This window comes from Pinus tabuliformis, chromosome 7 (assembly GCF_031772625.1).
Source record: "Pinus tabuliformis cultivar Carrire ecotype Pingquan chromosome 7, CPIR1, whole genome shotgun sequence".
Taxonomy (NCBI): Eukaryota; Viridiplantae; Streptophyta; class Pinopsida; order Pinales; family Pinaceae; genus Pinus; species Pinus tabuliformis.
The window spans coordinates 1,134,453,652-1,134,742,009 of record NC_142293.1 but is presented as its reverse complement, the minus strand read 5'-3'; positions in this window follow the sequence as shown (position 1 = coordinate 1,134,742,009).

Here is a 288,358-nt window from a genome sequence, read left to right as displayed (position 1 = left end):
ACCAATGGTTGTAATTTCAAATTAACACACTGGCCCAAAGGGGCACCATTCCATTCCAAAATTACAATTAGTTTAGGTATTTGTGTGACAGTAGCTCAGCTGAAGATAAGGCCAAGTTAGCAGAATTCTATTTACACAACTTGGCACTTCCAAACATGAATCTATGGGACCCCAATGCTGCATTGGGAGATGTGCAACTCATGGCCATGGCTTCTTGGTTAAGCCATGAGGAAAAGAGGGCAACAGAAATTCAGAAAGTTATGGACAGGGAGCTAAGTGAGCCACTCATGATCAGGGCAGAACCAGAAGATCCCTCAGCTTTAGTATATGCCCATCAACACCTTGCCAACAACCCTCAGGTTCTCCCAGACTATGTTGAAAGACAAGCTCAGTCCATTGCTCACTTTGAGGACATGGAAAGACTGTTTGGTGATAATTGCATTCATGCTTGCATAAGGAGTTGGAAAACATTGTCTCATAGTCTAAAAATAAGAGAGTACCACTCCCCAACCAGAATGAGGGAGGCATTGGCAAGAGTGCCACTTTATAAATAGTCAATGCAAAATCTGAAGGCCAACTAGATTGGCCTAAAGTTCAATCCTCCATTACTTTTAGGACTACTGGAAGGGGTCAAAGAAGAAGAAGAACACAGGAAATGGGAGGAAGAAGAGAGAAAGGCAGGGTTTCATGACTGAGAAGGGGACATCACCTCGAAAGCATGGGATGTCAGAGAGGCAGTCAAAGCAATCAAAGATGATGAGATGGACTAGTTGCTCAGGGGATGAGCAACACATTCAGCAGGGGGTGATGATGAGCCCCAAAAATGGGTAACTTTATGGGCTCATTTTGCCTATTATTCTCGATTGATCCACCATTCTTCATATTTTTATGCATGATTTTGAATATATTTATGTTAATTGAATGAATGAGAAGAGTCATTTGACCACAAAGTCTAATACGTGCTTATTGCAGATTTTTGGACATCTTTTGGACCAAGATCAGGCATTTATGAGCAAGTTGAGAGCCAAATACGAAGGAACAAGGCTGAGGATTTGTAGGATGGGTGTCTCCTACAATAAATGACCCCTTCCTCAAGTTCTCCACCATCAGCTCGGAGTTCAACAACCTACCAAAGATGATTTCAAGGCGTAGCCGAGCAGGTTTTGTGAAGTGGCTGATTAACTGTAGTTTTGAACAGCCAAGCTCCTAAAGTTAAGGAGGACTGTTGGGAGTCCTCATGTTGCATAAGTAGAAAGGCTTCAAGCCTTGGTAGTTTAGCTATTGAATAGTTGTTTTTCGCACTTGAGTGCAGCTCTGCATTTCAGCTCATTTTCGAGCTCTTGCTGTAAACAATTTTGTGACATGACTATTATTTTTTGAGTAATGGAGATGAATTTCGCTTTGCACCAGCTCTGAGATTTCTTAGGAGGCTTTAGCTCTTAGGGTTGGGCCCAACCCAAGTGCCAATACCTCCTCTGTGTACTTTTATGTGTTTTCCTTGCATTCATAGAATAATTTTTGTTATTTAGGTTAAGATCTTGCTTTGTTACTTAGGTTGCTTTTGATGATTAAAATAGCTTTTCATGCTTTAGGTTGATTTGAAAGTGTGGTAACATAAAAGATCTACAAAAATGCCATCAAGAAATCCTTGATCTTATCTCTCTCTCCTTGGGACCATGAGCCGAGACCAAGGCATACTTGCTGCCACAAAACACTGTTTTTGCCTTTCAATGCAATTGCTAGTGTTAGATTTTGAGTTGGAAAAGTTGATACCAGTTGTACTTGCATGTTTATATCTATTCTTGCTTAGTTTCCATAGCTATCTTGCATGATTTCCTATCTATAAACTTCTGTTCATCATGTTTCTAGGCTCGGTCAGATTAGGTCAAAATAGATAGATCTCTGGTTTTTCTAGTCTTTGTTCGATAAGTTTTGGAAAATAGTGTGCAAAGTACCTGTAATACATTCCTACCTACCCTTCCTCCATCATCCAACCTGTTCTAGCCCCTAATCCAAGATTCCTTCCCTTCATTCGCCACACTTTCCCAATTTGCCCTAATTTCTATATTTTTGTGCAACATTGCTTTCTCCATCCTTGAACAAATCCAACCATCTTCATCACTCCTGAGCTTCATTTACCAAGTCCCACACCTTTTAAAAACCTTATCCATCCTTCATTTCCACTTCCCCACCATTTTTTCTCCATCAATCCTCTAAAATCCTCTTTCAGCCGTTCCTATAGAACTTCCTGTAGAACATCCTGTAGAACCCCTGCAGACTTCCTGTAGGAGTTCACGTGAGAAGTTTTTCGAGATTTGATTGATGTGAAAATCTCTGGAAGGGTGCTAGGGACCCCTTAGGCTCTCTTCTCACCTTCCCAACCTCCTGCAAGCGCCCACTCCATTTCCTTTCGCCAATCAACCTCTGCACAATAAAAAACAATTAAAGCACATGCATAATAATTCTGCAAGATCACTGAAAAATATAAAAAGATGTTTTTTCCAGATTTTACTTCAGAAGTAGCTTAGTCACATGCATTTTAAATTTCCAAGAGTCAATGGCATCCATTTCCGTAGCTCTCATCTCTTTTCTTGCACCTTTAGGATTAGTCGGTAAAACTAGGGTTTGCATTTCCTTTCAGCTTTCATCTTCTTTCTGCAAGTAGACTAGCCTCTTTTGAGTTAGCTTTCATCCATCACAGTTAAAAGCTTCTTCTAAGAGCTCATAGAAGTTTTCTTAAGCTCCTAGCAAACTTGTGCCAGTTGATCAAGTGACAGCCTGCGGCAAGAGCTAGTACTTGTGCATATAGCACCGTCGCTTCCAAGTTTGTTACGAACAACCGGGTTGATAAAAGTAAAGAAGGGAGTCCCAAGGGTTGTAACATCATTGCTGCAATACTGGATCCCACCACCAACAATTATCCAAGGAATTATGTGACTAAAATTATCCAAATAAATGAAAGGCAATCCAAGGACAATATAACTTCAATGTGTATGTCCATCATGGTACAACAAAAGTTAACCAACATACCATGCACCCTATATTACATGAAGTACCCTCAAGTATGGTGTAAACACTTTTAAAATAACCTACAAAGATAACACTCCCTCTTTATGAGGAAAGTGTTTTCACCAACACCAATTTTCTCCTTTTGCAACTCGACCAAACATGCCTTTTGTAAATCTAAACCTACTACAATCTTAGAATGAACCCAAACATAATTACTCATAAAAGCATCACACCTTACCTACTCAAAACCATGAGAAGGATCACAAATGGAAAAATCATATGCAATATGTTTAATGTATATCCAAGGAGGTATACTTATGGCCTCACTGAATATGTAGTTGTTCCTACATCCTCTTGTACATCCTACAATGTTTGAGTAATAAAATTTAGCTTTGTGCACACTACAATAGAGGTTGAAGGAATATCCATCCTTAAGCTCTCTTTGACCACACCTGTATTTGAATCCTCAAGCTATGCTTTGAATCAATGTCTGGAAGAACAACCTACTCAGTCCCTTCAATCACCAAAGGAGATACCTGTGATCTACAAGGCCACACATCTTCATGAAATTTTATATATCAACTCACCACAATGTTTTGATATGCTAGAATGTAGACCCTATAAGCTTTAGAATTTTCAATGTGTCCAGAAAACAAGAAACTATCACATCATTTTGAACCTCCAAAGACCAATGATCCCTTGCTAATGTGAAATAACATGATCTTGGACCATAAACAACATGTGAAAGTCTAACATCCTTCATATCAACTTCACCAACCAAAATATTTACATGCTGCATCATGAGTTGTTTAGGACATCTTGTAAATATGATCACATCTTCATATAATACCAAAGGAAAATTCATTAAATTATCAAAATAACAAAGATAAAAATTGAACAAGTTAACACATTAATATTGAAATGTCGACCTCATAACTCAACCAATAACCCACACAGAGCCTCCAACATACTATAAAGATGGATATCTCAACCATGCATCTCAAAACCTTGGAAACTAAAGTAAAACCATCAACTGGGTTACCTCCCTCTTTTCAAGAGAATCCTATGGTAATTGAAGCAAGAGTCTCCTCAAGGCCAACTCCCTCTTCTTAGGAGAATTCAACAACTTGGTCCTGTTACCCATCTACATACATGGTTAAAATTAGGATAATTTTTCTTTCCTATGATGTGATTTTCTAGCCAACAACCCCTACCATGATCCGAATATATCCAACCTCAGATGCCTCTTGCATATTCTTTGGTCAATACATCCATACATTTAGCATATTCATTTGGTGGAAGTGGCTTAGGTTATCTATTATGAGGTACATTAACCATTTCTGAATTTAAGTGCTTCAATTATCTATATATAAGGCATTTTGGTATGAATTGTAGGTTAAAATTGGATTATAAACCATTGTTAGTTATGTACTTGTTTCCTTATTTCCTTATTTCACCTTGGTGGTTATCATTTGCCCCTAGTCCAGTGTGACCTTCGTAGCAATCTTTCTTTCACTATCAAGGAGGGGCACATATAGGAGATTATAATGATGTAATGTTCCATGTTATTCATGCTTAACACTTGTAATCATTCCCCTCATTTTGTTTTCCTATCATTTGGTTGGTTGTTATTAGTTGCTCATACTAGTTCCCTATTAGCCTTGTCCTAGGAGAAGGGGTTGGAAATACCTGAGGTTGATGTAGCTATAAGAAAAGAAAAAACATAAGCCAAATGTTAAAATGCAAAATAATGGAAAGGGATGTAAAGAAATCAAAAACCAATTATAGCTTGAGCTCCACCCCCTCTTAATAACCAATCATCCTTGAGAGTATCCATGCATGTCATGATTATCAAAGTAAAAGAAAACGCCAGAGAACAATTTATTGACCATTATTAAAGGAGAATTATATAATCACTATTACTTGATAAAACAATGTTTTTTGTTGAACAAGTCATATCAAATGAAGAAAAAGGAAAATAAGTGGGCTTGGAAAAACAAAAGCAAGGGAAGGTAACTCAAGTATATAAGCACCCCATTTACAATCATAAGATAATAAGACATTTGAAAATGACATTTACGTGAAGTACTTTGATGCCTTTGACATCAAATATGTTTCATATTGATGCTCTCATTACTCTTGTACCCATGATGTTGATTTAACTTTATTCTTTGAGTATGTGTTGAATGAATTCCAAGTGACAGGTGATATGATGATTTTACAACTCTTCATAGATGATGTCCAATCACTTTGATGATGATCCATAACACTTTGACAGAGGACATTGGGCACCTTTTGAGGGATGTTGACCTTGAGATTGACTTGGCATAATTAATAAGACCCTCCCTCAACTTTAGGACCTTAGATTTTGACGATATGGGCTTGGACATTTCTTATAGATCAAGTGTACCCAAGATATGACAAGACACCACCAGGTAGGCATTGTAGCTTCTTTATGGACATTGATATTCTCTTGATGATGTTTGGTGATGATGATGACTTGCAACCCCTTTGGAAGGGATTTTACAACTTCTATCATAGTGATGTCATGCCCTAGCATAATAATGTCACCCTTGTGATGCATTTGATTATGATGTGGGATTTATTGAGGATTATGTTGGGCTTGAGAGGGTTTTCTTTAGTTATAAGGCACCATTTTGGTAAGGAAACATGACTTTTGGAATGAGTCAAACTATTAGAGAAATTTTGAGGTCTAAAATGGGCCTCAAAACAAACATGTACAACCAAAAGAAAATTTATAAGAACCAATAGGATTCAAGATGTTGATGTCATCCATGGGGGATGATTCACCATTTTTAGAGTAAAAAAGTAAAAAGATTAAATTTTTTTTTTTTTTTTCGACTCGTATTTTCAACTTATCTCCCTACGGTTTTACTAAAATTTCGAGCGAGAACACTTGTTGGATGCATAATTTAATTTCTCATCCAAGGAGTACCCATGTTGCATACTTTCGATGGACCCTTGATATGAATTTGAAACTACTTGTACATGGTTTGCAAGGTATTCAATTCAGATATATACATGTTTAAAATATGTCCATGTCTTGCAGAAAAGAAACAAATCAAATTTTCAGCTGTTCATGACCCATTTAAGTATAGCAGATTTATTTCCTTTTACTGTTTAACATACTAAAACGAATTTGTTTTGTAAAATAAATCAACCACAGATGTAAAAGAAGTTGATGAAGCAGTTCACCCCTCCTGGGCTACGTCTGCTGGGTCCAAGGCTCCCAAATGGGCCTGTCCTTGTTTTAATTAAATGCTCAAATTGAATATACAGCTGAATAGAAGCATCTACAGGTGGAATATATGGTAAAAATAGATTCAGAACACTTGAATCCTTCAGGATTGACTACTGGTTCACCTCCAATGGATACTTGCAACCCTATACAGTTCTTCCAATACTGGGCCCTGGTGGCTCCTAGAACTTCCACGGCTCCAAAACCTCTGCAAATGACCTCAGATGGCTGTAAGACCTATGCCAATGGCTTCAGAAGGTCGAAAATACCCAAAATCAAAAAAAAAAAATCGTCCAAAACCGCCTTTCCTAGCCAAAGTTATGGCCATTTACTCCCAACTGCTAGCTGCCCCTACAAAAACTCCAGCTAACTTTAGTTAGAGTCCAGATAGGCCCGCCAAATATGGCGGGCCCGCCAATTTTGGTGCTCCGCCAATTCCTCTGCCAGTTTGACCACCTGTTACGGGTTGCAGTTAGTGCATGTGACCGAAAAATTCGGGCGGTTTGTTTGCATGGGATTACGTGCCGGCGGTTAAGGCATGGCACTCGGTTCTTGGCGTGAGGTCACGTGGTATGGGGGCTGGCCCCCTTCGTGTCCCGCCAAACACAAAATCAAACTTTAAAACAATTTTATGCCACCCACATAACAAGTCCGACTGCATTGGTGCAATGGTAAAGCGTTGTAATGTTGTTGGAGTGGTCGTGGGTTCGATTCACAATCCGACCAAAAAATTTTGAAATGCACCACACATAACTTTGCTGACGTCACCCAGGCCACGTGGTGGCCTCCGAGCCTGCCACATGGCAGCCTGTGATTGGATGCCCAAAAAGGAATATTCCCTAGAATATTCCAAGGAATATTCTATGGAATATTCTTTTTTAATTAAAAAAAATCAAAATTTCAATGTTATTGAGAAATTCTTCTTTTTGGCATAACTTTCTCATACGGTGACCGTTTTTCAAACTGTTCACGGCGCCAGAATCAGGAGGACGAGCAATTTCCAGTCGTTCAACTTTGAACCAATTCTGAGCACTTTCATTTTTGAGCATTTTACGACACTTAGGACATGAGCACCTGATCACGCCTCCCCATTGGGAAGCTTTTGGACCCCAAAAGCCTTCAACTACCTGTTAAAGAGGTGAGGGTACAACTCCCTCACTCTGTCCACCTCCATCCACTTTGCCTTGTTCGGTTTGCTGCCTTTGAAACCAACCTGAACATAATCTACATTGCCCCTCCTTGAAGTGCGTGTCCTTCTGTCAAGGATTGTATCTTCTTTCAGCTCATCTAAGAATTCTGGCAAGAAATCTTCTATAGATGGCAGCTGAACAACACTTTCATGATCAACAATCAAAGGAGGTTCATACAAACGTAAGTTCTCCACATTGACAACAGAATACATTTGCATGTAGGAAGGCAAATCTAATTGAAAAGCATTATTTCCAACCTTCTTGAGGATTTTGAATGGACCATAACGAATAGGATTCGGCTTTTTACTTTCTCCTTGCATCCTTTCCTTACTAATGTATAGCCATACCTCATCCCCTTCTTGAAACTTGTGATCGACTCTATGCTGGTCGTGTCTTTCCTTGTACTTGCCTTGACTCTTCTCAAGCTGTTCTTGAATTTGATGATGTATTTGCTGAATTCTTTCAATGAATGAATGAGGTTTGTCAATATCACTATGTCCCTCAATGGCGACATCTTTCTCAAGAATGAAATCAAGAGGTGATTTTGGCAAGTAACCAAAACAAGCTTCAAACGGTGAGGTGTTTGTGGAAGAGTGCTTGGCACGATTGTAAGCATGCTGTATGTAGTGAAAATGTTCATCCCAAAGCTTGGGATCTTTGCTACAATAACCTCTCAAGAGGTGCACAATGGTTCTGTTCACAACTTCTGTTTGCCCATCTGTTTGCGGATGGAAAGCAGTACTTTTCTTCAATTTTTTGTCCATCATCTCCCATAGGTTGGACCAAAAATTCCCCACAAATCTAGAATCCCCGTCACTAATAATGGAAGTAGGCAAACCAAAGTGAATCCATACATGATGAAAAAATAATTCAGCAGTTATAGTTTTCTTACAAGGCATAAGTATACACATTTTGCTGAAACGGTCAACTACTACATATAAATAATCATGCTGCTTTCTAGATTTTGGCAAACCTCCTACAAAATCCATAGAGATGCTCTCCCATGGTCTAGAAGGTACCGGCAAAGGAGTATACAAGCCAAGCTTCCTATTACTAGGCTTGCTTGTAGCACATAATGAACAACCTCTTATGAACCTTGAAACAGAATCTACCATGCGAGGCCAATAGCAATACCTCTGTAGATGTGCAACTGTTTTGCTTACCCCAAAATGGCCAGCAATAAGAGAAGAATGAGCTTCTCTTATGACATTTATTCTCTCCCCCTGTGGTATACACAACTTGCCCAAATGAAACAGCAAATTGTTATGCATGTGATAGTCATTTTCCTCTACATGATTCCCTTTACTCAAGTTAGCATACACATCTTTAAAGTCATCATCAGATGCATATTGTTCTATGTAACTATCATGTACAATGGAATCATTCTTAAGTAAAGTAACAACACCAATAATAGGCCTTGAAAGCATATCATCAACCTTATTCAAAGTACCTTTCTTGTACCTTATTACCAAATGGAACTGTTGCAAGAAGCCCATCCATCTGAAGTGTCGTGACTATTGTAACTTGCTTTGTGATTGCAAGTATTGTAAGGGATGATGGTTGGTATGTATAACAGTTTCTTTGCCCATCAAATAGTGTTTCCACTTTTTGATGCTTTGTACCAATGCATACAACTCCTTATCATATGTAGGATAATTTACAACAACACCATTAAAAGTTTCAAAATGAAAAGAAATAGGCTTACCATGCTGTAGAAGAACTGCACCCATGGCATAATCACTAGCATCGGTTTGTATCTCAAATGGCTGTCTCAAATCCGGTAATGCAAGGACCGGAGATGAACTAATCTTCTCTTTCAAAGATTCGAAAGCTTTTTGCTGCTTGCTTCCCCATTGGAAAGCATGCTTCACACTTGTCACTGCATGCATAGGAGCTGCTATAGAAGAGAAGTTAGAGATGAACTTCCTCCAATATTGAGCTGCACCCAAAAAACTTCTTACCTCTGTTATGGATTTGGGAGTAGGCCAATTCACAATAGCCTCTATTTTAGCAGGATCTATTCTCAAAGCACCTCCTCCTACTATGTGTCCCAAATAAACCAAAGAAGTCTTTCCAAATTCACACTTTGACATTTTAAGAAATAACTGATTCTTCTTCAAAACATCAAGTACTTTCCTAACATGCATGACATGATCTTCTCTAGACTTGCTGAAAATTAAGATGTCATCTAAGTAGACAATAACGAAATCATCAAGAAAAGGACGCAAGACATCATCCATTACCCGCATGAAAGTTGCAGGTGCATTGCACAAACCAAACGGCATCACAAGCCACTCAAAGAGTCCTTGTTTGGTTTTAAAGGCTGTCTTCCAAATGTCACTTTCTTCAATTCTTACTTGATGATATCCACTGCACAAGTCTAACTTAGTGAAATATCGAGCATATTTCAGCTGGTCTAGCAAATCATCTATCCTTGGGAGTGGGCAACGATTCTTTAGCGTTATCTTGTTCAAGGCCCTGAAATCAACACACATACGCCAAGTGCCATCTTTCTTTGGAATCAATACAATCGGTGACCCACATGGCGAAGTACTTGGCCTTATGAAACCCTTGTCCAACAAGTCCTTGATTTGCTTCTTTATTTCAACATTCTCCATAATAGACATGCGGTACATGCTTATGTTTGGAAGAGGACAATCTGGATGCAAATGGATTTCATGCTGAATCTCCCTCTTAGGAGGCAAACCTGTTGGCTCTTGAAACATCTCATGATATGCATCAACTACATCATACAGTTCTGACTTAAGTTTTGGATCACAATTGTCAAATGACTCATGATTCACATCAACCTTGGGCTTAATCATAAGAAGAACAAAATTCTTACTTGAATTGACCAGCCTTTTTACCTGTCCTGCATTCACCATCGCTACATTTGTCTTCTTGCGATGAGCTCTAACAATGAACTCCTTGCCATCTTTGAAAAGATGATATTTGTTTTCATGGCGATGAAAGATAGCTTTCCTGTCAAACAAGTAAGGACTTCCCAAAACAATTCCTGCTATATGAAAAGGTACCACATCAAGTTCAACTGTGTCAATAAAATGTGCAGTAATTGCAAAGCGCAATGTGCACTTTCTTGAAACTTGTAAATTTGCATCCTTGCAAATCCATCCAAGTGGATATGGCTTCGGATGTGGAATGGTCTCAAGTTTAAGTTGCTTGACCAAGTCCTCTGATATAAGGTTTGCTTGTGACCCACTATCAAAAAGTGTGTCAATTTTAGTATGTTTTGAAATCACCCTCACATGAAACAGTTCAATTCTTTCTTCCTCATTAGGAGCTTGTACATGGCAGTTTGAGGTACTAGTGCTGGCTTGAGTTTCAATTTCTTTTCCCTTCAAGTTTTTCAAACCCATGGCTGAAATTTTGATTTCATCACCTGAATCATCCCCTAAATCCTGTGGTGTAGATGTAGTAGCAGCAGTTTTCTGTTTCCCTTTGGATTTGTTAAATTGAGGTCTTTTTTCAGGATGTAATTTCCAACAGTTTTTCTCCTCATGGCCTGGTTTAGAACAGTGTTTACAGATCACTTTCTCACTCTCCTGTTTGACAGATGCATTCTTTTTTCCCTTTCCCTTGGAGGTTTTCTCTTTGTTTTTCCCCTTGGGGGGCTTGTTTCTACCCTCTTCAAATGTGTTTTTTCCCCTTGCCTCTAAATGGGTAGCTTGGACACAAACCTCGTCCAGGATAGTAGGGTTAAACATCAAGATGGTGTGTCTAAGGTAGCTATGCAAGCCACCAATATATTTTAGCAAGGTTTCCTGGGTCTGTAAATCTACCCCTAACAAGAGAGCTCTTCTCCTGAATTCTTGGGTGTAGTCTTGGACACTCTGACCCTTAAGTTGTCTGAAATTTTGCCAGTTCATAATGGCTTTCTGCATGTGAGCAAGAGGATAAAACTGTTTTTTAATGGCTAACAGAAATTCAGGCCATGTTAAGGTAACCTTACCAAATTTCTTGATCTCCTTTTTAGTCTTGGCCTCCCACCAGACCAATGCTGCTCCATCCATTCTCAAAGAAGCCAACTGAATCTTGGTGGCATCATCATGCATATTCTGGATCCTCAAGTAAACTTCCAACTGCCTAATCCAGTTGTCAAGCTTTTCTGCATTCACTTCACCATTAAACATAGGTAATTCGAATTTTACATCAAGCTTCAAAAAAGGACTTTTTCCAGAGGATCTATGCTTATGCACAGAAGAAGAAGACGAGGATGAAGAGGAAGAAGGTGACGATGGGGGTGGTGGACCACCATTACCTCCATGTCCTTTCTTGGAATGATCATCATCCTTCTTACCTCCTGAAGAGTCCTCTCCTTCATGTGGATGTTTGGACCCTTCTCTAGCCAATTTCTCATTTCTTTCTTGGTACAATATCCTCACCATTTCAGTGAGGTCCAAGAAAGCCTTTCTGAAGACTCTTTCTTCTTCTTTTGGATCCATGTCTGCAGGAATTTCTCCTTCATGTGCAGACATTCTTGAAGCTTCTGCTGAGACTCTTGAGGGTGAAATTGAAGGTGGAGGTGATGGCTCTCTGGCCTTCCTTGACTGAGGATTCTCTCGTTCTCTAGTCAACTGTCCTTCCCCTCTTTTAAGTTTCAACTTGGTAAGCATCAATACTTGCAAGACAGTTAGAAGATCTTTGCACAAAAACAATCAAAAGACAACTACACTAGAGATTGACTGAAAGAGCATTTATCTACTTTGCAATTGTATAACAAGAGCATTTCGAAGGCTTCCTGGCTCGTTTCAGGCTTTGTCTATAGTTTATTTGACTGCTTTTGATACAAAGAAACAACAACTTGGCTCTGATACCAACTTGATCTGAATTTGAAACTACTTGTACATGGTTTGCAAGGTATTCAATTCAGATATATACATGTTTAAAAGATGTCCATGTCTTGCAGAAAAGAAACAAATGAAATTTTCAGCTGTTCATGACCCATTTAAGTATAGCAGATTTATTTCCTTTTACTGTTTAACACACTAAAACGAATTTGTTCTGCAAAATAAATCAACCACAGATGCAAAAGAAGTTGATGAAGCAGTTCACCCCTCCTAGGCTACGTCTGCTGGGTCTAAGGCTCCCAAATGGGCCTGTCCTTGTTTTAATTAAATGCTCAAATTGAATATACAGCTGAATAGAAGCATCTACAGGTGGAATATATGGTAAAAATGGATTCAGAACACTTGAATCCTTCAGGATTGACTACTGGTTCACCTCCAATGGATACCTGCAACCCTATATAGTTCTCCCAATACTGGGCCCTAGTGGCTCCTAGAACTTCCATGGCTCCAAAAACTCTGAAAATGACCTCAGATGGCTATAAGACCTGTGCCAATGGCTTCAAAAGGTTGAAAATACCCAAAAAAAAAAAAAAAAATTCGTCCAAAACCGCCTTTCCTAGCCAAAGTTATGGCCATTTACTCCCAACTGCCAGCTGCCCCTACAAAAACTCCAGCTAACTTTAGTTAGAGTCTAGATAGGCCTGCCAAATATGGTGGGCCCGCCAATTTTGGTGCTCCTCCAATTCCTCCACCAGTCTGACCACCTGTTACGGGTTGCAGTTAGTGCATGTGACCGAAAAATTCGGGAAGTTTGTTTGCATGGGATTACGTGCCGACAGTTAAGGCATGGCACCCGGTTCTTGGCGTGAGGCCACGTGGTATGGGGGCTGGCCCCCTTCGGGTCCCGCCCAACACAAAATCAAACTTTAAAACAATTTTATGCCACCCACATAACAAGTCCGGCTGCATTGGTGCAATGGTAAAGCGTTGTAATGTTGTTGGAGTGGTCGTGGGTTCGATTCACAATCCGACCAAAAAATTTTGAAATTCACCACACATAACTTTGCTGATGTCACCTAGGCCACGTGGCAGCCTCCGAGCCTGCCACGTGGTAGCCTGTGATTGGCTGCCCAAAAAGAAATATTCCCTAGAATATTCCAAGGAATATTCTATGGAATATTCTTTTTTAATTTAAAAAAAAAAATTCAAAATTTCAATGTTATTGAGAAATTCTTCTTTTTGGCATAACTTTCTCATACAGCGACCGTTTTTCGAACCGTTCGCGGCACCAGAATTAGGAGGACGAGCACTTTCCAGTCGTTCAACTTTGAACTAGTTCTGAGAACTTTAATTTTTGAGAAATACTTGAAAAAAAGTGATTGTAGGAATGTACAGGGTAAGTTCCTCAGAAAGAACACCAAAAGGACACCGCTCACAACCAGATCACAGATCAATACACCAGTATTTTTGACGTGGTTAAAACCCTCAAAGAGGGAAACAGTCCACGGCCTGCGCCAACGTGGCTACTACAGGCAATTTATTAATCAAAGAATGAAAATTTACATAAGCTTCTCTCATGCACGGATTACCCGAACAATGACCCTCCATGCGCTTTAAATAGAACTCATGGACCAATCGGGTGTCAAGCCACGGATCAAGTGTCGGTAATACCGAGGAGAGAGTTAACCGTCAGATCACTACATATCGTGACCGTCGGATTGTAAGTTACAAAATGTACAACGGTAAAGAAACACACTTTACCTAACTCTATACCTAACTCTATACTAGACCAAGTTGAACTTAACTATTTCCTATGTGTCGGAATATCCTAACATCCCCCCTTAAGAACAACTTGGGATAGGATTGAAGGATTTACAAATATGACACAATAGGAGAAGGAAGGAGGCACTAGAGCCTATCCCCCCTTAGTGACAACTTCCTGAACTCCAAGCATATATCGAAGTTTAGTGAACTTCGCCTCTGTGAGAGCCTTTGTGAAGATGTCTGCAACCTGATCATCTGTTGAACAATATTGCACTTCAAGAACATGGTCATGAATGAGCTTTCTGATGAAGTGCATGTGTAGTTCAATGTGTTTGCTGCGCTGATGCTGGACTGGATCTTTGCATAGCTGAATGGCACTTTGATTATCACACCAAAGTGTGGTTGGATGCTGCTGCTCAAAGCCAAACTCTGATAGGATCTGACGAAGCCACAAGGCTTCCTTACTAGCTTCCACGGCACCACGATACTCTGCTTCTGCTGACGAAAGAGAAATGGCAGCTTGTTTCTTACAAGCCCATGTAATAGGTCCTGAACCAAGAGTGAAGACATAACCGGCAGTAGACTTCCGATCATCAGGGTCACCAGCCCAATCAGAATCAGTGAAACCAACTAATAGAGGAGCTGCTTTGGCACTGTAATGAATCCCAAACTGTATTGTACCTCGAACATAACGAAGTATTCTTTTGGCTGCTTTCCAATGACTTTCACGGGGGTTTTGCATAAAACGAGCAACAAGGCCAACAACAAAGGAAAGGTCAGGACGAGTATGGGTTAAATACAAGAGTTTTCCTACAAGTTGACGGTATAAGGTAGCATCAACTTCAGGAGAAGTACAAGAGACTGAAAGTTTGACTCCAGACTGAAAGGGAGAAGGGGCTGGCTTATAGTCTTCCATGTGAAAATGACGAAGAATATCACAAGCATACTTGGACTGGGAAAGGGAAATACCCTCCTTGGATTGTAAGACTTGAAGACCGAGAAAATAGTGTAAGTGTCCTAAGTCTGTCATTTCAAATTTCTTTTTAAGGCTGGACTTCACATGGTTTATAAGGTTGGGATCACTACCAGTAAGAATAAGATCATCAACATAAAGAACAAGGATGATAAGAGAGTTGCCCACTTTCTTGGTGTAGACAGTATTGTCAGAATAACACCTAGAAAAGCCAGATTCTAAAAGAAAGCTATCCATTTTGGCATACCAAGCCCAAGGAGCTTGCTTGAGACCATAAAGAGATTTCTTAAGTCGACATACAAGGCTTGAGTCTGTTTGGATGAAGCTAATGGGTTGTTCCATATAGATTTCTTCATGCAAGTCCCCATGCAAGAAGGCAGATTTAACATCCATCTGATGGACTTCCCATTTTAAAGAGGCAGCAAGGGAAAGAACAAGGCGGATAGAGTTCATTTTGGCAACAGGGGAGAAGGTTTCAGTGTAGTCAATGCCTTCAACCTGTGAAAAGCCCTTAGCAACAAGACGAGCTTTATGTTTATCAACTTTCCCATCTGGTCCATACTTGGTTCTGTAAACCCATTTACATCTAACAAGTTTGCGTCCCTTTGGTAGAGGAACAAGATCCCATGTATCATTTGCCAACAATGAATGATATTCTTCATTCATAGCTGCTTCCCAATGTGGATGGCCTGAAGCTTCTGCAAAAGTGTCAGGATCATGATTTACTGGAGCTTGAGCCAGTAAAGAAGAGGCTCTTTCAAACTGAGAACGTGTACGTCGCTGATCTGTAGGATCACCGGCAAGATCACCTGCTGCATCCCGAGTAGCACGGACCCATCTTGGAAGTTGAGGATCCTGAGAAGGTGGGGGAGGATTGTCATCCTCACTTTCATCATCTGAAGAAGAAATGTTTTCAAAAGTAGAAGAGATAGGAAGAGGTGGCACATCCGCGGACTAGGCTCGCAGGCCGATTTATTTTCATCAAATTTTACATCTCTTCTAATGATAACATTTTTGGACTTAAATGGAATAAGTCTATAACCTTTTACATCTTCAGAATATCCAACAAAAGTACATTTCTCACTCTTAGGTTCTAAAGCTTTATGCTTTTCATCTGGAATATGGGCCCATGCTTCACTTCCAAAAACACGAAAGTGACTTACATCTGGTTTAATGGAACTCCAAGCTTCTTCTGGAGTGATATTCTTTAGAACCTTAGTAGGAGTGCGATTGATTATATAATTTGCACAATTAATTGCTTCGGCCCAAAAACTAAGACTGAGTCCTTTAGATTGCAGCATACAATTAGCCATTTCCTTTAAGGTGCGATTTTTCCTTTCAGCTACACCATTTTGTTGTGGAGTGTATGGAACAGTATGTTGCATTTGAATTCCATTTTCGGTGCAAAAGTTGATGAATGTGTTTTTAACATATTCTCCACCATTATCAGTTCTTAGCTTAAGAATTTGATGTCCAGATTGTTTTTCAACAAAGGCTTTGAAGGCCAAAAATGTGTTAAATACTTCGCTCTTGAGTTTTAAGAAGTATACCCAAGTGCGTCTGGAGAAATCATCAATGAAAGTTAAGAAATACTTGCAGCCAGAGAATGAAGCAACAGGAAGTGGACCACATAAATCACTGTGCACAAGCTGTAAAGGGGCTGAGGCGTGCCAAGAGGCACGTTTTTCAAAACTGTCCCGATGATGTTTTCCGAGTACACATCCGGAACAAACACCATCTCTGCAAGATACCATAGGAAGACCTGTCACCATATTTTCTTTACATAGATGCTGAAGGGAGCGATAGTTTAAGTGACCAAATCGCTCATGCCAAAGTTTGCTCACTTCATCATTATGAGCAACAAATACTGAGGGAAGATTTGATGACCCAAAGTTGTGAAACTTATACAACCTTGTGGAATCATCAGCAATACCAGTAGCTAGAATCTGTTTAGGATCTCTCAGATCCTTGATTACAACATCATGAGGTGAAAATTCAACAATTTTACCTTCACCTGAATGAGTTATCTGATATACAGATAGAAGGTTGCAGGATAAGGTTGGAACACATAATACATCATTAAACTGACCATTGTCTAGATGAACAGTTCCAGTCCCTACAACATTAAGAGATCTATCATCACCAACATATATATTTTTGGTGTTACAATCATTTAAAGAAGAAAACATGGCTTGGTTTTTGGCCATGTGATAAGAGGCTCCAGAATCAATGAGCCACTCATGAGAATGAGAAGAAGAAGATACATTTAATGCATAACCAGACTGAGATGATTGACAGCGACATGCAGAAAGTGCCATTCCTGAAGATGAAGTAGAAGTTGAAGTTGAAGAATGCTCCACATGGATGTTATGTTTCTTCATTGCGGCTTCCAAGGCTTCCATCTTCTTAAAGCATTTAGATTCTAAGTGGCCATCTCGATTACAAAAGTTACAATGTCTATCAGTCTTCTTCCATTTGTTTTTATTGGTCTTATCATTTTGCTGAAATGATCTTTCATTTTGAGGCTGAGTTTGCTTAGGACCCTTGTTTGGTTTAGGACCATTCTTTTTAGGATATGACTTCTTAGGATTCTTTGAATTTGGTTGCTGCTGGGCGGCTAACGCTTTCTTGGAAGAGTTTCCAAGATTAAGAAGACCAAGGTGTAAGAGTTTTTCTTGTTCTCTTATTAAAGAATCACAAAAAGAGTCAAAGGAAGGGGCCTTGTAGTCTTTTCCTTGACAAATGAAAGCTTCCCTTGTAGAATGGAAGGTGGAAACAAATACAGAGTAGGCTGGTCCCAACTTAGTAAGGATGGAATAAATAAGGTTACTATCTTCTTTCTTAACCTTAACACCTTCCAAGAGATATCTAAGGGTCTTGAATTTGGACAAGAAATCTTCAATGCAAGAAAAATTATTAGGATCCAATGTAAGCAACTCATTTTCAAGTTGATGGGCTCTAATTTCATTTTTAATCCCAAAAACTTTAGTGATTTGTTCCAATGCTTCATGAGGAGTTTCAAGTTCTGCAATATGGAATCTAAGATCAGGAGAAATAGACATCCCTACCAAACCACGTGCTTGATTTTGTCTATTTTCCCATTTTGCAGCCTTGTCTTCATCTTTTGGTTTCTTCTCTTGGCCTGTGGCTATTCTGTAGAGACCTTTACTTCTAAGTAAATCTTCCATGTAGGATATCCATTGGAAGTAGTTAGTGCTGTCAAGAATGACTTGGCATGGACTTTCCATTTTAAAAAAAAACTGAAGCTGAAGATGCTGAAAGTAAGTGTTCCAATGGATAGATCTCGAAAAATTAGGCTGTTTTAAAAAAAACGGCTCTGAAAAAGGCTTCCGGATGAAGAAGTTATGGCTTTTTTAAAAAAATTTGTTGAAGTTGCCGGCAAAGTGCGCGAATGTGCGGGAATGAAATAATCCGCCCCCACAAAATGGAGACTTGAACCCAAGACCTCTACTCTCTTAAAATAGCTTTGAACCAATTGATCTATACAAAAAATTTGAGAGAGAGAGAGAGAGAGAGAGAGGGGGGGGGGGGGCCTTGGTTTGCGTGCTTGCCTTGAGAAAGCTCTTTTTCCCTACAAAACACAAAACACAAAACCCAACACGGACATGCAAAGAAAACGAACCTTATGGCTCGAAGTTAGCTTTAGCAAAAAAACTAGATATTTTAAAAATGAACCTTGCGGCTCAAAGTTAGCTTTAGCCGAAAAACTAAATATTTTTCTCAATGTTTCTGATTTTCCGAGATCACACTAAGGTGCAGGGAAAAGAGCATACGCATGAGAAAAATCCTTCCTTTCTGTTTCTGATTTGCCCAGATCGCACAGAGTCGCAGGGCAAAGAGCATACGCAGAAATGAAAGGTATAGATCCGGTTAAAAAAAAGCTAAATAAACCGAAACCGAAATAAGCAGAGAGAAAATAACAGTAAACTGCAAATAAGGACTGTATACCTCCAGATCTTAAAAATGACGCAGCTAGGGCTACCGGAAACCTTTTCGCGTGAAACGAAAGGGGTTCCTCACTGGAACAGATGCTCCAAACACAACAGAGCAGTCCTCTTGGCCCGAAAGCAGTCAGAAACAACAGATCTAGGAAACGGCAGTCAGATGCAGTTCTACCGGCTTCAGATTTGGATCACCAACGGACGCGGCCCTCAAATAGCTCTGATACCATGTAGGAATGTACAGGGTAAGTTCCTCGGAAAGAACACCAAAAGGACACCGCTCACAACCAGATCACAGATCAATACACCAATATTTTTGACGTGGTTAAAACCCTCAAAGAGGGAAACAGTCCACGGCCTGCGCCAACGTGGCTACTACAGGCAATTTATTAATCAAAGAATGAAAATTTACATAAGCTTCTCTCATGCACGGATTACCCGAACAATGACCCTCCATGCGCTTTAAATAGAACTCATGGACCAATCGGGTGTCAAGCCACGGATTAAGTGTCGGTAATACCGAGGAGAGAGTTAACCGTCGGATCACTACATATCGTGACCGTCGGATTGTAAGTTACAAAATGTACAACAGTAAAGAAACACACTTTACCTAACTCTATACCTAACTCTATACTAGACCAAGTTGAACTTAACTATTTCCTATGTGTCGGAATATCCTAACAGTGATTGCAATCATGTTTTTTCATGTATTTCTCATTTTTCATGAAAAATGAGAAATACTTGAAAAAGAGTGATTGCAATCATGTTTTTTCATGTATTTCTCATTTTTCATGTAGCAGGGTCCATCGAAAGTATGCAACATGGGTAATCCTTGGATGAGGAATTAAATTCTGCAGCCAACGAGTGCTCTCGCTCAAAATTTGAGTAAAACCATAGGGAGATAAGTTGAAAATATGAGTTGAAAAGTATTTTTTTTTTCTTTTTTCCTCTCTAATATTTGATGATGTAATCTAATCTTATTTTATTATTTCCACTATTATTTTATAATATTCCTTAAGAGACCCATTTTATATCTCAAAATTTCTCTAATTTGGGCCCCTTAGTTCATCGCTTGCACCTTTTTCATGGAGAGTGTCTAGTCAATTTAACGTCTTAAATTGCTCTACATAAATTATCAATCCAGGTATCGTAAACTGATGAAGTGTGGTGCACCATATGTGCTTAGTTAACATTTTTCTTACTTCGTTGTTTTATAGATTTTATTTTGTTTTGGGGTTTTGTTTTTGTTGGTTTCCTAAGTGATGAGCCCCAAAAATGTACAATTATTTGGGCTCATTCAACCTCCTAATTTGACTTAATCCACTATTCTCATTGTTTTATTGCATGTTTTTGATTATTTTTGTGCTAATAGAGTGAATTTGGTTAGTCATTATGCCAACAAGTCTAATGGGTGCTTTGTGTAGCCTTTTTGGTCAACTTGGAGACAAAATTGAAGGTCTTAATGAGCACTTGGCAGCCAAATTCGTGGGAGAACAAGCTAAAGGATTTGTAGGAAGGTGTCCCCTTCATTTATGGGCCCTTACCTCGAATTCTCCACCATCAGCTCGGAGTTCAAGGGCCACCGAATCAATCAGCACAAGGGCAGCCAAGCAAGTCAAGTAGGACTGCTGTTAACTCCAAGTTTTGGGTAGCCGAGTCCCTAAAGTTTAGGAGGACTGTTGGGTCCTCAATTTGTATAAATAAGAAGGCTTAGGGCCTCATTTTGGTTAGCCAGTGTAGCCACTGGATGTTAGCTAGTTAGCCAGTAGATAGTAGCTAGTGGTCAGTCATTTTGCAGCCATTAGTTAGCTAGTTTGTAGTTTGATTTTTATGCAATAGATTAGCTTTGCTTTCAGCTCATTCTCAAGCTCTCCTTGTGGACAATTTTGATGTAACTCTTCATTCTTGATTAATAAAGATGAATCCAGCTTTGCACCAGCTCTAAATCTCTCTTGGGAGGCTGTAGCTCTTGGGGTTGGGCCCATCTCAAGCGCCCAGTACCTCCCTTGTTTATCTTTGTGTGTGTTCGCTGCATTCTTAAAATAAAATCTGCTCTTTAGATCTTGTTTTGTTATTTTGGTTGTTTTTGTTGGTTAAAGTAGCTTTTTATGTGTGGGAATCGATTGGTAGGAGTTTGTCATGCATTTATATATTTCGGAATGTTCTTGCTCACGTGATGTACATGGTTCTCTTTCCAAACGAGGCTGCTGTTTATTCATTTCATTGACAGTTAGATTAAGTTAGCTAGGACTTAGTTTGTTTGCAAGAATTCATTGATTCGGTTGAATGTGCATTGTGCAGGGCATCTCTATCACTCACTCACATGGTCAAGCTTCATCAGAGCCATCTGATTCATCCCATATCTAGGCTTCTCACTTCACACCCATCCTCTTGCCCACGTAACCCTACCTTCTTCTCCATTGTTGTCTCAACTACCTTAAAGCCAAATCAGCCTTCCACATATCATCTCACCACTCCATCCATCAGTTCCTGGGTCACTTCAGACCCCCATCCTACCTCCATAACCATCCATGCATCTTCCATCAATCACCCATCCTCAAAAATCCCATTTCGAAACATCCTGTAGAAGAATTACAGAACATCCTGTAGAAACCCCTCCAGACTTCCTGTAGAAGTTCATAAACACGGTTGCATGGCATCCAGACTTTGTGAAACTCTCGGAGAGAATGCTAGAGACTACTTAGACCCTCTTTGTACCATCCCAACCTTTCCCAAAGCATTTCATCCCTTGATCCATCCCTGCCCAGTGGAAAACTAGTTAGAAGCACATGCATGATAATTTCAACAACTTAAGCAAAAATACAAAAAGATGTTTTCTTCAGATAGTGATAACTTAGACACATGCATTTTACCTTCCTAGAAGTAATGGCATCTCTTCTCGTAGTTTGCATTCTCATTTTTGCATCAGTAGGACTAGTTGGTAGAATTAGGGTTTGCTAGGGTTTGTATTTCTTTTTGGCTTTCAGTTTCTTTCCGCAAGTAGATTAGCCTCCTTTGAGTTAGCTTTCGTCCATCAGTTAAAAATCTTCTTCTAAGAGCTCATAGAAGTTGGCTTGAGCCCCTAGCGGACTTGTGCCAGCTGACCAAGTGACAGCTGCGGCAAGAGCTAGTACTTGTGCATACAGCACCGTCGCTTCCAAGTTTGTTACGAACTACTGGGTTGATAAAATTAAAGAAGGGAGTTCCAGGAGTTGTAGCATTATTGATACAATACTGGGGCCCACCATCTTTTTGGTGCCGTTGCCAGGGAAGTGTCAGAGTATTGGTGATTGTCGCTTTTCTTCTATTTTCCACTACAATCTTCTGCTAAGTAGTTTATTTCATTTCCATTATGCAATTTCGTTTATGCAAAAGTAGGTTAGTATTTCCCGCTTTCATAGATTAGCATTTCAATTCCGCAATTTCATTTCTGCAAGCGTAGATTAGCATTTCAATTCCACAAGCGTAGACTAGCATTTCATTCATGCAATTTCGTTTGAGCAAAATAGATTAGTCCTTTCCTGCTTTCATTTCAATTCCGCATTTTCATTTTCACAAGATAGTTAGTTGCAGTTCAATCTATTTCAGTTTTGCAGATAGAAGTAGAAAAAAGCAAAAATCAACCAAAAAGATTTCATTTCATGCCTTGTAGGAGTAGAGATAAGTTAGAAAAATGATTGCACAACACCCCCACTGCTTCACACAGCCAACCTTCTCTCTCTTCTTCGATGGCTGTGATTAAAGAACCCTTAGGTGGACAGTAAGACATATTTGAAGAACCTCAAGGGGAGAAGAAGAAGAAAACATCCTCTGGAGCAAATGGCTACAAGCAAGAATGTTGGGAGCAGTATCTTGTCCCAACACGAATTTGCAAATCAGCTGGAAGATTTCAAGAGTGATATGAGGCAGTTTCTTTCCATGCAACTGGATACCTTGTGGATCCAAAAGAAGCAAGAAGAAGCCAAGAGGGCTTTGGCGATTTTTTGTCCTAGGTGCACTAGAAAGCATCCTAGGAACGAATGTCCAATGCACTCCCTAGAAGTGTGTTTCATCTGTGAAGAATACCATCCTACAAATCAGTGCCCTTCCTTGCCTGGACTTAAAGTTGCATATCAGAGAGCCAAAGGAGCCACTGAACCACTCCATGATATGAACCAAAGGAGGCCACATGGACCTAGATCTTACCAGCAGGAACTGCAAGGGACATCCGAGACCTATTATGACCCCTATCAAGCCACTTTCATGCCTTCTTGGGGTCCCCCTGCTCATCCTTCCTGGTCTACACCTCCTCCTTGGTCATATTCTCCTTGTTCCTTCACAGATCCATATTATGCCCAACCAGTTGCTCATTCATTTCACTCTTATGCTCAGCCACAGCCTCAGTGGAATGCACCTTATCAGGAGTGGAGGCCCCAGTACAACTTTCATCCCGCTCATTTTCCTCCACCACCTGCTCATCCACAAACATCGCCTCCTCCTCCACCAAGGCAACCCCAAATGCCTACCCAACCACAATGCCATCCATCTCCATCTCAATTTCACACCTCCACTCAACTACCCATACCATTTCCAAAGCCATACAATGGAGTAGCTCAACCCAATTGCAAAGCTGAGGCACAACATGTGCAAATGACTCCTTTTGAGCTCAATGATGTTCACCAAAGCTCAGGAAGAGTGTTGCAAAAGAGAGAACCTATTGACAACATTGAAGGACCAAAAGAAAAAGAAGATTCCAAAGAGGAGATCAAAGAACCATGGGCTGCACTTGATGAAGAGAAGAGATCTAAATCAAAGATCGAGAGAGTTCCCTCATGGTTATCATCAAATCCTCCATGTACTCAAGAGAAAGATCAACAAAAAGAGGAAGATCAGAAGGTCATGATAGAAGGTGACATGAAGAATGATCCAAATCAGCAAGACGACCAAGGATATCAAAGCTATATTGAGATATGGTTTCAGAAGGTCACTAAGTTGCAGCGGTACTTTCTTCCTCAGTTATGTTTGATCCCTCCAAAGCCAGATCATTTGGTCTCTGAGATCTGGATACCTGTCAAAGCATGCATTTTGAGCCTTCACATCATTTTTTCTCTAATCTCGATGTGCACATGGCTCCATTGGAAGTATTCTTATACTTGAAAATGATTTTGTTTTTCAAGTAGGGTAGGGTAAAAAAAAAAAAAAAAAAAAGAAAAAAAGAGAAAAAATGAAAATAAGAGAAAAATAAAAATCTAAGGTGAAAACCTCCTTGGAGGCACCTTAGATTGGCTCATTGATTGAAAACCTCCATGAGGCGGTCAATGGGTTGGAAAAAAGAGAAAATAAAAATGGAATAAGATCCCTGGGTGAAAACCTTCCTTGGAGGCGCCTAGGGCAGGCAATTAGGGTGAAAACCTCCATGAGGCGCCCTAATTGTTTTTCAAAAAAAAGAGAGAAAAAGAAAAGAAAAATAAAACTAATCTCCATTGGCTAATTGCAGGTTGCAAGAAGGACGTTTCATGACAGGAGGAGCACTCAAATCAAGGTCAAAGGAATTTTCTTGTGCCTTCTACAGGAAGCTCTGTATTTCTACAGGAAACATCCTGTAGAACCTTTGGACGAACCAAATTCAAGTTTAAAATGGAATCTGATGGTGGGAATATGTTGATTAGACCTACAAGCACTTGTGTGTCCATCCCTTGCCTTTCTCCAGCATTTTTTCCACCTCATTGTGCTTCTCATTGTGCTTCTACAGGAACTTCCTGTAGAAATTGTGGGAAACTAGACATGGATTTCAAAAAGTGGTTTGGCGAACATGGTAGCTTCCTCGAGGGTTCAGAAGTCCTCATGCAATCTTCCAACTCCTCCTCCATCAGCTCCATACCTGCATCACAGCCCAAGCTCAGTTTTTCCTTCCATGAAACCACTTGCAAAAAGCCTTGAAGCAAAAAGACATAGAAAAAAATTTGTTTTTGCCATAACTTGAGAACCATGCATCCATTTGACAAACCGTTTTATGGGGAATTGTACAAGGTTGATGGCAACATGCCTGAGCAGTTCCATGCAATTCCGGTGCACGGTTTCCAAGAAATCAGCCTCCATCACCATCAGCCATTTTTGCATTTTCTCCATATCCGTGCATCCGTTTCAAAACCTGTTTCATGGGGATATGCATGTGAGTGATGGTAACCTACCCAAGCAGTTTCAACCGATTCTGATGCACGGTTTCCGAGAAATCGAGCTCTAAAATCTTCAGCCATTTTCCATTTTTCTCGAAATCCGTGCATCCATTGATCACGATTTTGCTATGGGAGATGCATAATGATGATAGGAACATGCTCACCAAGTTTCAAATCAATCCGATTTACCGTTTGAGAGCAATGGCGAAAACAAGTTCTGGTTTTGTGACCATGCAGCAGCAGCAGCTTGAAGGTGCAGATCTGAACGTGGAAACAATTGCATGCAGCTCAGATCCGGCCAGAGGACACCTGCACAAGGAAAAGCAATAAAAAATCATCAGCCAAGCCCTCATGCAACCAAAGGATCCAAGCATGCAGCAGCAAAAAGCTTCACAAGCAGCCGTTTGACTTCAGGTACGTGACTAAACCTTGTTCATCTATTGCATGAATCTAGTATAAGCATTGCATGAACGAATGGAATGGTGAAATTAAGCCATGAATGTAGCAAGACACCCAGTTCTCTAGCACTCAAGGAAAAATCACGCAGCATACGTGCATGAAAAATTTGAAAAACACAGTTAGTGGTAGATCTGTTGAACTCCAGTGCACAGGACATCAGATGATTGACAGATAGATGAAGACATGCATTTCATAACATCACTGCAGTTCTAAAAAGCCAGCGCACATGTTTTCGCCAGCTCACCACAAATCACGCAGCAACTAAAGTAGGCTTGGCTGAATCTCACGAATTGTTGTTCATCTGCACTTGCCACATCGTCAATTGAAGTTTGCACAAGCTGTTAACTTGTCGTCCTCCACCGAGCTTCCTGGTCTAGTTTGAAATTCTCCCACGTACCGGGCTCATTTAGAGGCGCAGTGACATCCTTCACAAGTTGACGAGAGTTCTACAAGAAGAAGTTCTATACGAAGTATGGCATATCCTTCCAAAGCAGAGAAGCTTGGACTTTTCTTCATCGAGTTTGCAGTTCTGAAAGAGCAAACCGTGCAAGATCTCGATTTCTGAGGTTAACAGAAGCTGTGGACAAACTTAAACTCCAGGCTGCTGCTAGTGTAAAGGCTGGCAAGGAATCTTCTGTAAGAGAAATGCTTCTGGAAAAAAGAAAGTGCTGCAAGCTTTGGAGAATTGTAAAAAACCACGTGGAGCTTCTTGATGAGCCTTTGACAAAGCTTGGTGAGGCAATCTCAGTAAAGGAAACCCAATTAATTAAAACGATGATGTCTACACGTTTTGACATGGATATTGAAAAAGAGACTGAGGGACCAGCCAGAGTTGTCTCTTCCAAAGAAGTTGCATCTTGTGCCAAAAAATTAGTAGAACATTTCAGTTGGATCCACGCAGCAAGGATACTAATATGGATGAAGTTCTAAGAACTGCTGTAAATGATGCTGGTGAAAACGGCAACAAGATAAATCAGAGAGTAGACACCAAGGGCCTTTTTGCAAAGAGAGATAAGATCGAAGATGATTACTTCCATGCAATTTTCAAAGGGATTGACTCATATCAGAGCTTCTTAATTTACCTTGACGAACAGGCAGCTGAAATGGAGTCAAATTTGCATACATTTCTCAAAATTTTCAAGTTTGATACTTGAGGATGCTAGTGTAGGCAGCATTCACTACTAGAGGGTCAGGTCTCAAGGTCTTGGAACTAGCATCAACAAAATTGAAGAAGAAGACACCCCCAGCCCTGCAAGCCAAATCAGGAAGTGTAAAAACGGCTTCTACAGGAAGCCAGAAATCAGCTACAGGACTTTCTACAGGAAGTCCTGAAAACACTATTTTGGCTTGGTTTTGATTGATTGTCTTGTGTCTCCTTGTTTCACTGATGTTTGTGAAATTTATAAAAGAGGAAGGTGTTTTCAACTTGGGACTTGGGTGTGTTCGTATATTGCTACTTATTCCCTTTACTAATATGCTTAAGCACAATAACCTGCTTACCAAAGCCTTTGAAAAGTGGGGTGATTTGGTGATGGCTTCATTCTGCTAACTGGTCCAACTTAGCATTTGAGGATTGTTGGCAAGATGTTCATCTTTGATGATTTCTGTGAAGATCTTACTTTGGAGCTGAGAGGTGATAGTTTGATGGTATATTTGCTTTCACACAAAATGCTGGTGAATTGTCTTTGACAGAGAAGACGAAGGCTGCCACAGCCAAGCTGAAAGGAAAAACACCCTCAGCCAAGCAGGCTAAGACAGTGCCGACTGTTTCTACAGGAAGACAGAGAACTGTTAGCAGACTGTTTCTACAGGAAGTTAGCAGACTGTTTCTACAGGAAGACAGAGAACTGTTTCTACAGGAAGTTTGAAAAGAGGGAAGCCAAAGGAGAAATCAGCCGAGATGTTAGCCAAAGAAGCCACCAGGGCCATCAAAGACGAGGAGAGAGATTGGTTGCTCAGAGGATGAGCAACACTTTCAGTAGGGGGGTGATGATGAGCCCCAAAAATGTACAATTATTTGGGCTCATTCAACCTCCTAATTTGACTTAATCCACCATTCTCATTGGTTTATTGCATGTTTTTGATTATTTTTGTGCTAATAGAGTGAATTTGGTTAGTCATTATGCCAACAAGTCTAATGGGTGCTTTGTGTAGCCTTTTTGGTCAACTTGGAGACAAAATTGAAGGTCTTAATGAGCACTTGGTAGCCAAATTCGTGGGAGAACAAGCTAGAGGATTTGTAGGAAGGTGTCCCCTTCATTTATGGGCCCTTACCTCGAATTCTCCACCATCAGCTCGGAGTTCAGGGGCCACCGAATCAATCAGCACAAGGGCAACCAAGCAAGTCAAGTAGGACTGCTGTTAACTCCAAGTTTTGGGCAGCCGAGTCCCTAAAGTTTAGGAGGACTGTTGGGTCCTCAATTTGTATAAATAAGAAGGCTTAGGGCCTCATTTTGGTTAGCCAGTGTAGCCACTAGATGTTAGCTAGTTAGCCAGTAGATAGTAGCTAGTGGTTAGTCATTTTGCAGCCATTAGTTAGCTTGTTTGTAGTTCGATTTTTATGCAATAGATTAGCTTTGCTTTCAGCTCATTCTCAAGCTCTCCTTGTGGACAATTTTGATGTAACTCTTCATTCTTGATTAATAAAGATGAATCCAGCTTTGCACCAGCTCTAAATCTCTCTTGGGAGGCTGTAGCTCTTGGGGTTGGGCCCATCTCAAGCGCCCAGTACCTCCCTTGTTTATCTTTATGTGTGTTCGCTGCATTCTTAAAATAAAATCTGCTCTTTAGATCTTGCTTTGTTATTTTGGTTGTTTTTGTTGGTTAAAGTAGCTTTTTATGTGTGGGAATCGATTGGTAGGAGTTTTTCATGCATTTATATCTTTCAGAATGTTCTTGCTCACGTGATGTACATGGTTCTTTTTCCAAACGAGGCTGCTGTTTATTCATTTCATTGACAGTTAGATTAAGTTAGCTAGGACTTAGTTTGTTTGCAAGAATTCATTGATTCGGTTGAATGTGCATTGTGCAGGGCATCTCTATCACTCACTCACATGGTCAAGCTTCATCAGAGCCATCTGATTCATCCCATATCTAGGCTTCTCGCTTCACACCCATCCTCTTGCCCACGTAACCCTACCTTCTTCTCCATTGTTGTCTCAACTACCTTAAAGCCAAATCAGCCTTCCACATATCATCTCACCACTCCATCCATCAGTTCCTGGGTCACTTCAGACCCCCATCCTACCTCCATAACCATCCATGCATCTTCCATCAATCACCCATCCTCAAAAATCCCATTTCGAAACATCCTGTAGAAGAATTACAGAACATCCTGTAGAAACCCCTGCAGACTTCCTGTAGAAGTTCATAAACACGGTTGCATGGCATCCAGACTTTGTGAAACTCTCGGAAAGAATGCTAGAGACTCCTTAGACCCTCTCTGTACCATCCCAACCTTTCCCAAAGCATTTCATCCCTTGATCCATCCCTGCCCAGTGGAAAACTAGTTAGAAGCACATGCATGATAATTTCAACAACTTAAGCAAAAATACAAAAAGATGTTTTCTTCAGATAGTGATAACTTAGACACATGCATTTTACCTTCCTAGAAGTAATGGCATCTCTTCTCGTAGTTTTCATTCTCATTTTTGCATCAGTAGGACTAGTTGGTAGAATTAGGGTTTGCTAGGGTTTGTATTTATTTTTGGCTTTTAGTTTCTTTCCGCAAGTAGATTAGCCTCCTTTGAGTTAGCTTTCGTCCATCAGTTAAAAAGCTTCTTCTAAGAGCTCATAGAAGTTGGCTTGAGCCCCTAGCGGACTTGTGCCAGCTGACCAAGTGACAGCTGCGGCAAGAGATAGTACTTGTGCATACAGCACCGTCGCTTCCAAGTTTGTTACGAACTACTGGGTTGATAAAATTAAAGAAGGGAGTTCCAGGAGTTGTAGCATTATTGCTACAATACTGGGGCCCACCACTAAGGTGTCTAATGCAAATGGAAATCCTATTCTAAGGTCTTAAGAATACTTTTAAAGGACCAGTATGGATAGAGATTTCAAGACAAGGCCTATGTCCCTAATGGTAACTTCCAAAACTTAGCACTTTAAAAAGATCTCAAAACATGTTATTGATGGAATTAGTACTTAAACAAAAGTGTAAATATGCAGCTACTTCAATCAAAATGGAATGCAACAACCAATCAATGAGCTAGTGACTATGAAACCCAGTATCCTTGCTGTTGTATAAAAAGAAAATTGAACTTAAAGCAATTCAAAAACTGTAAGCAAAGTAAACTAAATCATATTACATCAACCCATATTCTGACCCCTCAATTTTGGACTCGCTCTGGCTATAGGAAGCAATCATAAACAAATTCAGTAATCTGATATCTAAATTGCATAAAATGAAACTAAGATCAAACTACACATTCATACTTCAATCCCTCACCTTTCGACTCGCTCTGGCTATAGGAGGTAACCGAAAATGACATGAGTAATCTAATCACTAACTTGCAGAAAAGTAAACTAAATCATATTACATCAAATAACATTTTGATTCCTCACTATTTGAGTCGCTTGGCTATAGGAAGGTAATCATAAACAAATGGAGTAATATGATATCTAAATTGCATGAAATGAAATTGCATAAAATGAAACTAAATCATACTACATCAAATAATATTATGATTCCTCACTATTTGAGTCGCTTGGCTATAGGAAGGTAATCATAAATAAATGGAGTAATATGATATCTAAATTTGCATGAAAGTAAATGAGCAAAACAAAACTGAAAGAAATAACAATGCTAGAAATAGAACTCAGAAAATAAATCAGCAGAAGGACAAGATGATTCCATTATGTCATTAGTAATTGAAAAGCTACGTGCATTACTAATCTACAATCAACTGGTTGAACACACTTGCATGAATTAAAATTGCATGAATGAAAAATCTAATCTACCAACTTGAAAGCAATCAAATGACATAATGAAATCAAAGCAAAATTTACAAAATGAAATCTACTCTACCTTACATTCTAATATGCTCCATGACATCTACTTCACATCTCCTTCCATGTTAAGAACATCAAAGCTTTATTCAAATTCTTCAAAATTACAAAGTATAACATAGCTCTCCAAAGCTTTCAAAAGCCATCAAGGAAGAACTACAAACACACAAGCTAAAAAGACTTAAGAACTCCAAACTCTAAGCTAACAAATGAAGGAGAGAGATCTCCTATTTATACAAAAAGATGAGAAGCCATCTCATTAATGAGAGTCCATGAATCTCTCCCTCTACCTCTAGAGTCCTAATCAAAATAGGAACTGATAAGACACATGTCTTCTTAGAGTTACAATACAATTAGGATATGTGACACATATCCTCATGATCCCATGATTCTTTCCACTCAAATTCGAATTTGGCCTTAGAGTGCCACATAAGGGTCTTCTAGAAGCCTCCTTTCAACCTACACATGTCAACAATCTCAACCCATTTGTTAGGTATAAGCATATGCACATTATTTTCTAATTTTTAACCACAAATTCACTTAAAAGGCTTAGAATTAATAAAGATTGGAAAAACATAAATGTGGCCCAATGATAATGAAAGTGGGATGAATGTGGTGACATAGTAGTGAAATGGAGGTGAAATGGAGGTGATATAATGGACATAATAGTGAAAGTGTAATGGAAATGAATGACATTTTCAAGACTCAACAGAGAGATGTCACCCATTAAGGATTTTATACTGACATGTGGGTTAAAATAGGCATATGTTCATGTTATTTCATTATTTTGGCTATCTTTGGGGGTCAACTTAATGATATATCCACCTTGTAACATGGATAACTTGTTTTAGGGGATCTTATAGAAAATTATGGATATATAGATTTGGTTTCCATCATATATATAGGGAAGTTGATTTGTCTCTTGGTTCATTATCATCCTTAATCGTACATTCATTTAATTGAAAATTATTCTCTCTTGTATGTTATGGAGAACTAGTTGAGCAACTTTTTGTTGGTTGGATTTGTGATGTGATATTATCTCTTTTCATGGATGATTATGTTGAACCATAGATGTTTTTCTTTTCTTTTGAAATTAGGCACTTTGCATTACATCAAATGAGGACTACATAGAACAAAATTTTCTAGTATTGGTGTGCTTGAAAGGAAACTAGATCAATAACATAAGTTCAGTGTCTTAAGGTTGCTAAGACCCCATTTAACTATAGCATCTTGTAAATAAAAACTTATAAAAATAGGTTGTTTGTGCTGAACCTTAAAATTCATCAACATGAGAAGACAAAAAATACTACTAATGTTGTTAGCGAAAAACCAGTGAGTCATAACAACTGTTGGGGAAAATCTCCACACATCTGTGCTAGATAGTCACTATCATCATTTAAGGAGAAGGATATGTTGGTTGATCATCTAGTTAGAATGGTCAATGTGCAGTCTATACTATCATTTTTTCCCTCCAACTCTATTAATCTAATAGAATTATCCTATTGAGTCCTCTTGTACCTCCCTATGTTGCCTGAAATATTCAAATAATATTTAACTTTATGCTAGCTTTGTTCCATGATTGATGGAGTTACCAGAGTGCGTGCAATACACCAACTATAGTGAGAGCCACAACCCACTTTTGTGTGATCTAGCTTCATATCAAGGTGAGGGGGAGGGAAACCTACTCCTAGGCACCCTCCTTGGGGGAGTTAAAGCTTGGATGTTGCATAGTGAAGTAAGCTATTTTATTTGTTTTATCTTGGTAGTATCTTCCATGGGATTAATGTTCCTACCATAATTTATTTTATTTATTATCTTCTTCATTCCCCTTATTGATCTAAACCCTTCCTCCAATTATTTGATAAATATAGATGGATTTTATTTCCCTTAATCATTTAGAAAATTGAGAACCTAAATCTCAAACCCTAAGGTAAGTTAGTGTTGACAGTGTTGGAAGCCGCCAACAGGGAAGGGGGTCTCCCCAATGTGAATTACCAATTAGACCCCACACTGTTTGAACTAGGATCCCCAACTGGAATACAACCAGTTGCCAAAAGTGGTGGTCTCAAAGATATGCCTTGGATGCAATGAACACATAAGATGAAATATGCACAACATTGGTGGTAGCAAGTGTATGAAATTTATGCAATATCGAGTGTAATGTATGAAGGGTTCGTTCACATCAAAGGGAAGAGAGTGGGCCCCTTGGAAGAAAGTAATAATACTATCTTAGAAGAGACACATGAGTATAATAAATAATCGTTGGCTAACTTGCAAAATAGTTCACAAGATAACAACGAGCATGATAACATAAACAACACACATACAACAAGATACATAGTAAGGTTAACAAATTAGTTCATTAACATTAGCATAAATGAAACAACATACATCACAAATATATAAAGAATAGTCTTACAAAATTCACGACATATGCATGAAAGTGTGTTGGCTCTAAGAGATTCTCATTATAAAGTGAAAGTTCCAAGCATACAATTACATTGATGTAGCACTAGCCCCAATAATGGAACATGAAGCCAACACTTGCTTCTCCAAAGAATGATACTCTTCCTATGCTAAACTAGAGAATCCAAGGTTCCAATTTACAAGCCTTTTTCTTTAGTAATGAGGGTTAATTTATAACAATGAGATGACCCTTCATCTCCCTTTTTGACCTTTGAGCTTCCCTCATGACTCTTTGACTTCTTTTGTCTTTTTCCTAACTAATGACTCTTCATATTCCACATTTAATTCTTGGACTTCCATTTACATTTTATTTCAAATAAAATAAGACAAAAACCCATATAGGACAAAAATGGGTAGAGCCTAATAAGACAAACTAAATACATTAAGCTTGAGTTTGAGGAAACTCTATCTAAATAACTTCAACTTGTATTTCTTTAGTTACATAGTGATGCAAAGCTTTATATTGTGCGATGGTCTCCTCAAAATTTGGAGGAAGGTTAGGTTGATAGTGGACTCTAGCTTCCATAGCATCTGAGTAGATGGTTTTGGAACCAGTCTGTACTTATTTCTGCAATAAGGACAATATAGTATTGATCTTAGCAAGACCACCAATATATTTCCACATGTTGTGTCTGTTAACTTCTAAGTTTTATTTGGTAGTGTACTGTTACAACTAGTTCAAGTATTCCTTGAACTCTTTCTTGACGATGTTTCTTCCCTTTGTTTCTGCAAATGGCCCTACTGAGGGATATTGTGTGTTTGAACCAAGGAATCTAGACTATTGTATAACCTTTCATAAGCAACTAAAATGTTGGCCACAAAAGTTCCAAGTTGCTCATTGCTTTGAATGAGCATTATGATCTCATCTTTCTACAACTCTACTTTGTGTCTTGTTTTCTTGGCCAATTTTTCTAGTGCGCCTCTATACTTAGTTCCCCATTCATAAGTCATGGTGATGGATGAATGAATGACCTTCGCTTTCACATTTTCCTGTGATTTCCTTTGCATATCATGCAAGGGAACTATTTCTTTGTGCATGATGACCAAATCCTCATAAATATGCTAAATAGTGTCTCCTAATACTTAAATATCCTCATACATAGCTTCTTAAATCTCCTTCAAGTAAGCATGTGTGGAAGACAACTTATGATTCTCTACTTGGAGTTGTTCTATTTGTTTTTTTTTTTTTTAATTTTTTTCTAACAAAGTCAGTTGCTGTATTAATAACTGAAAAAGAGAGGGGAGTCAGGACTCCTGAGATACATTGAGTGTTGAGGGCAGCCTGGATCAGTGGAGTTACAAAACAGATATCTCTCCTTGATCCTACTCCTACTTGTTCTGTCTTTAAGGACTTCTAAACTATTGTAAACTCTTACATATTGGAGCAGCAAAAACTGACATTTGCAAATCATTTCTAATCTATGTTTATATGACTAATGTGCCTTGCAGTAGATTCCTCCGGCTTTTCATCCCTGTCTATTTGCTTGGCGCTTGAGGAGCTTGGGGCTGCGTTGTTGTGTTTGTCCATCATGTATTTCAGGATGGTTATGGACTCTTCCGCATGGCTGCACCTATTTGACAAATGATTGAACTGTTCATGAAGTGAAGAGACCCTATGCAAGAAGAGATCAATTTCTGCTTGGTATTTGTCATTGATGATGTGGTTCTGGTCATTGATTCTTGCTTCCAAAATCCTCTGTTGGTTGTCTAACACATGTTGCTGGGCTCTGATTTCTTCCATCTCAGCTTGCAGGTCCGAACAGTGCAAGAAATCCTCATTGCGAGCCATAGCTGAAGCTGAGGATGGGGAAATTAGCGGGCGGATGGGAGCGAAGAGGGGCTGCCTAATGATTCGGTCAGCAACTCGGGGAGCAGAAAACTTCCAGAATACAAAGGCGATAGAGGAGAACCGGATAACGACACTGCAAGGAGAAAGCTTCCTGAGGACCTGGTAGATCCACCTGGAGACAGAGGCAGGGGTGAATGAGTCGCAGAGAGGAGCAATCGGGGGATAGAGCGCTGGAATAGGGAGGAGGGAGGGAAGATATAAGGGGAGGCGGGAGGGGTGGGAGCCGGTCACGAGGAAAGAGAGGGAATCCAGAGGGAGGCACGAGAAGGTCAGTAAACTGTCTAGGTATGCCCGAGAAACAGGATTGAAAAGATAGAAACCGGCGGGGCTGTTGAGATTGATAAGAATTTTGAGAAGATAAAATCTGCGCCATATCCCTATGCGGATAGCAATCTTGCTGAAGGCCTGGTAGATCTGAGTCCAATCCTTTCTGTCAGTACTGTCCGTTTTGGTGCAGAATAGCTTGTTTCAGATCATGGCAAGGGCTGGTGGATCTCCTCAGAGTTGCAACACAAGCTACCTACTGTCCTTTCGCACGCTCTGTTGGCATATCCGTCGGCCTGCTTGTTGAGATTACAAAGGATATGGTAGTACTGCAAATCATCCATTATCTGATGCAGCAGTTGATTGCACCTGATGACTTGCTGGAGGAGGGTATTGGGCGATTCCTTCTGGTGAACCATGAGGTGGATGACAACAGAAGAATCCCCAAAGATCCTTGCCGATTTTATCCCCAGTTTTCTTAGCTGAGTTAGTCCCTGAAACAGGGCTAACGCTTCAGCTCTGTTGTTCGAGACCTTTCCTAGACCCCATTCGTAATGAAGGATGCATTCCCCATTAGCGTTGATGATCAGTCCCCCTGCTCCGGCTGTACCTGGATTCGATTTAGATGCCCCATCGAAAAAAAGATAGAAGCAGTTGCAATTTTGTATCCATTTGATGAACTCCTCCTCTTTTAATCTGACTTTCCAGGAGTTAGTTTCCTGACTGCGTTGTTCATTCACCATGCTACCTTTCTGTGCGCTGTAATTTTTGTCCAGAATGTAACTAATAAAATCTCGCTCTTCCACACTATACATTGTTGCATCTATCCTGTTTGAAGTTTTGATTGAGATAGCTTCCAGGGCGAGATTTTTGGCCTTGTTACAAATTATTCTTGTAATTGAGCTCTTGTCTTGGAATATTTTCCGATTTCTTGCTAGCCAGATTCGCCATAGCAAGGTATAAGGAAGAGTATTCCATACTCTCTTCACCAGGTTGCTTCTTTTTTCTTTCCAGGGGCAGCTTTTTCTCCAAATGTGAATTGCTTCAGCTATGGAATGCTGAGGATTCCAGGGTATGTTACCTGTGAAAGACAAATTTTTCCAACAATCAACAGCAAAGGGGCATTCTACAAAGAGATGGTGCATCGTTTATTCGGTGTTGTAGCAGTTGGGACATCTGGATGGGCCATTGATGCCTCTCTTTTTCAAGTTCTCTGCTGTTAAGATTTTTCCTTTCAGCAGAAGCCATATGAAAATTTTTATTTTTGGAAGCGCCTCTGACCTCCAAACCATTTTCCAGTGGTTCCATAAAGTCATGGGAAAGGTGCTGTTGCAGAGATATTGGTGGCCTGCTTTGACTGTGTAATTTGTTCCAGTTAAATCCCAACGAAAACCATCCCTCTCATTCTTCTTGATGGGAGCTTTACTGTGAAGGAGAGTCTGCAGATAGCATAGGCTAGGATTTAATTCGCTGGGTATTTCTGGGAAGGACCACCCTATCCAGATGTGAGAATGGGGATCCCAGCTGGAGATTTGGTCCAGATGGTATATACCCCTGTTGTTGAAGAAATTAATGATGGGTATGGCTTCTTCATGCATGTTTATAGGTTGTTGTCCCAAGATTTTATCCGTTCCAATGTTGATGCTAGCTCCCCCCACAGGAACTTTAGAGGTATTCTGAATCATGAGAGGGATGGCTTTTTTGCATAGCCACCAGATTTTAGAGGAGTCTCTGTTAGGAATATCAGAGCCAAGAAGTTGTTGCCTGTGGAAGTTTAGGTACTTGGTTTCAAGCACCCTTTTCCACCACGAAGAGGGGCCTGTTATAAATCTCCATACAATTTTCCCACCAAAGGCAAGATTTAAGAACTTAGGCGACCTAATACTGAGACCTCCTCTATCTTGGGTTTGGATGACATGTTTCCAACTGACTAAATTAAATTTGTCTTGTCGTTCTTCCCTCCTTTCCAAAGGAAGTGGCGGAGAACAACTTCCATTTTGTGATGAAAGATAGCAGGAGCTTGGTAAAGAGAGAAACGGTAAAGGGGAAGAGAGGTGATACTTGACTTGAGAAGAATAAGGCGGCCTGCTGGGTTGAGCCACAGTGATCCCCATTGCTGCACCTTCCTCTTCACCTTGTCAATGATTCCGTCCCAGGTTCCAGCCTTCAAAGGACCTAGGCTCACTGGCATGCCTACGTAGGAGAAATGGGTCCACTCCAGATTGCAAGAGACACCAAATATATTTGCGATACTATGAATAACCTGGTTTGAAGTATTCCATCCATATATACAGCTTTTAAGCTGGTTGACCAAGCCTCCAGAGTACCCCATAAATTGGTCAAGGAGTTTCTTGAACCTCCTTGCTATTGTGGTGGAAGCTCCTCTGATTAACAAGGTATCATCAGCAAACTGTGAAAGATTGATTTTCTTGGCTCCATTCCCAAATTTGATTCCCGTTATGAGACCCACTCTCCTGTTATGGTCCAGAGCTTGACTGAAGGATTCCGCCATGAGGATAAAGAGATAGGGGGAGAGGGGGCAGCCCTGTCTAAGACCCCGGGAAGATTGAAATGCTTCACCTGGTCTGCCATTGATCAGGGGGGAGATCCAGGGCCCAGAGATGCAAGCAGCTATAAGATTAATGAAGGGAAACTCGAATCCCATCTTTTTTAGAACAGCTATAAGGAAGGAGTGCCTGACTCTGTCAAAGGCATTGGCCAGGTCAAGCTTGAGGATGAACCCTTTTTCCTTCCTGGAGAGGCTCGAATGTATGGCTTCTTGAACTAGAAGAATGGAATCAGTGATTTGCCTATTAGGCAAGAAACCTCCTTGATTTTCAGAGATCAAAGAGGGAAGGAGGGGTTTAAGGCGAGAGGCTAGAATTTTGGACAGAATTTTATAGGAAGAGTTGCAGAGGGAGATGGGACGGAATCTGGAGAAGGAAGTAGGTCGGTTTTCTTTGGGGATGAGGGCAAGAAAAGTGGCATTGGTGAACCCTCCTATTTTACCCTTCCTTTGCATCCATCTGATCATCTTGGTCAGGTCCTTTTTTATAAGGCCCCAAACACCCTATAGAAGCAAATGGGGAATCCATCAGGCCCAGGCGCCTTATCAGGATGCAGATTCCAAATCGCTCTTCTAATTTCCTCTTCTTCAATTTCCTTGTTTAGACTGTCGTTCATCTCCTTAGTGATTCCTTTGGGTAAGTGCTGGAGCAGATCAGAATAGTCCTCTTCTCCTTTGGTTTCAGTTAAGAGATCTCTATAATGCTCGGAGGCGGCCTTTCTAATGGTCTCTTGAGTGTTGTGCAGATTTCCTTCATTATCCAAGATTGAGCTTACATTGTTCCTAAGCTTTCGAGCAGTGGCCTGTTTGTGAAAATAGGCTGTATTTTTGTCTCCTATTTGGAGCCATAATTGCCTGGATTTTAAACACCATTTGGTTTCTTCCTCCCTATTTATGTGGCTCAGCTGTGTATAGAGAGCGCTTTCTTGCTCCTTGTTTTGTTGAGATAGGCCATGTTCTTCAATCCTTAATTGGACACTCTCTAGATCACTCTTGATTTTCTTTTTAACCTCCTCAGGTTCCTTGTAATTCTCTTTGGCCCATTCCTTTATCACCTGTTTGGTTCTTTTTAATTTGGTTTCCCAGATGAAGCCTGGTGAACCTTCTACATGCTAGCTCCAAGCCTTCTGGACAATTTCTCTGACTGCTGGAATCCAATTCCAAAGGGGGCTGTATTTAAATGGGATAGGCCCGAGGGGGCAATGAGTTTCCAGAGTGAGAGTGATAGGGTAGTGATCGGATGCTGAGGTATTGAGGACGTTGGCATATCCGACAGAAAAGGAAGAAAGGTACGAGATATTGACTAAGAATCTGTCAAGCCTCTCCATTATATTGCCGCTGCCAATCCTACGGTTACTCCAAGTGTACCTGCGATTTTTAGGAACAACATCAACTAATTCATGTTCTTGAATGATAGCCTCCAGTCGACCCCTGAAGGAATCTGGAGTGAAGCATCCTCCCCTTTTTTCATTGGCATGCAAAACCAGATTGAAGTCGCCTGCTACTATGATGTTTGCGTTTAGCTCCCCATCGATACTTGTCTTTAGATCATCCCAACAGATTTCTTTTTCTCTGTAATGGTTGGGGACATAAACATTATAAATGATTACTATGTGGCTGCCTGTTCTGCTGTCCAGAGCGGTTCTGATCCAATTCTGGTGGAGATTTGTTGAAGTGCAGTTCCATTTACTGTTGTCCCAGATGGTAACAATTCCTCCGGAGGCTCCTCTTGAGTCACTGATGCATCCTATATATTGTTTCTGCTGATCTATTATTCTTCTCATTTCATGTTGGTCTTGTTTTGTCTCCTGTATCAACATAATATCTGGCTTTTCATTGTGAATTAGGTCTCTGAGGGCAGCAACTTTGGAGGGGTGCCCTAAACCCCTGCTGTTCCAAGATAAGATTTTCATCATTGGGTATTGGGCATGCGGAGAGGTGCTCGCCTCTCTTGTTCTTTGTGGCTTGTCTCTTTCTCTTGATGCCCCAGAATGAAAGATTCTATTGGAGTTTGCGTCCCCATGGCTATGTCTTTCTGGGCGTTCTCATCCCTGTGTTGCTTGGCTGATTTTCTACCAGGTCCCGGTTTTTTGTAGATGTCATTGGATGTTCCATGTTCTTTCGAAGAGCTTCTGGTTATTCTGGATAGAGAGGGCTCAAGGGAGGCCTGCGATGAGATGATTTGGGAAGGGTGGGGATCAGAAGGCTCAGATAGGGCTAAGGGGGGCAAGGGGGATCTTCTGGGGGAGACTCAAGAGTAGAGAGGACAAGAAAGGGGTTAGAAGAGGGGGGGAGGGGCAGATCAGGTGGGAGGGGGACAGAAGGAGAGGGGGAGGAAGAAGAAGGGCGAGGAACAGAGGGTCCAGGGGTATCAGTCTCCCGGGGAGGCTTGGGTGGAGGAGCAGACTTCTTATTTTTGACTGTTTCCCAATGACCTTCTTGCTCGTCACTCTCTGCATCAACAAGTTTAGAACATCTATTAGCAAAGTGTCCATTTTCATGACATACCTTACATTTAAATGGTATCTGCTCGTAGTCCAGTTGCTGGACATGACTCCATTCGTCCACTTTCAGCTTTATTGCTTCCGGCAGTCCTTTGCCTAGATTCACTTGACACAGATCCTTGCACAAGCTTGCATGTTGTCCTTCGGCTCGCTACGATCAATATATTTGCCTACATCATTCCAAATGGCCCGCACAGACTCATCTCCCCAGCAATGGAGAGGGGGGTGAGGGAGACAGACCCAAACCGGAACAACACTGGGAACATCCAGCTCGGGGTCAAAATCCGGGGTCCATTTGTTGAGGTAGAGGCCCCCGGAGTCCAAGAAATACGGCCCGTTTCTGAAGATTAAATCCTTGTCCTCTTTGGATTCGAAATGGAATGTATAATACCCTTTTCCACAAAACCTAATTGATATTTTCCCTTGGATTTTGTCTGACCAGTTTCGTTCAACCCATCTTTGAACTATTCTTGGAGAGGGCCAAAGGCCTGTAAATTGACCTATGAGACCTTTTTCAGCAAGAGAAAATGCTGCCATGCGAGGCAGGGTTGGAGGCAGTTGAAATTCTTGAAGAACATCTAATTTCTTAACAAATTTCGAAAGTGCAGGTCTGGGGCGTTGAGGAGGGAGGGATTTCACAAGATTTGAAAAGGCTCTTTGTGGATCGATTTCCTCCCGAGGGGAATCTGGGAGGGCCATGGCGGGAGGCCAAGGCCCAGGCCGCCGCGATGCCAGATGGGGGATGCAATCTCAGAGGGCGCGCGCAGGCCAAGGCTTCGGTCCTGAGCGGCAACGATGTAACACAATCATAATTCTATATTATTATTTATTGGCATGAAAGAAGAATGAGAAATATACAATTGGTGTAAAATTGTATCGGTATGAAGGAGTTGTTCTATTTGTTGCTTCACAACTTCTAAGTCCTTTCCCATTTACTTGTTTTCTGTTATTACAAAATCTATATTTCCTTTGTAGCTCTCGCAAAGGTTAAGTTAGTTGCGACACTGCTTTGAGGATTCCTTCTAGTATCAGTGACCATCAACCTTTCTGTATTAATGAAAGAAGGATGCATAAGATCATTAGGGAAATATTTCTTCCTTTCTTGTACAATTCTGTTTTTAATCTCATTGAAGGTCAAGCTAGGAATATCCATGACCGGGTCATCATCTAGAGGAGATATTTCTTCTTCACCAATTGGGGCTTTCCCATTTGTAGGGGGAGGCAGAGGCTGACTAATGATATATTCTATGCTAGGCATGAGATCAACATCTTGGTTCTTCTCCCATTGTTTCATTTCCATGTCATGGGCCAATATTTTCTCCTCAATCTCTTAAACAAGCTCTTGATCCTTCTTTTGTATATTTTCGTCATCTTGTAGTTGGTTCTTCCTTTCTTCTTCTGCTTAGTTTAGCATTACTTCTTCTTCATCATTTCTTCTTAATTATTATTTCATCTTCCTTTATTATTTTTTTCTCTTTTCCTATTCTTCCTTTTGCATCCCCTCTTCTTCTTGCCTCTTTTCTTATTCTTCTTCTTTCCTCTTCTCCACTTCTTGTTGCTTCCTCTTTATTTCTACTGCCATAACCACTTTTAAAATAGATGGATGTACTTTTAAGTTGTGGCTTTTCTCCTCTACTTGGTTGTGGGAATTTTTCCTCTTATACTTTATACTCACTCGTCTATGCTCTTCCAGTTTCCTTACTTCCGGGGTAATATCCTATTTTGGAAGCACATGGGAAGGGCTTGCCTGGTTTCCTAGTGTGTGTGGCCTAGAGGAATTATAAAAATTATTGATCTTATCCTCCTATGGCATGGAGAAATTCCCACACGACCAAGCAAAGTGCAACTTAGCACAATGTTTCTTACAAAATCCTTTGGGATTGTATTTATGACAATCTATCGTGCCAGACTTGAAGCTCTCCAATTCTTTGTTTTTAGCTTCTATGGCCTTTAGGTTCTTAATATCATAAGATCCCACCAGTAAAGGAAAATTAGGCTAGGGTGCCTTCTTCTTCCTTTGCAGTACTACTGATAAACTTGTGGTAAGATGATATGAGACCTCTTGCATGGATATCTTTTCTTTGGCATACCTCAGTAATAAATGGGATGGTTTTTGGCAACCAAACATTATGAGTTAATTGCCATCTGGTGAGGAAAACCAATCAGAAACTTACGATACCGAGTTCATTTCCTATGTAAGGGGCTTCTTCTTCAAAGAACATCTAGTACAAGACCTTGAAGAAGTGATCAACCAACTTCTCAAAGAATCCTTTTTAGTTGCACTCTGCTAATAGTTTGAAATAAATGTAGATAGGAGGTTCTTTGGGGGTCCATTTCCATCCCATGCCAGGAAAATCATTGTGAGCACTTATTCCATCCAATAGGTAGGCAAACATGTAGAATTTATCTTATTTGAGCTTAGGTGGATTTTTCACGTTGTTCACATTAATCTTAAGCTGCCGAGCCACAAGATTAGACCAGTTAAATATCGTCCCCTCTAAGCCAATCTGATGCAACATGTACACCCATCCTTCAGGGAAGGATTCAATATTCTTTTGTCTATAAACTTGGCAACATAACACTCTCAAGTGTTGAAACAACTTTATGAGTGATTTGGTCTTATAAGTCTTACTAGGTGTCTAACAAAACTTAGCCAACTCTTTTACCCATGTCTTGACCACATCCTTGGTGTTTAAATAGCATGTGAATGCATATAGTTGTCAATCCATATGTTTCTCAGGATTAGGCAAGTTGTAGATCAAGTGGATATCATGGGCTTGGTAAGAGGCACACTATTTCCCACTAGCAAAATTGGGTGTCATGCTCTTAGTATCTAGGCCTTCTGGAATCCATCCAATGAGATATGTACAAGGTAAGACTAGGAACTTCTGGAATCCATCCATCCAGTGACCTTGTGAAAACCTGATCACTGGATGTTAATGTAAATCTGTCTATCCTCCAGATCTGCCTTGAATTCTATAGATGTGAATGCATAATTGACATAGTGCCATGTGATATTAGAGTTCTTCTTAATGAAAAAATGTGTATTAGATAGAATAGGAACAACAACTGAAGGACTTTAGACCACTTCGTCAATACTACTCTCTGTAGTTTCTTTTCAAGCTGATATTTTAGGAGGCATGATGTTGTCTGTTGATGTGTGAGAGATAAGCTAAAAACTTGCAGTACCTGTACCAAGAGATGCACTCATGGAAAAACAAGTTAGCTTTAACATACCAGTTCAATAATAAAATTTAAAACAACAACACACTAACTAAGGAGAGAGATTACACAATTGCTGGGCTCTGGGAGGCAGACTAGGCTTTGGAACATAATGCAAGTGAGAGAGGGGATTACATAGTCTCAAATGATAGAGGGATGGCTTGAGGCTTGAGACTGCGCAATGCACAGTCTTAGCTAGGTCAAAGATAGGGAGAACTACACAATGCACAGTCTCAGAGGCCAAGGCTAAGCATCTGAGGGTTGGACTTGTGCACTGCACAACTAAGAAAGTTAGTGATTGTGCATTGCGCAACCACAACTGGAAAGGGACAAGATTGAGTCTTGGAGTTGCAAAATGCGTAATAGGTGGAGGTAAAAACTCATGAAGAATTGCGCAATCTTTCCTGAGAGAGAGGAAAAATTGCAAAGCTAAATTTAAGTAAGGAGTAAGTGTAGATAAACCTTAATATAAGTTATATCAACCAACAACACTGACCAGAAAAGATCATGCAAAGGGAAAAACATGCATGCACAAAAGACCCAACAACTTCAACTGCTGGTAGGAAAAAAACAGGAAGGCAATGTGACACTTATAAAAATGAAACAATGGATTGAAACAACACTTATACAAGATAATAATTATAGAAACACTAGCTAGCATGAGAAGAAATGAGCAAAATAACACTTGCAAAGACAAAAGCGACAAAAAAAGCAGCAAAAAGTGACACATGAGAAACTTACCCAGAAAAGCATTGAAAACTAAGTCCAAAGCTCCTTGATCCTGTGAGGATGGCTAAAGCTCCAATGTTGAGTGTGAAAATGAGCTCCAAAAGCCTCCACTATATCAATTTTTCCTCATGGGGTTAGGGTTATGGTTTTTGACATGTATGCCTAAAATCAAGGAGAAAGAGATACTTGTCCTTATAATGGAAATATACACTTTGTGCCACTTGTCTATAGCTTATTTCACACTCCCTATTTTATAGGGATGCACAATTTCTTGCTCTGGGGGGTTGTGTAGTCCACTTGTAGAAAGGATTGCGTAATTCCGACTGACAAGGGATTACGTAATCCACTGAATTAGTGGATTGCATAGTTCTGAATCTTAGTGGAAGATTACATAGTTCACTTGCTCAATGAATTCATGTCTATCAGGGTTATGTAATTGAGATCCTCAAGGGCTTGCGTAGTCTCCAGTTGCAGAGGATTGCATAATTCCCAGAGGGAAGATCGATAATCGGTGCTAGATCAGGAGGAGAGTTGGATTGTGTTTAGAAGTTGTGGAGATGCCATCAACAAGACTTAGTCATCATCAAGATAACCTATTTAAGACATCATAAGCACTGCATGCAAGGTTAATTCATTATAACACTAGACAAGTAAGAGGAACACTTGTTGATAGTGAAAGATAAGTTCTTATAAACAAAAGGTAGTATACAAAATCAAAGCGTAAGAAAAAGTTTGGAGGGGGTTTGTAGTAGATACAACACTTGGTGACACACTGGTAGAAATACAACTCTTTTTATGGGTCTAAATCTATAAATGAGGTCTAGATTTTTAGGACGTATTGTTCATCTCATCGATCACCATAGCTTCTTTACTTAGCTTGTCAAGTTAAAGATATAGTTCCTTCATTCTCTTTATCCACGACACACTAAAAAAGAAAATAAAAAATCAGTTGTTTTGATTAGGCAAGAAGAATAAGATTATGTGAGTGAATGATGTTAGTGTCTTAGTTTTCATCTTTTGTGTTTCTCTTCTTCCAACGAGCCTGTTCAGTACCTCAAAAATGTCACTACAGGAACACAAGCATCGATTCACTGTCAACAAGTTTGTTTAGTACCCTGGTAAAGTTACTTGATTCACCTCTCTATGCTACAATACTTTCTCTTCTTCATCATTATTTGTTTATCATTTCTTAGAACCTCCCCTCTACTGGACTGAGTTGACAAATTAAAACCAACACACATAAAACCGATTAAAGAAGAAGACCCTATTTATAGATTCAAGCATCATAATTCTACTAGGGTTTTCTTTGAGAAAGAACATATTTTCCATCTAAGCATCATAGACTAAAATATACAAGGCCCATGTGAAGAAAAGGAATCGACAAAAATCTAAGAATTAATGGTTGTAACATGTCCTCTTGAACTTCGCAATGCTTGTTTCAAAACAAAAGAACGATCTCATGCAAGGCTTATTGCAAAGAGACCAGAAGAAAAGTGTGAGACAAAATACATAACATAAAAAAAAAAATCAAAGAAAAAATAAACTAATCCTACTCCTCAGCTAACAAAATATAGGTCAGGCTTATGTAAAATGAAATTTCCAGTGCAATTAATGAATCATTTCCTGACCTATACTGACAAGGGCATAAGTGACGAGAAATATCATCAAGTAAAACATGCAACAACAAGGATGGATCGTGACATGTTCCAAAATTCGAAAGAAAAAAACATGAGTAGTGAAGTATGGCAAGAAGGCATGTACTAAACATTTGATTGTTGTACTATAATGTTTATACAAATCACAACAGACTCTCATATCAAAGTATCCATTCCAACTTTCAATCTTGGAAACATGAATACATATAAAAACTTATTCTTAGAAAAGGGGCTTTCCAAGTAGGATTACTCCAACCATTTGGGAATAGGATCATGATATGTAGGTGAGGGATCTTGCGGTTAAAAGATAAGATCATTTTCAAAATTTTCGATAACCTCATGAAGGTTCTCCTGAGAAAAGGTATCAATTTGATCATGCTTAGAACACACATCAAGATTGCAAGATCCTGACAAAACCATCAGCCTAGGCTAAAGTGTCTCGAATTTTTGACATGGTTCCAAGGTATCTAAAGGTAGATCATCAAAAGCTGGTGGCTTGGAATAATCAACAATTGAGAACATAGATTCATCACTAGATGTGTCAACAAACACATTAAGAAATCCATGATCAACATTTTATTTTTCATTTAAGAGAAGGGAATCCATTATGATATGATGAATCATAAAGAGGGATGGACTGAAAACATGAAGTTTCATCCTCTGTTTCAAAAAACAAGGAATGAGATGGATTATGAGAACTTGTCTGTTCTTCACTTTCTGTTAATCTAAGGTCAACATTCCACCACTCCTGACTGCAATCAACATCATCATCATCGCAAATTGGATCATCCATAGATGTGGCAGGTGTGATATAGTCATTAAACATGTTAGGATAACGAGTGTAAGATGAGGTAGAAATCGAAAGATCAAGTGAAATATCATCTTTAATTGCAAGGTCTTGTTCATAATCATAATCCCACAAATAATCATTATGAAGGATATCACAAGTTTCTTGGTCTCCATTAATTCCATATTTAATTTGACCCTCTTGGGAAAATGTTATAACAAGTTCATGTGACAAATCAAGCTTAGGGGGATCAAAGGAAATAATAGATGGAAGGTAAGAGTTCCGAGAAGAAACAATATCATTGATTAAATCATATTCAAAATTGAAACTTGAGTTCAAACCTTGAATTTGAGGGGAAGAATAAGATGGAAATATATCAACAAATTGACTTTCTTGTTCTCCAACCTTGTCTTGAGTACATGGGGCTTCTTGATTTGATAAAGGATTAGAAGGAGACGAAGAGTCACTTCGAAAATGAAATTATTCTTTTGAAGTTTTGTGAGATCCATAACTAAGAAATGTTGGGATATTGACAAAGGATTCAAATTGAAGAGGCCTTAAATAAATATTAACAAGATACTCAAATTTATCTTTCATAAAATTATAATCTATGCCATCCTTAGAAAACTCATAACAAAATTGAATGAAGTGACCGGGAAAATCTTAAAGAGATTCATCAGGTTTCCTTTTGAGATGAATAATCTTCTTGTAAATTATTTTGTAATCATACCTATCAAAGGCTTGGTGAAGCTCCTTGATAAGTTGTTGGAAATAATGAACAAGGGAAGTCATCAATGTATACCACCATTGTTTAACACATCCTTCAAATGTGAGAATGAATAACCTACAAGAAACATCCTCACAATCAATTTTATGAGAAGTACAAAATTCGAGAAAGAAAAGGGTGTGCTCAAGAATGGTCGCTCCACCCTCGCCATAAAATTTCAGATTTGACAAATCATGAAAAATCACCGAGGGAACTTTCAGATTTACGACTCTAGAAAAACATATTGGGGTTAAGATATGGGAAGAAGCCATTTAAGATGAGAAATTTCAAATATGTTGACACCTAATCATAGGGATTGGGTGAACAACTGTAATTAGTGTAAATAAATAATAGAGAAAATGAAGAGTCATCGGGAGATGAACTGAACAATCACTCCCTCTTGTATATAATAATGAACAACTTGAATGAATAATATGATTACATTTGAGGAGTTACCTCCTAGTCTGACATGGTATCAGAGCCAGCGCCATTTTTGGCTTCCCTCTTTGATTTGTAACTCCCTTCTGCCTATTTTGCAGAACTGATCTCTTGCAACTGCTGCCCCTCTTTGGAAACTACTGCAGACGTTCGACTAGTTATGCGTGGTATTTTTTCTCTGTTCATACATTTTAATTATAAATCATAGTCAATTAGTGTTGAGCGTTAATACTGAGTTTTAGCGCTATACCTTTCCTTAAGCGCCTTTATTAAAAGTATGAATTAAGCACGTGGGTGGTATTGATAAGTGGGAAGCGGTATCTCACGCGTCCTAAAGGCTGTAAACGATATTCCTAAAATTCACGCGATTAACCTTCACAAGCGACACGTAGCATAGGAAAACCACTTTTCTCGCACGCTCTCGACCTGATATCGGTCGTGCAAGATTTCACGTGAGATTGTGCGTCAACCATTCGATTGGACAGGTCACATCGACAGTGGAGATCATCCGGGTTAGTTGGTGAGTGAATGACGCGATATCCGTTGGATTTGGAGAAGTGAGATCAACGGCACGGATTGAAGCGCTTGATAAAGCGGGACCCTCAAGGGGAAAATTCATGTACAGAACTAGATTTAAGAAGATTCACAGTGATCACGTGGGAACTTGCAAGCAAGTTACCTCAGCTAGCAGACTCGACATTAAAAAGAGTTTAAGGTTCAGAGTGATTAGATTGTCCTTAATGGGTAATCAGACGCATATCGCATTGGAAGATGCATGTGAGTTAATTTAAATTTCGGACGCGATAAGGTTTTATACAACGGGATTAAAACCTCATTGAGTTCTGGCCATCATGACCATTCGTTGGTTGATTGATCAGACGATAATCACATCACAACATGCGTATAGGTTAACATTTCTGGCGGATGCGAAATGATCATAAAGGAGATTAAATTTATTTGGGTTCCGGTCATAAACGTTAAAGAAATCGTGTTCATTTCGGCTGTGATAAATAAATTAATAAAATGTTGAGGGCCCATAACCCACAGGTCCACAAATTGTGTAAAGATGCAACTTTGCTGATGAGGTTACAAAGTTAACCAGTAGTCAAATTACAAACTACCACCTCATTTTTGTACACAATAGAAGAGTGATTTTTTTTTTACACAGTACATATTTTTAAAATGCACTCATTGATATTTGTTGTGGGAGTGGTTCTCAATGGGAAGCAGAACTATCCTGAGTGGTCTCGGAAAATCCAACACACTCTCATTTTTAATGAGTTGTGGAAAGGATTGTGTTGGAAATGGAGACAAAGAGCCAGAACAAGCTACCTTAGACAAGGAATTCACCATTTGGGAAAATAAGAACAACAAGGCTTATGCATTGATTGCAACATTAGTAAATGAAGAGGTGAGTTGCCATATTTCGCCATTTTCAAATGCTTTCGAAGCCTTACAAAAATTGAAGGAAATCTATGACGCACACTCTTCACTTGAAGTTGTTCAACTCATGATTAAATTGTTCACCCTTGAATTCCAAAATAATGATCCTCTTGCTCTTGCATCAGAAGTAAAATCTATTATGCATGATATCAAAGTCACTAATGTTGAACTGGACATTCCTCTGATAGCTTTTCTCAAGGCACCTTATACCACTTACTCAAATTATCTTGAGTCATTGCAAGCAAATGGAACCCTCAAAGATATTACCTTTGATTCCCTTGTGAAAAAATTTGCTGAAAGAGAGAAAGCTTTTGGGAAGAAGACAACTCCTCAGTCTTCTAAAGAGGCTATGTGCCTTGCACATAAAGAGAAGAATCTTGCTCAAAATTCTTCGAGAGGAAGAGATGGTCGAAGAGGAAGAGGAAGAAATTTCAAAGGCAGGGGGGCAGATACTCTTAAGGAGAAAAGTCAGATTTGCACTGCATACGCTGCAAAAGAGATGGATCACATGATGCATCTACATGCAAGTTGCCGTGGGACAGAATTGAGCATGAAAGAAACCAACCCAAAGGTAAAAATAATGATAAAGAGAAAGGTATAGCGCCTAAATCTGCTCACTATGTTGTGGCACACTGTAATATTGGAGTAAATGAAGACTTATTTAATGTTACACTTGCTTCTTGGAAGAATGATTGGTTGCTTGATTCAGGAGAAACTTGCCACGTGACTTTTAGAAGAGGTTTTTTTGAAGAATTTACTGAAAATGTTGATGGAGCAGTATACTTTGTAGACAAATCAAAACTCAAGCCATCAGGGCTTGGTACAATCAGGCTTAAATTGCCTGGTCTTCCAGACTTTCTTCTGCATCATGTTTTATATCTCCCATAGCTGAGGAGAAACTTTCTATCCTTGGTCCACATCTTCCAGCAAGGACACTCCATTCATATGTTTGATGGAAAGCTTGAGGTGAGAAAAGCATCAGACCACTCACTTGTTAGGATGGGGATAGAAGAAGAAAGGCTTCTCAACCTGCAGGGTACCTCTGCTCGTGCACAAAATTTCTCATACAATTCTCATTATGAAGAAGGTACATTTCCATCAAGTTTATTATGGCATGCTAGATTTGGACACTTGAACTATGAAAACCTCTGCTTGTTGAAGAAAAATGGTGTTACTGGTTTGCCTACAATTCCTAGGAAACTTAAGCAATGTGATGCTTGCATTCTAGGAAAGCATAGCAAACCGTATTTTCATGATTCACATTCCAGAGCACATAGAAAACTTGAACTCATTCATTCAAATTTATGTGGTCCAATGCCTGTTCCTTCTGCAAATGGAAATAAATATATGATGACGTTTATTGATGACTACACCAGAATGTGTTGGGTTTATTTATTGAAGAAAAAATGTGATGCTTTTCAAACATTCAAGAACTTCCATACATGGATTGAAAATGACGCACAATATCATATTGGCTCTATTCGCACTGATAATGGAAAATAATACACTTCAAATGAATTTGAAAACTATCTTTGCCAACATGGGATCAAGCATCAAACAACTGTGCCTTATAATCCCCAACAGAATGAAGTAGCTGAAAGAATGAATAGGACAATCTTAAATATGGTGCGCTCCATGATGTTTTTCAAAAATGTAAAATTGGTGTTTTGGGCTGATGCAGTTCTATGTGATGTATATGTAAAGAATAGATGTCCATCTAATGCTATTAGAAACAAGACTCCTTATGAAATGTGGTATGGGCACATTCCTTCGGTAAAGCATCTCAGGGTCTTTGGTTCCACATGTTATGCCTTGGAAAGACAAGAACTACAAATTCAATCCAGCAAAATGGAGGTGATGTAGATGACTCTGATTCACCTGTTGATATGGATGTTTCTTATGATTGTGAATTGAATTTGTCTACAAATTTTGAACCAACTTCCTTCAAAGAAGTTGCTTTTCGTGATGAATGGAAAGAAGCAATGCAAAAGGAGTATGATGCCTTGATAAAGAATGGCACTTGGAAGCTGGTTGATCCTCCATTGGGAACCAAACCAATTGGCTACAAGTGGGTCTACAAGAACAAGTGTAAAGCTGATGGCTCACTTGACAAGCACAAATCCAGGCTTGTGGAAAAAGGTTTTGCACAGAAGGAAGGGGTCGATTATGAGGAGAATTTTTCCCCCACAACAAAATGGGCTACCATTTGGACACTCTTTTCCCTAGTAGCTCATAACATTTGGAAATTCCATCAATTCGATGTAAAAACTGCTTTCTTACAAAATAGACTTCACGGGCTCATCTTGTCGTATGGCCCTCCTTCTAGTGCCAAAATACTATTGACAGTGTTGGAAGCCACCAATAGAGAAGGGGGTGTCCCCAATGTGAAGTCCCAATTAGACCCCACACCATTTGGAGTAGGAGCCCCAACTGGAATATGGTCGGTTGATAAAAGTGGCAGTCTCAAAGATATGCTTTGGTTGCAATGAACACATACGATGAAATATGCATGGTTATGGTGATACCAAGTGTATGAACTTTGTGTGATATCAAGTGTAATGTATGAAAGGTTCGTTCACATCAAAGGGAAAAGAGTAGGCCCCTTGGAAGAAATTAATAATAATATCTTAGAAGAGACACACGAGCATCATAAAGAATCGTGTGCTAACTTGCAAAATAATTCACAAGATAACAACAAGCATAATAACATAAACAACACACATTCAACAAGATACATACTAAGGTTAGAAAATTAGTTCATTAACATTAGATTAATTGAAAAAACATACATCACAAATATATAAAGAATATTATTACAACATTCATGACATATGCATGAAAGCATGCCAACTCTAAGAGCTTCTCATTATAAAGTTAAAGTTCCAAGCGTACAATTACATTGATGTAGCATTAGCCCCAATAGTGGAACATAAAGCCAACACCTGCTTCTCCAAAAAATAATACTCTTCCTATGATAAACTAGAGAGTGCAAGGCTCCAAACCTAATTTTCCAAGCCTTTTAATGAGTTATAAGGGTTTATTTATAACAAATGAGATGATCCTTAATCTCCCTTTTGACCTTTGAGTGTCCCTCATGACTCTTTGACTTATTTTGTCTTTTTCCTAACTAATTACTCTTCATTAATTTTTGGAATTCCACTTACATTTTATTTCAAATAAAATAAGACAAAAGCCAATATAGGAAAAAACGGGTAGATCCTAATAGGACAAGCCTAATAAGACAAACTAAATACATTAATCTTGAGTTTTAGGAAATTCTAGCTCAACAAATTCAAATTGTAGTTCTTTAGTTACATAGTGATGCCAATATTTATATTGTGCGATGGTATCCTCAAACTTTGCAGGAAGGTTACGCTGATAGCAAACTCTAGTTTCCATAACATTTGGGTAGATGGTTTTGGAACTAGTCTATACTTCTTTTTGTAATAAGGACAACATAGTATTGGTCTTAGCAGGACCACCAATACAATTCCACATGTTGTGTCTATTAACTTCCAAGTCTTCTTTGGTAGTTTACCACTTCAACTGGGTCAAGTATTCCATGACCCCCCGCCTAACGATGTTTTTGCCATTTATTTATGCAAATGGCCCTGCTGAGGGGATCTTGTGTGTTTTAACTAAGGAATCCAGACTGTTGTATAACCTTGCATAAGCTGCTAAAATGTTGGGCACAACTATACTTATCTCATATTATTGGCCAATTCTATTGGTGCAACTCTATACTTAGTTCCCCATTCATAAATCAGAGTGATGGCTGCATGAATGAACTTCAAATATTTCACATTTTCCCATGATTTACTTTGCATATCATGTAAGGGAACTATTGATTTATGCACGGTGACCAAATCCTCATAAATATGTTGCGTAGTGTCTCCTAATGCTTGGATCTCAACATATATAGTTGCTTGAAGCTCCTTCAAGTAAGCATGTGTGGAAGACAACTTCTGATTCTATGCTTGGAGTTGTTCTATTTGTTGCTTTGCAACTTCTAGGTCCTTTTCCATTTGCTTGTTTATGTTATTAAGAAATCTGTATTTGCTTTTGTAGATCTTGCAAAGGCTAAGTTAGCTGTGACAAAGGTTTGATGATTCCTTCTGGTATCAATGACAATCACCATTTTTGTATTAATGAAAGCAGGATGTGTCAAGTCATTGGGGAAATATTTCTTCCTTTCTTGTACAATTTTGTTATGAAGCTCATTGAAGGTCAAGCTAGAAATATCCATGATTGGGTCATCATCTAGAGGAGAGATTTCTTCTTCACCACTTGGGTATTGCCCATCTTTAAGGGGATATAGAGGCTAATTGATGATCTATTATGTGCTAGGAATGATATCAACATCTTGGTTCTGCTCTCCTTATTTTATTTCCATGTCATGGGCCGTTATATGCTCCTCAATCTCTTGAACAAGCTCTTGATCCTACTTCTATCTATTTTCTTCTTCCTATAGCTGGATTTTCCTTTCTTCTTCTGCTTGCTTTAGCATTGCTTCTTCTTCCTCCTTTATTCTTAATTCTTCTTGCATCTTCCTTTCTTCTTATTTTCTCTTTTCTCATTCTTCCTTTTGCATCTTCTCTTCTTCATGCCTCTTTTGTTCTTCCTCTTCTTTCCTCTTCTCCACTTCTAGTTTCCATTAAAATAACAACAATAAATCCTAATTTAATTTGTCCTTGAATTAAATTAGGAATTAAATCAAAATTCTATTCTCATAGCAACTTTTAATAGTTAACTAAGTTAATTTTACTTAGTTGGCTCAGTAAATTCGAGTTGGAAGTCTATCTAGAGTCATGTAGAGTGATTCCTAAATTTTAGGGGTCTAGGTTGTGTTCTTTTGAATTGTAATGAATTAACTCAGTCTAACTGAGTTATAGTTAGTTAAACTAGTTCAAACAATTAGAGGAACTAGTAGGATGTCTAGTAGTGGGGATCAGCTTTAGTTCAGCTTCACTGCTCCACCAGTTAATTGAAGATTCACTCATAAATAACTCATGCATTTTAGTTTAGAGGAAGACTGAGTTGCGATTAGATTTCAGAGACAATGTACTATCAATTGTATAATGAGTTGTACAGATGGTGCATGCAATCAGTAGAAGGCCTATGATGGATTACACAGTTGTGGTGAGGGATTTTCCCAATTAAATATGGGCTAATTATCTCAGGAATTGCACAAGGAAGTAGGGGCTTGTCAGGCATAATACTTGGCTAAGTGTTGGCTTGAGATGGTTTGTGAAGTAGAGAGTGAGATTGTACTTGTGCAGAAATTGTTCGGGTTGAACAAGCATTGTATTTTCTTCTCAAACCTTCTGGTTAATGAAATATAGATAGTCGAGGTTTTGAGCAGTTGCTTTCCCCAGAAAAAATATTGTGCTATGTGCGATTGAAATCATTCCTTTTCTGATTAGTGTTTTCATCGATCAATTTGTTTCCACTGATGAGTAGAGTAAATTCTTGTCTTATGTTTTAGCATATCACATAAGCTGTTGAATCTACAAGTAAAAATATACAGTTGCTTCCTCTTTCTTTCTGATTGCATAAAAATTTTCAAAATAGATGGATCTGCTTTGAACTTATGGCTTTTCTCCCTTGCTTGGTAATGGGAAACCTTCCTCTTGTACTTGGTACTCACTGGGTTGCACTCTTCTGGTTGCCTTGCTTCTGGGGTAATATCCTATTCTGGAACAACATGGGAAGGCCCTGCTTGGTTTCTTGGTGTGTGTGGCCTAGGGGAATTATCATAAATTCTTGATCTTCTCCTCCTATGGCTTGGAGAAAGTCTCACACAACCAAGCAAAATGAAACTTGGCAGAATGTTTATTGAAAACTCCTTGGGGATCGTACTGATAATGATCTATCATGCCAAACCCGAAGTGTAGAAAATCTTGTAGATTCACAAGCTCATGCAATGTACTAAACCACAGGACAAGAATCTACTTCTACTTTCAACTAGCGGAAGCCAATAGATCGATGAAAAAAATATGAGCAAGAAGAAGATAAATCAATGGCACATAACACAAGATGTATCTAGGGAAAGAAACTACTAAAAACCTCGCTATATATATTGCATATAATAAATATGTGTGAAGATACAAAGGCTTTTCTCACTAGAACAATTCCACACAAGTATGCTCAAGTCTCTCAGCTCAAAAGAAAGCTCTTGGCCAACACATAGCTAATTCTTCATCTCCCCAAGCCCCTAATCTCTTGCGTAATTCCTAGGATGAATAGGCCGTATTTAAAGGGAATTCATGCTTCCAAAATTGTGCAATCCAAAAATAGGATCAATATCTGATGCATGCATGATATTTATAATCTAGTAAATAATACAACTGATAATACAATATCCCTGCACTCTAGTCTCAAATAGGTATTTCTCAGAATCAACATGCATGAGTTTCCGATGAGGGAATCTTTAGTTAACTAGAGTGCCACTTGTGGATGCACTAATGCACCAACTGACTGTTAACTCTCTATTAGTTCCACAAATAATTTGGAACTAATTTAACTGAACTTATCTCAGTAAAATGAGTGATCTAATTTCCAACTCAATTTAAACTCATACCGGACCCCTAAAACTCAGGGAGAACATATACATGACTTCAGAAAGACTTCAAAATCGAAATTCCTAATATAATTAAGTTAATTAAACTTAATTAACTATTTACAAGTTGCTATGAGAATAGAATTCAATTTTAATTCTTAGTTTAATTCAAGGACAAATTAAACTAGAATTTCTTGTTGCCATTTCTCAACACTCCCTCTCAACAAGAAAGGGATCATCAACTACCCTAATCCTGTCTCTATGAAACTCGAATTTTCATCTTGACAATGCATTTGTAAAAATGTCATCATCTTGCTCCTTCGTGGGAATGTACTCTAACAACATAATCTGCCTCAATACACAATCTTTGAGATGATGATATTGGATATCAATATGCTTCGAATGATCATGAAAAGATGGATTTTCAGAGAGTTTGATACAACTTTGATTATCGTAGTAAATCAAAGTTGGAACCATCTGATGACCAAACAAACCAACCATGATCTTCCTCATCCAGATGACCTCACATGCTGCTTGACTCACAACCATGTACTCTGCCTCTGCCGAACTGAGTGCAACTGATCTCTGTTTCTTGTTGTACCAAGAAACTGTCATTGACCCAATACTGAAGATCCCTCCTGATGTTCTCTTCCTATTGAATGGACTCCCTGCCCAATATGAATAGGTGAAGCCTTGAAGCTTCACTAATTCTGTCTGTCTCTACCATAATCCATACTGAGAAGTGCCCTTGAGGTATCTCAACACATGCTTTGCTACCTTCCATTACAACTTGGTAGGCCTAACCATCGCTTGAATAAGCTAGTTAACTGCATAACACATATCTGGTTGTATGATCACCATGTACATGAGTGAACCCATAAGGTTCCTGTAAACAGTAGCTCCCACTACTTCCCCCTGAAGTAACATCCTCCTTCCTCTAGTTACCTGCTATAGGAGTCTCCATGGGTTTGCTGCTCTCCATGCGGAATCACCTGAGTATATCATTGACATACTGTCCCTAAGACACAAATAACTCCCCATATCCCTGCCATACCTCCATGCCAAGAAAGCAATGTATGAGCCCCATGTCCTTCATCTCAAACTCTCTTGTAAGGTCCTCCTTGCAAGACTTGATCAACTGATCATCACCTGTCAGTATGATATCATCAACATAAAGTACAATGATCAACAGTTTACCTTCCACCACTATGTGGTACAGGTTCGCATCCACTTCACTCTTCTTGAATCCCAACCCAATGAAGTAGATATCTATCTTGGTGTACCAAACACAGGGTGCTTGCTTCATCTCAGACAACACTCTCTTCATCCGACACACATGCGACTCACGGTCAAAGGTCTCAATAACTTTAGGCTACTCTACGTACACATGTTCCTCAATCATGCCATTAAGGAAGGCTGTCTTCACATCCATTTGATGTATCTTCCAACCCATCTGTGCTGATAGTGAAAATATAGATTTGATTGACGAGTACCTTGCAACATGAGAAAGTGTCTCATCATAGTCAATCCCCTCTACCAGTGAAAAGCCATGGGCCACAAATCTAGCCTTATGATTCTCCACACTACCATATAGAGCTTTCTTTACCTTGTAAAGACAACGAGAGCTCACCATTGACTTGTCCTCTGGTCTTGGGACCACATCCCAAACACTGTTACGAACTATGGATTCATACTTCTCCACCATGGCATCAACCCAAACCGGCTATTGCGCTGCTTCCTTAAAGGAAGATGGCTATGTCACAACACATTAACCCATAATATCCATGTATCAATGTACCTATTAGGTGACCTCCTCTGCTTGTGCTGAGAAGTGAGTGCTCCTACATTATCTTGTGCATCATCTTGTGCATCATCCAACAACCTTTCAGCCTCTCTGGTGCGATTTCTTCCCTCTCTGGAAGAATCTGCCTGAGCGGATGTCTCCACTCCCGAATCCTCTACATGTGGCTACTCTACATCAATTCGAGGCTCCTCAACCTTAGGAGCTAAAATCTCCTCATCCGCATGTGGCTCAAGATCCCTCTCAAGGGAAACACACATGGCCTTCTCCTCATCGAATCTGACATCCTTGTGAACCACTGTCATCCTGTTGGTCGGACAAGTACACCCGATAGTTGTGAGGTGTATTAATGTATCCCACAAATATCCCCAACTCTATTATCAGATCAAGCTTATTCCATGCATATTTGGCCACATGGACATATATCGATGACCCAAAAATTCTGAAGTGACCAACATCTAGCCTCTTACCGAAATAAACCTCCTTTGGTGTCTTCATCTCAAGTATCCAATGTGGGTTGCGGTTCTGAACATAAACTGATGTGTTGCATGCCTCAACCCCAATTGTAGTGGTAGGCCCTAATCATGCAACATCTCCATTTCTGCCCCTACTATGCTTTTGTTCTTCCTCTTGACCACCCCATTCTTCTGAGGGTTATGGGGTGTTGTTAACTCCTGTTTAGTCCCTTCCCGTGAACAGAAGTTCTTAAACTCGTTTGAGACAAATTCACCACCATTATCACTCCATAGAGATTTAACCTTATTTCCCAACTCTTTCTCAAAACTTCTAAATCTCCTCTAGTATACTGTTCTCAGCTTCGATACCATGTAGAAAATCCTATAGATTCACAAGCTCATGCAATCTACTAAAGCACAAGACATGAATCTACTTCTACTTTCAACCAACGAAAGCCAATAGATCGATGAAAATAATATGAACAAGAAGAAGATAAATTAATGGCACATAACACAAGATGTATATGGGGAACCCACTGCTCAAAACCTCTCTATCTGTATTGCATATATCATAAATATGAGTGAAGATACAAAGCTTGTTCTCACTAGAACAATTCCGCACAGGTATGCTCAAGTCTCGTAGCTCACAAGCAAGTTCTTGGCCAACACTTAGCTAATTATGCAACTCTCCAAGCCCCTAATCTCTTGTGTAATTCCTAGGATGAATAGCCCGTATTTAAAGGGAATTCATGCTTCCAAAACTATGCAATCCAAACATAGGATCAATCTCTGATGCATGCATGATATTTACACTCCAGTAAATAATACAATTGATAGTACATTGTCCCTGCACTCTAGTCTCAACTGGGTCTTTCTCAGAATCAACATGCATGAGTTTCTGATGAGGGAATCTTCAGTTAACTAGAGTGACACTTGTGGATGCACTAGTGCACCAACTGACTGTTAACTCTCTATTAGTTCCACAAACAATTTGGAACTAATTTAACTAAACTTAACTCAGTAAACTGAGTGATCTAATTTCCAACTCAATTTAAACTCATACTAGACCCCTAAAACTTAGGGATAACATATACATGACTTCAGAAAGACTTCCAACTCGAAATTCCTAAGCTAATTAAGTTAATTAAACTTAATTAACTATTTACAAGTTGCTATGAGAATAGAATTTGATTTTAATTCTCAGTTTAATTCAAGGACAAATTAAACTGGAATTTCTTGTTTCCATTTCTCAACATGAAGCTCTCCAATTCTTTGATTTTAGCTTCTGTGATCTTTAGGTTCTTAATCTCATAAGTGTTGGAGAAAATGTAACTAGGTTCAGTCTTCATAAATGTAATTTTGATATTTGTACTTATTCAAGAAAATAAAATTTATTTTGATATTATTTGTGAATGAGTTTCTTGCTCATTGAAAATAGGACAAGCACATTTTGAAGTGCTTCTAGAGAGTCAAATTCAAAATGTAATTATGATAAGACCCTTTGAGGGCATGCCACATCATGTATGACATCATACAAGGTCAAAGGAACACCTCCAAGCATCAACAAAGTATCCAAGCAGCAAAATGATGAATAAAAGATGAAATATAATGTAACAGTCAAGTCGGCCTTGAAGATAGTCAATTTGGCCTAAAAGAGGAGGGACAAACCTCTATTTATAGAGGCTGTCCACTTCTCATTTGACACACAACCAAGCTCTGAAATCTGCAAGCAGGACAAATTAAGGCAAGGAAAAGTGTTACAAGGACAACGTGTTAAGGAGATAAAACAACGAGGGCAAGAAGACAACTTCCAAGTGTTCACACAGTCACACGTGTAGAGGAATAAAGGTATGCCTATGGTTACTACAACAGGAAATCACAGTGGAAAAATATCTTTGTTCTGAGCTAACATACAAGGCCTATAAAGCCTCCCCATCCAACAAAGAAATAACGAAAGACTAGCGAGGAAAAGAGGATTGTTCTAGGGTTTCTGTCCACACACTTCAACAAGTAAATTTTGTAGATTCAACAACAGTTAAGGACATAAACATAAGCAGCCTCATTCAGATGTGCATTTAGGTCTACAAGGTATTCAAAGTAAAGCAAAGAATCCTCTATCTATAACAAAGTAGAGAAACCCTAATATTCTAGGGCTTCCTAACCTTGAAGACAAAGTGTTGGAAGAAAAAGTGTCGGAAGAAGTACCAGAAGATGTTCCGGAAGCGACAGTGCAAAAAATGGAAGGATTTGACTTATGCTTTGAGGATATCCTAGTCAAGGGTCTAGGGTTTGTCTATTGTTCAAATAAGAAGCTCCAATAAGAGAAAAATTCCCAAGGGTTTCCCTCTTAAGAGTGGAGAGGGTTTTTCCCTGGTAGAGAGCCAAACTTTGTGTTCTTGTTATTTTGTTTTGATATCAATTTGATGAAGTACACACATATGCACTAGTAATAATAAGAAGAATAATAAGATAACAACAAAAGTAAAAAGACTTCACAATTTTTTATCAAGTCTCGAAGAATCATCACAACACTACTTTGCCCTAGATTCTCTAACATGGTATTAGAGCTAAGGTGACAAATCAAGGAAAGGGAAACTCGAGAACACTTATCAAGTAGAAACATTTACAAAGTTGAAGCATCAATCCTATAAGTCTCAATCTCTTCAAGGACAAGAAGGGTCTACAATCCATCATTCACCAAGGAGGTCTACAAACCTAGAAGAAGAGCCTCACATAAAGGCACCTACAAAGAAGAGAAGATTAGAGCAAGCTACAAGTCATTAAGAAAATCTCATCATCAAGCAAGAAGGCAACTTGAAGAGAATTAAGATCCAAAGAAGACAAGCCACAAAGCCTTCAACGAGGAAGAAATTCCATTGTATCTCAAAATCTATCAAGTAATTGCATGTACCCTTCTGAATATACATCAATGTGTATTTGTAAGGAAAACAATAAACTGGTAGGGACCAATCACTTTCTTGCATAGAAGAAGAGGACTGATCTACTACTCAAGGAGAATGAACTCCTAGAGCATGTCAAAGGGAATATCACTATCCATGCTAAGGAACAAACTCAAGCCTTAGCCAAGTACAATAAGGATGATACAAGACCGCAAAGGATTATGATAGAATCAATCAAAGAATCTCTCATTCCCTATGTCGCCAAGTTTGAGACATCGAAAGAAATTTATGATAAGATAGTAGAGCTATTATCATTATCCACCACTGGAGAAGTAATATCTCTAAGGAATGAATTATACAAGATGAATATAACAAAGGAAGAAATAGCTCCCTACTTCATGAAAATATCTGAAATGAGAGGTCAATTTCAAGAGATTGGGGAAGTCATGTATGACAGAGAAATGACAACTGTTATACTCAATGCTCTACTTGAGGAGCGGGGAAACTTCACATATAACATATATGCCAAGAAGGAAGCAACCACTCTCAGTGAAATGTGGTCTCTATGAAAAACAGAGGAAACCAAACTTAAGGAAGGAGAAGATGTGGTATCAAAGGAGCAAGCATTTGCTACCATGGCCAAAAGAAAGTGTAAATTTGGCAAGTTTGGTCCACGAAGAACAAACAACAAAGACATGTCCAAGATCCAATGTTTTGGATGCTAAGAATATGGACACTACAAAAGGAATTGCCCTAAGCTTAATAAGGACAACAACAACAAAAGGAAGAGGGAAGAGGCTCACTTGACTCAAGAGGTGAAAGAAGAAGGAAAGAAGAAAAAAAAGGAAGATCCTCCGGATCTCTACTATGGCTAGGTAAAACTCTTTACTTCTAGACTTCTTTCAAAGTTTTGAGTAGGATAGGAGCATGTAGGAATAAATTTAAATTGCATGACTAGAAACATCCTCTATAATCTAGTAGCATGATGTACATATAGCTCTATACACTTATGTAGATGTAGCATTTATGATAAGAAGAAAATGCATAAGTAGAAATATCTTCTAGAATATAGGAGCATGGAAGATATAGCTCAAGATATTCATGTATAAGAATCACACATAGTATAGGACCTCATACATGATGAAATAAAATTGATCATGATAGGAATCTTAGAAGACCTACATCATCAAAAGAAAGGAAACATTTTCAAGGCGAGGATCTTTAAGATCCTATGAGGGAATCTTCAAAAGAAGGTTCATGAACCAAGGCAGATGTCTCACTAGGAATCCCATTCATGGATTTCAAGAAAAGAATGATATGTAGGCAAGGTAAGATGAAGCAAGAAGGGCCACACCAAAGGACTATCAAAGGAGAATCAATATCAGGTATGTATGCATCAAAGTTTAAGTCATGTTATCATTTGTATATTATTGAGTCATGGGTATCATTCTATAACATGATCAAGCATGAAAGAATCTCTTTCGCCAAGAAAATGCTTTAGGGAATGTACCGTGATGAAATGAAGGTAAAAAAAATAATATGATCACATAAGGAGCATAAGATTGCTGGCTAAGAAGTAAGAAGAAATGTTGACAAGTCTAGAAAGAAAGAAATGAAGGAATGCTCTCAGAAGAAGCATTAGATGGTTGACCTATCTATTTGAGAAGAAGAAAATGAAGAAAGAGATCAAGCATGTGAAGAACACCATGATCACCGAGAATCACTATCTGACAAAATTCCTTGAAGATATCTCCCAAAAGAAGGCATGACAATTCTAATAAAGAAATAAAGGACCCTTGACACCTATGAAGACCTTGGAGATAAAAATGGTGCAAATAACTAATTCTACTCTACAGATATGTGTGATGAAGAAGCCATCCAACAAAAGGAAAAGCAATGATGAAGCAATATCAGGATGAAGTCATGATGGGCTACTAGGTCAAAGCATATAACCTAGCAAGTTTGATGGAGCATCCATGAGGAGAGCATTCCGAATCATGGACAAGATGACAAAGGAGTAGCCAAGATGACAAGAATAACCTGATAGTCACTTTCCACAAATCAATGACATGAAAAACCAAGAAGGAAAGTGATCGATGGATGGTGCCCTACCGAGAAGAAGTTCGATCGAAGACTTCATGACATCAAGAAAGGAAGGATACCAAGAAGCTGAAGGACCCACAAAGAAGAAGCTATTGATACGGGAAAGAGTCCCTAGTTAAGAGGGAGCTTTGACAGGTCCCTGATCAAGATGGAGTTTTGAATCACCCCACATTACAAAGGAGTGAAAATTGTGTTTTCCATTTCATGGGTCATGCACTAGACTAGGACTAACAACCATAAGTCTAGATGAAGGCCATGAATGGAAATGTAGACACAAGATAGACACAACATTCTTGTATTCACTTGGGAAGTGATAATGGGAGGATTAGGTAATCATCTGGCATCTGGTACTCTTTGAGGATGTGTAGGGCATCCAAGACAAGAGTAGGCAAGAGGACTGATATTCTTTGAGGGCTGGGAACCCAAGATAAGAATAGTCCTGGAAGGTCATACTTGGTGAACACACGGGTGGGTATGTACCTTGATAAAAAATGAAGGTGTCTATAAATCATTGCTTTCACCAACATTGTAGCTAATGGTCTCGTAAAGAGATGGAGCTGTTAGTCAAGGCCTTGCACTATGACAATACTGATGAATATGATGCTATAACAGATGGATTTCTAATTTGGTTTCTCTTATGTGAATTCTTCAAGATTGAAAATTGCCAAACACCTTGTAATATTGTATGAATACCTCCCTAGTTAAGAGGGAGTGTTGGAGAAAATGTAACTAGGTTCGTCTTCATAAATGTAATTTTGATATTTGTACTTATTCAAGAAAAGAAAAATTTATTTTGATATTATTTGTCAATGAGTTTCTTGCTCATTGAAAATAGGACAAGCACATTTTGAAGTGATTCTACATATTCAAAGTAAAAATGTAATTATGATAAGACCCTTTGAGGGCATGTCACAACATGTATGAGATCATACAAAAGCATGGTCAAATCCTCTCCTAGCATCAATGAAGCCTCCAAGCACCAAAATGATGAATAAAAAATGAAATATAATGTAACAGACAAGTCGGCCTAAAAGAGGAGGGAAAAACCTCTATTTATAGAGGCTATCCACTCCTCATTTGACACATAAACAATCTCTAAAATCCGCAAGCAAGGAGGACAAAGTAAGCCAAAGAAAAATGTAAGGAAAAGGGTTACAAGGACAACATGTTAAGGAGATAAAACAACGAGGGCAAGAAGACCGTTTCCAGGTGTTCACATAGTCGCACGTGTGGAGGAATAAAGGTCTGCCTATGGTTACTACATTAGGAAATCATAGTGGAAAAATATCTCTGTTCTGGGCTAACATACAAGGCCTATAAGGCCTCCCCATCCAACAAAGAAAGAAGGAAAGACCAACGAGGAAAAGAGGACTGTTCTAGGGTTTCTATCCACACACTTCAACAAGTAAATTTTGTGTATTCAACAACAGTTAAGGAAAAAACCATAAGAAACCTCATTCGGATGTGCATTTAGGTATACAAGGTATTCAAAGGAAGGCAAAGAAGCCTATATCTATAACAAAGTAAATAAACCCTAATATTCTAGGGTTTCCTAACCTAGAAGACAAAGTGCTGGAAGGCAAAGTGCCGGAAGTGACAGTGCAGAAAAAGGAAGGATTTGACTTATGCTTGGAGGATATCCTAGTCAAGGGCCTAGGGTTTGGCAGTTGATCAAATAATAAGCTTCAATAAGAGAAAACTTACCAAGGGTTTCCCTCTCAAGAGTGGAGAGGGTTTGTCCCTGGTAGAGAGATAAACTTTGTGTTCTTTTTATTTTGTTTTGATATCAGTTTGATGAAGCACACAATATAGAAATTCCCACTGTAGATCAACAGATTATGCAATATACTAAAACACAATACAAGATCTACTTCTACCATAAACTTTGCAAAAGCTTAATCACATATGAGCAGTATCAACCAAGAACAAATATAACTAAGAATGAGAAGCAATCACACATAACACAGAAGAAATAACCCAGGGAAAGCCTCAACCTAAAACCCCAACTCTGTATTATCATACAAGTGGAAATATAGTTCGAATTACAAAAAGAATCAACTCACAAGCTATCCTGCTCTCTTTGAAATCCCTCTACTGCTCATAGACACTCAAAGGCCTCTCTTAAACCTTATCCTCTGCCCTCCAAGCCTCTTATTTATTTGTGCAATTTTTCTTGGGGTCCAGTGAAGCCATATGTGTGAATTGGCCTCTTCACACACTCACTAACCTCTGATCTAACTGCGCAGTCCTGAAGGAGATAAATCCTTCTGCATGGATGAGTTTCCTTTATAGGAAAAATCCATCCAATTGATAGTACACTGTCCCTCCTCTGATCTCAACTGGGTCTCTGTCTGAACTGACATGCATGAGTTATTCATGAGAGAATATTTAGTTATCTGAAGTGCAACAGTTACATGCATGCAAGCATTAACTAACTGAACTCACATTAATTTAAACAAACTGTTTAAATCAATCTAACTGGACTTGACTCAGTTAACTGAGCCAACTAATTACAACTCAAATAAGAACTCATCCTTATCTCTTTAACTGATGGATAAATTCCTCAATTAATAGAGAAACTATTGCATGTCCTCACATAGACTTCATGTTTGATTTTTCACAACTAATTAACTCATGGTGAATTAATTTTTTTATTTTCAAAAAACTGTTAAGTTCAAATTCGAATTTTACTTCCTATTTTAGTCCAGGGACTGACTAAAAATAGGAAACCATCACGAACTGCTAAAAATAGAATGCTACTTTTAGCACTTCCATTTTTCATTCCCTGTTTCTCAATCCAGCACTAGTACCCAAACTGCTATTTATAGTAGTGCAATTTTTAGCACTTCTATTTTTAACATTTCTTGTTTCCATTTTCAACACTCCATCTCAAAAATAAAGGTTTCAACTCGAACCTGATCTTGTACCTTCGGAATGTTCTGCATGCAACAATTCTACCTAGTGTGGTTGCTCCAGCAACTCTAGAAACAAAAAAAACTCCCAACTGACCTCTGTTGGGCTAGAAACATACTCTGATACTGAAGCTCTATCTGTTGCTGACAAGTGCTCCCTCTCTGACCTTTGAGCTACTGTAACACTCCATGCATCTCGCACCGTTGCACACCTCTCTGTGCCATCCTGCACTGGTGCAACACTCCTATGCCTCTCGCATTGTTGCAGCCTGCTAGCTTTGCACTGTCTTAGGATTCTTGCACTATAGCTCTCTCTTCCGCTCCATCCGCATATGTCTCTACCCACTCAGCCAGTGTTGCTACTCCTCGTCGGAGCTCCCGTAGCAAGGTCGAATCAAAGAGGTTGGGTACCTCAAAGTATCCTGCCCCTATTCTCACCTTCTTGGGATGATCACTCCACATTGCCCCACCTCCTACCTGGAGGTATAGTTGCATGTGATCCCTCTACCCACCTGGCTCGAAATTTCCCCCTACTGGAGGTCTCTGCATGAGTGGATGCCTCCACTCTGTCTCCTCTAGGCTTCCTCAGTTGTGGCTGCTCCACAACCTCATAAAGCTACTTCACCAATCGTGGCTCCTCCACAATTGTCAGAGACTTCTTCTGGTGCTGCATGTTGAGAGGTAATGTACTCTCCCTCTCAACCACCAAGTCTCCATTAGTTGCCATGCTCCTCAAGGCTTTACATGCATCTTGAACCTCAAGAGCATACAGGTTCTTGACTCGTGAACCGATCTACTTCACCTGTCTCGTGATGATGTGTCTAAGGAAAACCTTTCCCTTACTGAAGACTACATCATAGCCTTTGTCTTCCAGCATCGCGATTGACACCAAATTTTTCTTTAGTCCTAGTACATACTTGACATTGGTGAAGGTAATGCAAGCTCCATGCTCACTCTGAAAAACAACTATTCCTACACCTGAGACACTATACTTTTCATCATTACCCATCGCGATCCGCATCTGGAGATCCTTCTCCTCCAAGGTACTGAACAAAATCTTGTCGCTGGTCATGTGAAAAGAAGCTCCACTATCAAGAAACCAACCATTTCCCACCATGGATGAAACCATGCATGCGAAAAGTGTGAAAACCAACTCGAACTGTGAGGGCAGTGCCTCACCTTCTGATCCTTCAACGGATCCCTTCTTGGATTTATTCAGTGGACAATTTGTAGCAAAATGGCCCACCTCATGACAATGAAAGCATTGCACTTTCGATTTGTCAAACTTCTTCCCACCATGGGAAGAAATCAAATTGGAATGAGAATCCTTCTCCTTCCCTTTCTTTGCCTTACTTGCTAAGGCACAATTTTCTTCATCCTCCTTGGATGAAGAAGATCCATCTCTGGTGCTTCTTCTTATCTTCTCCTGCATCAGATCTGACCAAAGTCATTCCCAATCTGGCAGTTTTTCTCTTTCATTAACCAAGTCTTGGTATCAATGCCAGATTTTAGGAAGACCGAGGAGTGCAAGACTCACCATGTCATCATCAACAGTCGTGATCCCTACATTTCCAAGCTCATCCCTGCAGGTGGTGAGCTTGTTCAGATATGTAGAGATCGTTTCGCCCTTTTTACACTTGATCTTCCGAAGCTTGTCTTTCAGCGCCAGATTCCTCTGATCGCTGCTATTCTGATATAGATCTTTCAATGTTTTCCACATAGAAAATGGTGTCTCCTTCCCATGGAGGCTCGAGACAATGTGGTCTCGAACTCCCTATAAGAGGATTCTCCTTGCTCTAGCCACACATTTCTTGCATTTCGCCAGTTGAGTAGCATCAGTTGGCTTGGGGACTTCTTGATAAATGAATTCATTTAGACCGTTATCCTCTAACACTGCCTCCATGTGATCCTTCCAGGCTATATAATTCGAGCTGCCACCAAGGGCATACTCGAGTCTTAAACAACTGAACGCCATAGGTGAAATTGAGATGTGGTAAGAACTCGATTTCTATCTTCAGGAACACAAACTTTGAACTTCTCCTTCTTGTATATAGTTCTTCGCCTTGATCACCTTTGCTCTGATACCATGTAGAAATTCCCACTATAGATCAACAGATTATGCAATATATTAAAACACAATACAAGATCTACTTCTACCATAAACTTTGCGGAAGCTTAATCACATATGAGCAGTATCAACCAAGAACATATATAACTGAGAATGAGAAGCAATCACACATAACACAGAAGAAATAACCCAGGGAAAGCATCAGCCTAAAACCCCAACTCTGTATTATCATACAAGTGGAAATATAGTCGGGATTACAAAAAGAATCAACTCACAAGCTATCCTGCTCTCTCTGCAATCCCTTTGCTGCTCATAGATAGTCAAAGGCCTCTCTCAAACCTTCTCCTTTGCCCTCCAAGCCTCCTATTTATTTGCGCAATTTTTCTTCAGGTCCAGTGAAGCCACATGTGTGAATTGGCCTCTTCACACACTCACTAACCTCTGATCTAACTGCGCAATCCTGAAGGAGATAAATCCTTCTCCATGGATGAGTCTCCTTTATAGGAAAAATCCATCCAACTGATAGTACACTATCCCTCCTCTGATCTCAACTGGGTCTCTATCTGAACTGACATGCATGAGTTGTTCATGAGAGAATATTCAGTTATCTGAAGTGCAGCAGTTACATGCATGCAAGCATTAACTAACTAAACTTACATTAATTTAAACAAACCATTTAAATCAATCTAACTAGAGTTGACTCAGTTAACTGAGCCAAATAATTAAAACTCAAATTAGAACTCATCCTTATCTCTTTAACTAATGGATAAATTCCTTAATTAATAGAGAAACTGTTGCATGTCCTCACATAGATTTCATGTTTGATTTTTCACAACTAATTAACTCATGGTGAGTTAATTAATTTATTTTCAAACAACTGTTAAGTTCAAATTCGAATTTTACATCCTATTTTAGTCTAGGGACTGACTAAAAATAGGAATCCATCCCTCACTTCCATTTTTCATTCCCTGTTGCTCAATCCAGCACTGGTATCCAAACTGCTATTTATAGCAGTGCTATTTTTAGCATTTCTTGTTGCCATTTTCAACACACACATATGCACTAATAATAATAATAAGAAGAATAAGCTAACACGAAAAGTAAAAAGAATTCACAAATTGTTATCAAGTCTCAGAGAATCATCACAACACTACTTTGCCCTAGATTCTCTAACAATAAGATCCCACGTGCAAAGGAAAAGTAGGCCAGGGTTCCTTCTTCCTCAGCAGTACTGTTGGTAAACCTATGGAAATATTATATGCTACCTCTTGCATGACTATATTGTCTATGGCATACCTCGGTAATAAATGGGATGGTTTCTAGCAACCAAGCACTCTGAGGTAAGTGCCATATGGTAAGTACAATCAATCAGAAACTTCTGATACTATGTTCATTGCCTCATGAGACATGCAAGGGGCTTCTTATTTAAAGATCTTTTGGTAAAAGACCTTGAAGAAGTGATAAACCAATTTCTCAAAGAATCCTTTGTAGTTGCACTCTGCTAACAGTTTTCAATAAATGTGGATATAAAGGTTCTTTGGGTGTCCATTTCCATTCCATGCCAGGAAAAGCATTGCGAGCACATATTCCATCCAATAGGTAGGAAAACATGTAGAATCTTGATTGCTTTCCCTTAGGTGGATTTTTTTCCTTGTTCACATTGATCTTAAGCTTCTGAGCCATAAGATCAGTCCAGTTAAATATCTTCCCCTCTTAGACAATCTTATGCAACATGTACACCCATCCTTCAGGGAATAATTCAATATATTTTTTTCCCATAAACTTGGCAGCACAACACTATCAAGTGTTGAAACACATTTCTAAGTGATTTGGTATTGTAAGTGTTACTAGGTGTCTGACAAAACTTAGCCAACTATTTTACCCATGTCTTGACCACTTACTTGGTGTTTAAATAGCCCGTGACTATATAGAAGTGTGAATCCATATGTTTCTCAAGATTAGGCAGTTTGTAAATCGAGTGGATATCATGGGGTTCGTAAGAGGCGAGCTATTTCCCATTGGCACTATTGAGTCTCATGCTCTTAGTATCCATGCCCTACAAAATCCATCTAATGACATTTGCATAGGTAAGAATGGGAACCTACAAGCGACCTTGTGAAAACCTGAACATCATATGTTAATGTAAACCTATCTATCCTCCATATCTTCCTTGAATTATATAGATGTGAATGCATCCTTGACATTGTGCCATGTGATATCAAATTTCTTCTCAATGAACACTTGGGGGTTTTGGATAGAATAGAAATGACAACTGAAGGAGTTTCAACCACTTCATTAGTACTACTCTCTGTAGTTTCTTTTGAGGATGATCTCTTGGGAGGCATGATGTTTTCTGCTGATAAGAGAGAGATAAGCTCAAAACCTGTAGTACCTATTGCAAGATATGAAATCATGTCAAAATAAGTTAGCTTTACCATATCAATTCAATAATCAAACTAAAGGAAACAACACACTAACTAAGGAGAGAGATTGCACGATTGATGGGCTTTATGAGGTAGTTTGGGCGTTGTAATTCCACAATGCGTAGTTAGGGAGGGGATTCATAGACTTAGCTGACAGAGGGATGGCTTGCGGCTTGAGACTGTGCAATGCGCAACCTTAGCTGTGCAGAAGAGAGGGGAAACTACACAATGCAAAGTCTCAGAGGCCAAGGATGAGAAGTTGAGGGTTGAAATTGCAAAATTCATAGCTGAGAAATACAATGATTTCACATTGTGTAATCATAATTGGCAAGGGACGAGCTTGAGTCTTGGAGTTGTGAAATGTGCTATAGTGGAAGGCAACAACTCATAAAGAATTGCACAGTCTTGCTTGGGAAAGAGGAAAATTTCCAAATCTGAAGCTGAGGAAAGAGTAAGTGTAGATTGACCTTAAGATAAGTTAGATCAACACACAACATTGACCAAAAAATATAATGCAAAGGGAAAAACATGCATGCAAAAAATACCCAACAATAACAACTGTTAGTAGGAAAAATAATAAGAAGGGATGTGACACTTATAAAAATGAAACATTGGATTGAAACAAAACTTGTACAAGCTAATAATGATAGAAGCACCAACTACCATGAGAATAAATGGGTAAAATAACACTTTTAGATACAAAAGTGACAAAAGCGATGGAAAAAAGCAGTAAAAAGTGACACATGAGAAACTTACCCGGAAAAGTGCTACAAACTTAGTCCAAATCTCCTTGATCTCGTGGGGATGGCTAGAGAACCAATGTAAAGTTTGAAAATGAGCTCTGCAATCCTCCATTATATAGATATTTCCTCACAGGGCTAGGGTTAGGGTTTCTGATGCACATGCCTAAAATCAAGGAGAAAGTGACACTTCTCCTTATATCAGAAATAGAAACTTTGTTCCACTTGTCCATATGTGATTGCAACTACCTATTTTATAAATATGCACAATTTCTTGCTCCAGGGGGATACACAGTCTACTGGTAGAAAGGATTGAGCAATTCCAAGTGACAAGGGATTGTGCAGTCCACTAGCTCAGTGGATTGCACAGTTCTAACTCTTAGTGGAAGATTGTGAAGTTCACTTGCTTAGTGGATGTCTATCTCTCAGGGTTGCATAATTGAGATCCTCAAGATATTGTGCAGTCTCCAGTGCATAGGATTGCACAATTCCCAGAGGGAAGACCAATAATCAGTGCTAGATCAGGATGAGAGTTGGCTTGTGTTTAGAAGTTGTGTAGTTGTCGCCGGCAAGACTTAGTCATCGTAGAGACAACCTCGTTAAGACATCACAAGCATTGCATGCAATGTCAATTGATCATAATGCTAGAAAATCAAGAGGAACACTTGATGACAATGAAACATAACTTCTTATAAATAGAAGGTAAGCTCCAAAATCAAAGTTTAGGAAAAATTTTGGAGGGGGGTTGTTGCAACTACAATAATTAGTTTCACTTTCCTAGTTTGTTTTAATTTAGAATCATACCGTATAAACCTTATAATTGTTTGTATCTTATATTCCATATACCATAGATTGAGAAGACACTAATATATCTCACTTGAGGCATTCTTTTAAAATATAAAAATCTTTTTTATTTTTATTTTGTGGTAAAGTTGGGTTAAATTACATCAAAATCTTAAATTTTCAGCATTTAATGACTTGCTTATGTATCCCCTTGGGTTAGACATTGTTTAAAAGTACATTAGAGAAGAAAATATGAATTTATTCAAGCAATTTACAGCTATTTTATAGGGCCAATGTCAATGATTTATTTGTTTTCATATGCCTTATGAACCATCAAAATATATTGTAGCTTTGTCCTTAGTTTACTCTCTAATTTTATTAGTTTGTATTTCTCATAGTTTAACCATTATTTTCGTGGCTAAATTTATTTATGTTATCAAATATTGTTGTGTTGTAATTTACTAATAAAAAACCTAGCTTCCAACAATCTCATAGTATTTTCTTGATTTGGTGTGTTTGGGAATCCTATTTGAGTCTCTTTAGGCCAACTTTAACCTTTAGTTTGATCCATAACCCCCTTGACATAAATATGGAATATATGTCTTCATCCACTTCAAATACTAATTTGTCATATCTCTATCTAGTAGATTTATATTTTAGGATCCTTAGGGGGACCTTAGATCAATATCCTTGTGTTGCTTGATATATGATTCCTACTAAGGAATCCTCCCTTGTTTTTGATTGTGTCCATCACTAAAAAGAGGGAAGTAATTGTTGAGGTGATAGTAGTGACATTCTCATGTGTTGTAGATTGTCAAGGTGACTTAGTGAGGCTTTGCAATAGGTGTTATATTGTGCTATAACATATTCATATACTCTTCATTATTCACACTAGCTACTGGATTGAGATAAATCACTAATGCCATAATAGGTTTTGAACCTATCTCCATGGCATCCTACAATATATGTTCTACATGCGCCTCCTCAAAACTAGAAGGCTCACCCAACTTCTTGTGAGAATGTACAAGTTCCACATAATCAACAAAAAACCTATAAAGACCATCTTGCACATATCTAGTGAAAGTCCTTAGCCCTGTTAGACTACAACCATTGATAATACAATGTTAACCTTGAAATGCAACTCAATGTTGATGATTTGCAATAAAAGAAACTTAAAGAATATTTTTTTCAAACCAATAAAATAAAACCTTATTGAAATCAAGAACATCACCTGATGGTATCCAAAAATTAAATGGAGTTTATTCCTTTCATAGGATATGCTGCATCATCACCTAAATCCACTCTCATACCTCCCTTCTCCTGTTGAAATTTTCTTAATAGTTTCCTAAGTTGTATGTCTTGATGCCTCACTATCCACATACCACCTAACACTTGAGATATTTTTGGAAGATTTAAAAATTATAATATAGAATGTAGTCTTAATTTAATATGATAATTCATCCACTCTTTCTATTATTAGTATTTTCAATCCCTATAGCTTGATTTTGTTGCTTAACTTTCCCCTTCTCTAAACATTGTCTAACATAGTGTTGGGAACAGGTCCCCTGGGGGTCAATTTTGGGGTTAAACACCCAAGTTTTGGGGTAGAAGGCCCGAATTTTGTGTAAAGAAATGTAAAGCCTCCGCATTTTTTGGTCGCAAAGCGCAAAGATGTATAAAGCTAAAATGGTTTTCCACCCTTAGTCTAGATAAGTTGTGTCGGTTTTGGAGATCTACCCATGGTCCGCGGACCATGGGATTGTATAAAAAGGGAAGTCTTAGAAGATCTAAGTAGACAATACAGTAAGTAAGTTAGAAATCATGAGTCATTGGTAAGTTTGGGTGAGCTAAGAGCGAGAGTCTTAGCATAGGAAGAGGCTCTGCAACTGAGTGTGCAGAGGCCTAGGGTGGAAGTTCGCAGCTGAGTGCGCGGACCCCCACAGCTGTGTGCACCAGGCAGATAAATTCTGTACTAGGAACTTGAATCATAAATAAAGAGAAGTATTCTAGAATCACTGTATTTTCTGTCTTGGACTATTGCATCCGATTATGATATTTTAAGTTCAAGGTTTACATTATAATGTTAAATTGATGCGCGAATGTATCTGTTTCTATCTATTATTTGAACGCAAGTAATAATATATGTTTACGCGAGGGTAATCTTAATTGCATGATAAAGTTGGCTAACCACTAAGATAATTAGGGAAACGAGATAGTAACATAGTTACAGAGGCGCGTAAGTGCCTGAATCATTATTTAGGGTTGCGCGAAGGACAATCAGATACCTTTGCGGAGGTTCTGAAAGATGGAAGAGGAAATACATTGATAAGCCCTAAAGGCTTATCGATTTGTGCAAAGGCAGGGATTAAGGTAGAAAGCTGACATCAAAACCATCTCAGGGTGCGGAAACTTGGTTCCTGCATCCCCCCATACTACTTCGGGTGAGACTTCAGTCCGCGCTCCGCGGAATGATGACGAAAGGGCTAGCAGTGTAGGGATTTGCTTGGCTACTTAACGCCGAACCTGGGTCAGGGCCCATCAAGCCAAAAAATGATTCCATTGCCGGGATTTGGATCTGCATAACGAGATGTGTGATGTCGTATCATTGGAATCAACCTAAGAAAGAGATCGAAAACTCGTTGGATAGAAAGATCCATGAATTCGCTGCACACTAAAAGAGGAATCCGCGATTGATGAAAGAACAATGGTTGGATAGATACTTGTAAACAAAAATACATGAAACCTTCTTCTGTTCCTTCTCAGTTGAGTTATACGAGTGGATCACGAAGTTGGTAGACGACCAAGGAAGGTGGAGGCTTGACACTCTGATTGTATGGACGCCACAATTAGTAAGGAGATTGGAAGCGTCTGAAGATAATATTGCACGTGCTGTCAAACATTGGCTTGACCGCATCACAAGAGGATTTGTGAAAAAGTTCGCGGTCGATACCTCTATCAATTACAGTGAAGCAGAGCACCGCTTCTTTAAAGGACTGCAAGGTAATTATTTAAAGTCACTAAATACTTGGATTAAGATGCTCTTATGTGAACAATGGGTTATGCGGTTACCTTGATGTTTCGAGCTACGCGTAGTAGAAATTCTTTCAGGGACGGAGGAAGAAAAGGTCCTGAGTATAGCCCACTGATCGAGCCTCCTTTGAGTGACGACGAAGGAGCAACACAGTCTTCTCCATTGAGCGTTGTTCAGCTGATAAGATAAGGGTTCCCATGAATACCTACACCACCTCCATCCTCATCCCATCCATCCACACCGCCTCCATCCTCACCCCCACCTCTCACCCCATCGCCCACACCACCCGTGCCTCCACCGCTCTTCAACATGGCGAACTCTGTAAAGATACCTGTATTCAAGGGCATAGGAAATGAAGATCCGAACCAGTTTTGGTTCTTTGTGAAGGCTGTATGGGAAGCTCAGGGTATCACGGATGACCAGATGAAGAAATATACGCTGGTTAGTGCTTTGCAGGATTGCGCACTAACATGGTACATTAAGTACAGTACTGATAACCCAACATCCGTGTTGGTAGATATCTGGGTTGTGATGAATAGAGAAGTTAGTAGATCTAAGTCTCAAGCACAGTCGATTGTGGGGTTCAAGAAGATCATGATAAAGCCTGGGAGACGCCCTGGGATTTGGACCAAAGGTTGAAGTGTACGATCTGTGAGGCCAACATGAACCTAACTGATGGGCAGCACCATGAATGGTTTGTAGCCTTGCTCGTACCCCACCTAAGGGTTGTGCTATCACAACAAAAGATTGGAACCCAGTCAGAAGGTCTGGAAATTGTGATGAGGCTGCATGAGACACCAACGCAGGATGCTAATATGGGGGTTCAGTAGATTCATGCGCAATTGAAAAACCTTTGTCTCAAAATGCAAAGTATGAAGAAGGACAAAACAACTCGGCCAAAGGCGCACGAAGAAGTTTGGTGCCTAAAATGCAAGGGCCAAGGGCATGACAAGTATCACTGCCTAGTCTTCGTGAACTATGTTGCAACAAGGGGACCAATGCCTCTACGACTGGAGGCTGTGATAGGGCCAAGTACAGGGCTTGCACTATGGTGTGCTATATGCTAGGTGGCTGGGAAACATGCGATCAAAAATTTCCATTTGCTGCAGAAATTCATACAAACGCCACAACAACTCTTTTGCAATTTATATCAATCAGTAGGTCACGATGAGTGCAATTTCCATAGTTACGAATTAATGATGGACAGGACACTTGCATACAGGGTGCAAGCAGAAATACGACCTTCGGACAAAAGCGTTGGGGGAACGTGAGGTGAGTATCAAGGGCGTGACCGAGGCTGAGGTGGAGGAGGGCCTGGTAGAGGCCGAGGACAGCTAATTTTTTACAATTGTGGAGGCCCAGGACACTACGCGAGGGACTGTCCGAATCCGACACAATTGTCATGCCACTAATGTATTCAGTTTGACCATAGGACTGAGGATTGCCCAATATTATTGGCTAAGATTTGCGAAAAGGGGGTGTAGCCTCCACAGATGACGTAGAACCTCTAGATGATGAGGGCTAAGCCTTGCGAGGAAGACCCCAAGGTAAACACTATGCTATGAAGCAGAACTATGACGGGGGAGGATAAAGGCAAGCAGCCTGCAAAAGGCGAATGGGTTTGCAAAGCACTAGAAAAAGAGACTGGGTTTGATATGGAGCGCGCAAAGAAACATTTATGGAAGCAAAGAAAAGCTTCGTTGAGGCCTCTACCTTAGGAAGTCAGGAGAAATTAGTTGAAGAAATGGACCCATCCATGGTTACCACATTCTTAGAGACCTGCATGAAACTGCTCCACGATAATAAGGCTGTGAAGGGCCTGCAGGAACTGATCAATCGGTGCACTAGTAAGGATGGCGCTACTGGTGAACTACACGTGGTCAGGAAGCTTAGAAAGAAAAAGGGAAGGACTGGGCATGAAATGAGACTAATTGCACAGATAGGGGAATAGGAAATGGACCAAGTTATCCTAGATCTAGGGTCCAATGCGAATGTTTTTCCAAAACAGACTTGGGAAAGAATGGGGAGACCTATGCTCTAGTGGTCTCTAAACCAGTTAAGAATGGTGAATCAATAGAAAATTATCCCAATGGGGAGCCTGCAAGGGGTAACAATTGACATTGAGGGCGCGAGCGCACTAGTGGATTTTGAGGTAATAGAGATTGTGGATGATAGAAATCCCTACTTTGCGCTCCTTGGAATTGATTGGGCCACTGACATGAATAGGGTAATCAACTTGAAGAAGAGAAAGATGATATTTGAAAATAAGTCACTCCGCGTGGTGGTGCCACTGGATCCTGCAGAAGGACTGCGCTATACAAAACCCCTCTGAGATTATGAAAGTGATGACGATCTGGCCCAGATTTACAAGATAATGGTGCGAGACCAGGATTGGGTAAATCCGACAACGGACAGAAGTATTGCATGGGACCGTGAAATCTCTTGCACATCAGATTTAGATGAAGAATTAGAGCACTGGCAGAACCGGCTACATGAAGTATCTATGCTATGTTGTAGTATGATGACCAAGTCATTGCGCCGTGTGTCATCTGAAGTTCGAGATCTTCCTCACTATGATGGGCTAACTAATGTTGATCATTTATTGGATGCATTTGAGAGAGAAGTGCTGAAGAAACATCGCTTCTAGGCCTTATACTAGGTACTACGCGCTACACCTTCAAGATGGTGGGGTACGCACAAGGATAATTTCGGTGATTGGCACGACTATAGGAGGATGATGAGAATACGTTTTGGGCAGCCAAAAGTGCAGATGATACATAAGTATGATGGAAGGGATGATCCGCGTGATCACCTGGCCAAATGGACTAAGGCTTATGGAGAGAAGCCCAGCCTGAATGGGTGCATCTATTTTGTCATACCTTGGACGTCATACCAATGAATTGGTACTTGGAAACAGAGCTTTTCCATGGCACTAAAGAACGGGACATCTTGTGCCAAGGATTTATAATGACATTCAGATTTGAGGATGGGTTTGACTATATTGACGCGGCGCTACAGGAGGTTAAAGCAGCGATCTTTAGGATACCGCAAGATTCTTTGAACTTGGTCCAACCTGATTGGACTACCTAGTTGAGTCACGTGCTGGAATGCTATAATGTGACCATTGAAGAAGAAGACAAGGATCCCAAAAAGATTAATATTCTGGAAACTGAAGCCCACCGCTGTAGAAATTCCCACTATAGATCACCTGATAATGCAATATACTAAAGCAAAATACTTGATCTACTTATACAAAAATACTTGCAGAAGCTTAATCAATTTGAGAAAGATCAATCGGAACACATATACCGAGAAGAAGAATTCATACACATGAAACATAGAAGAATAATCTGGGGAAAGCCTCAGCTAAAAACCTCGATCTTTGTATTATCATACAAGTGAAAATATGTTAGGATTACATAAAGCTTTAGCTCACAAGCTATCCATCTCTCAGTACAATCCCTCATTGCTACTCATAGACAGTCAAAGGCTTCTCACAAACCTTCTCTTCTGCCCTCCAAGCCTCCTATTTCCTTGCGCAGTTTCTCCTAGGTCCTCAAGCTGCAACCTGTGTGATTCTCACCTCACACACAACACTAACCTCTGAAATAATTGCGCAATCCTAAAGGAGATAATTCCTTCTGCATGGATGAGTTTCCTATATAGGAAAAATCCTCCAACTGATAGTACACTGTCAATTCCTCTAATCTCAACTAGGTCTCTGACTGAACTGACATGCATGAGTTATTTATGAGAAAATATTCAGTTATTTGAAGTACACTAGTTACATGCATGCATGCATTAACTAACTGAACTCACAATCAGTTCCACAAACTATTGGAACTAATCTAATTAGACTTAACTTAGTTAACTGAGCTAACTAATTACAACTCAAAGTACAACTCATCCTGATCTCCTTAATTAAGGGATAACTTCCTCAATCAAAGGGATAATTGTTGCATGTCTTCACATAGACTTCATGTTTGATTTTCTCTAACTAATTAACTCAAGATGAATTAATTAATTATTTTACAAACAGCTACTGATCTCAAATTCGAATTTTAATTCTCAATTTTAGTTCAAGGACTAACTAAAATTGGAATCTATCTTGAAATGCTATTTATAGCAATGTTATTTTTAGCATTTCTATTTTATCATTCCTTGTTGCTATCTTCAACACTAGTACCTGAAATGTTATTTATAGCAATTCTATTTATATCATTTCTATTTTAGCATTTCTTGTTGCTATTTTCAACACTCCCTCTTAATAAAAAAGGCATTCAACTCGAACCCGATCCTGAACCTGTGGAATGTTATGCATGCAACACTTCTCCCTAGTGTTGTTGCTCCAACAACTCTAGAAACAAAAAATATCCAACCTGAATCATAATGATGCCTCTGTCATCAAATTCTCTGACTGCTATTTCCTCTGTCGACTAAAAACTCTACACCTCTGTGCTCTTCAATATCTGACTGCTCTAGCCTCTATCACTTTGATCTTTGACTGCATCAATCACACTGATTCCTCCCGCGACATCCGTGCTGCTGCTGGTCCTTTCTCCCAACACTGCATCCGCACTACACCTCCTCTCATCATGTTGCATCGTGTTGCCCAATGTTGCACTGGAACTCAGTTACTAAGAAGTAAGTAACTGATCTCCCAACTAACCTCCCTATTGGGCTAGAAACACCCTTTGATGCTGAAGCTCCCTCTGCTACTGACAAGTGCTCCCTCTTTGACCTCTGCGCTACTACAACAACTCCTTGCATCTCGCACCATTGCACACCTCTCTGTGCCATCCTGCACTGGTGCAACACTCTTGTGCCTCTCGCATTGCTACAGCTTGCTAGCTCTGCACTGTCTTGGGACTCCTACATTGTAGCTCTCTCTGCCGCTCCATCTGCATCTATCTCTACCCACTCATCTAGTCCTGTTACTCCTCATCGGGGCTCCCATAGCAAGGTATAATCAAAGAGGCTGGGTAACTCAAGGATCCTGCCCCTATTTCAGCCTTCTTGGGACTATCACTTCACATCGCCCCACCTCACACCTGGAGGTATGGCTGCATGTGATCCATCTTCCCACTTGGCTCAAAATTTCCCTCTACTGGAGGTCTCTGCATGAGTGGATGCCTCCACTTGATCTCCTCTCGACTTCTCCAGTTGTGGCTGCTCCACAACCTCCTGAAGCTGCTTCACCAATTGTGGCTCCTCTACAATTGTTTGGGACTCCTTTTGGCGCTGCATGTTGAGAGGTAATGTGCTCTCCATTTCAACCACCAAGTCTCCAACAATTGCCTTGCTCCTCAAGGCTTTGCATGCATCTTGAACCTCAAGAACATACAGGTTCTTGGCTAGCACACCAATCTGTTTCATCTTTCCCGCCGTCATGCAATTTTCTAGAAAAAGAGCTGATTTTAAATTAGCGATATCTCCCTCATCTGAACTCCGATTCAGCCAATCCTTTTTTTGAATTTGGGTATTTTTTTGCAAGGAATCCAGATCTGCTATTTGTTTCTAAAAATTTTGTACAAAATTTTTTAGATCTGCTCTGAAAACTCGCGGCCCAATTTATTTATTTATATATATATTTTTTTTACTTCGAATTTTCTTCTTCGTATAATGTTCACTGCTTCGATCACCTTTGCTCTGATACCATGTAGAAATTCCCACTGTAAATCACTTGATAATGCAATATAATAAAGCAAAATACTCGATCTACTTCTATAAACAAACTTGCGGAAGCTTAATCAATTTGAGTAAGATCAATTGGAACACATATAACAGAGAAGAAGAATTCATACACATGAAACACATAAGAATACTCTAGGGAAAGCCTTAGCTAAAAACCCTGATCTCTATATTATCATACAAGTGAAAATATGTTAGGATTACACAAAGCTTTAGCTCACAAGCTCTCCATCTCTCAGTACAATCCCTCATTTCTACTCATAGACAGTCAAAGGCTTCTCACAAACCTTCTCTTCTTCCCTCCAAGCCTCCTACTTCCTTGCGCAGTTTCTCCTAGGTCCTCAAGCTGCAACCTGTGTGATTCTCACCTCACACACAACACTAACCTCTGAAATAACTGCGCAATCCTGAAGGAGATAATTCCTTCTGCATGGATGGGTTTCCTATATAGGAGAAATCCTCCAACTAATAGTACACTATCCCTTCCTCTGATCTCAACTGGGTATCTGACTGAACTGACATGCATGAGTTATTTATGAGAGAATGTTCAGTTATTTGAAGTACACTAGTTACATGCATGCATGCATTAACTAATTGAACTCACAATTAGTTCCACAAACTGTTGGAACTAATCTAACTGAACTTAACTCAGTTAATTGAGCTAACTAATTACAACTCAAAGTACAACTCATCCTGATCTGCTTAATTAAGTGATAACTTCCTCAATCAAAGGGATAACTATTCCATGTCTTCACATAGACTTCATCTTTGGTTTTCTCTAACTAATTAACTCAAGATGAATTAATTAATTATTTTACAAACAACTGCTGAGCTCAAATTCGAATTTTAATTCTCAATTTTAGTTCAGGGACTAACTAAAATTGGAACCTATCCTGAAATGCTATTTATAGCAATGCTATTTTCAACATTTCTATTTTTTCATTCCTTTTTGCTATCTTCAATACTAGTACTTGAAATGCTATTTATAGCATTTCTATTTTTAGCATTTCTTGTTGCTATTTTCAACACTCCCTCTCAACAAGAAAGGCATTCAACTTGAACCCGATCCTGAACCTTTGGAATGTTTTGCATGCAACACTTCTCCCTAGTGTTGTTGCTCCGGAAACTCTAGAAACAAAAAAATATCCAGCCTGAATTAGAATGATGCCTCTGTCATCAAATTCTTTGACTACTATTGCCTCTGTTGACTGAAAACTCTACACCTTCGTGCTCTTCCGTATCTGAGTGCTCTATCCTCTGTCACTTTGATCTCTGACTGCATCAATCACATTGATTCCTCTCGCTGCATCCTACTACTACTGGTCCTTTCTCTTAGCACTGCATCTGCATTGCACCTCCTCTCATCATGTTGCATCGTGTTGCCCAATGCTGCACTACAACTCAGTTACTGAGAAGTAAGTAACTGATCTCCCAACTGACCTCCCTGTTGGGCTAGAAACACCCTCTGATGCTGAAGCTCCCTCTGCTACTGACAAGTGCTCCCTCTTTGACCTCTGCGATGCTGCAACAACTCCCTCCATCTCACACCATTGCACACCTCTCTGTGCCATCCCACACTGGTGCAACACTCTTGTGCCTCTCGCATTGCTGCAGCCTGCTAGCTTTGTGCTATCTTGGGACTCCTGCACTGTAGCTCTCTCTACCACTCCATCTGCATCTGTCTCTACCCACTTAGCTAGTCTTGCTACTCCTCATCGGGGCTCCCATAGCAAGGTCTAATTAAAGAGGCTGGGTACCTCAAGGATCCTGCCCCTATTTCAGCCTTCTTGGGACTATCACTTCACATTTCCCCACCTCACACCTGGAGGTATGGTTGCATGTGATCCCTTTGCCCACTTGGCTCAAAATTCCCCCCTACTGGAGGTCTCTGCATGAGTGGATGCCTCCACTTGGTCTCCTCTTGGCTTCTCCAGTTGTGGCTGCTCCACAACCTCCTGAAGCTGCTTCACCAATTGTGGCTCCTCCACAATTGTCTAAGACTTGTTCTGGCGTTGCATGTTGATAGGTAATGTAGTCTCCCTCTCAACCACCAAGTCTCCAATAGTTGCCTTGCTCCTGAAGGCTTTGCATGCATCTTGAACCTCAAGAGCATACAGGTTCTTGGCTAGCACACCAATCTGTTTCATCTTTCCCGCCATCATGAAAGTTTTTGGAAAAAGAGCCGATTTTAAATCAGCGATATCTCCCTCATTCAAACTCCGATACAACCAATCTTTTTTTTTTTGAATTTGGGTCCTTTTCCGCAAGGAATCGAGATTTGCTATTTGTTTCTAAAATTTTTGCACAAAAAATTTCAGATCTGCTCTGAAAATTCGCGGCCCATTTTTTTCTTTTTTTACTGTGAATTTTCTTCTTCATATATTGTTCACTGCTTCGATCACCTTTGCTCTGATACCATGTAGAAATTCCCACTGTAGATTACCTGATAATGCAATATACTAAAGCAAAATAATTGATCTACTTCTACAAAAAAACTTGTGGAAGCTTAATCAATTTGAGCAAGATCAATCAGAACACATATAACAGAGAAGAAGAATTCATACACATGAAACACAGAAGAATACTCTAGGGAAAGCCTCAGCTAAAAACTCCGATCTCTGTCTTATCATACAAGTGAAAATATGTCAGGATTACACAAAGCTTTAGCTCATAAGCTATCCAGCTCTTAGTACAATCCCTCACTGCTGCTCATAGATAGTCAAAGGCTTCTCAAAAACCTTCTCCTCTGTCCTCCAAGCCTCCTATTTCCTTGCGCGGTTTCTCTTGGGTCCTCAAGCTGCAACCTGTGTGATTCTCACCTCACACACAACACTAACCTCTGAAATAACTGCGCAATCTTGAAGTAGATAATTCCTTCTGCATGGATGAGTTTCCTATATAGGAAAAATCCTCCAACTGATAGTACACTGTCCCTTCCTCTGATCTCAACTGGGTCTTTGATTGAACTGACATGCATGAGTTATTTATGACAAAATATTTAGTTATCTGAAGTACACTAGTTACATGCACGCATGCATTAACTAACTGAACTCACAATCAGTTCCACAAACTGTTAGAACTAATCTAACTGGACTTAACTCAGTTAACTGAGCTATCTAATTACAACTCAAAGTACAACTCATCATGATCTCCTTAATTAAGGGATAAATTCTTCAATCAAAGGGATAACTATTGCATGTCTTCACATAGACTTCGTGTTTGATTTTCTCTAACTAATTAACTCAAGATTAATTAATTAATTATTTTACAAACAACTGTTGAGCTCAAATTCAAATTTTAATTCTCAATTTTAGTTCAGGGACTGACTAAAATTGGAATCTATCCTGAAATGCTATTTTTAGAATTTCTATTTTATCATTCCTTGTTGCTATCTTCAACACTGGTACCTAAAATGCTATTTATAGCATTTATTGTTGCTATTTTCAACACTCCCTCTCAACAAGAAAGACTTTCAACTCAAACCCGATCTTGAACCTTTGGAATGTTTTGCATGCAACACTTCTCCCTAGTGTTGTTGCTCCAGCAACTCTAGAAACAAAAAAATATCCAACCTGAATTAGAATGATGCATCTGTCATCAAATTCTCTAACTGCTATTGCCTCTATCGACTGAAAACTCTACACCTCTGTGCTCTTCAGTATCTGACTGCTCTAGCCTCTGTAACTTTGATCTTTGACTGCATTAATCACACTGATTCCTCCCGCTGCATCTGTGCTATTGTTGGTCCTTTCTCCCAACACTGCATCCACACTGCACCTCCTCTCATCATGTTGCATCATGTTGCCTAATGCTGCATTGCAACTCAGTTACTGAGAAGTAAGTAATTGATCTCCCAACTGACCTCCCTGTTGGGCTAGAAACACCCTCTGATGTTGAAGCTCCCTCTACCACTGACAAGTGCTCCCTCTCTGACCTCTGCACTATTGCAACTACTCCCTGCATCTCGCACCATTGCACACCTCTGTGCCATCCTACAGTGGTGCAACACTCCTGTGCCTCTCGCATTGCTGCAACTTGCTAGCTCTGCGCTGTCTTGGGACTCCTGCACTGTAGCTCTCTCTATTGCTCTATCCACATTTGTCTCTACCCAATTAGCCAGTCCTGCTACTCCTCATTGGGGCTCCTGTAGCAAGGTCTAATCAAAGAGGCTGGGTACCTCAAGGATCCCGCCCCTATTTCAGCCTTCTTGGGACTATCACTTCACATCGCCCCACCTCACATCTGGAGGTATGGCTGCATGTGATCCCTCTGCCCACTTGGCTCGAAATTTCCCCCTACTGGAGGTCTCTGCATGAGTGGATGCCTCCACTTGGTCTCCTCTCGACTTCTCCAGTTGTGGCTGCTCCACAACCTCCTGAAGCTGCTTCACCAATTGTGGCTCCTCCACAATTGTCTGAGACTTCTTCTGGTGCTGCATGTTGAGAGGTAATGTACTCTCCGTCTCAACCACCAAGTGTCCAACAGTTGCCTTGCTCCTCAAGGCTTTGCATGCATCTTGAACTTCAAGAGCATACAGGTTCTTGGTTAGCACACCAATTTGTTTCATCTTTCCCACCATCATGAAATTTTCTGGAAGAAGAGCTGATTTTAAATCAGCGATATCTCCCTCATCTGAACTCCGATTCAACCCATCATTTTTTTGAATTTGGGTCTTTTTCTGCAAGGAATCCAGATATCTATTTTTTTCTGAAAATTTTGCACAAAATTTTCAGATTTTCTCTGAAAACTCGCGGCTCAATTTTTCTTTTTTACTTCGAATTTTCTTCTTCGTATACTGTTCATTGCTTCGATCACCTTTTCTCTGATACCATGTAGAAATTTCCACTGTAGATCACCTGGTAATGAAATATAATAAAGCAAAATACTTGATCTACTTCTACAAACAAACTTGTGGAAGCTTAATCAATTTGAGCAAGATCAATCGGAACACATATAACAGAGAAGAAGAATTCATACACATGAAACACAGAAGAATACTCTAGGGAAAGCCTCAGCTAAAAACCCCAATATCTGTATTATCATACAAGTGAAAATATGTCAAGATTACACAAAGCTTTAGCTCACAAGCTATCCAGCTCTCAGTACAATCCCTCACTGCTCCTCATAGATAGCCAAAGGCTTCTCACAAACCTTCTCCTCTGCCCTCCAAGCCTCCTATTTTCTTGTGCAGCTTCTCCTGGGTACTCAAGCTGCAACCTATGTGATTCTCACCTCACACACAACACTAACCTCTGAAATAACTGCGCAATCCTGAAGGAGATAATTCCTTCTGCATGGATGAGTTTTCTATATAGGAAAAATCCTCCAACTGATAGTACACTGTCCCTTCCTTTGATCTCAAGTGGGTCTCTGACTGAACTGACATGCATGAGTTATTTATGACAAAATATTCAGTTATCCGAAGTACATTAGTTACATGCATGCATGAATTAACTAACTAAACTCACAATCAGTTCCAAAAACTGTTGGAACTAATCTATCTGGACTTAACTCAATTAACTGAGCTAACTAATTACAACTAATCATGATCTCCTTAATTAAAGGATAACTTCCACAATCAAAGGGATAACTGTTACATGTCTTCGCATAGACTTCATGTTTGATTTTCTTTAACTAATTAACTCAAGATGAATTAATTAATTATTTTACAAACAGCTGCTAAGCTCAAATTCAAATTTTAATTCTCAATTTTAGTTCAGGGACTAACTAAAATTGGAATCTATCCTGAAATGCTATTTATAGCATTTCTATTTTATCATTCCTGGTTGCTATCTTCAACATTGGTATCTGAGATGCTATTTATAACATTTATTGTTGCTATTTTCAACAACTGCGAGGTTGAAGGTCCGTAGATAGAGGATCCAGACATAACCGTGCTGTGAAAACTAGGTAGGTCAATATTCGCACAGAGTAGAACCGAAATTTGCAAATATTGGGGACTATTAGGATGATGCAACAATAGATGAGGTCGCTGAGCTCCTCCATGAATATCAAGATTTGTTCCCCACGAAGTTTTCTGATTTAAAAGGGATAATAGGAGACCTGGGTGTCATGAAGATCACCTTGAAACCAGACGCGAAACCTGTAAAACAAAGACCTTACCGCCTTAATCCTAAGTATAAGGAAAGGGTTCACGCTGAGTTAGATAAGATTCTCACGGCAAGAATTATTGAACCAGTGGAAGAATCTAAATGGGTAAGCACGATAGTGGTTCAGGAAAAGAAACAGAAATAAGAAATAAGGATATGCGTGGATCTACGAAAGCTTAATGATGCTTGCGTGCATGATTCTTTCCCAACCCTGTTCACTAACGAGGTATTTGATAATGTAGGTGACCAATAAGCATACTCTTTCACAGATGGGTTCTCTGGGTACCATCAGATCAAAATCCTACCCGAGGATAGAAGCAAGATGACCTTCGTGACTGAATGGGGATGTTTTCAGTATACCGTAATGCCTTTTGGCCTAAAAAATGCTGCAGCAATATTTTCGGGCATAGTCATTGTCGCATTCAAAGACTTCATTCATAAGTTTCTGAAGGTATACTTTGACGATTGGATAGTGTTTGGATTGGTCAAGCACCATGTGGCAAGTCTGCGCTTGATGTTAGATACATGTCGGAGATACTAGATCATGCTCAATCTAAAGAAGTGTCTATTTTGTGTCCCTTTCAGGATCCTATTGGGTCATGTGGTATGCAGACAAGGGTTGATGTTAGACCCCACCAAGATCACGGTGATAATCAACTTGGAGGCACTAAGGACTGTGAAACAGCTGCACGCAACTGTAGGGCATACTGGATACTATAGGAAGTTCATCAAGAGCTATGACCAGATCAACGTGCCCATGGAGAAATTGTTGAAAAGGGATGCTACGTTTTGTTGGAATGATGAATGCCTTAAGAGCTTGCATGTACTGAAAGATAAAATGGTCACTGTGCCAATCCTAGTCTTCCTGGACTAGAAGAAGGAATTTGATGTGAACATGGACACCTCATGGATTGTGCTGGGGGTTGTGCTGACACAGGCGGGCGAGGGGGAATTGGACCATCCTATAGCATTCACGAGCAGGAAGCTGTTAAAGGCTGAGAAGAACTATTCCAGTACAGAGTGCGAAGGACTAGCCATGGTGTACGTGCTCCAAAAGTTCAGGCACTATTTGCTGGGTGGACATTTTAAGATGTATACAGATCATTCTGCATTGAAATACCTGGTCAATAAGCCTGTGTTGGGGGGGAAGATCTGTAGATGGTTGTTGTTGTTCCAGGAGTATGACTTTGAAGTTATTGTGAAGCCAGGATGACTAAATGCGGGACCTAATCATCTGTCGCGCATTGAAACGGGAGAGGAACCTACTAATTTGGAGGAGGGGTTGCCTGACACACAACTCTTTGTAGTGCACGTTGCGGATAGTCACTTTGAAGATATCATACATTTCCTGACGATGGGAACTACTCCAGAAGGGTATACAAGCTAGCAGAAGAAGGAGTTAGTAGTGTGCGCAACAGACTTCTCCGTCATTGCCGGGCACTTGTACAAAATGGGGTCAGACAAAATATTACGATGATATGTACCTGACTTTGAATGAAGAATCATTCTCGTGGAGGCTCATGGAGGAGCCACAGGAGGACATTATGCAGGAAAAGCAACAACACAGAAGGTTTTGCATGCTGGGTTGTGGTGGCCAACTTTGTCTAAGGATACGAAAGCATATTGTGTGGCATGTGACACATTTCAAAGGACTGGAAGGCCATTGTGGAGGGATGGATTGCCTTTGATTACACAAGTGATGTTACAACCATTCGAGAAATGGGTGATTGACTTTGTGGGTCCAATTCAGCCTCAAGGAAAGAAGACATGTGCGCGGTACATCATCATTGCGACTGAGTACTTGACCAGGTGGGCGGAGGCGCAACTTGTGAAGGACTGTGCAGGCGCGATAAAAGCAAAGTTTATTTTTGAATACATATTGATAATATTTGGCTATCCAAAGATCTTGATGAGTGATCGTGGTACACACTTGCTTAATGAAACAATCAGCACGTTGACAAAAGAATTTCAGGTGTATCATCAGAAGACTACGCCTTATCACCTGTAGGCCAATGGGATGGTGGAAGAATTCAATAAGATACTAGAGAATGCATTGACGAAGGCCTGCAATGCTGAGAGAAATGACTGGGATGTGTGCGTACCTGCGGTGCTATGGGCCTACAGAACGAATTGTAAGAAGTTGACTTGGCAAACGCCTTTCAGACTCGTGTATGGCATAGAAGCTGTGATGCCAATGGAATAAATTGTATGTAGTCTACGCATAGTGGCACTCATAGGAATGGAAGACGCAGAGCCCTGGAAGAGAGGCTCGTGCAGCTAACAGAGCTTGAGGAGGACTGATTTTTAGCTGGATTTCATCAACAAGTTCAAAAGGAGCGCGAAAAGGCATGGCACGATCGACACATCAAAGTGCACACATTCAAGGTAAATGATTTGGTCTTGTTATATGACAGTAAATTTGATAAATTTCCAAGGAAATTTCAGATGCACTGGCTAGGGCCATATTTCATCAAGGAGATTACTGATGGTGGAGCAGTTCAGTTGGTCAAATTTAATGGAGAACCCTTCTCAGGGAAGATGAATGGCAGCTGATTGAAGCCATACACTGGTGATCTAGCTAGGTGACTATATGAGGGAAGCACAGTCTTAGTGCTCCAGGCAGCTGAAAGGAAGTGCGGGACTATAAACTACACTGCTCGGGTCAGAGAGCTGCGCGATTGGGGAACTGCGTGGAACGAAGATATGTCACAATGCCCACGGAAGCGCGCAGGGGGCTGTGCTACCAAGGAAGCAACCACACAGAGCAGCTGGAAAGTGACCGTTAAAGTCACTGTTCATGATTTGACAATGAAAAAATGGCCAAATGGAAGGGGGGCAACATTTAAGTCGGACCTTATGGACCAGATCTCTGAAAATTTACCGCCATGTTGAAAAGTGGCAACAAGAAATGCTAAAAATAGAAGTACTAAAAATAGCACTGCTAAAAATAGCAGTTTGGGTACCAGTGCTGGATTGGGCAACAGGGAATGGCAAATGGAAGTGCTAAAAATAGAATTGCTATTTTAGCAGTTCAGGATGGATTCCTAAATTAGTCCATCCCTAGACTAAAAATAGGAAGTAAAATTCGAATTTGAACTTAACAGCGTTTGAAAATAAATCAATTAATTCTCCATGAGTTAATTAGTTGTCAAAAATCAAACATGAAGTCTATGTGAGGACATGCAACAGTTTATCTATTAATTGAGGAATTTATCCATCAGTTAAAGAGATAAGGATGAGTTCTAATTTGAGTAGTAATTAATTGGCTCAGTTAACTGAGTCAAGTCCAGTTATAATTGATTTAAACAATTTGTTTAAATTAAGTAAGTTCAGTTAGTTAATGCATGCTTGCATATAAATGTTGCACTTCAGATAACTGAAGATTCTCTCATGAATAACTCATGCATGTCAGTTCAGACAGAGACCTAGTTGAGATCAAAGAAGGGACAATGTACTATCAGTTGGATGAATATTTTTCCTATAAAGGAAGCTCATCCATGATGAGGATTTATCTCCTTCATGACTGCACAGTTAGATCAGAGGTTAGTGAGTGTGTGAAGAGGCCAATTCACATATGTGGCTTCACTGGACCCCAAGAAAAATTGCGCAAAGAAATAGGAGGCTTGGAGGGCAGAGGAGAAGGTTTGAGAGAGGCCTTTAACTGTCTATGAGCAGCAGAGGGATTGCAGAGAGAGCATGATATCTTGTGAGCTGATTCTTTTTGTAATCCAGAATATATTTCCACTTGTATGATAATACAGAGTTGGGGTTTTAGGCTGAGGCTTTCCCAGAGTATTCTTCTGTGTTCATGTGTGATTGATTTCTCATTCTCAGTTATATGTGTTCTCTTGATCTTGCTCAATTCAATTAGGCTTCCACAAAGTGTTGTAGAAGTAGATCTTGTATTATGTTTTAGTATATTGCATAATCTGTTGATCTACAGTGGGAATTTCTACATGGTATCAGAGCTAGCTGATCTATAGAGAAATTTCTACATGGTATTGGAGCATAGGTGATCAAGGAAGAACAATATACAAGAAGGAAGAAGTGAAGTTTGTGATTCCTAAATATAGAAATCAAGTTCTTATCACATCTCTATTTCACCTATGGCGTTCCATGGTTTGAGACTCGAATATGCCCTTGATGGCAGTTCGAATTATATAGCCTGGAAAGATCACATGGAAGAAGTACTAGAGGATAATGGTTTAAAGGACTTCATTGATCAAGAAGTCCTCAAGCCGACTGGTGCTGCTGAATTGGCTGAATGGAAGAAATGTGTGGCTAGAGCAAGGAAAATCCTTTTGGAGGGAGTTTGAGATCACATAGTCTTGAGTCTCCATGGGAAGTAGACACCGTTTTTAATGTGGAAAACATTGAAAGATCTATATCAGAATAGCAGTGATCAGAGGAAGTTGGCACTGAAAGACAAGCTTTGGAAGATCAAGTTTGAAAAGGGCGACATGATCTCTACGTATCTGAACAATCTCACCACATGCAGGGATGAGCTTGGAAGTGTAGGGATCACGACAACAGATGATGACATGGTGAGTCTTGCACTCCTCGGTGTTCCTAAGAGCTAGCATAACTACCAGGACTCAGTCAATGGAAGAGAGAAACTGCCAGATTGGGAATGACTTTGGTCAGATTTTATGCAAGAGGAGATCAGAAGAAGCACCAGAGATGGTTCTTCATCCATGGAGGATGAAGAAAACTGTGCCTTAGCGAGTAAGGCGAAGAAGGGGAAGGAGAAGGTTTCTCATTCCGAATCTAGTTCTTCCCATGGTGGGAAGAAGTTTGACAAATCGAAAGTGCGATGCTTTCATTGTCATGAGGTGGGCCATTTTGCTACAAATCATACACTGAGGAAATCCAAGAAGGGATCTGTGGAAGGATCAGAAGGTGAGGCACTAGCCTCATAGTTCGAGTTGGATTTCATACTGTTCGCATGCATGGTTTCATCCATGGTGGGAAGTGGTTGGTTTCTTCACAGTAGAGCTTCTTTCCACATGACCGACGACAAGAGTTTGTTTAGTACTTTGGAGGAGAAAGATCTCCAGATACTCATAGCAATGGTTAATGATGAAAAGTACAGTGCCTCAGGTGTAGGCACAATTATTTTTCAGAGGGAGCATGGAGCTCGCCTTACCTTGACTGATGTCAAGTATGTACCAGGACTGAAGAGAAACTTGGTGTCAATCGCAATGCTGGAAGATAGAGGCTATGATGTAGTCTTCAGTAAGGGAAAGGTTATCCTTAGACACATCATCACTAGACAGGTGAAGCAGATCGGTTCACGGGTCAAGAACCTGTATTATCTTGAGGTTCAAGATGCATGTAAAGCATTGAGGAGAAAGGTAACTGATGGAGACTTGGTGGTTGAGAGGGAGAGTAAATTACCTCTCAACATGTAGCGCCAGATGAAGTATGAGACGATTGTGGAGGAGCCATGATTGGTGAAGCAACTTTAGGAGGTTGTGGAGCAGCCACAACTGGGGAAGCCGAGAGGAGACATAGTGGATGCATCCACTCATGCAAAGACCTCTAGTAGGGGGAAATTTTGAGCTAAGTGGGAAGAGGGATCACATGCATCCATACCTCTAGGTCGGAGGTGGGGCAAAGTGGAGTGACAGTCCCAAGAAGGTTGGAATAGGGGTAGGATCATTAAGGTACCCAACCTCTTTGATTAGACCTTGCTACGGGAGCCCCGACGAGGAGTAGCAGGACTAGCTGATTGGGTAGAGACAGATGTGGATGGAGCAACATAGAGAGCCACAGTGCAGGAGTCCCAGGACTGTGTAGAGCTAGTAGGCTGCAACCATGTGAGAGGCATAGGAGTGTTGCACCATTGTAGGATGGCACAGAGAGGTGTGCAATGGTGCGAGATGCATGGAGTGTTGTAGCAGCTCATAGGTAAGAGAGGGAGCACTTGTCAGCAGTAGGTAGAGCTTCAGCATCAGAGTATGCTTCTAGCCCAACAGAGAGGTCAGTTGGGAGTTTTTTTTTTGTTTCTAGAGTTGCTGGAGCAACCACACTTGGTAGAAGTGTTGCATGCAGAACATTCCAAAGGTACATGATCTGGTTCGAGTTGAATGCCTTTCTTGTTGAGAGGGAGTGTTGAAAAATGGCAACAAGAAATGCTAAAAATAGAAGTGCTAAAAATAACAGTTTGGGTACCAATGCTAGATTGGGCAACAGGGAATAAAAAAGGGAAGTGCTAAATATAGAATTGCTATTTTTAACAATTCAAGATGGATTCCTATTTTAGTCAGTCCCTGGACTAAAAATAGGAAGTAAAATTCGAATTTGAACTTAACAACTATTTGAAAATAAATATATTAATTCTCCATGAGTTAATTAGTTGTGAAAAATCAAACATGAAGTCTATGTGAGGACATGCAACAGTTTATCTATTAATTGAGGAATTTATCCACCAGTTAAGGAGATAAGGATGAGTTCTAATTTGAGTAGTAATTAGTTGGCTCAGTTAACTGAGTCAAGTTTAGTTATAATTGATTTAAACAGTTTGTTTAAATTAAGTAAGTTTAGTTAGTTAATTAATGCTTGCATATAACTGCTGCACTTCAGATAACTGAAGATTCTCTCATGAATAACTCATGCATGTCAATTCAGACAGAGACCTAGTTGAGATCAAAGAAGGGACAATGTATCAAAGAAGGGACAATGTACTATCAGTTGCATGTATATTTTTCCTATAAAGGAAGCTCATCCATGATGAGGATTTATCTCCTTCAGGACTGCACAATTAGATCAGAGGTTAGTGAGTGTGTGAAGAGGTCAATTCACACATGTGGCTTCATTGGACCCCAAGAAAAATTGCGCAAAGAAATAGGAGGCTTGGAGGGCAGAGGAGAAGGTTTGAGAGAGGCCTTTGACTGTCTATGAGCAGCAGAGGGATTGCAGAGAGAGCAGGATAGCTTGTGAGCTGATTCTTTTTGTAATCCAGACTATATTTCCACTTGTATGATAATATAGAGTTGGGGTTTTAGGTTGAGGCTTTCCCAGAGTATTCTTCTGTGTTGATGTGTGATTGATTTCTCATCCTCAGTTATATGTGTTTTCTTGATATTTCTCAATTTGATTAAGCTTCCATAAAGTGTTGTAGAAGTAGATCTTGTATTGTGTTTTAGTATATTTCATAACCTGTTGATCTACAGTGGGAATTTCTACATGGTATCAGAGCTAGCTGATCTATAGAGAAATTTCTACATGCCAATCTAGCATTAATGAACTGATTTTGGGGGGAATGGTTGGATTTGAATTTGAAGGTTCCTATAAATTACAGGTGGCTACCCAACAAAAAACACTTGGCATTTTGAGAATTGAGTTGTTGATCTCTCAGGCGCACATGAACCGTGAAACCTTCGAACTTTTGCTAGCAAGTTCTGTGTTTGAGACATTGCCATAGGCAAATCAGGAGTTATTACGTAGCATTATGTCAACGCCCACTGAAGCTATGAGCGTGGAAGTAACGACAACCGAGGGATTTGTTCCAGAGCTGGCTATGGCAGTAGAAGGAGTTTCCGCGGAGGTTGCGCTTGCATAAATACCAGCTGAAGTACCAAAGTCTCCATGGATGCCTAGGCCAAGGCCTACCCTGACCATGGAGAGTCCCAAGATCAAGAAGGGCAAGTAGGCCACGCCACCGTAGCCGGTGCATGCATCTCCTAGGAAACACCCACAGAAGGTTAAGCCTACTACACAAGAAAATGGAAAGATGATTAACCTGGAGTCAGAAGAAGAGGAAATTGAGGATATCCCAATGGATGATGAGGATGTTGGGGTGGAAATGGAGGATGTTGAAATTGTGGGGTCTGACCCCATCACTAAGCTACCTGAGTATGTTCTTCCGCGCAAGGGAAAGACCAAGGTGCCCAAAGACATTGACGAGAGTAAGGTCAAAGACATTGACGAGAGTAAGGTCACCCTACATACACCCCTCTTGCCAGACCAAATTATGTTTGAAGGACCGTGCTTGGGGCGTGTCTCCCTTTTGAAATTAGAAGACTAGGATTTAGTGGACGCAGAGTGGTTACCTCACTTAGCAACATACCAACTTATGCACTAGGTCCTCCACAAAAACACTGGAGTGACCATGTTGGAACTGCGGAAGTGGCTAAGAGGCATTGATAAGGTAGGACTGCTCAACCTTCTATGGGTGCCACATTACAACCGCGTGACCATCATAATAGTGGTAATCAAGCAATTGCTGTGCTTGGTACACGACGGGTGTTTGTGGCTGGAGGATCCAATACCCATCACTGATATGTTGATCCATAGGATCACGCGGCTGCCATACACAGGGGAAAATCCAGCCATGGTGTTTGGCGGAAAGGCTGGCGAGCATGTCCTCGCAGAGGCCATGAAGGAAAAGTTCAAGTTAGTGAAGAAGCCGCACGACTATGCCATTTCGAGCATCTATGACCCTGTGGTCAAAGTAGCCACACAACTCTTGGCAAGGAAGGTTATGCGGAAGTGTCGCGCAGATGAAGTGCCAACACCAGTCGTAGCTTTGGTAGCCCAATACGTGGAGGGAGTTCAATTTAATTGGGCACTATACCTCTGCGATGAGTTCCTTGCAAACTGTCACAAGGCGTAGGATCTCAGCAATCCATTCCACTATGCATGGTTCTTGCTGTCCATAATATTGGTAGCATGGGAGCTACCCAACGACAATTAGTTCCCTTTGGTCACACTGGACCTACCAGAGGAAGCGAAGTATGCTTCGCTGTGGGCAACCAAGGATCCTCAGTAGATAAAGGACAGGAAAATATTTTGGACCTTGATGGAGATGAATGTGCACATGGCCATCAACCAAAAGCCACGGTTGTCGCCTACCAATTTTGACAGATTGCAAGAGTATGTGGAATTCAAGGCTGATTTCCACCACGTCTCAATAAGGGCACGAAAGGACCCCGAGCAGAAGTGGCACGACTTGCCCTACTTGGCAACAGATGATGCAATCAACGCAGTCCTTGACTGCTGGCCGACAGAATGGTGCACTGCCTCAGACTTGGCTTTGGGATCTAGCAAGACCTTCGCGCAGTGGAAGAAGGAAGAAGCCAAGTTGAAGATGGAGCAGCTGACTGCGAAAAGGAGAAAGGAGGCCGATGCTAAGGTTAAGGCAGAGTGCGCTGCCGCGTAGGAGATAAGCAGACATGTAGGAGGAGAGGAGAATGAATCTCAAAAAGAGAAATTGCCCTCACCAGAGACAGAGGAAGAAATGGACGAATAGACAGAGCAGGGAGGACCAGACTCAGAGACGACTCCATTCCGTATCAAGTGAACCAAGGGTCCAGAAAATATAGGGCCGTGGAATAAGTCCAAAGCAAGCAAGACGTCTTTGGATCCGATCACCCTAACAGATGAGGATCTGAATGATATAGGGGATACGGTGTGGGATGCCACCACATAACTCCTACAGCAGTTCGAGCAGCAGTAGTAGTAGGTGTTGGGCACTATTCAAATGGGTTTGTGCGAGCTGTAGATCCATGCCTTGCACATGCAGACCAGCGTGGCGCCCACCAGTGTGGCCATTGGCACCTTAGAAGCTGCAAAGATGCTGTTCATAAGGGACCCCCGAGCCATAGTGCTGCTAGACGGAGCATTGATGATGGCGACTAACGCTGACAGTGCCCTCAAGGGCGTGGGACTTAGTCTGGCAGTGCTTCCTAGTGAAGTGATTTAGCTCTTGTAGGATGGTGTGATCGACGAACTTTGGGCCCGCGATCACCGCGCTTTGCAGGTGATCAATGAGCAAAAATGTCAACAATACTCAGATGGCTGTACAACGCGACTCCACCATCAACCTTGTGACCGACCTCATAGATAAGAATCAATGCTTCACTAAGGTTGTGGATGAAGCATGCTGGACTATCCCAGAGATGAACATACTTGAGGCTGAGCTAGTCGATGTGCGGGTTCCAAAACTCGCTGCGAGAGTGCGCGACGCACGCACAGAGTTGGCCAAGGTTTAGTTGGAGCTGAATCTCAAGATCATAGAGTTGCAGTTGAAGGCCCAACCTTCGACTCCACCAGAAGTCAGGGAGCAGCGCGCGACTGCTGTGGCAGATGCGGTAGCAGGTGCAGTGATGGACTGCACGACACTTTTTGAGAAGTTGCTCGAGGTCCTCACCAGCCTACAAGAGGACCCCAATGTATAGAGACAAGAGATAGAAGTGCGAGAACTACAACAACGTTATGATGAGGTTAAGGTAACAATGTGAACTATTGCCATCACACAGAGGCTCACGAAGCTGTAGGAGGCCAAGGCACGGAAGGAACAGGTAGAAGAAACGCATCACAAGAAAGTCGTGCTGAAGGCTCGCTTGAAGCCTTTGTTAGATGAGGCCTATGAGATCACAACCACCATTGAAGGCAAGTTGGCTAGTCTACAATAGACTTAGTAGAAGCTACATGATGATAATGCAGGTCCAGTGATAGAACAGTTAGCTGAGGAGCTAAAGTAGGCAGCAACGCAGTGCGCCACCGAGGTAGCAGTTGTCCAGGTCAAGCTGGGAGGTCTTTGCGACAAGATCTCTGCGCTAGCCGAGTGACTCGAGGGCTAGTCACCATGTTTGTGTTGGGGGTCTGTTGGGAACGGGTCCCCTGGGGGTCAATTTTGGGGTTAAGCACCCAAGTTTTGGGGCAGAAGGCTTGAATTTTGTGTAAATAAATATAAAGTCTCCACATTTTGTGGTCGTGGAGCGCAACAATGTCTAAAGTTAAAAGGGTTTTCTGCCCTTAGTCTAGATAAATTGTGTCAGTTTTGGAGATCTACCCATGGTCCGCAGACCATGGGATTGTATAAAAAGGGAAGTCTTAGAAGATCTAAGTAGACAATACAGTAAGTAAGTTGGAAGTCATGAGTCATTGGTAAGTTTGGGTGAGCTAAGAGTGAGAGTCTTAGCGTATGAAGAGGCTCTGCATCTGAGTTTGCAAAGGCCTAGGGTGGAAGTTCGCAGCTGAGTACGCGGACCCTTGCAGCTATGTGCACAAGGTGGATAAAGTCTGTACTGGGAACTTGAATCATAAATAATGAGAAGTATTATAGAATCACTTTGTTTTCTGTCTCTGATTATTGCATCCGATTATGATATGTTAAGTTTTGGGTTTACATTATAATTTTAAATTGATGCACGAATGTATCTGTTTCTATCTGTTATTTGAATGCAAGTAATAATATATGTTTACATGAGGGTAATCTTAATTGCATGATAAAGTTGGCTAACCACTAAGATAATTAGGGAAACGCGACAGTAACATAGTTATAGAGGTGCGTAAGTGCCTGAATCATTGTTCAGGGTTGCATGAAGGACAATTAGATACCTTCGCGAAGGTTCTGAAAGACAGAAGAGGAAATACATCGATAAGCCCTAAAGGCTTATCAAGCTGTGCAAAGGTAGGGATTAAGGTGGAAAACCGACATCACAACCATCTTAGGGTGTGGAAACTTGGTTCTTGCATCCCCCCATACTGCTCCGGGTGAGACTTCGGTTCACGCTCCACGGATTGATGCCGAAAGGGCCAATAGTGTAGGGATTTGCTTGGTTGCTTAATGATGAACTTGGGCCAGGGCCCATCAAGCCAACACATAGTGTCCTTCCTAGTGACCCTAAAACATTTATATGACTAAATTATTTATTTCTTAACTTGAATATTCCTTGTTACCATTCTTCTATCCTTTATTGTTTCCCTTTATTTTCCTCCCAAAAAGGACCATATATTCTACTTCCTTTTGTTGCATTGAACATAAATCCAAATTGATCTATTTTGGCACAAGGTTATTTGAACTCACAAAATCAAATAAATTATCATAAGAAAAACACATAGTACAAAAGGTTTCGAAGATGGAGCAAGTATGTTCAAGGTAATGGATGTAAACTCCTTATTCTACACTTTTGTCCCTATTGTAACCAACTGATTTCTCAACTTTTTGACCCTATCTAGGTAGCTCACCATTGTATTTGTGTTGCTCATGTGATTGGCTAAAAGATTGTTTCACAAAAGTATCTTTCTAGAGACACATTAACTTTGATACAAACGAACATAAGCCTTACACATTGACTTATAATTTGCCTTATTTTCAATATGAGGGATGAAGTGATCCTTCACTGAATCGAGAATGATTATGTTTCCCTTGGCCTCTTCCTTAACATGGGAAACCAATTGTGTTGGATTGATAGGTGCAACAAAATATTTCTCAAAATTCTCCAAAATCCCTAACCTTCTCCAAAAGTATTTGCAATGTGAACTTCCAAAGTATGAAATTGAAAGCACCATTCAACTTGTCACACTCTTTTAAAGGATGGGATTAATCATCCTTAAAACCTAAAATGCATCCAAAAAAAGTTTGAAAAAAAATAAAGTATGATATCCCTTCTAGGATTCAAATGCTTCTCCCTAATTTTGTAGGTTTCACACCCAATCAACTTTTATTAGGTCACACCCTTTTCTTAGTTACTAAACAATTGAATTACCCAACTTCCTCTTCACCAACACTCTTTAAGAACAAGTTTAATCGTCCAGAAAACCTGAAATTCATTCAAAATAAGTTTGACAACAAATAATGTATAATATCCCTTCTTGGATTCAAATGCTTCTCCCAAGTTCCCTACGGTGTCACACCCAACCAAATTTGATTAGGTCAATCACTTTTCTCAGGTGAAAAAAAATTGAAGTACCCAATGTTATTTAATTTAGATTTCCTTATCCATAGTAATTGCTTGTGAATATAGTTAGTTTCTTATTAAACTTTTATTCTGATTCTTTCATCAAACAATTACCATAACATGAACATGAAGATCACATAAAAAAAGAACAAAAGATATAACCTCCAAGATAGGGATAAACCCTTGCAAGGGGAAAACCGAAAAAAATCTCTTCATATAGAATCAGATCAAATGAGATATCTAAGATCCATAACCACATAAAACTTCCACCACTAGATGCCAAGTCAAGCCTTCTTTCTTTCCAACAGATTCATTAGCAGGAGACTAACAACAAGAGACATACCAAGGTAGATCTTCCACAAACCCTTAGCTCAAGAAGGACTTATTTCGTTTAGACTTCGGCCTTCCACTTCTTCTATGTCCTCTCTACGACATTTCAGATCATAAATAATCAAGTGTGTGTGTCCAAATGAGCTCCATCTACCCTTTATTTATACAGTTCAAAGGGGGTACGGATAAAAATGTCCATTGGGGCGTAGTTGACTTGTCATGTAGGCTGAATTGACAGATATAGGGGTTTCTTACCTAAAATTACATATTTAAAATTAATTTTTCTTTTTCTTTTACAATAATATCCAAAGAGGAATTTGACTCAAAAACGTAGAAGCACGAAGAACATGCTTGTGTAGAAAATAATAATAATTTTTATTTTTCGTTTCTTTTTCTTTTTACATAAAATACCTAATGGTACAAATTATGGAGACCAAAACTAGTTACATTCTCCAACACTCCCTCTTAACTAGGGAGGTATTTACAATTGTACACTTGGTACATGGATATTCTCAAACTTAAATATTCTCATAAGAAGAGTCATATTGATAAGACATCTTTAAGCATCAACATCAAAACCAACATTGTCAACATAACAAGGCCTTTACTGATAAGATTTATCTCTTCACTAGATCAAAGCACAATGCTAGGAAGCTTTATGTGAGACATCACACTACCTATCTAGGCACATAACCCATCCATATGTTCACGATGTATGTACTTTTAGGGCTATTATTATCTTGGATTCCCAATCCTGAAAGAATATTGGTCCTCTTCGACCACTCTTATCTTGGATACCCTGTCCAATCCTCAAAGAGTGTCGGTCAAGAGACTACTTCCTTTTTTGGATTTCTAATCCTTAAGAAGTACCAATATCAAATTCTTATATAATCCTTTGGACCCCATTCTCCATCCATGGTCTTCACTAGACATTTGACTGCTAGTCCTGGCCTAGTGCATGACACATGGAGAAGAGAGTAAAATGTCCATCATCACTCCCTCTCAACCAGAGAGGATATCCTCGTTCCTTATTGATTAGGGAATAAATCCTTGCTTCTTCTCAAACATTTAAGGCTACTTCTTACTCCCTCTCAAGCATAGAGGATATTCATTACTTCCTTTCAATTTTGAAGTCATAACCAAAAGTTATTTTAGTGTGTTTTAATCAATGCACCCGTTACTAGTTCTTCATGGAGATATTCAAGTAGATGCATGGATGCTCCTTTTCTTTGCATCTCATCACATTGAGATTTTATCTTTCTAGATATAATGGATCCAAATTGTGATAGAGTTCAGGCCATCAACCTTTCATATCACTTTCCTCTAGTCATCATCAACAAAGGAATTACATTAAGCCAATTGAAGTAGAGGTAATCATAGCTCATTCTAATCATGAAAGTGATATTCATTGTCATCGAAACATACACATCGTGTTATCTTCTTGTATGACTACCTTTCAACCTCAAGATGATGTAGACATCTTGACCACATAATCCTTCAAGGATTAACAAATACATCCACTAAATCCATGTATTCATTGAATTGAGTTCAAAAAAAACATTTGTAGATACAATTTCCTTAACTTCCATTAAGTATTTATGCAATATCCTTTCAAGTAGAAAAACCATATATCGACTAGATAACCAAAAAATAAATATCAAGATCAAGATTACCTCAATATGATGGCTTCTTGTCAAAATATCAGATTCTGCTTACCGAATTCCTTTGAGATCAACATTCTTCTACATGGTCTATCTCCATAATGTATAGGAATACTTCTCCATGCATTCACTTCTACTCAAAGTTCCCATGGAATGAACTAATTAGCAAGTTACAATATATTCCTTTTTTAGAGTTGTCATTATCAACTCTCTCTCCTTCTTCAAGAGACTCTATTTAATGTTGATCAATATCATCAAACAGACTCTCCTTCAAGCCTCTTCACATGCCTTTGCAATAGGGATCCAATTCATGTCCCAAGTAGTTCATCAATATCAAATTTGTCAAGTTACAATAGCATTTTAGACACGATGTCAATTTTTTCTATTTGAATTCTTTGAAATCAACATTTCCTTGCATGCTTTATATTCATATTGCAACAAGATCAATGTGTTCCTAGAATGAACTCATCAACTGGAAGTTTCAAAATTATGTCCACCAGGGTCCTTATAGTTCCATTTTTCCATCATGCTCATCATTCTTAAGGAGTCATAAACAAGCACGCGAGTTTCTTTTATTTTCCATTCTTCTCATCTTGCTTCCTTTATTATGTACCTATAATTTTCATCGACTAGTACAACTAATCAAAATATATAAGGGCAAGAGAATAATGTCAATTATGTCAATCTAGGGTTTCAATGGATTCTCAAAGTGTGAAATTCTAGGGCCCTTGTTAAAAACCCTATATTTATTTATATAACCCTTTTTAGGGTTATAGTGGAAACAAAAACCCTATGGTTTTGAATTTCAAGCCCTAGAGTTTATTCAATTCAACCTGTTGATGGTGCTGGATTCTACCAACATACATGGGATCTTCCCAATATGAGGTCCCAATTCCATCTCACTTCTTTTGGTGTAGGATTCCCATATGGTTATAGGGTTTGACCACCACTGCGAATGGTTTAGAGGTACGCCTTTCTTATGACACATGCACAAGGGATCATACCAACTCTTTGGTACAGAAAGTATGTAAGATTTGTGTGACACCAAAAGTAGAATTCACATGAAACTTCCACAACTGCAAAGAGAGATCAGCCTCCAATTAGGGAAGTAATAATACTATCATAAGAGAGACTCGTGAGTGAGATAGAAAGAATTTTTCATTAACATGAAGAAGTGATGGATCGAGGAGCTTCTGATTATTAATGAAAGGTTCCAAGTACACTGTTACATAGGTGAAAAACTAGATCCAATAGTGGAACATGAAGCCACAAATTTCTTCTCAAAAAATGATTTACCTCTTATGCAATACAAGAGAAGTCAAGGAAAAAATCTAAGAATCCAAGCCCTTTAATTGAATTATGAAGACCTATTTATAATAAATGACAATGACCTTTAAGTTTCCTCATAACTTTTCAACTTCTATGGCCTATGAGCTTCCATATAACATTTGACATTTTATGTGTGACCCTTCACATTCCACATGTGCCTTTTCACATCCCACATGTGTCTCTTAGACTCCATTACATTAAACTTATTAAAAAATACAAAATACATATAGGATGGTGGCTATATAAGACAAAAATTCTAATAGGACAAAATATTTTCAAATAGATAAGTCATTTGATTCTTCATGGAGCTCATTGGTGATGTATGAATGCCATGATCTGAACTCCATTGCAATGACTTTGATTCAGACCTGAAAATCTGCTGCAAACTGCATCTTTACCTCCAATGCTTTTGTCAATATGGATTTGGAGCTAGATTGTATTGTTGGGTTGTGTTATATTCTTTCCACGACTAACCCATGTAGTGAACCGGGGGGTTAGAGGGGGGCGGGCTGCCCCGGGAAAATTGTTTTTGGACCCTATATTAGGTTGGGCGAACCTACCTATGGTTTTCGGTCCATGGTTTTGGACGCGATGGTTTTTGGTCCATGGTATTGGATGCTTCGGCATGTATAAATATGTATTGTAACATTGAAAGGAATATAATGAAAAATCAATCTGGTAGTCCCGGTTTTGGGATCTAGGGGAAAATCTCTATGTATATGTGTTTGATGTGTTATGCTCTCACATTGTTTATTTTCTGTGTTTTAGAATTTTTATGTAGGTAATTTCTGTACAGGGTTAAAACCTACATGTATACTATTACACAACCATGATAGTTTCATGTGAGCTTTGGCTGGTGCAATGGCATACTATAGAAAAATGTTATTAGTAATCTCTAAAGATTCCTGTTCTGGTACTTGTTTGATTTTTTCAATGTACTAATTCACTTCTCGTAAGATGATATCCCTGCCTCTTGTCTCTCCAAGTGATCCTACTGAAGGTATCCCATGTTTATGCGTCAGAGACTCCAAACCATTGTGTAGTCGACTATAAGAAACTATAGTGTCATCCAACTGTTCAATGATATGGATGTATTTATGTCTATGGAGTCTCAATTGTACTTTGTCCACCTCAACATCAATCCTATCCTTTTTGACCAACTATAGTGGAACCTCCAGATATTTGGCAGCCCATTCCTATATTTGGATTTCTTACGATTTCTTTTGTATACTGACTAGGGGTGCCACTAACTCATGTAGGAGTATAATTTCATCATAAAAATGCACCATGATGTCCTCCATTGTCCCCAATTCTTCCTGTACAGTTGATTGCCATTATTCTCTATTGAGACTTCCTATTCTCTATTGAGACTGTTGGAAGATAATGTATGATTTTCTGTAGTGAGATGCTCCACTTGTTGCTGTAACAGCCCTGGTGGCAATTCTATGTAATAATGTAAATAAAGGAAAAATAAGACCATGGGTATGGGAAACATATTCCAAGATGAATGTTGCACAAAGATATCCTGGTGGGAATCACTAGATGTGTGTGTTTTGAATAAGGAAATTGGCCAAGACATTAAAAGGCAAAAAGGCATTTTTGGGACATTTATTTATGAAAATAAAGGAAAATAGGAGAAAAGTAAGGTGAAAGGTCACAAGTTGCATGTGAGGAAGAAATTGAAGGAAAATAATGGAAAATGAAGAAAATAGAGGCCTCATTCATAAAAGGCTTTTGAGGATTAGTTGACAAGCTCTTGGCTCAAACTTAGTTAATGTTAGGTTTTTTTTCAAGTTAAAGTTTGGAGCTCTCTCATTATTCTCACTCTCTTACTCTCTTGGTTGCTTAGAGTTTTCTTGGAGATCTCTTACTTTGGATCAAGGAAGGAAAAGAAAGCAAAGGGAAAGGATGGCAAGCAAGGATGAAGGAAAGGAAAGCAGGATCAAGTAGCTTCAACAGGACTACTTGCAGGTAACCTTTTACATGTGTGATTTCCTAGTTGGTTTGGACATGCATGGCCTTACATGTTGGTGTATGGTTCTCTTGCTGTTGGTGGCATGGTTTAGCCGGGTTATGACAATGGTTTTCAGCCTAGCCTTGCATTTTTCCAGGTGGCATGGTATGTTGGGATGTTTATTTCGGTTTTTGAGCTTTGATTTCCAGATATATTTCAGAATCCGGGGTAGAGGCGGTCTCAAGTTCCATTCCCAAAGGCCTAGGAATACGTTGACTAGTTTTGGTGGGATGCACAGTAAATACTGAGGGATATGTCTCAGTTTAGGTCCTAGTGATCCAGGTTTGGATTGAGGTAAAGCCTAGGATACAGGAGACATAAAATTCCTCAAGGATAGTGATGGATTCCAGATGGCATTCCAAGTTTTTTTCAGTTGTGATCAAAGCACCGGTTTTTGTGTGATCATTGTTTGATGAATGTGGAGGTGGTTTAACCTCTGGATTCCCTTGGTTTTTCTTGGATTGGTTGTTTTATGAGATCACAGATTCATGCTTGGAATATGGCATGGGGGTGGCTGGCTGAAAGAGAGATTTGGTTCAGCCATGTCTATGGTTAGGTGGTACGTGGAAGTCTCGAACCCAGTCAGATTTGCCTATGATTAATAAAAGATAAATTATACTACTTATGTACTTGTTTATATGTGGATTTAATGGTTTCCATATCTTTGATATTTATATGGTTTAATGTTGGTTATAAGCATGGTTATGTGACTGGTTCATGTCATGGTTATTTCATGTATTTAATTGTAACTGTTAAATGGATGGATGCAAGACCTAAATGATGATGCATTAATTCAATGGAGAAGGAGGTGATCCTTCTGGTTATGTTTCATAAGTTGTTTCAATCATTTATGATTTTTCTTGTATCCTAGACCTGTGGGTTGCATTGATTCCAAGTGTTTGACAAAATTTCAGTCCCAGTTGGGGATTCTTAGGCCTAGTATTGAGGTTGATTTTTGATTTATCAACATTGTTATCATGACTTTTATGGATTTTTAAGGTTGTAGCAAGTTTTTGGCAGAGGTCGGGATTATGGGATAGAAAAGTGGCTTAAATCTCAGGGTCGCTGGCACAAAAATGGTACTTTTGGTCCACAGTTGCTGGAAGGCAGGCCTGTGAGAGAGACTTTAGGTTGCTGGTCATTCCCTTGCCCATAGCATGGGGTGACTATGGCCTAAGAGATCCAGAACAACAATGGGACCCAGGGACAAGCTATGTGAGTGGCTGACTTGTCTCCTGAGGGTTCTGTTGATGATGTTGGATGACTCTGTGTGATTTTCTGTCGATTCCATTTCCTTAAGGTCACATAGGAGGTCAAATATGATCATAGTAGCCTCTCATCTCATGTTTACCCCAGTTGTCATGGTTACTTTAGGTAGACCTATGGGGGGATGTTACAAATTGGTATTAGAGCCATTGTTGTGCTCTCCTTGGGTGAATGTGTTAGTCATGCATGTGTGTCTCTTACACTTTCATTCCATGTGCTTGTTGCATGGAATCATGTTGATCATGGTTGTGGTAAATTTATCATAAGGAACTTGATGTTTATTTTGTGGAATGCATCTTTAGGAGTATATGACTGGTTACATCATTATATGTAACTTGATTATGTCCTTGTATGTTAGGTTGCATTCTTGCATGTTTGATTACATGTATCAGTCTTGTAGGTTGGTTACAAGAATTTATCTCTTATGGTTGACTATATGCATTCATGTGTATGTGTAGTTGATTAGGTATTTCTTATGCATGTTGATGGTTGCATATGGAAATGTGTACATTGGAGTAATGGTTGTTGTCATGCATGTATGGTCTTGGTTATAGTTATGGATGAATAGTAGTTTAAACATGCCTTGTGAAGTCATGGTATGAAATTTAGGTTATCAAGGTGATATTGGTATGTTATGATGCTAATGTGTTGGCTGAGATAGAACAAGAGATGAAAATAGTCATAATGAGGTTGCAGCATTAGACTTTAGGGTAAGAGCAGATCATCATATAGGTATTGTATGTTTGGCATGCAGGTATGTAAGTCAAGGATTGTTATATGCATTAGGGTTATATACATTAGGTTTATGTACATGTCTTTTGATGTTATGGTTACATTCATGATATATGTTAGTTGATTAGTGTAGTTATATGCACACGTGTCAGATAATCAAGAATGATAGTAACCTGTAGTTGTATTGTTAGGTCCCTATACTACTAGTGTAACCCCTTATTTTTATTAGTACAACCCCATTATTATATTGTTGTGCCCATGTAGTCCCCATATTGTTATAATTATGCCCCATAAAAGCCCACTATTGTTATTATTGTGCCCTTACATTATTATTGTTATGTCGGCTCTGATTATATTATGACCCCTTAGACTTCTATATATAGAAAGGAGGTTTTGTCATTTGTATCATCCAAGAATTGTTCATTTGTGTAATTTAAAGGAGTTTTCCCCTCGAAGAGGGTTATTTTGAAAGCATTTATCTATCTTTTCTATCCTTTTGTGAGCTGGTTTCATAACATTTGGTATCAGAGCTTTGGATTCTAAGGTTTCGCTACTCCAAACAGGCCATCGTGGAATTTTAGCAATAACGTTTTTTCTACGACGTTTAAGAATCTACAAAAAAAAACCATTTGAGATGAAATCACGCTGAACCTTGGGTCCAAATTTAAGATCTTGTCTAGTTATATTTTCAGAGATATGATCTATGGAAGTTAGGGTTTTTGCAAGCTCCAAAATTTCATTTAAAACAAGTCATCATGGAATTTTCCCTATACCTTTTTCGCTACGAAGTTTCAAAAACTCAAAAAAAACCCATTTGAGAAGATATCGGTCTGAACCTTGGGTCAAAATTTTAGATCTTTTCTCGCTATATTTTTGGATATATCATCTGAGGAAGTTAGGAATTTTGTAGACTCCTGAAATTACATCCTAAACAGGTGACCTTGGGAAAATTGTGATAAATTTCTATCTAAGCATCAGATTGAAATTTTGTAAGAAATTACAAAAATAGGATGGACTGTATTTTGTTTGGGTATAAATTTCAGAACCTAAGGGTGAAACAGACACATGTGGCACTTCGTACAAGTTCCCTCTACTGAACTAGTCTATAATCAGGTCACCGTGGGCGATTTGGCATAACTCTTCCTTGGAGAATCCAATCTTGATCAGACTTGCAGGGTTAGAAAGAGGAATCAAAGGGCTATTGCAGGATGAAATTTTAGATATTCGATATCTGCAATTACAGAGATACAACAGATCCAATATCGAGCTCTTAAAAAGTGAAAAAAAGGTGTGTAGTTGTTTTTTAAATTTTTCATAAGGTTGGTTTGAAAAGTTAGTTTGAAGGAATTCAAAGGGAATAGTGAAGAATTATTAGCATTAATTGATGCCCCAAAGAAAGAAAATGGAAACACCTAGTAAGCAACTTGAAATCTCTAGCATGACTTGTGAAGAAGAGGAAGAAATGCAACATGATATATCAAAATTACAAGACCAAGTACAACAAATTTCACTCTCACAAAAGGTAACTGAAGCCAAGATGAATGGTGTGGAAGCTAATATGAATGGAATTCAACTTAAGATGGATGACGTGGAAGCTAAAATGGATTGCATGGAAGCTAAGATGAATGGCATGGATGCTAAGATGAATGGCATGGACGTTAAGATGGAAGAATTGAAGATAAATTTGAATAAGTTGCTACAAGAAATGGTTACTAATGGTGAAAGGGTAGTAAAGGAAACTCATTATGAGAACAAAAGAAATGTTAATCATGATTTCATAGACTCTAATGTTGGATTGAAGACCCACCATGTTCCAAAAATTGATATGAGGAATTTTGATGGCAAGGATACCGAACATGGATACTACAGATGGAGCAATTTTTTGATCTCCATAATGTGAAAAACACACAAAAGGTAGTATTGCAACTTTATATTTGGAACCAGATCAGTTTATATGGTATCGATGACCTTGCTCTTGTAAACAAATTGTCACTTGAGTAATTTTTACGGAAGAAATGATAGCAAATTATGAGGATACAAAAAGCAACAACTTTTTAACCAATTGATAAATCTCAAACAAAAGGGTTCAATGATGGAGCACATTGAGGACTTCCAAAAATTGAAAATAAGGGTAAAAGATATTCTAGAGGAGCATAGGATTGATGTGTTCATAGGGACTTTATAGGATAATATCCAACATGAGGTTCTCCTTTAGGAACTTGATTCATTGGAGAGGGCATTCAAGTTAGCAAGAAAAGTGGAAAGCAAAATTATGGCAACCAGGAAGCCTACCACTCACAACTATAAAGATGGAAGTGTTGTTGCCCCTAGCCTTCCACGACCTACAAGGTTGAAACCACAACAATTGGAAGAAAAAAGAGCAAAAGGGCTTTGTTACAATTGTGATAACAAATACATTAAAGGTCATAAGTGTGCTGAGAAGAAATTATTTTACATTGATTGTGAAGAGGAGGAAGAAAAGGATCAAGAAACATCAAAAGAAGAGGATATACACCAGGAACAAACCCTAGAGAAAGAAGAAATGTATCCGACCATATCTTGTAAAGGATTGGAAAGAATTACCACTCCTCAAACTCTCAATATAGAAGGACATATCAAGAAGAAAAAGGTTCAAGAAGTGAAAGATCACATCGAGAAAGAAGAAATGAATCCGACCATATCTTGTAATGCATTGGCTAGAATTACCACTCCTTAAACTATCAAGATAGAAGGACATGCCAAGAAGAAGAATGTTCAGGAAGTGAAATATCAGATCGAACATCAAGAAATGAATCCGACCATATCTTGTAATGCATCGGAAGAAATTACCACTCTTCAAACTCTCAAGATGGAAGGAAATATCAAGAAGAAAAATATTCAAGCAGTGAAAGATCACATCGAGCATTAACAACAAGTTCTCCAACTTTTAAAGGATAACGCCACTTTGGTGCATAATTGAATGAAACAACAGGCATATCAACATTGTAGTGAAATAAGTTTTGATGTAGGTGATTGGGTATTTTTACGGCTACATCTCAAGCAATCTATTTATGAGAAGGAAATTTTGGCAATACTACATGCACTTAAGAAATGACGACCTTACCTAATGGGAAGACACTTGAAGGTAAAAATGGATCATGATAGTCTTAAATACTTTTTATAACAAATATTATCTTTAGAAGAACAGAAAAAATGGGTAACAAATATGTTGGGTTATGACTTTGAAATCATCTACAAAAAAGAGAAGCAAAATGTTGTTGTAGATGCACTCTCAAGAAAGGATGAGGATGTGGAAGCATTGTTTTGTGCTATTTCTATTATCCAACCAGATTGGATAAATGAAGCAAGGGATGAATGGAAGAAGGATGAAGAAGTGTGGCCACTCATTCAAAATTTGTAGAAGATCCCAGTTCAAACAAGATTTCCAGAACTTGACGAGGAAGGAAAAATCATATTGGAGCCTGGAGCAGTCACAGAAACAAGAACCCGATAACTACGGAATCATTCAATTTCAGAGTATCTCATCAAGTGGAAGAACTTACCTGCTGAAGATTCCACATGGGAGGACAAGAATTTTATACATAAGCATCAAGAACTACTCAAGTGTTGAGGACAACAATTTTTGAAGGAGAGGGGTATGTTAGGTCCCTATACTACTAGTGTAACCCCTTATTGTTATTAGTGCAACCCCCTTATTATATTGTTGTGCCCATGTAGTCCCCGTATTGTTATTATTGTGCCCCATAGAATCCCACTATTGTTATTATTGTGACCTTACATTATTATTGTTATGTCGACTCTGATTATATTATGACCCCTTAGACTCCTATATATAGAAAGGAGGTCTTGTCATTTGTATCATCCAAGAATTGTTCATTTGTGTAATTTAAATGAGGTTGTCCCCTCGAAGAGGCTTATTTTGAAGGCGTTTATCTATCTTTTTGTGAGCTGGTTTCATAACATGTATGCATTGCTATTATAGTTTATATTAGACAACCTGATGATTATGTTATATGTTATTGATGAAGTATATTATAAGTTAACTTGTTGTTGTTAAATGATAGTTAGCTTGATGATTAGGGTTATAAAATTTATACCTTGATGTTATATGTATCACACTAAGTTGGATTGGCCTATGCAGATGGTTAGGGTTACGACATTGAGGTATGATTTGACTTATTATGTTGCGTTATGTTGTACTAATCTAGACCGATCATGCATATGTTATTTCTATGCATAAATAATAATTGTGTATGAGTTATGATGTAAACATGTTAGCTAGTGAATATTTTGGGTATCATGATCTTATTTATGTTTGAGTTAATATCTCGTGAAGTTATATCATGCTAACTAGATTGATTGTGTAGACAAGATTGCCTCCCCTGAGATACATTAAGGTATGAACTTGTTTATGTCATCTACCTTGTGCTTGACTGTTTGATTATGACATCTATTTGGTGTTTGAGTGTTTGGTGTCTAGTTGATTTATTTAACATGGTATGTTTGCAAGTTGGTTGAATGTTTGATGAATTTCATAATATGAGTATGCGTTCCAATGATCTTGTTTTAAGATGATTGTACTAACACATATGTGTTGAGACAATTGATATGTACTTGAATGTAGTTGACAATTGTAGCATTATGTCTAATGACTATGAGTTGAATATGGGTTATGACATGATTGTTTGTAAAAGTTGATTTCAAATTGATAGATATGATTGTCCTTATACTTGGAACATGTGGTTGACATGTGTGAGAAATTTGCAGGAAACATGCTTGGTAGTAGCGTGACAAGGTAATAGTTGATGTGTTTATATAACTAACAGTTGGGTGATGTGACAGTACATAGTAAGCCTCGATTGCAGTAAGGTAAAAAGGTAAAGGAAAGGAATTGGGCAATAATTCCTTTGGCTATGTTTGGAAACCCTAATTCAAAACAAATGAGTGCTTTGCATACAGGAAGTCTTCTTAACCTTGATTTGTCTAAAATTATGTGGATATGTGCTATATTCATGGACATGTAATTGATAGGTATATTAGCTAGTCTCTAGTTACAGGTGGTTTTGTCAAGGGAATTGGAGTCCCTTGAGAGATGGCATGGACGTGTTCAGCTACAAGGAAACGTGTTTGGCACAACAAGACAAGGTATCTGGTGGATTTCTATATTTATTTATGCACTAGCAATTACTTGTTTATGGTGGTATGATCAAGGGATTGCATGGCAAAGAAATTGCCATGAATTTTGAAGAAGGCTCAGGTTGAAATTTCCTTGGGAACCAAGGGGATTGAGTCTTGGTGTCTATTGTTAGCCTTGTTCTCGGGTATTTTGCAACTATTGTGCTTGATTTACGATTTTGCGTGTGTTTGGTGCATATCTATTCCACTTTACTGTAGTGTCATGTTGTTATTGGTTTTCATGGTTTTTCTTCTTGTTTGTTTCTTGGCATTGCCTTTTATGTGTTGAGTCTTAGGAATTGGTTGGGAAAGGAGGAAGTTGATAGAGCTAGGGGAGAGATGTGTGGTACTTGATAGGTAATGTAAGATACAGATGAAGCTTGGTGCACGAGTAAGCACATCGGAAGGTAATACTATTACAGTCAATTGGATTGGTTGGGTCTATTGTGGTAAGTGGATAATGACAAGACAAACATGTGAAAGTTAACTAGAAAAGGTAAAGTAAATGGATATGAAGTGTCAGATGCCTTGGCTATGTCAGGAATGATTTTTGTCAATGTTTTGCATGTTGTTCATGAATAAAGGAAGTTCTCTTAACCTAGACCTTATGTTATGATCATGATTATGTTGATGTTTATATATGTATACATGTATGTATGTATGTCGTTGTCTGACAGGATGATGATTGTTTTATGCTAATTATTATATATGTATGTATCTATGTATCTATGTCGCTGTATGACAGGGTGTTCAGGGATCTTTTTTGTGGAGGAATGATTTCTTATGCAAGTGAATGACATGAAGAGATTCTTGGTTCATGAGAAATCAAGTGGGAAGAGTAGTCACGACAAATATACGAGGTCAGTATAATATAGTTATGAGTTGATATTATGTGATTATATTATGTATATGTTATGGATAGGTTATACTGATGGATACAACAATGAAAGGAAAGCAATGTGGTCTGTGACATGCTGGGACAAGCATAGATAAGACACTGGGAGAAAGGTTTCTTGGTAGAGACAATGTGCTTTTGGATGTGAGGTAATATTGTTGTGCATATGTTGTATATGTTGTACATGTTGCATCTATGATGTTGTGTTCATGTGGTGTTTTGTATACATAACGTGTGTACATTTTGTTTATGCAATGTTATGTACATGATGGTACATATAGTGTTGCGCGAATATTGCATATGCAATGCTGTGTATAGATGACACTATGTACATGTTGGATATGCAGTGCTATGTACATATGGTGTTGTGAGCATGTGGTGTTGTGTACATGTTGTACATGTGGTGTTGTGTACATGTCATGCATGTGATGCTATGTACATGTGGTGTTGTAGACATGTCGTGCATATGGTACAATGTACATGTGGTATTGTGTAGATGTTGTACAGGTGGTGCAGTGTACATGTGGTGTTGTGTACATGTGGTGCCGTGTACATGTGATGTTGTGCACACGTTGTGCAGGTGGCGTGGTGTACAGGTGGTATTGTGTACCTGTTGTACATATGGCACCGGTCATGTGGTAGTATGTGCATATTGTACATAGTGTGTTGTGGGCATGCGGTACTGTGTATGTGCATATGGTTTAGGAGAAGGCACTGGGTGTTTTTCTGGTGTAGAAACTGATCTGGAGTGCGTACAAAATGAATAACAAGGTAGAAGCTACGAACTGATGAAATTATAAGTATCATTATATGTGATCTATGATTATGGTTTATGATGGTTACATGTGATTTATGATGTTGATATATGATGGTTGTGTTTTGAGCTAACCAAATGTGATATGTTTCTACATGATGATTTGACCAAAAATGATAGTTTGACTTGTTGTGACAAGAAGCGAACATAATTGCAAGTGTACCTTATTGACAAACTACAAATGAGGTATGATTTCAGGTTATTTCAATTTATTTGAATCTAATGGAAATTATGTGCTTGGAATAGGAATGCATGAACATGCCTGGTTGGGTGGTTGAAATCGACTGCAAGAATTAGTAGCAACAATGAAAGAAATTGGAACATGCCACAGTATGCTGGTAGAGTACTTCAGGAGTAGGGCCATTGTGGGACACTGGTACCCAATAGTTTCCATTGATTGCCATGAACATGCTATGATCAGTATATGATGGTTTTAAGGCAAGTATTTTTTTTGGTTTTGTATCTTCTGTTGCAAGGAAGCCTTGCCAAGGGATGGATCACCCAGGATAGGGGATGTCAGGGAACTTGGAAGGTCAGTGACTGCAGGAAAGGGGTGACCGATTTCCCGAGGGACTGTCTAGCAGAGAAGGGAAGGTCAGAGATATATTTGTTTGGTCATGAGCATTTCCAAATGGAATCATATGCACATTGGGAGTGAGCCCTGGAACAATGAGTCGGTAACTGTTCACTCAGGGGACTAGTGGCACAGGATTATAGTGTTGGACATTAGATGCAGCTTTGACTGTGGCAGTGGATTTTGGACTTCCTGGGAAGGATGTGAATCTTGGTACTACATTGAGAGTGGAGGTGTGATCCTCTAGATTCCCTTTTTATTGATATAGGCATCATATCCTTTATTTGTTGGTTTAGCAAATGTGCATATGTGTATATGTGGTTATTGTAAATATCGTAATGAGATATGATATAAAACTCCAGTATGTGGTATGGTAGTTATCTGGTCATGTTGTCATGATGTTTTTCTTTTGAGTAGATCATTCATTGTAAATATTACAATGAGCTAAGTTATAAAGCTCCATGGGTAGTATGTTTATTTTTCAGCGGTTTTGCTGAGGTTTTGGTGTGGTTTAACACCAAGGACGGTGTTCCCCAAGGGGGAGGGTTCTGTAACAAACCTGGTGAAAATTCTATGTAATAATGTAAATAAAGGAAAAATAAGACCACAGGTAAGGGACACGTATTCCAAGATGAACGTTGGGAAAATATATCCTAGTGGGCATTACTGGATGTGTGTGTTTTGGCTAAGGAAATTGGCAAAGACAAGGGAATTAAAAGGAAAAAAGGGAATTTTGGCACAATTATTTATGAAATAAAGGAAAATAGGAGAAAAGTAAGGTGAAAGGTCACATGTTGCATGTGAGGAGGAAATTGAAAGAAAATAATGGAAAATGAAGAAAATAAAGGCCTCATTCATAAAAAGGCTTCTGAGGATCAATTGACAAGATCTTGGCTCAAGCTTAGTCACTGTTAGGCTTTTTTTCAAGTTCAAGTTTGGATCTCTCTTATTATTCTCTCTCTCTCTCTCTCACTCTCTCTTGTTCACTTAGAGTTTTCTTGGAGCACTCTAACTTTGGATCAAGGAAGGAGAAGAAATCAAAGGAGAAGGAAGGCAAGCAAGGATCAAGGAAAGGAAAGTAGGATCAAGCAACTTCAACAAGAATACTTGTAGGTAACCTTTTGCATGTGTGATTTCCTAGCTAGTCTAGACATGCATGACCTTGAATGTTGGTGTATGGTTCTCTTGCTCTTGGTGGCATGGTTTTTCCGAGTTATGACAGTGGTTATCAGAATAGCCTTGCCTTTTTCTGAGTGCCATGGTATGTTGGGATGTTTATTTCAGTTTTTGAGCTTTGGTTTTTCGGATGGATTTTAGAATCTAGGGCGGAGGTGGTCTCAAGTTCGATTCCCAAAGGCTTAGGAATCCCTTGACTGGTTTTGGTGGGATACACGGTAAAACCTGAGGGAGACATCTTGGTTTAGGGCCTAGTGATCCGGGTTTGGATTATGGTAAAGCTTGAGAGAAAAGGAGACAAAAAATTACTCAAGGATAATGATGGATTCTGGATGGCATTCCAAGTTTTGTTCAGTTGTGATTGGAACACTGGTTTTTGTGTGATCACAGTTTGGTGAGGGTGGAGGTGGTTTAACCTCTGGATTCCCTTGGTTTTTCTTGGATTGGTTTTTCTATGAGACTCGACATTCATTCTTGGAATATGGTACAAGGGTGACTGGCTAAAAGAGAGATGTGGTTCAACCATGTCTATGGTTGGGTGGTACGTGGAAGTCTTGAACCTAGTTGGATTTGCCTATGATTAATAAAATCTAAGTTCTCTTAATTTTGTACTTGTTTATATGTGGATTTAATGGATTCCATATATTTGATATTTATATGGTTTAATGCTGGTTATAAGCATGGTTATGTGGATGGTTCATGTCATGGTTATTTCATGTATTTAATTGTAACTGTTAAATGGATGGATACAAGACCTAATTGATGATGCAGTAGTTCAATGGATAAGGAAGTGATCCTTCTAGTTATGTTTCATAGGTTTTTTTAGTCATCTATGCTCTGTCTTGTATCCTAGACCTATAGGTTGCATTGATGCCAAGTGTTTGACAGAATGTCAGTCCCGATTGGGCATGCTCAGGCCTAGTAATGAGGTTGATTTTTGATTTTATCAACATTGTTATCACATCTTTAATGGATTATGAAGGTTGTAGCAAGTTTTGGGTAGAGGTCGGGATTCTGGGCTAGAAAATCGGCTTAAATCCTAGAGTTGGTGGCACAAACCTAGTAATTTTGGTCCACAGTTACTGGTAGGCAGGCTTGCAAGAGAGAATTTAGGTTGCTGGTCCCTCCCTTGCCCATAGCATGAGAGAAACTATGGCCTAAGAGATCCAGAACAATAGTGGGACCTTAGGATTGGCTATCTGAATGGTTGACTTGTCTTCTGAGGGTTCTGTTGATGATCTTGGATGACTGCGTTTGATATTTCGTTGATTCCATTTCCTTAAGGTCACATAGGAGGTCAAATATGATCATATTAGTATGTCGTCTCATTTTTACCCCAATTATCATGGTTACTTTGGGTAGACCTGGGAGGGGGTGTTACAGTTGATTTACTGTAGCCAATTATTTCCTTAACCATGCATTCTCATTCAAAAGATACTCTGAGTTATCCTGTGTTGTAGTGGATAAAGAAACATTATTTGCCATAATTTCTTAGGGATTCCTCCTAGCATTTGTAGTTATCACCTTCTCCATGGATACAAAGACCAAATTCTAGGGATCATTCGAGAATAATATTCATATTTATTTCATGATCCTTTGCTTTAGTTCATCAAATGTAACATTACATACGTCCATGACCCTATCTTCCGGTGGAGGTGTAATTCTCATATCATCAAATGGGAGATGAACACATGTAAGAGGAGGTTATGTTGGAGAACCTGGTTCATCATCCATGGGATGGATGGAATCATCTTCCTCCAATTCTAATTCTATTTCTTGAGTCTTCCATTCTTCTTCTATCCTCTATGCTACTTCCTCCTCCTGCGAGTTCCTTAGCCTTTCTTCTTCTATTCTCCTTCTGTATTCTTATTCTTCTTGTTTCTTTCTAAGTAGTTCATCATGCTTCCTCTTCTCCTCTTCCTCTTGCTGCATCTTTCCATCAAATTTTATCTTATCCTATTTAGTATCAATACCTCCTTTATTCAATGGATCAGCTTTCCACTTTCTTCTACTTTATACTGTTGGATCATGCTTGACCCTTTTCCTAGGGGTTGCAGTTCTTTGTTGAGTAGTTGTTGCTTGTGGTGCTTCTTGTATCTGTACATATTGAGCTTGTGGAACTTGGGAGCGAAAAAATTCAATTCCTCGGTGTGCCTTCCTTAATGCATTTTACAAATTCTTCACCTTTTCTTCCTCTACAGTGGTCATTGACACATATCCCCAAGCATACCCTATCCTATCACAATGTTTCTTGCACACTTTCCTGGGGTCATACATGTGAAAGATCTTGTCTCCAAAGTGCAGGAAATTCAGTTCTTGTATCTCAACATCTGCTGCCTTGAGGCACTTCAACTCATACATTCCAATTATCAAAGGGAAAGTGGGCCAAGGGTACTTCTTCCTCCTATGGATCACTCATGACAATCTGTTATTTAGCTGATAAGAAACTTCTTGCAGGACTATCTTGTTAGTCACATACCCTGGCATAAGATAAGGTGAAGTTTGGCACATAAAGCATATGATATATGTGTCATTTGGTGTGGAAAAAAAATCTGCGATATCATGCATTTACTCCACCTAGTAGGTCATGCAAGGAGATCATAAATCATTTAAAATATGATTGCAAATAAATGCTCCACCAATCTGTCATATGCTCCTATGAAACTTAACTCTGATAACACCCTACAATGGAAGTAGACTAAAAACTTGTCCTATGGGGTCCAGTTTTAATACATCCGTGGGAATGAATACCAGGTAAATATCTAATCTAATAGATAAGCTAACATATAAAACTATGGTGCTTGATTTTCTCTTGGAGCTTCTTTGGTCTTCCCAACATGTCAATGTAATTAAAAAGAAAGTATATCCACCCAATTGAAGATTTTGACTCAAGTAACAACCAAGTTGAGCATGAATATCCAATTTTGTTCAAATACTTTTGCATTCTTTCACCCATGTAGCTTACAATGCATAGAAATAAGGTACTGATACGTCTCCCTTAAAATCCTAGTTAGGTAAACGACACTCAGGTGGCGTTGGAATTTGGTAGGCTCTTAACACCAGGACTTGATAATTTCACTTGTGTTGAGATTGACCCATCTAGTATAGAATATGCTGTTTGCATATACTGTGGGTTTCAACATCTTGTAATGCGTATGCATGTCGTCTCCATAATAGGTGGAAAGATCACCACCACTTTCATTGCGAAGCACTAGGTCTGAATCATCCATATGTGATAGCATCCATTCAATCAAGTCTGCACAAGGTATGAATAGAAACCTGCATGAAATCATGTGTATCCCGGAACGCTTGATGTTGATGTAGACTTCCTTGTCTTCCAAATCCTTAGGGAACTACCTTTGCATGAATGTGTCTTTGATATTCTTCCATGTGACCTGGGAATATTTGTCTATAGAACATTGTGTGTTTGTAAGGATAGGAATCAAAGGATTTTCAATTTCCACTACTTATTCAGTGCTTGTTTCTAAAGGCTATTTTGAGGCCATTCAACGAGTAGTGGGTGGCATCGTTCCAATTGATGATGAGAGAGTAATAAGACTGGTAGATGGAACAACACCGCATGGAAGCACACTTATGGAGGTTAGCTTTAAGAAATCCTCTATCTATTACAAGCAATAAATTAGTAGATCATATTCAAAGAGAAATCAAGTGAAACTAAGAGAATAGGCCTAGCAAATATGGGATAGGATCAATGTACAGTTAAGAAAACTGTATCAAGGAAAATGAGGGTGCATGCCAGAGCAACAATGAAAAATTAAGGCTATCATGAGGCTTCAAGGTGCTCTATATGCTCAAAGGAAGAGAGAATGAGGCCTTAAGGGTGCAGGGCACAAGTCTAAAGCCCGAAGGAGGATTAATGTTGGTTGTGAATGTGTTATGCACTCAAGGATGAAAAAGATGGTGCAGGGGCACACACTGAAGGTACAAGGGGTCAAGCTTTGAGCCTTCCCAATGTACTATGTGCTCAAGATGAACTAGGAGGGCACATGGTGCACAAAAAAAGGATGAAGGAACATTATGTACCTTCAGTATGTGCTGTGCGCTCAAGGAGGGCATAATTTTTGAGGAAAGTGAAGGCTTGTCTCTCAAGAGTGGGATTTTAAGGTAAACTTGGTTTTTCTAGGTGCAATTTTTTGAGACGGTAAGGAATTTGTCTCCAGGAGTGTGCTCTTTCTTGAATTGGCTTGAAATTGGCTATGAAAGACCAACAATAAAGATGAAAACACAATAATACTAAGAAGAAATGCATGAAAGTAGTTAAAGGCTTGGTCACAATCATGACCAGGAGGTGAAAGGTCACCGAATGCAAAGAGTCACAAGAAAACTACTTATGACAACTAACTAACACTTGTACTATAAAGAATGGACTAAAAAGCTAGTAAAGAAATAGAAAAGAGTTGAAATGATAGCAAAGAAAGCAAGATCTACAACAAAAACATCAAAGGAAAGAAAAAGAATCAACATGTAAGAACATACATGGAATGAATATAGATGAAGAGTTCCTTGATTAAAAGAGGTGCGCTCAGGCCTGATGAGATTGATTATGTGAAGGAATGATTAAATGGGTTGATTATAAATAGATTACATACAAAATAAATCAATACATGCTCGCAATTTGTCGTCAGATAAGTGAGTTAGTTAAATGAAGTGAAGTGGGCTCCTATTTTCTAGGAGTGCGCTCACATGCAACAAGGAAAGCACATGCATGAGGATGAATAAGGTGCAACTCTTGAGCCGAAGGAGTGTACTTGACTAAAGGGTGCACTCAATGAGCCTGAAGGAGTTAGCCCCACTAGGGCGTAGTTACTCAACTTGGAGTGCGCTCAACTAGAGCACAGTGCATGTCATCTTGGAGTGTGATTTTGCTCAAGGAGGTTGCAATTTCATTCACTAGTGCCTCTTACAATTTTTGTGTGAAATGAGTGTGATTTTCTTAGAAAATATGTGCTTTTTCCCACTTTGTGTGTGTGTCATGTATAATGAACAAAGATGATTACTAAGTCAAGGAATCTAGGACTTTTCCTATCTCTAGATAAGATGATGTAAACACTCCTAAATATAAGGTGACGACACTTAGATACTTTGACTTAGGAGGAGGTGATCCTTAGGGATAACACAAGGATAGTTAAGAAAACATCATGACAACACTAGGTATCTTGGAATGACAATTTACGTAGGATCCAAAATTAGATTAGGCATAAATTTTTGAGGGTTATTATCATGGCGACAACACTTGGCAACACACTGGGATAACCTCAACTTCTTTATTCAGGTTTCATTTTATGCATGAAGTCTCAATTTTCCGTGAAGTATTGATTCAATCAATGAGTCACCTCAACTCCCCATTTCACCCATTTAAAAATATAGTATCCTTTGTTTCATTACTTGACATAAAAAAAATAAAGCTATCCATATCATAATAATTTTGATGAGAAAAGGGGTAATATGATGTGAAAATTTAAAACTAATTAGACTATGAGTTTTCATCTTTGGTGTTGCTTTGCTACGAGCAAGCTTGGACAATACCTTGGTGGAGTCACTTCATAAACACATTGCTTCGCTTTCAGTGAGCCTAGATAGTACCCTGACGAAGTCACTTGCTTCACCTTTCGGCACAAGAATCCTTTTTCTTCTTTCACCCTTTATTTTTAGTAATAGAAATGTGCTTAGGAACTTACTATTTTTTAAAAGGGGCGAAAGAGGGATCTCGACTTATTGATAGCATAAGAGGTTGATCCTTCAAAGACATGTTTATAAACCTTTGATAGTTAGTCTGCTAAATGTTTTCCACTTATCTTTCTCTGCTCGAATAGATAAACAAGAAGAACACCATTAATAAACAAAACAAAGTATAGTAACGAGAATCCTAAATAGATATGGACATCATGGTTTCTTTTATGGTTTCCTCACTGAAATGATCATATTTTCCATCGAAAAATCATTGAATTTAAATATATATATATATATAAACCAAATCAAAGAAGAATGTAACAAAGTATCCAAGGGTTGCATGTTAGGAAAACTTTCCTTTCACAAAATATTAGCCACATTGTCTTGAAGCTCAAAACCAACTCTCATGCAAGGGTAATTAGATTGAAAAGGACAAATCATGGAAAAATGAAAATACAAAGGAAAGAATGTTGTGCATATAACCAAATGAAACCTACCCTAACGTAAACTAATAATTACAAGGTCAGGTTAAGTGAAATGAAACTTCCAATGCATCCATAGAAGTTGCTCTTGAATTTTGAGTCGAAAGATGTGCTCGTGTAAAATCAATGTGAGATAAATTGCAATGAAAATGGTAAACAACCAAAACATCTGCACTGACACAAAAAAGCATATGGTGCAAGCACAACGGTGTGACACACTTGAATGCTATATCAAACGAAGAACTCCACAACAATAACATTTCCCAGGTTCACATCCGTACAAGACTCAATTTAATACATGAAGAAATAGGCCATGAGACATGGGTCCTAATCGATAGGATTTTTCAAGCCAATCTAAAATAGGATTATGGAAACAACCTTTTGGAAAATTTTGGCAAGAAATATTGACCAAAGACATATCCACATTATAAGAAAAATCAATATCTAATACAAATTGACCATTATCCATGCTGGTGCGTGGGTTGAATTTTTAAATGGATGATGAAGAAGAGATATGAAGTTGGAGTATTTGACAACCATTAGGATCGCTCTTTGTTTCCGCATCACAAATTAGGGGTTTGCATGAAGGGGGATGAAATAATTGTAATCTAAATTTATGCTTACTATTTCTATCTCGAGGGTTTAAAAAATGAACATGTAAAAATGAGAATCCATCAAGAAAGAATCCAAATCCCATGAGATAATATTGTTGATAATATTTTGCAAGAAAATTTTAAATTGACCAAATTCATAAGTATCATCGGGGTGGTGGGAACTTGACATAACCATCAACATGGGTTGAAGTGTCTTGTTTTCCCAACTTGACTTTTAATTATGAAAGGATTGAGAGTTAAACTGAGAAAGTAAGGGCAACCACTTGTCTGAAAAAAATTCATTCTTCAAATCACAAGATCCATGGAGAAATTGAGGCCCATTAGGTATATTTTCAAGATTGTAACAAAAATCCTCAACAATAAGCATGTAATATTCTTGAATAAGAGAAGGTATTCCTGAGAGGAAATCTTCAATGATCACATCAGACCCTATTTGAAACTTCTGCAACTCTGAATGTTCTTGCAGGAAAAAAGGTTCATCCATAAGATTTGAACAATCACCATCATTCAATTTAGAAGAAACGAGATGATTGGGATAATGGTTGTCCAAGGATTCAACTTTATTAATGGGTTCAATATCGACAAGGGGATTATCAAGATTAAAAGATGATTGATTAATATGATTAGTAAAATCATCATCTGGGGAAAATGTTAAAGAAAAGTTAAATCCTGATAAAAAAGATTCATCCATAAGATTAGAACAATCACCATCATTCAATTTAGAAGAAATGAGATGATTGGGATAATGGTTGTCCAAGGATTCAAATTTATTAATGGGTTCAATATCGACAAGGGGATTATCAAGATTAAAAGATGATTGATTAATAGGATTAGGAAAATCATCATCTGGGGAAAGATGTTAAAGAAAATTTAATTCCTCATCAAAAAAATAAACTTCCTTCTTACTAATCAAAATATGCTCAACACACAAAACATCAAAAGGAGGGGGACACTGAATAAAAGGAATATCGGATTCTTCTTCATGACATTGAAATTAGTCTTCAATGATAGTGCATGATGAATCCGATTCAAGATATTTTCTTGAAATCTTGACTAAGAAACGAAACTTTTCATCCAAAAATTGGCAATCCACATCCTCATCTATAAATTCATAACAAAGGTGAAGAAAACTCTCAAAAAATTGCTCAAGAGATTCATTTGATTCCATTCTAAGCTAATTGATTTCATTGAGAAAATCTTGATATTCATACTTGTCTAAAACAAAGTGAAGCTCATTAACCAATTTCTTAAAATAGGAGATAGAAGCAGTGGGTAAATAATAACACCATTACTTAGCATGACAATCTAATGTAAGGGTGAAAAAACTTGCAAGAATATATTAATAATAAACACCACTTAATTTTTTTGAACAAACTTAATCACATAATCAAGGATGGTTATTGTACCCTTGCCATCAAATTTTTTATGTGACAAGTCATGTAAAAATTCCACGGGGATTGAAAGGTCTAAGGCTTCGGAAAAACACCCTGGGATTATGATATGGGATTAAGCCATTTAATATAAGAGGTTCAAATAGACTTCACAGTCTAATATTTTCATATGGCCCTCCTTCTAGCACCAAAATGTTGACGGTGCTTGATTCCACCAACATACAGAGGATCTCCCTAATATGAGGTCCCAATTAGACATCACACAGTTTGGTGTAAGAGTCCCATCCAATTACAGGGTTTGACCACCACTGGGAATGGTTTAGAGGTTTGACTTGGTTACGACACATACAAAAGAGATTATAACAATTCTTTGGGGCAACAAGTACATAAGATTTGTGTGACATCGAATGTAGAATGCACAAGAAACTTCCACGACTATAAAGATGTACGAGTCTCCAATTAGGGACGTAATAGTAGTATCATCAGAGAGACCTATGAGAGAGAGAGAAATACTTTTTGATTAACATGAAGAAGTGTTGGCTCAAGGAGCTTTTGATTATTAATGAAAGATTCTAAGTACATTGTTACATAGGTGAAACATTAGATCCAGTAGTGGAACATGAAGTCACAACTTGCTTCTCAAAAGAATGATTTACCTCCTATGAAATACAAGAGAATCCAAGGCAAAACTATAAGAATCCAAGCCATTTACTTGAATTATGAGGACCTATTTATAATAAATGACAATGACCTTTGAGTTTCCTCATGAATTTTAAACTTATATGAACTATGGGCTTCCGTATAATCTTTCACATTCTATATGTGACCCTTTACATTCCACATGTATCTTTTCACATCCCACATGTGTCTCTTGGACTCCATTACATTAAACTTATTACAAAATACAAAATACTATATAAGACAAAAATTTTAATAGGACAAAAATGCTTTCAAATAGATAAGTTAGTTGCTTCTTCATGGAGCTCATCGGTGATGTATGAATGCCAAGCTTTGAACTCCATTGCAATGACTTTGATTCAGATCAGAAAATTTGGTGCAAACCACATCTTTACCTCCAATGCTTCTGTCAATATGGATTTGGAGTTGGATTGTGCACTATTCCACAACCATGATAGTTTCATGTGAGCTTTGGCTAGTGCAACGAAATACTATAGAATAATTTTCTTAGTAGTCTGAAAGTCTTCCTGTTCTGATACTTGTTTAGTTTTCTCAATGTACTTCTTCACTTCTCATAAGATGACATCCCTACCTCTTGTCTCTCCAATTGATCCCACTGAAGCAATCCCACGTTTTTGCACTAGAGACTCCAAACCATTGTGTATTCGACTATAAGAAACTATAATGTTAGCCAACTGTTCACTAAGACGAATGTAATTATGACTGTGGAGTCTCAATTGTACTATATCCACCTCAACAAAAATCCTTTCCTTTTTTACCAATTGTTGCGGAACCTCCAGATATTTGGCAACCCATTCTTGTATTTGATTGACTCATCTATTTTCCACATTTAAGAGATTTAAGACTTCTTGTGATTTCTGTTGTATACTGACTAGGGGTGCCACTACCTCATGTAGGAGTATCATTTCATCATATAACTGTGCCATTATGCCCATTTTCCCCAATTATTCCTGTACAATTGACTTCCATTTTTCTCTGTTGAGACTGTTGGAAGATAATCGATGATTTTCTGTAGTGAGATGCTCCACTTGCTGCTTTACTGCAACCAATTATTTCCTTAACCATGCATTATCATTCAAAAGATACTCTGAGTTATCCCATGCTATGGTGGAAAAAACAACATTAGCTACCATAATTTTTTGGGGATTCCTCTTAGTGTTTGCAGTTATCACCTTCTTCATGGATACAAAGACCAGATTCTGGGGATCATTCGGGAATAATATTCGTCTTTCTTACACGATCCTTTCTTTAGCTGATCAAATGTAACATTACAGACGTCCATGACCATATCTTCTGGTGGAAGTTCAATTCCCATCTCATTTATGGGAGATGGCAACCTATAAGACGCGTTTTTGTTGGAGAACTTGGTTCATCATCCATGGGTTGGATGGCATCATCTTCCTCCAATTCTACTTCTATTTCCTGAGTCATATGTTCCTCTTCTAGCCTCTATGTTGATTCCTCCTACTGTGAGTGCATTAGTTGTTCTTCTTCTGTTCTCCTTCTGTCTTCTGTCTTCTTCTTCTTGTTTCTTTATAAGTAGTTAATCTTGCTTCCTCTTCTCCTCTTACTCTTGCTGAATATTTTCCTCCAATTTTCTCTTCTCCTGTCCAGCCTCAATAGCTCCTTTATTCAATGGATCAACTTTCCACTTTTTTCTGGATCATGCTTGACCCTTTTCCTGGGGGCTACAGTGCTTGCTTGAGCAGTTGTTTCTTGTAGTTCTTCTTGTATCTATACATTTTGAGCTTGTGGAACTTGGGAGGGACCATCTTCAATTCCTGGGTGTGTCTTCCTTAATGCGTTATGCCAATTATTCACCTTTTCATCCTCTGCAGTAGTCATTGACACATATCCCCAAGCGTACCCTATCCTATCACAATGTTTCTTGCACACTTTTTTGGGGTCATACCTGTGAAAGCTCTTGTCTCTAAAGTGCAGGTGGTTCAGTTCTTATATCTCAATATCCGCTGCCTTAAGGATCTTCCACTCACACATTCCTATTGTTAAAGGGAAAGTGCCAAGGGGCCTTCTTCCTCCTATGGAGCACTCTGAAAAATCCGTTATTCAACTGATAAGCAACTTCTTGTAGGACTACCTTGTTAGTCACATACGTGGCATAACATGGGGTGAAGTTTGACACCCAAAGCATCTGAGATATGTGTTGTATGGTTTAGCAAACCAATTTGCGATATCACGCAATGCCTCCTTCACATGTTTGGTAATGAAGGAGGGTCGATCTGATAAATCATCTAACATATGCATGCAAATAAATGCGCCACCAATTTTTCATACGCTCCTCCAAAATTTAACTCTGACAACACTCTGCAATGGAAGTACAATGGAAACTTGTCCCATGGGGTCTAGTTCCAATACATCCTCGAGAATGCATACCAGGAACATATCCCATCTAATAGATAAGCTAACATATAAAAATCTAGTGCTTGGCTTTCTCTTAGAGCTGCTTTGGCTTTCCCAACATGTCATTGCATTTCAAAGAAAAGTATATCTGCCTAGTTAAAGATTTTTCCTCGAGTAACAACCAAGTTGAGCATGAATACCCAATTCTCTTCAAATACTTCTACATTATTTCACCCATGCATCCTACGACATATAGCAATAAGGTATTGATACACCTCTCACAAAATCCTATTCAAGTAAACTGCACTCTGGCGGGTTTGAAATTTGGTAGGCTCTTAACACCACGACTTGACAATTTCACTTGTGTTGAGATTGGCCCATCTAGTATATAATTTGTTGTTGGCATATACTATGGGTTTCAACATATTGTAATAAGTAAGCATGCCATCTCCATAATAGGTGGCAAGCTCACCACCACGTTTACTATAAAGAACTAGGTTTGAATCATTGATATGTGATAGGATCCATTCAATTGCCTCTGCACAAGGCATGAATGGAAACATGCATGCAATATTGTGTTTCTTGGACTTATTGATGTTGATGTTGACTTCATTGTCTTCCAAATACTTAGGGAACAGATTTTGTGTGAATTTTTCTTTGATATCCTTCCATGTGATCGAGGAATATTTATCTATAAAATATTGTTTTCTTGTAAGGATAGGAATGGTAGGCTTTGAAATTTCCACTACTTCTTCAGTTCTTGTTTCTGAAGCTTGTTTTGAGGCCACTCAATGGGTAGTGGGAGGCATCATTCCAATTGATGATGAGAGAGTAATAAGACTAGTAGTTGAAAAACCTACACATGGAATCACACTCATGGAGACAAATATTATATTTAAGAAATCCTGAATCTATTACAAAAAATAACTTAGCAGATCGTGTTCAAAGAGAAATCAAGTGTATCTAAGAGCATAGTCCTATCAAATACGAGACAAGATCAACGTACAAGAAAGAAAAATGCATCAAGGCAAATGACAATGCATGTTGGAGCACTCTCATGAGGATTCAAGGTGCACTATGCACTCTAAGGAAGAGAGAGTGAGGAATCAAGGGCATATGATGCAAGTCTAAAGCTCGTAGGAGGACCACTATTGGTTGTGAGTGCACTATGCACTCAATAATGACATAAAGGGTGTATGATCATACACCGAAGGAACAAGGGGTCAAGCTTGGAGCCTTCCTAGTGCATTGTACACTCAAGACGAACTAGGAGGGCATAGGGCGCACAACTGAAGGTTAAAGGAATATAATGGAGCTTCAAGATGCACCATACACTCAAGAAGAGCACAATTTCAGAGGATAGTGAGGGATTATCTCTCAAGAGAGCGCTTTTACGGAAAACTTGGCTTTTTTGGGTGCAGTTTTCTAAGACAATAAGGCCTTCATCTCTAGGAGTGTTCTCTTGCTTGAATTGGCTTGAAATAAGCTAGGAAAAATCAACAATCAAGATAAAAACATAGTAATGTTGAGAATAAATGAATGCAAGTACTTAAAGGCTTGGTTGCAATCATGACCAAGAGGTGAAAGGTCACATAATGCGAAGAGTCACAAGAAAAATACTTGTGATAGAAGATTAACACTTGTACTAGAAATAGTGGACTAAAATTCTAGAAAATACATTTAAAAGAGTTGAAATGTGAGAAAAGAAAGCAAGATCGATAGAAAAAACATCAAAGGCAAGCAAAAGAATTGACATGCAAGAACTTACTTGGAATGAAGATCGATGAAGAGCTCCTTGATTCAAAGAGGTGTGCTCAAGCCTAATGAGAATGATTATGTGAAGAAATTATTAACTGGGTTGATTATAAAGAGATTACATGCAAAAAAATCCATGCATGCTTTTCATTTGTCGATGGATAAGTGATTTAGTTAAATGAAGTGAAGTGGGCTCCTATTTTCTAGGAGTGCACCCATATGCAACAAGGAAAGCAAATGCATGAGGATAAAGAGGGCACAACTCTTGATCCAAAGGAGTATGCTTAACTAAAGGGCACACTCACTGAGTCTCAAGGAGTGCACTCCACTGGGGAAAATTTACTCAGCTTGAAGGAGTGCACTCAACTAGAACAAAATGCATGTCATCTTGGAGTATGTGTTTTCCCAAGGAGGGCGCAGTTTCATCCACCAGTGCCTCTTATAACTATTGTGAAAAAATAGTGTGCTTTTCTTAGAAAATATATACTTTTTCCTACTTTTGTGTGTGTGATGTAGGACGAACAAAGCTGGCTACTAAGTTGAAAAAGCTATGCATTTTCCTATCTCTGGATAAGATGACGTGAACACTCCTAAAGATAAGGTGATGCCACTTAGAAACTTTGACTTAGGAGGAGGTGAACCTTAGGGATAACACAAGGATAGTTAAGCAAACATCATGACGACACTAGGTATATTGGAATGATAGTTTACGTAGGCTCCAAAATTATATTAGGAATAAATTTTGGAGGGTTTTTGTTGTAGCGACAACAAAACCCTTGCTATGGTTTTACCACATATCCTATATTATCCTTTCAAAATAGATCTTCAAACCCTATATGTCAAGAGATAGGGTTTCCTTTGAGGTAACAACCAATTAGGGTTATGGTTTTTACCCCAAAGGTTAATTAAATCTAAACTAGGGTTTAGAAACCCTAAGTACCAAGATTTAATGTACATGAATTATAGACCCTAGAAACTTCATGGTTAATAAGACCTACAAGGAGTTGCAAAACCATAAAACCCTAAGAACATTTTACACCATTTATAATAGCTATTATCATAATATTATAATATCATCTTTTTCACAAGGATATGACCCTTCTTTAATTGTTAAGGGCCACTCATTTTTCAACAAAGGTGCTTTTTTGCCCTTCAAGCTACAAGGTCCTTGTTTCTTCATGTGGTTCACAATATCATATTTCAAGTCCCTTCCTAATGTCACAACAAGGTGACTAAAACTTCTTGTACCAATGAGTATGTTCTTCCATGTTCCTCAGCCTTTTCAGTTGATCAGAAATGATCCACATACTTTACCCTAAGTATCATGTTACTGTCGTATATTACTAAATATTGTCAAGCCTCAATTGACTATTACATAAATACCACCACCACATCATGTTATTTCCATATATATTATTGTCCTGTGAAGGGCATATGTTTACATCATTATTGAAGTCACTATAGTTTGTTGCTCTACACCTAGAGAAGTTATAGGTCATTGCTAACAATAGTATGTTATCACTTAGAAAAAGAGAATGATGCCACATAACTATTATTCAAACCAAAGGGTGAGACTATATAACAATGCCTCATAAGCTTATTCAATATAGTTGTATCATAATAATATTCGATGCTACCACCACCCAATACAATCCCGAAGATTCAAACCTTGAGCCTTACGAATCAAAACCTATCATAGATAGGTAAGATTAGTTAATATATATGTTGATTACTACCAAGGCATTGCTTGTCAAGGTTTTTCACGGTTAATGTCCATACATCAAGGCAACATGATCATTGTTAAGTTTCCAAACACGATCCTACTAAAGGTGAGTGTAGAGTTACCATGTTCCACTATGATTTCATTATTTTATGATATCTCAGATCGACAGATCGATTCCAAGCGAGGATGCGACCTTTTAAACATACGATATTTTGAACCACACATGATAACAAAATGAAAGAGGAGAAAGCCATGCGATCCTCAATCATACGATCTATACCATGCAATCATCCATACATTGTAATATTGTGTGCCATCATTTGAGATATATGAACCATGAACTATAGAATTCATGTTATGAACCATTCATAGCATACAAGTTGATATTAAATCATGCGAACCATATAGATAATGCAACAAGCCTTCATTGCATAATATATCAATCATTTATATAAATATCTTGAGATCATCCATAGTGTATCGAGACCATCATGATCATGACTGGAATGAGACCACAAACATATATAATGTGAATCATTCATGCAAGCTTCTTCCACATGAGACAATGTCATTATATCTAAGCGAACACAATGCTTCTATAGAGTACGATGAGATCCTAGTCAAGGCCAAGTGATAGCAAGCCAGAACCACAGAGCTATCGATCTTATTAATGTGAGTACAATTATGAGAGGTATAGGAGGTAAGTGCCTTAGTGCAAACAACAGAGTATTTATTGATCTTACTTCAAGCATTTTTAATGTTATTAATGTGACATACCACAAATTATCTCACTACAATGCAAGTCCAAGGTTGTAAACAAATCATGAAAATATTTGTCTATCAAGCTCAAAACAAAGTTCATTAAAACTAGAAACCAAAAGAATCTTGCCTTAATCCAATAGATAGATCTGAGACAAGCCATAGGATACTTTATACTTTAATCAAATTCCAACAGAGTGATCTTCAAGCCTCATACTTTAATCCTTTTCTCTGATACCATGTTTGAAATCAAGAGGCTTTTTAGTTTAATTTAGATTTCATTATCCATAATAATTTCTTGTGAATTTAGTTAGTTTCTTATTAAAATTCTATTATGATTATTTAATCAAACAATTACCATAACATGAACACAAAGATCATAGAAATAAAAAAACACAAGATATAGGCTCCAAGCCAAAACAAAACCCCTCCAAGGGGAAAACCTAGAAATTTCTCTTCTTATAGAATCAAATCAAATGAGATATCCAAGACCTATAACCACAAAAAAAATTCCACCTATAGATGTTAAGTCAAGCCTTCTTTATTTCTAGAAGATTCATTAGCAAGAGACCAACAACAAGAGATGTACCAAGGAAAACCTTCCATAAACCCTTAGCTCAAGTAGAACTTCTTTCTTTCATCTCCGACCTTCCACTTCTTATGTGTCCTATTTGCGATATTTAAAGCCACAAATAATCAAGTGTATGTGTCCAAATGAGCTCCGTCTTCCCTCTATTTATACAGTTCAGAGGGGGTGTGAACAGACACTTCCATTGGGCCAAATATAACTTGTCATGTAGGTCGAATTGGCACCTAGAGGGGTTTCTGACCCAAAATTACATATTTAAAAATTATTTTTCTTTTTCTTTTACAATATGTACAAATAGGACTTTGACTCAAAACCACAAAAGCATGAATAACATGCTTGTCTAGAAAACAATAATAATTTTTCTTTTTCTTTTCTTTTGCTTTTTACATAAAATATATAATGGTACAAATTATGAAGACCGAAATTAGTTACATTCTGCAACACCCAACTCCCTCTTCACCAACAAAGTAATTTCATTAAAATAAGCTCTCATACCATGTATAAATGTCGTGAAATGCAACTTTTATAAATTTCACTTCAAATATGAGGTTTACCATATCTATTCCTCATGAAATTTCAACATTGGGTTTGAATATGAAATCTTAATTTATGGCAACAAATACTTCACCTCTTTCAACCTAATTCAATAGGAAATCCAATAAAATAAATACCAATCAAGTCTAATTTAGTTCCATAAAATATTAGTCCTTATGGAATAATTCCCAAGAAAATTACTACATGAACTAACTTACTACAATTAAAATTTACAACAATAATATGTTCCTTTAGCTTCGAAATGTTTATTAAATTACCTAAGAAATTTTCTCTATGTTATGTCAAATCAACATGCATAACCAACATTAGAAGAAAATCAATAATGAAGATAACATAAGTTTAAATTTAAATATGAAAGTACATAATGTGTGGAAAATATATAACATTTATAACTTGGAATCACTCCTAAACAAACCTAGTCATTCCACCAAAGATCCACAACAGGCTAGCATACACATTGGCCAATATTCCTTGGCACCTATCTTTACATCCCACAAATTTCAACATTGTCTCCTTCTATCTTCCCCACAACAAGCACACCAAGCAACACTAGAATTTTTGAATGCCATGAAACCCTAGCCTTTTCTCATGAGAACTACATGATCAAATGCTTATTTTTATCTTGTAGGATTTATCCCAAACCCTAGTCTTATTTTCCTCCTAAGGGATAATCCAAAACCCTAATCCAAGAATCCTAGAACTTAAGACAGAGAAAATACAATATAGAAGTACAAAGAGACTAGTTCACTCTTATCTCTTACATCTGTAACACAAGTAGATGATTAGATGAATGGACAACAATGAAGTGGTGGAAATAATCTCTCCTCAATGTTAGAAAATGTAAAGTGGTAACTTATTAATATTATTTTCTTTATCCTTGATACTTGTGAATATTTCATTATCTTCTTTATGTTTTATAGTTAAATCTTTTGATCAAACAAGATCAAGAAACAACAACAACAAAAGAGGACACAAATGTAGGTTCTTAGCTAGGGTAAAAGCCCTCTAAGGGGAAAACCTGGAAACTCTTCTTCCTATAACTTTCTTAAAATGAAATATAAATACCCAATCCCTATACCAAGTCCTTCTCCTAGTACTAGGTCATCCCTTCCTTAAGTCCTTCTTGAATCTGCTACACCTTATAGCTTTGACCTGCCATATTCAATATTGCTTCACCACCTACAACCTCGACCCCACAATTTTGGTCTTGCAACTTCTTAGGAAACCCTAATATAGGATCCTTCTGAGACCTTCCAAGAGAAAGACAAATATTCCTAAGGTCAACGAGGTCTAGATAGAGTTTCCTTCCTCCCAACTATAAGATGTTGCACTTCTTCCTATTGCAATTCGATCCTGCAACTTCAGCCTCCTACTGCAACCCAAAACCCTAGATTTTCGCACATGTGAGAGAGATAGAGCCCAAAAACCATGATAAATTGTCCTTATTCTTCTTTATTGATCTTCTCTCTCCTTCTTGTAGCTTCCCAACTTTAGATCAAACTTTTTCCTTAATAGATCAAAATTGTGAGTGTGTGTTTCCAAATGAGGTTGAACTGTGTATATCCTTTTTTTGATGGTGCTATATGCCACCAACATGCAAGGTGATCTCCCCGATGTGAATTCCCAAGTATACCTCACACCATTTGGTGTAGGAGTCCCATTCGACTGGATGGTATGACCACTATTGGAAAGGGTTCATACATGTAAGCTCATTGGGACAACGACACCTCTTTGGGATAACAAGTATTTAAGCTTTGAGAGACACTAGATGTAAGGTGCATAGGGAACTTCCATAGCTGGTAAAAGAAAATGAGCCTATGGTTAGGAAAGTAATAGTACTATCCTAAAGGGGGACCTTTGAACGAAGAGAAAGGCTTGTTAATTACCTGCAAATTAGTCCACATAATATACAACAATCATGAAAACATACCAACACCTATTCAATAATAACCATATCTAAGTAACAAAATAGTTCTAGTATGTAGTTAAACAAACATATACTGTACACATAATAAGAATAGTTCTACTACATCCACGATACATGTATGAAGAAGTGTAGAATCATAGAGCTTTTTATTATTGATTAAATATTGCAAGTACACTGTTATATAGATGAAAAACTAGATCTAGTAGTGGAACATTGAAGCCACAACTTGATTCTCCAAAGAATGATCTATCTCCTATGTACTACAAGAGAAGACAAAGAAAGACCTCAAGAATCCAAGCCATTAAGTTGAGTTATGAGGAGCTATTTATAACAAATGCCAATGACCTTTGAGCTTCATCATGACTCTTCAAATCCTATGCTTTTTCATATTCTATACATGATTCTTTACATTCCATATGTGGCTTTTCACATTACACATGTGTCTCTTTGACTTTAATGCATACAACATATTGCAAAAGACAAATTACATATGAGATGGTGGCTATATGAGGAAAAAATGATAATAGGACAAAGTATTATCAAATTTAAAAATTATTTGGTTCCTCATGGAACTCATTGGTGATGTATGTGTGTCATGCTATGAACTCCACAAATATGAATCTGACCTAAACTAACAAGTTTGCTGCATACCACATCTTCACCTCTAGTGCCTTTTTTAGTATGGCCTTGGAGCTTGATTGTACATTATTCCAGAGCCATGAGAGTTTCATGTTAGCTTTGAATGGTACAATGGAATACTGTAGAATAATGTCTTTGGTGATTTCCAAGCCTTCCTCTTTTGATGTTTGCTTGATCTTTTCAATGTACTGCCTAATTTCCTAGAAGATGATTTCCCCGACTCTGATTTCTTGAAGTGATCCTAATGAAGGCATCCCATGTTTCTGTGCTAGATAATTGAAACCATTGTGCATACCACCATAAGCAGAAATGGTATTAGTCTCCTATTCTCTAAGACGATTGTAATTATGATGATGGAGTCTCAGTTGCAATTGATCCATTTCAGTGACAATCCTGTCCCTTCTAACTAAGTGTGGCGAAACATTCAGATACTTGACAACCCATTCTTGTAGGTAGTCAACTAATCTGCTTGCTACTTTCAGGATCTTCAAGACTTCTTGTGCTTTCTTTTGAATACCAACTAGGGGAGACACCACTTGTTGTAGAAGGATCATCTCATCATATAACTATTCCATGGTGTCCTCCTTTGGCCCCAGTTCCTCCTGCATGGATGACTGCCACTCTACTGTATTGAAGTTGTATGAAGATAATCGTTGATTCTTCACAACAAGGCATTTTACATGTTGCTTCATTGCAACTGACTCTCTTCTTAATATATCATTCTCATTCAGTAGATATTCAGGGTTGTCTTGCACTGTTGTAGGTAAAGCAACATTTTATGCCATGATTTCTTGGGATTCCTTTTGGTATTGGAAGTTATCACCTTCTCTATAGATACTGAGACTGGGTTTTGAGGATCATTCAGGAAGTATCTTCATCTCTGTTGCATGATCCTCTTCTTAAGCTCATCAAACATGACACTGCACATATCCATGACTCTGTCTTCAGGTGGAGGTGTGATTCCCATTTCCCCAAATGGGATATGACCACTCGTGAGAGGAGGTTCTTCTGGAGAACTTGGTTCATTATCTATTCACTGGATGGTATCCTCTTCCTCCAACTCTTCTTCTATCTCTTGAGTCAAATATTCTTCCTCTAGTCTATGTGTTGCTTCTTCCTACTGGGACTATATTTCGTATTCCTCTTCTTTTATCCTTCTTTCCTCTTCTTCTTTTTTATTCCTAAGTAACTCATCCTACTTCCTCTTCTCCTCTTCTTCTTTTTTCTTCCCAAGAAACTCATCCTACTTCCTCTTCTCCTCTTCTTCTAATTTTCTCTTGTCCTTTTCATCTTGACTAACTCAAGTGTTCAAAGGAATAGCTTTCCATTTCCTATTGCTTTCTCACATCAAATCATACTTGATCCTTTTCCTAGGAAATACACTCTTTGTTTGAGAGGTTATTTGTTCTGCCTCCTATATGTGCATATCTTACGCTGGTGGATCTTGGGGTGAACCGCTATCCATTCCTGAATGTATATTTATAACTACATTGTACCAATCATTCATGTTCTCATCTTCTGCGATAGACATTAATGAATATACCAAGTTGAAACCAATCCTTTCACAATGATGCATGTAGACTCTCCTGGGATCATATCGATGAAATTCCTTAGTTGCAAAGTGCAAGCGATCCAAGTCTTGTATTTATGTAGTTGTCACATTGTGGCTCTTCAGTTCATACAATTCGATCCATAAAGGGAAGGTGGGAAAGGGGATTTATTCCTTCTATGAAGGAATCCTGAAAACCCTTTGTCCAACTGATATGCTACTTCTTGCAATACCATGTTATTGGTCCCATATCACAACATGAGATGGGGGGAGATATGAAATCCAAAGCATCTAATGTATGTGCCCTCAGGTGTTGCAAACTAATCCATGATATCTTGTAGTGACTCCTTTACCTGAACGGTCATGCAAGGAGGATAGATCTCATATATCATATGGAATATGATTGCAAAGAAGTGCTCTGCTAACTTGTTGTATGCGCCTTTGAAGCTTGATTTTGACAAAACTTTGTAGTAGAAGTAGAATGGAAACTTATTATAAGGAGTACAATTCTAGTACATTCCTTGGAACACATATCATGCATATATTCCATATAATAGAAATGCAGGCATATAAAATTGTAGTACCTGGTTTGCCCTCAAAGACGCCTTTTCCTGCCCCATATGACACTGCAACTCAAATGACAATATATCTACCCAATTCAATATCTTACCCCAGGTAACCACCATCTTGAGCATATATATCTAGTTTGCTTGAAACACCTCAACATTCTTTCACCCATGCAATTGACAACAAATATAAATGAGATACTGATATACATATCTGAGAATCTTGGTTGGATAAAATATGGATGGGAAGTGACATAACTTAGTAGTATTTCAACACGAAGGTTTGATGATGTCACTTGTTTTGAGATCGACCCATTTGGTGTATAAGTCATTATTTTCATATTCTATGGGCCTAGGCATCTTGTAGTAAGTCTACATGTCTTCTCAAAAATAGGTGGCGAGATGACCATCACTTTCAATACGAAGCAAAAGATGAGAATCATCTGTGTGAGTAATAATCCACTCAATCACTTCTGCACAAGGGATGACTGGGAACCTGCATGTGATCCTATTTATCCTGGACCTATTAATATTGATGTATACTTCCAGATCCTCTAAGTTTTTTGTGAACTGTTTCTACATGAATGTGTCTTTTATGTCATTACATGTGACCTCAATAGACTTATCTATGAAGCATTGTGTATCAACATATATGTGAATGGTATGCTTTGTCACTTCAACTTCTTCCTCATTTATTTCCTCTGAAGCTTCTTTGGAGGCCACTTTACGTGTATAGGAGGCATGGTTCCAATAGGTGATGAGAGAGTAAGAATAATTGCAACTCGAATACTTGTTTGTGGAAGATAACTCATGGCGAGAATGATTAGTTTTATGAAATATCCTAACTATTACAAGTAACAACTTAGTGAATCATAATCAAAGAGCCATCAATGTAATTTAAAATGAAAGCCTATCATTGATGGCACATAGCTACTTGCATGGACAAGAAATATCCATGCAAACAAGGAGGTCACACTTTGTTGTCTAGGTAAATCCTATCTGTGGACAAAGGTGATCCCTCTCGCCCAATGATTGGGTCTAGCAACCTAAGTGACAATCTACCAGACACTTTCCTAAGTTACAATTGAAATGAGAGACGAAGAATATGGCCTAACTCGTTCTGATGCTATCTTGATCCCCTTTGTCAAAGACCTTGAATCACTTGCATCACGGGCTTGTTTCTGCTGCTCACAACATTTATGCACCTGCACAAGAGATCAAGAAACAAAAAGGCATGCAAATACAAATAGAATATTCAAAAGAAACCTACTTAACTGATCAAGGAATGTTAAGATAGATGATACATAGGCATACACATCAATGGAAAATGAACCAGTAGTTGTATATTAATAGAAAAGAATGGGAAGCATACAACCAAGCCTTGATGTTGATAGGGTCTCCTTGAATGAATGTTCAAGTCCAAGCTAAGCTCTCCAAGCACTCCTTCTCCAAGCCAAAAGAGTAGAATATAGGCACAATATTAGCATAAGGGTGCAAATAGACATAGACCAACCATTTGGGAATGGGAGAGTGTTATAGACATTTTTGTGCCTTGCAGCACCAAGCATGAAATGTCCATAAACCAAGGGCTCCTAAGTCCCTAAAAGTGTTGTTCCAACCCCTAAAGGAACAAGGTCAACAAATTACAGCTTCTCCCAGAAGTCCTCCACCAGAAATTGCTCAGAATCAGTCAAATCAGGATCATTTCAGCTGCTCCACTGGCTAGCTGCGTTGCATAGCACCTAAATACACTAGCTAGGTTTGTTGCAACGCACCTAAATGCACTATTAGGGTGCGTTGAGTGGGAAATGACAAATGGCAGTGCCATTCCGCGAGGTGGAAAGACAATGGAAGCTTCCAGAATCTTCTCCAATGACACTTGCCTCACTGAGTTCGACCAAGGATGAGTAAGAGGCTTTCAGTCTCCAAGTGGAAGCAAGAACTGACAGAGAGAAGACACTAATCAAATCATAAGATGACTCATCCTCCTTGCATACATCTATATATGGATCCCTCATCCCAGAGATCCAAAGGCTGGAATTTTGTACATTGCAAAGAATTGCTGTTGGTTTTGAGATAGATATCAGAGTATTGGGTGATTTATGCTTTGTTGGAGGTGAAGAGGGGCTTCTTTGCTGGGAGGTTGATGCTGGATTAGGAATCATCAGTTGTAACTCCTCCTGGATCTTCTTGTTATATCAATAAAACTATTTGAGTTTCTCCTACATGCTTGTGTATCATTGATGCTTGTTACATTTGTATGTTTAGCTTAAATCTGATCCTGAGCTTTTTATGAATATAGATCCATGTCTTTGTGTAGTTTTCTTCTTCTGTGATCTTACAGGAACTTGGTAAAGCTGGGAAAGTAAGGAAGCAGGTAGCTGGAAGCTGTCAAAGAAGAGAGGGATTGGATCAAAGGATTAGCGCAAGACACAGGTCAGTTCTTTCTTTCCCCCTCTATCTTTAATTCATAAAGGAAATACAAAAGTAGTTTTCTCTGTTTGTTTCTAAGGTAACTGTCACACCTTAGTGGGATAGAGTCGTTCTAAATAGACACTTTTCCCGGTAACAGAGAGGATGAATATATAGGCAGGGAAAGGGAGCTAGGATCTCTCCAAAGATAGGAGTAGGCCCTCATCTCAAGGAGGTAGCTCATAGGGATAATACCAAGAGGCTAAGTTGGGAGAACTTGACCTCATCTACATCAAACAACCTCTAGCTCACCACTTTGAAAGCTTCTAGATTACGAAGCTTCTCATCCTCTTTGGGAAAATTGCCTTTTTGGGATCATTGCGGGTATACAAGTAAAAGGAGTGATGCCATCGTGGGTCAAGTATAATACAATAGGTGACCATCATGGTTTTTAGTCTCATAAAAGTGATGATTCTCAAATTAGGGTTTAAGAGCTATTTTCTTCAGGGGAAGCTCAAGGAATTTTCCAATCAATGTCTTAGGGAGGATTTGAGCTGTATTTATGAATGAGTACACTGCATGATGGTCATTTTTCAGGCACTTTGGGGTATGTCATAGGGAAATGCAGGAGGTGTGACAAAATACTGTGTAACAGATTCCCCTTAAAGCTAAAGGAAAAACAGGGAATGATGGATGAGATGCTTTAAGAGCTTTTGGAAGGACGAGAACATATGCAGTCAGGAGACCTGCAAATCAAGGACGCATATACATATACATATATGATTTTAGAACATGAATCCATGGTATGGATTCAACCATTCGGATGATAAGGACTATATGAAAGGATCCATGGCATGGGAGCAGCCATCCAAATGAGAAGGACCATCTGTAAATCTAAGATCCAAGGTATGGATGCAACAATCTCATATAGAAGGATCATCATAAATGTAAGGTCCCATGATATGGTCACAACCATCTATATAACAGAAACATGCGTATAATCATGAATACCATATAACTCCACAAAACCTGAGTCATATCAGACAAGACTCAGGGTCTTGCGCTCCATCCCAACCCGATCAAAGTATAAATTTTAACATGCGAATGAATGTGTCGAAGTCGAACATGTTATAAACCACCTGATTACCGGCCAATGATGTGGACCGTTAACATGCATGAGATAACCCACCAATAATGACAATGGATCTCAAGGTATGACAATACAATCTGTGAATGTGATAATGAAGCTAAAGTCAAATGCTCATGGAATTACCCGATCGAAGGCCAATGATGAAAACCTGTCATCGGATGCGAAGAACTTGCCATTAAGGCATGCAAGCTCTAAGGTACTAAAAGGGAGTTTCTAAGTCATCTTCCTAGATAATGAGCTAAAGTTGACAGGAAGCGACCCGTCGAAGGAGGGCCATAATGAAACCCCCATCATCGACATGAAACAAGGAATAAAGTGGAATACAATGAATAAAATACAAGATTGTAACAATAGGTCAAACAATGTATAAGTAAATAACTGCAGATAGGACTTCTCTTGAACACTAGCGACACGACTCTGGAGTGTGGCAACATTTGACTCAACATAGGACTAAAGGCCATGATGACAACTGGAGTGGTTAGATGAGAGGAAAAAACAAATCACCCAAACCCGGGAATACAAGTGACTGAGTGAGGATATCCCAAACCTGACACGAAAGTAGAACAATGTCATGTTCAAGAGTGACATGCTTCCTATACAAAGGATGTTTCATTTTCATTTTTCTCCACTATTTCTAACGAGTACCCCAATTATTTTTATCACAATCTTGAAGGGGATAGCATATTCTTGTCATGTAAGCTCATTCTTCGAATGAATCCATCCTAGTAAGTTTTACGAGCCGTAGGAAGGAGAAACTCGGTCTCATCATGGTGATGAGTCTTTCGTTGTAAAATTTGAATGAGTCCGATGTAAGAATAACTCGATATATTTTTCACATTTAGAGAGTTTGAAAAATAGACAAAAAAAGAAAATCCATCATGTCCCTTTTCGTAATTTGTCCCTCGAACCTGAAAAGGTAGAAAAAATATTCAAGAGAACCTCTTGACCATGTTGACCAAGGTGTACCTTTTTTGTAAATAGTCAATCTCAGCCCGAAAAAGGAGTAAACATGTACTGAGATGACATCAATTCATTTAATTTAACGAGTTCGAAATGATAAGTACTCGATGATATTTTCATTTTTCGAGACTCCAGGGGGGTTCCTTTTTCGTTTATTTTTAATGAGTTCGAAAAAAAGATAAAACAAAAACTTGTTTGAATCAATCACATGTTCACCAGAAAGTACCTGTAACTGCACAAGGAAATTCACCCATCAATGATACCGAGAAATAATAAAATATTAATAAAATATTGGCAAAAATGAACTTAAAAGTTATAAATATTCCATAAGTAAAAATATTTTTACCATTTCATGAAAGTAAGTTTTGAGAGTGCATTTGTGCCCCATTTTGCTCGATTTTCAAACGAACAGTACGGGATATGCTCGAATTGTCTTCAATAGGTAAGAGCTCTACCTATACTCTTGCAATTCATTATATTTTTATGATTTTCATTCAGCTTTTGCTTGTTAATAGGAGGATTTTTGATTTTAAACTACGCGGGTGATCATCGTGGGTTTGCTCATCAGACTTACGATGATTGCTCTTGATCCAAAAGGCCCTAGCAATGGCATTCCTCTGTTAATAAAAACAGGCACGATGGTTTCGGGGTGAATTTTTTTGAAGGAAAACCCTCTTTAAAGAAACAATTCTCAGCTTTAATCCATGAAAAATTTGTTAACTTGTGTTTAATGATGTTTTGCAGGAAATTTCTACTGCCATGGTTCTAGAATGGAAAGAACGGGGCCATGAGGCGGAAGACCATCAGGAAGCCCAATATCCTAAATGTATCAATGCTCTGAGGAATTATGGATTACTTAAGTTCTTCAGAACTACAAGATTGAGAGCTCAAATGGAGTTGTTGCTTTATTTGATAAGCTTATGGGATGTTGATCGAGAACTTTTCATAATCAAAGACCAGGAGCTAGTGCTAGAAGAATCAGACATTTATTTCATCACCAGATTGTCTAGGAGGGGAGAGAGAGTCCAACTTTTTGGATCTCGTCTAGGAGGTGAGAGTACTAGTTGTCTAGTCAGGAGACATTTCCTAGGTTCAAAGATGACCATAGGTAGGAAAGTGAAGATAGCAACAGTCAATAATCGTCCCCTGAGAATAATTATGTTCACCATAGCTCGCGTATCTGGCATGCAAGCTCTTCACGAAGCCTCACAGTCAAAATTCTGATATGTAGTAGATTGTCTGACTCCCACAATATTCAACTGGTGTGGAGGACTACAGGAAAATATGAAGAGGCAACTAACCAAGCGTAAAAAAGGGAACCTAAAATAGTTTGGTTTCGGTTTGATATTGGCTACTTTCTTCCTAGAGCAGGTGCCCTTGTTTTGGAACCAGTTTGCAGAGGTACCAGATCTTGCCCCCCAAGATCCGAGGCTGGTGCAGTGGAGTGAACTCATGCCCTAAGGAGGAGGGGCCCAACAGATGCATTTCCCTCCATAGTTTTTTGGTTGGCTACATCACCAGTTATTTGTTGTGGATGATTATGCTTATGCTGGCACGAATTTCAGATGGGATCCAGACCTACCTCTTACATCGGGAGAACAGTGGACTTACGTAGGTAAAACATTTTTTATTTTTTCAAGTTTTATGATTTTTATGTAAAAGTGTAACTGATATTTAACTTCTGATAAATGTGGAGATGTTGGACCAAAAAGACCTCCTGACATGTCGCCAATAGCATGAATAGAATCCCATTAGGTAGTAGGCACTGATTATGAGGAAGGGGTGGACCCCTTGGTAGAGATGGATCACAAACTAGACGTGATTACTCGGGGGATACCTGAGTATGCCACTATAGATGAGGTGCCACTACGATGGTAGAGGCACACCATAGGAGTTTCAACGAGACTGCATCATCTATTAGGCTGAGTGATTAGAGAAATCTCATGCTACCATGAACATCATGTAGGCTGATAGCATTTCTAGTTTCTTTTACACATTTTGTAGGCTTTGAAAGCCAAGTGTCTCGGAACACTTTATTTTTTGAAATTTTGATGTAAACACTCTGACAAATGCGATATATATATATATATATATATATATATATATATATATACATACATACATACATATGCATGTTTTATTTTCTACTTATGTGTCCATGTATCATGATGATGTGATTGGTTTTATAAATTACACAAATGTCTATCAAGAACATAGTTTTCTAATGCATCTGTTAATGTATTCAAATTGTGTGGAATATGTTGATATGTGATAAAATCAAAATTTCTTTCTAGTAATCAAACACGTAGATACATACGCAATATCTGTGGATTTCTTACCGAATAATGATTGTTTAACTGTAACACAATGAGTTGTGAATCTAACTTGACAACTAAATCTCTAATGCCAAGAGAAACTGCTTCTAACAATAGTTCAATGACTACACTGTATTCAACAATATTGTTAGTTGTTCGACCGAGGAATATACCTTGTAAGTCAATCAACTCGCCATCAGGGGCAAATAGTGCCCAAGCTGTGGAAGACAAATTTCATGTGCTATGAAAAGCACCATCAGCAAAACTGACATAATGACTTGACAACATTTGCAAACTGAGTGGAACACAAGGTAAGCAGAAAAAACATTTCTGCAAAGCAAACAAACACAAAAAAAATAAAAAAGCGCTCACCAATGAATTCACACACTAATGTACAAAAAGTAATTACACTAATTTCATGCATAATACTTTTTCAAATACAATCCATTTCGGGTCTGTGCCAATGCATTTCCTTCGTAATCAACTAGCTCATAGGTGCCTTTTTTGCAAGACACATTTGACGATATATGGCCCATGCCACATAGGTTTGAACCTTCCAACACCTAACTTATTGTTATCCTGATCATAAAGGAAGACCAGGCTACCTTCAAAAAAAGTACGAGGAGAAATGGTTTGATCAAAATGAGCTTTGACACGTTTCTTTTGGGCTTCAATTACCATTGCAACAATGCGATGGGTCTCGTCAAGCCTCTCAAGGTAGAGTAACCGCTCCTCTTCAGGCAAGGTATTAGGAAGAAGTTCGACAACTAATTTGAGCGAAGAGATTTCATATTCGATTGAAAGAGTTGCCTCTAAACCATAAACTAGCTGAAATGGAGTGAATCCAGTGGCCGTCTTAGCAGAAGTTCTGTAAGCCCAGAGAGCTAATATAACATCAAATTCCAGTCCTTTTTGTGCTTCCCAATAGTGCATTGAAGCATAGTAATAAAAAATTTATTAATTGCTTCGACTTGGCCATTGGCCTATGGATAGTAAGGAGTTGAGCTATCATGACGAAGGCCCAACTGAGCAGTCAACTTTGCCATAATGTATTGATGAAAATGTGATCCATGATAAGTTATAATGGCTTGAGGAATGTCAAAATGCATTATGATGTGGTTGAAGAAGAATTGAGCAATAGTGATACTGTCAACATTATATGTGGGCATCGCCTCGGCTCATTTAGTGAAGTAGTCATCGGTGATGATAATATAGCCATGCCCCCTGGCCAAGAAAGGGTTACATTTCATGAAATCTATGCCCCATTTAGCGAATGGGTCAATGGTAACTACTGGGTGTAAGGGTGTTGGTGGGGCACTCTGCTTGTGGTTAAAAATCTGACATTCATGGAATTTCTAAATAGTCATAATACAATCTTTAGAGATAGAAGGCCAGAAATAACTGACACGGAGGATTTTCTAAGTAGTGGCGTAGCCTGACATATGACCACCACATGCCCCAGAGTGGCATTCATTCAATACCCGTTCACCTCTTCAAGTTTTAGACATCTATGAAGAATAGAGTCAAAATCGACTCAGTACAATGTATCGCCAATAATCTAATAGGGTTGGGACTGATGCTGGATGCGGTGTTGGTTGGAGCAAGACAAATCAGATTGGAAGGTTTGGGTTTGAAGATAAATGATAATATCTCCATACCACAGGTCAAGAGTGCTGATGAGAAATAGAGTCTCATCAAAATTTTTCTCAGTAAAGTCAGTAGAATTTCTTGCAGATGGAAGGGCACATATCAACTCAGAAAAAACGAGTGATTTTTTTGATTTGGTGGCAGTAAACTCCAAATAAAAATCTTGTAGGATAACAATCCATTTGGAGTATTTTCCCCCAAGTAATTGACGAGTCAAAATATATGTCATGGGGTTGCAATTAGAAATCACTGTGGTTTTCTGTAAAAGGATATAATGACAAAATCTTTGGACAACATGGACTGCTGCCAAGGAAAGTTTCTCGACATGGGAATATTGAGACTCAATGTCAAGGAGATTCTGGCTTAAATAATAAACCACATGTTCATTGCCATCGTCTTCATCCTGAACCAACACCATAGCAATGGTACTGTCAGTTGCAACCAAGTATAGGAAATAATCACATCGATAATCGGGAGGATGCAATAAAGGAGCACTGACAAGCATCTTTTTCAAAGCATCGAAGGATTTCTGGGCATCTTCATCCCAAATGAAATGGATCCCACTTTTAAGCAAGCGAGTAAAACCCTTGGTGAGTTCAACGTAGTTAGGAATGAATCGACGAAGAAAGTTAGCCTTTCCTTGCAGGATTTGCAATTGAAGCAATGAGGTAGGAGGGGGTAAGTTTACAATAGCCTCAAATTTTAAAGGATCTATTCGAATACCTTCACGGGACAACAAAACCAAAGAGTCGACCAGATTCAATGGAAAAAATGCACTTATGCAGATTGAGACGGATGTTATAGTGTTGACATCGTAGAAAGATGGATCTTAAGTGGTTCGAATGGTCACGATGCTTAGAAAAATGGGATGGTGAGTCATCAAGGTAAGTTTGAACAATGTGTCAAATATCATGAAACACATAAGACATTTCTCTCTGGAAGGTAGCGCCAACATTTTTTAAATTGAAAGGAAGCTTCTTATAGGAAAAAGTGCCCCAAGGACAGATAAATGCCATCTTATGTTGATCATTAGGTAAGATGTTGATCTAGCTGTAACCAGAAAAGCCATCCATAAACGAGAAAATCTCACTCCCAACACACTCGTTGATGATCTGATCGATAAATGTAGTGGGATAGTTGTCTTTTGGACATGTGCAATTGATGTCGCGGTAATAAACACAGATGCAGATCGTGCCCTGATTTTTTGCAACAGGGACAATATTAGACACCCAATCTGTCAATGGGATTGGATAAATAAATCCAACTTTTAAAAGTTTCTCAATTTCTGCCTTAATAGCAACAACCTTCCGAGGATGCATGGGATGAAGTCATTGGCAAACAGGCTTTGCACCAGGATAGGTAGGTATTTCATGCACCAAAATTGCTGGATCAATACTAGGCATTTCTTCATATGACCACGCGAAGAAATCTCAAAATTCTTTGAAAAGTTTAGTGTAAACCATGATCTCATTGGGAGAACAAGAAACCCAATATGAACATTCTCAACAATTCCAGGTTTAACGGAAATTTCAGGAGCCATGGTTGCAATAATGTTTCCCATATTAACCTCAGATAAGACTTTGTGCACCAAAACAAGTGTTTGAAGTGGATGCGTTGCTATGAGAAACGAGAGCTTGAAGACATGAAGGTATCTCACTCAGGCTGGGAAGAAATGAAGAATGATGATGGAGATCGTTCCAAGGAGTTTCGTCCAAAGACATAACCTCAACAATACTCTCGTCGGTGGGGAATGTCTAATTCAAAGGATCCGAAGAATCCCATGAACCAAGCCAAGGAGATGGCACATAAGTATCTAGGTTCATACTGAAAACAAAATGACTTTATGAAGCAGCTGTTGAAGCCAAAACAATTTCTTGATAAGCTTGTTCTAATGGAATTAACGACACAGAATCACCAAATGAATCAATTTAATCTGGAGTAGGAATAATCGAAGGATCTGTAGAAATAGAGAGCATATTGATCGAAGTGATATTTGGAGGTGGTAGAGAAAAACTACCCATTAAAGAAAAATATTTAAATAGACTTGCCTTGACACTCTCATAAGGAATTTTGGTATTTCCCACATATGGGACATTGCCGTTCGATGTACCAGAAGAGAAAAAATATAGTCGGTCGATGGTGAAATTTTTTCCTTTGTGAGCAAAACAAAGCACCTAAAACAAAGAAGAAACCACAAAAAACATAGCATGGGTCCAACTTCATCTGAGAAGAAGGTTGTAATTGAGATTCACATCTACAACTTCCACTTTTAGCTCAATGGTCTTTCCTTCCAACGTGATAATCATGTTTGTGAGAATACCATATGGACGGGAACCTATGCCATTAAAGGCCTCCAAAGTGTTTGGGGATTGATTGAGAGGAGGAGAGATAATGGCCTTCCAACACGAAACAAACATGATGCAAGTGGAAGCACCTTCATTAATAACAATCCGATGGATCGTCTTTCCTTTAATGATAAATTGAATAAGGAAATCAATCTAATGAGGAAGACGAAGAACGTAGTTTTCAAGATCAAAGGTAATGAAACTCGAATCGGCAGGATCAATGTCACCTATAGAAGACAACAACGATTTCTGCCGCGTTGAACATGTTTGGAGAACCTCCAAAGAAGACATCGTTGAAGGTGCTTGAGCTAAATATTCAACAATATTATAATGCTGTGCAACTCTAGCATTCGAGTTATAAGATGATTTCCGAAGTACACCTTTGGGAGGTGGTCAGATTATGGATTCATTGTTAGGATGCTCAATATGGAGCAGACCAGAACTAGATGGAGTGGAAGTAGAATGTATATTAGTGACTTCTTTCTCCACTATCTGATTTTGCAGGGTTTGATAGTCCTTTGTTTGAGTAGAAATTGAAATATGCGATTAACCTTGCATCATGAAAACTTGGGAACCAGAGGAGGCAGAGGATTGCGGTTGGTCTACCAAATGCGTTTGCTGAGATGGAAATGGTTCTTTCAAAACGACTGGAGTCCCTTTCAATAAACGGTTAACTTCAACACGTCGGGGATAATCCTTGGTATAATGTTCTTCCTCACAAATGAGGTAAGGATATTTCGGATTTCGCTTGGAAGCATCATCAACAGATGATTTGGGTGGATCCTATTTCGAGGTATCAGTTTTGGCTTTACCTTTACCCCTTTTCTTACCTTTTGAGGCTTTATCTATTGCGGTAGACTGAACAACATGAACCTTAGAGGTTTTACCAAGATTTGACGAATTTTTCAAAGGGTGGTTGGAACTAGTATCTGAAACAGACTTTTGCTTCGAAGAAGTCTTAGTGGAGGTCTAGGACACGGATCCAATTATATCATCAACAGGTGGTACATCATGAGACTTCGAAGTTGCTGAATCCGAAGATGGTCTGGGAGCATCAATCAACATCTCATATAACGTGGTAGATTGGGAATAGACTAAGTCTAGATACTGGGGACGAGCAATAGCTTGGTCCTCGGTAACACATCCACCCATTGCTATATCCTTAGTAATCTTGTTTATGAATGATTTTGTGAACCATTCGATCAACAACTCATCAGGAATCTTGAATTTGATGAGGCAATGCCTATGCATCTATTCATGGATATGATCGGAAATGTGTGTCGTGGTATCTTGCTTAAGAGATGTTAGAGAATGAATGCCATTTTCATAATGAACTAGCAACTATAAGTGGGTGAGGAAAGACATAGCTAAAGAGTTAAAGTCAACATAGGTACCTCAAGGTAACTTGACATACCATTTTGTGGTAGCACCTGTTAAGGTTCTATGAAAGAGGCAAAGCAGATAGAATCCTCAACATAATAATTTGAAGAGCACCATAAGTGATAAGTCATCACATGGGCTTGCAGGTCCTCTTTAGGTTTTCATTCAAATTTAGGGAAATTGCTTGGAATTTTATTTGGAACCAGATGCGAGTAAGGCGAATGAAGAATAGGATCATTTGTGTGCCTCAAGACATCAGGTAGTTCCAATGTAGCCAAAAATGGCAATTGCAGATTGAATGGCATGTAGGGCCTTTGTGGAGGCCCAAACTGTGGGTTCCAACCTTGCTGGAAAGGATTCTACCCCCATAGTGGAGGATTTTGACCAAAGGGAACTTAATTTTTCCCCCACTAAAAGACACCTTGATAATAAGGAGGATTTTGTACAGGGTAGGTTTGATATTAACCTACCACAGGCCGTTGATAAGCATTATATGAGACATATGGGTTGTAAGGCTGTTGGACCTGTTGACCCTGGACTTGAAGAGATTGACCCTGCTACTGCAGGGGTTGACCTTGTGTTTGCAAGGGTTGAAATTGTTGATATACATATTGAGCTTGCTGCTGCAGAGGTTGACCTTGCTACTGCAAAGGCTAACTTTGATGCTGTAAAGGTTGACCTTGCTGCTGCAAAGGTTGGACTTGCGGATACAAAGGTTGAGTAAGCTGTTGAACAAACTGAGTTTGCTATTGCAAAGGCTACTGAGACTGCTGCAAATGTTGCCCCTACTGTTGCAAAGGTTTCCCTTACTTCTACAAGGATTGTTGGACAATTCCTTGGGATATACCCTATGGGTATTGGTAATCTTTGAATTGAATCTGATCATACCCACCAGGAATAGTGGATTGACTAGGCTGGACATAAGCACCTGCTTATGGAATGTAAGATGGATTGACTAGGGCTTGTGAACCATATGGGGCATAAGTCTATTGGAGGGGAATTTGAGCCATATAAGGCTGTTGATATTGGATATTACCCAACCCGGATGGACCAACAGGGTTAGGAATTCTACTAGAAGAAGGTTGATTAACACTAACCATGTGAGATTGTAATCCACTCACATGGATTTCACCTGACACAAGAGGAATGTTTGGATCCCCCCCCCCCCACCATGCGGTGGCACATTCTGTCCACTTGGTGAAGGGGTAGAAGAAATGATTGAAACCTGACCTGTAACAGTCGGTTGTATTGGAATAGATGGTGGAAATGACAATACAAGTTGTGATGGGATCGTAGGTTGAATAGGAACTGACGTAACACTAGTTTGTACAGAAATTTGAGAGGTCACGTTTGGAATGAACAGACCAGTAGTAGGCATATAATTTGAAGACCAAATGGGATTTTGATACAAAGATGAAGCACTAGGATTTCTCAAAACTAACTGGGCTAGGGTTGTATAGCTAGGTGGAAACATAGGCCCACTAGTTTCAGGAAGTGTGTGAGATGGGACTCTTCTTGTAAAAGGAAATCCTTCTGGAGGAAATTCATACCCTTGTTCATCATCGACATGAGGAGTATGAGTAGTGAAAACTTTCGAATGACCTAGAGAAGAGGTTGGGATCTCACCTTTTGAATCCATGGGTGGAAACAATTGGCGAGGAGGAATCCGAGATGTATGAGGAGATAACTCCAAAGGAACACTAGATTGATCATAAGGACTGTAAGGATGCTGAGGAGATATCACAACAAGATCAAATAACAGATTCGATGGATATAAGACAAACCTCTGTGGATTCTCAGGGTTTTCTGGATCAGGTTCTTGAGGTGACAAAGAATCCAAAGGTGGTGGAGGAGAAGAAAGGGATTGAATGCTCGGGACAATCCCAAGTTCAAAACCTTAAGCTTCAAGTGATTGATGAAGTTCTGAATGAACTCCTTATGAAGACCCTTAAGTATTAGACAATGAAGGGGAACTTTGGGGTGAATTCAATGGTCAACCACGATGACTTTCTCTCAAGAGTAGAAAAAGGAGAGGATATTTGTTGAGGGCTGATTAAAAATATAATTTACAAGGATTTACTCAATATTGGGCCAAGAAGAAATTGTATGGGTTCGACATGTTATTGTAGGCAGTTATTTTTAGAATTTGAAACAAAAATTTGGCTTTTCATGTTTTAAGAGTCGAGAAAAGGATGAAAAGGTGACTCTAGTCGCTTTCATTGGTTTAACGAGCTTAGAAGGACAAGTGCTTGATGATATTTTTAAATTTAAGGAGTCAGAAAAGATCGAAATGACTACTCAGGATACTATAGGCAAAAGGGATTACCAATAACCATGAACTGCAATATACACCTTAGCAAATAAATTTACTAAGGACTTGATGTACGTGCAAGCAATCTCCCTGAATGTTGTTTTTGGTGTATAACGTTTACAGGGTGACATACTCGAATTCCTATGGATAAAGGTTTGCAACATATGAGGGTCTCCCTTTATATACTTGATGGTACAAGGAGCACAAGTCCGTGCGAGTGCTGTCTAATGCAAGTGTATTGCGAATGACAGCTACTAAGTTTTATAGACGCCGGAACACGTCTCTAGCCTAGACCACTAAGTATGAGCGTTAATGTTTCAAATGCTCCTTAGGTTAATTGAGGTAAATTTTAAGTTTATCTTTGAATTAAGTTTCAATTTTGAGGGCTCAACGATGTCACCTGTTCCTAGAATGCAACTAAATGATGAAAATGAAACTTTTCATTTGATGAAGGCTATTCTAACAAAGGAAGAGAAACAACCAATCAATGCATCAAACAATCCAAAAAGCATCAATACAATTTTTTCAATGCAATAAGTAAAAATGAAATCTAATCTTTCATTCTACTAACAAATGCAATGCCATAGAAATGAAAATATTTTTCTTTTCACTAAAGATGCAATAATGATCTTCCTTTCACTTTAATGCAATCAATGCAAAATTGTGCAAAAGAGCAAAAGAAAATGCAAACAATTCTATAATCATGAAAATCTCTTTCAATTTCCGATTTGAATGAAAGAACTGTTTCGAAAATACCTCAATGATATACACTTTCACTTTCCAAAACACAAGGATAACAAAAATCACTTCCTTTCGATTCAATAAAAAACAAACAATTTTGTAATCTATTGCTTGCTAATAGAACTAAAGTGAATTTCAAAGCATCTACTTGATTCGACACTTATGATTTTTTTTTTATACCAAAGAACCAAAAGTGACTTGCAGAAGATGTCCAGATGCAAAAAGACTCTTTGAACAAAGGTAACTGATCTCTAAGGAACAAATCAATAAGTGAATGAAGGGTAACGTAGAAACCCTAAGAACCCTAGAAATCAAATCAAGCTTCAAACACACTTAAACCAAAACAAGAGGCAATTACAGCCAGAAAAACATGTCAATCAAGACAATGAAACTATAATCACACTGACAAACCACTGCTAGAAGGAAAAATATTGAAATCAAGAAGAAAAAGCCTAATTTTCTTTAGCCTCTGTGATCATCGCACCTGTCATAGGAAAAACAATTATAATCACGACTGTACTTAAAACATCCACGATGTCATCGCGACTGTCATGGAGAAAACCACGATGGTCGAGAAAGATGAGATAAAGCCAAAAAATATTCAAGATCATCAAAAACTAAGAACCTTCAAGCAATCACCAGTAAGTGAAAAAGTTACATACAAACAAACAAGCCTGAAAACAAATGGTTGGTCAAACTCAACAAAAAGCAGGATGAAGGATTGAATGGAAAGGATCATAGCTTCCCCAATGGAGTCACCATTTTGTTTTCTAGGTAAATCCTCTTTGCAGACAGAGATGATCCCTCTAGCCCAATGAGTGGGTCTAGCAACCTAAGTGGCAATATATCAGACACTTTCCTAAGTTACAATTGAAATGAGAGACGAAGAAGATGGCCTACCTCGTTTTGATGCTATCTTAATCCCCTTTGTCGAAGACCTTGAATCACTTGCATCACGAGCTCGTTTATGCTGCTCACAACGTTTATGCACCTGCACAAGAGATCAATACAAAACAAGGCATGCAAATACAAATAGCATATTCAAAATCAACCTACTTAACTAATCAAGGAATGTTAAGATAAATGATATATAAGCATACACATCAATGGAAAATGAACCAGTAGTTGTATATTAATAAAAAAGAAATGGAAGCATACAACAAAGACTTGATGTTGATAGACTCTCCTAGAATGAATGTCCAAGTCCAAGCTAAGCTCTCCAAGCACTCCTTCTCCAAGCCAAATGAGTAGCATATAGGCACAATCTTAGCATAAGGGTGCAAATAGACATAAACCAACCATTTGGGAATGGGAGAGGATGAATATATAGGCAGGGAAATGGAGTTAGGATCTCTCCAAAGATAGGAGTAGGCTCTCATCTCAAGGAGGTAGCTCATATGGATAAGACCAAGAGGCCAAGTTGGGAGAACTCAACCTCATATATGCCAAACAAACTCTAGCTCGTTGCTCTAGAAGCTTCTAGATTATGAAGCTTTTCATCGTCTTTAGGAAAATTTCCTTTTTTGGATCATCATGGGTATACAAGTAAATAAAGCGATGCCATTGCAGGTTAAGTATAATATAATAGGCGACCATCATGGTTTTTAGTCTCATAAGAGCGATGATTCTCAAATTATGGTTTATGAGCCATTTCCTTCATGGGAAGCTCAAGGCATTTTCCAATCAATGTATTAGGGAGGATCTGAGATGTATTTATGGACGAGTACATTGCATGATGGTCATTTTTCGGGCACTTCGGGGTATGTCTTAGGGAATTGCAGGAGGTGTGAAAAAATACTGTGTAACACACTTCCAAATTAAGAAGGGAGTTCAAGGGTCATTCGGGACTTTGAAGTGCACTCATGCGCTCAAGAAAGAGAGGGAAAACATCAAGGGCATAGGGTGCATTGATGAAGCACGAAGGAGAAACATTCGAGCCTTCAGGGTGCACTCATGCGCTTAATAAGATTAAGAGGGTGCATTGAAGAACTTTGAAGAGATGAAGGAACAAAAATTCAGGCCTCTAGGCCTTCAAGGTGCACTCATGTGCTCAGGAGAAAGAAGGATGCATAGGCACACGCTGAAGGGTTGAAGAGAAAACATTCAATCCTTTGGGGTGTGCTCAAGGAGGGCACGACTCTTCGTGACGAAGTAGTGCACTCAAGAAGAAAACTTATCTTTTATGGGCACAATTTTCTGAGTTAGTTGGTGTTACACAATATTTTGTCACTGTCCCTGTACTCCCCATTCCTTAATCTTGGAGGACCTCTACAGTGAACCCTACATGATTTCCCTTCATGAAGAAACTCCCATTGTGTCCCTCTTCATGAGTAGATCAATTCCATTTTGCACCATTTCCCCTGAAACTTTTGTTTTGCCCAGTTTACAAGACCGACGCTAATGGCCCTTGTCTTCCTCGCGCCGATGTGTAGAGATTAGCACTACCCCTAGCAATAACCGAAGCAACTGATCTGTGTTCCAGTCACGCTAGTCCTATTATGGAAAGTTTTTTAAATTAGGAGCCGAAGCTTCCAGTTCTAGAAGCTTCGTAACAGAAGTCTGGTAAATGGTTTGGTCAGATGGGGTCGAGGATGTTAGTTTGGGCTCCTTTCCCGTATAATGATGGAACTACCTCAAGGGATAAGCCCTTCTCCCATGAGAAGATCCATCTCCCATCTATTCATCCTATATAAACCTCCCTTCTTCCCAAGCACAAGCTAGCGTTAATGTTGGTGTGCTAGTGCTATTTTGGTTTGGAGTAAACAACAAGATATTACTAGTTGTAGCTATCTAGTTATGTGAGGGAGAAGTGTGATTTGGTTTGGAGTGAAGCCTAAAGGGAAGAGCCTTAAAACTATTATGGATTGAGGCCATCATGGAATGCTATTAGAAGTGTGTGGGAACCTGGTCTTATCAGGGGAGGACTGCAATGTCAAGACAATGGTTTTAATATCTCTTTGATACTAATATATGCAAATATCGATTGATTTCCTACATGATTTTTCATCTTACATATTCATGGCTTAATGTTTCTTGACTTGTTAAGTAGGTTGAATTACAATTTGTCTATTATCATGGTTGTCGTTTGCTGTTGTTTACTTGTTTCAGGTGCTTGAAGAAGGAAGCGAGAGATAGTTGGAGCAAGCAAGCAAGGACATCATCAAACAGGATAAGTGGACTAAGAGGTAGGCCCTCTTAATTGGTTCTAACCTAAGGAAATATTCCATAGAATGTATTTGTTGTGGCTTGACCCATTATCGGGCTAGAGGAATTTGTTTGTGTCCGTGCTTATAATTTCACTTCACTACAAATTGGCGACTCCGCTGGGGAAACAATCCTTTTGCTTGTCTTGGATTTCATGATTTCATGTGAACTTTCCTAGTTCCACTTTTTCCCTTTTGTTTTGTTTATTTTCTCCTGCTTACTAGACTGAGTTTGAAATTCATAGTAGCAGATTTGGTCTCTGTTTAAAACATTTTTATTTTTTTTATTGGCTCCCTCAATCAACGCACTTAATTTGCTGACAGTCGTGCTGATCAGTGCGATTTGCTAAGAAACAATCGTGTTGACCAGCCTTTGGTGCTTGTTGTCAATTAGATAGTCGCGTCGATGCCTGTAAGTGAATATTAGGGTTTTTCCCCAATCTTGGCCAGTGTATTTTTCTCTCATGATTTTGACCCTGTAAGCCTTTTTAGATTGTCTTCTCCCTAACTAGAAAGCTTCATTTAGCTTGGTTTGTGTGCTTGCTTGGTTTACCCCATCCTTTGATGTGTTAAGTCTGGCCCTGTGTGAAGTTATTTTTTAATTTTCTTTGAATTCCTTGATCAACGCTATTTTTGGCCAAATAGTTGCACCGATCAGGTCTATCAACGCTAGTTTTAGCCTGAAAGTCGTGCCATTCGTGCCGATCGGTGCTACTTTTGGCCCAAAAGTTGCTCTGGTCTCTGAGTTAAGAAAAAATCGGAATTTCTCCCATTCCAGTGCTAATGTGTCTTGACCCTCAGACTTTCTTCTTTCGCCTAGAAGTGACTAGGATGCTTTGTTTTCAATTGAATGAGTAAAAGAGTCTTGTTTGCTCTCTTATTTCGAGTGTCTCTTTTCTCTTTCCAAGCATAGATTACATTGCTTGGTTTGTCGATTGAAGCATTTATGTGTTTGGTTTGTTCGATTCAGAGAAGAAGCTGCTTTTAGTTTCATTTATAATGCTTTGGATTTGATTGATGCTTGTCTGTTTGGAATTGTGAAAATTTTCATTAAAGTGCTTTATGCGAAAGATTCATTTTTCATTTTATGAAAAAGAGAACATCATTCTAGTTTACTTAAGCGAAAATATTGCATTAGTAGCGTTATTGGGAAGCTAGAATTGCATCATCATAAGAATTGGAAATGAAATGAACCTTCTTATGTTTTTATAGGAAGATTAAGTGCATTTAGGAGATTTATTAGTGAAATATTTCATTCTTCGATTGTTGCATTGAATTTGTGTTCTCTATCTCTCAATTAGTGATAACTTTCATCGAAGACAAAGATCTCTTTTCTCATATAGCTGCATGTAGGAGTTTTTTCAGAGGACAGCGGTAGGGCCTTTTAATTGAAAACTAATTCAAGATCTACCGTTAAAATTTATTGAATTAACCTAAGGAAGCATTGAAACTAAACAATCACATTTAGTGGTTTAGGCTAGAGACGTGTTCTGACGTATTTAAACCTAGCAGCTGTCATTCACTTCGACATTAGACAGTGCTAGTACAGACTTTTGCTCCTCGTACCGTCATGTATATAAAGGGAGACCCCATTAGGTTTTCAATCCTTTATCAGTTGGAAGCCAAATCTATAACCTTGTAAATGTCATATGCCAAACACAGCATTTGGGGATATTTCCTGCTCGTACTTTTCGGTTTGCCAGGAGGTATTTTGTAGTTCACAGTTACCTCATAATCCCTTATGCCTAAAGTACCCTGAGTAGTCGTTTTTGATCTTTACTGACTCTTTAAATTTGAAAAGATCATCGAGCACTTGTCCTTTCGAGCTTGTTAATTCCGAAAGCGACTAGAGTCACCTTTCGTCATTTTCTTGACTCTTAAAATATGAAAAGGCAAAGTTTTGTTTCAGTGTCTTAAAATTCACTTCCCACGAAATATTCCTGGTTAAAGTTATCTTGGTTAGTGTTTCTTTAAAATTTGATTCCAATGGCAACATTCCCAGAGTCTACCAGTCAAAGGTTCCCCTTGGATGGGAATCCTGGTCCTTTTCCTTCTTTTGGAAATGTTTGCGCTCCTTATATGGAAATGTTGTCCCTCCCTAGGTTACCCATTGGTTTATCTTTCTGGTTATTTTTTACCTCGGTGGTCTCGAGCGTCCCGACTCTTGTGCAAATTTCTCCTCCATTTGAATCACATCACATTGATTCTAAGGTTGACCCCTCGCCTTCTTCCCCTATTTCTTCACCCTCCTCTTCTACTTCGCCTGGTGAAAATTTCAAATCTAGTAACTAGGAGGCTCAGAAGAAGAAGAAGAAGATGAAGAATAAGAAGTCAGATAAGCGAGAGGCCAACCGTGCAACTGTTACTCTGAATGCACTTCCTATAGACAAACCTTCTTCTCCTCCATGGAAGGTAAAATTCCCTTGCAGATTATGTAAGGGTGACCATCTCCTTCGAGACTGTCCTGGCATTCCTAGAGTCTTAGAGGTATGGTCTCAGAATCTGGATTGACCATCCCCATTGACCTTTGGAGATCATGTCGATGCTAGACCCTCGACTAATCATGGTAAGAAGAAGGGAAATATTAGATTCCCCTGTAGGTTACGTGAAGGAGAGCATCTTCTTCACCTTTGTCCTCTTATGGATAAAGCTTCCAAATTTTTGGAAAACCTGACAGCTCCTCGACCCCAACTTCCTATTGGTTATCGAAAGCTTTCTTTTGACCCTCTGCTGGTTGGTAAAGATATTGACTTGGATTCGTCTCTTGCCTGTCCTTCTCTTCCTGAGCGAGACTCTCTTGTGTCTGTTCCCGACCAACCATTGGTCGAAAAGAGTGTCGACTTGGCTCTACCACTAGTTGCTCACTCTGTTCTGGACGAGAGTGGTGATCATACTACTCATGTTCTTCTTGTCTCCTCAGATTCTCATGAATCGAAGAGTGACCCTCTCGTCCCAGTTGTTCAGGAGAGTCCTTCTCCTTCTCCTATAGGGCATGGGGGAAATCATATGATACCCCCACCAAGTAGTTTTGTCGTCTCTTTTGATTGGGGTCCATTGACTACTTTCCGCCTCCCATCTTATGTGCCTTTCTAGATTATAGTACAAGCCTATAATATGGTAGTACATGGCACTATATTGGATGAAGGCGTGTCTGTCAGCATCATGTCTTCTACTACTTGGCAAGATTTGGGCTCCCCACAGCTTGTGCCTGTCACTCAGAATCTATTGGCTTTCAACAGAGGAACCAGTCAACCCTTGGGGTCCTTCCGAAGTTCCCTATTACTTTGGGAGGAAAAACCGTCTATATAGACGTGATGGTAGTCCAAGGTCCCTTAGATTTCAATCTTCTCTTTGGATGTGAATATGTTTATGTCATGGGAGCTCTTATTTCTTCACTTTTCCATGTGGTTTGTTTGTCGCATGAAGGGATAATAGCGACCGTTGATCAATTGTCGTTCATTGGTCACCAGGTGCCTCCTTTACAACCATCATCCCCTATAGGCTCTTGTTTGCAAGCAGTACCTTCCCCGCCAGACATCAATTATGTGGCTACCCGTTTCGTCTCCACATCTGCTGATGATCACGTAGATGGTATTGTACATTATGTACTAGGGGCATTGGAACCCGATCTGTCTTTGGTACCAAGCAACATGTATTCCTCCCAGAGTGTGGTTCTTCAGTCTAGTGAAGACCTCTTGGGAGCATGTTTTCATATGGTTCATGAACAGATGCGATGAGAATAGTTCCTTGTCTTGTGTCAAGATAGTTAAAAAATGAAACAAGGGCCATGAGGATAGTTCCTAGTCTTGTGTCAACCTCGTTAAAAAAATGGAAGAAAGGATGTGAGCATAGTTCCTTGTCTTGTGTCAATCTCCTTCAAAAATAAAACAAGGAGTCACGAGGATAATTCTTTGCCTTGTGTCAAGCTCGTTAACAAATGAAACAAAGGGACGAGGATAGTTCTTTTACTATGTCAACCTCGTTAAAAAAATGAAACAACTCCCTTTTCCACGTCGAGTCTTTGATTCAGATCTCGTAAAATCCTAGTCGAGTCTTTCATGGATCTCGAAAGTGAACCTTCATTCCATCCACCTAGTTGACTGAAATGAAGCTTGGGGGGCATGTACCTCGATTGAGTCATTATGCTGGGGGCATGCGAACTTATTCAAGCATAGTTTTTCATTTCAAGCTTGTGTAAACATGAAACCGAATCTAAGCAGACTTCTCCATGGTTTAAGCTTGTGTAAAAATGAACCCATGCCCGATTTACATCCCGTGATTGCCCTTTTTATCAACTAATTTTTGAGGAACTTTGGTTGTTTCATTCCATCATTACCATCTCTTTGGCTGATCATAGTCTTTCACTTGGTTGTTTTTCCTTTCCTGAGGAACCACATTAATGAGTGGTTTTATTAGCCAGCCTCTTGACCATTACATGTTTTGAGCAGTTCCTCCATTGCCAAAACCAGTTGCTCCCCTTTATACGACTTATTCTTCCAGGATGAGTCACATTTCAGCTCTTTTCTCGATTCGTTAAGTTCATATAAAAAGATTGCAGAGTATTTTTCCCTTTTGACTCGTAAAAGAGAATAAAATAGCGGGTATGCTTTCAAGCTCTTTTCCGACCCTTTAAAAGCGTAAAGATGGATGAGCCCTTGTCATTTCGAACTCGTTAACGAATGTGAAATGTCATGTTCCTAGTATAAGTTTACCCCTTTTTTGGGCTGGGAAGCACTATATACGAAAAAGGTACTCCTTGATTGAAATGGTCAAGCGGTTCTCTTGAGTAGCATTTTCTACCTTTTCGGGCTCGAGAGACACAAATGTATGAAAAGGGACTATGTGGAGTTTTCTTTTCCGTGTCTTTTCAAACTCTCTAAACATGAAAAATATACCGAGTTACACCTTTGTCGGACTCGTTAAAATATTAAATGACATCAGATCCGTCACCATGATGAACATGAGCTTCTCCTTCTTAGGGCTTGTTAAAATTACTAGGTCGGATTCATCTGAAGGATAAACTTACAATGCAAGAATATGCTATCCCCTTCAAGCTTGTGATTAAAAAATAATTGGGGTACCTGCCAGAAATGGTGGGGGAAAATTTGGAAATCTATCGTTGTGTCGGCAACTCACTCTTGAACATGACACTTTCTGCTTCGTGTTAGGGTTGGGATATCCTCCTTTGTATCGTTGACTTTCTTGGGTTGGGCCGTTCAGTTTTGCCTTCCATTTGATCTCTGCCATTTCATCATGACTACTGATCCTATGGATCCAAAAGCTACCAAACTTCCAGTCGTGTCGCTGATATGTTCAAGAGTTGTCCTTTTGCAGTTACACTTACCTTTGATTCTCTGTATCATCCAAAATCATTTTGCGTCCTTTTGTCTCATGTCGATGATGTGGGAAACATTATGGCCTTCCTTCGACATGGTCGTTTCCTGTCGACTTCAACTCGTTATCCGAGAAGTTGACCAAGAGACTCCCTTCCAGTTCCTTAGAGCTTGCATGCCCTAATGGCAAGTTCTTCACACTCGACAACAAGTTCACATCATTGGCTTTCGATCGAGTGATTTCATGGGTGTTCGACTTCAGTCCTCTATTCACATTCTGTAGATTATGCTGATAGTACCTTGAGGAACATTGTCATTATTGGTGGTTTCTCTTGTGCTTGTTAACAATTTACATCATTTACTGGTAATCAAGCGACTTTCTATCATGTTCGACGTCAACACATCTATTCACATGTTAGAATTTGTACTTTGATAGGGTCGTGTTGGAGCGCAAGACCCTAGAGTCAGATCAAAAAAGTCCAGGTTGCGAAGTGATGTGACATGGTTATGATGGTACACATGTCTCTTTCAGATGGCTGGTTGCGACTAGACCATGAGTTATCATATGTGATCCTTCTCATTATTGGATGGTTGCGACCATACCTTGGTTTCATTATGATCCTCTTTAACGGATGGATGTGCCCATACTTGGATCCATTTACATGATCATTCTTGGCTACATCCATGCCACAATTCATGTATCATTTGACAGAGTTCTCAGTTATGTATATGTATATGTACTTTCTTGCAGGTTTTCTGACGACAGACAACAGTTCCCCACACTAATTCATAAAGCATTTCATCCCTCACTCTAGCTCGACCTTCATGCTTTAGGGGGCATCTGTTACACAACATTTTGTTATTGTCCCTATAGTCCCCATCCTTGATCCTGGAGGACCTCTATAGTGAACCCTACATGCTTTCCCTTCATGAAGAAACCCCCATTGTGTCCCTCTTCATGAGCAGATCAATTCCCTTTTGCACCATTTCCCCTGAAACTTCTATTTTGCCCAGTTTACAAGATCGACGCTAATGGCCCTTATCTTCCTCGCGCTGATGTGCAGAGATTAGCACTATCCCTAGCACCAACTGGAGCAACTGAGTTGTGTTCCAGTCGCGTTGGTCCTGTTATGGAAAGTTTTTTAAATTATGAGCTGAAGCTTCCAGCTCTAGAAGCTTCATAACAGAAGTCTGGTAAATGGTTTCGCTAGATGGGGTCGAGGATGTCAGTTTGTGATCCTTTTCCCTATAATGATGGAAATACCTCAAGGGATAAGCCCTTCTCCTGTGAGAAGAGGATCCATCTCCCATCCATTCATCCTATATAAACCTCCCTTCTTCCCAAGCACAAGCTAGTGTTAATGTTGGTGTGCTAGTGCTATTTTGGTTTGGAGTAAACAACAAGCTATTACTATTTGTAGCTATCTAGTTGTGTGAGGGAGAAGTGTGATTTGGTTTTGAGTGAAACCTAAAGAGAAGAGCCTTAGAAATAATGTGGATTGAGGCCATCATGGAATGCTATTAGAAGTGTGTGGGAACCTGGTCTTGTCAGAGGAGGACTACAACGTCAAGAAAATGGTTGTAATCTCTCTTTGATATTAATATATGCAACTATCGATTGATTTCCTACATGATTTTTCATCTTACATATTCATGGCTTAATGTTTCTTGACTTGTTAAGTAGGTTGAATTACAATTTGTCTATTATCATGGTTGTTGTTTGCTGTTGTTTACTTGTTTCAGGTGCTTGAAGAAGGAAGCGAGAGATAGCTAGAGCAAGCAAGTAAGGACATCATCAAATGGGATAAGCAGACTAAGAGGTAGGCCCTATTAACTAGTTCTAACCTAAGGAAACCTTCCATAGAATGTATTTGTTGTGGCTAGACCCATTATCGGGTTAGAGGAATTTTTTTGTGTCCGCACTTATAATTTTACTTCAGCACAGTTGGGCTTCGGGTTCGAGAAGTGTGTTGTATCACAGAATGGCTCAAGGGCAAGTCCAACAACAATATATCATGACTTATATATGAAGAAGAAATGTCTACACGTTTTTATGGGTGTTGTCATAATGATGATTAGAATGTGAAGGGTTAAGGAATATGCAGAGTCACAACATGCAACAAAAAATTAAAACTTGTAGAAGCAAGAATGAACATAAACACCAGTAAATAAACTAAAAAGAAAAGAAACACCAACAAGAAAAGAAAGATTGAAAACAAAATCATGAAAGGAAATCAATAGATTTGACATGCAAAAATTACTTGGAATGCATATTAATGAAGAGTTTCATGATCCAAAGATGTGCGCCCAAGAATGATTATGAGAATGAATGATTAACTGGGTTATTTTAAAAGAGATTACACGAAAATTAGTCTCTTCATGCTCGCCACTTGTCGACAAATGATTGAGTTAGATAAGGGAAGTTGTGTGGGCTCCTACTTTCTAGGAGTGCGCCCACATGCAACAAGGAAGCTCATGCGTGCATTCTAGAAGCGCACATGTGTTCATGCTAAAGGAATGCACTCAATGAGGGTGCACTTGTTGAGCATGAAGGAGTGCACTCAAGGAGGGCACACTTCTTCATCCCAAAGGAGTGTGCTCAACACAAGAGGAAGTCTTTGTCTTCTTGAAGTGTGCCTTTTCCTTAAAGGGGGATTTTAATTTCTTTTGTTTTCTTTTGTGATATTTTGTGTGCTTTTCATGCGTGTGCATGGCGAAAACGCTAGATACTAAGTCAAGAAAAGTTATAAGCTCACCTAACCATGGGCTAGATAACACAACCACTCCTAAAGGTTAGGTGACTACACTTAGGAAACATTGACTTAGGAGGATGTGACACTTAGAGAAAATATTAAAATAAAACATCAAAAAACGTGATGAGACCATGGGGCTTGAAACAACAGTTCATGTAGGATCCAAAATCGACTTAGGAAAAAAATTTAGAGGGTCGTTGTCGCAATGAAAAAATTTGGCGACACGATGGGAGAACCCTATATTCTTTGATTTGGTTTCATTTAAATATGCAACTAAGAAGAATCCAAAACAAACTAAATCAACTATGGCTGCAACTATCTATTGGAAAAACTGTGTTGTTGCTGACTCTTCTATTGAGCCTCCTGATTTGATGTCAAAACTCCTCTATGTATCTGACTGACACTAATCCTCCTGCTACTAAATACCGTGGGCCCTTGTAGCATGGTAATGATTGGTCTGATATTCACCCTATGAGTGACATCAGTTAAAGATTTATTAAACTAGGGTATTATAGACTCATGTGCTGGTGTGTGTTCTGTGTTATTGAAACAACGGATCGATCAGATTACCAATACACAGACAATAAAATGGAAAGACAACAGAGAAATACAGTAAGCAACACAAAGACACAAACAATTTTAATAAGGAGTTCACCCTATTCTCCAGGGCTACGTCTCCGGTCCAGCTTTCAATGGTGGCCTTGTTTTATTATGCCTTTGGGCAGAGAATTTACAATACAGGGACTCAATGTGAGTTCACCTGAAGCAGGTTTTTGCTTGGCAGGGTGGTTCTTGGATTCCCAAAGCCACTGGAGTACACAGACTCTTCTTCTTCCTACCAGCTTTGTGACCTTCTGGTCTACAGTGGAAAGAGCCAAATGTGATGCTCAATCCAAACAGATTCCTCTATGGGATGGCTTGAATCCTCAAGCTCTCTGGTGCTCAATGCTGCTGCTGATCAGCTCGGCCCTCTGTCTCTTTTGTTTTGCTTTACTGTTCTCTGTGTTCAGTCCAACTCTCAGGGTTCACTGTTCACTGTCTCTCTTGGTCGCTTGGACTCTACTCAACTCTAACTCCAACTCTAACTGATTCGACTGTCCCTGTTCATGGCTTTAGCCATTCGATCCCTATACCTGTTCGGTTCCTCTTCTGTCTATGCCTATTCACCTTCTGCAGCTGCGCTTGGAGTTCCTTGCATTCAGTGTCATCATGAACGCTCACGGAGTGGACACTTGTCCTCCTCTAAATGGCGCCAACATGCTTCGTCAGTTTGTTTCTTCAGTTATGCCGTGGATGCTTTCTTCCTCCACCGTGGCAGTCAAATAGATTCCAAATCTCTTCAAATGCGGCTTAATTCCCTATTGATTCCGCTTCTTTCCATCGGGCGCGATCTCAGCCGTCCGATCTGGGCCCTCCAAATCTGACTCCATACGCATGTTTCGCGTGGTTGACTTGCTCGATCGATAGTGCACGATCAACGACGGTTTTCTCTCGCCTCTGCCTGCCACGCATTGATCGGTGTATGGAATCGCTCCACTCTTGTCCAAAACCTCTTACCATTCAAGGGTGCCCCAATCAAAATTGCCAGTTTCCAAAGTGCGGGTCCCATCATGTACCTTTAGCGCTTTTTCCTTTTTCCGCCCGTGGTTCTCCGGTTCCCTCACGCAACCGAGTGCTCGGGCTTTTCCCATTATGGCCCTGTTTTCCTAGCGATGCGTGATTAGCGCTAACAAAAACCTCTTCCTTTTCCCATTCTGGGGCTCCCAAGAGCTACTTTGGCCTCCTACACGGTCTCCATGGGCCTCGGTTAGCGCGCTATGAACGAGGTCCTTGTTGTTCCATGTTGGCTACCATTTCCACTAGTTCAGGGTGTTTTTGATCATTGTTTTGGATTTCTTTAGAGATTTGTTCGACCTGATTCAGTCATGGTTCTTTGACAGTCTTCTATGGATCCAATTCAGATCATGAACTTCCCACTGAAAAAGATTTTGGACCACCAAAAGTTGGTTTTCAAGCATCGACTAAATGAGGATATTGTTTCTTCACTTGTCCAATCTCAATCAACTTTGCACTGCTCGGCTTTGAACCTTTGAGCCCAATCCTGAGGTACTCAACATCTCCCCTGTGCATTGTCCTTACCTTCCTATCCCGCAATGTGTCTTCCTGCAGCTCGTTAAGATATTCAGGTAGCAAGTCATCAATAGAAGGCAATTGACTTTGCTCTTCAGGGTCCTCAATCATCGAAGGTTCAAACAATCTCAAGCAGTCTGCATTTACGACTGAGTAGATTTGCATGTAAGCTGGTAAATCAAGGTGAAAAGAATTTTCACCAATCTTCTCAAGTATCCTAAAAGGTCCATACCTGATAGGCTTTAGCTTTTTACCTTCACCTTACATTCGATCCTTGCTGATATACAACCAGACTTGGCCCCCAACTTGAAAACTATGCTCCATCCGATGCTTATCATGCCTAGCCTTATACTTGGCCTGGCTCTTTTCCAGCTGTTCCTATATGGCCTGGTGGATCTCCTAGATCTATTCGATGAACCTAGTTGCCTTGTCCACATCACTGTGTCTATCAATCCTGGTATCTTTACCAAAGACAAAATCCAAAGGAGACCTTGGTATGAAACCAAAACAGGTCTCAAAAGGAGATCTTTGTGTAGAAGAGTGTTTGGCTCTGTTGTAAGCATGCTGCACATAACACAAGTGTTCATCCCAAAGTTTAGGATGTTTACTGCAATATCCTCTCAGTAACTGGATCACTATCCTGTTTACTACTGTCTGGCCATCTGTTTGTGGATGAAAGGTTGTGCTTTTCTTCAACTTGGTGTCCATTAGTTCCCATAGACTAGACCAAAACTTCCCCACAAATCGGGTGTCTCGATCAGATACAATGGAAGTGGGTAATCCAAAATGAACCCATATATGTTCAAAGAATAATTTTTCAGTCTATTTAGCTGTGATCTGTTTACTACAAGGTATCAAAATACATATTTTGTAGGTTTTAACCCCATACAGAAATTACCTGCATATGAATTCTAAAACACAGAAAATAAATAATGCATAGAAAATTTTAGGGGCGAATGTTCGCCCTTTGGCGAAATTAAGGGGTTTTAAATTTTTAGTGGGCGAATATTTTGTATCATAGTACATTTTTACAAATCACCTCAAATAGCCCACCTTATTTTAAGGGAGAGGGTAAAAAAGGTAAATTTAGCCCTTGAAATTAGGAGTTACAACCTTCCATTCGACCATTTTCAAGAATAGGTTTTATTTAAGAGAATCCATTCGCCCATTTTCAAGAATAGGTTTTATTTAAGTGAATCCTATGGGCCAAATACCATATTTATAAAAGAGGTAAATCAATAAAAATATAAATAAATGAGAGGTATGGTAAATAAATAAAACATTTTTTATATTTACTCCATAAGTCACCTTATATACATGCAAGGATGTAAACAAATAAAAATATAAGTAAAGTGGAGGTATGGTAAATAAATAAAAATATAAATAAACTAGACGTATGGTCAATAAATAAAACCTCTTTTTATATTTAGTCCATAACCCTCGTTCTATTTATGAAGGCTCAAGAAAGAGGTTTTATTTAAGTGAATCCTATGGGCCAAATACCATATTTGTAAAAGAGGTATGGTAAATTAATAAAAATATAAATAAAAGAGAGGTATGGTAAACAAATAAAACATTTTTTTTATATTTACTCCATAAGTCACCTTATATTTACGAACACTCAAAAAATGTGTTATATTTAGGTGAAACCTATGGGCAAAATACTATGGGACAAATACCATGGACTAGATTGTTATTAATACCATGCAAAAAAACATTATTAACCCTAATATACGTATTAATAAAAATAAAAGTGGCACATGGTATTGACCAATGGTATTCACCTGGAATGTAGCCTATTTAAATGTGGCAATTAAACCAGCATAGATCCATCTTTACTCTGGATCTACTAACCCCCGAGAGCTATCAAATATCGTGATATGCAAACTAGCATAGAGTGAAAAAATATTTGATCCCTCTTGGGGCTTGGTGGATCAAGAGTAAAGATGGAGGTTGTAACTAATAGTAATTTTTAAGCTCCAGGTTTATGATAACCCATGGTATTGACCCATGGTAATACCAAGATCTTACAAGATTTTATAATTGAGTAAAATATTCGCCATGCCTGGTGAGAGATTCGCGAAAAAATTATATATACATATTATATTATTGATAAAATCGCCTTCCATTTTTCCTATATAACATGGAGATTCGCCCATTTATTATACATATAAATTTAGGGGGGGTTCTTAAAATTTTCCTTGAAATAATGCGAGAGTAGAACACATAAAACACATATACACAAAGAATTTCCCCTGGATCTCAAAACCGGAACTACCAGCTTGATTTTTCATTATGTTCCTTTCAATGTTATAATACATATTTATACATGCCGAAGCATCCAATACCATGGACTAAAAACCATCGCGTCCAATACCATGGACCGAAAACCATCGCGTCCAAAAAACATGTGCAAAAATCGTGTACAAAACCATAGGTGGGTCTGCCCAACCTAACATAGGGTCCAAAACCAAAATTTTCTGGGGCGCTACCCCAGACCCCATAAAGTGGGGTTACGGGTGCCCCTCAAACCCCCTGTTAACTACGTGGAAAGAATATAACACTACCCAACATTATCCCACTTGTTGTTTTCTTTCCACGGGGGGCCACAAGAGAGCTTAGTCATTTTTCCAGCCCTGAAATGCCCATTGTCTCTCTACACCAAGAGAACTTCTCAGAGCTCACAGATTTTGTCCATGCATCTGCAGTGTTCTTCAAAGTGTCCACCTTTACTAGTAACACCTTTTTGTCTTCTATCATATCCCTCACAAAGTGATACTGAACATCAATGTGCTTTGTCTTAGAATGATATGCGGGGTTCTTTTCCAAGAAAATTGCACTTTGGCTGTCATAGTCTATCCTTATAGATTCCTGTACTAACCCCATACTTGAACACAATCTTTGCAACCAAACTGCTTCCTTGCTTGCATGAGTGGCTGCCATGTATTCTGCCTCTGTAGTTGACAGTGCCACTACAGATTGTTTCTTACTCATCAACTGACTACACCTCCAAATAGGTTAAACACATACCCACTTGTAGATCTTCTCTGATACAGATCTCCAGCCCAGTCTGCATCAACAAAGCCATGAATATCTAACACTCTGTCCAATCCTGGTCTTCCTTGGTAGCACAAACCATAATCACTAGTGCCACGCAAATACCTAAAAACCCACTTCACTACTGTCTAGTGCTCCTTCCCTAGTTTTGACATAAACCTACTCAATACTCCCACTACATGTGCACTTTCTGGTCTAGTACAGACCATTGCATACATTAGGCTACCGAATGCACTTGCATATGGAACACGGGACATGTCCTCCTCCTCTTCTTGTGTCTTGGGACACTGTTCAGCAGATAACCTCACACTTACAGGAATAGGAACCTTCACCGGTTTACTATCCTGCATATTAAACCTCTGCAGTATTGTCTCGACATACTTCCTCTAGTTTAACCAGAGCTTCCTCTTTGTACGATCTCTTTTAATTTCCATGCCAAAAATATAGTTTGTAGCACCAAGATCTTTCATGTCGAATTTGGAGGACAATTGGGTCTTCAAATCCTAGATAATTTCTTTGTCATTTCCAACCAGCAACATATCATTCACATACAAGATTAGATAAATAACACGGTCACCAATTAATTTAAAATACACATGGTGATATGCTTTTCTTCTGGTGAAGCCAAGTCCCCATATAAATGTATCAAATTTCTGATACCACATCCTTGGTGACTGTTTTAACCCATACAGAGACTTCTATAAATTGCATACCAGTTCTTTCTTACCCTTCACCGCAAAGCCTTCAGGTTGCTTCATGTAGATCTCCTCTTCCAGATCCACGTGAAGAAATGCTATCTTCACATCCATCTGTTCTACCTCAAAATCAAAATCAGTAGCAATAGATAAAAGTAATCTAATAGAAGTTAGCTTGGCAATAGGAGAAAAAATAACACCAAAATCAATTCCCGGCACCTGGGAATAACATTTTGCAACCAACCGAGCTTTATATTTCTCCACTTTTCCTTCTGCATTTGTCTTCTTTTTGAACACCCATTTGCTGCTAATGGGTTTCCTTCTAGCCGGCAACTCCACCAGATCCCAAGCCTCATTTTTGTGTAAAGATGCCATTTCATCAACCATGGCCTCTTTCTAGAGTTTTCCATCCTCTAAATCCACTGCTTCCTTCACAATTATGGGATCATCAGTAACAAACAAAGCAAAATTTGAACAGAAAGCAGATGGACTATACCTTTCTGGCTACCTTCTTTCTCGAACTGATCTTCTCATAGCCGGAGTTTGTGGCTCTTCATCTTCTGATTCCTCCTCTGCTGTAGAGTCTGATTCTTCCTCCTTTAGCTCAAACTCTATCTTCTCAGGTTCCTTTGGTTGGACTTCATGTTTAATAACATCTTTCACCTCTCTGAACACCACATCTCGGCTGTACATAACCTTCCTTGTTACTGGGTTCCAAAGCTTATAATCCTTTAAACCATTCTTATACCCAATAAAGATGCACTTTTCAGATTTACTATCCAACTTTGTTCTTTTCTCCTTTGGAACATGTACATATGCATCACATCCAAATACCCTCAGATGTGAAAGAGAGGGTTTCTTACCAGTCCATACCTCTTGTGGAGTCTTATCCTCCAATGCTGATGAAGGTGACCTGTTGACCAGGTAACATGCAGTATCCAACGCCTCTGCGTAGAATTCTTGTCCTAACCCGGCACCATTGAGCATGCTTCTTGCCCTTTCCAATAACGTCTTGTTCATTCTTTCTGCAACTCCATTTTGCTGAGGTGTATATGGAGTAGTTTTCTGCCATGCTATACCATACTTCTTGCAGAATTCCAAATTCCTTACTGCAAAACTCTCCACCATTATCTGTCCTCAGCACCTTTATCTTCTTCTCTGTCTGGTTTTCCACTAGAGCCTTAAATTCTTTAAACCTATCAAAGACTTCAGATTTCTTCTTAAGGAAATATATCCATGTATTCCTTGAGAAGTCATCTATAAATGATACATAGTACATAGACTTACCCAGTGATGGAACTTTCACAGGTCCAAACACATCACTGTGCACAAGCTCTAATACATGTTTCGCCCTCTTACCACCAGAGGGGAAACTCACCCGATTCTGCTTCCCGTATACACAATTTTCATAGAAATAAAAATCTAGAGAGCTGTTACTCATACCTTCTACCATACCTTTACCATGAAGTATTCGAAGGCCCTTCTCTCCAATATGTCCAAGCCTTTGATGCCACAACATTGTATTTTCTCCAGAGACCACTAGATTTTCTGCTCCACTTTCAGGAACCATGGAATTATTGCACCCATCAACAATAGTACTACCTTGCAGCTTGTACAGAGTTCCAATCTGAACTCCCCACATCAATACTAGTGCTCCCCTAACCATATTGCAGGTATCCTTCTCGAACACTGTTTTTACACCTGCATCATCCAGCTTACTAACAAGAATCAGATTTCTGGCTAATGCAGGAATATGTAGAACATCTTGAAGTGTTCTAACCCTTCCACCTTGCAGCTTCAACTTTACTTTTCCATGACCAATGATTCTAGCCTTCCTGTCATCCCCCAATAAGACATCACCACCATCATATTTCTCATACTCACAAAACCACTATCTATGGGGAGTGAAGTGAAAAGATGCACTTGAGTCAATCAACCATGCCTCATGATCTACATGTGTACTTGAAGAAGCCAAGTACACATCCCCACCTTCATCTGAGGTGGTTTTCGCCTCTGCAGAAGGAGCCTCATCAGATCCCTTTCCTTTGTTAGGAGCTTTAGATTTACAATTCCTTTTGAAGTGGCCTTCCTTTCCGCATTTCTAGCACACCACTTTTATAGGTTTTCCTGGAGATTTAGATCTCCCACTCGATGAATTATTTTTGTTTCTGTTCTAGGACCATCCTCGTATAGACAAGGCATCACCATTTTGGCTCTCCATATTTTTCCATCTCATCTCCTCTGTCAGCAAGGCTGAGACTATTTCATAAAACTGCAAGGTAGTTGCATTGCTACCTATTGCAATAACCAGACTATCCCACGAATCTGGTAGAGAACACAACAAACTGATGCACTTATCTTCATCTGAAATTTTAATATCAACAGATGCTAACTAACTTACCACAGTATTAAATGCATTTAGATGCTCTGTCACTGAGTCTCCATCTTTCGTCCTTAGGTTATACAGCTTTTTCTGCAGGAACAATTTATTCACCAGATACTTAGATTGGTACAAAGTCCCTAACTTGTCCCACAAAGCATTTGTTGTAGCTTCCCCTGATACATTCAATAATACTGAATCTGAGACACATAATCGTATTGTGCTCTTTGCCTTCTGATCCAACTTCTTCCATTCTTCATCAGACACTCCCGTTGGTTTAGTACCCAGATCTACTGTGATCCACTGATCTTTATCCACCAACAGATCCTCCATCTTGAGTTTCCACAACTCAAAACTCTGACCATTAAATTTCTCGATCTCTATCTTTCCACTGCTCGCCATCTTCTTTCACCACCAGAATCGATCTCGTAGATCTCCCACTGAACAAGGTCTACCACAGGCCCGAGCGAAACCCCTCAGCAACAAAGGCATCCCCTTGAAGCCAAATCTGCTCTGATACCAAATGTAGGTTTTAACCTCGTACAAAAATTACCTGCATACGAATTCTAAAAACACAGAAAATAAATAATGTGAGAGTAGAACACATAAAACACATATACACAGAGATTTCCCCCTGGATCCCAAAACTGGGACTACTAGCTTGATTTTTCATTATGTTCCTTTCAATGTTATAATACATATTTATACATGCCGAAGCATCCAATACCATGGACCGAAAACCATTGCGTCCAAAAAACAAGTGCGAAAATCATGCACAAAACCATAGGTGGGTCCGCCCAACATAACATAGAGTCTGAAACCAAAATTTTCTGGGGCGCTGCCCTGGACCCCATAAAGTGGGGTTACGAGTGCCCCTCAAACCCCCTATTAACTATGTGGAAAGAATATAACACAACCTGACACATTTTGCTGAACCTATCCACAACAACATATAGATAATCATGACCTTTCCTAGATTTAGGTAGTCCTCCAACAAAATCCATGGAAACACTTTCCCACGGGTGAGAAGGAACTGGCATTGGAGTGTACAAGTCTAGTTTTCCATTGCTGGGCTTGATTTTAGCACACATGGCACACCCTCTTACATATCTAGAAACTGTCTCATTCATTTTTGGCCAATAGCAGAATATTTGCAGCTGTGCAACTGTTTTACTTAACCCAAAGTGACCTGATATCAGAGAAGTGTGTACTTCCCTAATTATCTTTACTCTCTCAGTTTGTGGAATGCAGAGTTTCCCACAATGGTATAAGATTCGGTCCTTTACATGATAGTCCAATTCTTCTACTCTTTTGCCTTGACTCAAAGTTGCACATACATCTTTAAAATCCATATCCTGAGCATATTGTTCAATGTAGCTTTCATGTAGCCCTGAATTATGCTTAAGCATGGTAGATGTATTTATAATGGGTCTAGATAACATATCTGCAACCTTGTTATGTATGCCCTTTTTATATCTGATGACTAAGTGAAATTGTTGTAGAAAACCCATCCACCTGTAATGTCTTGATTGCTGCAACTTAGTTTGGGAGTGTAGATATTGAAGTGGTTGATGATCAGTATGTATTACTGTCTCTTTGCCCATTAAATAATGTTTCCACTTTTTCACACTCTGAACTAATGCATTCAATTCTTTATCATATGTAGCATAGTTAACTACTGCAGGATTAAAAGTCTCAGAATGATAACTTATGGGTTTACCATGCTGGGTCAACACTGCTCCCATGGCATAGTCACTAGCATCAGTTTGGATCTCAAATGGTCTTTGTAAATCAGGCAGTGCTAGTACAGGTGTTGTACTAATTTTCTCTTTCAAGGTGTCGAAGCCTTTTTGATGTTTGCCTCCCCACTGAAACACCTTATTCAATCCTATTAAAGCATGTAAGGGAGTTGTAATCGAGGAGAAGTTAGAAATGAACTTCCTCCAATATTGTGCTACTCATAAGAAGCTTCTCACTTCTGTAGCAGACCTAGGTTTGGGCCAGTTCAAAATGGCTGCCACCTTAGAGGGATCTATTTTCAATTCACCTCCCACTACTATATGAACCAAGTAGTTTAGAGATGTTTTGCTAAATTCACATTTTGAGAGTTTAACATAAAGTTTTTCTCTTTTCAAAACATCTAATGTCTTCTTAACATGCTTGAAATGTTCTTCCCACATTTTACTAAAAATCAGAATGTCATCCATATACACAATAACAAATCATCAAGAAAAGGTCTGAGTACATCATTCATTAATCTCATGAAAGTAGCAGGAGCATTAGTTAAGCCAAAAGGCATAACCAGCCATTCATACAATCCCTGCTTTGTTTTGAAAGCAGTCTTCCATGCATCTTGCTCTGCAACTCTGACCTGATGGTATCCAATGTGCAAATCCAGCTTGGTGAAATAAAAAACTTCTTTCAATTGATCTAAAAGATCATCTATGCGAGGAAGGGGATAATGATTCTTGATTGTTATCTTATTCAGTGCTCGATAGTGAATGCACATTCTCCAAGAGCCATCTTTCTTTCTCACCAAAACGATTGGTGACCCACATGGTGATGTGCTAGGCCTGATGAAGCCCTTCTCAAGAAACTCCTGCACCTACTTCTTGATTTCAGCATTCTCTAAAGCAGACAACCTGTACATCCCAATGTTAGGCAATGGAACATCTTGCTGCAAAATAATATCATGTACTATTCCCTTTTTGGGTGGTAGACCTTTAGGTTCTTGAAACAAGACATCATACTCTGAAACAACCTTTTCTATATCAGCTTGTTGTTCAACATTACAACCCTCAAATACATTGGTTTTATAAGGTTTCTTTTCCTTTACAACCATTAGTAAGAATGTTTGCATGAATTAATCATTCTTTTCATCTGTCCTGAGTTTATGAGAGTATAATTATTCTTGAGCTTATGAGCTCTTACAAAGTATTTGATTCCATCTTTAACCATTAGATACTTGTTCTCAGCTCTATAGAAAATAGCCTTTCTATCATACAAGTAAGGACTTCCTAAAACAATTCCACATATCCAAAGGAATTATGTCTAACTCAACCTCATCTACAAATGCTGACCCAAAAGAAAACTTGAATTTGCACTGTCTAGTCACTTGTAGTTGTGCTTTATCATTCAACCATGCTAATGGGTATGGTTTCTTGTGAGGTGTAGTTGCTAATCCCAATTTCTTTACAATTGCTTCAGATATCAAATTTACTTGTGAGCACTACCAAACAAAGTATCAATCTTTTGATTTTTGGAAATAACTCGAATATGGAAAAGCTCATGTCTTTTTCTCTCATTTTCTTCATCAATAACAGATTGAGCAGAATTACTAGTAGATGCTTCAGAATTCTTACCTTTTATACCTGTGGCTTCTATAGTTGTTTCATCTCCCGAGTCTAACCCCAAATCTCTCTGAATAGTTGCAGTTGTATTCTTTTTCTTCCCCTCGGACTTCTTAGGTCTCAGCTCTAGATGCAGAATCCAACAATGCTCATCATCATGCCCCTCCTTTTTACAGTGAGTGCATGAAGCTTTGGATTTATGTGTAGTGTTAGCCTTCCTTGATTTCCACTTATGTTTTATTTTCTCCTTGCTCTTGCTTATAGTGGGTTGGGATGGTCCCCCAACTTCTGGACTGCCATTCTTTCCTCTAGCTTCTAGATGAGTAGCTTGTACAGATACCTCATCTATACTAGTGGAATTAAACATGAGGATGGTATGCCTCATGTAGCTGTGTAGACCACCAATGTACTTCAAAAAAGTCTCTGGTGAGTCTAGTGAGATACCCAACGTCAATGCTTTCTTTCTGAACTCTTGAGTATACCCTTGTTCACTTTTCCCCTTCAACTGCCGAAGAGTTTGCCAACTCATCATGGCTTGTTGCATGTAGGCCAATGGATAGAACTGCTTTTTTATGGCAGAAACAAAGTTACTCCAGACAGAGATGGTCTTACCATATCTTTTCATATCAGCTTGGGTTCTACCTTCCTACCAAACCAAGGCAGTGCCTCCTAGGCATAGGCTTGCGAGCTGAATCTTACTCTTGTCTGAGTTTATTTCTGTACCCTGCAATAAACATCAATTTGTCTAATCCAATTGTCCAATTTTTCAGCATTTAGCTCTCCATCATATATAGGCAAATCAAATTTAACATATAACTTAATAAAAGATGCTTTCTTATTATGCACAGGGCTATTAGGAGGTGTGAGAAAGTTTTCCTCTTTCCCCTTTCCTTTGGAGTTGTCATGGAAGTGAGACTCATCTTCTTTCTCTTGCTTAGAGCCCGATGCTTCTTCCAACTTTTGCTTTCTAAAGTCTCTGTACATTTCTTCAACCATAGACTTTATAGCTAGGAAACTCTCTATGAATTGAGGGTATGGCCCTACAGAACCTTCTTCTGACATTGTCTTTTGAGAATAGACTCTCCCAATTTCAGGATTAGTTTCCACCAACTCTCCTTCTCCTAACTTGAGCTTTGATCTTGTGAGCATTCACAGCTATACCAACACAAGCTTGTCTAACCTTACAGCCTAGAGCTCTGATACCACTTGATCTGATATTCACCCTATGAGTGACATCAGTTAAAGATTTATTAAACTAAGGTATTACAGACTCATGTGCTGGTGTGTGTTCTGTGTTATTGAAACAACGAATTGATCAGATTGCCAATACACAGACAATAAAATGGAAAGACAGTAGAGAAATACAGTAAGCAACACAAAGACATAAACAATTTTAATAAGGAGTTCACCCTATTCTCCAGGGCTACGTCTCTGGTCCAACTTTCAGTGGTGGCCTTGTTTTATTGTGCCTTTGGGCAGAGAATTTACAATACAGGGACTCAATGTGAGTTCACCTGAAGTAGGTTTTTGCTTAGCAGGGTGGTTCTTGGATTCCCCAAGCCACTGGAGTACACAAACTCTTCTTCTCCCTACTAGCTCTGTGACCTTCTAGTCTATAGTGGAAAGAGCCAAATGTGATGCTCAGTCCAGACAGATTCCTCTATGGGATGGCTTGAATCCTCAAGCTCTCTGGTGCTCGATGCTATTGCTGATTAGCTCAACCCTCTGTCTCTTCTGCTTTGCTTTACTGTTCTCTTTGTTCAGTCCTCCTCTCAGGGTTCACTATTCACTGTCTCTCTTGGTCGCTTGGACTCTACTCAACTCTAAATCCAACTCTAACTGATTCGATTGTCTCTGTTCATGGCTTTAACCATTCAATCCCTATGCTTGTTTGGTTCCTCTTTCACTTGTGCCGATTCACCTTCTGCAGCCGCGCTTGGAGTTCCCTGTGTTCGGCGTCATCATGAACGCTCAGGGAGTGGCCACTTGTCCTCCTCTAAATGGCACCAGCATGCTTCGTCGATTCGTTTCTTCAGTTACGCCATGGATGTGTTCTTCCTCCATTGTGGTAGTCAAACGGATTCCAAATATCTTCAAACGCGGCTTAATTCCCTATCAATTCCGCTTCTTTCCATCGGGTGTAATCTCAGCTGTCCGATCTGGGCCCTCCAGATCCAATGCCATATGCACATTTCGCACGGTTGACTTGCTCGATCGATAGCATGCGATCAACATTGGTTTTCTCTCACCTCCGCCTAGCATGCATTGATTGGTGTATGGAATCACTCCGCTCCTGTCCAAAACCTCTTACCATTCAAGGGTGCCCCGATCAAAACCACCGGTTTCTAGAGCGCGGGTCTCGCTGTGTACATTTAATGCTTTTTCCTTTTTCTGCCCGCGATCCTCTGGTTCTCCCATGCAACCGAGTGCTCGGGATTTTCCCATTATGGCCCTGTTCACCTAGCGATGTGTGATTAGCGCTAATCGTGCATCAAAAACCTCTTCCTTTTCCCATTCCGGGGCTCCCAGGGGCTACTTTGGCCTCCCGCGTGGTCTCTGTGGGCCTTAGTCAGTGCACTTTGACCGAGGTCCTTGTTGTTCCATGTTGGCTTCTATTACCATTGGTTCAGGGTGTTTTTGATCACTATTTTGGATTTCTTTAGAGATTTGTTCGACCAGATTCAGTCATGGTTCTTTGACAGTCTTCTATGGATCCAATTCGGATCAATGATCCATGAGGAAAATGCCTCAATGGACCCTGCCCAAATTTCTATAACTCTTGGGCTAGGGATCTACATCGCTCCACCTCGCTCCTAGAGGTATATCAACATGTACTTCCTATGCCCACTTGGCTTGAACTCTCCCCGCTGAAGGTATCTGCTTGAGCGGATGTCTCCACTCTTCCTCTTGTCTATTTCTCCATTTGTGGCTGCTCCCTAACTTCCTAAGGCTTCTCCTGAGGTTGCATGTTGAGAGGTATACCATGCTCCCTCTCAACCACCATATCTTTAGTCTTTGCCTTGCTCCTCAAGGATTTGCATGCATATTCAACCTCAAGTGCATACAAGTTCTTGAATTGAACCTTGATATAGTTCACCTATCTCGTGGCTATGTGTGTCAGGAATGCCTTTGGTTTGCTTAAGATCACATCGTAACCATGGTCTTCCAAAACTACAATGGAGACAAGATTCTTCTCTAGAACTGTAAAAAACATCACATCATTAAGTCTAAGAGGGGAACTCGACTACTTATGAAAGGTGATTATACCAATCCCAGTCACACTGTACCTTCCGTCGTCTCCAAAGACAATGTTCGTATGGAGATCTTTCTCCTCCAAGTCACTGAAAAATTCTCTATTCCCTGTCACGTGGAACGAGGCACCATTGTACAAGTACACATGCTCCCCATCACCGTGCCCTCCATGCATGCGATGAGAGTAAAGTCAAGCTCAAACTATGAAGCCAAAGCTTCACCTACTGCTACTACTGTAGGCTCCTTCTTGCTTGCCTTCTTGTGTGGGCACTTTATGGCATAGTGCCTGAATTCATGACAATTGAAACACTTGATTTTGGGCAAGTATTTCTTCTTTCCCTCATTGATGGAATTAGAATCACCTTGGGGCTTCTTCCCATTGGCCTTCCTTCCTTTGCTGACTAATGCAAAGTCCTCTTACTCTTATTTGGATTAGGTCCCATCTCTAGTATTACGCCTTATTTCCTCCTCCACCAAGTCAGACCTTAGGCGTTCCCAATTTGGTAGTTTCTCTCTCCCATTCATTGAATATTGGTAGATGTGCCAACTCTTGGGAAGGCCTAAAATGGATAGGATTACCAAATAATATTATGCTACAGTAACACCAAATTGACCAAGTTCATCACAACATTGTGTGAACCTACTCACGTACTGCAAAATAGTCTCATTCTTTTGCATCTTGATATTTCAAAGCTTGTCCTTGAGTGACAACTTCTTGTGGTCACTACTATTTTGGAAAAAATATGCCAATGCTTGACACATTGCATAAAGAGTCTCTTTCCATGGATATTTGGGACAATATTGTCTTGTATGCCCTCCAATATGATTCATCTCGCCTTGGATACTCATTTCTTCCATTCTACTAGATCCTTAGCATCAGATGTTGTTGGTTTTAGAATATCATTGTCAATGAATTCCTTCAACCCATTATCATCTAGTAATGCCTCCATGCAATATAATCCTAACTTCCCTCAATGGCGTACTCAAGCCTTAGTCCATTGAAATCCATCTTCTCAGTCTTGAAGAAAACCTGCAACACTGATCTGCAAATTTGAACCTCCTGCAATGAAAACTTCAAAATCTATGCTCTATAATGATTCCAATGTCGATACCATGTAGAAATTAATGTGTAGATTCAATACTGCTAATGAGATTTACTAAATCACAAGACTTGAAGCTACTCTACTGATCTGTGAAAGTTAATTCACCATTTAGAACAAGAATCATAGACATGCAAAAGGAAACATCACACATGCACAAAGATTTATCTAGGGGAAAGAAACTGCTCAAAACCCCTTACTATCTATATTTCATTAATCAGAGAATAGAGAAGAAATACATATGCTTGCTCAAGCCTGAGCACACCCTACAAGTGTATAGTCTATCCTTCTGCTTGACTAACTGAATCTGGCCAACACTTAGCCAATTTTAAATCCCTCCAAGATCCTAATTCCTTGCACTGTTCCTTGAGGAATTAGACCCCTACTAATTAGGAAATTCCATAATATGGACTACAAAATTCCTTTAGGGTCTTCCTATGACTACATGCACCATATGTACACTTCAGAATAGTCTACAACTAATAGTACACTGCCTTGGAATATCGATGTCAACTGGGTAACTCGAATTCTCTGCTTGCATGAGCTAATTTAGGCTGATTGATTATTTATCTGGATGAAAATCACTGAGTGTGTTTGAAGTTCCAATTCCACAACTTGACCTTCCACTAGTTCCTCCATCAACTAGAACTAGTTTAACTGACCATAGCTAAATTTAACTGATTTAAATTTCTACAACTGAAATTAACTCATCATAGGCTACTAAAATTTAGGAATCCACTGCACACAACTGAAATTCATGTCCCTAACTCGAATTAACTGAGCTAGACTCTTATTTTTTAGGAATCAACTCAAGTAAACTGAAATTCAACTCATTAAATTGAATTTAGTGTTCTTAACTGAGTGGCAAGTGCTATGCCACCTCAGTTAACTCCTCCAAGTTGTTCGCTGATGTGGAATTTCAAATTTTCTCAATTTTAATTAAGGAAAAAATCAAAATTGAGACTTTATTGCTACATTTTCAACACTCCCACTCAGCAAGAAATAGATTATAAACCACCCCTATCCCGCTCCTATGGAATGTACTGCATGCATCACCTCTCACTGTTATTGCTGTTGTTGCAAAATATGCAACTAAGAATCATCCAAAACAAATTGAATCAACTGTGTATGCAACTGTCTATTAGGAAAACTGTGTTGCTGCTGACTCCGCTACTGAGCTTCCCGCTCTACTGTCAACACTCCTCTGCACTCCTCAATATCTGACTAACACTGATCCTCCTCCTACTAAATACTATGGGTCCACGTAGCATGGTAATGATCCACGAGGAAAATGTCTCAATGGATCCTGCCTAAATTTTGGCAACTCTTGGACTATGGTTCTACATTGCTCCACCTCACTCCTGGAGGTATAGCTGCATGTGCTCCCTCTTCCCACTTGGATCAAAATCTCCCCCTGCTGGAGGTCTTTGCTTGAGTGGATGACTGCACTCATCCTTTTGTTTACTTCTCCATTTGTGGCTACTGAACAACTTCCCGAGGCTTCTTCTGAGGTTGCATGTTGAGAGGTCTAACATGCTCCCTCTCAACCACCATATCTCTAGTATTATCCTTGCTCCTCAAGGCTTTGAATGCATATTCTACCTCAAGTGCATACAATTTTTTGACTTGAACCCCGATCTGCTTCACCTGTCTCGTGGCTATGTGTCTCAGGAATGCCTTTCCTTTGCTGAAGATCACATCGTAACCACAGTCTTCAAAAGCTACAATGGAGACAAGCTCCTTCTTTAGACTCGAAACAAACATCACATCCTTGAGTCTAAGAGGGGAGCCTGACTCCCCCTGAAAGGTGATTGCACCAATCCTGGTCACACTATACCTTCCTTCATCTCCAAACTCAATGTTCATCTGGAGATATTTCTCCTCCAAGTCACGAAAAATTTCTCTATTCCCCATCATGTCGAACGAGGCACCACTGTCCAAGTACCACATGCTCCCCATCACTATGCTCGCCATGCATGCCATGAGAGTAAATTCAATCTCAAATTGTGAAGCCAAATATTCACCTATTGCTGTCACTGCAGGATCCTTCCTAATTGCCTTCTTGTGTGGATACTTCATGGCATAGTGCCCAAATTCATGACAGTTGAAACACTTGATTTTGTTACAAGTCTTTCTTCTTGCCCTCTTGGCTGGAATTAGCCTCACACTGGGACTTCTTCCCCTTGGCCTTCCTTCCTTTGATGAATAATTCAAAGTCCTTTTCCTCTTCTTTGGATGAGGTCCCATCTCTAGGATTCTGCTTTATTTCCTCCTGCACCAATTTAGACCATAAACGCTCCCAATTTGGTAGTTTCTCCCTCCCATTCACTAAATCTTGGTAGTTGTTCCAACTCTTGGGAAGGGATAGGCTTACCAAATCATCTTCTGCTATATTAACACCAAATTGACCAAGTTCATCATGACATTGTGTGAACCTACTTAGGTATTGTAGAATAGTCTTGTTCTTTTGCATCTTGATATTTCAAAGCTTGTCCTTGAGTGCCAGCTTCCTGTGGTCACTACTATTCTAGAAACAATCTGCCTGTGCTTTCCACATTGCATACATAGTCTCTTTCCTATGGATATTTGTGACAATATGGTCTCGTACGACCTCTAATATGATTCTTCTCAGCTTGGCTACACACTCCTTCCATTCTGCTAGATCCTTAGCATCATATGTTATTGGTTTCATAATATCATTATCAATGAATTCCTTCAACCCATTATCCTCTAGTACTTCCTCCATGCAACATAATTCGAGCTTCCCTTAAGGGCATACTCAAGCCTTAGTCCATTGAAATCCATATTCTCAGTCCAGAAGAAAACCTGCAACACTGATATGCAAATTCGAACCTCTTGCAATGACAACTTCAAAATATATGCTCTACAGTGATTCCAGCTTTGATACAATGTAGAAATTAATGTGTAGATTCAATATTCCTCATGAACTTTACTAAATCAAAATGCTTGAAGCTAATCTATTGATATGCGGATGTTAATTCACCATCTCGAACAACAATCATAGACATGCAAAAGGAAACATCACACATGCACAAATATTTATCTAGGGGAAAGCAACTACTCAAAACCCCTTACTATCTATATTGCATTAATTAGATAATAGAGAAGAAACGCATATGCTTGCTCAAACCTAAGTACACCCTGCAAGTGTATAGTCTATCCCTTTGTTTGACCGACTGACTCTAGGCAATAATGTTGAGAAATGGAAACAAGAAATTCCAGTTTAATTTGTCCTTGAATTAAACTGAGAATTAAAATCGAATTCTATTCTCATAGAAACTTGTAAATACTTAATTAAGTTTAATTAACTTAATTAGCTTAGGAATTTCGAGTTGGAAGTCTTTATGTAGTCATGTATATGTTCTCCCTAAGTTTTAGGGGTCTAGTATGAGTTTAAATTGAGTTGGAAATTAGATCACTCAGTTTACAAAGTTAAGTTCAGTTAAATTAGTTACAAAATGTTTGTGGAACTAATAGAGAGTTAACAGTCACTTGGTGCACTAGTGCATCCACAAGTGTCACTCTAGTTAACTGAATATTCCCTCATCAGAAACTAATGCATGTCAATTGTGAGAAAGACCCAGTTGAGAATAGAGTGCAGGGACAATGTACTATTAGTTGTGTGATTTACTGAGTTGTAAATATCATGCATGCAATAAGAGAAGGACCTATGTTTGGATTTCATAGTTTTGGAAGCATGAATTCCCTTTAAATACAGGCTATTCATCCTAGGAATTACATAAGAGATTAAGGGCCTAGAGAGCTGCTTAATTGGCTAAGTATTGGCTAAGAGCTATCTTGTGAGCTGAGAGAGTTGAGCATACTTGTGCGGAATTGTTCTAGTGAGAAAAATCTTTGTATCTTCACTCATATTTATGATATATGCAATATAGATAGTGGGGTTTTGAGCTGTGGATTTCCCTCGATACATGTTGTGTTATGTACCATTGATTTATCTTCTTCTTGTTCATATTGTTTTCATCGATCTATTGGCTTCCACCGATTGAAAGTAGAAGTAGATTCTTGTCCCGTGCTTTAGTACATTACATGAGCTTGTGAGTCTACAAGATTTTATACATGGTATTGGAGCTAAGAACAATATACTATAGGAGATTTTGAAGTTTTTCATTTTGGGTTACATGTGAAATTCGAAATTTCAATACATACTTCAGGATTGACAGATGGTGTTCTACGATTTGCAGCTCGATTATGCCTTCGAAGGCAGCGCAAATTTTATAGCCTGGAGGGACAGAATGGAGACTATGCTATAGGATAATGGCTTGAAGGAATTTGTTGATCAATAAATTCCTAAGCCAATAGCATCATATGCACAAAATTTGGTCAAATGGAAGATGTGTGTGGCAAAGGCGAGGCAGATAATCCTTAAGGGAGCTCGAGACCACAATCTCTCAAGTCTCCAATGTCCATGGTAAGGAAACTCCGTATGCTATGTGGAAAACATTGACGACTTGTATCAAAAGAACAGTGACCAAAGGAAATTGGCACTGAAGGATAAACTTTGAAAAATCAAAATGGAGAAAGGCAAGACGATTCCAAAATACTTGACCAAGTTCACTCAATGTTGTGATGAAATTGGAAGTGTTGGAATCACGATTGCCAAGAATGATATGGTGAGTCTTGCTCTTCTAGGACTCCCAAAGAGTTGGAATAGTTATAAAGACTCTGTCAATGGTTGGGAGAAGCTGCTGGATCGGGAACGAATGTGGTCGAATTTGATGCAGGAGGACATTAGGAGGAACACCAAGGATGGCTCTTCATCAAAGAATGATCATGAAGAGAAATGTGCCTTAGCGTTTAAGGCGAAGAAGGGGAAAGGGAAATATTCCCATTCCAAATTGGATTCTTATCATGGAGGTAAGAAGAAATACATGACCAAAGTTAAGTTCTTTCATTGTCATGATCTTGGCCATTTTGCTACAAATTGTCCACTCAAGAAGTCCAAGAAGAAGTCCTCAGGAGGAGCAGCGGGTGATGCTTTGGCCTCTCAATTCGAATTGGACTTTTCCCTAATTGCATGCATGGTGTCATCAATGATGGGAAGTGTATGGTACTTAGCCAATGGAGCTTCATTCCACATGACTGGTGACAATGAGTTATTTAGTGACCTGGAGGAGAAAGATCTCCAGATGCATATCGAGATGGGTGACGACGAGAAGTATAGTGTTACTAGATTGGACATGATTACTTTTCAGAGGGAGAATGGGGCTCAACTCACCTTGAATAATGTTATGTATGTGCTCGGGCTGAAGAAGAATGTGGTATCCATTTCCATGCTTGAGTATAAAGGCTACGATGTGATATTATTGAAAGGAAAGGCGTTCCTTTGACACATAGCCATGGGTCAAGTAAAGAAGATAGGGATTTGGGTGAAGAATCTCTATAACCTGGAGGTAGAGGAGTGTGATGCTTTGAGAAAAAAGTAGAAAGGGTACAAAGCCAAGACATTGGCGAGTTGTGGCATAGGTGATTGGGCCACTTGCATCATGGGGCTTTGAAGATATTGTAGTAGATCTCTACCGATCTTCCTAAAGGTACACTTGAGAAAGTTGATACATGCAAGGGGTGTAATTTGGGAAAATACACCAAGTATTACTTTCACAACAAATACAGTCGAGTAGAGGCTATTATACAGTGAGTCCATTCAGATGTGTGTGGACCATTCTTGACAACATCCACAACCAAACACAAGTATTATGTTATATTTTTTGATGAATATTCTCGTAAATGCTGGATATTTTTCATGTAGAAAAAGGATCAAACTTCCACAAATTTTTGTGAGTTTAAAGCATTGGCGGGGAAAGAGTCGAGCAAGAAGGTTAAAGCTCTACAAAGTGATAACGATGGTGAGTATGTCTCAAACAAATTTAAGAACTTCTATGAAGCAGAAGGGATTAAATGGGAGTTGATGGCACCTCATAACCCTCAAAAAAATGGGGTGGCTGAGAGGAAGAACAAAAGCATAGTAGGGGTAGCGAGGGCGATGTTGCATGATCAGGGCCTACCACTACACTTGTGGGCTGAGGCATGCAACACACTGGTTTATGTTCAGAACCGTATCCCACATCAGATACTTGAGATGAAGACACTAGAGGAGGCTTATTCTTGTAAAAGACCAGATGTTGGTCAATTCAGGATTTTTGGGTCATCGATATATTTCCATGTGACCAAAGATGCACAAAAGAAGCTTGAGCCAACAATGGAGTTGGGTATATTTGTGGGGTACACTGATACACCTCACAACTATCGGCTGCACTTTCCGACTATTGGCTTGTTTGGGCCTGACCCAGGTTCAGAGTTAATTAGCCAAACAAATACTGGTACTACTAGCCCTTTCGACAACAGTTCATGGAGTGCGGACTGAGGTCTACCCTGAAGTAGCATGGGAGGGTGCTAGAACCAGGTTTCCACACCTTGGAGATGTATGATGAGTTCGACTAGTTAGCAGTTTGTCCCTACGCACGGGTTGATTCACACACTTTCCCATTCCTCACAGCCTGATATACTACGTTCGCACAACCCCACCTAGGGGCTGAGCACTGCGCTCTATGTTATTACCCAAGACCTTGCTTATATTCCAATATTAGTTAATTATCTTTGCCTACTTGAGTGCTTTAAGTTATACTTAACAACATAAAACATTCATGCAAGTGCGCGCAGTAAATAAACAATATATTTGCAAATCACATTCATTCATGCAATACACCAGAAAAGATACATATAATTATAGAAAAACTTCTCTTTATTGATTATTTCCATGGTTACATACTCGACTCACCCTACGCACTCAGCTGCAGGGTTCGTGCACTCAGCTGCAGACTACTAGGCCTCTGCGCACACAACTACAGAACCTTCTCCTACTCTACGACCCAAAGACACACTTTGCACTATGACTCAATCACTCATACTTCTTCTACTCCTTCTTCTCCTTGTTCACCCTTTTTACACTTAGAGCCTCGCTCTATTTATACAATCCCATGGTTCGTGGACCATGGGTAGGTCTATCTAGCCGACATTACATTACAAAACTAGGACGAAAAACCCCGTGACTTTATCGTACTTTCGTGCCACACGCCCACAATTCGCAGAGCTTTACAACAAGATTCGGTCAAAACTTGGGCTTTGAGCCCCAAAACATGCCTTGAGGGGATTCCATGCCCAAAACTTACCAACACGATGACAATGGTTCGCAAGGATGTCAGATTCAATGAGGAGAAGGCCATGCGAGTTTCCCTTGAGAGGGAGCTTGAGCTACATGCGGATGAGGAGCTTTTAGCTCCTAAGGTTGAGGAGCCTCAGATTGATGTGGATCAACCACATGTAGAGGATCTAGGAGTGGAGATATCCACTCAGGAAAAGTCTTCCAGAGAGGGAAGAAAGCGCACCAGAGAGGCTTAAATATTGTTGCATGATGCATGGGAGAATGTGGGAGCACCCACTTCTCAGCGTAAGCAGAGGATGTCACCAGAGAGGTACATTGGATACATGGCTCTTATGGGTGAATATATTGTGACAGAGCCATCTTCATTTAAGGAACTAGTGCAACAATCGGTTTGGGTTGATGCCATGGTGGAGGAATATGACTCCAAAGTTTGTAATAGTGTTTGGGATGTGGTCCCGAGACCAGAGGAAAATTCAGTGGTGAGCTCCCGTTGACTTTACAAATTAAATCAAGCTGAAAATGGTAGATTGGAGAAGCATAAGGCTAGATTTGTGGCCCATGGATTTTCACAGGTAGAGGGGATTGACTATGATGAGACCTTGGCTCCTGTCGCAAGGTACTCGTCAATCAGATCTATATTGGCACTATTAGCACAGATGGGTTCGAAGATACATTAGATGGATGTGAAGACAACCTTCCTTAATGGCATGATTGAGGAAGAGGTGTACATAGAGAAACCTAAAGGTTTTGAGACCTTTGACCATGAGTCACATGTGTGCAGACTCAAGAGAGCATTGTATGGGCCAAAGCAAGCACCCCATGCTTGGTACACCAAGATAGATAGCTACTTCATCGGGTTGGGCTTCATGAAGAGTGAAGCAGATGCGAACCTGTACGACATAGTGGTGAAAGGTAAATTGTTGATCATTGTACTTTATGTTGATAATCTCATACTGATAAGTGATGATCAAGTCTTGCAAGGAGGACCTCGCAAGAGGGTTTGAGATGAAGGAAATGGGGATCATGCATTACTTTCTTGGCATGGAGGTATGGAAGGGAGATGGGGAGTTGTTTTTGTCTTAGGGAAAGTATGCCAATGAGATACTAAGGAGATTCCACATGGAGAGCAACAAACCCATGGAGACTCCTCTAGCAGGTAACTGGAGGAAGGAGGATGCTACTTCAGGGAAAGTAGTGGAAGCTACTGTTTATAGGCAGCGTGTGGGTTCACTCATGTACTTAGTGAACACATGAACGAATATGTGTTATGCAGTTAACCAGCTTAGTCAAGCGATGGTTATGCCTACCAAGCTGTTTTGGAAGGCGACAAAGCATGTGTTGAGATACCTTAGGGGCACTTATCAGTATGGATTATGGTAAAAATAGATAGAGGGAGTGAAGCATCAAGGCTTCACCGATGCAGATTGGGAAGGGACTCCATCTGACTGGAAGAGCACGTCAGGAGGGATCTTCAGTATTGGGTTAGCAACAGTTTCTTGGTACAACAGGAAACAAAGATCGGTTACACTCAGTTCGGTAGAGGCAGAGTACATGGCTGTGAGTTAGGTAGCATGTGAGGCCATCTGGATGAGGAAGATCCTGGTTGGTTTTTTTAGTCAGCAGATGGATCCAACTGTGATTTAATGCGATAATTAGAGTTGTATTAGACTCTCTGAAAATCCAGTTTTTCATGATCGGTCCAAGCATATTGATATCAAATATCATCATCTCAGAGATTGTGTATTGAGGCGGATTAGGTTGTTAGAGTACATTCCCATGGAGGAGAAAGATGTCGACATTTTGAAAAAGGCATTTTCAAGATGTAAATTCGAGTTTCACAAAGACAAGATCAGGGTAGCTGATAATCCCTTTCTTGTTGAGAGGGAGTGTTGAGAAATGGCAACAAGAAATTCTAGTTTAATTTGTCCTTGAATTAAACTGAGAATTAAAATCGAATTCTATTCTCATAGTAACTTGTAAATAGTCAATTAAGTTCAATTAAATTAATTAGCCTAGGAATTTCGAGTTGGAAGTCTTTATGTAGTCATGTATATGTTCTCCCTAAGTTTTAGGGGTCAAGTATGAGTGTCAATTTAGTTGGAAATTAGACCATTCAGTTTACTGAGTTAATTTAAGTTAAATTAGTTCCAAACTGTTTGTGGAACTAATAGAGAGTTAACAATTAGTTGGTGCACTAGTGCATCCACAAGTGTCACTCTAGTTAACTAAACATTCCCTCATCAGAAACTCATGCATGTTGATTATGAGAAAGACCCAGTTGAGACTAGAGTGCACGGACAATGTACTATCAATTGTATTATTTAATGGAGTGTAAATATCATGCATGCATCAAAGATTGATCCTATGTTTGGATTGCATAGTTTTGGAAGTATGAATTCCCTTTAAATACAGGCTATTCATCCTAGGAATTACACAAGAGATTAGGGGCTTGGAGAGTTGCAGAATTAGCTAAGTGCTGGCCAAGAACTTGCTTGTGTGCTGAGAGCCTTGAGCATACTTGTGTGGAATTGTTATAGTGAGAACAAGCTTTGTATCTTCACTTATATTTATGATATATGCAATATAGATAGAGGGGTTTTTAGCGGTGGGTTTCCCTATATACATCTTGTGTTATGTTCCATTGATTTATCTTCTTCTTGTTCATATTGTTTTCATCGATCTATTGGCTTCCACTGGTTGAAAGTAGAAGTAGATTCTTGTCTTGTGCTTTAGTACATTGCATGAGATTGTGAATCTACAAGATTTTCTACTAATGCTTAGCCAATTTTCAAGCTCTCCAAGCTCCTAATTCCTTGCGTTGTTCCTTGAGGAATAAGACCCATATTAATTAGGAAATTCCCTCATGTAGATTACAAAATTCCTTTAAGGTCTTCCTCTGACTACATGCACCATATGTACACTTAATAATAGTCTACAACTAATAGTAAACTACCTTGGAATATCCATCTCAACTGGGTAACTAAAATTCTCTGCATGCATGATCTAATTTAGGCTGATTGATTAGTTATCTGGATGACCACTAAGTGTGGTTGAAGTTCCACTTCCATGATTTGACTTACACTAGTTCTTCCATTAGTTAGAACTAGTTTAACTGACCATAACTCAATTCAAATGAATTAAATTTATACAACAGAAATTAACTCAACCTAGACTCCTAAAATTTAGGAACCCATTGTATACAACTAAAATTCATGTCCCTAACTTGAATTAACTAAGCTATACTCCTGTTTTTTAGGAATCAACTCAAGTAAATTGAACTTCAACTCATTAACTCGAATTGAGTGTTCTTAATTAAGTGACAAGTGTTATTTAACCTTAGTTAACTCCTCCAAGTTGTCCGTTGATGTTGAATTTTGAATTTTCTCAATTTTAATTCATGAAAAAATCAAAATTTAGACTTTCTTGCAGCATTTTCAACAAAAAGGAAAAGCAAAATAGGAATGCAATGTATCTAACTAAATGAAACCTATTCTATTCTAAACTAAATAGTATAGGGCTGGGTAAGGTGAAATGGAATTTCTAGTGAAGTCATAGAAGTTTCTCTTGACCTTTGGTTCAAAATATGTGATCGTGTAAGACCAGAATAAGGTACAGTGCAGTGAAGAAGATAAACAGCGCAACATCCACACTGACATATAAAAACAAATAGTGCAATCACAATGGTGTAACATACTTGACTACTTGATTGGATGAAAGACTCCACAAAAAAAGTGACTACTAGGTTCCTGAACATATAAGGCTCGATTAAACACATGCAAGTACAAGCCATGAGACATAGGTCCTAATTGATAAGAATTTCAAGGGAATCTACAATAGGATCATGGAAACAACCTTTCAAGAAACTTTGATAAGAAAGACTTATCAAAGATAAATCCATATGATACACACAATTAATAGGTTGAACACAATCTGTGCTAACATGCAAGTTGAATTTTTCAATGGATGATGCAAATGGGATGTTAGATCGAAGGATTTGAAAATCATTAAGACCACTCTCTATTTCCACATCATAGATTAAATATTTTCTTGAGGTGGGATGTAGTGATTGAAGTTCAACAATCAAATTAAACTTTCTACCTTGAGGGTTAAAAATTTTTATGTGAAGAAAATAAGAATCCCTCAAGAGAGAGTTGGCATCCCACAAGATGACATTTATGACAAGATTTTGTGAGAACATATTATACTGACCAAAATCACAAATACTGTCTGAGTGACAAGAACCTGACATAACCATTGGCATAGGTTGAAGTGTCCTACTCAACTGACTTACATTAGAGGAAATTTCAGCCTAAAATTAGCCTCCTACGGAAAAATAATAAAATAAGAGTTATGAATTTTGGAGGGAAAAAAAGAAATTTTTTTTTTCTTTATTTTATTTATTTTTTCGGCTTATCTCCTTATAGGTTTACTCAAATTTCAAGTGTAGACATTTGTTGGATGCAAAATTAAATTATGCATCCAACAAGTACCCATCATGCATACTTTTGAGAAGACCCACATTGATAAAAAAAAATGAAGATACATTTAAAAAACGTGTCGAACATATTCTTTAATGTATCTTCAATTTTTTTTATCAATGCCAATCTTCTCAAAAGTATGCATAATGGGTACTTGTTGGATGCGGAATTTAATTCCGCATCCAACAAGTGTCTACACTTGAAATTTGAGTAAACCTATAAGGAAGTAAGCTAAATATATAATTAAAAAAGTAGTTTTTTTTTCTTTTCCCTCCAAAATATTTATATGCACCTCTCTTTAATTTTAAATGATTTTGATTGGTTTACATATTATGACATGGAGATTATGTGAAAATTCGATGGGAACTTTCAGGCTAAAATTTTCCCTAATGACTTTGAATTATGACAAGATTGAAAATGAATCTGGGAAAAAATGCCCAGCTGCTTATCCAAACCAAAGTAATAATTTAAATCACGAGATTCATAAGGGAATCGAGGTTCATTACATAGATTTCAAGATTACCACAAAAATCCTCAATGATAAGCATGTCATAATTTTGTTCAAAAGGAGATATACCTAAAAGAAAGTCTTCAATGTTCACATCTGACTCCATTTTAAACTTTTGTAGATCTGAATCTTCTTGTGGGAACAAATATTTATCCATGAGAAATGAACAATCATTGCCATACAATTCAAAAAAAAGGAAATGATTAGGGTCATGGTTGTTCAAGAATTCAACTTGATTAACGGGTTGGGGGTCGACAAGAGGGATATTAAGACTTGAAGATGATTGATAGATAGGATTAGACGAATCATCATGAAAGGAAATATGTGAAAGAAAAATTAATTTTTTATTAGCAAAATGATATTTCGATTATTGATCAGTTTAGGTTCAAAACATGGAACATCAAAAGGAGGTGGACAAGGAAAAAAAGGAATATCAGATTATTCTTCAAGATGCTGAAGTTCCTTTTGAAAAGGAGGACATGATGAATTTGATTCAAAAAAATTTCTTGACATCCTAACTAAGAAACAAACTTTTCATCCAAAAAATTTCCAGTCCACATCTTCATTCGGAAATTCATAACAAAGATGAAGGAACCATTCAACAAAGTGTTCAAGTGATTCATTCGATTCCATTTTTGGTTGATCAATTTCATTAAGGACATATTGATATTAATATTTGTCAAAAACGTGGTGAAGCTCTTTAATCAAATGCTTAAAATATGAGATAGAAGCAGTGGGTAAAGAATAACACCATCGCTTAGCACGACCATCCAATGTAAGGGTAAACAAGCTTGAGAGTATTTCTTCAGGTTAAACCCCATTTGAAAAACAAAATTGAACAAACTCAATTACATAATCAAGGAGTTGTTGTACCCTTGCCATCAAATTTCAAATGTGATAAGTTACGTAAAAATTCTGTGGGGATCAAAAGATATAAAGCTTTGAAAAACACCTCGGGATTATGATATGGGATGAAGCCATTAAAGGTAGGAGATTCAAACAAACTTCACAGGCTCAACTTATCATACGACCCTCCTTCTAGTGCCAAAATGTTGATGGTGTTGGATGTTGCCAACATGTAAGGGGATCTCCTTGATGTGAAGTCCCAATTAGACCTCACACCATTTAGTGTAGGAGTCCCATCTGGCTATATGGTCCGACCACAATTGGAAATGTTTCATAGATGTGCCTTGGTTACAAAACACACACAAGAGATCACAACACCTCTTTGGAGCAACAAGTATGTAAGTTTTGTGAGACACTAGATGTAAGGTGCACAGGGAGCTTCAATAGTTGGTAAAGGAAAACGAGCCTTTGATTAGGAAAGTAATAGTACTAGCCTAAAGGGGGACCCCGAAATGAAGATAAATTATTGTTGATTACCTGCAGATTAGTACACATAATAAAAAACAATCATGAAAACATAACAACACCTATTCAATAATAACCATATCTAAGTAACGAAATAGTTCATTAGCCTTAGTATGTAATTAAACCAACATATACCATAAACATAACAAGAATAGTCCTACTATATCCACGATACATGTATGAAGAAGTGTCAGCTCATAGAGCTTTTGATTATGAATGAAACATCCTGAGTACATTGTTACATAGATGAACCACTATATCTAATAGTGGAACATTGAATCCACAACTTGCTTCTCCAAAGAATGATCTATCTTCTATGTACTATAAGAGAATCCAAGGCAAGACTCCAAGAATCTAAGCCCTTATCTTGAGTTATGAGGAGCTATTTATAACAAATTCCAATGAAATTTGAGCTTCCTCGTGACTCTTCAACTCCTATCAATTTTCCTATTCTATACATGACTCTTTACATTCCATATGTGGCTTTTCACATTCCACATGTGTCTCTTGGACTTCAATGCATACAACTTGTTACAAAAGAGAAATTACATATGAGATATTGGTTATATGAGAGAAAAATAATAATAGGACAAAGTCTTATCAAATTGACAAATCGTTTTCTTCCTCATAGAGCTCATTGGTGATGTATGTGTGCCATGCTCTGAATTATGTAGAGATGACTCTGACTCGAATTTCAATTCCGCTACATAACACATCTTCACCTCCAGTGCCTATGTCAGTATGGCCTTGGAGCTTGATTGTACATTATTCCAGGGCCATGAGATTTTCATGTGTGCTTTGAATGGTGTGGTGGCATACTGTAGAATAACATCTTTGAAAAGTCATTTCCAAGCCTTCCTATTTTGATGCTTGCTTGGTCTATTCAATGCAATGTCTGATTTCCTGGAGGACGATTTCCCTGCCTCTGATTTCTGCAAGTGATCCTACTGAAGGCATCCCATGTTTTTGTGCTAGAGATTCAAAACCATTATGCAGGTGACCATAAGCATAAATGGTGTTGGCAACATGTTCTCAAAGATAGTTGTAATTCGGATGATGGAGTCTCAAATGCACTTAGTCCATTTCAGGGACAATCCTGTCCTTTCTAAACAACTTTGGTAGAAAATTCAGATACCTAGCAACCCATTCCTGGAGTTGGTCAACTTCTGTGCTTTCCATTTTAGGAGCTTTAAAACTTCCTTTGCTTTCTTTTGAATGCTAATGATGGGAGCCACCACTTGTTGTAGAAGTATCATCTCATCATACAACCATGCCATGGTGTCCTCAATTGGCCCCAGTTCCTCCTGCATGGATGAATTCCATTCTATTGTATTGAAGCTATGTGAATATAACCGTTGATTCTCCATAGCAAGGTGTTTTGTGTGTTTCTTCACTACAACTAACTCTCTTCTTAATCTAGCATTCTCATTCAATAAGCATTCAGAGTTGTCCTGTGCTAATGTAGCAAAAGTAACATTTTTCACCATGATTTCCATGTGATTCCTTTTGGTATTGGTATTTATACCTTCTCTGTAGATACTGAGACTAAGTTATGAAAATCATTTGGGAAGTATCTTCACCTCTGTTGCACGATACTCTTCTTGAGCTAATCAAACAAGACATTGCACACATCCATGACTCTATCTTTAGGTGGAGATGTGATTCCCATTTCCCCAAATGGGAGATGACCACCCATGAGAGAAGGTTCTTCTAGAGAACTCGGTTCATCATCTATTGGCTTGATGGTATCCTCTTCCTCCAACTCTTCTTTTATATACTGAGTCAATTGTTCTTTCTCTAGTCATTGTGATGATTCTTCCTCCTGGAAATTACTTTGTTGTTCATCTTCTTGTCTCCTTCTTTCCTCTTCTTCTTCCTGTTTCTTCCTAAGAAACTCACCCTACTTCCTCTTCTACTCTTCTTCTAATTCTCTCCTATGTTGCTCATCTTGAATAACTTCAATGTTCGAAGGATCAAATTTCCATTTCCTGTTGCTTTCTCTTGTCGAATCATACTTGACTTGATCCTATTCCTAGGAGTTATACTCTTTTCTTGATGCGTTAGTTATTCTTCCTCTTGTATGTGCATGTATTGATTCGGTGGATCTTGGGGTGAACCAGTCTCCATTCTTGGATGTATCTTTCTAACTACATTGTACCAGTTCTTCACCATCTCATCTTATGTGGTAGACATTGATGAATATCCACAATTGAAACTGATCCTTTCACAATGTTGCTTGCACTCCTAGGATCATATCCATGAAAGTGGTTAGTTTTGAAGTGCAAGTGATTCAAATCTTGTATTTATGCAACTGTCTCCTTGTGGCTCTTCAGTTCATATAATCTGATCCATAAAGGGAATACGGGCCAAGGGGCCTTCTTCCTTCTGTGAAGGACTCTTGACAACCCTTCATCTAACTGATTTTCTAATTCTTGCAATACCACCTTATTGGTTACATATTGTGGCATGAAATGAGGGGATATCTGACATCCAAAGCATTTGATGTATGATCCCTCTGCACCACAATCCAATCCATGATATCCTGTAGTGACTCCTTCACCTGATTGGTCATGCAAGGAGGATCGATCTCATATATCATATGGAATATGAATACAAAAAATTTCTATGCTAACCTATCATATGTGCCTCTGAAGATTGATTCTAACAACACTTTGAAGTGGAAGTAGACTGGAAACTTGTTCTATGGGTTCTAGTTCCAGTAAATTCCTGAGAACGCATATCATGGATAGATTACATCTAATAGAAATGCAGACATATAAAATTATGGTGGTTGGTTTACCCTCAAAGATGCCTTTGCCTACCCCACATGATTCTACAACTCAAATGAAAATATATCTCCTCAATTAAAGATATTACCTCGGGCAACCACCCTGTTAAGCATATATATCTAGTTTTATTGAAACACATCAACATTCTTTCGCCCATGCAATCAACAACACATAACAATGAGATAATGATATACATCTATGAAAATATTAGGCAGATAAACTGTCGATGGGTAGTGATGAAACTTAGTAGGATCTCAATGCCAAGATTTGATGATTTTACTTGTTTCGAGATTCACCCATCTGGTGTAGAAGTCATTATTTTCATATTCTGTGGGCCTAAGCATGTTGTAGTAAGTTTTCATGCCTTCTCCAAAATAGGTAGTGAGTTGACCACCACTTTCACTACAAAGCACGAGACGAGAATCATCTATGTGTGTAATACTACACTTAATCACTTCTACACAATGGATGATTGGGAACTTGCATGCGATCCTATGTATCCTGAACCTCTTGATATTATGTATACTTCTAGATCCGCCAAGCTTTTTGTGAACTATTTATACATGAATGTATATTTAATTTCATTCCATGTGACCTCAATAGACTTATTTGTGAAGCACTGTGTGTCTGCATATATGGGAATGGTAGGCTTTGTCACTTCAATTTCTTCCTCAGTGCTTGCCTTTGAAGTTTCTTTGGAGGCCACTTTATGTGTAGCACGAGGCACAATTCCAATAGATGATGATAGAGTAATAATATTTGCAGCGCAAACACCTATTTGTGGAAGAACACTCATGGAGGAAATGATTAGTTTTTTGAAATATCCTAACTATTACAAGCAACAACTTAATGAATCATATTCAAGGAGTCATCAATGTAACAAAAATGTAAGCCTATCAATGACGACACATAGCTACTTTCATGGACAAGAAATATGCATGCAAACAAGGAGGTTGCACTTCAAGAAAGAGAGGAAAATATCAAGGGCATAGGGTGCACTTACAAAGTATGAAGGAGAAACATTCGGGCCTTCAAGGCGCACTAATGTGCTCAAGGAGACTGAGAGGGCACACTGGTGCACTCCAAAGAGATGAAGGAACAAAGCTTCGGTCTTTCAGGCATTCAAGGTGCACTCATGTGCTCAAGAAAAAAGAGGGCGCACTAGTGCATGCTGAAGGGACAAAGGGAAAACATTCAAGCCTTCAGGGTGACTCATGCGCTCAAGGAGGGAACAATTCTTCGTGATGAAGAAGTGCGCTCAAGAGGAAAAATTGTCTTTTCTGGGTGCAATTTTCTGAGTTAGTCATGCTTCGGGTTCCATAAGTGTGTTCTGTCATAGAATGGCTCAAGAACAAGTCCAACAACAAGATTGCATGATAGAAATATGAAGAGGAAAGATTTACAAGTTTTTATGGGTGCTAGCATAATGAATATTAGAATCTTAAGAGTAAAGAAATATGTAGAGCCACAACATGCAATAGAAAATTAGCAATTGTAGAAGCAAGAACGAACATAAATTCTAGTAAATAAACTGAAAAGAAATGAAACTGCAGCAAGAAAAGTAAGATTTCCGGAAAAATCATGAAATGAAATCAATATATTTGACATGTAAAACTTACTTGGAATGTAGATCGATGAAGAGTTTCTTGATCCAAAGATGTGCACCCAAGAATTATCATGATAATGAATGATTAACTAGGTTAATTTAAAATATATTACATGCAAATCAGTGTCATGCATGCTTCCCACTTCTTGAAAAGTGACTAAGTTAGTTAAGGGAAGTTGAGTGCGCACCTATTTTCTAGGAGTGTGCCCATTTGCAACAAGGAAGCTCATGCATGCATTCTAGAAGTGCGAATGTCTTTGTGTCGAAGGAATGTCCTCAAGGAGGGTGCACTTGTTGAGCAAGAAGGAGTACCTCAAGGAGGGAACACTTCTTTAGCCCGAAGGAGTGACCTCAACACAAGAGCAAGTCTTTGTCTTCTTGAAGTGCACTTTTTCCTTAAAGGGAGTTTTTTCTTGCTTTTGTTTTCTTTTGTGAGATTTTGTGTGTGTGCATGAAGAAAAGGCTAGTTACTAAGTCAATAAAATTTATGATCTCATCTAACCATGGCCTAGATAACACAAGAACTCCAAAAGGTTAGGTGACTACATTTAGGAAACAACGACTTAGGAGGATGTGCCACTTAGAGAAAAGATAAAAATAAAAAATCAAACAACGTGATGACACCACGGGGTTTGAAATGAAAGTTCATGTAGGCTATAAAATCTACTTAGGAAAATTTTTTGGAGCGCCATTGTCACAGCGATAACACGTTCTCAAGGAGTCAAATTCCCTCCTTTAGGCTGACTTGAGGAACCCAGGGCCAAATTGTACTCTTGAAGATTCCAAGACTTTCTAAACTAAAAAATAATTCTTTTTACAATTACAAATTTCTTGGAAGGGTCTTATAAACATATTGTTGACTCCTTTTACTCATGACAACAAATCCTAAGACCTAAAAAACCCTAGAAGCATGAAGAACATCAATAATGAGCATGAAATCCATGCTTTAATAATTATTTTTATTTCTTGTTTGCTACATGGGATACATATTGAAATGTGTACAACAATTATGAAGACAAAAACTAGTTACATTTCTCAACACTTCCTCTTAAATAGGGATGTATTCATAATTGTATAACCAACACAACATCACATATCAAACTGAAGAGTTCTCAAGAAGAGTCGGATTGACAAGCCATACTGTAAGCATCGTCATTATGACTAGCATTGTCCCTGAGGACTAAATCGACATGCTCTTCTTTAATTCAAATAATTATGCTAGGAGGCTTTATGTGTGATGTTTCACTACCTCTCTAAGGTACATACCCAATCCAGATGTCCACAAGGTATGTCCCTTTAGGAATATTCTTATCTTGGATCTCCGTTAACCAAGGGGGTAACCCCGATGTGAAGTCCCAATTAGACCTCACACCGTTTGGAATAGGAGCCCCATCTGGAGTATCGACCCAGTTGTCATGTATCCTTATAGATTTTCCTTGACTTTAGTTGTCGACAAGAGAGAGAAGTGTGTATGTGCCTTTGTGAAAAGCAAGTAAGTGTGCCTGGTGAATGTTCAGTTATAGGTGTATCAAGGTTCTTCTACTACAGAGGGAGGAAAGGTGATCCTCTAAGAGAAGGGTAATACTAACACCCTAGTAGAGGTGCACACAAGTGAAAATATAACTGTCTAACATCAAGAAAAACAGTCCACATAGATGTGGCAATTGTTACAACCATTACAACATGTTTTAAATTAGATAAGAACTAAAATAACCAAAATAGTTAAACTACTTTAGTACAGGTGAAAGCAAACATGAATCATAAGTATTCATAGAACAGCCTCACATATATTCACAATCCAATCATGAAAAACATGTCAGCCATCATGCTTCAAGTATTAAGTAAAAGTCCCAAGATACATGCATACAACGAACATCACTAGCTCCAATAGTGGAGCATTGGAGCCACGACTTTCTCCCCAAAATTACTAACCCTGTCTCTCTGATGCCTTATGGGAGAAGCCAAGGTTAAAATTCATTTCCATGTATAATGAGGGTGTATATATAACAAATGGGGTGATCATTCACCTCCCATGTGACTCTTGGACTACCCTCATGACTGTTTGAATTCTCTATGACATTTCGCCTCCCACATCAATTTTCACATTACATGGAATTCCAATTTACATTACATTTTATAATATAGAATTTATATAATTCACAAATGATGTGGCACATGATGACTCATGACGTGAAATGAAATTTATGACATGGATATCATGATGACATGCCACTGTCAAGCCACTCTATGTTGCTTATTTTTCTTCAATAAGAGATGTCCAATGCTTCATCTTCATGAGAGATATGCTTTATTCTTCATATCCACCCTCCAAAGAGTTTTGAATCAGATGGAGTCTTCATGTGGTCCTGATCTTTGATCTTATGTTACAATATAGTGTTCCTTTGTCTTCTTGCTTGATGATCATCTTATCTCTTCAGCTCCATATGTGTCTTCTAGCATAATCCCCTCCTCCTTTTCCTCCATCATCATCCTATCATGGTAAGATAGAGTACCTACAACTAAAAACCATAAGACATTAGAGACACTCAGAAGGTCACTCCTACAAATTAATTTTTCAGCGTTCCAATAATGTGGCCGAGTATGAAGCCTTACTCCTAGGTTTATAACTCTTGAAGAAACTTGGTGCCAAAAGAATTTCCATTCATGGAGATTCTAAGTTAGTGATAAAACAAATCAAAGGAGAATACTCTGCAAAACATCCTAGGATGAGAGAATATATAAATACTGTGTTAGACTTTCTAGATTCTTTCACTGAATATAGTTTGTTTGCAGTTTCAAGAGATCAAAATATACTGCCCAACGGTCTTGCTACTTCGGCAAGTACTTGTAAATTACCATTTCGTCCTACTCATCCATATATAGTCGAAGTGAAGAATAAATATACTGTACCTGATAACATTAGATTCTGGTAGGTTTTTGGAGATGACGCTCAGATTGAAAACTTTTGCAGTCTAAAGACAAATTTGAAGATACTAATATACATGTAGAATTTGATATAGAAGATACTATACATACTAGTGTAAATAAATTAGAATTGCATAAAATAAATGAAGGAAAACAAGAAACATATATTTTGCAGCTGAAAGACAACATCTTGCCTAGAGAGCTTGTTCCTTTATCAGATCTATTTGATTTCAATGATGTGGCAAAGAAGCCCAAAATTGAACCCACTGGAGCTAGTGTTGAGGAAAATAACATTGGGACTGAACTTCAACCCAAAATCATCAAACTGTCTAAATCCTTACTTTCAGCTGAAAAGTTGAAGTACGTTAAATTGTTCAAAGCATACATTTATGTTTTTTCCTGGAGTTAAGAGGACCTAAACTCCTATGACACCAGTATCATACAACATAAAATCCCATTAAAAGAAGATCATAAAACATTTGAACAAAAATTAAGGAGGATTAATCCAATGCTTATTCCTCATGTGGAAAAAGAGGTAAAGAGAATGTATGATGAAAAAATCATAGTACCTCTGAGGTATTCCAAATGGGTGTCCAATTTGGTTACCACTTGGAAAAAGGATGGTGAAATCAAACTCACAATGATTTCCAGAATTTAAATAAAGCCTCTCTAAAAGACAATTATCCTCTACCTAATATGGACCACATCTTATAGAAGGTAGTTGGATCTAGTAATATTTCCTTATTGGATGGATTTTCTAGTTATAACCAAGTCTTAGTACACCCAGATGATCAAGAGAAAACAATGTTGACTACACCTTGCGGCACTTTCATGTATGTGAAAATGCCTTTTGGTCTAATGAATGTTGGAGAAACGTTTCAGAGAGCCATGGATTTCACTTTTGCTGATGAAATGGGTCATTTCATAGTTATATATCTGGATGACATCACTGTTTTTTCGAAAACAGATGAGGAACACTTAAATCACCTGAGAAGAGTTTTTGAAAAATGTCGAAAATTTGGCATTTCCCTCAACCCCAAGAAAACATTATTTGGTTTGCAAGAAGGAAAACTATTGGGATACATAATTTTGAAATAAAGAATGAAGATAGATCCTAGTAGAATAGAAGCTATACTCAAAATTAATCCCCCCCAAGAATATAAAGGAAGTTCAATCTTTTATTGGATAGATAAATTTTCTAAGGAGATTCATTCCGAATTTAGCTGAACTTTTAAAGAATATTACCAATATGCTAAAGAAGGATACTGAGGTGAAATGGAACATGGAAGCTAGACAATCATTTAACAGTGTAAAGCAAGCTTTAACTCAGGCACCTGTGTTAATTAGTCTAGATTTTACTAAAGATTTTCTAATTTTTTCATTTTCTTCACAACACACCATTTTTGCAGTTCTCCTAAAAAAAAACGATGAGGGCCATGAACAACCCATTGCTTTCTTCAACAAATATTTGAGAGATGCAACCTTAAAATATGAAATTATGGAAAAGCAAGCTTTTTCTCTGGTAAAGGCCATAAAATACTTTAGAGTGTATATTCTCCATTCACACATCATTGCTTTTGTTCCAAGTGCAGTAGTTAAAGATATACTGACTCAAAATGATCCAGATGGGAAAAGGGGTAAGTGGATTGTTGTTATACTAGAATATGATATTGAAATCCAACCCACTAAACTCATCAAAGGTCAAGGGTTAGCAAAATTAATGGCAGAGTCTAATTTGCATGCTTTAAATATAAATTTTCTTGCAATATTTAATGAACTAGATGAGCTTTCGACTCCAGTGGTAGCAGAAGTTTTTGCTACCTCTCCTTGGTATGTAGACATTATTTATGTGCTACATAATTTACAAGCTCCTCCTGGTTTAACTAAAACAAAGACAATATTTATTAAACTTAAAGCTGTTAAGTTTTGTATTTTGAATGAAAATCTGTACTGGAAAGATGCTGGTGGTGTTTTACTAAACTATTTATTGGAAAATGAAGTAGATAAAGTCATGAAAGAGTTCCATTAAGGAGACTACGGTGGACACCTGTATTGGAAAACTACTGCCAATAAGTTTCTAAGGGCTGGTTTTTACTAGCCCACCCTATTTTCTGATATCCAAAAGAAAGTTACTTCATGCCAGAAATGTCAAATATTTGAAGGTAAGAAAAAGCTGTTGTCTTTACCCTTGAGGCCTATATCTACTGAAACTCCTTTCCAACAATGGGGCCTTGACTTCATAGGAGAAATCCACCCTGCCTCATCTGCCCAACATAAGTGGATTTTGACAACCACTGATTACTTTAAAAAATGGATAGAAGCCATACGTACCAGACAAGCTTCTGATGTAGTCATCATTAAGTTCCTAGAAAACAATATCCTTGCTAGATTTAGTTTCCCTAGGAAGATTATTATTAACAATACTACAACTTTTAGGTCAAAAAGGATGATAGATTTTTGCAACAAATATCAGATAAAATTGGGACATTCTACAACCTATTACCCTCAGGGAAATGGACTGTAAGAATCCTCCAATAAAAGCTTGGTTAACGTCATAAAAATTTGTTGTAGGACAATAAAAAATCATGGCACATCAAGCTGGTTAATGCATTATGGGTAGACAAGCTTACTACCAAAAAGTCAATAGGCATGTCTCCATATCAACTAGTTTATGGGATAGATGTTGTTTTTCTAACCTTGTTGGGAATTCCTATTTTAAATATGGTGAAAGAGTTGGAGGTGGAACCAAATGATTTTCATAGGAGAATAAACCAAACCATCCATTTGCATAAAACTAAAGAAGTGGTTCATAACAGAATTCAGTTGATCCAATAAAACATCAAGAAAACATTTGACCAGAGGACAAAAAATGATGACTTTCAGATTGGAAATCATGTTTTGAAATGGGATTCCATAAGGGAAGAAAAAGGAAATCATGGTAAGTTCAACAACTTATGGATGGGACCTTACATTATTGATGCTTACCGGGGTAACAATGCCTTTTTTCTGAAGAACACAGATGGGACATAAATACCTAGGGGACCTGTCAATGGCAGGATGCTTAAGCATTATGTTTTTCAGGACTAACAATTTTTTTTATATCACCATCATTGTTTATAGCATTTAATTTTGTACTATCATGAGTGGGTATCTTATATCTCAAAGTTGAAGCCCGTGGAGAAGGCCCTAAGCTTTGAGACATTTTTCCACCATAATTACAGAAAACAGACAAATCAGATGCATTAAGTACTGAAGATAAGGACTCAAGGCTACTGGCCTACAGTGTTCTTGACACTTCATCAGGAAGTGCCACCCCCAGTCAGAGCCACTGTTAGGGTCCTATAATTTATAGGATCAATGATCATTGAGTATTTGCTTTCAGTATTTCAAATTGTAAATAATATAGCTGTCTGCAAATGATTTCCAAAAAAAGAGATAGAAAGATGAAAATAAAAAATGAAAAGAGGGTATAAAAAAAAATACCAGAAAAGAAAAATAAAAGAAATAATAAATGAACCCCACAAAAAAATGAATAAACCTGAAAGTGATGCTAGTTCAAGTGCCACTACTAGCCTTCTGGCTTTGTAAAAGAATAAATAGATGAAATTGTGTGAAGCTTGTTTAAAATGCTGCAATCCCTTTCTCCTTGAGACATACAGTTTAATCATGCTTAAGCTATTTTCAATTTATGTCAATTAGGTGAGAGTAAATAACTTAACCAAAGAGTTTAATATTGGTTAAGACTAGACAGCTAGAAATAGGTGAATAATGTTAATCCAATTGTTTAATTTGGACTAATTTAGATGATTAGATTAGTCTAGTTTTTAAAATAAATAGCCTTTATCTCTCAAAATAAATTTGAAGGGGTTTGCATATTTAAATGCACCCACATTTGATTCTAAATAGCATTAGAATAGGAAAATGAGGATTTTATGTAATATGTTCGAAGTATTTCGATTATCCAAAGTTCACACTTTGGGTTATGTTGCATACACCCCAAAATATTTGGCGGGGCCCTCCCATGTTAACCTCGCTTCATATCATCAATCCCTGATCATTCACAACATTCATCCGATGGCCCATAACAAAGTTTAGACCCTCTTCAGTTTACCGCCCCCCGATGTGGTGCCACCAGGTGAGTTCGAACCCCCCCTCCATAAACTGGATACCACCGCACCCCCCTCTGAAAGCGGTTTTTGACTCCCGCCTAACTTGCCTTCTCGCTAACAGTTGCCTCCACGTCCTGTTGCAGTTGCCACTCCCGTCGTGACACATCACCCCACTCTTGTCACTCCCGCCAACAGTCCCGCACCACTCATCCCCCAATCCCCAGCTGCCACATCTAAAACTGTTCCAACCTCATTAAACTCATATTCGTTTCCCTGCACCATTACATGAGTTAATGCCCCAAACAGATCGTTAATCTAACAATTAAGGCATGTTCAGTACAGATAAATATGGAATTTTACACTCTGATTACACTTTCCTTTCATCACTCATTCAATAGTGCTCCCACCCCTCTGTGCTGTAATTTCCCCACGACATTTCTATTTTTATTATCATTCCAAATTTACAGAGTTCTGCCATTCTAAATTTTCGCGATCATTGGGTGCACAGTAATTGTCCTACTGTTATAGTCTTTGATTCTCCATCCTACAACCACCATGGCACCTAAATATTCTCCTGTGATCAATCCAATGCTCAATCCCCCTATTGATCTAGACCATATCCCACTTGCAGACCGAGATTATAAAATCGCTGAAACATAGTGCGAATTCGACTTGTTCGAATTGCGCTATTGGTTTCAAGACAATTTCCTTGACCAATCTGATGAGATACATCTCTGGCAATCCAGACTCCCTCTGTTTACTGTTCCTAAATTCTATCATTTTCCTGAGTTTTTCCTAAGAAGCCAAGCCTCTTACCTTGCAAGCAAGAGGGAAATTATCTCCCCAAATGGTGAAATTCTCTTCACCATCACAGCTGACAAAATTAATCAAATGTTATAGGTTCCCCACTATGATTCCCTCTCCCCTTTCTCCATTGAAGCTCTCAGAGAAATATATAAGAAGTTAACTTTCCCCTAGAGAGCTACCATATTTGAAATATTCCTCCTTGAAGACTCCCAACTCCCTAGGAAAAATCCCCCATATCCCTCTTTTATGTTCCCTCAAAGGACAAGACATATTATTTATGTTTTGTCTTCCATTCTTGGTTACTATTCAGATGAGTGGGTAGATGAGCCTATTCTAGGCTTTCTGTCCACCCTTTCTTCATAAGAAGGACCATCATTCACCTTTAAATATGGTCGCTTCTTATGGAATATAATTCATGAACAATTCCTTCAGTTTTTGACTAAAGGAATGTTTAGATATTCATCCATTCATATGTATATGTTTCTATTTTTCCAAGCAGATAAGTTTCCATTCTCAGTGTAGAAATTAGATTAGCAAGGAGAGCCACTATCAGTTGTTTTCTGGACTTCTTTAGTCAGAAAACAATCACAAGAATACAACCTTTGAGAGTTTATAGATCAATTTTTTTATCTGGTCACTTGTTTGTTAAGTGGCCAACATGTTCCAAGGATCAGTGAAGAAATTCATAAGTTTCTGCAGCTCAGTGAACATGTTAAAACAGGGGATTGGTATCTTTACCAATCATTTACAGAGATTAGAGTGTATGGTTCAGAGCTGCCACCATACAAACTGCCCAAATACTTACCAATGAGGATATTTTCCTTGGAATATATCAGGCATATAATTCATTCTCACAATATTCATTTTGTGGCAACCAAGAAGAAATCACAGTTTAGGATTAAGACAAAAGTTGAACCATTTATTTGCAATAGTAGAGCAGCATGATAGGAAGCAGACCTCCTGCTGAAACAAATCAACTTTCCTCTCAGCTTCACTTGGTCGTATGACCCCTTTGGGGTTATTTCCAAGTTGAGAGCAGAGAAAAAAGATACACCATATGTGTACACTCAGAGGCTTGAGATTGCAAAGTATATGAACCAACACACTTGGGTGGAAAACATGTTGCAGGAGGCCGAGGAGCAGGTAATTTCAAGGACATCTTTAGAGACTCCAATACACAAAGAGAAAACAGATAAGAGAGAAAGAGATGATGATTATCCAGTCACCAAAGTCTCAGCTAAGGAATTTAAAATATATACTAAGAAGCTCAAATCAGGCTCCGGTTCTAAAATAGAATTTCCATCATTGGAGGATACAAAAGGCACTATTGTGCTCTCAAGTTTTAAGAATTTCAAGTTGGGTTGTGGAACTACAAAATATACTTCATATTCCTCAGTTACAAAATTTATTCCAGCTACTGTCCCGCAAACACCTGAAACTTCTACAGAGTAGAGATAGTTGGACATTTTTCAGAGATACAAGGAAATCAAGCAGAGGAATGAGGTCATTCATGACAACATATCAGCTCATTTCAGAAAGAAATCCTCCTCCATTCATCATAAAATCATATCATCATATGATACATAGAAGGGAAGAATGCATATGGAATTCTTGCAGGCCCAGGTCCCTCAACCAAATTCAGCAACAGATTTCAAACATACCACTTTTGAATTTGAGGCAAAGGATGTCCATCCTTTGGATCAAATAGATATGCACATGCAGGCAAGAGAGATGGTATATTCAACTTTCACTCAAATTGCCATCACTGCCTCAAAACTACATCTTACTCTAAATAATGTGCAGTCTCAACTCAAATTGGAGAAAATATCCTCACTTGCCAAAGATAATAGAATCAAATACTTGGAGGAAATGGTGGTCAAAGAAGGCCTTGATCCAGAAAATGCAAAATCTACAGAAGAAATAATCAGAAAGAAGAATGTTGATATTGCAGCATTAAAGAAGCAATTGAAGCTGCCAACAACAAAAGATCCCCAGGTTAAAGAACTTGGAGAGACAAAGCTACAAAAGGAATGGATGCTAAACCTACTAGTGGAGAAAGGTGCCCAGATTAAAGCAATGGAAGCAGAAAAGGATAAGCTTATAAAGGAAAAGGAGTAGAATGCACAACTTGCAATTGTCCCTCTTGATGCAGTTCCCATTTCATCTCTGCTACATACAGGTGTCCCTATAACAACTACTACAACAAGAACATCATCCTCGATGGTGGTTTCCACATCATTTGTGGATGACTCAGTGAAATTAGCTCAGTGTATGGAAAACATGACCATACAATAAGAAGAGCTAAAGAAATTGAAACTAGAGATAAAGGTTTTACAGGAGCAGAGTCTAAATTTTGAGAATGATTATTTAACAGAAACACAGAAGACCCATACACTCTCCCAAAGAGTGTAGAAAATGGAAGAAGACGGTGCCATGGGAAAAAAATTGGCACAGGTGAAAGAAAATATCTAGAAAACAATTAATGAAGACATGGGAGAAATTTGGCCTTCAATCCAAATTATTTTTGAATAGAAGGAACTTTTTGAAAGGTCGACTGAAGCCATTGAGCAGGTTAGAAAGCAGCTAGGAGATAAATCAAATGAAGCCACTGAGCTTATTAAATTTCTAAATTACAAGAATAGTCAAGAATTGGAAGAATTAGAAATTGAAGATAGGATTGAAACAATTCTAGAAGTTAGGAAAGAGTTGACTAAAAGGAACCCGATGAGACAACTTGAAGAGAAGGGTCAAAACATGAACAAATGTATAAAAAGGTTCTTTGCCAAGCTTGAGCCTCTCTACAAGAAAGGATTTCCAAACCTGTTAGTTATTAATGAAAAGCTCAATACGTGGCCAGATTACAATGCACGGATTATGAACAAGGCGAGAGAAAGCTCAAAAGTTATAGCCAGAAGGCTCAGCATGATAGGAAGGGCATTCCTAGAAGCACTATCGTTTGAACTTGACATCCAATATGCAGTTCCAAACTTGTTCATTACCCGAATGACATTTTCTAGGTATACGGGAGTTGATGAAGTGTATAGGAAATTAATGAAGATGAATATCCCAACCGAGCAGCACTGGGATAAAATTTGTGAATTACTAGAGTAAAAAGTAATTTAGCAACACAACTCAATGTTGTAGCACATCCAGTTTTTTAGCACCAGACAACCAACTATTCCTTCATTTCGGTGCCACCACTTCAGACAATTCAATTTTCCTCATTTCATTGTAATAGGTTAGCTTAATTCAGTCCTATCATTTTGTAGATACATCCTCGTCATCCTGATAGGATAGTTTTTGTAAATTAGTTATAGATACATCAATTATTGAAGTAGTAGAGGTTGGTTTTTGTATGAAGAACACTATTGTATATTTCTAAAGCATCATTAGATTACCAGTAATACAGAAGCTCTTTCACAGGATTCTTGTGTCAAGTTGGTGATGAAGTGAATCTATCATCTTATGTGTTTATATTTCTTTGTTTATATCACATATTTGTTTCCAAATCTGAATTATTCAATAGATAAGTAAAGGGTAGAATTTGTTTAAATCTACACTCTGCACCTGGCTACGAATAATTTCAATTTTTTCTTCTAATCTTTAAATATAGAATTCAAGTAACAATTCTCTATATTTAAAGTGAACTTTAAATTTGTTACTCTTCTCCATTTTGTAGACCTTAAAGAATCCATTTGGTTTGGCTACCCTGCCCTGTGAGATCTATCTGTAGACACTACGGTCAATCTGTATTTAATGTAACAGAGTCCATAACCCAATGGTAATCTAGTTATCAACCAACCATTCAAATACAAATCAAACAACAAACTTCATAACTAGCCTAATATTCAATCCAACAAAGTTAAATCTTACAGAGAGATCCCTATTTGAAGCTGGCATGGCTAGATCCCAACTTCCAAAGTTGGTTTGTGGTTACCTTGGTGATTTTATTCTGCAACCTCAGAAAATTACTGAGTGCTAACATGCTGCGGTAAACTGAACAACATTAACATCAGAGGTTTTACCAATATTTGGAGAGGGATTCAAAGGAGGATTGGATAGAGTAGTTGAAATGTATTTCTGCTTCGAAGAAGATTTACTGGAAGTTTTAGTCACTGATGCAATAATACTATCGACAGGTGGTACCTCAGGATATTGAGAAGATGCAGCATTCGTATATGGTCTCGAAGCATCAGGAAAGAGGTCATATAATGTGCTAGATTGGGAATATACCAAATCTAAATATTGGCACAGATAATGGCTTGATCCTCGGTCACACAACCACCCATAGCTATGTCCTTGGAATTTTTATTAAGGAATGATTTGGTATACCATTCAGTTAATGGTTCATTAGGTATATCAAAATTGACAAGGAGACAGCGAGATCTCCACTCATGGATATGATTAGAGATGTGGCTAGCAGTATTTTGTTTCAAAGAAGTAAGCAGATGGTTACTAGTTTCATATCGAATTAGTAGCTTGAAGTGACTAAGGAAAGCCATTTCCAAAGAGTTGAAGCCTTAATAGGAACCTCAAGGTAACTCAGTGTACCATTTCGCAATAGTGCCCGTCAAGGTTCGTTGGAAAATATGTAGACGAATGGAGTCATCAACCCAAGAATTGGATGAACACCATAAATAATAAGTCATAGCATGGGCCTGGGGGTCTTCTCGAGACTTTTGTTTGAAATTCAAAAAATCGCCAAGAATCTTAATAGGAACTGGAGGCCAATACAAAGAATGGAGTATTGGGTCATTTGTGACTCTTGACACATCCGGTAGTTCCAACGTTGCTAGAAATGGAAATTATGGATTGAAAGGCATGGGAGGCCTTTGATAAGGCCCAGCTTGTGGATTCCAACCTTTTTGGTATGGGTTCTGCCCCCAAAGTGGTGGATTTTGACCATAAGGAGTTTGATATTGCCCCCACTGAGAGGTATTCTGACCATACAAAGGTGGATTCCCCCCCCCCCCACAAAGGTGGGTTTTTACCAGGGTAAGGTTGATACTAACCTGTCATAGGCCGTTGAGAACCATAGGGTGGATAAACAGCTTGTGAAGAGTATGGAGTATAAGGTTTTTGTTGCAACTGTTGACCCTGGTGATAAAATTGTTGACCCTGTTGTTGTAGGGGTTGACCTTGTTGCTGTAAGGGTTGGCCTTGTTGATACAAGGGTTGGTTTTGCTGCTGCAAAGGTTTCCCTTGCTGCTACAATGGTTTTTGATAAAGCCCTTGTTGCACATAAGGTCCTTGTTGTACATAAGGCTGCTATTGTTGGAAAGTTCCTCATGGAATTTGTCGAGTTCCAGGTTGGTACTAATAGGTTCCAGCTTGAAATTGACTAGATGTCCCAAATGAGGGATTTGAACCAGGCTACATTTGGGGTCCTAAATTTTGAGTAAAAGGTGGATTTTGAGGCTATTGTGAGCCATACGGAGGGTACGGTTATTGGTAGGGTATCTAGGCCAAAAGAGGCTGTTAATACGGGATTTGGCTTGATCTAGATGGAATAGATGATCCACTAGGATAAGGTACACTGCCAACATTTTGACTAATTCCGATAGCATGAGTTTGAGATGCACTCACATAAGTTTCACCTAAAACAAGAGGTACATATGGAGGAAGTGGCTGTTGCCCCCCATGCAGTGGGATAGGTGGTGGCACATATTGTCCACTTAAGGGAGGACCTAAGGAACCTATAGGGACATTAAATGTCCCAACCGTAACTATCGGTTGTACAAGAACTGAAGAAACTACAGGTGGTACAGGAATTTGAGAGGCCATTTTTGAAACTAATGGACCAGAAGTAGGCATGGTGCCTAAGATACACTTGGAGTACCTGAAACTAATTGAGCTAACGAGGTTTAACCAGGTGGAAACAAAGGTTCACTGCTTTCAGGTAGTGGTGGAGGTGGTACACTTCCCACATACAGAAAACCTTTAGGTGGAAATTTATATTCAGAATCATCGCCAACACCAGGAGTGTGAGTGGCTGAGACTTTTGGAGGAGGACCTCGAGGAGAGGTTGGAAACTCACCTTCTAATTCTGTGGTTGGAAACAATTTTCGAGGGGGAATCTGGGACGATTGTGGAGAAATATCCAAAGGCACACCGAGATTATCATATAGACTATACGACCGTTAAGGAGATATGACTAATGGATCAAAAAGTGGATTCAAAGGGAATAATAAAAACCTCCACAGACTCTTAGGATTTTTTGGGTCAGATTCCTTAGATGATGAGTCTCAAGGTGGAGGACGTGAAGCAAGGGGTTGAATACTAAGGATAATTCAAAGTTCAAGACCTTGGTCTTCAAGTGAATGTGAAATCTCAGGATGGAATCCTCGTGATGACCCTTTAGTGTCAGATGATGAAGGGGAAATGTAAGGCAAACTTGGTGGTTCAGCCACGATGACCTTCTATCAAAAACAAAGGGGGGTGGTTGATTTGATATTACAATTAAAATTTACTATTAATCAGGCAATGTGAAGCCAATGATAACTGCATAGGTAAGTCATGTTATCATGGGTAGTTAAATTTAAGAAAAAAAAACAAGAAATAAATAAAAAAGGGTGTACTAGGAAAGAGGGTTTACCAATTATCTGTAAACTTCTATATACACCTTAGCCGAAACCAATGACTTAACGTATGGTGACCGATCTCCTTGAATGTTGTGTTTGGTGTATCACGTCTATAAGGAGGCTGACTCGGTTACCTGTGGCTAAAGGATAGGAACCTATTGGGGTCTCCCAATATATACACGATGGTATGAGGAGCACAAGTCCGTGTAGTGCTATCTAATGCATAACCGTTCAGTGAGAGCATTCCCATATACTTTCCATACTAGAGTGCCTTCGATATACCCAAGAGTACTGGAGAACCTCCGATATACTTCTGTACTGGAATGAGATTTCACCCCTAGGATAGAATGTATGCAATTAACGACAACTTATAGGTTTATAGACACTGGAACACGTCTCTAGCTTAGACCTCTAAATGTTTGCATTAAGTTCCAAATGATCCTTAGGTTAATTCAGTAAATTTTAATGTTGTTCTTGAATTATGTTTCAATTTTGGGCTCAAACGATGTCACTTTAATCCTAAAATGCAACTACATGAGAAAAGGAAACTTTTCACTTCGATGAATGCTATACTAGCAGGTGAAGAAAATTCAATCAATTAATGCATCAAACAAGAGAATGTATCAAAGAGCATGCCTCCACTAACTTTTATTTTCCAAATGCAATTTGCAAAAGAAAAACTTAAACTTCACTTTGACCATCCAACATGCAATCTATCGAAAGAAAAAAAATGACTTGTACTTCACTAACATGCACTTTATCTAAATAATGTTCTCTTTGATTTTCAGATGCCCTAATGCAATTAAGCTTCAATTAAAGCAAAAGAAGAAATTTTTGATTCAAAATTCTCCTAATGCAAATGATGCACCAATCAAAGAAACACCAAATAAAATGCACAAATGCTCAATGAAAATGTCTTTCAATTTTCTCTTTTTCCTGGATAAACAAATGCACTCTTTTCAGTTTGTAAACCAAGCAATGCAATCTATGCTTGATGAATAACAAAGATGAATTTCAAATGCAATATGACCTAATACAATTGAAGAAAATTTTCAAAAGACAAATTGAAACTAATGCAAACTAATGTTTTGAATGATTTTACTAGACAATCAAACCCAAACAATCAACAAACCACCAACTCACTGACACTTACAAGTGGCAAGTGACACTCAAACACTTGAAAGCTCAAAAATAAGAGAAGTTTCTAATGAAAATAGGTAATCAAACAAAACATAAATAAATCCAATCATACAAGACAAGACAAGACCTCAGGGGCTCATACGCATTGGAGTTTGACAAATAAACCCTAGGTTTTTTTCCAATCTCTAAGATTAGCGCGACTATTATGGACAAAATGGTGCTGAACAAGGGATCAATGCAGTTGTTTTAAAAGAAAGTGTGCTAGAAGTGCGACTGTAAGAGAAAAAAGCGTGCTGGGTGATGAATAAGGCAAAAAATAAAAAATATTTCCACAAACACTCCAGACTTAGCACTCTAAGCTAGCAATCAGTGATTGTGTGGACCCATACAGACTCAAACTAACTTAGAACTTGATGTTCGGTCAACTGATGAGAAGATTAGATGAGAAAAGAGGATGAAGAGGCTATAACTTCCAGCTGGCTTGATGGGCCCTAACCCAGGTTCAAGATTAATTACCCAAGAAAATCCCTACACTACTAGCCCTTTTGACATCAATCTGCGGAGCTTGGACTGAAGTCTCACCCGAAGCAGTATGGGGGGATGCAGGAACCAAGTTTCTGCACCTTGAGATAGTTGTGATTTCATTTTATACCCTAACCCTTCCTTCATGCATACCAATAAGCCTTTTAGGGCTTATCAATGCACTTCTCCTATTCTGCTTCAAAACCGTTGCGAAGGTCTGTGGTCATCCTTTGTAGACCCTAAATAGGAAATTCAAACGCTTACATGCCTCTGTAATTACTCTTACTTTTTTGTCTACCCATATTAGCTTAAGTATTGGTTAACTTCAACATGCATTATGGTTATCTTCGCGTAAACAAATATTCTTACTTGCGTTCATATGACAAAGTAAAACACATATATTTGTGCATCAATACAACATTAAATCATAAACCCAGTATTCAACATAACATAACTGCATATATTCATAATAGAAGTAAAATATCTCATACATAGATATCTCTAGAATAATTGTCTTTATTGATGGTTCAGATCTCCAGTACATACTCTAACTTCCGTGTGCACACAGCTGCAGGGGTATGCACACTCAACTACGGACTTCTACCCTAGGCCTCTATGCACTCAGCTGCAGAGCCTCCTTCCTACGCTAAGACTCTTCGCTCTTAAGTATCACAAACCCATTACATCAATCAATTGCCTAAAAACTTACTAAGAACTAAACTGCCTTAGACTCTTCTAAGACTCCCTTTTTATACATTCCCATGGTCCACGGACCAAGGGTGGATCTCATCAAGCCAACACAAGCTACCTAAACTAAGGGTGAAAACCTTTTTTGACTGTTTACATCTTCGCTCTCCGCGACCACAAAATTCGGAGACTTTACATTCTTTATACAAAACTTGGGCCTTTAGCCCCAAAACTTGAGCTTTTAACCCAAAAATTGACCCTAGGGGACCCGTTCCAATAGGCCCCCAACAAAAATATGGTGACTCACCCCGAGTCACTTGGCCAGTGTGGTGATTTTTTCACGAAGACCTCCCAGCTCCACCTGTACTACTGCAACCTCGATAGTACGCTATGTCATTGCCTGCTTAGATTAGCTGCTCTGTAGCTGGTTCTCCGCTATCTGCCAGTATTTTTTGTTATGTCACTTGCAAACTGGCAAATTTTCCTTTAATGGAGGCTGTGAGCACATAGGCTTCCTCTAGCCAAGGCCCTATTCTGACCTTTAGTATTGACTCCTTGCACTAAGCTGCATCCACCTGTTCCTTGAGTGCCTTCGCTTCCTGCAACTTTTCCAACCTCTGCGTGATGGCAACGGTGTGCTTTGTCACTTTGACCTCTTCGTACCTCTGTTGCAGCTCCCGTGCCTCAGTTTCTAGCCTTTTCAGGTTCGGATCTTCCTGCATACTAGTAACTACTACAAGTTCTTGTTTGAAGAGTGCAGTGCAATCCTTTACTGCGGTATCAACAGCTACAACGACATCTTTGACAGTGGTCTCGCACTGCTCTCTAAATTTTGGTAGAGTCGAAGGCTAGGCCCTCAAATCAAGTTCTATGATCTTAAGGTTCTATTCAAACTGAACCTTAGCTAACTCTGTTCGTGTGTCATGCACACCTACAACGATATTTCAGATTCTTGCATCGTCTGGCACATCTTCTAGGATGTTCAACTCTGGAACAATCCGACATGCCTCAGCCACCACAACTATTGTGTGCTTATTCTTCTCTGTGATCTTCTTAAGAAAATCAGTCGCGGACGTCTTTTCTATGAACATCTGGGAAATTTTCACCTTCTCCTCACTGATAACATTCAATGAGCACTGTTCTTGAGCCCGAAGTTCCACAATCAGACCATCATGTAGGGTGTGAAGGGCTTCACTTGGAAGCGTGGCCAAGTTTAACCCAAATTTCTTTAGAGCACTGACAGTGGCCCTGTCAGCCTCTATTTCTACATTCAGTGCTCCATCTAGCAGTGCGACAGCCTAGGGATCCATTGAACGGATCATCTCTATTGGATCTGAGGTTCCAGGTGCCAAACTACTCGACATCGTGCTGCCTCACCCTACACCAGTCCTCACCTCAGTAGCATAGATCTGCAACTCACACATACCCGTTTTAATGGCGACCAAGGCTTGCTTCTACTGTTGGTTGAACTGCTACAGCAATTCCGCAGTCACGTCCCTCATTGTATCATCGTTATCATTTAAATCACCTTCTGTCAAGGTGATTGGGTCAAGGGATGATTTTTTGGCCTTGGACTTCTTCTGCGGCCCTACTTTCTCCTGCTCCCTTATGCGCTTAACCCGGAATGGAGTAGTCTCCAGGTCTGCTCCTCCCTGTTCTGAGCGCTGCTCCTCCTCCTCTGTCTACGGAGAAGGTGACTTTTGACTCCTATCAGAGTCATGCTCTTCCTCTTCCTCCTCCCCTTCTACCTGCTTTTTGGCAGCGCGCTCTGCTTTGGCTTTGTCCTCGGCTTCCTTCCTTTGTCTTTTGGCCAACTGCTCCATCTTTAACCTGACCTCTTCCTTCTTTTGCTTCGCGGCAGACTTACTAGACCCAACTGATAAGTCTGAGGCCATGTGCCACTCTGCTGGCCAACTCTCCAGAACCATGGTGATTGCATCATCCATCGCCAAGTATGGAAGATCATACCATTTTTGTGTGGGGTCCTTCCATGCTCTGATGGAAACGCAGTGGAAGTTTGCCTTGAACTCCACATATTCAGACAACTGCTCAAAGACAGTCGGTGAGAGCTGCGGCTTGCAGTTGATTGTAGCGTGGATGCTTGATTCCATGAGAATCCAGAATATCTTATTGTCCTTGACCCTTTGGGGGTCCTTTGTGGCCCAGAGCGAAGCGAACTTCGCTGCTTCTGGCAGCTCTAGTGCAATTGGAGGAAACTGACTGTCCTCCGATAAGTCCCACGCAACCAGTACAATCGACAGCAATAGCCATGCATAGTGGAAGGTCTTGCTTTGGTCTTGCACTTCTCTGCAGTTCGTGAGGAACTCGCTGCAGAGGTAGCACACCCAATTAAATTGTACACCCTCTGCGCACTGGGCTGCTAAAGATACAACCGGTGTCGACACTTCATCTGCACAACACTTCCTCATCATCTTCCCTGCTAAGATCTGGGTGGCTACTTTAACCACAGGTTGGTTATGATGGAAATGGAGTAGCCATGTGACTTCTTGGCAAGCTTGAACTTATCTTTCATTCATTCGACGAGGTCATGCTCACCTATCTTTTCGCCAAATTCCATTGCCGGATTCAAGCCTGAATGCAGGAGAAAAGTGATCTAGTGAATCAACATGTTAGTGATCGACATCGGATCTCCTAACCACATGCCCCCATCATGTACCAAGCATAAAAGTTGTTTGATCACTATCAAAGTTATGGGTGCATGGTTGTAATGCGACACCCATAGTAGGTTTAACAATCCTGCCTTGTCTACCCCTTTTATCCACTATCTCAGCTCTAGTGCGGTCACACCAGAGTCTTTATAGAGACGTGGTGCATGAATGTATTAGTCGCTAAGTGGGGAAAGGGCTATGTATCTGCCAAATCCCAGTCCTCCAGCTTTAAATGGGGGATGCGCACCAAGTGCAGACCTTCAAATGTGATTTTTTCTAGCAACAACGATGTGAAAAGTGTGATTTTGTTCTCATCAATGTCCTTTGGTACCTTCACCTTGCCTCGGCGTGTAGGGACATATGCTGGTAGCTTGGAGATAGGGTTTTCCCCCTCAATGTCAATGTATTCTGCCCCCATGTCAACTTCTTCCATGCCCATATCGATGTCTTTTATGTCCTCATCAGGTTCCAGGTCTACTACCTTTCCCTTCTCCTGTGCAGTGGGCTTTTCTTTCTGCAGGTGTTTTCTAGGTGACGCGCGCACCGGTTGTGCCTCTTTCTGCTTATCCTTCTTTGGTTTTGGACCCTCTCTGGTTAGCATAGGCCTTGTCCTTGGCGACCTTGGGGATTTTGGTACTTCTGCAAGTACCTCTACACTCTCTACCTCCAGGGAAGCTCCCTCTACTGCCATTGCTTCTCCAACACTTGCGGTCTCCACGAGTGTTGACATGATGCCAGTTAAGAGCTCTTGAGTTTCCTTTGGCAATTAATCAAACACTAAACTCGCTACTAAAGCCTCGAAATAGTCAAGGTTCGTGTGCACCTGATAGCTCAACATCTCAATTTTAAAAATGTCAAGTGTTTTTCATTGGTTAGCCATCTATAATTTATAGGAAATTTTGAATTTGAATCTGACCACCCCCCCCAAAATCTGTTCGTAAATGCTAGAGTGGTAGCAGATTTTCAAAGATCTTGCTCTTAAATTTCGACTTAATTGCCACCCCTACTCCATTTAGCTATTTTCCCACTATCAAATCATGAACATTGACCATAACGGTCACTTTTCGGTTGCCCTATGTGGTCTCTCTTTCAATAATGCAACTCCCCTCACGCTTCTGCTAACATTGTGACAATCCTCCATTCCGCGCAATACCCCAATTGCACAACTCTATAACCCAGACAACGTAGTTTATAGTCCCACGCCTCCTTTCAGCTAACTGGAGCGTTAAGACTATGCTTCCACCATATATGGCTGGATCCCCGATGTATGGATTCAATCAGCTACCATTCACCTTCCCTAGAAATGGCTCTCCATTCAACTTCACCAACTGAACTGCTCCACCATCAGTAATCTCCTTGATGACATAGGGCCCCAGCCAATGCATCTGAAATTTTCCTGGAAAATTATTAAACTTGTGACCTGGTAAACTTTGAAAAACCGCGCAATTATTAAACTTGTTGTCATATAATAACATTAAATCATTTACCTTGAAGGTGCACAGTTTGACGTGCCAATCGTGCCATGCCTTTTCGCACTCCTTTTGAACTTGCTGATGGAATCCAGCCAAAAACCTATCTTCTTCCAGTTCTGTCAGCTGCGTGAGCCTTTCTTCCATGGCTCTGTGATCCACCATTCCTGTGAATGCCACTATGCATAGACTAGGTAAAATGTATTCCATTGGCATTACAACTTCAATGCCATAAACCAGCCTAAAAGCCATTTCTCCAATTAGCTTCTTACAAGTTGTTCTGTAAGCCCATAGCCCCATGGGTACGCGCACATCCCAGTCATTTATTTGTGCATTGAAAACCTTTGTCAGTGCGCTCTCCAGTATCTTATTAAAACCTTCTACTATTCCATTAGCTCGCGGGTGATATGGTGTAGTCTTTTGATGGTAAAACCTGAAATTCCTCCGTTAACGCACTGATCGTTTCATTAAGAAAATGCGTACTACAATTGCTCATCAAACTTTTCGAACAACCAAACCTCGTCAGCACGTACTCAAAGATGAATTTTACTGTTGTTTCACTTCTACATTTCTTCACAGGCTGCGCTTCTGCCCATCTGGTTAAATACTCAGTTGCGGTGATGATATATCGCACACCCATCTTCTTTCCTGGAGGCTGAATTCATCCTACAAAGTCAATCACCCATTTCTTGAATGGATGTAACAATATTTGTGGATTCAGCAGTAGCTCATCCCTCCGTGATGGTCTGCCAATCCTTTGGCATGCATCACATGCCCTACAATATGATTTTGAATCCTTATGCAGTGTTGGCCACCACAACCCAGTGTGTAGAATCGTTTGCGCTATTGCTTTTCCCGTTATTGGGAACGGGTCCCCTGGGGTCAATTTTGGGGTTGAAATTGCAAGTTTTGGGGCTAAAAGCCCAACTTTTGTGTAAAGTCTCTACATTCTGTGGTCATGGAGTGTGAAGATGTCAAGAGTCAATAAAGGGTTTCCACCCTTCTTTTGTGTAAAATCATGTTGGTTTTAGAGATCTACCCATGGTCCCCGGACCATGGGATTGTATAAAAAGGAGGTCTTAGAGGAGTCTAAGATAGTTCAGTTCATAGTTGAGTCTTGTTATGTTCTATGAATGGGTCATTGAAAGCTAAGAACGAAGAGTCTTAGCATAGGAAAAGGATCTGCAGTTGAGTATGCACATGCCTAGGGTAGAAGTCCGCAGCTGAGTGCGTGGACCCCTGTAGCTGTGTGCGCAGGGTAGTCAGAGTCTGTACTGGATATTTGAATCAATAATAAAGAGGAGTATTCTAAAATTACCTGTGTATTTTACTTCTGTTCATTGCATGCGATTATGTTATGTTGACTACTGGGTTTATGTTTTAATGCTACTCTCATGCGCGGATCTGTATGTTTCTCTGTTTTATATGACTGCAAGTAGAGATATATGTTTATGCGAAGATAACCATAAATGCATGTTAAAGTAACCAATACTTAATAAAATCTGAGTAGATATAGAAGTAAGAGTAATTATAGGGGCGTGTAAGTTCCTAATCTCTCCATTTAGGGCCTACGAAGGATGACCAGAGACTTTTGCAGAGGCTTCAAGGATGAATAAGAAAATTACTTTGATAAGCCCTAAAGGGCTTATCGATCTGCACGAAGGAATGTTAGGGAAAATAACCAACATCACAACCATTTCAGGGGGTGGAAACCTAGTTCCTACATCCCCCCATACTGCTTCGGGTGAGACTTCAGTCTGTGCTCCATGGATTGATGCCGAAAGGGCCAGTAGTGTAGGGATTTGTTTGGTTGCTTAACGCTGAAACTGGGTCAGGGCCCATCAAGCCAACAAATGGTTTCGTTGCCAGGACCGGATTTGCATAACGAGATGTGTGATGTCACATCATTGGAATCCAACTAAGAAGGAGATTGAAGACTGGTTGGATAGAAAGATCCACGAATTTGCGGTGCAAGAAAACAAGATCCATGATTGACGAAAGAACAGTGGTTGGATAGATAATGGTACACAGAGATACATGAAATATTCTTCTTTTCCTTCCAAGTTGAATTATGTTATGAAACCAGCTCACAAAAAGATAGAAAAGATAGATCAACGCCTTAGAAATAAGCCTCTTCAAATGGGGAAACCTCCTTTACATTACACAAATGAACAATTCTTAGACGATTCAAATGACAAAACCTCCTTTCTATATATAGGAGTCTAAGGGGTCACAATATAACCAAAGCCGACCTAACAATAATAATATAAATGCACAAAAATAACAATAGTGAGATTCTATGGGGCACAATAATAAAAATATGGGGACAATAGGGGGACAACAATAACAATAAGGGATACGTTGACAATAGTAATGGGGGAATCACTAGTATTATAGGGACCTAACATGCCCCTCTCCTTCAAAAAAGAGTTTTCCTCAACTCTTGAGTCATTTTGGATGCTTTTGTATAAAATTCTCATCCTCCCATGTGGAATCTTCAACGGGTAAGTTCTTCCACCTGATGAGATACTCTGAAATTGATCGATTTCGTAGCTGTCGAGTTCTTGTTTCTTTGACTGCTTCAGGTTCCAATATGATTTTTCCTTCCTCATCAAGTTCTGGCATTATTGTTGGAACTAGAAGCTTGTCACATATAACCTTCTTTAAGCATGAAACATGGAAAATTGGGTGCACTCGAGAAGCTGCAGGAAGCTCCAATTTGTATGCCATAGTACTTATATTTTGCAACACCTTGTATGGATGATAATACTTTGGTGATAATTTATTATCCTTCTTAGCTTGCTTGAGGGACATTTGTTTATATGGTTGTATCTATAGGAATACCCAATCACCTGCAACAAAACTTCTCTCGTTGTGATGTTGATCTGCCTGGTATTTCATTCTATTCCGCACCATGGTGAGGTTATCCTTTAAGAGTTGGATAACTTGTTGCTGATGCTCAATGTGATCTTCCACTGCTCGAACCTTATAATTTTCTCTTAAATATGATGTGATGTATGGTGGATGATATCCATAAAGTACCATAAATGGGGTCATTTTTGTTGCAGTATGGGAGGAAGTGTTATACTACCATTCAGCCAGAGGCAACCATTTGACCCATTGTGTCTGTTTATCAGATACAAAGCAATGAAGATATGATTCCAAACATTTGTTTACTATCTCAGTTTGTGTTGGGAGCAGGATCCCCCAAGGGCAGTTTTGGGGCTAAAAGCCCATGTTTAAGTCAATTTTTGTAATATTATTGTAAAGACTCCACAATTTGTGGTCACGGAGTGCAAAGGTGTTGTGTGTCATAAAGGGTAGTCTGCCCTTAGTTTTGTAAAAGTAAATTCGATTGTGAGAGAACTACCCATGGTCCATGGACCATGGGATTGTATAAAAAGAGATAAGATCTAAGTAGTTTAAAGAAGACAAACAATGATGGATGATGTAATTGAATCATAGCTTTAGAGCAAGAAGTCTAAGTCTTGGGTGTAGCATAGGTAGAGGCTCTGCAGCTGAGTACGTGGACCCCTGCAGCTGTGTGTGCAGGGCATACAAAGGTTGTAACCACTTAGAATATATCAATAAAGAAAGATATTATGCAATTTATGTGTCTTTGTTCTATTAATGCATATTGATATGTTATGTATGAATTTTCTTTATTATGCTTATATAGTGTGCAAATGAATGTAATTACATTGAGTAACTGAACGCATTTACGAATACCTGTTTACACTGGGATAACTATAATTGTTTGATAAGATAAGCAAGGCACTTAGGTTAATTGGGGAATTTGTACGGAACGCTGCCATAATAGCGCGAAATTATCTAAGCAGCAGGCTTAGGCTGCGCGAAGGACGATCATATCCTTTCATAGAGGTATTGAAGGACAAAATAGAGGGTTTGTCCTACAAGCCCTAGACCGAAGTAACCTGCGCAAAGGTAGAGGGAATCAAATGACATCATGACCATCTCAGGGTGCAACAACTTGGTTCCAACATCCCCCCATACTACTTCGGGTGAGACTTCAGCCTGCGCTCCGCTGGCTGATGCCGAAAGGGCCAGTAGTGTAGGGATTTGTTTGGCTAATTAACGCTGAACCTGGGTCAGGCCCCATCAAGCCAACAAATGGTTCTATTGCTGGGACTGGAATCTACATAAGATATGTTTGATGTCATATCATTGGAATCCAACTAAGAAGGAGATTGGAGGCTAGTTGGATACAAAGATCCACGAATTCATGACACAAGAGAACAAAAATCCATGACTGACAAAGGAAAAGTGGTTGGACAGATACCTGTATACAGAGATCCACGAGATATTTTTCTGCTCCTTCCTTATTGAGCTATATGAGTGGATCATGAAGCTAGCAGATAGCTAAGGAAGGTGGAAACTTGACAGCCCTATTGTGTGGACCCCGGAGTTAGTGTGAAGGTTGGAAGCATCAGAGGATAAGATCGCCCGTGCTGTCGATCATTGGCTCGATCGCGTCTTAGGAGGATTTGTGACTGAATTCGTGGTTGACACCTCAGTCAGCTCCAATGAGGCGGAGAGGAGATTTTTCAAAGGACCACGAGGTCAGTACGTGAAATCCCTGAATGCTTGGATTAAAATGCTATTATGCGAAAAATAAGTCATGTAGCTACCTTGATGTTCGGAACTACACGAAGCGGAAAAACTTACAGGAATGAAGGACAAAAGGGTCGGGAGTATAGTCCATTGATACCACCTCTGCGAAGTGATGAGGAAGGTGTTATCACAAAATCAAGCACTGAAGGCTGCCAATCAGCAAGATTCTGTGTAACTATTTCAAACCAGGCTTTGGACTAAGGCTTAGCCTCCTTAGTCTGAGAGGGCTCTCTCACAGATTATGAATATTGACTAATGACAAGAAAAGATGGCTAACTCTTATAAGACACATGAGAAATAAGCTGGCTGGACAACATTGAATTGATTCCCATTGGGCTTATGGAGTCTCTCATATCTCAGCAAACAAAAACACTATCTTTTCATAGAAATCAGGGCACTTTACATCTATATGTTCAAACATAACTTTGAAACCACAGTTTGCCAAGGCATACAGGAAGTCAGAGCATGATTCATGAGTTCTGAGTGATTATGCATTAACAAAACTGTAAAAGAACCTTAAAGAAAGAATACCATCACACATTTGAACAAGAAGATCCATTGTGAATCCTGAGAAGAAAACACAGTCATTTGCATTACTGAAATTTGTTTATACATAAACCAAAAACAGTCTTCTCCAAAACATCCAACCCCTTGTTTATTTCTGTTTCAGTTATTTATAAAGTTCTTCTCCCTGACTCCGATTCATCTGAGGGGAACTCCAAGTCCTTTTCTAATGACACCTATTCACCTTTAAACTAACTAATAAAAGCCACTTACTACTAATTGACAGCTCTAGAAACCTAAAACAAATAAGATTCCAATTCTACATCATGCTGGACATAGCATTTATTACAATCAAGATTCATTCTCTGCCAAGTGGACTACTACAGCGGTAGCTTTGATGGCTTTAATTACAATGAACTTCATTCTTTGACATCTGCTCTCTTTCTGGCGGTGGCTGTGATAGCTGAGAAAATGATGCAATGAACAGGCTAGCTTTGGATACTGAATGCGTTGATGGTTCATTAATCATTAGGATAAAACCCCTGTTTTTCCGGTCCTTGTCTCCCACCATTCTTCGAAAATTAAGCAGCATGTTCCCAGCTCTTTAATACCCCAAAAATGATGAGCATCACCATATTCCCAAATGTGCTAGAAGCTTCGTTGATTGAACAGGTGTGCAAGCCAAAACTCTTCGTATGCACCTCCTTCCAAACCCTAACAACCGGTAATAAAGTACCTTTATCAAAGCTTTAACTTAAGACAAAACATTTCACCTTTACAAAAAGGTACACTTGTCATTATCTGAATGGCTATGCTAGCCTCATGTTGTCTCCTAAATGTCCCTTAGACGTTTCCTTTGAAAATTTTCTGATCCTACCATCAAACTGTTTGTCTTCATCATAAAACAACACCTACAGCAGTTTCGTAGCGCGCTACGAAACTGCTGTTTTTTTCAAAAACATAGCTTCAACCCAAAATCTTTATCAGCTGAATATTGCCAGTGGAATTTGTAGTCACCATTATTTTTGATTTCCTTCTCCAGCATACACTTGAAACAAATTAACCACTATCATCTTCCATTTCTTGACTAGATATAGGGTCTTCAAATCCAAATCTATGTGATCCCATAGGCATAGGCAGAGATTTGTAATAGGCAAAAACAGAATTGATCTCTGAACCACATGCAATATATCCATCCATGACAGAAAACTCCACAACAATCTTCTCATTGGTATGACCAGTATAGGTCAGAGTACAAGCATTATTGGATAACCCAGAAGGATTGGCTTTTGTAAGATCCCACAACTTGAGTGTGTTATCTGTAGATGCAGAAATTTCACTCTCTCTATTGCTAAATTCCAGCGTTCCTCTGTTTCTCATCTTTAGCTTCTCCATTTCAAACTCCATTTTGATCAGTTTCATTTCAAACAACATGGAATCCACTGCTGCTTCAGCATCACTCCACAGACTCTTGTAGAGACAAATCCTTTCATCCCTTTCCTTCAGTTCAGACCTAAAATCTTGTTTCAAATTCTCCAAGAAGTTTTGCAGCTTATTGTGCATCATCTCAGAACACTTTACCTGTTAAGATTGAGAAAATCTCATGGATATCAAACCTTTTTCTGCAGTGTCTGCCATATGAGACGACACAGATTCTGACGAAACTTGAGTGTTTGTTTTTCCAACAGAAATTCCCCTGCAACTAGAAGCAGAGGATGCTTCAACTTTTGTTGATTCTTTCCTTGAAAAATCCACATCCATTTTACAACTGCTGCATCTATCCGACTTGCAAACCTTTTGAGTGCTCCTTAAATTGCCCGAAATAGAGGACATCTCAGGCTTTGATGCATCTCCAACATTTGATATAGGAAACTCCATCTTTTTTACAAGATACTCGTTTATTATTATTGTGCTTTCTGAAGGGGAACCATCATCAGTCGCAGAAAAACTTTGAGAACATTCAACTGCTGCAGTTTCATTGAAAAAGAGAGTTGGTAACTAACAAACCTCTAACTTCTGAAATTCTGACGAATCTTTTAAAAACTCTGGCTCAGAAACTGTAAAATCCATTAAAGAGGGATGAAGCAGTGAGTTTAATCCTAAATTAGTAGGTCTTGTTGATCTTTTTACAAGCTGTGCATTTGAAACAATAGGCGTATTCTCCCTTGAAGACAAAGGAAATAGTCTTTTAGGCGTAGGCAGGTGGTAGTCCGAGGATAAAATATCGAAAACTGGAATAAATTGGCTATGATTGGCTGCAGTATCTCAATAAACGCCGGTGGAGACAAAACTGTTGGGTTTCTTGATTCATGAAAATCATTAATAAAAGTTGGTGAATGACAACTTAGGAGAGAATCAATGCCTAGACTTATTGGATTGGCAGTGGAAATATACGCTTGTGAATTAGCTGGACAAGATGCCGTCGCTTGTGAATTAGCTGGACAAGATGCCGTTTGTCCAAATTTTGGATCCGCTAATTCAACTGATTGTTGCAGTTGGCTAGAAGGAGGCCCATATACTTTTGACTCCAAGTCTTTTTGAAAAGAGAGAGTTGAGATATCTTGTGTCGATTTGCCTGCTGTCTATTGCCCAGAATCTGGATGTCCATGTTCAGAAAGGGCGGTATTGACCTTGTCTTCAAACGGCTTCTCCTGTGTATGCTCGCTTTGACACCATGTATAGAAATTGGAACTGTCACTCTGAATTGGACAATAAAGGCTACTTGTGTTATCGGTATTTGGAGAATGGGAAGTTGAAGCCAAGGACCAATCCTCCTGAGAAGTAATACAAGTGGTTGAAGATACTGGATCTTGCACATATGGAGATAAATAACAATAAAGACTGAGATCATTAGTAACAGGCGGGTAATATGAGCTTGACGGAGCTTCAATCCCCAAGTACCATGGTTGATTATGAGATGGCAGAGGATTACGATACCAATCACCACTGTAATCAGAAGTATTTACATGAGAAGATGAAACAGAATGCTCAGGTAAGTAAGGGACATAGTAACAAGAAGGATCATAGTAATATTCATTTGGACCCTTTGAATCGTATTGTTCAGAGCCACTTTCTGGATATGTATATGGCAGGGCAGAGGCTCGGAGCTCTGAATTAGTTGAGGATTGCATGGGGTATGACATACAAGAATAAAAGCTGCTTACGTATTCGTTGCTTTGTCTCTAGCAGATACAGTCACAATACCGTTTGCATCAATGTGCTGGTGGAATGACAACAAGCTCAAACTCACCAAGCAGCTTATTATCCGAATAGACCTTTCCGTCATTCGACCATGTACACCAGGAAATAGACGCTTCAAGCTTTCAACAGTCTCAGATAACTTGGCATCCCGTTCACTTTCACGCTTGTCCGCCTTCAATTCACGCAATTGAACTTCTATTTCATCAACCTTTGCCTTCAAGTTATCATATTTTGTCCTGGATTTACGATGTCTATCTTGCATTTGACCCAGTTCAGTCTGCACTTTTGATAGTTCCTCTGTATTTTTGCCAAATGAGTCGAGAAGTCTTTTCAACCGAGCTTGCATTTGCTCCTCTTGAGATGCCAACTGTTTGATCAAGGTGGAATGACCTTGACTAATACGACCCCTTTGCCGGCAAAGAAAAACAAATGTCAACCAGGTGTCTATGTCCTCTGTCGGTGGAAGAACTAATGCACGAACAGCTAGTAATGTTTGCCAAACCTCAACATCTCGCTTGGTTCCTGAGTTGGGATCAGAAGGGCTTCATTGACTTGAGAAAGGCGATTGTCCCAGGAAAGGATCTTCAAGGTATTCGTCTCAGGGAGAGTACTGAGCAAATCTGTGTTGCTACAAACGAGCTTAATGCACTGCTTCCTTGAAAACACTGTCGCTGCTCTGGAGGGAAGCAGAACTCTGTACAATAGGCATGCCAGGATTTTGGCCTCCACTGAAAACTCGAACAAATCCCCAATTTCGTAGCACGCTACGAAACCACCTAAACATGTAGCGCTGCGAAACTGCTAGAGGATTTATGCGCTGCGAAAACACTTTGTCCTTAAGCTAGTCTGAGCAATTTTTGGAAACAGAATTTTCAGTGATAACAGAAGGGATAGCGAAGGTTTCTCTACAAAGTTCTATTCAGTTAATAAGACAAGGATTCCCGTGAATACCACCTCCACCCACACAACCTCCAACTTCACCCGTACCACCTCCACCTCCACCACAGTTTAGTATGGCAAACGCAATAAAGTTTCCTTTGTTCAAAGGCTTGGGAAATGATGATCCAAACCAATTTTGGTTCGTTATGAAAGATATACGGGAAGCTCAAGGTGTTAGATATGATCATATAAAGAAGGTGACATTGGTTAGTGCCCTGCAATATCACGCGCTAACCTGGTATATCAAGTACTCAAATGATAACCCGAATGCTGGAGTGGCAGACATCCAGACAACCCTAAATAGAGAGTTCAGTAGGCCTAAATGTGAGGTGCAGTCAATTGTGGGATTCAAGGAGATCGCGATGCAACCAGGCGAGATGCCTTGGGAGCTAGATCAAAGGTTGAAGTGTACAATCCATGAAGCCAACATGAATTTGATAGATGGACAACATCGCGAGTTGTCTGTGGCTTCGTTACTGACTCACTTAAGGGCCACGTTGTCACAACAAAAGATAAAAACTCAGGAAGATGCCTTGGAGATTGCCATGAGACCACATGAAACTCTGATGCAAGATACTAATCTGGGAGTTCAATAGATCCATGCGCAGCTAAAGAATCTACGCCTTGAGATGAAAAGTCTGAAGCAGGATAGGACGGTTCGACCAGAGGTATGCGAGGAAGTATGGTGCCTAAAATGCAAGAGTCAGGGTCATGACAAAGACCATTGCCCGGTCTTTGCGAACTATATTGCAGGAGGAGGGCCGATTCCTTTAAGGCCAAAAGCTCAAGCAGGACCTAACGCGGGGCCTGCATTGTGGTGTGCTATCTATCAAGTAGTAGGAAAACATGCCACGGATAACTGTCATATGCTGCAGAAGTATGTACAGACACCACAACAACTGTTCTGCAACTTTTGTAGATCGGTAGGGCATGATGAGCGTAATTGCAGGAGTTATGAATTGATGATGGATAGAACTCCTGCCTATAGGGTTTAGGCCGAAACATGCCCCCCTAACCAGAGCACGGGGATGGCGCAAACAAGATTTCAGGGACGCGGACGAGGTCGAGGCAGAGGAGGAACTGGCAAAGGTCAGGGACAGTTGATCTACTACAATTGCGGGGGACCAGGACACTACACCCACGATTGCACTAACCCAACATGCCCGTCATGCAAGTATTGCATGCTATTTGATCATGAAACGGAAGACTATCCTACGCTGATAGTTAGGATACATGACAAAGGGGCGCTACCACCTCCGCCGACTTAGAACCTACAGATGATGAGGTCTGAGCTGCGTGAAGAAGATCCATATAGTGCTCAGAAGTGGAATCATGATGGGAGATGACAAAGAGAAACAACCAGAAGATAATTCATGGGTCTGCAAAGCTTCAACAAAGGAGACTGAGCTCAATTTTGAGCTCGCATGTGAAACCTTCATGGATGCTAAGAAGAGCTTTGTTGAGGCCTCCACCTCAGGAAGCAAGGATAAGCCTGAGCAGGAGATGGACCCCTCTATGCTCACAACTTTCCTGGAAACCTGTATGAAGTTGCTGTGTGACAGTAAGGCTGTGAAAGGATTACAAGAACTCATCAATAGATGTGCTGGAACGTGCCAGTTGAGCCATGCGTAGTACGAAAGGTTGGCAAGCATAAAACAAGGACAGGACAGGAGATGAGACCGACCGCACAGATAGGAGAGTATGAAATGGATCAAGTCATTTTGGACCCAAGGTCAGATGCGAATGTCCTACCAAAACAGACTTGGGAATGGATGGGGAGACTTACGCTGCAATTGTCTCCGATTCAGCTAAGGATGGTGAATCAACAGAAGATCATCCCCATGGGGCAGCTGCAGGGGGTGACCATGGATATTTAGGGAGCGAGTGCACTAGCTGACTTTGAAGTAATAGAGATAGTGGAATACAACAGTCCCTATCCTACGCTCTTGGGAATTGACTGGGCTACTGATATGAACGAGGTAATCAATCTGAAGAAGTGAAAGATGATCTTTGAGAAGAAATTGTTGTGCATAATAGTACCCCTCGATCCTGCTGAAGGATCGAACTACACTGAACCTGTTCGCAATTATGAGAGTGATGACGCCCTGGACTATATCTATAAGATAACAGTGCGAGACCAAGATTGGGTGAATCACACCGCGGATGGACAGATCACATGGGATCACAAGAGTTCCTGCACTTTGGACTCTAACGAAGAAATAGAATGCTCGAAAAATCGGTTACATGAAGTAACTACGCTGAATTGCAACATGATGACCCAATTGCTACACTGTGTGTCATCAAAAGTAAGAAATATGCCTACTTATGATGGTTTGAATGAAGTAGATATCTTTTTGGATGCATTTGAAAGGGAGGTACCAGAAAAGTAGTGCTTCCAGGCCTTGGACTGGGCACTGCGTGCTACGCCCGCAAGATGGTGGGGTACACACAAGGGAAGCTTTGACGATTGGCACAAATGTAGGAGGATGATGAGAACATGATTTGGGAAGCCTAAGCTGTGACTGACAGACAAGTATGATGGGAAGAATGATCCGCGTGCACATCTGGCCAAATGGACCCAGGCTTATGGAGAAAATCCCCAACCTGAATGGGTGCACCTATTCTATCATACCCTAGATGCTATCCCAATGAATTGGTATATAGAAAAAGAGCTTTGCCATGGGACAGGCGAATGGGACATCTTGCGTGAAGGATTCCTGATGACCTTCAATTTTGAGGATGGGTTTGATAGTATTGATGAAGCGCTACAAGAGGTGAAAGTAGCTATATTTAGGATACCGTAGGATCTCTTAGACCTAGCTTAGTCTGAATGGGCTACTTAGCTTATCCGTGCACTTGACTACTATAATGTAATTGCTGAAGAAGAGGATGAGGATCCACAGAGAATTAACATTCCAAAAACAGAAGGTCATCGGGAGGTTCAAGGGCTATAGATTGAGAATCCTGATATAACCTTGCTGCTGAAAACGAAACAAGTAAACATTGGTATGGAGGCAAAACCCAAATTCGATAAGATTAGAGACTACTGGGATGATGCGACGGTGGATAAGGTCGTTGAATTGCTCCATGAATACCATGACTTATTCCCTATCAAGTTTATGGATCTGAAAGGGATAATCGGGGACCTAGGAATGATGAAGATCACGTTAAAGCCTGATGCAAAGCTAGTTAAGCAAGCGCCTTAACGTCTCAATCCGAAATATAAGGAGAAGGTCTGCTTAGAGCTAGACAAGATGCTCGTGATAGGCATCATTGAGCCTGTGGAAGAATCTGATTGGGTAAGTCCAATGGTGGTGCAAGAGAAGAAGCAGAAGGATGAGATAAGGATATGCGTGGATCTTAGAAAATTGAATGATGCTTGTGTGCATGATCCTTTCCCGACTCCATTCACGGATGAAGTGTTGGACAATGTAGGAAGCGAGGAAGCATATTCCTTCACTGATGGGTTCTCTAGGTACCACCAAATCAAAATAGCGCTGGAGGATAGGACAAAGACAACCTTCGTAACTGAGTGGGGTTGTTTTCAATACACTATAATGCCGTTTGGATTGAAGAATTTGCCTACAATATTTTCGTGCGTGGTTTTTGTGGCATTCAAGGAATTTATTCGTAAGTTCCTGGAGGTATATTTTGATGAATGGACTATATTTGCTAGTTAAGCACATTGTAGCAAGCTTGCAGTTGACGCTGGATACCTATCGAAGATACCATATCACACTCAATCTCAAGAAGTGTTTGTTTTGCTTTCCTTTTGGAAACCTATTGGGGCATGTGGTTTGCAGACAAGGGCTGATGGTAGACCCCATGAAGATCATGGTGATACTGAACTTAGAAGCGCCGAGGAGTGTGAAATAGCTACGCACTACTCTGGGACATATGGGATATTACAGAAAGTTTATCAAAAGATATGTCTAGATCACCACACCTATGGAGAAATTGTTGAAGAAGGATGTCACGTTTTGCCAGAACGATGACAGTAAGAAGAGCTTGGACATATTGAAAGAAAATATGGTTACCACAGCGATTCTAGTCTTCCCGAACTGGAAGAAAGAGTTTCATGTACATGTTGATGCGTCATGTATAGCTCTGAGAGTAGTACTAACACAGGATGGCAAAGAAGGCTTGGACCATCCTATTGAATTTGCAAGACATAGATTATCCAAAGCAGAGAATAACTATTCCACCACTAAGCGCGAAGGTCTAGCTATGGTGTATGTGCTCCAGAAGTATCGAAACTACTTGCTAGGAGGCCATTTTAAGATGTATATGGATCATTCTGCACTAAAGTACCTGGTCAATAAGATTGTATTGGGGGGGAGAATCTGCACATGGCTCTTATTGTTCCAGGAGTACGATTTTGAGGTTGTTGTGAAGCCTGGATGATTGAATGCAGGACTAGATCATCTGTCGCGCATCGAAATGGGGGAGGAACCTACTAACTTGGAAGAAGGATTTCCTGATGCACAACTATTTGCAATGCGTGTGGTGGATGTTCACTTTGAGGATATAATACACTTCCTAACAACAAGAACTACACCGGAAGGATACACTCTCCAACAAAAGAAGGAATTAGTTGTGTGCACGACAGATTTCTCTGTCATTGTTGGGCATCTAGACACAATGGGGACTGATGAGATATTGCAACGGTATGTACCTGAGTTATAAAGAAGCAACATCCTCGCAGAAGCTCATGGGGGCGCTGCGGGAGGACATTATGCCGGGAGAGAAACCATGCAAAAGAGTCTACGCGTAGGGTTGTGGTGGCCAACCCTTCATTAGGATTCTAAAGCATATTGGAAGGCATGTGATGTATGTCAAAGAACGGGTAGGCCATCATGGAGGGATGAAATTCTTTCAAATCCACAAATGACGTTGCAACCCTTCGAGAAGTGGGTGATCAATTTTTTAGGACCTATTCAGCCACAAGGAAAGACAAGAGCAAGATACATTATCACTGCGATGGAGTATTTGACTCGTTGAGTAGAAGCGTAGTCAGTGAAGGATTGCATGGGTGCGACTGCTGCAAATTTCCTATTTGAGCATGTACTAACACAATTTGGATGTCCGAAGATCTTGATGAGTGATCATGGTACGCACTTCTTGAATGAGACGATCAACGCACTGACGAAGGAATTTTAGATATATCACCAAAAGAGCACACCTTATCACCCAGAGGCTAATGGAACAGTAGAGGTGTTCAACAAAGTGCTCGAAAACGCGCTATACAAGGTTTGCAATGTTCAACAAAGTGATTGGGACTTATGCATACCTGCAGTGTTGTGGGCTTATTGAACGACATGCAAGAAGTTGACTGGACAAACCCCTTTTAGGCTTGTCTATGGTGTGGAAGCGGTAATGCCTATGGAATACATCATACCTAGTCTGCGCATAGTAGCACTCACAGGTATGACAGATCAAGGGGTCCTGGAGGAGAGGCTCACGTAGCTGGATGAGCTCGAAGAGAAATATTTTTGGCTAGATTTCACCAGCAGGTCCAAAAGCAACGCGAAAAGGTATGGCATGATTGACACATCACTTTGCGCACATTTAAGGTAAATGACCTAGTTTGTTATATGATGGGAAGTTTGATAAATTTCCAGGGAAATTTAGGACGCACTAGTTAGGGTCTTACGTTATAAGGGGATTATCGACAGAGGAGTGGTAATGTTGGTCAAATTAAATGGAGAACCCTTCCCAGGAAAGGTGAATGGCAGTCACTTGAAGCCATACACAGCGGTCCAGCCATGTGACTAAAAGAAAGAAGCACAGTCTTAGCGCTCCAGGCAGTTGAAAGGAGGTGCAGGACTATAAACTACACTGCCCAGGTTGGGGAGATGCACGATTGGACGATGGCGCGAAGCAAGGACATGTCACTGGGTCCACGAAAGCGTGGAGGGAGCTGCGCTACCCAGGGGAAAATCATGTAGGTTGACTGGAAAGTGACCGTTAAAGTCACTTTTCATGAAAAGACGACAGAAGTGAGGTCAAATGGAGTGGGCAACCGACATTTAAGAATAAATTTATGGCTTAGATCCTTGAAAATTTGTCGCCAATCTTGCATTAATGAACCAATTTTGGGGGGAACGATCGAATTTGAATTCAAAATGCCCCATAAATTACAAGTGGATGTCCAGCAAAAAACACATGGCATTTTGAGAATTGATTTGTTGCGCTCTCAGGTGCACATGGACTATGAATTCTTTCAAGATCTAGTAGTGAGTCTGGTATTTGAACAATTGTCAAAGGAGAGACAAGCACTAGTGAATAGCGTCATGTCGACATGCATAGGAGCTATGGGCACTGAAGGAGTAGCCGCCGAGGAGAATGTGCAGGAGATTGATATGGGGGCCGAAGCAACAGCCCCAAAAGTGGCCGAAGTACTAGCGGAGGCCCCTAAATCCCTGAGAACACCGAGACCGAAGCCAACCCCAACCAAGGAGACTATGAAAGACAAGAAGGGCAAGCAGCCAACCATACCAGTGTTCACATCGCCAAGACGAAACCCACCAAAGCACACTGCTTAGGAGAAAGGCAAGGCTATAAATCTAGAAGCAGAGGAGGAGGATATTGAATACATCCCCATGGACAATGAGGATGTGGGAGTGGAAATAGAGGAGGTTGAAGCCCAGGGTGGGGACCCTATTACATGGTTGTCGGAGTATGTCCCTCTGCATAAGCCCAAGTCCAAGGTCCCAAAGGAAATTAATGAAAGTAAGACTCCCCTACAAACCCCTCTATTACTGGATGAAATCGCTTTTGATGGTTCACATTTAGCCCAGGTGCCCATATTGAAGCTTTAAGACTGGGACTTGGCAGACCATGAGAAGTTCCCGCACCTGGCGACCAAACAGTTGATGCACCGCATTATAGACACAAATATGGGGATGATTGCATTGGAGCCGCGGAATTGGATCAAAGGAGTAGAGAAGGCAGGATTACTCAACCTTCTCTGGGTGTCGCACTCTAACCACACCCCCATGATAGTGTTGGTCATCAAGTAGCTGTTGTGCTTGGTGCATGATGGGTGTCTATGGCTGGAAGAGCCGATACCCATCACTGATATGTTGATTCACCACATAACGCGTCTTCCATATACAGGTGAAAATCCAGCTATGATCTTTGGCGGCAAGGGTGGCGAGTAGGTGCTCACAGAGTCAATGAAAGAGAAGCTCAAACTAGTAAAGAAGTCGTGCAGGTACGCTATCTCCAGCATCTGTGACCCTGTTGTGAAGGTTGCAATGCAAATCCTTGCAGGGAAGGTGATGTGGAAGTGCTATGCTAATGAGGTGCCGATGCCTGTCGTCACGCTCGCACAGCAGTACATGGAAGGAGTCCAATTTAACTCGTCAGACTACCTTCGCGGAGAGTTCCTGGCGAACTGCCGCGAAGCGCAAGAGCAGAGAAAGACCTTCCATTACGCATGGCTCTTTCTATTGATCATGCTTGTAGCTTGGGAGCTACCAGAAGAGAGCCAATTCCCCATGGTCGCGCCAGACCTTCCTGAAGCAGCGAAGTACGCTTCACTATGGGCAACCAAGGACGTGGAGCATGTTTGGGCTTATGGATCTTAATGGAAATGAATATCAGGATGGCCATCAATCGCAAGTCACGATTGTCGCCCACTGTATATGCTAACCTGAAGAGCTATGCAAAATTTAAATCTGATTTCCATCAGATATCAATCAGGGCACGGAAGGACCCTGTGCAGAAGTGGTACGATTTGCCATACCTAGCCACAGATGATGCCATCAATGCGGTGTTGGATAAATGGTTGACGGAGTGGCTTACCACCATGGACTTGGCAGTGGGTAGAAGCAAGTCCACCGCACAGAAGAAGAAGCAAGAGGCCAAGCTGAAGATGGTGCAACTAGTCGAAAAGAGGAAAAAGGAGGCCATCGAGAAGACCCAAGTGGAACTGGTAGGAAAGGAGGCAGGAAAACAGACAGGTGGCGTAGAGTGGGGCTCTGACAAAGGTGTGTGGTTGCCTTCACCTTAGACCGAAGAAGAGGACACAAAGCAACATAGTGTGGACCCTCAGGAGACCTCCGCCCACATTAAACACCCAAGAGAGCCGAAATAGGGAGGGTCTAGAAAGAAATATAGGGTGACCAAGACGTCACTGGATCCTATCATGCTAACGGAGGGTGACTTATATGACATCGGTGACACTGTCAGGGATGTCACCGCAAAGGCCCTATGGTAATTCGAGAAGCAACAGAAGATCATCCTAGGGGCCATCTAGACTAGGCTACAAGAGTTGCAAACCTGCGTGACACAAGCTGGTTCGCTGTCCATCAGCTTGCCTATCAGCACGTCAGAGGCTACCGATATGCTACGCACGAAGGCTTCCAGTGCGATAGTGCTGTCAGATGGAGCAATGACCACAGAAAATGAGGCTGACAGGCTCACTGTCAGCGCTTTTAAGGCAGTTGGACTGAACCTGGTAGCGCTTCCGCACGAAGCACTCCACCTCTTGCAGTGATCAGGTGCTCATGTCCTAAGTGTCGTAAAATGCTCAAAATTTAAAGTGCTCAAAACTAGTTCAAAGTTGAATGACTGGAAAGTTCTCATCTTCCTGATTCTGGTGCCGCAAACGGTTCAAAAAATGGTCGCCGTATGAGGAAGTTATGGCAAAAAGAAGAATTTGTCAATAACATTGGAAATTTTAATTTTTGAAAAAAAAATTAAAAAAGGAATATTTCGTAGAATATTCCTTGCAATATTCCAAGGAATATTCCCTTTTCAGCAACCAATCACAAGCTGCCACGTGGCAGGCCCGGAGGCTGCCACGTGGCCCCCAGATGACGTCAGCAAGCAATGGGCGCATATTCAAAATTTTTGTGAGTTCAGAGTTTTGAACCCACGACCTATGGGTCAACAGTCAAGCGCCTTACCGTTAGCCCACAGTCTTGGTTGTTGTTAGAAGGGCGAAAAGAATTTAAAATAAAGTTTAAACTGCAGTGGGGCGGAAACCGAAGGGGGCCAGCCCCTAAGGGCCAGCCCCCCTTTCATATGACCGCGACCCAGAACCGAGGGCTTAAGCCCAACCGCCAGCCCAAACTGCCAGCACGAACTCCGAGGCAAACCATAACATTAAATGTAACTGCAGTATTTTGGCGGAAATTCTGGCAGGAGCGCCAAAATTGGCGAGCCCGCCATATTTGGCGGGCCTAACTGGACATTAACTAAAGTTAGCTGGAGTTCTTTTAGGCTAAACTGGAGGGGATCATTAAATGGCCATAACTTTGGCTAGGAAAGGTGGTTTTGGACGAATTGTTTTTTGATTTTGGGTATTTTTGACCTTCTGAAGCCATTGGTGCAGGTCTTACAGCCATCTGAGGTCATTTTCAGAGGTTTTGGAGCCATGAAAGTTCTAGGAGCCACTAGGACCCAGTTTTGTGAAGACTGTATAGGGTTGCAGGTATCCATTGGAGGTGATCCAATAGTCAATCCTGAAGGATTCAAGTGTTAACAATCCATTTTTACCATCTATTTCACCTGTAGATGCTTCTATTCAGCTGTATTTTCAAATTGAGCATTTAATGAAAACAAGGACAAGCCCATTTGGGAGCTTTGGACCCAGCAGACGTAGCCCAGGAGGGGTGAACTGCTTTATCAACTTCTTTTGCATCTGTGGTTGAGTTATTTTGCAGAACAAATTCGTTTTAGTGTGTTAAACAGTAAAAGGAAATAAATCTACTATGCTTAAATGGGTCATGAACAGCAGAAAATTTCGTTTGTTTTCTTTCTGCAAGACATGGAAATCTTTTAAACATGTATAATTCTGAATTGAATACCTTGCAAACAAATTTCAAGTAGTTTCAAATTCAGATCAAGTTGGTATCAGAGCCAGGTTTTGTGAAAAGATCTTCTAACTGTCTTGCAAGTATTGATGCTTACCAGGTTGAAACTTAAAAGAGGGGAAGGACAGTTGACTAGAGAACGAGAGAATCCTCAGTCAAGGAAGGCCAGAGAGCCATCACCTCCACCTTCAATTTCACCCTCAAGAGTCTTAGCAGAAGCTTCAAGGATGTCTGAACATGAAGGAGAAATTCCTACAGAGATAGATCCAAGAGAAGAAGAAAGAGTCTTTAGAAAGGCTTTCTTGGACCTCACTGAAATGGTGAGGATATTGTACCAAGAAAGAAATGAGAAATTGGCTGGAGAAGGGTCCAAACATCCACATGAAGGAGAGGGCTCTTCAGGAGGTAAGAAGGATGATGATCATTCCAAGAAAGGACATGGAGGAAATGGTGATCCACCACCCCCATCTTCACCTTCTTCCTCTTCATCCTCGTCTTCTTCTGTTCATAAGCATAGATCCTCTGGAAAAAGTCCTTTTTTGAAGCTTGATGTAAAATTCGAATTACCTATGTTTAATGGTGAAGTGAATGCAGAAAAGCTTGACAACTGGACTAGGCAGTTGGAAGTTTACTTGAGGATCCAAAATATGCATGATGATGCCACAAAGATTCAGTTGGATTCTTTGAGAATGGATGGAGTAGCATTGGTCTGGTGGGAGGCCAAGACTAAAGAGGAGATCAAGAAATTTGGTAAGGTTACCTTAACATGGCCTGAATTTCTGTTAGCCATTAAAAAACAGTTTTATCCTCTTGCTCACATGCAGAAAGCCATTATGAATTGGCAAAATTTCAGACAACTTAAGGGTCAGAGTGTCCAAGACTACACCCAAAAATTCAGGAGAAGAGCTCTCTTGTTAGGGGTAGATTTACAGACCCAGGAAACCTTGCTGAAATACATTGGTGGCTTGCATAGCTACCTTAGACACACCATCTTGATGTTTAACCCTACTAGCCTGGACGAGGTTTGTGTCCAAGCTACCCATTTAGAGGCAAGGGGAAAAAACACATTTGAAGAGGGTAGAAACAAGCCCCCTAAGGGGAAAAACAAAGAGAAAACCTCCAAGGGAAAGAGCAAAAAGAATGCATCTGTCAAACAGGAGAGTGAGAAAGTGATCTGTAAACACTATTCTAAACTAGGCCATGAGGAGAAAAAATGTTGGAAATTACATCCTGAAAAAAGACCTCAATCTAACAAATCCAAAGGGAAACAGAAAACTGCTGCTACTACATCTACACCACAAGATTTAGGGGAAAATTCAGGTGATGAAACCAAAATTGCAGCCATGGGTTTGAAAAACTTGAAGGGAAAAGAAATTGAAACTCAAGCCAGCACTAATACCTCAAACTGCCATGTACAAGCTCCTAATGAGGAAGAAAGAATTGAACTGTTTCATGTGAGGGTGATTTCAAAAGATACTAAAATTGACACACTTTTTGATAGTGGGTCACAAGCGAACCTTATATCATAGGACTTGGTCAAGCAGCTTAAACTTGAGACCGTTCCACATCCGAAGCCATATCCACTTGGATGGATTTGCAAGGATGCAAATTTACAAGTTTCAAGAAAGTGCACATTGCGCTTTGCAATTACTGCACATTTTATTGACACAGTTGAACTTGATGTGGTACCTTTTGATATAGCAGGAATTGTTTTGGGAAGTCCTTACTTGTTTGACAGGAAAGCTATCTTTCATCGCCATGAAAACAAATATCATCTTTTCAAAGATGGCAAGGAGTTCATTGTTAGAGCTCATCGCAAGAAGACAAATATAGCGATGGTGAATGCAGGACAGGTAAAAACGCTGGTCAATTCAAGTAAGAATTTTGTTCTTCTTATGATTAAGCCCAAGGTTGATGTGAATCATGAGTCATTTGACAATTGTGATCCTAAACTTAAATCAGATTTGTATGATGTAGTTGATGCATATCATGAGATGTTTCAGGAGCCAACAGGTTTGCCTCCTAAGAGGGAGATTCAGCATGAAATCCATTTGCATCCAGATTGTCCTCTTCCAAACATAGGCATGTACCGCATGTATATTATGGAGAATGCTGAAATAAAGAAGCAAATCAAGGACTTGTTGGACAAGGGTTTCATAAGGCCAAGTACTTCGCCATGTGGGTCACTGATTGTATTGATTCCAAAGAAAGATGGCACTTGGCGTATGTGTGTTGATTTCAGGGCCTTGAATAAGATAACGGTAAAGAATCGTTACCCACTCCCAAGGATAGATGATTTGATAGATCAGCTGAAAGATGCTCGATATTTCACTAAGCTAGACTTGCGCAGTGGATATCATCAAGTAAGAATTGAAGAAAGTGACATTTGGAAGACAGCCTTTAAAACCAAACAAGGACTCTTTGAGTGGCTTGTGATGCCGTTTGGTTTGTGCAATGCACCTGCAACTTTCATGCGGGTAATGGATGATGTCTTGCGTCCTTTTCTTGATGACTTCGTTATTGTCTACTTAGATGACATCTTAATTTTCAGCAAGTCTAGAGAAGATCATGTCATGCATGTTAGGAAAGTACTTGACGTTTTGAAGAAGAATCAGTTATTTCTTAAAATGTCAAAGTGTGAATTTGGAAAGACTTCTTTGGTTTATTTGGGACACATAGTAGGAGGAGGTGCTTTGAGAATTGATCCTGCTAAGATTAAGGCTATTGTGAAGTGGCGTACTCCCAAATCCATAACAGAGGTAAGAAGTTTTTTGGGTGTAGCTCAATATTGGAGAAAGTTTATCTCTAACTTCTCTTCTATAGCAGCTCCTATGCATGCAGTGACAAGTGTGAAGCATGCTTTCCAATGGGGATGCAAGCAGCAAAAAGCTTTTGAATCTTTGAAAGAGAAGATTAGTTCAGCTCCAGTCCTTGCATTACCGGATTTGAGACAGCCATTTGAGATACAAACTGATGCTAGTGATTATGCTATGGGTGCAGTTCTTCTACAGCATGGTAAGCCTATTGCTTTTGATTCTGAAACTTTTAATGGTGCTGTTGTACATTATCCTACATATGATAAGGAGTTGTATGCGTTGGTACAAAGCGTCAAAAAGTGGAAACACTATTTGATGGGCAAAGAAACTATTATACATACCGACCATCAACCCTTACAGTACTTGCAATCACAAAGCAAGTTACAACAGTCACGACACTTCAGATGGATGGGCTTCTTGCAACAGTTCCATTTGGTAATAAGGTACAAGAAAGGTACTTTGAATAAGGTTGCTGATATGCTTTCAAGGCCTATTATTGGTGTTGTTACTTTACTTAAGAATGATTCCATTGTACATGATAGTTACATATAACAATATGCATCTGATGATGACTTTAAAGATGTGTATGCTAACTTGAGTAAAGGGAATCTTGTAGAGGAAAATGACTATCACATGCATAACAATTTGCTGTTTCATTTGGGCAAGTTGTGTATACCACATGGGGAGAGGATAAATGTCATAAGAGAAGCTCATTCTTCTCTTATTGCTGGCCATTTTGGTGTGAGCAAAACAGTTGCACATCTACAGAGGTATTGCTATTGGCCTCGCATGGTAGATTCTGTTTCAAGGTTCATAAGAGGTTGTTCATTATGTGCTACAAGCAAGCCTAGCAATAGGAAGCTTGGTTTGTATACTCCTTTGTCGGTACCTTCTAGACCATGGGAGAGCATCTCTATGGATTTTGTAGGAGGTTTGCCAAAATCTCAAAAGCAGCATGATTATTTATATGTAGTAGTTGATCGTTTCAGCAAAATGTGTATACTTATGCCTTGTAATAAAACTATAACTGCTGAACAAACTGCTGAATTATTTTTTCATCATGTATGGATTCCCTTTTGCCTACTTCCATTATTAGTGACAGGGATTCCAGATTTGTGGGGAATTTTTGGTCCAACCTATGGGAGATGATGGACACAAAGTTGAAGAAAAGTATTGCTTTCCATCCGCAAACAGATGGACAAACCGAAGTTGTGAACAGAACCATTGTGCACCTCTTGAGAGGTTATTGCAGCAAGCATCCCAAGCTTTGGGATGAACATTTGCACTACATACAACATGCTTACAATCATGCCAAGCACTCTTCCACAAAAACCTCACCGTTTGAAGCTTGTTTTGGTTACTTGCCAAAATCACCTCTTGATTTTATTCTTGAGAAAGATGTTGCCATTGAGGGACATAGTGATATTGACAAAGCTCGTTCATTCATTGAAAGAATTCAGCAAATACATCAGCAAATTCAAGAACAACTTGAGAAGAGTCAAGGCAAGTACAAGGAAAGACACGACAAGCATAGAGTCGATCACAAGTTTCAAGAAGGAGATGAGGTATGGCTGTACATTAGTAAGGAAAGGATGCAAGGAGAAGGTAAAAAGCTGAAGCCTATTCGTTATGGTCCATTCAAAATCCTCAAGAAGGTTGGAAATAATGCTTTTCAATTAGATTTGCCTTCCTACATGCAAATGTATTCTGTTGTCAATGTGGAGAACTTACGTTTGTATGAACCTCCTTTGATTGTTGATCATGAAAATGTTGTTCAGCTACCATCTATAGAAGATTTCTCGCCAGAATTCTTAGATGAGATAAAAGAAGATACAATCCTTGACAGAAGGACATGCACTTCAAGAAGGGGCAGTGTAGATTATGTTCGGGTTGGTTTCAAAGGAAGCAAACCGAACAAGGCAAAGTGGATGGAGGTGGACAGAGTGAGGGAGCTGTACCCTCACCTCTTTAACAGGTAGTTGAAGGCTTTTGGGGTCCAAAAGCTTCCCAATGGGGAGGTGTGATCAGGTGCTCATGTCCTAAGTGTCGTAAAATGCTCAAAATTTAAAGTGCTTATAACTAGTTCAAAGTTGAATGACTGGAAAGTGCTCGTCTTCCCGATTCTGGAACCACAAACGGTTCGAAAAACATTCACCGTATGAGGAAGTTATGGCAAAAAGAAGAATTTGTCAATAACATTAGAAATTTTAATTTTTGAAAAAAAAATTAAAAAAGGAATATTTCACAGAATATTCCTTGGAATATTCTAGGGAATATTCCCTTTTCAGCAACCAATCACAAGCTGCCACGTGGCCCCCAGATGACGTCAGCAAGCAATGGGCGCATATTCAAAATTTTTGTGAGTTCAGAGTTTTAAACCCACGACCTATGGGTCAACAGTCAAGCGCCTTACCGTTAGCCCACGGTCTTGGTTGTTGTTAGAAGGGAAAAAAGAATTTAAAATAAAGTTTAAACTGCAGTGGGGCGGAAACCGAAGGGGGCCAGCCCCCCTTTCATATGACCGCGACCCAGAACCGAGGGCTTAAGCCCAACCGCCAGCCCAAACTGTCAGCACGAACTCCGAGGCAAACCATAACATTAAATGTAACTGCAGTATTTTGGCGGAAATTCTGGCAGGAGCGCCAAAATTGGTGGGCCCGCCATATTTGGCGGGCCTAACTGGACATTAACTAAAGTTAGCTGGAGTTCTTTTAGGCTAAACTGGAGGGGATCATTAAATGGCCATAACTTTGGCTAGGAAAGGCGGTTTTGGACGATTGTTTTTTTTATTTTGGGTATTTTCGACCTTCTGAAGCCATTGGTGTAGGTCTTACACCCATTTGAGGTCATTTGCAGAGGTTTTGGAGCCGTGAAAGTTCTAGGAGCCACTAGGGCCCAGTTTTGTGAAGACTGTATAGGGTTGCAGGTATCCATTAGAGGTGATCCAATAGTCAATCCTGAAGGATTCAAGTGTTCTGAATCCATTGTTACCATCTATTTCACCTGTAGATGCTTCTATTCAGCTGTATTTTCAAATTGAGCATTTAATGAAAACAAGGACAAGCCCATTTGGGAGCTTTGGACCCAGCAGATGTAGCCCAGGAGGGGTGAACTGCTTTATCAACTTCTTTTGCATCTGTGGTTGAGTTATTTTGCAGAAAAAATTCGTTTTAGTGTGTTAAACAGTAAAAGGAAATAAATATGCTATGCTTAAATGGGTCATGAACAGCTGAAAATTTCATTTGTTTTCTTTCTGCAAGACATGGAAATCTTTTAAACATGTATAATTCTGAATTGAATACCTTGCAAACAAATTTCAAGTAGTTTCAAATTCAGATCATGCAGGATGGAGTAATTGTAGAGTTTAGGGCCTGTGAGCATCGTGCCCTCTAGGTGATTAGTGAAAAAATATAAACAACGAGCAAATGGCCTTACAGAGGAATGCTGCCATCGCCGTTGAGGCTAAGGTGACCAACCAACATAAGAGGATCATACAGTTCATGGAGGAGGCATGTAGAACGGTCCCAGAGTTTGCCACTCCAGAGGAGGAGCTAGTTGAGGTCACATCCGCAAATTGGCCACACGGGTGCGCAAAACTGGGACAGAGATGGCGCGGGTTCAGTTGGAGCTGAACCTGCAGATTACAGAGCTCCAGTTGAAGGCCCAACCTTCAACACCACCAGAGGTCAAGGAACAGTCAGTGGTCGTTGTCACCAAAGCACTTGCGATAGTGGAGAATGCAGTAGCGATCTACACACAGTTGTTCGAACAATCGTTTGAGGTCCTCACTAGTTTGCAAGAGGACCCAAACATCCAAAGGCTAGAAACGGAAGCGCGCAAACTCCAACAACGCTATGATGAAGTTAAGGGCATAGTGTGAACAATCGCTCTAACACAGAGGTTAGCCAAGATGCAAGAAGCTAAGCAGCGGAAGGAACAGGTGGACGCAGCAATACACAAGGAAGTAGTGCTGAAGGCGCGACTCAAGCCTTGGCTGGAGTAAGCTTACGCAGTCACACGAAACATTGAAGACAAGCTTGCAACTATGAAAGTGATGCAACAACAACTTTAGTCTGACAACGCAGGGGAAGTAACTGAGAAAACAGTTGAAGATGCGAAGCAGGCAGCAACTCAGTGCACAATCGATGTTGCAGTCATCAGGGTCGAGCTGGATGGGATTCGCGCAAAGAGCTCTATGCCTATCGAGTGACTCGGGGGCGAGTCATGATGTTTGTGTTGGGGGCCTGTTGGGAGTGGGATCCCCCAAGGGAAGTTTTGGGGCTAAAAGCCCATGTTTAAGTCAATTTTTGTAATATTATTGTAAATACTCCGCAATTTGTGGTCGCGGAGCGTGAAGGTGTTATGTGTCATAAAGGGTAGTCCACCTTTAGTTTTGTAAAAGTAAAGTCGGTTATGAGAGAACTACCCATGGTCCATGGACCATGGGATTGTATAAAAAGAGCTAAGCTCTAAGTAGTTTAAAGGAGACAAACAATGATGGATGATGTAATTGAATCATAGCTTTAGAGCAAGAAGTTTAAGTTTTGGGTGTAGCATAGGTAGAGGCTCTACAGCTGAGTGTGTAGAGGCCTAGGGTAGAAGTCTGCAGCTGAGTGCGTGGACCCCTGCAGCTGTGTGCGTAGGGTGGATAGAGGTTGTAACCACTTACCTTGATATGTTATGTACGAATTTTCTTTATTATGCTTATATGGTGCGCAAATGAATGCAATTACATTGAGTAACTAAACACATTTACGAATATCTATTTACACGGGGATAACTATATTTTTTTGATAAGATAAGCAAGGCACTTAGATTAATTTGGGAATTTGTATGAAATGCTTCCATAGCAGTGCGAAAGTATCTGAGCAACAGGCTCAGGCTGTGTGAAGGATGATTGTATCCTTTCGTGGAGGTATTGAAGGACAAAATAGAGGGTTTGTCCTACAAGCCCTAGAGCGAAGAAACCTACGTGAAGGTAGAGGGAATTAAACGAAATCATGACCATCTCAGGGTGTGGAAACTTGGTTCCAACATCCCCCCATACTGCTTCGGGTGAGACTTCAGTCTGCGCTCTGTGGGCTGATGCCGAAAGGGCCAGTAGTGTAGGGATTTGTTTCGCTAATTAACGCTGAACTTGGGTCAAGCCCCATCAAGCCAACAATTTTCCCATCAGATTAAGGATGATAAGATGAGCCATGAGCTAACTAAGTACCAAGACAAGAAAATAATTTTGTCCCAAAATTTCCAGTGAAAATGGGATCTTTGTCATTGACAATAATCTTTGGGTTTCCATGTAGCTTTTGAATTGTTTCCATAAATGCAGTAGAAAATGTACTCACTTTAAATGGATGAGATAATGCACAAAAGTGTGCATACTTGGTAAGTCTGTCAACTACCACCATGATAACACTCTTTCCTTCGGAATTAGGTAAACTTGTGATAAAATCCATTGAAACCTCCTTCCAACATTGGCTTGGAATGGATAAAGGTTGTAATAGTCTCGGGGTCTTAATTGTTTCAACTTTATTTTGTTGGCAAACCAAACATTCCCCCACAAACTTTTGAATATCTGATTTAAGGCCATCCAAAAAAAAATCCTTCTTAACCTTGTGGTAGGTTTTTATAAATCCTGAGTGCCCTCCTAAGGGAGAGGTGTGCAATTCCCTAAGAATATTTTGTTTGAGTTGGGAATCCTTACATAGGTATAACCGATCCTTGTATCATAACGAATCATTTTTCCAGCTAAATGTATCAAATGTACTGGGGTCTTGTTGTATCTTTTGAATGAGTGCCCACACTTCCTTGTCATTCTTCCATTCATCCCTTGCTTCGTTTATCCAATCTAGTTGGATAATAGAAATGGCGCAAAGAAATGCTTCCACATCCTCATCCTTTCTTGAGAGTGCATCTGCCACAACATTTTACTTCCCTTTTTTGTAGATGATTTCAAAGTCATAACCCAACATCTTTGTAACCCATTTTTGATGCTCTTCTGAAGATAATCTTTGTTCTAAAAAGTATCTAAGACTATCATGATCTGTTTTTACCTTGAAGTGTCTTCCCATTAGTTAGGGTCATCATTTCTTAAGTGCATGTAGTATTGCCATCATTTCCTTCTCATAAATAGTTTTGTGTAAATACTTTCCTTTGATTGGACGACTTTCAAAAGCAATGGGTCTTTCTTCTTGCATTAAAACATCACCAATTCCATTTCTCGAGGCATCACATTCCACAACAAAGGTTTTTTTGAAGTCCAGTGTGGCTAAGACTGGTGCTTGGCACATTCCCTGTTTAAGATGATCAAAGGCCTTTGTTTCTTTTGGAGTCCATGCAAATGCATCTTTCTTTAATAATGTTGTTATAGGTGTTGTTATTCTCCCATAATTCTTAACAAAATTGCGATAATACCCTGTCAACCCGAGAAATCCTTGTAGATGCTTTATGGATGTGGGGATTTTCCATTCCTTAATGGTTTTAATTTTGCTAGGGTCTACCTTAACACTTTCATGAGATAAAATATGACCCAGATATTCCACCTCTTGTACTCTAAAGAAACATTTGGATATTGATCAGGAGCTCAAGACCAAGTGTCGAAAAATGCTCAAAAATGAAAGTGCTCATATTGAGTTGGAACCTGAACGACCGGATAGAGCTCGTCCTCATGATTCTAGTGCTGTGAAAGGTTTGAAAAATGGTTTCCATATGCAGAAGTTATGCCAAAAAGAAAATTGCCCAATAACACTGGAATTGTGAATTTTTTCAAAAAAATTAAAATAGAATATTCCTTGGAATATTTTAGGGAATATTCCAAGAATATTTTGTTCTGAGCAATGAATGGTAAACTGCCATGTTGCCTGGATGACGTCAGCAGATGGATGGATGGCATTTACTAAAATTTTTGGTACAGGGCGGTTTGAACCCGCGAGCTGGGCTACACGGATGGGTCGTGTTATATGGGCGGCGGAAAAGGTGTAAGAATTTTAAAATTGCGTTTGGGCGGGAAATGAAGCGGGCCAGCCCCCCATACCACGTGACCACGCCCAAAACCATGGGCCTAAACCCATACCTGCTGGAAGAAAACGGTTACATTTTATGTGTTGGAAACGTGTTCACATTAACATGTTAAACGCGGCCCAACTACAATCCAACTACCCGTTAACGAATAGCTTGGCACACTATTTAATGCAGAACCGTCGAGTCCGATAAAATGCTCACATGTAACAGTTAATGCCCAGTTAAATGCACGGTTAGTCTAGTGGCTCAAATGGCGGAGGCCCCAAATTTGGCGGTCCCACCATATTTGGTGAGCCTAATTGGCCTCCAAGTTTAGTTAACAGGAGTTTTTCTAGGGCACACTGGCAGACACTTTAATGAGCCATAACTTTGGCTAGGAAAGTCCTTTTTGGATGATTTTTATTTTTATTTTTGGTCTCTTCAACCTTTTGAAGCCACTAGAATAGGTTTCATAGCCATCTAAGGTCATTTGTAGGTGATTTTGCTTCGTGGAAGTTCCAGGAGCCATTAGAGCCAAATCAGTTTGGGAGCTGCATTAGGATGTGTGCAGCCATTGAAAGTGGAACGAAGGTCCATTATAAATGAATTCAGTGTTCTAAATTCATATCTATATGTCATTTTTCCTGTGGAGGCATTCTTCTTACTGTTTAGCTTCAGGGAAGCTTTCAAGGTCACGAGGGCTATTTCAGTTATTGAGCTGTGCTGGGCTAGGTTCATCTGTTCAAGGTGAAACAAAAGCCTATTTCTGCCATAAGGAACCTTATAAATCCAATGAAGGTGTTTTAGAAGCATTTTGAGACTTCTGAAGGCCGAGATGCTGAAGAGAAGCTTCAGGCCGCCCAGGGCCAATTATGGGAGAAGGCCTAGATCGGGGATGCAGTGCTCATTTTGAGCAAATGAAAAATCATTTGTTTATTTCAGATATGTGCTGGAGATAGTAATAGAGATTTCAAAGACATTTGAAGCATTCTGAAGGAGTTTGGGCCATTAAGAAGCTCAGGGAATCTTAGTGCACCTACTGAAGGAATCAAGTCCAAGGGAGCCTAGATCTGCCTGCACAAAGAGGACAGCCATGACAGGGATGTATATGGTTTTTGTAAACCCATAGGTTCATTCAGTAACCTTTTGGATTTGAGTGTGGAACTTGTAAAATAATTCAAGCCATAATCCCAAAGAGCCAATTCCAGTTGACTAGAGCTCACAGGAGACGTAGCCCACGAAATTGGGGTGAACTCTTTATTAAATTTGTTGTTATGTGTGATGCTTATTTGCTGCCTTATATGTCTGATATATATGTTTAATATCAGCTGAAACAAATCAAGTTAAAACACATAAATAGAAGAAAATACATACACCTCTTTCAAGCTAAAATTCCGCATAACGTCAAGTTCAAGCAAGGTCTTGTTTTTAATTGAATTTAAGTGTTTACTTCCTTATTTCTTTAGGCAAAGTCTGTAAAGGGCCAGGTAGCTTCGGGGTCTCATCCTCTCTTTAGAGGTGACATATCCAATAAATGCCCCTACAGTCTATCTCTGTATTAGAAATAAGAAGTACACATGTTTGCAGATTTAAACTTGGAGTATTTGTGCACTCATTTACATAAATGAAAATGGATACCTTGCACCCTTTATCAAGTACATTCCATTTTCAGATCATATATTTTTTCATATAATTGTTTCTCCTCCAATAGTTTGAGCACCATGTCAAAATGTTGGACATGATCCTTCCAAGACTTGTTGTAGAATAGTATATCATCAAAAAATACAAACACAATTTTTCTAAGGGTGGGTTTGAAAATGGAATTCATCAAACCTTGAAATGTAGAAGGTGCATTAGCAAGGCCAAAAGGCATGACCAAAAGTTCATAATGACCCTCATGAGTTCTAAATGTTGTTTTTGGAATGTCTTCAGCCTTCATTATGATTTGATAATATCTTGAATGAAGATTCACCTTGGTGAAGTAAATTGATCCATGCAATTCATCCAATAATTCACCAATGACAAGAATGGGAAATTTATCTTTAATAGTTAGCTTGTTGAGCTCCCTATAATTTGGACACATGCGCCATGATCCATCCTTCTTGTGAACCAATACTACTGGAGCAAAGAAAGAACTTTGACTAGGTTGAATTATACCAACCTCTAGCATTTCTCCAACCATACGCTCAATTTCACTCTTTTGGACATAGGGATATCTGTAAGGCCTGATGTTTGGAGGAAAACTTCATGGAATCAAATTAAAAGCATGATCATGATCATGAATAGGTGGGAGGCCTTTGGGAGTCTCAAATACCTTGGAATGATTGTCCAAGGCTTTTTGGAGATCTGGAGAAATGGATGATTTTGATGTGGGAACCTCTAGTGAACATAATTGTGAAATTATGCCTCATTGTTATTTCTTTAGAAGATTTGTCCTTCCGTTAGAGTTGATTATCTTTCCTGGTTTCCCTGTGATACCCATTAATTCATCTTCCTTTCCTTTTGAAGAGAATTTCATGAAAATTAAAAGCTATTGTACCCAAGGGTTGTAGCCATTGGACTCCTAGTACAACATCAACACCACCCATTGGAATGGAAAGAATTGGGATATTCAATACATATTCTCCCATGGATAACTTGATATTATGGCACTTTCCTGAGAAATTTATGGTTCCTCCACTTGCAACCATCTCTTGACACTTTGGTGCTCGATATAGAAAGCAATTCAATTCCTTGGCTATCTTACAATGAATAAAATTATGGGTAATTCTCGAATCAATCAACACTATTACCCTTTTCTTATTGATATGCCTTCTATCTTGATAGTTTGAGGAGTGGTAAATTCAGCCAATGCATTACAAGATATGGTCGGATTCATTTCTTCTTTTTATAGGGTTTTTTCATGGTGTATGTCCTCTTCTTTTGATGTTTCTTGTTCCTTTTCTTCCTCCTCTTCAGAAACTATGTAAAATAATTTCTTCTCGACACACTTATGACCTTTAATGTATTTTTTATCACAACTGTAACAAAGCCCTTTTGCTCTTTTTTCTTCCAATTGTTGTGGTGTCAACCTTGTAGGTTTTGGATGGCTAGGGGCAGTAACACTTCCATCTTTATGATTGTAAGTGGTAGGCTTCCTTGTTGCCATAATTTTTCTTTCCATTTTTCTTGCCAACCTGAATGCCTTCTCCAATGAATATGGTTCCCAAAGGGGAACCTCATGTTGGATGTTATCTTTTAAAGTCCCTATGAACACATCAATCCTATGCTCCTCTGGAATATATTTTACCCTTATATTCAATTTTTGGAAGTCCTCAATGTGCTCCATCATTGAACCCTTTTGTTTGAGATTTATCAATTGGCTAAAAAAAGTGTTGCTTTTTGTATCCTCATAATGTGCTATCATTTCATCTGTAAAAGTAGCCCAAGTGACAATTTTTTTACGAGAGCAAAGCCATTGATACCATACAAATTGATTTGGTTCCAAATATAAAGTTTTAATGCGTACCTTTTGTGTGTTTTGCACATTATGGAGATCGAAAAATTTCTCCATCTGTAGTGTCCATGTTCCGCGATCCTTGCCATCAAACTTCCTCATATCAATATTTGGAACATGGTGGTTCTTCAATCCAACATTAGAGTTTATGAAATCATGATTAACATTTATTTTTTTCTCATCATGAGTTTACTTTACTGCCCTTTTGCCATTAGTAAGAATTTCTTGTAGAAAGTTTGTCAAATCTGTCTTCAAATCTTCCAAGCCTTTCTTTAAATCATCCATCTTAGCTTCCACGCCATCCATCTTAGCTTCCACGTCATTCATATTAGCTTCCACACCTTTCTTTAAACCATCCATCTTAGCTTCCACACCATACATCTTAGCTTCTACATCTTTCTTTAAACCATCCATCTTAGCTTCTGTTACTCTTTGTGCGAGTGAAATGTGTTTCACTTGGTCTCGTAATATTGATATATCGTGTTGCATTTCTTCCTCTTCTTCATGAGTCATGCTAGAGCTTTTAGTTTGCTTACTAGGTGTTTCCATTTTCTTTCTTCGGGGCATCAATTACCGATAATAATGCTTCACTATGCCCTTTGAATTCCTTCAAACTAATTTTTCAAACCAAGCTTATGAAAAAATTTAAAAAATCTACACACCTTTTTTCACTTTGTAGGAGCTCGATATTGAATCTGATGTATCTCTGTAATTTTGGATCTCCAAATTTTGAAATTTTTTCCTATGGTAATGATTTGAGTAATATTTCTAACCCCTTAGACTTGATCAAGATTGGATTCTGCAATGAAGAGTTATGCCAAATCTCCCACGATGACCTGAGTATAGACTAGTTCCGTAGAGTGAAATTGTACGACATGTTGCGGGTCATTGTTTCAACCTTAGGTTCTGAAAAGGATACCCAAAAAAACTACAGTCTATCCTTTTTCTGTAAATTCCGACGAATATTCAATCTTATGCTAAGAACAAAAGTCATGATGATTTTCCCAAGGTCACCTGTTTGGAATGTAATTCAGGGGTCTGCAAAAACCCTAAATTCCTCAGATTATATCTCTGAAAATATAGTGAGACAAGATCTGAAATTCAAGCCCAAGGTTCAGACCGATTCCATCTCAAATGGGTTTTTTTTCTTAGCTTCTGAAACTGTGTAGCAAAAAACTTATAGCGAAAATGCCACGATGGCATGTTTGGAGCAGCAAAACCCTATAATCCAAAGCTCTGATACCAAATGTTATGAAACCAGTGCATAGAAAGATAGAAAAGATAGATCAACGCCTTAGAAATAAGCCTCTTCGAGGGGGAAACATCCTTTACATTACACAAATGAACAATTATTAGATGATATAAATGACAAAACCTTCCTTTCTATATATAGGAGTCTAAGGGGTCACAATATAACCAAAGTCGACATAACAATAATAATATAAAGGCACAAAAATAACAATAGTGAGATTCTATGTGCCACAATAATAAAAATATGGGGACAATAGTGGCACAACAATAACAATAAGGGATACAACGACAATAGTAATGGGGGAATCACTAGTATAATAGGGACCTAACAAATTATATGAGTGGATCACAAAGTTGGCAGATAACCAAGGGAGGTGGGGGCTTGACGGTCCAATTGTCTGGGCCACAGAGTTAGTACGAAAATTGGAAGCCTCTAAAGATAAGATCGTACACCCTGTCAATCATTGGCTCCACCGTATCATAGGAGGTTTTGTGACAGAGTTCGCGGTCGATACTTCGGTCAGTTACAATGAAGCAGAGTGTCGCTTATTCAAGGGGCCACAAGGTAAGTTTTTGAAATCATTAAATACTTGGATTAAGATTCTCTTGTGTGAAAAGCAAGTTAGACATTTACCTTGATGTTTGGGGATACACGAAGTGGAAGGAATTTCAGGGACGGAGGAAGAAAAGGTCCTGAATATAGACCACTAATTGAGCCTTCTCTAAGTGACGACGAAAGGGTAGAATAGGCTTCTCTGCTAAGCGCTATTCAGTTGATAAGACAAGGGTTCCTATGAATACCTACACTGCCTCCATCCTCACCTCATCCATCCACACTGACTCTATCCTCACCTCCACCTCTTACCCCCTCACCCACACCGCCGCCACCTCCACCACTATTCAACACGACGAACTCCATAAAATTACCTGTGTTCAAGGGTGTAGGAAATGAAGATCTGGACTAGTTTTGGTTCATCACAAACGCTGTATGGGAATCTCAGGTATCACAGATGATTAGATGAAGAAAGCAATGTTGGTTAGTGCTTTGCAAGACTGCATGCTAACTTGGTACATTAAGTAGTGCACTAATAATCTGATGTCCACGTTGGCCGATATCCAAATCACGCTAAATAAGGAATTTAGTAGACCTAAGTCTGAGGCGCAATCAATTGTGGGATTCAAGGAGATCATGATGAAGCCTAGAGAGACACCTTGGGATTTGGATCAAAGATTGAAGTGTATGATCCATGAAGCCAACATGAATCTGACTAATGGGCACCACCACGAATGGTTTGTGGCCTTGCTTATACCTCACCTAAGGGTTGCGTTATCAAAACAGAATATCGGGATCCAGGCGGAAGCTCTGGAAACTGCGATGAGATTACACGAGACACTAATGCAGGATACTAATCTGGGGGTTCAATAGATTCATGCACAGTTGTAGAATCTTTGCCTCAAAATGCAAAGTATGAAGAAAGACAGAACAACTCAGCTAGAGGCACGTGGAGAAGTGTGGTACCTAAAGTGCAAAATCCAGGGGCATGACAAAGATCACTATCTTGTTTTCAAAAATTATGTTGCATGAGGGGGACCAATGCCTATGAGGCCATAATCTGCAGCAGGGCCAAGTACAAGGCTCACGCTATGGTGTGCTATCTGTTAGTTTGCTGGGAAACATGCGACAGACAATTGCCATTTGTTGCAGAAATTCGTACAGACACCGTAACAACTCTTCTACAACTTTTGTCAATCTGTGGGTCGTGATGAGTGCAATTACCAAAGTTACGAATTAATGATGGACAAGACACCTGCATACAGGGTGCAGGCAGAAACGCAGCCTCCAGACCAAGGCGTTGGAGGAGCGCAAGACGAGTATCAAGGGTGAGATTTAGGCCGAGGTGGAGGAGGACCTTGTGTCGGTCGAGGGAAGATTATTTGTTACAATTGTGGAGGACCAGGACACTACACATGAGACTGCTCGAATCCGATGCAGATGTCATGCCGCTATTGTACTCAGTTTGTCCATGCGATGGAGGATTCCCTATATTGTTAGCCAAGATACGTGAGAAGGGGGCGCAACCTCAACAACTGACTCATAACCTGCAAATGATGAGGGTTGAGCCTCGCAAGGAAGACCCCAAGGCAAATATTGTGCTGCGAAGTGGAGTGACGACTGGTGAGGATAAAGGGAAGTAGCCCGAAGAAGGCGAGTGGGTCCGCAAAGCACCAGAAAAGGAGACCGGGTTTGATCTGGAACACACAAAAGGAACATTTATGGAAGAAAAGAAAAGCTTCATTGAGGCCTCTACCTTAGGAAGTCAAGAGAAACCAGTTGAAGAAATGGACCCATCCATGATTACCACGTTCTTGGAGACTTGTATGACACTGCTCCACGATAGTATGGTTATGAAGGGACTGTAGGAATTGATCAATCGGTGCGCTGGCAAGGAAAATGATACCAATAAACCACATGTAGTCAGAAATCTTGGTAAGCATAAGGCAAGGATTGGACGTGAGATGAGACTCACTGCGTAGATAGGAGAATACAAAATGGAGCAAGCTATCTTGAACCTAGGGTCCGACGCAAATGTTTTTCCGAAACAAACATGGGAAAGAATGGGGAGACCTGCGTTACAATGGTCTCCAATTCAGTTAAGGATGGCGAATCAGCAGAAAATCATCCAAATGGAGAGGTTGCACAGGGTAACAGTTGATATCGAAGGAGCGAGTGTACTAGCGGATTTTGAAGTAATAGATATTGTGGATGATAACAATCCTTACCCCACGCTTCTTGGGATTGATTGGGTAACTGACATGAATGGGGTAATCAACCTGAAGAAGAGAAAGATGATATTTTAGAAGAAATCGCTCCGCGTAGTGGTGCCACTTGGATCCTACAGAAGGATCGTGCTATACAAAACGGGTCCGCGATTATGAAAGTGATGATGATTTGGACCAAATTTACAAGATAACGGCATGAGATCAGGATTGGGTGAATCTGACAGCAGAAAGACGTATTGCATGGGACCATTAGAGCTCCTGCACATTAGATTCAGATGAAGAACTAGAGCACTAACAGAATCAACTGCATGAAGTATCTATGTTGCGCTGTTATATGATGACCAAGTCGTTGCATTGTGTATCATCAAAGGTAAGAAATCTGCCTCACTATGATGGGTTAAATGATGTTGATCACTTTTTGGATGCATTTGAAAGGGAAGTACCAGAGAATCATTGCTTACAGGCATTAGATTGGGCGCTGCACACTATGCCTACAAGATGGTGGGGTACACACAAAGTTAGTTTTGATGATTGGCACGAATATAGGAGGATGATGAGGGTACACTTTGGTCATCTGAAGGTGCAATTAATAGAAAAATATGATGGGAGAAATGATCTGCGCGACCATTTGGCCAAATGGACTGAAGTGTATGGAGTGAAGCCTCAACTAGAATGGGTCCATCTATTTTGTCATACCTTGGATGTTATACCAATGAATTGGTACTTGGATATGGAACTCTGCCATGGCACCGAAGAATGGGATGTTTTGCGCCAGGGATTTTTGATGACGTTTAGTTTTGAGGATGGATTTGAATCTATCGATGAAGCGTTGCAGGAGGTTAAGACAAAAATTTTCAGGATACTGCAAGATCCTCTAGATTTGATTCAACCTAATTGGACCACCCAGCTGAGCCACGCACTGGAGTGCTACAATGTCACAATGGAAGAAGAAGATGAAGACCTGAGGAAGATTAATATTCCAGAGACTGAAGGACACCGCAAAGTTGAAGGACCACAACTAGAGAACCCATACATAACTGAGCCGCTCAAGACCAGGCAGGTGAACATTTGCACAGATGCAGAGCCGAAGTTTGCAAAGATTGGGGACTATTGGGATGACGCGATAGTAGATAAGGTCACTGAACTACTTCGCGAATATCAGGATCTGTTTCCCACAAAGTTTTCAAATTTGAAAGGGATAATAGGGGACCTGGGTGTCATGAAGATCACCCCAAAACCGGATGTGAAACTTATGAAGCAAAGACCTTACCACCTCAATCCGAAGTATAAAGAAAGGGTTTGCATATAGTTATACAAGATGCTTGCGACATGTATTATTGAACTGGTGGAAGAATCTGAATGGGTAAGCCAAATAGTGGTTCAGGAAAAGAAGCATAAGGAAGAAATAAGGATATGCGTAGATCTCAAGAAGTTGAATGATGCATGTGTGCATGATCCCTTCCCAACCCCGTTCACCGACGAGGTCCTGGATAATGTAGGTGGCTAGGAAGCATATTCGTTCATTGATGGGTTCTCTGGGTACCATAAGATCAAGATCGCACTAGAGGATAGAAGTAAGATGACCTTCGCGACTGAATGGGGATGCTTCTAGTATATGGTGATTCCTTTTGGGCTGAAGAACGTGTCAATGATCTTTTCGCGCGTAGTCATCGCCGCATTCAAGGATTTCATTCATAAATTTCTAGAAGTATACTTTGATGATTGGACAATGTTCGGACTGGTGAAGTGTGATGTGGCAAGTCTGCGCTTGATGCTAGATACATGCTGGAGGTACCAGATCATGCTCAATCTGAAGAAATGTTTGTTTTGTGTCCCTTTTGGAATCTTGTTGGGTCATGTGGTATGCATGCAAGGCTTGATGGTAGACCCTACGAAGATCGCGGTCATAATCAATTTGGAGGCGTCAAGGAGTGTGAAATAGCTGCGTGCAATGTTGGGTCATATAGGATACTATAGGAAATTCATCAAGAGTTATGCCTAGATCACCACATCGATGGAAAAACTGTTAAAGAAGGATGTTACATTCTGTTAGAATGAAGAATGCTAGAAGAGCTTGGATGTGCTGAAGGAGAAAATGGTCACTGCGCCTAGTCTTCTCGGATCGGAAGAAGGAATTTCATGTGCATGTGGAAATATCATGTATTGCACTGGGAGCAGTACTAACATAGGCCAATGAAGGGGACTTGGATCACCCTATAGCGTTTGCAAGTAGGAAGCTGTCTAAAGCTAAGAAAAATTATTCCATGACAGAGCGCGAAGGACTAGCTGTGGTGTACGCGCTCCAAAAGTTTAGGCATTATTTGTTGGGTGGAAATTTTAAGATGTATATTGACCATTCTGCATTAAAATATCAGGTCAACAAGCATGTGTTGGGGGGGAAGATATGCAGGTGGCTGTTGTTGTTCCAGGAGTATGATTTTGAAGTTATTGTGAAATGATAGGACGCTTGAAGGCTGGACCGAATCATATGTCGCACATTGAAATAGGAGAGGAACCTACAAATTTGGAGGAAGGACTACTTGATGCACAAATCTTTGCAGTACGCATCGCAGATAGCCACTTTGAACATATTATACACTTCCTAACGACAGGTATGGCTCCAAAATGATATACAAGCCAACAAAAGAAGGAACTGGTGGTGCACATGATAGACTTTTCTGTCATTGCAGGGCAGTTGTAAAAAATGGGATCAGATGAAATATTGCGACATTATGTGCCGAAGTTTGAATGAAATAGAATCGTCACTGAGGCTCATGACGGAGCCACGGGAGGTCATTATGCAGGAAAGCAACAACGCTGAAGATTCTACATGCTGGGTTATGGTGGCCGACCTTGCATAAGGATTCAAAAACGTATTGTAGGGCATGCGACACATGCCAAAGGATGGACAGACCCTCACGAAGGGACGAGCTGCCACTGAATCCGCAAATATCACTACATCCCTTTGAAAAGTGAGTGATTGACTTTGTAGGACCAATTCAGCCTCCAAGAAAAAAGATGGGTGCATGGTACATCATCACCGTGACTGAGTACTTAACTAGATGGGTGGAGGGATAGCTTGTGAAGGACTGTACAAGCGTGACAACAACCAAATTCATAGTTGAGTACGTGCTGACAAGGTTCAGTTGTCCAAAAATTCTAATGAGCGATCACGGTACACACTTTCTCAATGAGACGATCAACGTGATGATGGAAGAGTTTCAGGTTTACCATTAGAAGAGCACACCCTATCATCCACAGGCTAATGGGACGGTGGAAGCATTTAATAAAATATTAGAGAGCATGCTCTCGAAGGTTTGTAATGCTCCAAGAAATGACTGGGATGTTCGCGTGCCAGCAGTGTTATGGGCTTATAAAACGACTTGCAAGAAGTTGACCAGACAAACGCCGTTCAGATTGGTATGTGGCATGGAAGTTGTGATGCAAATGGAGCACATTGTACCTAGTCTGCACATAGCGACATTCACAGGAATGGCAGATTGCGGAGCCCTGAGGAGAGGTTCGCATAGCTAATAGAGCTTGAAGAAGATATATTTCTAGCTGGATTCCATCAACAAGTTCAAAAGAAGTGCGAAAAGGCATGGCACGATCGACACATCAAACTACGCACCTTCAAGGTAAATGATTTAGTTCTATTATATGAAAGAAAGTTTGATAAATTTCCAGGAAAATTTCAGATGCATTGGCTACAACCCTATGTCATTAAGGAGATTACCGATGGTGGAGCAGTTCAGTTGGTAAAGTTGAATGGGGAACCATTCCCAGGGCGGGTGAATAGCAGCCGATTGAAGCCATACATTAGCAATCCGGTTAGATGACTACATGGTGGAAGCATGGTCTTAGCGCTCCAGGAAGCTGAAAGGAGGTACAACACTATAAACTACACTGCCCGAGTTGGGGAGCTGCGCAATTGGGGAATTGCGCAGAATGAAGGAATGTCATAGTGTCAGCAGAAACATGCAGGGATCTGTGCTATCCAAGAACGGACTGCACAGGCAGCCAAAAAGTGAATGTTATGGTCACTATTCATGACTTGATAGTAGGAAAATGACTGAATGGAGCGGGGGGGCATTTTAATTAGAATTTAAGGGCAATATCTGTGAAAATATACCGCCAATCCAACATTTATGAATGAATTTAGGGGGGAATGGTCAGATTTGAATTTGAAAATGCCTATAAATTATAGGTGGCTTCCCAATGAAAAACACTTGGAATTTTGAGAATTGAGGTGTTGAGCTCTCAGGCATGCATGAACCATGAGAGATTTGAAGCTTTGATAGCGAGTTCAGTGTTTGAGAGGTTGCAAAAAGAGACGTAGGAGTTGTTGTCTAGTATTATGTCGGCACCCACAGAAACCATGAGTGTAGGAGAAGCAATGACAGCTGAGGGAACTGCCCCAGAAGTAGCAATCACAGCTGAGGGAACTGCCCTAGAAGTAGTAATGGCAGCTGAGGAAGCTGCGCTGGAGGTTGAGAATGTCGAAGTACCAGTGGAAGTGCCTAAATCACCAAGGACGCCTAGGCCGAGGCCTACGCCAACCCAAGAGGGTCCAAAATCAAAGAAAGATAAGTAGAAAGAACCATAGTCGGTGCGAACATCATTGAAAAGGCACCTGCAGAAGGAAAAGCCCACCATGCAGGAGAAGGGAAAGCTAATTAACCTTGAACCTGAAGAAGATGTTGAGGGGATCCCTATGGATGAAGAAGACATTGTCATGAGGGCGGAGGATTTTGATGTTGAGGGATCCGACCCTATCTCTAAGTTGCCCGAGTACATTCCTTCGTGCAGAGGCAAGACAAAGGTTCCAAAGGACATTGATGAAAACAAGGTCGCACTACATACACCCTTGCTGCCAGACAAAATTGCCTTCGGAGGACCATGCCTGGGGTGCGTCCCCCTGTTAAAATTGGAGGATTAGTATTTGGCTAATACAGAGCACATTCCCCACTTAGCCACAGATCAACTCATGCATCACGTCTTCTACAAAGACTTTGGTGTGACCACGTTGGAGCCAAGAAAGTGGGTAAAAGGGGTGGATAAGGCTGGTCTATTAAACATGTTGTGGGTATCGCATTACAACTGCATGCCCATAACCATGATAGTGATCAAGTAGCTGCTGTGTTTGGTGCACGATGGATGCATATGGCTAGAGGATCCGATACCGATCACTAACATGCCGATCCATGGGATCACTCGACTGCCGCATGCAGGAGAAAATTCGACCATGGCGTTTGGAGGAAATATAGGTGAGCGCGACCTCGCCGAAGCAATGAAGGATAAATTTAAGCTTACAAAGAAGTCGCGTGGCTACTCCATCACTAGCATAACCAACCCCGTGGTCAAGGTAGCCACTCAGATCCTGGCAAGCAAGATTATGCGGAAGTGTCGCACAGATGAAGTGCCGCACCAGTAGTGTCTTTAGTGGCCCAGTGCGTAGAGGGCATACAGTTCAACTGGGCACACTACCTCTATAGCGAGTTTCTTGCTAACTGTAGAGAGGCGCAGGATCAAAGAAACACATTTCACTATGCATGGCTATTGCTATCCATAGTGCTGGTTATGTGGGAGTTACCAGAGGATAGTCAATTTCCTCTAGTCATGAAAGACATACCAGAAGCGACGAAGTTCGCATCACTCTGGGCTACGAAGGACCCCCAAAGGGTCAAGGACAACAAGGTCTTTTGGATCTTGATGGAGATGAATATCCACATGGCCATCAACCACAAACCGCGGTTGTCGCCGACCGTTTATGATCAGCTGGCAGAGTATGTGGAGTTCAAGGTGGACTTCCACCAGGTCTCCATGCACGTGCGGAAGGATCCTGAACAAAAGTGGTATGACCTTCCATACTTGGCCACAGATGATGCAATCACAGCAGTCCTTGACCACTGACTGATAGATTGGCACACCGCTTTAGACTTGACAGCTAGGTCTAACAAGTTCACAGTGCAGCAAAAAAAAGAAGAGGCCAAGTGAAAGATGGAACAACTAGCAGAAAAGAGGAAGATGGAGGCTGAGGACAAAGCCAGGGAAGAGCGCGCTACCAAAAAACAGATAGAGGAAGAAGAGGAGTGTGACTCTGACATGATTCAGAAGTTGCCTTCCCCAGAAACAGAAGAGGAGGAGGACCAGTAGACAGGGCAGGGAGGAGCGGACCCAGAGACTACTCCATTCTGGATTAAGTGCAACAGGGAACTGGAGAAAGTAGGGCCACGGAAGAATTCTAAGGCCAACAAGACTTCCCTTGACTCGATCACCTTGAGAGAAGCTGATATGAATGGCATTGGTGATATGGTGAGGTATTCCACCACAGAACTGCTACAACAGTTCGAGCAGTAGTAGAAGCAGGCCTTGGGCATCATTTAGATGGGTCTGTGCGAGCTGCAGAACCAAGTGTCACAAGTGCAGACCAGTATGGGTCGCACTAGCATGGCGTCAACCAACTTGGTGCCTGGGATAGTTGAAGCAGCAGAAATGGTTCGCCCCTTGGACCCCCGGTTTATCGCGCTGCCAGATGGAGCACTGACTACGGAAGCAGAAGATGATTGGCCCACTGTCCACACCCTCTAGAAGGTCAGGCTAGACTTAGCTACACTTCCAAGAGAAGCCCTCCACACCCTGCATGATGGTGTGATTGCAGAACTTCAAGCTTGAGAACAACGAGCATTGAACGTCATCAGTGAGTAGAAGGTGAAAAATGCCCAAATGTTTATCGAGAAGACTTCTACCATCGAGCTCTTTAAGGCTATCACCGCGAAGAATGAGCACACTAACAAGGTAGTGGCGAAGGCATGCAGGTCTATCCCAGAGCTGGATATTCCTGAGGATGCACCAATGGACGAATGAATTCTGAAGCTCACTACCAGAGTGCACGAAGTGAGATCAGAGTTGGCCAAGGTTTAGTTGGAACTGAACCTTAAGATCATAGAACTTGCATTAAGGGACCAGCCCTTGTCTCCGCCAGAGGTAAAGGAGTAGCGTGAGGCCACTGTTAGAGATGTAGTAGCCACTATAGATAGCGCAGTGAAGGAGTGCACAACGCTCTTCGAGCATGCGCACGAAGTGGTTACCAATTTGCAGGAGGATCCCACCTTACAAAGGTTGGAAATAGAGGCCCGGGAGCTACAACAAAGATATGAGGAAGTCAAAGCGATAACGCGCACGTCACTCTTACATAGAGACCAGAAAAACTGTAGGAGGATAAGGTGCTAAAGGAGCAGGTGGATGTAGCGCAACACAAAGAGAGTGTCCTCAAGTCCAGAATAGGGCCTTAGCTTGATGAAGCTTATGCACTCACAACCATCATCGAAGGAAAACTAGATAGTCTACAGGGAATGCAACAAAAGGTATAGGCAGATGGCGTAGGGCTAGCGACTGAGCAGCTAGTCAAACAAATGAAGCAGGTGACAACACAGTGCACCACCGAAGTTGTAGTCATGTAGGTGGAGCTAGGAGGTCTTCACAACAAGATCTCCATGCCAACAGAGTGACTTGAGGGTGAGTCACCAGATTTGTGTTGGGGGCTTGTTGGGAATGGGTCCCCCGGGGTCAATTTTGGGGTTAAAAGCCCAAGTTTTGGGGATTAAAGGCCAAGTTTTGTGTAAAGCATTCGCATTTTGTGGTCATGGAGTGCGAAGATGTCAGGATTCAATAAAGGGTTTCTACCCTTCTTTTGTGTAAAAGCATGTCGGCTTTAGAGATCTACCCATGGTTTGTGGACCATGGGATTGTATAAAAAGGAGGTCTTAGAGGAGTCTAAGATAGTTCAGTTCATAGTTGAGTCTTGTTATGTTTTATGAATGGGTCTGTGAGATCTAAGAGCGAAGAGTCTTAGCATAGGAAAAGGCTCTATAGCTAAGTGCGCAGAGGACTAGGGTAGAAGTCCGCAGCTGAGTGCGCAGATCCCTATAGTTGTGTGCGCAGGGTAGTCAGAGGTTGTACTAGATATTTGAATCAATAATAAAGAGGAGTATTCTGAAATTACCTGTGTATTTCATTTTTATTCATTGCATGTGATTATGTTATGTTGACTACTGGGTTTATGTTTTAATGCTACTCTGATGCGCGAATCTATATGTTTCTCTGTTTTATATGACCGCAAGTAGAGATATATGTTTACATGAAGATAACCATAAATGCATGTTAAAGTAACCAATACTTAAGCGAATATGGGTAGATACAGAAGTAAGAGTAATTACAAGGGCACGTGAGTGCCTAATCTATCTATTTAGGGCCTATGAATCATGATCAGAGACTTTCACGGAGGCTTCAAGGATGAATAAGAAAAGTACTTTGATAATCCCTAAAGGGCTTATTCATTTACGCGAAGGAAGGTTAGGGAAAATAACCAACATCACAACCATCTCTAGGTGTGGATGTTGGAAATAATACTGAGAGGGGGGGTGAATCAGTATTATCAAATCAGTATAAATTTTTCATTTTCATACTCAGATTCATATACGCTACTTCCGTTAAGGATACCCGCGTATATACGCAATTGTAATTAATGCAACTAGCGTATATCCAGTAAACTTATGATTCAGTTAGTTGATCTTCAATGAGTGCATCAGAACATTATTAACCATATCAACAATAAACAAGTGCAGTAAAACAGAACAGATCATCAGACATAAGAAGCACACATGAACACCATGATATAAGGTGGAAACCCAATGTGGGTGAAAACCACCCGCTGCAAGTCGTCTCTATCTTCTTTTAATAAGAAACTTCATTTTACAATAGTTTTGTACTGGTGCAGTCCTTTACCAGTATGCAGGCTGCAACCTGCAGAGGGCTACAACCCTCTCTCATTCTCCAGCTTCTCCTGGAAGGGAGCTACAACCCCCTAAGCTCTTGTACTAGCCGATCCATTTACTAGTGCGTAGGTGCCAGCCTACTGAAATGCTCCAACCTTTACTCGTTTTCCAGCTGCTATTGGAAGGGAGCTACCACCCCCTTAGCTATTGTACTAGCTGATGTACTAGTACGTAGGTGCCGGCCTACAATCTCCTTTCATCCTCCAGGGACCACATTTCATACATTTTCAGTCTGGATACTCCTGAAGCACAACACTATAATCTGAAGGCCGCATTTCATCCAATTTTCATACTGGACCCCTCGATATCATTGAAGCACAAAATCAATCAATACTAGCATCATCAATCCCTGAATCACTGAAACACTGAAACCCTGTCAACAACACAGTCACTAGAACACATAACAAACAACAGAACTCTGCAACAATAACCAGATCCAACTGCAACTTCAGGTATCATATATCATAGTGTATACGCTACTATAACGAACCAAACCCATGTACAGATCTATAAATATTCAATCATGACTTGCAGCTATTTCAAACTTAAGTTATACCTAGTTCAGAACATTACATGCATCAATATACAGATCTAGAATAAGCATAATCAACCATATAGAGATAGTTCATTTCAAACCATTTGATCCCGATGTATCCTTAGATCTTGTTCTCCATCAACCGGTGAGATTCCTCCTTAGCTCAGATCAAGCAATGCATCTTAAACCCATAACCTGCATACTGGATCTCATACTTCATCAGATATTCAAGACTTTTTTTTCATGCCTTTGCCTACTGATCTTCTTCTCCTTTTATAGTCTTAGGCCATACTCAATACCATGGTCCAAAACCATTAAGAACCAATACTAGGGACCCAATACCTGGGTTCAACACTTCGGACGCAATATTAAGGACCAAAACCATAGGTCTAAATACCACTGACCCAAAAATAAGCTTTCCCACATGTACACGCTTTTCCGTGCATGAAAGTGCGTGCATACGCATACACGACTTTTGATCGGCAATCCCACGTGTATACGCGCCTTTGTATTAGTGAAGTTGCGTGTATACCCTACTTGGTATATAGCGAACCTACGTATATACGCGAGTTGGTACATAGTGAACCTGCATATAACCTACTTGTATACCCTACTTGGTATATAGTGAATCTGCGTATGTACTCTGAACCTTCATATATGCTCTTCTTTCATCATTCTTTGTAATCTAATCATCAAATATTTGCTACTGATCTGCTGCAATATGATTTGTCATCTGTGTGAGTTGCCATCAAGGACAACACTTGTATCATAATGCCAACAATCTCCCCCTTTGGACTTTATGGCAAAGCTTATTTTTCATTATGAGAACTGCCATCTGATTCCTTTGAGCTGTCCTGCATCCCATGTATTCTTGTAAAATCTGATATCTCTTCTGTAGATTCATCTGGTTATATATATAAGTGAGTTGTTCTTCTATCAGTGGGTTGCCATCAAGTACAACACATGCATCATAATGCCAACAATCTCCCCCTTTGGACTTGATGGCAACAACACCAAATCACTCTCCCCCTTTGATATCAAGGGAAAAGGGCAGACCAAGATATTCTCTTTCCTTGATAAACATTCCGCTGTCCATACTCCCCCTGAGTACCTGCTGAAATCTTTGAATGAGCTCCCCTCTGACCATGCTCCCTCTGAGTACATGTTGAAGTTTTTGCTCTGCTGAAGTGTGCCGTTCATTCTCCCCCTGATTGTAAGCAATGTCTACAAAAAGATTTTCTACAAGAATAATATGACTCTATACATCATAAGTGACCTTCCTATCACCAAGGACTCATGCATACATCCATCTCCCAACCAAGTGGGGATATACCAGAATTGACTCATCTACCCAACCAAGTGGGGATACACCAGAAGTTTACATATGACAAATAAGTACATTACATTATTCATCCCAGGCATAGTGGGGAAACCAACATAGGCCGTTACATGACCTTGATAAGAAAATATATACATGACATAGAGACGAAATATATAAAAAACAATTCTATGAGAGTCATCAGTAGCATCTGTCAATCATCATTTAGATCAGCAACCATGTTCTCCTTCTGCACCTGTTCCACCTGAAATCAAACCAACATATACGTGACTGTATCCACAGAAACAGGCGTATATACGTGGATGTTCTTCATAAAACTCGCGTACAACCACTTCCAGATCTGCAACCTATAACTGTCCTGTAACAAGGTATGTCTGCATATAGATATCAACTCATCCTTTTGAACATCATCATAAAATTATTCACATTATATCATATGTGAAAAACACCATAGTCATCTTATCAACACCAAGATCCTTATCCACATGAGTGCCAAGAACTATAGGAATCCTGCATCATAACTGTATTATATGATCTTTATGCATGTGATGACAACAGCATATGAGTAACTCATCATCAAGTAAAGAAGATGTGTATTCAAGCTTTGTACTTCTCCTTATCCTTATGAAGATCACCATGTAAACACCATATATGCATCATCAGAGAATCAACCACAAATCTGATCTGAACATCAACTATGTAACCCCAAGAATCATATGAGATTTTGTCATGGATAACTCATAATCATAGCAAGATATATCATTTAGCCATATAAGTATCATCACCAAGGACTACTAACCATAATGCCAACAATGCATTATTCAAAACATAAACTCCCCCTGAACCTGTGCCATCTGTTTACTGTCAGATCTGATCATGCATATATCAGCAAGAAGTATCACGACATCATCATCATCAAGTTAGGATCAAAAACACTTCTAAACATCTTATGAGTATCAAGACATTTCCACACATCATTAGCAGATTGTAACCATTATCAAACAGAGCAAATAATAGACTGAATCATATCAGACCCTTTTTCTGAGCCTGTCCCTTCTGCTTTTCCTCAAACTGACATATACACGACTGTGCAGTGTCTAACTCACATATATACGCGACTTCCCTTTATGCAACTTGCATATGAGATTTAGGACACTGAAGTTTTATACTTTCAGCTCCCTCTGAGTCTGTTATGTCTGTATATTGTGTTGTGCCACATCTTTCTGACTGTACTTCCTTCTTCTTCCATATCTTCAAGTGTGATGATGTTTTCTCCTTTCGGTATGGTGCCCGTACTTTGTTCCTGCATTCCTTAGCTATATGTCCAAGCTTGTTACATGCATAACATCTCACATGTTTCATATTTCTTCTGTAGAAATCAATAGCTCTGTGACCAAACATATTGTAAGGAAAGCAATATCCCTTAAAATACCTGGAACGTGATATTCTTTCTGTGTGATGGTCTTGAACCATTCTACTTCGGCATCTGGCTGCAACATGTCCAAGATTATGACATACATAACATTCAACATTATTTATCGGAGGAGTAAAAGATTTTCTTTGAAGAATTTCTTTCCTTGGCTTTTGATGGGGTTGTCCTCTCATCTCCTTGTTGATTATTTTAGATTTTACATTAGAGTTCCTTGCCTCTCCTTGTGAGCTAGATTCATCTTCAATAGATTCATAAAAACCTAGGCCATTTTTGATAGCAGGATACCTTTGACTACTAAGAATATCATCCAAGATCTTAGTACTATTTTGAAATCGTAAGAGCTTATCCTTTTCTTCTAAGTTATCTTTAAGAATATTTACCTCAACCTGATGTTGCTCCTCCTTTTCATGATACTGCTTCTTCATATTTTCTTCATATTTTCTTCCTTCATCCAACTGATGTCTTAGTTCAAGAATTTCGTTTTCTTGTTTTTCAAGAGCTTGGAGTAGTTCTTTATTCTGCTTCTTTGATTCTTCAAGATCTTCCTTTAGCGAGAGGATCGTAACTTCAAGCCTTTCATAATAACTGGATCTATCTCTGAGTTTCTTGATTGTTGTGCTCCTTTCATTGACTTCATTTCTTAATGATGTCACTTCATCCTGCAAATTTTGACATTGAACTACCTTGTCCTTGAATACCTTCCTTACCTTGTTCTCTTCCTCTAGTTGAACTTTTAGTTTGGTAGCTTCTTCTTTGAAAGCACATTCCCTTTGTTCAATAGATCTTGTTGATCTCTAATTTTGTCTGTAAGCCTTTTAAATTCTGCCTCTATTTGATATCTTTCTTGCTCACCCATAAGAACAAATTCAGTTGTTTCGCTATCACTTTTATCATCTTCGCATGGATGGATAAATGTATCACCAAAGGATAACAAATTCATACCTGATAGATCTTGTTCATCTTCATTCTGAAGTGATTATGAATCTGAAGTGCTTCTTCCACATAATCCCCAATCGATGCTCCCACTGTCATAGATCTTCTGATATGTCTTCTTCTTCTTATGCGCTTTCTTCTTAAGCTTCTTTCCCATTGATCTATGGATATCCTTCAAGCGATCAAGCTTCTACCAAAGGACCCGCTCTGAAGCCAATTGTTGGAAATAATACTGGGGGGGGGTGAATCAATATTATCAAATCAGTATAACTTTTTCATTTTCATACTCAGATTCACATACGATACTTCAGTTAAGGATACTCGCGTATATACGCAACTGTGATTAATGCAACTAGTGTATATCCAGTAAACTTATGATTCAGTTAGTTGATCTTCAATGAGTGCATCAGAACATTATTAACCATATCAACAGTAAACAAGTGCAGTAAAACAGAACAAATCATTAGACATAAGAAGCACACATGAACACCATGATATAAGGTGAAAACCCAATGTGGGTGAAAACCACCTGCTGCAAGTTGTCTCTATCTTCTTTTAATAAGAAACTTCATTTTACAATAGTTCTGTATTGGTGCAGTCCTTTACCAGTACGCAGGCTGCAACCTGCAGAGGGCTACAACCCTCTCGTTCTCCAGCTTCTCCTGGAAGGGAGCTACAACCCCCTAAGATCTTGTACTAGCCGATCCATTTACTAGTACGTAGGTGCTGGCCTACTAAAATGCTCTAACCTTTACTCGTTTTCCAGCTACTACTGGAAGGGAGCTACCACCCCCTTAGCTCTTGTACTAGCTGATGTACTAGTACGTAGGCACCGGCCTACAATCTCCTTTCATCCTCCAAGGACCACATTTCATACATTTTTAGACTGGATACTCCTGAAGAACAACACTATAATCTGAAGGCCACGTTTCATCCAATTTTCATACTGGACCCATCAATATCATTGAAGCACAAAATCAATCAATACTAGCATCATCAATCTTTGAATCACTAAAACACTGAAACCCTATCAACAACACAGTCACTAGAACACAAAAAAAACAACAGAACTCTGCAACAATAACCAGATCCAGCTGCAACTTCAGATATCATATATCATAGTGTATACGCTACTATGATGAACCAAACCCGCGTACATACGTGCTTTCACCAAAGCCAACCCGCGTACAGATCTATAAATATTCAATCATGACTTGCAGCTATTTCAAACTTAAGTTATACCCAGTTCAGAACATTACATGCGTCAGTATACAGATCTAGAATAAGCATAATCAACCATATAGAGATAGTTCATTTCAAACCATTTGATCCCGATCTATCCTTAGATCTTGTTCTCCATCAACCGGTGAGATTCCTCCTTAGCTCAGATCAAGCAATGCATCTTAAACCCATAACCTGCATACTGGATCTCATACTTCATCAGATATTCAAGACTTTTTTTCATGCCTTTGCCTACTAATCTTCTTCTCCTTTTATAGTCTTAGGCCTTACTCAATACCATGGTCCAAAACCATTAAGAACCAATACTAGGTACCCAATACCTGGTGATGAGCCCCAAATTTTGGTAACAATTTGGGCTCATTTCGCCTACTTACCTTGCTCAACCCTTCATTTTTTATCACTTATGCATCATTTCTTAGTATATTCGTGTTATTTGTAGGAAGAAGGGCAGTCATTATGCCTATGTGGCTAATACATGATGATTTCAGGTTTTTTGACATTAAATGGAGCAAAGACCACGCAAATGGAGACAAGGAGACAGCCAAGGTGGCATTGCGGGTTTATAGGGAGGTTGTCCACAGTCTTGAATGACCTCCCTCGTGATCTCCACCTCAACTTCGAGCTCCAACAGTTATCACCACCGAGCTAGAAGGCAGCCAATGGATTCTACAGGAACAACAGTTTACCTCTAGTTGGACAGCCAAGCCCCACTAATTGAGGAGGCCAGCTTGGCCCTCATCATGTATAAATATTAAGGTTGTAGCCTTCGATGAGACTCTTGAACCTTTGTTGTAGATTTTGAATTACGAGCTGTAGCTCTGTTTTTGCTCTTTGTAAGCCAATTTTGGCATGTTGTTAGACTCATGATTATGATCTTTTAATAAAAGGCAGGTAGATTTGGATTCAATTCTGAGTTTCTAGAGGAGCTATAGCTCTCAGGTTAGGGCCCAACCTGAGAGCAATAGACCTCATTTCCCTTGTATTGTTACTTGTCTTTCTTTTATCATTACATTTCTTTCCTTTACATGCACTTGGAAAACACAGTTTGTTGAGTTGACTGTTTCGGTTTGGTTATTTAGGTTAGTTTCATGAATGCAGTTGTTTCAGTAGTTCAGGATTAGCATAGGGAGATTGAAGTTACTTTGAGTTCAAAAAAGGTTGAATGCATGCTCACTTTCACCTCTGTTTGGGGACCGGAAGTGCAGACCGTGCCAACTGCTAAAAACATTGTTTTAACATATGCATGCAAGTATTGATGTAATGTTTTCGATTGAAGAATTGTCCATGCGATTATGTCTTGAGTAATGACTCTTTGGTTCAGCATCATGCACGAATTCCCTTCAACTTACATTGTTGTTCTTTGATTCCTAATAAAACAGTTAGAATAGGTTGGTGAACTTTCGTATCACATGCAAGATAAGGGTGATTTGTTTCATTTACATTGCGCAACACCACTTCATCGTGTTCTTATCCTTCTAAACTGTGCCTAATCCACCTACTCATCCTCTGTTCAGCTCATTTGCCTTCCAACCCCTCTACTGTCCACGTTGCTCAATCTTTTTGATCTTCCATTGCCTCTACCCTTCTATCAACCAACCAGCTCTATCCACTCTCTCTCCATCTCATCTCTCTGTCCATAGGCCATCTCAAGCTCCTCTTTCATCTTACCTATCCACCCATACAACTCCTTCACTCCTCCATCACCCAAAACTCCGACTGCAGAACATCCTGTAGAAGTTAGCAGACTTCTTGTACAAATCCCGAGCTTCCTGTAGGATCCCCTGCAGACATCCTGTAGAAGCCTGCAAACACGGTTGCCAAGCACCTGAACGTTGTGAGCTTCTGTGGAATGATGTTAGGGATCCCCTGGAACCTCTCAAAGTCCTCCTGACCTTTCCCAAGCCTTCCTCCCCTTTGAACTACCCCTGCACAGTCAAGACCCAGTAAGAAGCACACTCATAATAACTCCACCCACTTGAGCAAAAATACAAAAACATGTTCTCTTCAATGGAAGTAGTTTAGATTCATGCATCTCGTCTCACTAGAAGTAATGGCATCATTTCTAGAAGTTGCATTCCCACCATTGCATCATAAGGATTAAGCTAGTCATATTAGGGTTTACTAGGGTTTCCATGTTTGGTTGGCTTTCAGTTCATTCTTGAAAATTAGGTTAATTTCCTTTGAGATAGCCTTCGTTCATCATTTAGAAAGCTTCTTCTGAGAACACATAGAAGTTGGCTTGAGCCCTAGCGGACTTGTGCCAGCTGACCAAGTGACAGCTGTGACAAGAGCTAGTACTTGTGCATACAGCACCATCGCTTCCAAGTTTGCTACGAACTACCGGGTTGATAAAATTAGAGAAGGAAGCTCCAGGAGTTGTAGCATTATTGCTACAATACTGGAGCCCACCATCTTTTTGGCGCCGCTGCCGGGGAAGCGTCAGAGTATTAGTAATTGTTGCTTTTCTTCTATTTTCTTACTCTCGCCTTCTGCCAAGTAGTTTATTTCATTTCCATTCTGCAAAAGTAGCATAGACATTTCCTGCTTTCATAGATTAGCATTTCAATCCCGCAATTTCAATTTTGCAAGCATAGATTAGCATTTCAATTCTGCAAGCGTAGACTAGCATTTCCATTCCTGCAATTCCATTTGAGCAAAGTAGATTAGTCCTTTCCTGCTTTCATTTCAATTCTGCATTTTTATTTCAGCAAGATAGTTAGTTGTAGATCAATCTGTTTCAGTTTTGCAGGTACCAAAGAGAAAAAAACAAAAGCAATAAAAAAGTCTTTCCATTTCATGCCTCGTAGGAATCGAGATAAAACAGGCAAATTCCTACCCAACACCCCCACCACATCACTAAGTCACCCTTCTCTCTTCTTTGGTGACAGTGATCCAGAAGAACCTATAGGTGAACCTCCTGAGATATACGAAGATCCTATAGCAGAAGAAGAATTAGAGACCATCCCATCTGAAGCTATGGCTGACAATAGAGGAGAAGATGAGAGAACAGAAGGTGCCTTCCCCATCCGAGAAACCAATGGAGACATGAAAATGAAAAACATTAGTCCCTCCGCTCTACCTCACTTCCATGGACTGACTACTGAAGATCCTGATACCTTCCTATTTGAGTTTGTTGTCCTTTGTAGAACCTATGACTATACTGAAGATGAGCAGAAGCTGAAACTCTTCCCTTCATCTCTTAAGGATGTAGCATTACGCTGGTTCATGGGCTTACTTGGGAATAGTATCACCACTTGGGCTCAGATGCAGCAAGCTTTCAATACCAAGTACCGGGACTACTGTAGGTCCAAGGAAACCAAGGGAGAAATCTTTCGGATGACCATGGGAAATGATGAGTCCTTAGAGGATTATGAGGAGAGGTTCCAACTTAGCTATAAGCGGGCCAGGTGCACACTTGACCCTGAATCCCTCAAGTTGGTCCTGCTCCGAGGAGTCCATGAAGACCTTTTAGATGCCCTTCACATGTTAGCTGGGGGAGATATTTACCAACTGCCTTATGAGGACATCAAGACTGTGTTCAGAAACCACTCTAGGGCAGCCCGGAAACGAGGTAGAGGAAACCTTCTCTCAGCTGGTATTCCTTTCTCCAAGCATGAGTTTGCAAATCAATTAGAAGATCTTAAGAGTGAGGTGAGACAGACCATCGCCATGCAACTGGACACATTCCGGATCCAGCAGAAGAAGGAAGAAGCTGAGAGGGCCTTGGCTATCTTCTGCCCTAGATGTATAAGGAGACACCCTAAGAACGAATGCCCATTGCATTCGGTCGAAGTGTGCTTCGTTTGTGAGGAGGACCATCCCACAAATCAATGCCCAACCTTACCTGGACTTAAAGCTATGTACCAAGGGACAGAAACTCCCATTGAACCTCTCTATTTCCTCAACCAAAGGAGGCCACAAGGACCTAGACCTTACCAGCAGGGGATGCAAGGGGCACCTCAAGCTTATTACAGCCCCAACCAATCGACTCCTATGCCTTCCTGGGGTCCCCCTACTCATCCTTCCTGGTCTATGCCTCCTCCATGGTCTTATCCACCTCAGTACCCTACTCAACCCACTACTCATTCATATCATTCACATGCCCAGTCACAGCCTCAGTGGAATGCACCTCAGTCGGGGTGGAGGCCCTAGTACAACACTCCTCCCGCCATTTTGCCTCCACCACCAGTTCAACCTCAATCGTTACCTCCTACTCCTCCAAGGCAACCTCAAATGCCTGCTCAACCGAACCCGAACCCCAACAATAGACAGGCCCAGCAGGTATACACTGGGGAAACATCATGTCCTACCTATGCTGTGGAGATCCAGGAGATCAATCTTCGATCTGGAAAGACTCTTCCAGATCGCCAACCTCCTCCCCCAGAGGACGAGGAGGACAAACAGGAAATTGAACCAAAGGCTATTCCACCCTTTCCTGAGAGACTAACAGCCACCACACAACCCAACCCAGAGGAGGATGAGCTTCTGGGAGAGCTCAAGCAGTTGTGTGTGAAAATACCACTTCTCCAAGCCATCAAGGATGTGCCAATATACAAGAAACTGGTTAAGGAAAAGTGTTTCAAACACCCAGGCAGGCGAAAGAGAGATGCTTCAACCATCAATGTCTTAGGACAACTGTCTGACCTTATGTTAGGACAAGTCATCTGCCCAAAGTACCTAGATCCTGGGAGTCCTGTAGTAGATGTCCACATCAATGGCACCATCATACCTCACACCTTGATTGATCTGGGGGGCGCCATTAATGTGATTACCAGGGATACCATGCTCAAACTCAATCTTCAGGGTTCCTTGAGAAAGACCTCGACAGTACTGCAACTAGAAGATCGCTCCACTGTGACTCCCGAAGGGATTGTGGAGGATTTCTTGGTCTCTATCGACTCTTGGGAATACCCTGCAGATTTCTTGGTTCTGCAACCCAAGGCAAAGCTTACTGGATATCCTCTTATTTTGGGAAGGCCTTGGTTAGCCACTGCAGATGCTTACATAAGTTGCCGTGCAGGAAACATGACCATCAAAAACGGTCCTATGTCCAAGCAGCCAGTCCTATACCCTCCTGCCCAACCCTCCTTAGAGCATGACTTACCACTGTGGTTGGAGGAAGGAGAAGAAGATGAGGTGTACTTAGCACCTTTGTGCACCCTAGATACCACTAGAAGAGACCCCCCAACCGAGGATGACTTGATTGACACTTTTATCCAGAATCCACCTTCCAGTGCACTATCCTTAGAGAAATTGGTGGAGGACGCCCAAGCCAGCACCTTAGTGGACCTTTGTGCCACCAACCCTGTCACTCCCAGAGTCAAGAATGTGGAGTTCGGCCCTGAGAAAACGTTAAAGATCAGCTCCTCCCTATCTCCTTCCCAGGAAAAGGAGCTGTGTAGCCTGTTGGCCAGTCACCTAGATGCTTTTGCTTGGAGCTATAAGGAGATGAAAGGAGTCCATCCCTCGGTCTGTACCCATCACATATACATCAAAGAGGGTTGTAAACCGATTAGGCAACCTCAGAGGAGAATGAATCCAGCCCTTAAGGATATTGTCAAGGAAGAATTGCAAAAACTGTTGGATGCCGGATTCATTTACCCCATCTCAGATAGTGAATGGGTGTCCCCTCTGGTGTTGGTTCCCAAGAAAAATGGGAAGTGGAGAATCTGTGTGGACTACCGAGAACTGAACAAAGCTACCAAGAAAGACCATTTCCCTCTACCTTTCATAGATCAAGTGTTGGATGGACTGGCAGGAAAGAAGTTCTTCTCTTTCCTGGATGGGTTTAGCGGGTACAACCAAATCCAAATCAGCGCGGAAGACCAAGATAAAACCACCTTCACTTGTCCTTGGGGTACCTTTGCCTAACGAGTCCTTCCCTTTGGGCTATGTAATGCTCCTGCTACCTTCCAGAGAGCTGTCTTGAGCATCTTCTCGGAGCTGGTCCATGATGCGGTGGAAATCTATATGGATGACTTCACTCCTTATGGGTCCAACTTCCAGGAAGCATTGTCCAATCTAGGAAAGATCCTAACCAAATGCATTGAGATGAACCTGTCCCTTAGTCCTGAAAAATGTGAATTCCTGATGACTGAAGGGACCGTGCTAGGCCATACCATTTCTTGCCAAGGGTTACAAGTGGATCCTAACAAAATTGCTCTCATCAAGAAGGTTCCATCTCCCCAAAAGGTAATGGATGTTCGGATTTTCTTAGGATTAGCAAGATATTACCGAAGATTCATTAAAGACTTCAGCAAGCTAGCCTAGCCATTGTTTGGTCTGTTGGCCAAAGATGTGGAGTTTAAATGGACTGACGATTGTCAGAGGGCCTTGAATGAATTAAAGGACAAGTTGGTGTCAGCCCCAATCCTGAGAGGTCCAAACTGGGCCCTACCTTTCCACATCCACACTGATGCCTCGAACAAAGCCATAGGGGCAGCTTTAGGACAAGTTGAACAAAAACTTCCATATGCCATTTACTTTGTTAGCAAAAACTTGTCCAAAGCTGAGCTGAATTACACTGTAACCGAGAAAGAATTCTTGGCTGTGGTCCATGCACTGAACAAGTTCTGACATTATATCACTGGCTATCAAACCTTTTTACATACGGATCATGCTGCAATTAGATATTTAATGAATAAACCAGATGTGAATGCTCGTATTATTAGATGGTTACTTTTGTTGCAGCAGTTTGATTTGACCATTGTTGACAAACCAGGTAAAGAAAATGTTGTTGCTGACTTTTTATCTAAAATTGGATTTGTCTTCAGATGAGGATGGAACAGTGGATGACCAGATGCCCGATGAACATATGTTTGCTATCTCAGTACTCTCTCCATGGTTTGCTGATATAGCAAACTACCTTGTTTCAGCACAGTTCCCTCCGCACCTATCTTCAAGAGAGAAGAGCAGAATCATCAGAAAAAGTGCCTCGTTTACTTGGATCGGGGGCAATCTGTTCAAGCTTGGCCCTGATCAGATCTTAAGGCGTTGTGTAAGGGAGGAGGAAGTCTTTGACATCCTCCTCACCTGTCATGATGGGCCTTGTGGAGGACATTTTGCAGCAAAGAGGACTGCCTTCAAAATCCTGCAGGCAGGCTACTATTGGCCCACACTTCATCAAGATGTCAGAAGATATATCAGCCAATGTGACCGATGCCAAAGAATGGGGAAACCGACTCCAAGGGATGAGATGCCTCTCCAACCTCAAGTGACTCTTGAGCCATTTGAGAAGTGGGGTATGGATTTTGTGGGTCCAATCAACCCTCCTTCGAGGCAAAGGTCTTACATCATTGTGTGCACTGACTACCTGACAAAGTGGGCAAAGACTAAAGCAATCAAGGCAGCAACAGAAGAAAAGGTGGTTGAGTTCTTAAGGGAGAACATCTTCTACAAATTTGGCTACCCAAGAGAACTGGTCACCGATCAAGGGAGCCAGTTCACATCCAACTTGATTGAAGACCTGCTAGCTCACCACAAAATCAATCATAGGACTTCCACCCCCTATCATCCACAGGCAAATGGGCAAGTGGAAGTCACCAACAGAGCATTGGAAGGGATTTTGACTAAGGTGGTGAGCAGCAGTAGGAAAGATTGGGCAGATCGCCTGGTTGAGGCCACATGGGCTTACAACACCACCTGGAAGACCACCACCGGCTTCACACCTTATGAGCTGGTCTATGGGAAGAAAGCTTTGCTGTCCATTGAGTTTGAATACAACACTTTGAGGATGGCAGCTCAGCTAGATCTAGATCTCAGCCATGCACAACAAGAAAGGTTATTGTAGCTGAATGGATTGGACGAGCACCGGATGCAGGCCCTCCTTCACTCAGAAGTGGTTCAACTTCAGAGAAAGGTGTGGCATGACCAACACCTCCATGACAAGCAATTCCAGCCGGGAGATTGGGCCTTGTTGTATGACTCCAGGTACAAAGATTTCAAGGGGAAGCTGAGAACCAGATGGCTAGGACCATATGCAGTGGAAAAGTGCCATGACAATGGATCTGTTCTTATTCAAACCATTGATGAGGAAGCCATCCCCATGCTTGTCAATGGGCATCGATTGAAGATCTACAGGAAACCTCTCTCAAGACAAGAGTTCATCAAAACTATGGAGAAATCAGTGTTGGTCATAGAGAAGGGTTCTGCCTCTGCTTTGGGCATACCTTGAAAGATCTAAAAAAAAAAAAAAAAATAATAAAGATCCTTGGGTGAAAACCTTTATGAGGCTCCCAAGGCAGGTGGTAGGGGTGGAAACCTCATTGAGGCGCCCCTATTGTCTTTCAAAAAAAAAAAAAAAAGATTTGAAAAAGATCCTTGAGTGAAAACCTCTCTGAGGCGCTTAAGGCAGATGGCAAGGGTGAAAACCTCATTGAGGCACCCCTGCTATTCTTCAAAAAAAAAAAAAAAAAAAAAAAAAAAAAAAAAAAGAAGAAAAGAAAAGAAGACAATAAGCAAAAAGATAGGGATAGCAAGTTTATGCATGCAGGTTGCAGGTGTTCTACGAAGGAGAGGAGGACTCTTAATGCAAAGCCAAAGATCCTTATCATGCTGCTAGGAGACCTCACCAGCACCTCCTCCAAGAATACTCATTTCCTCCAAGGTATGTGCACAATTTCATCATGGCTTGAGTCTTCTACAGGAAGATGCATACTTTCTACAGGAAGGTGCAGACTTTCTACAGGAAACGCAACTTTTCTACAGGAAGGTCTGTATTTCTATAGGAAACTTCCTGTAGAAGTTCGGGATGGCCCATAATTCATTTTATGAGGAGATCTAAGGACCAAGGATCGGTTTGGACGCATGCAAGCTACTGTTGGCACCCTTATACACTGCTGTCACCTCTTTCTACCATCCATGTCGACATGTAATGAAGTTACCTGCACCATCAAAGCAGATCATTGAGTTATCAAGAAAAAAGCAATTTTTGAGATGAAAAAATGCTGAGATGTCATACCATATCCATCCCAGCCATCCATGAGCTCTGTGAGCGGTATCATGGGGCCATTGCCTTCGTCGTGCAACATGCATCCGAGGAGGAAAAAACTGTTACAGAACATCCTGCAGGAGTCCCGTAGCAGATAAGCCCGCTGGAGTGCACACCATATACAATGAAAACGCGGGTGCATGCAGCTGAAGCATCAAATCCATCGTCAGCGGCCTGTGAATATGAACCTCCGGGCCTGTGCAAATCCACCAGCAGCAAATAAATTCACTCATCATCGTCCAAGAACTGGAAAATCGCGTTGCGGCCGCACAGGTAAGTGTCTCGACCCTTTCTTCCGTCGAATTGCATGAATTTTACTTTGAAAATGTTTGCAAAGTGTGAAGTGAATGGGTTGAGCGGTTGTATGGCCATTCGACTAGCCACGTCGATCAGTTAATGGTCTAGTCGTATGTTTGGGTGGCGGTCGTGACAAAAGAAACGGGCAGTACACATGTGAGAGCAATCCTGTCGGAAAAAACGAGTTTAACAGCAGAGACGGCGGCGGATATGCGGGGAATGATGCGGCAGTAAGGGAACTCGTAGGCAAATGATGGGATGACGTCGTCCAACGGTCCGGCAGGGACAACTCACCCCCGCACCACGGATTCCGCCGATTCAAATCTAATCAGCTAGATTGCCACCCCATGCATTTATCATTCACCGTTTGAGACTCGAGTGATCATCCGGATCCCTCTGCAGCTCGATACTCTGAGTCTTTGGCCATCAGAACGCCTGTGAAGCAACACCAAGAGCGCAGACCCACTGCAGTATCTCCTGGAAATCGCGCGCTGCTCCTACAGGAAAGCTGTTTCTACAGGAAGTTGGGTTCCTCACGTCAAAAGGTGGCAGATTAAAAAGGTAAGCCTGAACTCTCCATGCAATTGGTTTTTGAGGGTGGCAGAATCGTCGTCTACAGTTTGGTCGTAGAAAATTATTGTTGTCTGTCGTGCATGAACTGTCGTCCTACATGATGTCAGTGTAATTAGCTGTGTTAAAGGTTCTCAGGGGATAAGCTTTGTGAATTATGTGCATGACAGAGGCGTAATCCTATGCTCTGTCCCAGTAGACCCAATTTCTTCCGCATTTGCCACCTCCAGCTATCGTAGCAGTTTTCACCATGCCGGGTGGGTTCGTCAGAAGGGAGCCCACTGATTCAACGAAGTTAAGAGAAAATCCTGAGGTGGTGGAGCTCTTCACACGAGCACAATGGATATCCTTCTGTGACAAATTGCAGGGCTATGACGACGAAGTGGTAGAAGAGTTTTTGCAAGCTCTGAGGCCGAAATCTAAAACGTTGGCCACCATTACCTTCAGGGGTCTAAGCCTCAAAATCACCCCACAATTCATCAGCCGAGTTACGGAGCTCCCAATGGGATTACCATGGGATAAAGAAGAAAGGAAATTGAGTCAACAAGCTAAGAAAGAATTCTTTCCACCAGAGGAGGAATTCTGAGAAGACAAAAATGGGGTTCGTAGGACAAGTTTACTGCCACCATGGAATGAAGTGAGCCTGAAAATTATGAAGTAAATCACCTGCGAAGGCCGTTTTAGCATTGTATACGGGTACCACTTTCGGTTACTCACTGAATTAAGGCACCAGATGGAGCTACCTGTAGAAAACAAGCTTAGTCTCCCTTACTTTCTACTACAGTCTCTGATTGAGTGTGCAACCAAGTTGAAAGAAGGCATACCAGACCAGGTAGCCCACCATGGACTGATCAAACTCCTTATGGAGGATGCGCTCCACACATACAAGGTTCCTCTCTCATGGGAAGCCTTCAGAAATTTGACAAAGGACGGGGACATAAAGATGCTAACCGAAGAGCTCGGTTCTTCTAGCAGTGAGGAGAAAGAGTCAGTGCCCGCAGTAAAGAAGGAAAAAGGCCAAAAGACCCCGACCACAGAGCAGAAGAAAAATCAAGAGAAGAAACAAGAGAAAAAGGGTGACAAGGAGAAAGAGGACACACCCATCTTGACAGTAAGAGAGAAAAGGTTGCAAGGCAGAGTGGACAAGGACGAGAAGGTCCACATCAGTAAGAGTGCCTTGACAGCGACCGCAACTAAGTCAAAAAGAAAAACTCATGCAGCAAAGCAAACCAAGGCGGTGACACCTGTTTCTACAGGAAAGCCGAAACCGGCTTCTACAGGAAGCCCGAAAACTACTGAAAAAGGGTCTTTTACAGGAAGCCCAAAATTGACTAAAACAGGGTCTTCTACAGGAAGCCCCGAAAAAGTGAAACCCAAGGAGAAGAAAGCTAACATTCATGAAAGGGAGGCAGCAGCTGTGCTGGCCGCCCTCAGCACACCTCCTAAGCCAAAGGAGAAGAGAAAGAGGGAGACCCCGCTATACTTTAAAGCTCGAAGAAGTGTGAGAATAAAGACGGGCAAGCCACAGCCTTCATCCAGCAGCCAAATCACTACAGGGGATGCCCCTACTTCACCCAGTGAGAGGTCCCCCTCGAAGATATCAGTCACCTACGAGAGGGGGAGCCCAAAAACAACTACTTGGAAAGGAAGGTTAGACCAATCGGCTTCAAAAGCCCGGCTCAAGGTCAAGGAAACAGAGAAGAGGGAAGGAGCGGCACCCTCATCACCACCAAGGGCAGAACAGGCAGAGCCACCAAGAGTAGTAAAGAAAGAGCGTATTCCGAAGCCTAGTTCTCGGCCAAGGACAAGGAGCTGGAGCAGAGTTGCTCAAGGATGAGCAAATATTTTAGCTCGGGGGTGATGATGAGCCCCAAATTTTGGTAACAATTTGGGCTCATTTGGCCTACTTACCTTTCTCAACCCTTCATTTTTTATCACTTATGCATCATTTCTTAGTATATTCGTGTTATTTGTAGGAAGAAGGGCAGTCATTATGCCTATGTGGCTAATACATGATGATTTCAGGTTTTTTGACATTAAATGGAGCAAAGACCACGCAAATGGAGACAAGGAGACAACCAAGGTGGCATTGCGGGTTTATAGGGAGGTTGTCCACAGTCTTGAATGACCTCCCTTGTGATCTCCACCTCAACTCCGAGCTCCAACAACTATCACCACCGAGCTAGAAGGCAGCCAACGGATTCTACAGGAACAACAGTTTACTTCTAGTTGGACAGCCAAGCCCCACTAATTGAGGAGGCCAGCTTGGCCCTCATCATGTATAAATATTAAGGCTGTAGCCTTCGATGAGACTCTTGAACCTTTGTTGCAGATTTTGAATTACAAGCTGTAGCTCTGTTTTTGCTCTTTGTAAGCCAATTTTGGCATGTTGTTAGACTCATGATTATGATCTTTTAATAAAAGGCAGGCAGATTTGGATTCAATTATGAGTTTCTAGAGGAGCTATAGCTCTCAGGTTAGGGCCCAACCTGAGAGCAATAGACCTCCTTTCCCTTGTATTGTTACTTGTCTTTCTTTTATCATTACATTTCTTTCCTTTACATGCACTTGGAAAACACAGTTTGCTGAGTTGACTGTTTCAGTTTGGTTATGTAGGTTAGTTTCATGAATGCAGTTGTTTCAGTAGTTCAGGATTAGCGTAGGGAGATTGAAGTTACTTTGAGTTCAAAAAAGGTTGAATGCATGCTCACTTTCACCTCTGTTTGGGGACCGGAAGTGCAGACCGTGCCAACTGCTAAAAACACTGTTTTAACATATGCATGCAAGTATTGATGTAATGTTTTCGATTGAAGAATTGTCCATGCGATTATGTCTTGAGTAATGACTCTTTGGTTCAGCATCATGCACGAATTCCCTTCAACTTACATTGTTGTTCTTTGATTCCTAATAAAACAGTTAGAATAGGTTGGTGAACTTTCGTATCACATGCAAGATAAGGGTGATTTGTTTCATTTACACTGCGCAGCACCACTTCATCGTGTTCTTATCCTTCTAAACCGTGCCTAAGCCACCTACTCATCCTCTGTTCAGCTCATTTGCCTTCCAACCCCTCTACTGTCCACGTTGCTCAATCTTTTTGACCTTCCATTGCCTCTACCCTTCTATCAACCAACCAGCTCTATCCACTCTCTCTCCATCTCATCTCTCTGTCCATAGGCCATCTCAAGCTCCTCTTTCATCTTACCTATCCACCCATACAACTCCTTCACTCCTCCATCACCCAAAACTCCGACTGCAGAACATCCTGTAGAAGTTAGCAGACTTCTTGTAGAAATCCCGAGCTTCCTGTAGGATCCCCTGCAGACATCCTGTAGAAGCCTGCAAACACGGTTACCAAGCACCTGAACGTTGTGAGCTTCTATGGAATGATGTTAGGGATCCCCTGGAACCTCTCAAAGTCCTCCTGACCTTTCCCAAGCCTTCCTCCCCTTTGAACTACCCCTGCACAGTCAAGACCCAGTAAGAAGCACAATCATAATAACTCCACCCATTTGAGCAAAAATACAAAAACATGTTCTCTTCAATGGAAGTAGTTTAGATTCATGCATCTCGTCTCACTAGAAGTAATGGCATCATTTCTAGAAGTTGCATTCCCACCATTGCATCATAAGGATTAAGCTAGTCAGATTAGGGTTTACTAGGGTTTCCATGTTTGGTTGGCTTTCAGTTCATTCTTGCAAAGTAGGTTAATTTCCTTTGAGATAGCATTCGTTCATCATTTAGAAAGCTTCTTCTGAGAAGATATAGAAGTTGGCTTGAGCCCTAGCGGACTTGTGCCAGCTGACCAAGTGACAGCTGCGACAAGAGCTAGTACTTGTGCATACAGCACCGTCGCTTCCAAGTTTGCTACGAACTACCGGGTTGATAAAATTAGAGAAGGAAGCTCCAGGAGTTGTAGCATTATTGCTACAATATTGGAGCCCACCACCTGGGTTCAACACTTCAGACACAATACTAAGGACCAAAACCATAGGTCTAAATACCATGGACCCAAAAATAAGCTTTCCCACATGCATGCGCTTTTCCGTGCATGAAAGTGCGTGCATACGCATACGCGACTTTTGATCGGCAATCCCGTGTGTATATGCGCCTTTGTATTAGTGAAGCTGTGTGTATAACCTGCATGTATACCCTACTTGGTATATAGCGAACCTGTGTATATACGTGACTTGGTACATAGTGAACCTGCGTATAACCTGCTTGTATACCTTACTTGGTATATAGTGAACCTGTGTATGTACTCTGAACCTGCATATATACTCTTCTTTCATCATTCTTTGTAATCTGATCATCAAATCTTTGCTACTGATTTGCTGCAATATGATCTGTCATCTGTGTGAGTTTCCATCAAGGACAACACTTGTATCATAATGCCAAAAATCTCCCCCTTTGGACTTGATGGCAAAGCTAATTTGTCATTCTGAGAACTGCCATCTGATTCCTTTGAGCTGTCTTGCATCCCATGTATTATTGTCACATCTGATATCTCTTCTGTAGATTCATCTGGTTTTATATATAAGTGAGTTGTTCTTCTATGAGTGGGTTGCCATCAAGTACAACACATGCATCATAATTCCAACAATGGAAACTTGGTTCCTACATCCCTCCATACTGCTTCGGGTGAGACGTCAGTTTGTGCTCCACGGATTAATGCTGAAAGGGCCAATAGTGTAGGGATTTCCTTGGATGCTTAACGATGAACCTGGGTTAGGGCCCATCAAGTCAACACCCACATAATGTCCTCTAGTGACTCCTCCATGAGCCTCAACGAGGATGTTGTTTCATTCAAATTCTAGCACATAACATCACAATATTTCATCTGATCCCATTTTATACAAGTGCCCTGCAATGACAGAAAAGTCTGCTACGCACACCACCAATTCCTTCTTTTGTTGGCTAGTATATCCTTCTAGATCCATTCCCATCGTTAGGAAGCGTATAATATCTTCAAAGTGACTATCTGTGACACGCACCGAAAAGAGTTTCATGTCAAGTAGTCCTTCCTCTAAATTAGTAGGCTCCTCTCCTTTTTCAATGCGCGATAGATGATCTAGCCCAGAATTTAATCATCCTAGTTTCACAATAACCTCAAAATCATATTCCTAAAACAACAAAAACCATCTACATATTTCCCCCCCAACATAGGCTTGTTCACCAAGTACTTCAATATAGAATGGTTTGTATACATCTTAAAGTGTTTGCGTAGCAAGTAGTGCCTGAACTTCTGGAGCACATATACCATAGCCAGACCTTTGCACTCTATCATTGAATAATTCTTCTCAACTTTAGATAGCTTTATTTTTGCGAATTCTATAGGATGATCCAATTATCCCTCACCGGCCTGTGTCAGTACTGCTCCCAGCGCAATACATGACACGTCCACATGCACATGAAAATCCTTCTTCCAATCTAGGAAGACTAGGATCGGTGTGGTGACCATTTTCTCTTTTAGCACATCCAATCTCCTTTGACATTCCTCATTCCAGAAGAATGTAGCATCCTTTTTTAACAATTTATCCATTGGCACGGTAATCTGGGCATAGCTTTTGATGAACTTTCTATAGTACCCTATATGCCCCAACGTCGCGCGCAGCTGTTTCACACTTCTCGGTGCCTCCAAATTGATTATAATCACGATCTTTGTAGGGTATACCATGAAGCCTTGTCTGCATACCACGTGACCCAACAAGATCCAAAAAGGAACACAGAACAAACATTTCTTCATATTGAGTGTGATTTGGTACCTCCGACATGTATCCAACATCAAGCATAGACTTGCTACATGGCATTTTACCAGGCCAAACACTATCCAATCATCAAAGTATACCTCCAGAAATTTGTGAATGAAATATTTGAATGTTGCGATGACTACGCGCGAGAATCTTGTCAACGCATTATTCAACCCAAAAGGCATCACCGTATACTAGAAGCATCCCCACTCAGTTGCGAAAGTCATCTTACGTCTATCCTTCAACATGATCTTTGATCTGATGGCACCCTAAGAACCCATCAGTAAATGAATATACTTTCGGGCCGCCAACATTATCCAGCATCTCATTGGTGAACGAAGTTGGGAAAGGATCATGCATACAAACATCATTCAACTTCCTGAGTTCTATGCATATTCGTATCTCATCCTTCAGTTTCTTTTCCTGAACTACCATGGATCTTACCCAATCAGACTCTTCTACTGGTTCAATGATGCCTGCTGCAAACATTTTATCTAACTCCAAGCGGACCCTTTCTTTATACTTCGGGTTGAGGCGGTAAGGCCATTGCTTAACTGGCTTTGCGTCCAGTTTTAGAGTGATCTTCATGACACCCAAGTCCCCTATTATCCCTTTCAGATCTAAAAACTTCGTAGGGAACAAATCCTGATATTCATGGAGTAATTCAGTGACCTTATCTACTATTGTGTCATCCCAGTAGTCCCCAATATTTGCAAACTTTGACTCTGCCTCCATGCCAATGTTCACCTGTCTAGTTTTGAGTGGCTTGGTGATGTTTGGATTCTCTAGTTGTGGTCCTTCAACTTCGTAGTGACCTTTAGTCTTTGGAATATTAATCTTCCTTGGGTCTTTGTCTTCTTCTTCCACTATCACATTGTAGCACTCCAGCACATGGCTTAGCTGGGTAGTCCAATCAGGTTGAATCAAATCTAGAGGATCCTGTGGTATCCTGAAGATTGTTGCCTTGACCTCCTGCAATGCTTCATCAATACATTCAAACCCATCCTCAAAGTTGAACGTCATAAAAAATCCTTGGCGCAAAACATCCCATTCTTCAGTGCCATGGCAGAGCTCTGTCTCCAAGTACCAATTCATCGGTATAACATCCAAGGTATGAAAAAATAGATGTACCCACTCCAGCTGAGGCTCTGCTCCATACACTTCAGTCCATTTGGCCAAATGGTCACGCGGGTCATTCCTCCCATCATATTTTTCTATTAGCCGCACTTGTGGGTGACCAAATCGCACTCTCATCATTTTTCTGTACACGCGCCAATCATCAAAACTATCCTTGTGTGTGCCCCACCATCTCATAGGTGTAGAGTGCAGTGCCCATTCTAAGACCTGGAAGCGATGCTTCTCTGGAAAATTTCTTTCGAATGCATTGAAAAATGATCGACATCAATTAAACCATCGTAGTAAGGCAGATTTCTTACCTCTAACGATACACAATGCAACGACTTGGTCATCATATTAAAACACAACATAGATACTTCATGTAGTCAATTCTGCCAATGCTCCAACTCTTCGTCTGAATTTGATGAGAAGGAAATTTCATGGTCCCATGCATTACGCCCATCTGCTATCAGATTCACCCAATCCTAATCTCACACCATTATCTTGTAAATTTGGTCCAAATCATCATCACTTTCGTAATCGCGAACCAGTTTAGTGTAGCGTGGTCCTTCTACAGGGCCCAGGGGCACCACTACTCGGAGCGATTTCTTCTCAAATATCATATTCCACTTCTTCAAATTGATTACCCCATTCATGTTAGTGGCCTAATCGATCCCAAGGAGCGAGTTAGGGATTGTTGTCATCCATAATCTCTATTACTTCAAAATCAGCTAGTGCGCCTGTGCCCTCAATATCAACTGTTAATCCCTAGAATCTTCCCACGGGGATGATTTTCTGCTGATTCACCATCCTCAGCTAAATCAGAGACCACTCTAGCACAGGTCTCCCCATCCTTTCCCATGCTTTTTTAGGCAAAACATTCGTGTCTGAACCCAGGTCTAGAATAACTTGATCCATCTCATATTCTCCTATCTGCACAGTAAGCCTCATCTGACGCCCTGTTCTCGCCTTATGCTTGCCAATCTTCTTAACTACGCATGGTCTATTATTAGCGTTTTCCTTCCTAGCGCACCTATTGATTAGCTCTTGCAGTCCCTTCACAGCCTTGCTATCGCGCAACAACTTCATACAGGTTTCTAAGAAAGTAGTAATCATGGATGGGTCCATTTCTTCAGCTGGCTTCTCCTGACTTCCTAAGGTAGAAGCCTCAGCGAAGCTTTTCTTCACTTCCATAAATGTTTTTCTTGCATGTTCTAGATCAAACTCAGTCTCTTTTCCTGGCACTTTGTGGACCAACTCACCTTCTTCAAGCTGCTTCCCCTTATCTTCACTAGTCATCGCTCCACTCCGCAACACAACATTTACCTTAGGATCTTCCTCACGAGGCTCAGCCCTCATCATCTATAGGTTCTGAGTTGGCTCCTGAGGTTGCGCCCCTTTTTGCGTATCTTAGCTAATAATATAGGGTAATCCTCCATCGTGTGGTCAAACTGAGTACAATAGTGGCATGACAGACACGTCGGATTCAGGTAGTCTCATGCGCAGTGTCCTGGTCCCCCATAGTTGTAACAAATGACCTACCCCCGACCTCTACCAGGTCCTCCTCCACCTCGGCCTCATCAGCGCCCCTGATACTCACCTCGCACTCCCCCAATCCCTTGGTTTGAAGGCCGGGTTTCCACCTGCACCCTATATGCTAGAATTCTATCCATTATTAATTCGTAACTATGGAAATTGTTCTCATCATGACCCACCGATTGAAAGAGGTTGTAGAAGAGTTGTTGCAGTGTCTGTGCAAATTTTTGCAGCAAATGGAAATTGTCTGTCACATGTTTTCTAGCTACCTGACAGATAACACACCATAGCACATGTCTTGTCCTTGGCCCTGCTGGAGCTTCTGGCCTCAGAGGCATTGGTCCCTCTGCTGCAACATAATTTGCAAAAATTGGACAGTGATCTTTGTCATGCTCCTGGCTTTTGCACTTCAGGCACCAAACTTCTTCACGCACCTCGAGCCGAGCTGTTCTATCTTTCTTCAAACTCTGCATTTATAGGCAAAGGTTTTGCAACTGTGGATTAATTTGTTGAACCCCCAGATTAGCATCTTGCATCGGTGTCTCATGAAATCTGATCGAAATTTCCAAGGCTTCCGCCTGGGTCCCAATCTTCTGTTGTGATAGCGAAATCCTTAGATGAGGTAGGAGAGAAGCCACAAGCCATTCGAGGTGCTACCCATCAGTTAGATTCATGTTAGCCTCATGGATTGTACACTTCAATCTCTGATCGAGATCCCAGGGTGTCTCACCAGGATTCATCATGATCTCCTTAAATCCCACAATTGATTGCGCTTCAGACTTAGGTCTACTGAATTCCTTATTAATCATAGTCTGGATATCTGCCAACATAGTTGTTAGGTTATCAGTGCAGTACTTAATGTACCACATTAGCGCGCGATCCTACAAAGCACTAACCAACATCGTTTTCTTCATTTGATCACCCTTGATACCCTGAGCTTCCCATACAACCTTCATGACAAACCAAAACTGGTCCGGATCTTCCTTTCCCATGCCCTTGAAGACAAATAGCTTTATTGAGTTCGCCATATTGAATGGTGGCAGAGATGGTGGTGGTGTAGGCGACAATGTATGCCGCGGAGGTAAATATGGAGGTGGTGTGGGTGGATGGGGTATTTGCGGGAACCCTTTCTTTATCAACTGAACAATGCTCTGAGGAGA